The 288,358-nt window shown below is 36.5% G+C and overlaps 2 protein-coding genes across 4 annotated transcripts; one reads left to right on the top strand and one right to left on the bottom strand.

Moving 5' to 3' along the window:
- Nucleotides 1–49,076: 49,076 nt before the first annotated feature.
- LOC131070124 (uncharacterized) lies at nt 49,077–139,931 on the bottom strand. Of its 3 annotated transcripts, none has more exons than XM_058005648.2 (7): nt 139,749–139,931; nt 139,500–139,652; nt 125,252–125,451; nt 124,993–125,073; nt 124,161–124,388; nt 75,555–75,632; nt 49,077–49,283 (listed from the first exon to the last, which is right to left on the bottom strand). In XM_058005648.2, exons 1-7 carry the CDS (start codon nt 139,879–139,881, stop codon nt 49,200–49,202), a joined length of 957 nt encoding a protein of 318 aa, XP_057861631.2. In that variant the 5' UTR covers nt 139,882–139,931; the 3' UTR covers nt 49,077–49,199. The 3 variants fall into 3 exon arrangements, with proteins under 3 accessions (XP_057861631.2, XP_057861630.2, XP_057861629.2); XM_058005647.2 differs by lacking the exon at nt 49,077–49,283 and adding an exon at nt 74,167–75,003 and having other exon boundaries at nt 125,252–125,448; XM_058005646.2 differs by lacking the exon at nt 49,077–49,283 and adding an exon at nt 74,167–75,003.
- Nucleotides 139,932–265,546: 125,615 nt separating this feature from the next.
- On the top strand, nt 265,547–266,459 carry LOC131070105 (uncharacterized). Its single transcript, XM_058005629.2, has 3 exons — nt 265,547–265,843; nt 265,929–265,980; nt 266,077–266,459. Exons 1-3 carry the CDS (start codon nt 265,791–265,793, stop codon nt 266,416–266,418), a joined length of 447 nt encoding a protein of 148 aa, XP_057861612.2. The 5' UTR covers nt 265,547–265,790; the 3' UTR covers nt 266,419–266,459.
- The last annotated feature ends 21,899 nt before the right edge of the window (nt 266,460–288,358 follow it).

The following is a 288,358-nucleotide window of genomic DNA, read 5'->3' on the forward strand; positions in this document are numbered from 1 at the left end:
ACTTCCCTTCCCTCTATAGATTAGGCACATGTGCCTCCTTGGCTTCATTCCACGGTATAATATTCTTTCCAACCAAAATAATTTTATAATGCTTGAGCACTTTGAATTTTAATAATAAGTTTGAAATGCTTCTATCCTAAATACCAAATGTTCCCTTTTGAATCTCACAAAAAATGTTCCAGTTCTGCATTTCAAATACATATAAAGATGAGAATTTCCTTTAAATAGACAATTTATTAAAATTCTAAAATTTTATGATTGAAAAATTGATGGTCTTATTCTACAAATAACTTACCTTGTTGAATGGATTAAGAAAACTTGTGGAATTCAATAACTCTTTATGATATCGCTAGTAGACCCAAAGGATTATTTCTTTATTAAACAAAATACAATTCTAGAGGATTGATGTTATGTGCCTGCATGGACTTGATGGGAATTCCATTATAGGAACTCTTCCTTGTGACCAATGTTGGAGTGGTTGGAGGCTTTGTGGTATTGAAGATGGTGTAGAAGAAGAGGTAGCCCTTCTTAAAGTTGGAAATTTGATGTTCTCCAAGGTGTTATTTTATTCATCCATCATCAATTTGATTATTTTTAAATGGGATCCTTGAACTTCACATAAATTTTTTTATTTGATGGATTTAAGCCCTTCTTTTGTTGCTCATCAAATTTGATCTTTGCCCAATTTTCTATCCTTTTGATCACTTCCTTCTAAGTGTGGCAATTCTGGATCAAATCCTTTAGCTCATCATATTAATGGACATATGCTAAAATCATGTATGTTTCCCTTACATCATGAATGGAATTCTTAAGGTCACACTATCTTGTTCTATCCTCTTTCATCTTGTAGGGCCATAGGAGGTTATAAATAAATTCTAGGCCTTCTTTGCCCCATAGATGAAAGTTTAAAAAATACAATTGTAGATGGTAGCAAGGAAGATTTTTTTCATGTTCCTTAGATGTGTCTTGTCAACTTTATTGACCTACCACTTGATTTCCAAGAAAGCCATTTTATCTAGGATAGAGATTGGAAAAATACGGAGTGTCACTTGTGCACCATAAACTCTTATAACTATGATGTCCCCATACAGAAACTAGTCTCCCCAATTGTGACCAATTTTAATCTTTGCAAGGAACTACTTGGGCCTTAAGAATATCTTCACCTCATCTGACAATCTCCAATCTACCCTCTCTCCCAAGATGTTGAGAGCCTCCCTAGCAAATAATTCCTCAAAAATGGTGTAATTATCCTTATCATAGTGCATATATCATATGTATGTCCATTGCTTAATTGAAAATGACATGTTGTTCTCATGGGTGCTCACCTTTATCATGGGTCTCCATATTATGGCTCCACTGTGAAGAACAATGTGGTAGAGGAGAGAATACCATCTGAAGTACATAATACTAGAGGTTCCTTTTTATAGAATTCATGCAAGTTATTTCATTTTAAAATATTCAAGATTGAAATATTATTTTATGTATAGGAAAATAGGGTTGTGAACTAATAAGATGCTCCTACATAGAAAAATGTGGTATTGTTTTTAAAGGTTCAATTGGGTCTTATGTTTCATAGTATTCAAAAACCCATCAAATTGTATTTGGGGAGCTTATGAATACATACCAATTTGAGTATTCCTCTACAAGTGTTAAATTGATTCAACCAAAATTGTGTTCTCATTGTGGTTTTCATGGCCATTCATCAGCTTCTTGTTTTGTTCTACACCCTTGTTCTTCACGTGATCAACATACTCATGATTCTTCTCATTGTTTTGAACAGAAAGTGCAAAAACCTATATTATGTTTTACTAATCTTTTGTTTGAATCAATCCCAAAGGAGACAGCGGATGGTTCTCAAAATACTATAGATGTGACATCTTTGAGAGAGATTGAATCATAAGCACCATATAAGGTTATACTGAGTATTTTTTAAGCTCTTGATGATGATGACAAGGATGTTGTTACTATTTTTGGTGATGAAAATGATTTTACAACTATTGTTGGTGATGATAAAACTGATTTTGTTCATCTTCAGAGTGTTGTGGATTCCATATATGTTTAAGATGTCTTTGATTTGAATTTTTAATGATTTGTTTTCATGATGTCAATGTAGTTGTTATTGCAAAGGGGATTTTTATTGGTAGGTGTATAAGAGACTCAAGCGGAAATTTCACAAAGATGAATAGTGTATTCCTTCAATTTTTTCACAATTTTGTTGCTTCTATGGCATTATTAGTTTTTCCTAAGTTTTTGGTGATAACTTTGGATATTGTTTCATCTTAAATACTATATATGTGTGCATGGATTATGAGACAATTCCTAAGATTATTGATACTCAATTTGATTATTATTTTGAGATTGTGGGTTACAAAGTATTGAACACTACATATAGAGATGAGATATTCAATTTAATTGAGATTTTGAGACTATAGGCTACAAAGTTTTGAACAATGTATATAGAGAGAAGATGACCATGCATGGTCATGATTTGGAGTGAGCACCAAAAGAGTGACTCACGATGGTCAATTATAGTTTGATCATCTTTAATCAGAGTGAGAACAAGAAGAGTGGCTCACAATAGTCACCTATAAATTGATCATCCTTGATTGTAGAGTGCCTACATTGATACTAGAAAATGTAGATTCTCCATTTTTGGGAGATAGCTAGGGAGAAGCCCTAAGTCAAAAAAGTGTTGTAGCACATATTTTGGAGTTTTTGCTTCAAAATGTTCATTATGGAGAAGGATGGAATAATTACCATTTTTTTACCAATATTCATAATGGAAAAGAATGATGAACACTAATTTTATAATTAGTTATTAGTTTCAATTATATTCCTCTTTCTATATTTTTAGATATAATAGAAAATGAAAGTAATAAAATGATTTAAAATTTAATGTATCTTCATGTATTAAAGCTATGAGATTTCCACAATCCATTTTGCATTTCTAGTGTATTTTTTCTGGATTCGATTATGTGTATATTTTTCCATCAACATTTCTAGTCTTGGGAATTCTTTTCATCCTGATGATGAATCACAGAGTGTGATTCGAAACGTTGATGGAAAAATATACACACAATCGAATCCAGAAAAAATACACTAGAGATATCTTCATGTAGTTATTTCACTTTCTTAATTGTTTTTATATTCCTTTCACTTGAAATCCCGAACTTTGTATACTCGCCTTCCCTCTATAGATTAGGCACCCGTGCCTCCTTGGCTTCATTCCACTGTATAATATTCTTTCCAACCAAAATAATTTTATAACGCTCGAGTACTTTGAATTTTAATAATAAGTTTGAAATACTCTGTCCTAAATACCAAATGTTTCCTTTTGATTCTCGCAAAAATATAAAGAACAAAAATGTTCCAGTTTACGTTTGCTTTTTTAGATCTTATTCTTTGTTTGAGAACAAGAAAAAAAAATTTGCAGTCACAATCGAAAACGTGAAAGCCTCTTCTTTTGGCACTTGTAAACCATGAAAAGGCTGAAAGTTCTGTACGATAAACAGAATTCGATATTTACAACTTTTTTACAGAATATAAGATTTAAAATCTACATAAAGAAAACCTTCTACCTACCTAAACAGTCATGACTTGTGGTACATACAAGCCATTTTCTTACAAACCGTAGTCCAAATATACCTATTTACAGCAAAAACTAGCAAACAACTATAAACAGTAGCTACAGCTTAACATTTCAAAGCCTGAGACCTCCAACAGTTCTGCCCTGAGATTCGAACTCATCTTCACTATCCCCACTCATGGGTGTTACTATATGGGCGAAGATTTCTTCTCTCTCGGATCTAAACGATGAACAATCAGACATAGGAGAAGACGATCTGTGTGACAAGGATTTTTTGAGAGTAAACTTCAAATCTGAGGCCACTGAAGCGACTGAACGTACAAAATAAGCAGCAATGGTGGCCTTCACCTGGCCTCTACGGGGTAGTGGCCTTCCACTCTTTTTAAAATCTTCACAACTTCTCACACCCACACCCATTTTCACACACCCTTCTCAAAAACTACTAACCCCAAAGAGATTCAAACTATTTTGCTATGAACAGTAAAAACAAATGGGAATACTCTTCAGTGACGGACATATGTATTTAAAGGGAGAAAAAGGTGAAGGACTGAACAGTGATCACCATTGCCAATACGCTGACGCTGCTCGGCTTTAATAATAGCATTGCACGAGGAGGCGCATGTGGGATACTCAAGTTTATTGCCGATCCAAATCCTGGTGTATTTTTAGCAAATTTTAAGTGGATTTCATGTGCTGTGTTTGGGAAAACGTGACACTGTAGCTAAGGCCATGTGAACAAATTAAGTGATGTTTCCAAACTGAGAAAATCGAGATTCATTGTTTGCTTTATGTCCCACTATCGCTTAACATTGGGAATTTTGGGATTTGGTGCAAAGTCACCACTTGTCAAGCCCACAACGAAGTAGAGGATTTCTTGGACATATATTCATGAAACGCTGAGAGAGCTGCCCTAGTTTACATTGTTTAGGAAATTCTTTGGTATTTTTTTAATGTTTTACCTGTTATTAGTTCCTGTCATGGAACTATAGTGGAGGCATCAATGTTTAAAGAATAATTAATTAATTTCCTTTCAACCAATGAAACTGTTGGATTTCTTAGCATTTTTTTTTCAAATATGTATTTGTACAATTTGTATGTTTTTTTATCCGAAATATCAATTCAAAGTATTTTGCCAGTCTATCATTGGCGTTGCAAATGGTTGATAGAGTTGTTCACAGATACCAACACAAGAGAACGCACCAAAAACTAGGTCTCTATCAGTACGTTCCAAGGTTATTATTTCGAGCACAAGATGGCATTCATTCAACAATTCACATGCGTTGACTATGCTTCCACATTTTGGGTGTCATCTAGACATGGCAAATACTAAGGAAACAGGGAGTTATGTGCACTCTTGGAGCCTCTTGCTGATGTTTTTCTATCCTATGTTCTGTGTTCTCCAGCATAGAGGGAGAAATATCTCCATTACATGAACGCAGACAGAAAACCTTTGAAACTGTAAAGTTGTGGCATTGACCAACTTGATGGTAGAATTACATGTTCCCTCAAGATTTCTAGAGATTTCACACACTTTTTAGATGCAAATAATGCAAATCCTAACCTAGATCAAAAATAACAAACAACAACATTATTACAAAGATTTTGTTTCAGTGCAAGTAGGTCTTTGTTGCTACACCAATTGTTTGCAGAAGTTAGCATGAGGCACACAAGAAAATCATACTCTTTCTATAATTTCTTTATTGATTCTTATCTATTTTAATTTATTTAATTTCTCTTCCATTCTCTTGCTAATTCACACTCTTTTACTCTCATTTACTATTTCTTCTTTTCCTTTGTCGTTTAATAGCCTAAACAAGTTGTTTGATCAATGTATTTTCTTGCTCGTGAATGTGTCAGAAAACCCTAGGCTACTCCATTCTTACTGTCAACATAGATACACTAAGGCATTGATTGGTAGAGAAGCAAGCTTGATAGCTAACTAGGTAACAATCATGTCCTAGTATTGAGAAGAGGTTAACACTAAAATTATCTTATTTTGATGAAATCTATTGGTGTCTAATATGACATTGTTGTCTCGCACTTGACTAATTTAAATATTTTCTTTATTGTAGGTACCCAATATACATGATATCAACTGGCCCAACCTTTTAAGACCTAGCTACATCTTCAGCTCAATGCTTGTAATCCATGATTTTGAATGAAATGGGCTTCAGCTAGTAATATATTACAATCTAAGTTAAACCTAGATTTTTTTTATCTGTTAAGTTCCAATACAAATTTCCAAGGTTGCCATGAAATTTGAAGCTTCATGCCTCTAGTAAATTGGGGCCATTAGAAATAAAAAATTGGTTTGATAAATTGCCCCTTTGCCCAAAAATTTGTTTAGTCAAACCCACCCAAGTGTTTGTACTATCCAATTTACCCAGGATGATAACCAGACACGGGTACTTGTGATAGGGATTTCTATCATGCTAGTTTAGCAAATTCACATAGACTTGTACCCAACCTCTTCTTCATACAGGGAGTAGACTTAGCAAGGCTTCAATCCATGTTGTTGCCATGCCAATTGCTTTTCCTTGCCACTAGGATCATGGCTTGATAGATTAGCTACGTGTTGTTGTGATCCAAACAAGCATTTAGTAGCTTTTTGGTTTTAATAAAATAATGTCATTTATATTAACTGTATAAATTTGTAGAGTCGAAAATTGTATACCCCTTTGCAATTCCACTTACACTTTTGTAGCCACTTTAGTGTCCATTCTCCTATCATTTGAGTAGGCTCATTTTAGGCCTTGCATCAACCTTTTTTTCTCTCAAGATGCCCTAGACACCTTTTCAGCAGCTACCTTTCAAAATTAGGTTTGCATTAGTTGTGTGTGTCTCTTGTCACTCGTCATTTTCCAATGTGATTTGTCTAAACATTAGCATTACACACGGGCATCCATGCATTGCACAAACATCCTACAACATCTTAACGTCTGTATGTTAGTACTAAGCATTTTGACACATGGGTATGTGCAGGATCATGGTGGGCCAAACATGCCCTTAAGTGGCAATGAAAATCAGAAAAGAGAGTTAGGCAACTTGACATAAAAATTTGAATAAGCTACCAACATTATTTCAAAAATATGTAAGAATAGAATCTGTAGAAAATTGAATATAGTTTCTAAGCTACTGGTTTTTTTCTGAAAATAAATAAATATATTTCACTAAAATTTGAAATTTCAATGCAGTAGTACTAAAATTTTAGGAAAAAGATAAGAAGCGAGTGTCTATCTAACCACCCTAATCACAGTCAAATCATAATATTTTTTTATAAGATTTTAGATATAAGTAGGAGACTCGTGTCTGGATGTGACATATATTTTTTTGTTTTTTTTTTTAAATAAATAGTTAATTATGTTTTTTTACTACAACTTTTAAAAAATATAAAAATCTTGTATGTCTGACCATAACATGGTCAAAACTTTATGAAACTCAATTTTTCTTTCAAAAAATGTGATACTGTTTGAAAGTTATACATTTTTTCAATCAGCCTATCAATCAAAACTTTAGTCAAAATATCGTCACTTTTTGGCCCCTCATGATCCTACACATACCCACATGTCACCTACCCAGGTTGGTAGAAGCGGCTTGGAATCTTCCCAAATGGCTCAACAACCCTCTTTTTCCCTCATATTCTCTCATTTAAATCCATCTCTTTCATTCATGCAGGCTCTCTTGGTTCTCTCAAGAAATTTCTTATGTTCTTTTGGCTCTAAAAAGCTTTCTCTTTCTCTCTCTTGGTTGCTATAGTAGTCTCTAATTTGCTACAACACTTTCAAGCTCTCACAATAATCTTTCTAGCTCTCTTGGCTTTCTCAAGACTATCCAATTGATCATCTTGGGGATTTATCACATCCCTTATCTATTTGATCATTTTATATATTCATCTTTTAATCTATCTTTCTAGTTGTTGGGGAGGTGGAAACACCAAAACAAGGACTTGACTGAGGCAAGTCTTCAAACAGCCCCAAACATTTTCCCTCTTCTTTATGTGTGTAGGTCTCTTGAAGGCATTCACCCACACTGAGTTTTGTTGTATTTATTTGTTATACATTTCTTTCATTTAAATCTGTATTCTTCTTCTTTGTATCTCTATTGTATAGTGTTTGCTACTACATGTCTAACTCCTTGGTTTTGTAGGCTAATCAGAAAATAGAGTTAGGTTTTCTCCATTTTTTGATTTTTTTGTTCATGGTCCGTAGAAAAATACAACGTGTCGCACACACATATGTGCATCTCACAAACATTTGTGTGCCACACTGGCATCCTTGATCGAGATGCTTAGATTTAGTTTGAAAACTCTCTATCATATGCTCTTTTTGATTCTGTAATCAGAATCCTTAATTTATTTATCTATAATTAGATATCATCATCGGTTTAACTAGTTGGAGATATCTAAATGTATGTTATGAAACTGCCAATCAGAGGAACATAGCATCCCTTTTACAGGGTCATAATTACACCATTACAAAAGTTTCTAAAGATTTTTTGTGGGTGAAAAGTCACACCCCATGGTATATGCAGTCAAAGCCTTAAACAATATATCTATAAAGAAAAACATAAAAATGCTAAGCAGCAAGAGGTATTTATTATGTAACAAGAGGCGGTTCATGTTCATCTAGTTTCCACACATTGAGATTATTCTAAGCATCTAGGGAATCTAGGAGCCTATAACATTAGATTGTTCATCATCTAGAGGTTCATCACCACTCATAGGACAATTTTTTTGAATGTGCTTTAGTTTGGGCTCTGATTTTAATAGCTATATTTGTTGTTGCACAGGTATATTATAACACAAAACTTGTCTTCCATCATATCAATTTTAATTTTCTAGTTCATTTCCTTCCAGTGCATTAAAAGTGACATTGTTTCAGAATTGAGCATATGAGACATTTTGATATCTTAGTATCTCTATCTTTATTATTGTGTATTAAGAAATGATCTTTTAAATAGGTAAATGCTCTTTCAATGTGGTACCATTGTGGGGGTTCTTAAAATATATGCAGTGGCTTCTTATGAAATTTAGAAACAGTTTATTTAAATTGGTCTTATGAACTTTTCTTGGTGTTATTTAAGTTTCAATCTGGTACATGAGATTCGGAGGAAATTTAATTTAATACATAATCTACGTATTAATGCTCCTGAAAGATCAAAATTGGTTCAAGGGTCCAAGAGATTGACAATGAGATGTTTTTTATTGGTCAAGGGTCCAAAAGATTGACAATCAGATGTAAGACTTCATATTTGTACTTTGTTCAGTTTCAATGATCAAAGCCCAAAATTTAATATGTAATGAAATGTATGTTACAATTTCCTTTCCTTTTATCTCCAAGATTGACACATTTGCATCATATCTCTATCCTCCCTGTGCAAATTTGTTTTTCATTGGTTATTCAATTTTTTGTATTCCAGTCAATTCCTTTCATTATACTTTCAGCTTTAATTGCAATACTTTAGTCTATTACATGAAATCAATTTTTGCAGTTAGCCTTAAATTATTTGCAATCATTACATATTTGATGGCTCTATTTCATGATAGTTTCATCTTAAGTGGACCCATTCTCCTAAGATTTAGACATAATTTCTACAAACTGAATCCCTACATTCTTTGGCGAGAACTTCTTTTCTTTGCAGCTCTTGTTATAGACGGATTTGTCTTTGGTTGTAATTGACTCTTCTTTTTTCCATTTCACAACCTTTGGGTTTTATTCTTTTGAATGGAGGCAAATACACATAATCTCCATTAGAAGTGACATTATAGGGGATAATGCTTGATTACAAATTATGGAAGTGAAATAAAATGTTTTAAGAGATGGGCAATTAATTAAAATAATAATAAGTGGTATGAGTTTTCACAGTTCATATATTATAATACAAGTTTTTAGATTAAATTATGTGTATTTGTTCATTTCATATTTTGGACCACACTCAATGATCCAACATCAGAAAGTAGAATTTTAGATTTTATTATTTTAAGTTTTTATCAAAGTTTTTATTAAATATGTTTTTTCGTTGGAGATTTGGGATCACAGATAATGATCTAATATTAAAACGAAGAATTTTATAATTTTTTCATTTTTATCAAAGTTTCGAGGATTATTTATTGTAGTTGGTTGGTTACAAATCAAAAATTGTCTCTCTATTTTAATAGTTAATTTTTTTAAAAAGCAATAAAAGTATAAAAGATATATATAAATTGTAGTTCTTGTCTCATTAATTATTTTTTATTTTTAGTTGTTAGACAATGTCTAAAAATTATCCTTAAGTACTAAATAATATTTTAGTAGTGCAAAAAATTATTATCAAATATAACTATATAAACTATCCATACAAGAATAATTTTTTTGCTAATTATGAATTTAATAATAAGACTTTATAGCCATTTCTATAATTTCATTATGTCTAAACTATCAAGCAATATTATTAAATATTAAATGAGCATTGCAATATAAAATCTTAGTAAAATATTTGTTTGTGAGAAAAAATGCAACCTACAATTACTCAACCCACAAACTCATGTTATATGCAAGACATTAAATCCTAACAAGAAAAAACCAATTTTTCAACAATAAGATTATGTTTAAACTTAGAAATCAAATCTTATTGAAATTAAAATTAAAATTATTAAATAAAAAATAATAATATTAAAGAATTCTTAAAGTTCATAATGTAGTTTCTTGTACTCCATTTTCAAACTTCTAACCTACTACCTTTTATCCCCTTTTCTCTTTTCTTCTTAGCTTTCCCTATTGTTTTTTATTAGGGGAAAAACAGGTTTTGAAGGGATCCAAAACCCTTTACAACCAGAAAAAGATAGGATCTGGAAACCTCAACCAGAAATTTGTCCAAATAAAAGGAATAGGAAAGCACTAGACAACCATTGTTATTATGTCTTAACATTAATAATCAATCTAAGATGATTCAACTAAGGATTCATTCCTTTGTATCTATGAAGCCCCATTATTCTTTCGATATATTCATTATTATATATGCCAATATATAATATGAGAGTAATGGAATTTTTTACATGTGCTTTGTTCCTTCTTCAATCTATGTTGATGATTAATCTTCCTTACCACAATTGGGCTAAAAAAATTAATTAGTGAAATTTATATTCTAAATTTTCATGGATGGGGTGTTTAATCTAGGAAGGTCTATCAACAATGGGATTTCTTTAATTTGATACTCCATAATAATATTGAGTTATTTTTACGCTTATAGTGTGATAGAGCTTCCTCTATCTATTGATATGTGTTGGCATGGTAATTGGATTAATTTTGCAAAGGTTTCTAAATGTCTAAGATAAATATTAGTTTTAAACCATGTATTTCATTGTATCATCTCCAAGAATTTTATATCAATCATTTGATTTCCTTCTTCAAGTTCAGCAAGTCTTGCATTATGATGTCAACAATGTCATGTGTTGTATTCTAACATTTCAAAAAGGTTGTCAATTTAACACATAAATTTTAAAGTATATTGATAAACTTGTTCTAGCTTGACATGTATATAACATTATTTTAATATTTTATTAATAAATCTTTAAGAAATAACTTTGGTTCCAATTTCATTCTTAAACCATTTTTTATTGATTCAAATAGATTTCAAGAGTTTATGTGATGTTGCAGCATCAATGGTCTAGGAGCCATCTGAGTATTAAACCAAAAACATGTTTAATTTTAATCTTTCTAAGGTTTTTCCAAATAATGTTGTAGGATGAATAAATTTTTAATAAAAAGTCAATATTTTCTTAAATATTTGAAGGCAAGTTTGACTACGTGATTCAAATTTGAATTTAGCATATTTTATTTCAAATATGGAAATATTTCTTTTTGGGTGTGATCTTTTGGGAGTTACCATATGTGACCACCCATAATTCCCCTCCTAAATGATAAATATTCAAAATGGATGGTAAGAATGAGTTATTGGTTAGTTTCTGTTTTGGGGATCTTATTGAGTGGAGTGGGTGGTCTAGTTGACTATCATTCTTAGCATGTCATTCTTAGTCACCTAGTTGTCATCTAAGTTCCCAGCATCATTGGACACTATTTGTACATGAAGTATCTCATCACCCTTATAAATGTACGATGTTGAACTTTTAGAGTTCAAATCCCCTCTGAACTATTGGACGTTGATCCTTGCATGCATGTATCATAACCCCAATGAGGTATAGTTTCTTTAATCCACAAGCACCTCAAACTATTGAGCATCTATCTATCCTTTGTTGCATCCTTCCCTATCTTCAAAGTGTTGGCCTCTTCAAAATAACACAAGTGTGTCATCTTTAATGAAATCATCATCACTATCAATATTTGGTGGTGTTTCAACAAGCTAAATTCATTTATTCTTTAAGTTTCCCTTTAAGAGGGTCACTTAAATGAATTTTATGATTGATTGTTATATTCAACTATTTTTCTATAGTGGTAACACTTAATCTCACTATTACCTAATATTCTCCTTCCCATATGTCAAAAAAATTCTCCTTCCCATCTTTTTTGGAGTCTAATGTGAGGTCTTGTTAAGTATATCCTACTAAAACTATTTTAGTTGCTCTCTTTTCTTCAACAAAGAGCACTAAAGTCACATCTTCTAAATTTTGTGAAGGCATATGACTGAGAGTAAAAATAGAATTGCCATATACTAAAAGAAAACTATTTAATAAGATGGCGTTAGCATCCTCTATATCTACCACAACATCAAATTCTATGAGTTATTTAATGAAAGATCTCAAATTGTTTATGTGGTTAGACATACTAATTTCATCAGACATCTTGAATCTAAATAATGTCAATTTTAGAGAGAACTTGCATTTTTTTCTTTTTCTCCATACAGCTTATTTAATTCATCCCAAATTTCTTTAGTTGATTCTTCTAGATCAACATAATGCAATTTTAAAATTGAAAGAACAATGCTAATAATGGATTTAGCCTTTTCATCTCCACTTTCCCAATTAATCTTCTTCCATGACATTCACTTTATTCCATAAATTTGTGTTCATCAATTACATTTATATTTTCTACTTTCATGTGTGAAAGTTATGACCATTAAATATTTTTAAAGTTGTTTCCATTTTCAAAAACTTTTGTGACATATTAAAAAAAGAAGAAGAAGAAGAAGAAAAAGAAAAAGAAAAAAGGTATTTTGAAAAAATATCTTTGTGAACATGTTTCACAACAGAAGGATTTGTAGCAGCAATGGGGACCTTAGTGACCTTCTTAACCACCTTTTTGCACTATGTATGTACTTTTTTAGACTCTTCTTCTAATGGCTAGCAAGCATAGGCGACTCTTGTGCAGTCTTTTAGTTAATCAAGAAACAAAATGAGATGCTTCATTCTATCTATTCAATGTCCTCCACCACAAGTCAATCAACGTACTCAACCATACCTGTCCATGCAGCACCAAATTCACACACTACCAGCAGCTTTCTCCAATCAAGTATAGAGGCACAATTCATAGATTCTGATACCAAAATAGGGGTTAAATAATAGAGAGAATATAGAATAATAGAATAATCAAAAGACTTGTTAAATTATTCATCAAGATTACATATTTATAGATTTTAAAAAATCAATAGTAATCCTATAAAAGTAGCAACTTGATAGCGAACTACATTTCATCAACAACTAACTGAAGATTGTTTACAACTATAGCTGAATGAAATCAAGCTAAGACTCGTGAAAAATACACATAATATTCACTAACAATACTTTTTTATTTTGGAGCCTATATTCCAACGTAAGCCTCAGTTAATTAATAAATATGACATTAATAAACTTGCAGGAATGATGTGATATTCCCAACAACCATGAGTATTTCCTATATTTTATAAGATTCTTAGTTTCATGTCTTGATAATTTTCTATATCTAAGAGAATATTTAGTATAAAATAGTATCCCATAATCAATTTTCATTCTAGGGGATTTAGGAAACAAGCGAAATATAAATGAAAATGTAATTATGAATTTGAATAAAAGTAGTTAGTTTAGTTTTTCAATTTTTTATGGTATTGAATGATTGGAAGAAATTCCAAGATCAAAAAGTGGCAACCAAAGGTATAATCAAAGGTATAATAAGTGAAGTAGATAGAGTGGAAGTAAAACAAAGAGAAGAAAAAAAAAATTCTAGATAGATTGATATATTTAAATATGAATTAAATTCAAATATTTAAAAGTAAATTGATGTCTATCAAGGATATATATTGATTAGGTGTGGAACTTAGAAGTTGCATCTTTACTTATTAGTTCTCAAAACGCGCAAGTTGCACCTTCTAGATGACTTAAATGAGAATCCACATTTTTCTCCTCTAACTCTGCATCTTGATGTTGGATCATGAAGTGTAATCTAAAACATGATGCCAAAAAAATTCATGCAATCAAATTTAAAAACACTTATAAACAATATTATAAACTCTAATATCTTTAATTAAGATGATAAAAAAAAAAATATATATATATATATGTATGTATGTATGTATGTATGTATGTATGTATATGTATGTATGTATGTATATATATGTATGTATATATATATATATATATATATATATATATAGAGAGAGAGAGAGAGAGAGTTCAAAATACATCTTTGAAAGTTCTATCCTCGTGTGTAAATAAGAAATATGTGATTTCCTATACAAAATCCTCTTACAATACCAACAACCAAGGTGCTTGTAGTATTTCCTTCCTTTATCTTCTTGTATTGGGTCCAATTCCTAACTCCCATTTAATTTTGTTTCAGAGCACTTTAATAAGTTTGAGGGTGTCGAGCCCAACTAATGTCAAAGAAATGAAGTGGGGTGTGCTCTATTTGAGGATTGCCTATATTTAAAGACTAATAAGTTTCCTATTTCATAATTTTGTACCACATTTGTGTTCCCATTATACTCACTACAAATAACCCATGACATGGACTATCTTTTCTAATATTATAGATCCATTGTTAACACATTAAAATTTGGCTATCATGGTTTGTTAAATGTGAGTGACAGAAAGGAATCTAAAAAAAAAATTATTTGCAATCAATTTTTTTATACACATTTCAACCACTAGAATAATGGCATTGATGACAAACACATTGAAAATCTCAACACCATCAATTCTTCAATATCTAAGACTACAAATTATCAAATAGTGAAAACTTTGAGAAATTGAAAATGGAAAGTGGGCAGAGCATTCAATTAAGGAAAGGTCATGGTCGATCTATTAGGGCAAGTTCTCATGGGATGGTTGCTTAGATTATTTTGCTAGTAGTCGTTGTTCAACTTTTTAAACAACAATTTGTGGAGCTTGTGGCCCCTTGAATATTTAATTTTGCTACTTATTTTAAGAAATCATCTTAAATTGTATTTTTAAATGAGATTATTAATAATAATTTTTGCAAGTAAAATTGGAGGCAAATAAAAAGGAGAGAAAAATTGTAGAGCCATGTGTCATTTTCCCCAAGATGTAATTGTTGCTTATTTACATCCCCCTTTTTTTTTTAATTATTTCCAATTCTTAAGCACTACTTGCGCCACTAAAATAGAGAAAATTTCTAATTTATCCTTTTCCATAATTAAAAATTTGTATAGGAACACTCCAATTGCTTAAATTTAAGCCAAAATTACACTTAAGCAATTGCATAAAGACATGGTGTCACAATGCTCAAACACATAATGAAATATTTGCATTGTAATTGAATTCAAATTTCCACTTTTAAATAGTATGTTGAACAATATATTTGAAATCAAAAAATCTTCCCAAAGGCGTGAGTGCTAAAGGATCATCGGCCAAAATATCATATCGAGCATCTTAGAAAGAGTTTCACCGAAAGAATAGTTTCATCGAAATAAAGCATAAAGTATAAAACAATAAAGATGTCTTCAGCAGAATATCTCTTTCGGTAAATAAAAGAAGCCACTCATCGATATTCCAGTTTCATCGAAAAGTGAAAAGCAAAAAGCAAAAGGTGAAGTCGAGGAAACACAACTGTTGAAGAGACTTAAAAAACTTTCATCGAAAAGCAAATCTCATCGATAACATTATATCGAATAAAAATAGAGGGGTTTCATCAATAAAAAGGACATCGAAGAAAAAAGGCTTTCGGAGGGCTTGCATGAACTTTCACCGAAGAACAGAACTCATTGAAATATGATTTCGATGAAACTCATGAATGACTCATCGAAAGAAAGTTCATCGAAGAAAAGATGATTTCGAGGAGACTAGAAAATGGTTTTTCGACATGGGCCATTCACCGATAAGGTGATATCGAGGAAAGTGAACTTGTGATGAAAGATCAAAGTATTCAGCCGAAGATAAGGGTTTCATCGAAAACTCGATTCACGATCATTTCAGTTGAACAGTACTTTCCGCGAAGGAGTTAAAAGCTCAAGTGGAGGATGTCACATCTGCAATTAAGTTTAAACATTTGAATAGCCGTTATAAATGCAGAGACATTAACTGTGCACAAGTTGCCCATACAATTACAGCTGAATTGATCGAATTTTCATAAGAACCAGATTGATGCCAAAAGACGAAAAATTTCAAGAAGTTTGCTGAAGTTCGTAAACGACAATCAGAAGAGCTCGACAATTCTCCAAGTAAGTGTGATTTCTCGTATTAATTGAAATTATGGAACCTTCTTCTTCTTCTAAAAAGAATAGAAAAGGAAAGGAATTGAACCCTGAAGAGAAGCCCAAACGACAAAAAAAGGAGGGTAGAGCTTTAACTCAGGATTTGCTAGACCAGTGCCCGACATCCAATGTGAGGTCCAAAAAAATCAAGAGTGAAGAAGAAGGGTTGGAAGATAGATTTGAACATCTAGGAGACATATAGACTGAAATCAGAGGACATGAGTTGTTCTTATTTGGTTACAAGAGAAGGGATGCTCCTGAGCCCGTAAGTAACCTGTGGAAGAAGAATTTAGGGAAATTGGTAGTTCTGAATGTATTTGTGGATGTCGAATTAATGAAAGCTCTAGTAGATTGTTATGATCCAAAGACTAGAACCATATGTGACTACCGAGGGAATCCCATGGTGGTGATTAACAAGAAGACTATTGATATGGTGTTTGATCTAGACTGGGAAGTAGAAGAGAAAATTGATATACAGAAATTGTCGCGAGAATTCTTTAACTTGGAGGACATCTATAGGACATGGAGACTACCCATTCATTGGCCAAAAGTAGGAAAGTCCTTTGTTCCATTCAGTAAAGTTGACAAGGTGCCATTTGATGTCAACCAATTCCATCTGTATTTTAAGTATACATACTATGCTGCAGCCCAAGTATTAGGCTTAGAGGCTCATCCTCTCATGGATATTGGGGCTATGGTTCTATGTGCTGATCTACAATCAAAAGACCCTAGGTCGTTTGACTATGCCACTTATGTTGCAGAAGCCCTAAATCATGGGTTGGAAAATTTGAAAGGAGACCTTGTAAATGTTCATTTCTCATTGTATTCCTTATTGATGCACATCATTCTTTATTGTGGACAAGAAATCAATTTCTGGTCAGACGATTTCAGCATCAGAGCTTATGATAAGAATGGTTTGAAGAAACCAGTTCAGTTGTGGGTCTCTACATGGGATCAAAGATTTATAAACAACCAATATTGGCACTTTCAGGAATATTTTGTGAAACCTCTTAGTGCAGCCTTTGGACAACATAGAGATTATACTTTGTCTCCTGAAGTTAAGAGATTCCTCTGGCCAAAAGACTTCTCTCCAGAGTCTCAGATTGATCACAACTGGGGTGACTGGTATTGCCACCTCAATCATACAGAAATCAGGGTATTTGGGTATGAAGGAAAGCCATACATGCTTCCAATTACAGTGCCAAATAGGGTGGCTAGCCTAGAGATTGTAAGACAATTATCTGCCGTCAATGCCAAACATCTTACAGATTTTGGTAAACAATCCATTGTGCCAGGGTTATTGGTGTTTTCTGATTTCATTGTTAAAAGTTCCAAAAGTTATCATTTACTTCAAAATAAATTAGATTATTATGGCATGACTCTGGGTGATCCTAGAGAGAACTTTGATCCTGAGGGATGTATAAGAGTTGCAAGGGCATCATAGAAACTAAAAGCCGGAATACATGTGGCTAAAATGCCAGACGATTTAATCAAGAACCTTGAAAGGGAAGAGGCCAAGGCTTTGAGAGAAAGAAGCGAAATGACTTGGGAAGCCTTCAAGTGGAAAAGAGCAAGGGGGATGGTGGATGGAGACCTACTTGGAAACCTCCAAGATCCTTTGGAGATAGCCAAAAAACTACTACAACATGAGGTAGAAATTATGCATAGAGTGCCCCCACAGTTCCTCCATTTTATCAACACTGAAAAGGATAGTCAACCATTGGCTCACATGTCACCGAAATCAGCTACTAGTAGCATCCCTGCTGACTCTCCTAGAGAAGATTATCCCCCTAGTTTTGAAGCAGAGGTAGATGTGGACACTGGTGAATTTAATATTAGAGATGTAGTTGATATAAGGATGACAGAACATGAAGACTTTGTTGCTGATGATGGATTTGCTTCTTCAAGAGAATTCCTTTCATTCTTGTACCAGTACAAAGGGGCTCATGTGAAACGAAGTATGGCTGGGAGACCAGAAGAAGAACAGATGAAAAGGGTACAAGATGAGATAGATACCCTCATGAAAGATATGACCCCTGAGAAAGGGAGGAAAATATTAAAGGAGGCTGGTGTTATCATCTTTTCTGGTTGGGATATAAATTCAGCACTTCTATTTGATGGATTCTTGAAGAAGCAGGACCTGAATCAATAGGTATTGCCTCAAGAGATAGATAAATTGTTCATGGGCTCAGGATATGATCCCGATCAAAAGGCTCTCTTACAATGGGCACTATATCCGAAAGGAAAAAGACCAATTATTGTGGATGTTGAAGAACTTTTGGACACCTTATGATCCATCAGGTTGGAAAAACTGACCCTAGGGTCACTACAAAATTGAACCTGGATGTAGCCAAATTAAATTTGGATCAGACAGAGTTTTTGGTCAGGGAAAACATTACCTATAAGGGCTTATATGAAAGATCTAAAGAGGAGAATCAAAAGCTACAAGCAAAGATATTACAACTTGAGACAGGAACTCCTTTAAGTGAATATGCTTCATATCCCACAGGACAGAGCTTGGATGATGTTTCTAATGTTTTGTATTGGAAGTATCAAGCGGATAAGGCTACCAAACAGGTAAATAGTATCCAGCAAAAGATGAATAAATTGGTTAATGATACCATTGAACACCGATTCAACACCATGCTTATACATGTTGAACATTATTGGAGGGTGTACACTGGAACCATAAAGGCATTAAGAGAGCATGAAAGGTTAAAAGCACGATTGCATGAAGTGATAAACAGTGTTGATGTGATGACGCTAAAGGAGAAGACAGAAGGGATTTCGTATATGGAAAACCATGTTAAATTCGAAGATGTGCTAAAAGGAGATCTTAAAGAATTGGATGATGGGAGCCCTATTGGAATGCCCTCGATTTATAAAGAAGGAGAAGTAATATCTATGGAAGATTTGCGGAATGAACTTATAAGTGTCAAGGATCGGGCTCTGTCAAGATTGGATCGAAGCAAAGACATGGCCCCTACCGTTAACTAGATGATATTCGAATACCTTTCACAGGGAGAAGAATTAAAGAAATAGAGTATTAAGATCAAGACTTTTAAAGAAGATGATTATATTCATCATTTAGGGATTCTTAATCTCTTTTTACTTAAGTTTGTTAGGAATGTTCAAATTGACAATTAGTATTTCGAAAAGACACGTCTTTTCATAAATAACTTTTGCTCTCATATATATATGAGAGAGGTTTCTTGTAATAAAAAAGAAAAAAAATATTGTAGGAACAAGACAGCAATGTATGACAGCCTGTAAGTTTTCTGTTATACAAATTTTGATGGAATACATAATATGATCAGTCATTTTTTCTTTGCATATGTGTTGTGGATTATTTCATTTTGTTATTGGCAGTCGCTTGTGATATTATCTAAAGGAGATAAGGTTATTCATATTCTTTGAGTGAGATTTATGTTGTATGTCATAACCTGTTGAAATAAAAGTTCTGCTTGCGAATTGTAATTGTTCTTTGCAGTGCTTACCTGGATGGTCCCTTAAAGGTAGGGTTAAATTCATTCAAGAAACTTATGATATAGGCATTCAATTGATCTCATAAGAAATAATAACTGACAGATCCATAAAGGGGTGGGTTTAAAAACTGTCTCACAAGTTCGCACAGTAAGTCCTAAGAAAATATAAAGACTCTGTAGCCCAAACAGCAAAGAAGGCACTGGCTATTTATAAATTACACTTATCACCACATTCATCATATGTTATTTTAAAGCAATAGGAGTAATTGAGTAGGAAACATAGAGTAGGTTGGCAGTAGTGTATACATAGATCGAATAGCTTCTACAACAACAATCTTGAACTCATCTGCTATATCTCCATCCTAGGAACTTATGCCATTCTGAGATAGGAGGAAACCAGATCAAGCTACTTAATCTACTATAAAAGGCATTGGTCATTGAAAACAACTAGTGAATAGGTATACTCGCCTAGGTCCTGCAAAGCCTAAAGTGAGAGAGTCAGTAACCAAATAGGTTCACTCTATAAGTTGGCCAAGTCAATTGGAGGGTTTGATTATAGGAGTTGGCATTTCCTTAGAACCTATCCAATCTGTTGATTTGAGACCCAACATAGTAAACCCAATAATATCATTATTTCATAGATTTAAAAAGAAAAAAAAGAAAGAAAAGCATAAAGGGGATATGGTGGTTTCTTCATTTTGTAATTTTTTTCATTTTCTAAATTTGGCATACAAAATGATGAAACCACCATATCCCCTTTATGCTTTTCTTTCTTTTTTTCCTTTTTAAATCTATGAAACAATGATATTATTGGGTTTACTATTTGAAAGTGCAAATGTGAATTCAATTACAATGCAAATATTCCATTACAAAATTTAGGGATATGAAACCATCACAAAATTTATTTGTCTCTCCTTAAACACCATGTCCCTTAATCCCTAAGTTTTGGACATTGAAAATAATTACCAATCCCATTAAAATAATGTCCAAAAGTTAGGGATTAAGGGACATGGTGTTTAAGGAGAGGCAAATAATTATATTATTAAATAATGGATAGACTAGAGGAAGCATAGTAGACTTTGAAGAGGACCCTTGTGTAGTTACGAGTTCGGAGATTCTAATCTTCATAGATTGATAGAGGAACGAATAAGGTGTTAAGCACACAAATTTATTGCAATGGGGGGTGATTCAGTATATGCCAATTCCAAATTGATTAAACATTAATTATTATTAGTAACATCTCAAACCCAACTCATAATTAGTATCACTCACTAGTATTTCCTTAATTATAAACCAACTAATCAAAGAACACACATCCTTACAAATGAACACCAAATTTATATGGAAACCCATAAGGGAAAAACCACAGTGAGAATAGTTGCTTGGATCTACTACCCAAATCCAACCTCACAAAGATAATAAATAAATTACAATATGAAGTAGGCATCAACTTACTAGGGACACCAACCCCCAATTACATTTGCAGGCACCAACCTACAAGAGACACCAATCCCCTAATCCAAGAACTGAGCACCAACTAAGCATGTGAGACACCAATCTCAAATACATCAAGATATACAAAAGATATGTTATGCGGACCTTCACAACTAAAAATTCAACCTTTGTCATCAAAACACTCGCTCATTGTGTATAGGCTATGAAACTTGATTTCCATACTTCAATTCATCTCTGCAATAGAAAACTCGCTCAACTTAATTATGCCACATTTACTTAACACTCTTACTAAGAAAGAACCTCGATCAACAATATATATGCATACATTAATAATTACATTCACAAGTGGACCTAGAACATAATTACACCATCTGTAAGTCGGCCCTAAATAGATTCCTTAATCAAACATATAATAGATCAGGTCCTGAAGCCTTCACATTACTCTAAAAGAGACAAGACGCTATGTGTTACCCAACATAAATTCTACTTGTCCCAAATAACCTTCACATGCTTGCTCCAGCTAGCACAACGGTATCATTTATTGGCACATGAATTTGGAACATCAACGCAGTCAACCAACTAGCACAGTGAACACTTTGTCACTTCTCACTTTTTGTCTATTGAAATTCAACCTCTAAAACTTTGGAATATGATACTTCATATGTAGCTTTAGGGTAAAAGCACAAAGTTGTGTCACACTTTTATAAAGGAAATGGCCAATGCCAAATCAACTTTTTAAATTGAATCAATAGAAAGAGAAATATATGTTTTGAATTTTGAAATGATGTAAACTAATAAAATGTGTTTTTATTTGTGCATTTTATGTTTGTAATTTTTTAAAAAAAAATTAAAAATTATCTGAATATACTTTCTTATAAAGTAAACACTATAATTTAGTTGCTGATAAAATACTGAAATTGAAGTTACATGAGGCGTCACACTTTATATAGTAAATTTTACCCTTTTTTCTTAAATTTTTTTGTGTATATTGATAACTTGAAACTTTAGTGCAAAAATATATTTTTTATTTTTTATCTATATATTTTTTCAATAAATTTGAAAAGTTGTGTGTACTGAAATATAACTCTTTCCATTAGGCATCATCTTTTTTCTTAATTATTTATCCAAATTAGAAAATACTTATATCATCTTGAAATAGACTTTTTTCTCTAGTGCATTTTTTTTTTTTTTAAATTAAATAAATTTTAGTATTTTTTCTTTACAAGATAATCAACCTTATATTTTAGTGTTGATGACCTACTTTCAATAAAAATAAAATATTAAATATTAAAAGATATATTTTATAAAATTCATGTATAGATCTATAAAAGGGTATTTTTACATTTCAAAAAAAATATTATTTATAAGAGTAGGACTTGTTGAAACATCAACTTTTTCAAAAAGAAAAAGAAAATTGGTAACTAGATGCGAAGTGGTATAAAATATACATTTAGTAGACAATTCCAATTGGAAAAGCTGTGGCCCATATATAAGATAGCTATAATGAATCTCTATAAACCATATGTTTGACTAAAAAGTATTTTTTAGTTATAATTACTTAAATTCACTTGTGCTGATAAATTGGCCTGAAACATGACACGGTTTTGTGCTTTTACCCAAGTGCTTGCTCCTTATGTCTCTCCATCTTTGAAGAAGAAGAAGAAGAAGAAGAAGAAGAAGAATAACATATTGACGTTGATGAAGACAAATTGATTTGATTCTTCTTAAGAAGATACTTCAACTTCATCAATCTATTTCGAATAACATAGATGTTCATCATACTTAATTTTCTTGCAATTGCACACTTAAGATTCTTAGATGATTCCCCTTTCGAGGGAGAGGATTTAGATTCTTTTTGTAGCTTGTTCTTTTTCTCTTTTTTCTTCTTATTAGGATTCCTTATTTCTTTTTGTACCTTTGGCTCACTTACCACCAATGATTGTGGTTTAAAAGACTCAATTAAACCCATGTGAATTAACTTAGCTTCCTCTTGAATTAGGAGATTTGCAAAGTCATCAAAAGGATCAACATATAACGCTCCCATAGAAATTAGATGGATTTGAAAGCCTGAAACAAACACTGAATACTCAAGACTAAGCTTTTGTAACATATTAAGAATCAATTATAAATCCTCCTTTTTAATATTGCAATCTTTTAGCCACGTTCTTAATTGCTTGATTTTGGAGACAGTCTTGGATGCAATCAAAACCTTTTGGATAGAGACTCATCAAATTATTGTCAATTTGGTATCCTCTAATCTTATCAGTTTTACCATATAATTCTTTAAAATCCTCCCTAGCCTCCTTAGATGTTTTATATAATTCAATATGAAATTATAAATTAAAAGAGACTAATAAGCATATGTATCCAAGTGTTTTCTCATGATTGATCTGCCACCTTGTCAATTCATTAGGATAAATAAGTTGAGAAATTGTTTCCTTTAGATAGTCAAAATAACCCTTTCCTGCAAGATATTTCATATTAATTTTCTCCATGATGCATAATTATACAGAGTTAAGAGTTCAATTTGATATTTTCACATTGCTTGAACATACAACAAGCAAAAATATTGCAATCAATTACCACAAGATTACCCCCTCAAATTCCTCAATCAAGAAACCCTTGAATAAAATATGATTTGACACTTTATGCCTAGTGCAATTATTATATGCTAGATGCCAATAACAACAAAGTAGACTTGATCTTATGCTTCTAGGCATTGAATTTGGCCACAAGGTCAAAGTACAATTTTTACATTGAATGAGATTGTTAAGTATAGGAAAAATCATGTACTTCAAAAACATGGCACCAAAAAATATTATTGTAGGAGCAAGAGCTAAGCTTTGGAGGTTCTCAAATTGAGAATTCCTTAACAACATTTGTGAGAATTTGTAATTAGTGGAAAAAATAGGTCTACCAAAATAAAAAATTGATTGCACCACTACAAAGAGCACAAAATTTTACCCTGAATAATTAAATTGCTGACATTTAAAAGTAGGCCAGATGAATGAGTTATGAGCCTTCAAAGTCAAACTGTAAAATCAAAAACTACAATAGAGAGGGTGGTTGGTTTTGGGGTTGACTTGCTAACATCAACAAACAACATGATGACGTTAGCTAATGAGTTGATGATGTTAGCACCTTATCGGGGCCTAACCTCACTTATTGAAAAGATGACGCCACCAAAACCAGATAACATATTATTATTTTGATTGGCCAAAATATTCTCTTCTAGGTGGATGAAATATAGGAGATTTTAATGGAATATTCTTATGATTGGTTGACATAGGGAGCAATGTGGTGGCATACAAGGACAAATGCAATGTTGACAACAATTGCATATAGCTACTAGAAACTACCATGTGGCGCCTTCAAGTCCACTAGCGGAAACCCTTCTCTATGCAAGTACCATATGTACTTGCTTGCATAGGGTTTTGAATGTCTCTTTTATTTTTTTAGTGATTTTACCTACGTTGATGCATGCTTGTGTAGGCAAAATATTCTACCTATGTAGAGAATATTTCCTATGATCCATACAAATCATAGGGAAATTTTTTCCTGATGGCTCTAGGTGACTTGCTTATATTTTGCCAAATTGATAATGATCTTAGGGTTCTTGGGTTTTTGTTTGTTTTGACAAAAAATATTCTAAAATGGCAGTTACTTTCTGGATCTGGCAACCACCTTCTAGCTTCAAACTCTCATTGATCTAGCCTTAGATGTTTGATTTGGATGAAATGAAAGGAAAAAATAACTTTCTCAAACCATTTGAACTCAATGATGAGCTTAAATTTGCATAAGAAAGCTCTGATATTGACTTGCGATACAAAACCACAAAGATGAAACCCCAAAATATGGTATTTCTATCATGTTTTTTTAATTTTCTAGATCATCATTTGGTGCAAGAGAAGAACATACTCAAATTTTCAAGATCTACCTAGACTTGGAACCTAGACCTCTCAATTAGACTAATAAGAAACAATCCCACAAGTTTTGATACCATGTAAGTTGGTAGATCAAATATTAAATGGTCTAGGAAACAAGAAGTAAATGTGATAAGGTAAGATCGCATGACACCTAAGACTTCTAAAAATATTATTAGGACCTATGTGTACCTATGTAAACTTAAGTAACATGTGTGAAGAGGACCTAAGTGATGAACTTTCTAGGCAAAACACCTTTTTTTAAATAAACATCTACCTCATCTTGAATTAACCACCATTAATGTAGAGGCTCATGCACTTCAAACATTCTCTCCAACAATAATAAAGTAGTTGACATATCTGTTGTTATGAAACTTTTTGTCCAAAGTTAAAAGAAAGTTATGAAAGCATTAAAGGGAGATGTAATGTCCCCATTTTCGAAGGAAAAATAATTAATTAATTTAATTAGTTAAGTTGTCCAAATTATTGATATTTTTTAAGGGATAGCTTAATTAATTATTTTAATTAATAGTATTAAGTTAATTATTTATAAAGTTATCAAATAAATTAAAATTAAAAGATGACTTTATATTTAATTAATTTAATAAAGTGACATAATTAAATATTATAACATAAAGTCACTTAAGTGAAATAATATTATTTTAATACTATTTCTAGAAGCTTCTAGAGATGGACTGAAAAGGTATAAAGGGAGATCTATTTGAGCTTCAAGGCAGCTTGGGAATTCATTTTTGTATTGATTGAGTTTTGTGGAGCCAAGGGGTTTTAGAAGATCTTTGTCTTTGGGAACGAAAACTCTCATTGATAGCATAACTAAGGGAGTGAAGATCTCTTGAAGAGTTGCATTTGAGGACGTGATACTGTTGGTGTAAATAAATATTCATTATGGATATTATTACACTTTACTTAATTTAACTTAGAATAATGCATTTCTTCATAGTTTGGATTTGAGACACTTAGGGAAGTGTGCACATAGGGATAGAGCTTGTAGGAGAAATTCCACCTTTTGTGGTCTTGTTTTGTTGTTACACTCCACATTCGGTGGGTCATCCACCTCTTGTGGAATATTATATTATTTCTCCTACCTACCCCTAGTATTTCTTACCTACCCTTGTTTCTCATTGAGCCACATGTCATGATTGTGTGCTCATACATCCATATGGCCTTGCCTATATAAGAAGGCCTATATTCATTGTATTGGAGAATCCAGTTGATCATTTTCATATTGATGAGAATACCATGTGTTCTTGTCATTCTTTTGTCTCTATTTTTATATTTTTCATTGTGCCCTTGATCTTGGCAAAATCTCACATGGTATCAGAGCCATTGGGGCTTCATTGATTGGTTTTTGGAGACATCGTGGAAGGCTTCTATTTTCGGATCTGAGGGACTGCATTTTTTGGAGGCATATTAGAGTGTTTTCAACCTCACCATTGCATCTGAGAGGCTATTTCCATAAAAATCAAGTATAAATTCGACTTATTTTGGCGAAAATCGATTTTTGGGTGTGGAGGAAATTTTATGCCCAATTTGAGCAGTACGGTACGGAATTTTTGGATTTTTTTTCAAAAAAAAAAAATCTGAAAATTATTTTCTAGTTTGAACAAAAATTTCAAAATTATTTTTGGGATCTGTACCTTCTGCCCAGTCAGCAGCGCACAGTCAGTGCCCAGTCAGCAGCACCCAGTCAACGGCCAGTTAGCATTTTCTTTGGAATTTTTTAGACCCACCTCCATTGAGCAGTTTAGATTTTTGGGTCAACTTTGGAGGCCCATAACTTGCTCAATTTTGCTCCTTTTTTGGATGCAATTTTTTTTTATTTGGGCTAATTTTTCGTGCTCTTCGCAGTGGTGTGGTTATTTTCTAGTTTTGGTGCACAGGTTTTTCGGAATTTTCAGATTCTCTCAGCTATACCTATCCAATCCTCAATTCTGCAACTTCAAAGGCCTCATTTGAACTCATACGACCTCCTTTTCAGGTGCCGTTTTTTTTTAAAGTGCATGTTTTTTCATCTACTTTCATAATCTATGATCATATTTCAGAGATTTTAAGTAGAAATTGTACTTTCAGATATTGGTCTTATTTGGCCTATTTGGTACTTGTAAATTGCTTGGATCTTAGTTTAGATCTCTTGCATTATTAGTTTGAGTCTCTTTTGGCCTTATTGAGGCAGTTGTAAATTTGAAATCAAAATTCCACTTTGTCATTTTTTGCAAGTGGCCCATTGTACATGCACTAAGTATAAAGTGCCAAATCATCACTTTTGGGGGGGTTCTTTGATTGAGTGAATTTGGAGGGGTGTCTTTTGTGATTGTGTCTCTCTTTCCTTGTGCTCTTTCATTTTTGTTGCAATGAGTCCTCATAAATTTCCACCTTTAACTCCACATAATTATGCATCATGGAAAATTAAAATATGGAGAAAATTAATGGAAAAAGGTCTCACGCATTACATAGATGGAACAATAGCAGCACCACCTGATCCTAAGGTTGATCCTAATGCTCAATTAGAATGGCTCACTAAGAATTGCATGGCTCTTGGAACTTTGCGCAAGCATGTATCAGATGACCTCATCTTTCATATTGAAAAGTGTACTACAATCAAAGATGCTTGGGATATGTTTCAGAAATGGTATGGTCAAGTTGATGAAATCAGAGGTTATAAGATTGACAATGAGCTCACCAACTTGGATCCCAAGAGTTTTGATACAATCCAAGATTATATCACCAAAGCAAATGAGCTGAGAGCAAAGCTTAAGGATTGTGGAATTGACAAAAAGGATGCTCAATTGATATTCAACTTGTTGGACAAGCTTGCACCAGAATATGCAGCATTTGTGTCTAGCTTCCAAACTCATCGTTTGATAGTAGGGAGTTTCTATGTTATGCCTTCATTTGATGCTTTCATAGAAATGTTGATATTGGAACAATCTAAGTTGTTGAACATGGGGTTTCTCAAGTCTTCAAAGTCCAAGGCTTTGGTGGCTAATCAAGGGAATCAAGGAAGTCAAGGCAAAGATTCCAACAAGAAGAAGAAGCAATCTGTTGTCCTCAAAATCTGATTCCCCTTTAATATCCTTAGAATAATATGATTTAAGCTTGGTGCAGAAAAGACATCAAAGATAAGGAAAATTCTCAAGACAACATATGACAAGGTTTGATTAGACCTTCTACACTTCAGGCTTCCTTGGAGCCCAGGTGGGTATACCTTTGTGAATTAAATTCACACTTTCAAACATAAACCCACAGCAAACCAGTCCAAAAAACTAGTGGATCTATTCACCTTGAAATCAACTGAAAACAAAGGATGGAAATTGTATTTAAATTCAGCATTTCGATCAACAAAGCATGCAATAAACAACTTCAATTAATACCAGTGCCTTATCCAAAGTCACAGAGTCATCCAAACTCAAGTAAAACTCCTCAAACAATACATCTTTATGCTTCCCGTCGAATTGGTTTCTATTAATCCTTACATATGCCTGACACATACAAGAATTTAAGCATTCCAAACTAAGCTATGGTCCTCGAAATTCAAAATTCCTTCCAAAGAATTTATTCGTATGAGTGGTCCCACGTATTTAATTTCCCTCCTAAAGAGAAAAGCTAACGAACACTTATACTAAAATTGCTTTGCAATTCCATTCAAACATAACAACCCTAGATTATTCAAAATGAAAACAGTAAATAAATTTGTGAACAAACTTGAAGACAACACAAAGCTTTACTCAAAACCGATGGCTTGTATATTGATATTCAGTTCAAGAAATATTACAATAATTTATGATTCTCCATTAGACTTAGAAAAGCTCAGATAAATTTCTGCAGCATTTTCTTACAAAATTTTGCAACCCCTCTTCCTCTAGTCCTGGTATCCATTTATAACATCATGGATGCACAAAGCTTCAGACTTCTCGAGTTGAGTTTTTTACAATCATTTTTTCAAAATAAAGAGGTTACAAGCTTTTCGCAAAAGCAGTTACAAGCTCTTTTCAGCCTCTACAGTTACTTCAACATGTTGTTCGGTTGCAACCTCTTCTGTCTTTTCAGGGGCGCTCTCCAACTATTCCAGATCATGGGTGGCATATTTGCTTGCCCACTCACTATATATTTCTTTTGTCGGCCATGAAAAATTAATCACATCATCTTTAATTTTAGTCAACCTTTTCCAAGAATTTCTCAGTTTGTTGACTTCTGAATTAAGAAAACCATAATGTGATTTACTTTTCTCTATCTCTTGTATTGTCACAACAAAGAAGGAAGTATCATCAAGATCAATGATTCATTTAACTCTTGCTAACAATCTAGCTTCTATCTCCTTAAGCCATATTTGCTTGTCTTTTAACTGATCCAGATTAACAAAAATTCTTGGGAGCAACTCAAAAACTTGATCAGTGTATTCCTTCTTGCACAAATTAACCTTTCTATCCACATTATCCACCTCTACTACCAATTGCATTAAGACTTTAGCGACGTCAGAAGTGGATTTAATAATGGAATTGGCTCTTGCTTCATCATAGGATACACACATGAACTCTAGATCTTGCTCCCTAGGCCTCCATCTGTCAAAAATGGGTGTTAAAATGGCCTTATCTCTCCTTAGCTCATTCCATATTTCCATAATTTTTCCCACATTATTGTAGAGCAATGAGGCATTTTTTGTATCTACAAAACTGGAGATTGTGGCCCTTACTTTCTCCTCATATTTCCCTGCATATAAGGCCTGAGCCTGTTTCAGGTTTTCTAGTTCTTGGGGAGTGATCTCAATCATTTGAGAGCTGGAGGGTGTTGGAGATGGTGGAAGTTCAATGATAGGGCTAGTAGGTGGAGGTCTTGCAGGAGAAGAGGAAATCATTAGTGTTGAAGACTCACCTTGTTGGTATTGTCCCATCAACTGGCTCTGCAATTTAGCAACGATGCTATCTTTACCTCTTACCTCCTCCTTGGCACTGTTATAGGCCTTTAAAACTGTTTCCAACTTAATTTGGAGGGCCTCTTTTTCTTTGGCTTCCTTCTCTGCCACTGCAACACTGAATTTTGCAGTTTCTAACACAGTGCTAGCAGCCTCTACTACCCCTGTACTTTGCACTCTCTTTACCATCATTCCGCCAAGGTAACTTGACCCTGGGGTGTCTTTGCCTTTCTTGCTCTCATCTCTCTTGAGAGACCACATGACTAATGCAGCATTATCCTTATTAAAAGTAACCCCTTCCATGGGTTTAGTCTCTTTTCTTACTACATCTAATTCCAGGGCATCTACAATATCCCACTCTGGTAAGATAAGCATTCCAACTTGTGCTACCATATCTCTTAACTGCTCAGGGGTGATGGTTTTAAACTCTTCCATCATCTCTTGCTTTATTTCCTCTTCCACTGAGGCTGGATCTTTATTGGGCTGCTCATCCTTTCTTGTCTCACATCTAGCATTATATCTATCTATATGTTGTTTCCAAATGAATTGCATAAATGCTTCCGATGTGAAAAAATTGTCATCAGCTAGAAAGGCACCACTTGCCTTTTTTATCTCAAGATCCCACTCCTGGCCTTTAAGTTCAGTGGAGGTGATATCCATTTCAGCATCAATGGGTTCTTTTGGCATCCCTTCTTCCACTTCATCATAGGTGTATGCAATTTCCCCTAAACTACCGAACTACAAGAGGTGTTCAGCTGCTACTTGTTCATCTCCTATATGGATAGGGGATTGGGATGGGGAATACAAAGGTGTATCTGATTGCACTTCCTTCCCCATCCTTTGCTTCTTTGGGCTGTCTTGGATGTCAATGACATCTTGTATCTTCCTCTTTCCTTTGGATGTAGAGGGCTCCCTTGTTGTAGGCACCAGCACACTGTAACCTTATTTCTTATGCAGTGTGTAATCACCAGGAGGAATTGCTTTACTGGAAGCTGACCTGCTTAGGATCAATCTGGCTTTTTCAGGGTTGCTCTTAATCACAGCTTCCCTCTTCTCCTTCAGTGTTTGCATCACATCCTCAAAGAAAACAATCAAAAACTTTATTTTCTCTTCTAGTGGAAAGAAGCTAGACAATGGGTCATAGCTAGCATCAAACTGATGCACAAAATCCAAGGCTTTCTTATAAGCCACCCACTTTTCTTTCCTTAGCTCTTGCTCATCTAGATCAAACTCATTTCTGATGAGGTCTTCAGGAAACTGGAATTGATGAGGCCTACCTCTACATGCTACCTTCTTCCTAAACACACCGTTGAAGAAGTCCTCTGGATCAACACACCTGGACACTGCAGTGGACAAATGATAAGGTTTGAGGAAATCCTCAAAGCAGTTCCAGCCTCCCTTTGTTATTACAAATTGGTGGGCTATGGTAGCTGCAAGGAAAATAGTCCCTTTACCTCTGCCTGTCAACTCTGCTTCTTGTAGGCCACCAATTTGCCTAAGGATCTCCACTATTCCCACTTTGAGAGGGACTTGGTAAGGTAACAAAAATGGAGTGCCCCTAAAACCAAAAACTCTAAAAACTGTGGAGACTGGATATAAATAAATGTCACCCCAGTTATGAACAATTTTTATACTCTCTGCGAATTCTTTTGGCCTTATGAATTCCAGAAGAACCTTGGGGACTCTTGGGTTATCAGAGCAGAGGACAGTCCTTATTTTGGATGCAAAATATTTATCAAACTTCAAAAAACTAGCATCCTCTCTGTCCCATGACAACACAGTACTCCATAATTGTACTTGCATTTTTTCTCCTTCCTTCTCCTTAACCAGATCTAGTCCACTGGCAAAATAATCACCACCTTTGAAGAGAAAAAGGTGCATTAGGAGTGAATACCATCCGAAAGGTCTGTCCACCTTTCCATTCTTTATTCCTATCAACCCTCCATGGATAGCATCGGCAATGAAAGAGGCATAATCAAATGTGATAGCAAGAGAAGGATTCAAAATCTGGGCAATCATTAGCAAGTAATGATTCGGCATATTCGCTTTAGCATCTTCTCCTAGAACTTGACAAAGTGCCCAATACATTCCTTTAGCCCTCAGGGTAAACATACTTAATGAGAAGGGCTCTTGTGTGTTGGGTCCTACAACTGTTAACCCTCCTATTTTCACAAAAGTTCCTTGAGAGGCCCATTCCTGAGATGACTCCTCTGTGCACCATAAATTTGGGCTAATGATGTGAAATTTATAGGTTCTAGGAATTTTGTGAACTCATTAAGCCCAAATGTTGTCCTAAACCCTTCAACATTAATTTCAACAAGATTTTTCCCATTTACATCCCAGATGCATCTTCTGACTGGATCATAATTTAACGCCATTTGGGTTAGCAAATCTGTGTCCATGAATACTCCTGGGACAACTAATTTCCCAACATCTAATTCCTAGATACTGTTCTACGGGGCAGGAGAATTTCTCATTCCGAATCCCATTTTAAACAACCCCAACCCAGACAGTCCAACTTGTGGGTCTCTCAACCAATTGCCCTTGTCATATAATCCTTCTCCTATCTTTAGGTGGGGAGCCCTGGGCACTAACTCTTTAGCCTTTGATGCCTGATTGGTTGACAACGTCAACTGTTCTAAAAAATCATCACATACACTTCTTTCTAAATAGTTAACCTTGTCGGAGAATTCCCAAGCCATTTTGTAAATGTAAGAAAATAAATATCACTCTTAGACAATCCTGCAACAAATGAATTATCTTATTTAGAACACTACACAAGAATTGCTACAAAAATATGAGGGAACCTATTCTTTGTTTGAAGGACTTTGCTCTGCAACTGAACTGACTTGCTCTGCATCTGAAGAAAATAACTCTGCATCTACTCTTCTGCAAAATCCTTTAAAAGATGTCTTTACCCGGTTGTTAGGAAATCAAATATCTGTACTCGGGGCCTTAATTATAACATTGATTCCGCATGCTTCGGCCGTCCCTTCGAAATTGAATTCATACGAGAATTCGTATTTTTCGGTCCAATGAGTCACAACATTCCTGCAAGTGTTCCGTTTTGCTCTTTCGCAACTTCGCGAAGCATAACTATCGGGCAGCTTAGTCCTACGAAATAACGCCAACCATTCGATCAAAAGAAACTTGATCAAGCGTTACACTAACTGACGACTTTGGCTTTTCTCTGGGTCCCACTTTTCTATTGGCTACATAATACCATGTGGCGTCTAATCATTTGCCTTGAAATCCCCTTCGCATTCCACTTGATACTGGTCGCATGTCTTTCTTTTATACCGATGGTTCCACCTTGGCGGGCCCACACTTTCTTCTTAGACCATGTCATCATCATGACACGTGGACGGCTCTCGTTCACTCTCGCTATTTCGTGGGCATAAAGAGTGAGCCCCTTACCCTTGCGAAATAGCGCGGACCGTTGGATCATCTCTCAAGCTGATCGGCGTTTAATCCTCTGAAAAGGCTCTCAGGAGGGGTGGGCCCGCTGACTCATCATGAACACCTGGCGCCCTGTCACTTCTGGCGCTGATTTGTCGCTCTGTCATTTGCCAAAAGAAAACCATGGGGCCCCACTTTCGTCTCAATAGCTGTATCCTCCAAGTCATCATCATGACACGTGGACGGCTCTCGTTCACTCTCGCTATTTCGCGGGCATAAAGAGTGAGCACCTTACCCTTGCGAAATAGCATGGACCGTTGGATCATCTCTCAAGCTGATCGGCATTTAATCCTCTAAAAAGGCTCTCAGGAGGGGTGGCCCCGCTGACTCATCATGAACACTTGGCGCTCTGTCACTTCCGGCGCTGATTTGTCACTCTGTCATTTGCCAAAAGAAAACCACGGGGCTTCAATCAATTGTTAACAGCTATACCCGCCAGGTCATATCCACCTACGACTTGAGTCACCTCTGGGGCCCGCCTTTTAGCCTTTAACCTTGACCTGCTGACTGTTGTGACTTGTGCCACGTGCCACCATTTTACTCACTGTCAACAACCAGTTGGATCATCTATGTGGCATGCCATGTGGTTTTCACTATTTTGCGGGGTATAAACTATGCGCAACTTTGCCTAGCAAAATAACGCGAGCCGTGGATCCATCCATGAGATGCGCACTAGTTACTGGGCCCGACAACATTAGAAAAAAAAACATACAAGGCATAAATTTTTCAATTAACTGACATAACCGCCTAGGCCAACGACAAGGGGGGGGGACACTTCCTATGACCCCACAACCCATTATTTAAGTGAATAAAGTAACGAAGGATTAGAAGCTAGAGGGTTTAGAACGAATACAAGAATATCTAAAATCACAAAACCTTAAACCCTTGAGGTCTAGAACAAAGTTGAAGCATTTGGAACGACACCTTACTCAAAATTTCAACAAGACATAGCCAACCATGGGAAAAGAAAAGCCCATTTTTAAATCAGTGATAACACAATCTAAGTCATAGCCACAATAGGAAAAAGGAAAATCATCCTCTCCATCACAAGGCGATTTTTCATCCTCTTCCAAGAAGGGGACACCACCTAAGAAGGATAAGCCAACTTGTGCATATTGCAAGAAGTATGGTCATGATGAGCATCGATGCCACACAAAGCAAGTTGATGAGTTAACTAATATTCTTCAGAAAAACAACATCAACTTGCCATCCGCCTACACAAAGGAGGATTCATCTCCTTCCTCTTCCTCACAGTATAAGGGAAAAGGGCAAGCATTTGTGGCTACAACAAGTTCTTCACAGCAGTGGGTACTTGACTCAGGTGCCTCATATCACATGGGTTCTACAAAGGAGCAGTTTTCTTCATTGGACCCATCTAAGGTACCTCACATTTACATAGGTGATGATACACAAGTAGAGGTTAAAGGGAAAGGTTCAGTTGACATGGATGATGGAACATTTGAGAATGTTCTCTATGTTCCTAACTTGTCTACTAACCTTCTCTCTATCTACCAAATCACTCACTCTGGGAATGGGAAAAATGTTGAGTTTACACCAGATTCAGTTATGGTAAAGGAACTTGATGATGATGCCTTGGTAGTAGTGGGAAAAGTCAATGACAACTCAAGGCTTTATTCATTCTCCCACTTTGTGCCAAGTTCACCTTCTAGGGCCTTGCTTACTCATTCAAATTCAGAAAGTAAGCTATGGCATGAGCGGTTTGGTCACCTCAACTACCGCTATCTTCAGCAGCTCAGCACTAAAGACATGGTCACAGGTCTACCTTGAATCCTTTTTTCAAAGGGTGTATGTTTAGGTTGTTCCATGGGAAAGCATCCCAAGGAAAAGTTTGATAAAGGGAAAACTTGGAGAGCTTTGGAAGTTCTTAAACTTGTTCATAGCAATGTAGCAGGTCCATTTCTAGCACCTTCATTTAGTAAGGCCCGCTATGTCCTCACCTTCATTGATGACTACTCCCGCTTCACTTGGGTCTACCTTCTTATTCATAAGAGTGAAGTATTTGATAGATTTCAAGACTTCAAGACTCGTGTGGAGAAGCAATCTAGGAAAGTGGTGAAGATTCTTCGCACAGATAATGGAAGGGAATATGTGAACAAAAGACTTGAGGATTTTTGTACATTTGAGGGGATTGATCTTCAGCATTCTATTGCATACACTCCACAATAGAATGGAGTTGCAGAATGCAAGAATATAACTCTCAAAGAAATGGCCAGTTGTATGATACATGCACGTTCTCTTGATCCCACCTTTTGGGCAGAGGCTATCAGTTGTGCCACACAAATCCAGAATCAAGTTCCTCACAAAGCTTTGCAAGGTATTACTCCTTTTGAGGCTTGGGCTGGTAGGAAACCAATTGTGAGACATTTCAGAGTCTTTGGGTGTCCATCATGGGTTCGCATACCTCCACAGAAATGCAAGGCATTGGAACCTCAGAGTCGGCCTTGCATATTTGTTGGATATCCTGAAGGTGTTAAGGCATATAGATTGATGGATCTTGAGACACATGAGGTGTTCATTGAGAGGAGTGTTCACTTTGAGGAAAGCTCTCCTAGCTTAGCCTCTCTACCTCCTCCACCTTCCTCCATTGTGGATAGTGATTCTAGTGATTCAGATGATGAGACTCCTTCAACTCCAACTCGCAGGGTTACACCTCTGCAAGGTCCACTTGCAGTTGAGGAGCCTCGTTCTCCACCTCCACCTAGACCTTGTTGGGCTTGACAGACACTTGATTCCGCAAGTTCTCTTGTTGGGGATCCTTTAGATACACGGAGAACTCGATCACAAAATTAGGATCTTCCACATGCATTCATTACTACTGCTTCTGATCCACAAACATTTCAGGAAGCATCAGGGGTTCCTGAGTGGGACCAAGCTATGGAGGAAGAGTATAGTTCCTTGATGAGGAACAACACATGGGATTTAGTCCATCTCCCTAATGGGAGAAAAATGGTTCGATGTAAGTGGATCTATCGGACCAAGTATGTTGCGGATGGTAGTGTGGATAAGTATAAGGCTTGGCTTGTTGTGAAAGGTTTCTCTCAGGTTGCAGGTGTTGACTATACTAAGACCTTTGTGCCCGTAGCCAAGATAAACTCCATTCGCTTGACACTTGCTATTGTTGTAGTTCATGGTTGGGTTGTACATCAGATGGATGTGAAGAGTGCTTTTCTTCATGGTGACCTTGATGAGGAGATTTATATGGAGCAGCCGCAGGGTTTCATCCAAGATACTTCCTTGGGCAGACTAAGGAAATCTCTCTATGGCCTTAAGCAAGCCCCCAGGGCTTGGTATGCCAAGATGGATTCCTTTCTTCTCTCAGCAGGGTTCACCAGGTGTCATTATGATCCGAATGTCTATATTTTGTGACAAGATGACTGTCACTTGATTTAATCATTACAGGGAGTACCGCATCCATCATTAGCAGGGTCAAATCTGCTTTGCATGACAGATTTTCTATGACTGACTTGGGTATTTTGCACTACTTTCTCGGGATAGAGATTTCACAGTCACCTTCCGAGATTACACTATTGTAGCCCAAGTATGCTCTTGATCTACTTGCACGCTTTCGTATGGCTGATTGTAAGCCTGCACCGATTCCCTTTCTTTCCAGAGTCAAGCTTGAGGCTCAGTGTTCTTCTCCACCAGTTGATGCCACTTTGTATCGTCAACTTGTGGGTAGTCTCATCTACTTGACCCATGCATGCCCTAATATTTCATTTGCAGTTGGCATGGTTTCCTGCTTCATGCAGGAACCACATGAGCTTCATTGGAAAGCCGCCAAACGCATCCTTCATTACATCCAGGGTACACATCACTATGGGATTCACTATGCAGCAGGCACAGGACTTCGCTTGGTTGGTTACACAGACTTTGATTGGGTTGGCAATCTTGATGATCGTAAGTCTACTTCCGATTACAGTTTTCACCTTGGTTCAGGCCCCATTTGTTGTCAGAGCAAGAAGCAGCATGCTATTGCTCTTTCTTCGACTGAGGCTGAGTATCGAGGCACTATTAATGCAGCGACTGAGACCATTTGGCTTCAGCAAATTCTCACAGAGTTTGGGTTCAGCACTCCACGACCGATAGTTCTACATTGCGACAATCAGAGTGCTATTGCTATCTCGAAGAACCCGGTCTAGCATCAACGGACCAAACACATCAAGATCCATATGCACTATATCCGAGAGTTGATTCAAGAGCAGGTCATTGATTTGCAATATTGTCCTACAGTGGAGCAGGTTGCAGACATATTCACCAAACCTTTCATCGAGAGCAAGTTCCAGCAGTTGCGAGCTCTCTTAGGGGTGCAGGATGTGTCATTAGGGGGGGTCAGCTGACTTCTCCTTCCTCTCTTATGGGGGGGACTTTTTCCTCTTTGAGGTTTTGTCCTTCTTCTTTGAGAGTCTTTTGTACTTTCATCTCTCTTTTGGGGGGGAGTTTTTTCCCATTGGGTTTTCTCCTTTTCTCCATTTGTGAGAGATTGCATTGCATGGTTTTGCTTGCATTTGCATATTGTACATGGGTACCTATCATGGCCTAGTAGCCGGGACCCATCTTGCATTGTTGACTTGAGTCTTCATTCCCCTAAGTTGCACTTAAGGGGGGGTATTGGTGTAAATAAATATTCATTATGGATATTATTACACTTTACTTAAGTTAACTTAAGATAATGCATTTATTCATAGTTTGGATTTGCGACACTTAGGGAAGTGTGCACATAGGGATAGAGCTTGTAGGAGAAATTTCACCTTTTGTGGTCTTGTTTTGTTGTTACACTCCACATTCTGTGGGTCATCCACCTCTTGTGGAATATTATATTATTTCTCCTACCTACCCCTAGTATTTCTTACCTACCCTTGTTTCTCATTGAGCCACATGTCATGATTGTGTGCTCGTACATCCATATGGCCTTGCCTATATAAGAAGGCCTATATTCATTGTATTGGAGAATCGAGTTTATCATTTTCATATTAATGAGAATACAGTTTGTTCTTGTCATTCTTTTGTCTCTATTTTTATACTTTTCATTGTGCCCTTGATCTTGGCAAAATCTCACAGATACTTCAGTCATCTCATTTGTGTTTGAATTGTGGCCAAGGGCCAACCTTGCTTAAGTTCAATTTTGAGAAGGGGTTGATGACATTGTAAATGCTTAAGGATTCTAGTTCTTCCAAGGAGCTGATAGCAGCCTACTCATTTCTGAGTTTATTCTCAGATAACTTCATATTACCTTCAGCCTGTGGGATACCACGATTTTGTATCACAAGGGCTCATTGTGATCCCCACTTGCATCTACATATCAAGAGAAGACAAGGTGAATCGTCTAGGAGCATTTTGAAGGTGAAACAAGGTGGTTATAGGTGATATTTCAGATTTGAAGCAAGTTCGACTCAAACCTCCATTTCCTACGATTTGGCTTATATCTCCTTACGTTGGCATCGAAATCAATATATTATTGAAGCACCCACCTATGAGGAGTTCAACAACGATATTTATAGCTTGAAAGGAGTCCAAGGAGCTGAAAATAATTAATCATTGTCATCTCCATCTGCAGCAGGGCAATTTGGGCAAATAATTCGATTTGGCTAAGGAGGGGGACAAAAAGACAAGATATTGCTTGCTTCTTCAATCTCAGACCTAGGCGATATTATCTAGGTTCATTTTGCATTAAGATTCCATTGTATTTTAATACTGTATGCATGAATTCATGGTGGTTGTTTGTCTTCAGACATTCTGAAAATTATTATTGAATATCCAAGAATCGTGGCCCTTGTTTAGTCATTGTAATCAATCTATTGCTTCTAATAAAGTGGAGGCATAAGGTTGTATTTAATTTCTCATGTTGTTATATGTTTCATGACAATTGTTTGTCAAAATACTAGACAACTGTAGGTGTATAATTATTGCATATTAATGTAATTGCATCAAAAAACACAAAAACAATTGCACTTTCATTCTAGAGGATTGTCCTATTGTTTAGTAGTTGTTTGCAAGTCGCCTTTTGATTGAAAATCGAAGTTAATGGTGTCAAAAACAAGTCTGAAAACTTATATCGGTCAAAAATGCATAACACGCAAGATTATTCAACTGTCCAGAAAACTGCATAACACACAGGTTATACAATCTGAAACTTGAACAACATGAAATCAGTCTATTTTCGACAATATCCCTTGGACATCTCAGTCTTATAACAGGAGAGATATTACAGGAGAGAAAAATAAAGAATAATATGATTCTTTGGTTAAAATGAAGATTAATCAAGAATGTTTATGACTTTTTTCAAAAGGGATGACTTATTATGTTTCTTAAATAATAATTAAATGCAACCTTTGTGAAAGGGTGTGATGGTTTGGAAATTACCCCTTGAAAGTTATATAAGGTAATTATGTTAGACTTGGAAAGGGATATGTAGATCACTCAAGGTAGGAAAAAAGTGGTTTGGTGGGCAATGAGTATTAGAGGAAGAGGCATAGAGTGTGTCCAACTCAAGATGTATAGTACATTCCAAATTACCTTGGCCACGACTTTTGTGAATATGAAGTCATTCTTTAGCATGAGTAGGCACATATTTTTGTGCAAGTAGGTATGTACTATGTTTTTCCATAGGTTCTTCAAAGTCTGCCATAATTATGAGGGCCAATAACATTGAAATCTTCGTAAGGTGTGAGTGAACTTGCCATGTGTTGTGATTTAGATAAGTAGTAAACTTATTGTTATTGAAAGGTCTAGATGTAATGCTCACCAAGAATACCCTAGAGAAAACTAACCAATAACTAGAAAAGTAGAGATAATTTTTTTTTAAATAGAACTATTGTACAACACATATATCTCAAGATAAACATGATCTCATAGAACATAAATGAACCAGCAGAATTAACACATATGAATTAGATCATTCAATTTAAATTCCTTAGGGTACTCAATGCCATTACTTAACGTAACTTTATAATATGAACAACATCAAATAGCACTAATACATGATTTTCCTTTATTAACCTATAAAATAGAGTTGATTTAATAAAAACCTTTAAAGATACATTGCTTATTCCTTTTTTATCATATGCATATCATTGAATGACAATTTATATTATAATGATGGTGTTCTTAATGTGTTTAAGTCTTCAACTAGTTAATATTGATAAATAAACATTTTGTTCATTAGTATCTAAATTATGGATATATTTTACACTCTTTAAAACTCAAATAATAATGATAAATCCATTGCTATGTAAAATTAACTTTTATATATAAAATCCATCCAATTTATTTCTAAGAGAAAAAGTGTTAACAAAATAGATTGTACTAATCATTTAGCCATGTTCATAAGATACAAAATAGTCAAGTTGATAATATTACTACTCTATATATTAATTTCAAAAATAACATGGTTGATGAGCAATTGCAATTTTTATTTGTCATTTAACCTTTCGTAGTTGTCCATTATTAGATTTAAGGGACTCCACTTTTTCACCTTTCCACATTATCTCAATGCCTGTAGAAGAAAAAAGTCTACCATTATTGTTTGTAGGTCATTTAGATTGACCAAATATTTTATGAGGTGTTGTTTTGGTCAATGCATATGACAGAGCCACCTAGAAATAACATAACTAAGCATCGATGATTTGTTAAATTTTGGATCAGATTTTTAAATTTGCAAAAGTTTAGAATATTAATTTTGATGTATCAATTCTGATACAATATTTATTTTATTGATTAATCTGAAGATATAAATCTATCCTTCAATCGCTAGTTTACAAAAATATGATTGAGTTTAATGTTCACACTGTTGATTGAATATGCACAGTGTAGAATTCACAAAGATATTCCATTGGGCATATAAACCACAAAGATCTTAACACAACATATAACCACAGAGATCTTCACACCATGTATAATCACTGAGATCTTTCACGCACGATTGTCTAGTATTCCATGCACTGATATGTATCGCTATTTCTCTATGCACAGCTATAAGTTATATTTTTCGTTGTATATTATCCATCGTTCAGTATGTATTATTCTTACGTAGCATATATATATATATATATATCTGTGTGTGTGTGTGTATGTCGCAACCTTTACCCAAACACACATGGCAGACCAATCACTCAGATCGTAGCATATACCTTTTTATTCTTCTTATCGTGTTTCCTAATATATATATATATATATATATATATATATATATATATATATATATATATATATATATATATATATATATATATATATATATATCTGTGTGTGTGTGTATGTCGCAACCTTTACCCAAACACACATGGCAGACCAATCACTCAGATCGTAGCATATACCTTTTTATTCTTCTTATCGTGTTTCCTAATACCCATGACTTGGAGATAAAATACCCGATAAGGGAACATGGACTGACATGTCCCCAATTGGGGAGTCACTAAGAAAGGATGTGATTAGTTATGAGTGTTGGCATATGCACACTCCAATGAAACATTGTATGTGATTGATATAATAGCATTATTATTTCATTGTTGATCTCTCTTTTGCTTTCATGAAGCATCTAAATCTTGGGTGGCTATAATCTTCAGCCAATCTTGCATGGTATAGAGCATTCTATACCAACTCTTATAGTAAATTCCTAGAGGCAAACATAGTTGAAAGAAAAAATGGAACAAAAAATTCTCAATAATGATTGGTGGTCTCAATAATGTTTGTGTTGTCATGGAGGCTCCTATTGCTCTTGCTCCACAACTTCTCTCTTCTCCTGGCGATTCTTCTCTTGTTGTTGTTCATCAACAACAGTTTGTTGTTGTGTTGCAGCAGCAGTCTGGCAATGTTTCTGTGGGGCCCTCTCCACCTGATTTTTCTTTGAATGTTCCTAATGACAGTGTTTCCTGGACAGTTGTTTGTTGCAGGCAGAAGGGAAGATCTGCCTCCCTTTCCCAAACCCCCCCTTTGTCAATTTTTGGGTGTTTCCCCCCACTCTTGAGTTTGGGTTGGGTTGTTGTAGGTTTGATGAGTTTTTTGGCCTGTCTAAATCTGTTTGTTTGGGGTTTGTGTTGGTAAAAATGGTGTCTCAACCTTGCATTTATGTGAGGTTACTATTTATAGTAAGTTTTCATTTGAGCACGAAATGGTGCGAAACTCTCCCTGAAGCTTCTGGTTGGCTAGATAAGCATTCCAGTAAAGTTGCGTCGCAAGGTCACAGCTAGTTTTGAAGATATTAAAGTTTTCATCTTGGAAGGGTGCAATAAAATGTTTAAACTTAATTTTGGGGACTTTAGAGGCTCCAAAATGCCCTATAAAGTGGTCATAACCGGCGAAGCGGGTTACGGGGTGATAGAGCACTTTGCGAGCTTTTCGGCACTTCAAACGGTTCGTCAATCGGACACCCGGTTCTCAAGTTATGGCCTCCGGAAGTTTGTACTCCTGAAATAGGAAAAATAATTTGTATCGGATACATAAATGAGCTGTAAAAAGGGAGCGACACGTGTTGATGTGTGCTTTAACATGTCATAGGAAATCTAGAAGGGAGATAAGGTCGGCTACACCTTATTGGGTGGTTTTAGCCCATGGTTTTGTAATACCGTTTGACGGTTTCTTGTATTGTATCTCCTATTTATGAGGTGTGAGAGATAGAGGTTGTGTGTAAGAGTCCTATGGCTATTGAGTTGCATCTGAATCTCTGATTAGTGGTACTCCTACGAAGAGCTTGCTCTACAAGTATGTTGTAATCTATTTTTGATTGCTGAATAAAATATTGAGCTGCTTTTGGAGGGTGGGGTTTTTCTCCCGAAAGGGTTTTCCCCACGTAAATCATTGTGTTGTGGTATGAATGTTATTATATCTATTTCTATTTTCTGTAACTGTTGTAATGTTCTGAAAAAGTTTTGCATTACCCTCCTCTCAAGGTTAGTGTAGGAAGTTGTTTCTGCTACTTAACTTCCTTACAAGTGGTATCAGAGCCTGATCACCTTTGGTTTCAATTGTGGGCAGTTGGGTTTTTTGAACTAATCCAGATTTGAGTGGGAGCTTGTGCAGAAGACACTTTTTGATCTTGTTGCAGGAATATTCAGATGGCGAGTTCGTCAAGAAGAATAGAGGTGGAGAAATTTAATGGAAGTAATTTTGAGATGTGGAAGCTGAAGATGGAAGATCTGCTAATAGATCGAGATCTTTGGGATGCTGTTGATGCGAATGTCCAAAGGCCCTCAGATCCTACTGCGGCAGCTCAGTATGATGTTATGGACCGAAAAGCCAAGGGTCTAATCAGACTGTGCCTGGCAGACTCTGTTCTAATCAATGTCCATGAAGAAAACTCTGCAAAGAAGCTATGGAATAAGCTTGGTGAGATGTATCAAGTGAAATCTTTATTAAATCAAATTTTCTTAAGAAAGAAATTATATTCCTTGAAGATGGAAGAGGGCAGACGAATTGCAGACCACCTGGAAGCATTCAATATGTTGGTGGCTCAATTAGTATCCGTCGGTGTTAAGATGGACGAGGAGGAGAAATGTCAGATCTTGCTTTGCTCTTTGCCTGATTCGTGAGATTCTCTTGTTATGGCTATCGGTAGTACTTCTGTTGTTTTGAAATCTGAAGACGTGGTGGGTGCCCTACTCGGTGAAGAGATGCGAAGGAAGGTATCCATCAGTTCAAAGGAAGCCCTAACCGTTCGTGGAAGACCTAAGGAGAAAGGCAAGAAGAATGAGAAGCGCGACAAGTCCAAATCCAAAGGGAGATCGAAATCTCCTGGAAAGTCCAAAGTCATTTGCTGGAATTGCGGTAAACCGGGTCACATCCGTAAGGACTGCAAAGAAGAAAAGAAGAAGAAGAAAAAGAAAAAGTTCGATTCTGATTCTGAGTCCGACAAGGAAGATGGCGATGCATTTATTGCGGCTTTGGCGACTCATATAGGTAATGATGCCTGGCTAATTGACTCAGGTGCATCTTTTCATATGACTTCCAATAGAGATTGGTTTTCTGAATATGAAGGATTTAATGGAGGTAAGGTGTACTTGGGTGATGATTCACCTCTAGACATTGTTGGTCGAGGTAAAGTTAGAATCAGGTTTTCTGATGGTAGAATAAAAAGGATTAATGGTGTGCTGCATATCCCTAGTTTAAAACGAAACCTGTTATCTGTGAGCAAACTGATAGATGCGGGTGTGCAGGTAGTCTTTTCTGAAACAGGATGTAAGATGATTAAGGGTGCTATGGTAGTTGCTAGAGGTGTCAGGTTTGGCACTTTGTATAAGCTTGAAGCATACACTGTTGAGTGTAATAGCACTTCTATAAAAAGTAAATCTGCGGGTACTTTATTGGAAGATTTGAAGGTTTCACCTTCAGCAGATGGAAATGGTTTTTGGGTACCTAAGGGTGCTCTTTCGTCTGAAGCAAAGTTACCTGCAGAGAAGACTATGTTATGGCACCAGAGACTTGGCCACATTGGAGAAAAGGGTCTAAGGACCTTGAAAAATAAAAATCTTGTTGAAGGTTTGAATGATTGTAATCTTGACTTTGATTTCTGTGAGCATTGCATTTATGGAAAACAAAACCGCGTTCAGTTTTACTCGAGTTCTCATAAAACTTGTGGTGTTTTGGATCTTATCCATTCTGATGTGTTTGGTCCAGTAGATGTCTCTTCGATTGGAAAATCCACATATTATGTTTCATTTATTGATGATTTTAGTAGAAGGACATGGGTATATTTTCTAAAGAGTAAATCTGAAGTTTTTAGTCGTTTTAAAGAATTTAAAGCAATGGTTGAGCTGCAAACTGGAAAGAAAATAAAATGTTTGAGAACTGATAATGGCGGTGAGTTTTGCTCTAATGATTTTGATAGATTCTGTAAAGACTGTGGAATTAACAGGCAGAAGACAACTCCGTATTCTCCACAGCAGAATGGAGTTGCAGAAAGAATGAACAGGACACTGATGGAGAAGGCTAGGAGTATGTTGAGTGGTGCTGGTCTCGAACAAAAGTTTTGGGCTGAAGCTGTTGCCACTGCTTGCTACCTGATTAACAGGTCTCCTACATCAGCTCTTGTTGATAAAACGTCTATGGAAGCATGGTCAGGTCACAAGCCTTCATTGAGACATCTTAGAGTTTTTGGTTGTGAGGCATATGCACATGTGCCAAAGGAGAAGTGAACAAAGTTGGAGAACAAGGCTGTGAAATGTATCTTCATCGGGTATAGTTATGGTGTGAAAGGATACAAGCTTTGGGACCCTGTTGCACAAAAGGTAATTCACAGTAGAAGTGTTATTTTTAGAGAAATTAAGTCTCCTTCTGTTACATTGCAGCCAGAACAGACTAAAAAAGAAGATGTGATTCAACTTCCTTCTACACCTGAAAGAGTTGAATCGAGACCCCTAGATAGGCAAGAATTTGAGGAGAGCTCGTCTAGCTCTGAATCTTCAGAAGAGGAGGAAGAACCTCCAACTCAGCTTGTTCGAAGGTCTACAAGACATAGACAACCACCTGAAAGGTATTCACCTAATGATTGGAGATGTATTTTTGCTCTAAATACTAGTGTGGATGAACCGAAATCTGTAGAAGAGGCATTAGGTATGAATGATGCAGAATCCTGGAAGATTGCTATGGAGGAAGAAATGGCAGCTTTGAAAAAGAATGATACATGGGATCTTATACCATTGCCTGAAGGACGAAAACCTGTTGGTTGTAAATGGGTGTTCAAGAAAAAGATTGGTTCAGATGGAAGAATTGAGAAGTATAAAGCAAGGTTGGTTGCAAAAGGCTACTCTCAGGTTGAGGGTGTTGATTACGATGAAATATTTTCTCCTGTTGCAAAAATGACGTCCATTAGATTTTTGCTTTCTATTGCTACTGCTTATGATTTAGAGGTTGAGCAAATGGATGTGAAAACTGCTTTCCTTCATGGTGATTTGGAGGAAGATATTTATATGACACAGCCAGAGCACTATGTGGTGAAAGGCAAAAGTAATTTGGTCTGTAAATTAAAGAAATCTTTGTATGGCCTCAAACAAAGTCCTAGGATGTGGTACCAGAAATTTGATACATATGTGTTGAGTTTGGGATTTGAGCGTTCTAAATCAGATCACTGTGTTTATTATAAATCTGATGGTGATCATTTCTTATTCATTGCATTGTATGTTGATGATATGTTATTCATTGGTAAAGGGAAAGGTATGATTTCAGAACTTCAGTCTCAGCTCGCTGCTAAATTTGAAATGAAAGATCTTGGTGCAGCAAAGCACATTCTTGGGATGGAAATTAGAAGAGATAGGGTGAACAGAAAGCTATGGCTAGGCCAGAGTAAGTATGTGAATTCAGTGTTACAGAGGTTCAACATGCAGAATTGTAGACCATTGAGTGTTCCTTTTATAGTTGGAACGAAACTATCTGTTTCAGATTGTCCTACATCCCCATTGGAGATGGAAGACATGAACAGAGTGCCTTACCAGAGTGCAGTTGGAAGCTTGATGTATGCTATGGTCTATACTAGACCAGACATTGCCCAAGCAGTGGGAGTACTTTCTAGATATATGTCTAATCCTGGTAGAGTTCATTGGGATTCAGTCAAAAGAGTCTTCAGATATTTGAAGGGTACTTCAGAGTATTCTTTGTGTTATCATGGTAATTTAGTTGGAGACATGACTTCCCTTGATATCCATAGTTATGTGGATTCAGATTGGGCAGGTGATATTGATAGCAGAAGATCCACCAGTGCTTGTGTTTACTTTGTTTGGTGGTGCAATTAGTTGGATGAGTAAGCGACAAGCTGTGGTTGTTTTATCCACTACTGAAGCAGAGTATATGGCAGCTACTCATGCTTGTAAAGAGGCCATTTGGCTTAAGAGACTGTGTTCGGATATTGGAATAAAACAAGGTACAGTGACAGTTTACTGTGACAGTCAGAGTGCAATTAGCCTAGCTAAGAACCCGACATTTCATGCCTGGACCAAACATATTGATGTTCAGTATCATTTTGTTAGAGATATGGTCGAAGATGGTAGGGTGAAGCTGGTTAAGGTGGAAACTTTGATGAATGTTGCAGATGCTTTAACTAAGGCTGTGAGCACAGAAAAGTTCAGATGGTGTTTAGAGTCTATGGGCCTTATGGCCCCTAGCAATTGATTCATTGTGTTGACATTCCCTTCCGCTCCTGCAAGGTGTTCGACAAGTGGGAGATTTGTTGGGAAAAATGGTGTCTCAACCTTGCATTTATGTGAGGTTACTATTTATAGTAAGTTTTCATTTGAGCACGAAATGGTGCGAAACTCTCCCTGAAGCTTCTGGTTGGCTAGATAAGCATTTCGGTAAAGTTGCGTCGCAAGGTCATAGCTAGTTTTGAAGATATTAAAGTTTTCGTCTTGGAGGGGTGCAATAAAATGTTTAAACTTAATTTTGGGGAATTTAGAGGCTCCGAAATGCCCTGAAAAGTGGTTGTAACCGGCGAAGCGGGTTACAAGGTGATAGAGCACTTCGCGAGTTTTCCGGCGCTTCAAACGATTCGTCAATCGGACACCCGGTTCTCAAGTTATGGCCTCCGGAAGTTTGTACTCCTGAAATAGGAAAAATAATTTGTATCGGATACATAAATGAGCTGTAAAAAGGGAGCGACATGTGTTGATGTGTGCTTTAACATGTCATAGGGCATCTAGAAGGGAGATAAGGTTGGCTACACCTTATTGGGTGGTTTAAGCCCATGGTTTTGTAATACCGTTTGACGGTTTCTTGTATTGTATCTCCTATTTATGAGGTGTGAGAGATAGAGGTTGTGTGTAAGAGTCCTATGGCTATTGAGTTGCATCTGAATCTCTGATTAGTGGTACTCCTGCGAAGAGTTTGCTCTGCAAGTATGTTGTAATCTGTTTTTGATTGCTGAATAAAATATTGAGCTGCTTTTGGAGGGTGGGGTTTTTCTCCCGAAAGGGTTTTCCCCACGTAAATCATTGTGTTGTGGTATGAATGTTATTATATCTATTTCTATTTTATGTAACTGTTGTAATGATCTGAAAAAGTTTTGCATTACCCTCCTCTCAAGGTTAGTGTAGGAAGTTGTTTCCGCTACTTAACTTCCTTACAATTTGTTCCCCTGTTTGGTCAGTTTTCCACCTTTGTGTTGTTATTTTTTTCTCATAGCCTCTTGGCTTTGTAAAGGGTCAGCGCCCTAGTTAACGTTGTTTAATTTTTTGATAGCCTTTTGGCCATGTAAAGGGTCAACGCCCTTGTTAACGCTGCTTTTTTTATCAAAAACAAAAAATAATTAATTTTTAATTAGTTGGTTTTATTATTAATTTTTTTAGTTATTGTTTTTTTAAATTTCTAATTTGAAAATTTATTTTTGTTCTTTGTAACGATTGCTCTTTTACAAATTATTAAATATATTTATTCAAATTCTCTTAGTCTTGGAGGGATTTAAAAAGCATTTGATGTGGCATGCCTAAACAAGTGGAGAAAATCATTCATAGCAAGGACACTGAATTGAAATTTTACAAATATATTAAATCCATTGTAAGACAATAGAACACTATAAACATTGATTCATGTGATGGCCTACACAATAAATCCCAAATGGCATGCAACAAAATTTGAAAGTGCATGTTCATTTTATAGTGAAAGGATGAGGCTCACAAAGGCCCTTTCAAATATGTATATTCGTAAGGAGTCTACCTTACTAGCGCTTGCACCTAGGTGAGGTGCAATGGATAACGTTGATAGTAATTTATATATTTTTTAATGTGAGATAAAACTATACAAATTCAAAACATGTCAACATGTTTCCTCTCGCGTCTTGTGTTGGTCCGCTGAGCATAAGTTGGGGATCTGATCTTTGTGAGCCTTGCCTGCAAAATAAAAATCCATTAGGAATTATGACTGAGGTAATTTTTGTATTGGTGTAAGTGATCAAGGTTGAAAATATGTATATTTTTTTCTTTTTTGTATTTTATACTTAAAATTATTAAACAATCAATTTTAAAAACATATTTGTATTCTATCAATCTTTTTAATTTTTTATATATAATTTCTATAAATTAAATTGAAAATTTAACAAATAATTTTTACTATAAATTAAATTTTAATCTTAAATATGTTTAATATTATAATTATTAAACAGTCCAAAGGGTTGAGCTTAACTGGCTAAAACATTGGGTTCTCACTATGGAGACCCAAGTTCAATTCCCAATAGGGACATCTGAAGTGGAATTCTAAGTTGTGACTCTTGGCCTTCCATATGATGGGGAAGGTCTTGGGGTCAATCTAATGGAGCTCTAAGTTGTGACTCTTGGTCTTCCATAGGATGGGAAGGTCTTGGGGTCAATCTAATCAAACATAATAATAATAATAATTCAAAGATATGTAATGGGGATGGGGCCCCCTACTGTGTCCCCACTGGTTCATAGCTCCAGTCAAAAGCTATTCAGGCTTCGGCCAATTACCAATCAAATATATATTGTAAAGCGAAAAATCGCGAGCGAACCCTAAGTGTTCCCCCCACCACTCCGAGGAGAGGGGAAGGAGGTCACTAGGGTTGACGGTTTTCACTTAGGAGAGAATTTACATTCAAAAGAGGGGTTAAAACCCACAAGATCCAATCCCACACAATGCAAGATTGGATTCTAAATGAGTTTCAAGGGTTAAGACAGCAAGGCTACCCTCTTTTGTAAAGAATGTAGATAGAAAGATTGAACTAGGAATGCATGTAAAGTAAGAAATATTCGCTTATAAACAGAGATAGGAATATAGGATGAAGCTGCGGACCTGGAATTAGCAGTAAAATGTCGAGACGACGCTGTCCTACAAATTTGAGCGAAAGTTGACGGGACGATGGCGCCCAGCGTGCACACGGTCCTCCGAAAAATCCGCGAAACGAAAGGGGATATGTTCGTCTCTGCACAAGGATTCCAGATCTTCAATTACAGCCGCGTACCTGCAACTTACACACAGAAAAGCGAAGACAATTGGGGGGTTAGGGATTAGGGGTTTGCCCTTAGGTCAAACCCCGGTTTTGGAATTAACCAAGAAATGAGAAATGCTGTAAATGTAAATGATTGTAATGTAAAACAAGTACTAGTACCTTGTTGTAAGAATGTTTGTATTCTTACATGCGAAGGTGTAGATGTTGTTGTATGTTGTATGTTGTATGTGGTATGTGATCTCCTCTTCAATGGTTGAATCCTTGTCTTGAATGCAACACTTAGCCTTGAATGGAGACTTAGAATGATCAATTGCTTGAAGGAATGCTTGAATGCTTGAATGTTTGAGTATCGCTTCCGCGTCTTGTACACATATGTCCTTCCTCCTCAAAATGGGAGAGGAAATGTAGTTTATATACTTGTCAATTAGGGTTAAAAGACTAATTTTTCCGACCTTAGGCCGACCAGGAGAGCTTATTTTCCAAATTGCAAACATAAAGACCCGAGGCCCCGAAAGAGACCGGGCCCAAAATAAGGCTAGGGACCAGGGCACTGGGCGCCATGGTCCTGGGGGACCAGGGCACTGGGCACCCTGGTCCTGAAGGACCAGGGTGCTGGGTGCTCTGGTCCCACCTCCCGGGACAGCAGGGTGCAAGGAGGATCAGGCCAGGGTGCTGAAAAATGCAATTTTTGGTGTCGTGAATAAGTTTCGGGGTCTCCATTCAGGTTCAATGTTGCGTCGCCATCGTGAAGACCCAAATGTGGTCGAAATTGCAAGTGTCGCAATTTTAGGACGCTACATTTAGCCCCCACTTTAGCGGGAGTATAAGCGTACGCTCATACTTCCGGTAAAGTACAAGGAAACAACATTGAAAGACTTTCACCACATCAAGGAGGCAAGACACACCAAGCCCCCAGTGGACTAAGGATCTTACGACTTCGATTGACAAAGTAAAAGGGAAGATCACGAGGGAGAACCATGACTGCCAATAGTAAGGTTCCCTCACTATGAGTCATGCAAGAGAAATACCGAAAATTTTCAAGGCAAAGCTAAGTTCGTCAAGAAATTTTCAAGTATCCTGAAGGGATAGACGGGGTGTATGCCCCCCTGCGTTAAAGCGATCACACACGCCTCAACAGGGGTGATTTCTTTAACGTAGTGATACACATAAGAAACGAGAAGGGAAAGGAGCACGTTATCACAAAGATTTAGCCCCCAAATGTGAGATAAACCCAAGGATAATAGACACAAAACACAAAGCACGAGGTGACTTCGCTTTCCTCGGGGTCAGTATGCTGTATGATAATTCATGTATATCATATGTATGTATGCGTAATTGTTTTTCATTCCCCAATCAAGGAAGGTCACCTAGAAGAAGGGAACACGTGTGTCTTTTGAGTCAACATGAGAGAGACCAAAAGAGATCTCAATGCTTTGCATTGTCCTCAAGTAGACAACACTAAGGACAACAAATAGAAGAATGAGAATAACACATAGAAGAAGTAACAAAAGAGAGGAGGAGAGAATCTGCTATGCTAATGAAACTAGTCTAGCACGTCATCTACCCCTCGATCTTGCTGATCAATGTTTCGGGAAGGCAGGGAACACGCTAGAGGAGGAACATCCAACACAGCAGATGGAGCTATCACAAGATCCAAACAAGGGTTGTGTTCATGTTCCAAGCCACGTTGTTCTTGTCTAGGAGCTAGGATAAGTGCTTTAGAAAATTCATTAGATAAATGGTTATCAATATCAACAAGTTCATATTCACTATCAGAAGCAAGAGAAGTAACATTTTCATCATGAATAACATTTTCATCTATATCGTCATCAAGATTTATAAAAATAGGATCTTTAACTCGCACAGGATCAAGACCATCATGCATCTTATGTTTAGGAGATTTTGGAGAAAATGGAATAATGCTTGTTGAAGGTGTTTTTGGAGATTGCAAAGTTTGAGAAGCAGCTGCCTGAGCTCTAAGATGACACTTTCATCGACGTTCACGTGCAGAACGATTTCGTCTAGTCTTAGTAGGAAGTGGAGAAGATTGAGGAGGAGGAATGTTCTCATCCTTATCACTTGGGTGTTTAGGTTGTGGTCTCTTAGGCTGGATAATAGGAGAAGAGGAAGGTCTCTTCTCTCCATAAGAGGAAGAAGGAGGAACTGCTCCATATAAAGGAGGAATATTTGGTTTAGGAAGGAGACCAAGTCCATCATGACGAGGAGGTATAGGTCTACTTTTAGAAAGTTTATTAGATATAGACATAGTCACATCCATAGGAATGGGTTGGGAATCTTCTTGAGGAAAGACATTAGTTTTATCTTTCAAAGGAAGAACTTCCTTCTCAAGAACGATAGGAATATCAAGTTTGGGTGTTCTAGGTTCACTTAGAGATAGGATCATATATGTTTTCCACTTTTGATAAGATTTGAAAAGATGATCACTTCGCGGAGGAAGAGATTGGAATTGTTTAGGCCAAAAATAATCAATAGGAACGCTAGAAGTTATTTCAGCTGGTTTAAAGAGACTATGATTGACAGTAACAACTTCACCATTATGGGGAAATTTCAAACACTTATGAATAGGAGAAGCAATAGCTTTCATGGAAGATAGCCAAGGATAGCCAAGCTTCACACGAAATTGTTCGGATGAAGGAATAATAGCAAAGTTCACATCAAGGGGTTTGTTATGGACTTCAATAGGTAATGTAATAGAACCAATTGCAGGAGAAGAAAATGCATCAAATAATTTCACAATCACATCTGCTTTGTCATAGATCACTTGATTCAATTTCAAAGTAAAAAGAAATTCCTCAGTAATAACATTAACCATGCACGAAGGATCAATGAGCACTCCACGGCAAGGTGTATTCTTGACTTTTGCAACTATGTATAAAGGACCATCAAGTGCCCTGATAGTTTCACTAGAATCAAATGTGATGGAAGGTTCTTTAGGGTTTTCTTGCTGCTCTACAAAGTTAATCACATTCGGAGTCAAAGACACGAGACCATCAGATGAGAAAGAGGAATCATTAGTCTCAATCGCATTAGAGGTATGAGAAGGTAATGGATCAGTAAAAATCTGAAGATTTTGGTTAGGAGGAGCTACAGATGTATTGCCTTTATCATTCACTCCAGAAATAGAGATAGTATTATTATCAATCAAATCTTGAATTTTACCCTTTAAAGCAAAACATTTTTCAGTATCATGCCCAGGTTGACGATGAAATTGACAAAAAGATTTGTTATCAAAATAAGGTGAATTAATCTTTGCAGGATCTATTTGCCTTATAGGAGGAAGAGTAAGCACATTTTGTTCCAATAACTTATTCATAATACTATGCAATGATTCATTCAAAGGAGTAAACTTTCTTTCTTTCTTGAAAAACTTAGAAATAGGAGGCACACCTAATGCTGCATTCACATTGTTGTTGATGATGTTTTCATTGAATTTAATGGACTCTCTGTTCGGTTTAAACTTCCCAAATGGTTGTTGACTACTATCACCCTTATCACTCGGAGCCATAGGATGTGATTGTTCCATTTGACTCACAGTCAGTTGATAATTTTGAAGAGTTGCACACAACTATTGGAAAGAAGTAAACTCAGAAAACAGAAGTTTATCTCGAATATCTTTTTGTAAATTAGAAATAAAGATTCTTTGAATATCATTGTCAGGCACTGGAAAAGAAATTTGAGCATACAAATGCTTATATCTACCAATGAAATCAGTCACTTTTTCTTTAACACCTTGTTTACAATGCATTAAATCAATCAAAGTAACTTTAGGACTTATATTGTTTTGAAATTGTTGAATAAAAGCATTTGCAAGTTGTTCGAAAGAAGTAATAGAATAAGAAGGCAACGAGCAATACCATTGTAGGGCCTTATCTCTTAATGTCCTAGTAAACAGTTTTGCAAGCAACCTTTGGTCATAAGCAAAATCAGTACATATTGTTTGAAAAGTCTTAACATGTGTTAGAGGATCACCTTTACCATTATAAAGCTCCAAATGCGGGATTTCAACATGCTTAGGAGGGATAGCTCGAACAATGTCAAGAGAAAGTGGGTTCGCAACATCAAATGTGGGCACACTAAACTTAGATTGATTCGTAGAAGCAATTTGTTGCTGTAAAGAAGAGACAGTTTGTGCAAGATTGTTAATGGTCGCTTCAGTAGAAGAATTCATATTAGATGTGTTAGATTGAGATGGAGGTGTTATGTTATTGAAAGAAGGTAAAGAGTAAGGTGGCGGGACACTATGATAGTTAGTCATAGGAGAGGATTGGAAAAGAGGAACACTACAAGGAGGAATGGAATGGTTGAATGAATTGCCCCCTTGCGTCATGTTCATTTGTGGAGATGTAATAGGAACACTCATTGAAGGAATGAATGAAGAAGTTGGATTAAATGAAGGAAGAGGGTTAATTGAAGAAGAAGGATTGCCCCCATGACTGGTGATCATAGGCGGGATGTCTTGTATAGAAGTAGCCATTATGTTTGATGTAAAGGTAGGTATGCTAGCAATAGAAGTTGTCAAAGGAACAGAATGATTGACTTGAGTGGGAGGTTGTGTATAACCTAAAGTTTCGGCACAACTCTTCATAGGCATCACATTCGAATCCACAATGTGTGCAATACCACGCAAAATATCAATTCCATTCTTATCACTTTGAAGCATATGTTTTAGACCCTCAATTAAAGGAAGAGCTTGACTATCGGGGTATTCTTGAGACATCCATTGTCGAAAATCGTCAAATTGGTTATCCAATTTCGAAAGTTGTTCTTCAGAAACCTCATGGAGAGCTTCTCCATCATTAAGAGGATTAGAGGAATTACCCGTGTCCTCGTTAAAAAGGCCATTCAAATTAGGTTCCATCTCCTCAGTAATTAAACCTTGGAAAGACTTAATTCTAAGGCTTCGTCTAACAGGAATAGTGTAAGTAGGGCTTATTGTTGTAAAACTCATGCACTAGGGAGAGAGAGAAGATTTTGAATTTTGAGGTAGCAAATTTCAGTAAAATCAGCCAATCTCCTAGATTTAAGCTATTAAATGCAATCACGACAATCTCCCGAAATCTCGAAAAAAATGTCAGGGACCGTGGCGCTCGGAGTGCACACGGTCCTCGCAACTTTTTTCGAAATTTGCAGGGATGAAAGTTATGATGATTTTAAAGCTAATCTGAAAAAATTGAGTGATTTTACGATCTGTAGATAGGCCAAATTAAAGTTGCAATCTCAAAATTGAACCCTACCAAGATTGTTGAAAAATGCAAAATTTGAATTTTGAAAAAGAGAGGGAAACTGAAATTTTGAATTTTATGATTTTAGAGGGAATACCAAAAGCAATGCAAGTTTTGAATTTTAAAAGTTGACTCAATTTCACACAAAATTCAATTTTGAAAGTGGAAATCAAAGTTGGTGTAATTAAACACTTAATTTCAAAAGTCACAAATTGCAAAAATTTGAATAAAGCACTAAAATTTTGAATGAATACCAACACACTTTTCAGATTTAGGACAGTAAGAACACAATTTTGACACAAAATTTCAATTTCACCAATTTTTGAATGATTAGAAGCCTTAATCCAAGCAATCCCTAGACCAACTTTGACTTTAATTTTGAAAGTGTTGTAATTGATAAAATCAGCCAAAATTCTGGATTTTAACAGAAAAATATAGTAAGATCTAGCTCCCGAAATTTCGGAAAAAATGTCAGGGACGATGGCGCTCGGGTGCACACGGTCCTCGCAACTTTTTTCCAAATTTTCAGGGATGAAAGATATTATGATTTTGTTGCGGAATCCAAAGTTACAGCTGATTTGGATATGTTTTGATCAGTGAAATTGTCGGTCAAAGGTTGAATCAAGAGGGTTTTAAAAATTAGGGTTTTGACACTTAACCACTTAATTTTCAGAATTAGAGCACAAATATGAATTGACAATTTGTAATAGAAGGGTAGATCTGAAACAAGCATTAATAATTAAACATTTCGCAAGCTCAATTACTAAAAAGAAAATTTAGGGTTTTTATGCAATCACCTCTAAAATTTGCAAAAGATCAAACATGGAAATGTAATCAAGGCATCCAATTTTCAGATCTAACCATGAATAATCAAAAAGGATGTTCACGTCGGGTTCACCAAAATGTAAAGCGGAAAATCGCGAGCGAACCCTAAGTGTTCCCCCCACCACTCCGAGGAGAGGGGAAGGAGGTCACTAGGGTTGACGGTTTTCACTTAGGAGAGACTTTACTTTCAAAAGAGGGGTTAAAACCCACAAGGTCCAATCCCACACAATGCAAGATTGGATTCTAAATGAGTTTCAAGGGTTAAGACAGCAAGGCTACCCTCTTTTGTAAAGAATGTGGATAGAAAGATTGAACTAGGAATGCATGTAAAGTAAGAAAGATTCGCTTATAAATAGAGATAGGAATATAGGATGAAGCTGCGGACCTGGAATTAGCAGTAAAATGTCGAGACGACGCTGTCCTGCAAATTTGAGCGAAAGTTGACGGGACGATGGCGCCCGGCATGCACACGGTCCTCCGAAAAATCCACGAAACGAAGGGGGATCTGTTCGTCTCTGCACAAGGATTCCAGATCTTCAATTACAGCCGCGTACCTACAACCTACACACAGAAAAGCGAAGACGATTGGGGGGTTAGGGATTAAGGGTTTGCCCTTAGGTCAAACCCCGGTTTTGGAATTAACCAAGAAATGAGAAATGTTGTAAATGTAAATGATTGTAATGTAAAACAAGTACTAGTACCTTGTTGTAAGAATGTTTGTATTCTTACATGCGAAGGTGTAGATGTTGTTGTATGTTGTATGTTGTATGTGGTATGTGATCTCCTCTTCAATGGTTGAATCCTTGTCTTGAATGCAACACTTAGCCTTGAATGGAGACTTAGAATGATCAATTGCTTGAAGGAATGCTTGAATGCTTGAATGTTTGAGTATCGCTTCCGCGTCTTGTACACATATGTCCTTCCTCCTCAAAATGGGAGAGGAAATGTAGTTTATATACTTGTCAATTAGGGTTAAAAGACTAATTTTTCCGACCTTAGGCCGACCAGGAGAGCTTATTTTCCAAATTGCAAACATAAAGACCCGAGGCCCCAAAAGAGACCGGGCCCAAAATAAGGCCAGGGACCAGGGCGCTGGGCGCTCTGGTCCCACCTCTCGGGACAACAGGGTGCAAGGAGGATCAAGCCAGGGTGCTGAAAAATGCAATTTTTGGTGTCGTGAACAAGTTTCGGGGTTTCCATTCAGGGTCAGTGTTGCGTCGCCATCGTGAAGACCCAAATGTGGTCGAAATTGCAAGTGTCGCAATTTTAGGACACTATATATATATATATATATATATATATATATATATATATATATATATATATATATATATATATATATATATATATATATATATATATATATATATATATATATTAAACAATCAATTTTAAAAACATATTTGTATTCTATCAATCTTTTTAATTTTGTATATATACTTTTTCAATAAATTAAATTGAAAATTTAACAAATAATTTTTTACTATAAATAAAATTTTAATCTTAAATATGTTTAATATATATAATTAATTTTAACTTTGATTTAAACTAAATTTTATGAAAAACATAAAACTTAATTAAAAATAAGTCTCAAACTTCTTCCTTTTGCCCTATATGCTTCCCTATGCTTTTTTACATATCTGGTAATTTGGCATTGTAATTTAGATCTTTAATATATTGGATGCCTTATATTCTAGCTATTTTTAGAAATTTAAATTCAGTAATAGTCTTATAAATAATGGTGTTCTTAGCAAGTTTTGTATGCTAAAGTTTGGGCATTTATACATATGTATACATAGTCGAGTGTTAATAACCGGTAAAATTTGCAAAAGCCTATCGATTTGTGTCAATGATGTAGAGAAACTTACAACACTCAAAGTTGGTCATAAAAGGTATAATGATTTTACATAATAGATATTATGTATGGAAGTGTGAAAAAGGAGAAAATGATAAAACATCAAATGAAAACTAGAGCCTAGATGCTAAAGGAAACTCGTAATCAACTGAGAATTATTGCCACAATATCTATCTCTCTCGCACATGTACACACACTTTAAACTTTTTTCCCTTTTTTTTCTTTTCCTGAATCATTTTTATTTGATTTTTTTTTATGGGCAGATCCCAATCAGGTTAAGGGTGCTTCCAATATAGTGATAATGTAATCTAATAATTATTTTAATTAAAAAATTTCACTCATCTCATTTTACAGGTTTCTTAAATTTTTATTTCTAAGTGGAGTAATGGCATGAGAGTAATGCCAATTTATCATTTTTTTAAAATATATTATAAATAATAATTTATAAGAAAATGTATTCAAATATAGATTGATTTTTATTTTATTTTTTGAGCAAAAGGCCATGGCCTATAATATATTAATTATAATTGAAGATTTGCATATACTATTTAATAGGAAATGACACTACCTCCTAACCCCTACTAGATGCATTTCTAATTGATCAGCCCCCATTTATGGAAGATCATGGGATCTTTGAAATGAAGGTAAACAAAAAGAGCCCTGAACAGTGGTTGTATGACACCAATCCTTAGCTGATTTGGAAAGCAAAAACTAGCCCCTTACAAACAAAGGAGCAGATTATCAAAAAACTTCAATGTTTGAAGTTGGCATGCTCGATTCTACCCTACTTCTTGTTAGGAACCGAGAATGACAACTGAGAGGGGGGGTTGAATCAGTTGTCAATAAATTATAACCCAAAACCAGTTATTTCAACTTAAAACTCAATATCGATAAAACAGATTAACAGTTATAGCAATACTAGTACAACTTAATGCATGAAACAGAAAGCAAAACACACCCACAACACATGACACAGAGATTTTGACATGGAAACCCTGTAAGAGGAAAAACCACGGTGGGAAACCTTACCCACAATCAGATGATACTATTGCAGATAGTAAGTGAATACAATAATGGGGTCTGCACATGCAGAAAGGCCAACCGCCTAGAGCTCACTGCTCAATCACAAAATAGGAGTCACACTAACTACAATTGGATGGTTAAATCCAATAACAATGTACTGCTTCAGTATAGCATCTACAATGTTGGATTCAGTACCGGTTTAAGCTCTAACCATGAGTGTCAAACACCTTCATAAACTTTCTTTCAACCTTTAGATAATATTTGTGTGATTCGCACAAGGATCTGCTTATTGTCGCTCTTCACAATGATCTTCAATATGTACGCTTACTTCTTGCAAATAAGATCTTACAATTATTTATACAAAACCTAAGGCCTCATGATTAGGTCGGCTCTCTAAAGATATTACATTCACAAAATAAGTCTTGATGCAATACAATATGTCAGCCTCAATACATTTACACATTATCCAATCAATAAACCATTTCCAAAACGCATCGTGTTGATCTGGAACATGATATCTTGTACCGGTCCATAACCTAGACCTATCTGTCGGTTAAGGCAAATATGTTAACCTGATCAGACCAATAAGCAAAACACCAAATGTAAACATCCAATCCATGTCTTCGACATAACCAAATGATCTCCAGATGATAACAAGTCATCATCAACTTCCTGAGTTGTCAGTGAAACATATACCGGTGACTGTGCATAAGCCAATATCCATATCGAGACCACAATGTGTCGGTTCAACAACAAACCAATATAACCAGAGTGCCAAATCAATAATGTAGACCTTCAGAAAGATAAGTGTTGACATCAATGACAAAATCAATGCAACACATGACGAAGTCATCCATACTACCAACAATCTCCCCCTTTGGCATTGATGGCAACACTAGATGGAAAAACATCTAAGTGCCAAAAACAGAATGCCAAATACCAACAATCTCCCAAAATAGATCAATACAAAGTTTTGTACCAAAAACATAAACAAAAACCAAAATACATCTTTCTAAGAATACGTCTCTCCCCAATCTTCAAAGTACAATGTTTTTCCATAGACATCTCTCCCCCTTTGACATCGAATGCCAAAGTAGTCAAGAATCAAAATCAAAACATAACATACAGCTAACTGCTCCCCCTGAGCAGTAGCTCTCCTTCATCAAAACCGGAAAAAAAAGATTTTTTTGTTAGTCCCTTGCGGTTTGATGCCAATCTTCATCATTCAAGTCTCTGTCGGTGGGGTGATTACCCCAAGCTTCTCTCTGAGATATTCAAATGTTTCCTTAGGCAAAGGCTTTGTAAAAATATCTGCAATGACAACTGAAAGGGGGGGGTGAATCAGTTGTCAATAAATTATAACCTAAAACCAATTATTTCAACTTAAAACTCAGTGTCGGTAAAACAGATTAACAGTTATAGCAATATTGGTACAACTCAATGCATGAAACAGAAAGCAAAACACATCCACAACACATGACACGGAGATTTTGACGTTGAAATCCTGTAAGGGGAAAAACCACGATGGGAAACCTTACCCACAATCAGGTGATACTACTGCAAATAGTAAGTGAATACAATAATGGGGTCTGCACATGCAGAAAGGCCAACTGCCTAGAGCTCACTGCTCAATCACAAAATAGGAGTCACACTAACTACAATTGGATGGTTAAATCCAATAACAATGTACTGCTTCAGTATAGCATCTACAATGTTGGATTCAGTACCAGTTTAAGCTCTGACCATGAGTGCCAAACACCTTCATAACCTTTCCTTCAACCTTCAAATAATATATGTGATTCACACAAGGATTTGCTTATTTTCGCTCTTCACAATGATCTTCAATATGTACGCTTACTTCTTGCAAATAAGATCTTACAATTATTTATACAAAACCTAAGACCTCATGATTTGGTCAGCTCTCTAAAGATATTACATTTATAAAATAAGTCTTGATGCAATACAATATGTGAGCCTCAATACATTTACACATTATCCAATCAATAAACCATTTCCAAAAAATGTCGCGTTGATCTGGAACATGATATCTTGTATCGGTCCATAACCTAGACCTATCTGTCGGTTAAGGCAAATATGTGAACCCGATCAAACCAATAAGCAAAACACCAAATGTAAACATCCAATCCATGTCTTTGACATAACAAAATAATCTCCAGATGATAACAAGTCATCATCAACTTCCTGAGCTGCTGGTGAAACATATATCGGTGACTGTGCATAAGCCAATATCCATATCGAGACCATAATGTGTCGGTTCAACAACAAACCAATATAACCAGAGTGCCAAATCAACAATGTAGACCTCCAGAAAGATAAGTGTTGACATCAATGACAAAATCAATGTAACACATGACGAAGTCATCCATAATACCAACACTTCGTATCTTCATACGAACTCGCCACCCCAACCAAAGAAACCTTCATTTTACATTTCCTAATTCTTGAGATGAGGCGGCATCCATTGGAATTGGAAATGACGATTGATAGCCGTGAGGATCAACCTGAGCATGTTTACAAATTTTCCAAAGCCTTGAATTTTGCCATTACGCTTGAAGCCAGTGGCTCTCCTATTTGATGTGCATACTATTGAACCCAATGGAAAAAGGTGTGAGGAGAAGCATATCCCAACCCATAGATGAAGGAAAGGAATATTGATCTTGGCACTGAGTCAAACACGAAGAGATCTCTATTTAAAAAACCTCCCCACCACACCTCCCCTGAAAACAAATCATATTTCTCCAACTGCAAGTTCAATTCTTCCCAAGTAAATAGCACTAGATGTACAAAAGCCCCCACTATCATCTTTGTGTAGTCCTGAGATTGGGTGAGATCCATCAACATAGACGCCAACCTGGAAGCAACCAAGTTTGGAGAAGCCATCGGATTAGCTGCTATCCATTCTTCCCCTACGACGGTCCTCACCGCCCACTCACTATTTGAACACGGGATTGCCAAAGAGTCGGATAATCTCAGAGGATGAATGATAGCATTCTACCTCAAACCATGACGACCTCCAACCAAGTAGCTTTGAAGGGCCATACCCGCCAAATGAGCAATGCCAACAAGGAAAGCTTATGCTTTGCCAACTGAGGTCTAGACCTGTAATTCTAATGAAACATGCAACAAATGGCCAGAATATAAGGAGTCGATGAGGGAGTGATGCGATGTATTTTTGTAACTCGTGTAAACCATCACAGTTGTACTCATTCCTTATCCTTAGACTTCCACGAAAGTCCTATACAATGGCCTTAAATGATCGCATTTATTTCATGAAATGATGTGCAAGCTTTCAAATGTGTGGGAACCCTCATATTTTCTAAATTTGAGATCCTACATAGGTATGAAGAGATTGGGAATGCAACAAAGAGAATCCATGTGTCCTGTTTTTCAGTTCCACATGCTTGTAGTACCTCAAGATTTCCCAAGACGGGGGGATAATCGGCCTTTCCCCATGTGTGAGGATATTTGTATGGTACCTAGAGCGTGCGAATTTCCAATTTCGATATGTTGATTTCATCCCGTACTTTCGTGCTAACATTATTAGATGCTAAAATGACGAACCCCTCCTACTCCACAGAAAGGACCCTACAGGTTGGATGTGTCCTCGCAACACAATCACCAGTGACTTGGCTAACCTTGGCACGAAGATCTTCCCACCGCCCATACCACAAGGCGAATCTAAAGATAACATAAAAATATAGATTGATTTTGATATTAATAAGATTGTTATTATTATTTTTATTTACAAGGTTTGATTTTAATTTATATTAATATTGTAAATAACATTAAAAAATTATATGTTTTAAATAATATATTAAAGTGTTCAAATATCAAAGAAAATGTTCATGTATTGAATTATTAAAAAATTAGGGGCCCTCCCACCCTAACTCCTAACATTGTTTTAAATATTGATTAAATGTAGTATGTCAAATTTGTGGACACTATAAAACCATTTCTAATTTTTAAGGTCTTAGTGTTTGTTATGGTGCAAGTATTAGATTTTTGTATGGAACTTTTTTTTTTTGAATAAAGGGGTAAAAACTTTATTAAAAATCAGGAACAAGCATTACATAAGAAAACCAGAGCCCCAAAGCTCCAGAAGAACAACAAACCAAACAAGAAATCAACTAGCTTCGTAACTATCCATGTCCTTAGCAAAGATCTTATGCAAATCCTGACAGCAATCAGAGGAAAGATGCTCTCAACCCTCAACTTTCCAATCATCACCATGTTTCGAAGGCCACTTAGCCAAACAATCAGCTGCTCTATTCCATTCATGAGGAATGTGGCTATAAGACACCTTCTCCATCATAGCACTAATTTGCAAAATCTGGTGAACAATCCCTGCCAACTGCCAATTAATCCCACTCACCTTCTGCTCAATCAACAGATTAACAATAATTTGTGAATATAATTCGCAAATAACCTTACGCCACCCCAACTCATATGCACATTCCAGGGCAAAGAGAATTGTTAATCCCGCCATAAAATTATTAGCCTGTTGCCCTTTATGCACTGAAAAAAAAAAGAAAACCACACCCCCCATACAGTTCCTACTCACCTCCAATCCCAGCAGGACCCAAATTACCATGAGAGGAGCCATTGGTGTTAATCTTAATGGAGTCATCCTGAGGGGGCAACCATTTTCCCACCCTTTGAACCTTCTTCATAGCACGTCTACCTCTCCTGACACAAGCGGAGATAGGAGACATCTCTTGCAAACCCAACCTACTCACAATTTCAGCCTCTCCTCTATGCAAAGGAAAATTCACCTCACATTTATCTTCCACCGTCTCCTGGATCATCCCAATTATTCTATTCCACAATCTAAAGAAAGAGGAAAAAATAGGAGGCCTGCCCAAACTGCTCCAAAACTCCACTAGAGAATCCATGTGAACACAACGATGTTTCCACACCCCCCACCAGTATTGTCAGATCTACATCGAGAAAGGGCATTTGAAGAAGAGGTGTGAAAAATCCTCCTCCCCATTACCACACAAAATACGGATGTAAGGACCATGGAACCCACGCTTGCGAATATTGTCCCAGGTTAGACATCCATTCAAAGCCAAAGTCCAAGCAAAACAGTTACACTTCGGCCAAGAGAATTTGTTCCAAGCATATTTCCACCAATGCACTTCCCTCCCCTCCAATCTATTGGACAACATCTCCTGGTATCCACTAGCAACAGTAAAAACACCCTTAGGATTCGGGGACCAATCAAGTCTATCCCTATCCTTAAGGGAACTACAGTGTCTACTAGCCAAAATGCCATGAAGCTCAACGCAATCTTCCTCCATACCAACAACCAACCATTCATTAGGCACCTTCCACCGCACCATCTCTAAATGCCCACACCTATAAACAGTCTTAAAGTCGCTCACTCTAGACCACCCTGCCTCGAGGAACCTCTACCAGAGATTCACTAAATTAGAAAAGTGATCAATAATGGTAGGGTAACCATCCCAAGAATCGAACCAAAAACGCACCTCTTTCCCCCTCTTACAGATCCAAAAAATATCCTTGTTTTATCAGTGCAGCCCCTTTCTAGAGAGTACTCCAAATCGTAGAGCCTTTTCCCACAATCAGATATCTTGGGATTTGCTCCCTCGGGATCCTCTACAAATATTTGTAAGACAAAATCCTAGCCCAACCTCGATCTTGTTCAACACACCACCTCCAGTACAATTTTGTCGCCAAAGCCTCCCCAAATAAAGTAGACTGCCTTAAGTCAAGCCCACCCAACTGTTTCAGGCTGCATACCAAGTCCCATTTGACAAGACTCCATTTAGAGGACAAGTTGCTTGCCCATAAGAATTGCCTTGCCAAAGAATCCAATTCGTTCACAAACCACTTTGGGGCCACTTGGAGCATACACCTATAAATCGGAAGAGCATGAACCACCGACTAGATCAGTTGAACCCGCCCAGCAAAGGATAACCATATGTGCGTCCAATGTTCAACCTTCATGCGAAATTTGTCCAGAATACCCTACCAAGAGTCCCTAGGTTGGAGATAGGAATACCCAAGTAAGTTAAAGGGAGAGAACCTACCTGGAAACTCAAGATATGAGCAATCCTCAACTAAATAGCTCCAGGTGTGTTGAAGAAGAAAATGGAAGATTTATCCTCATTGATTAGCTAACCAGAAGCAGCAAGATAGACATCCAAGACTTTATGTAGATTTATAGCTTCTTTGATCCTAGCAAGTCCCATTAGAGTCGTATCATCCACAAACTGTAAATGAGACTAAGAAGGTATGTCATTATACCCCAACTCCAACCATGAATAATACCCATTCCCAAATTATACTTAATCAATCTCCCCAGACCCTCAGCAAGAAGAATAAGTATGGGGAGAGAGGGTCCCCTTGATGAAGACCCCCTGGATGCACCAAACAACTCAATATGATCTCCATTAATTAGCACAAAGAATGAAGTAGACGAAACACAACTCATTACCCATTGGATCCATTCATCAACAAAACCAAAGGCCCTAAGAATTTTCTAGAGAAATGACCAATGGACTCTATCATAAGCCTTTGCCATATCCAGCTTGATAAACATAGCTTTTTCTTTGGAAGTTGCCATAGAGTGAATGGTCTCAGTAACAATGACCACTCCATCCAAGATTTGACGACCCTCCACAATACCACTATGCTCCTCAAAAATGATACCCCCAAGCAGTTTCTTCAACCTTTCCGCAATTAGTTTAGAAATAATCTTAAAAATCACATTACAAAAAGATATAGGGCGGAACTGGCCTAACCGATCAACCCCATCACACTTGGGGATGAGAGCAATGAAAATCGCATTCAAAGCCTAAAGCATCTTCTTATTCCTTTGGGACTCTTGGACCACCTCCAATAAGTCCAATTTGATAATATCCTAGAATTCTTGATAGAACTTGATCGGAAACCCATCCAATCCAGGAGGTTTCCCCTTCTTCATATGGAAAACAATCCTCTCAAGTTCATCCAACAAAATAGGACCCATAAGCTGCTCATTCATCTCCCTAGTAACTAGAGAATCCTCACTGAAAAGGGATTGGAAATACTACATAGACTCCCTAGAAATCTCCTGCAAGGATAAACATTGCTCACCTCTATCATTAAACAGAATAGGGATGGAGTTGCCATGTCTTCTTGCTTTCACTGAATTGAAGAAGAACGCAGTATTCTTATCCCCCGCTTGAAGCCAATCAATACGAACTCTCTATTTCCAATAGATTTCCTCCCTAAGCTCCCATTCCTCTAAAACCTTGACTACCCTTACTTCCTCCCTAAGCAAGGCTTCTAACATTCCATGCTCTCTTATCTCTCTGGTAATGCCATTCAATTCTAATTGAGCAGCAGTCTTGGCATGAAAAATATTACCAAAATACTGACGATTCCATCGTTTAAGCTGAAACTTAACAAATTGCAATTGTTTGGCAAAAGTGTACATAGCAGTGTCAAAGGTTGGCCTCCCTTTCTTCCACCACTCTGCAACATGATTCTACAAAGAAGAGTCGCGTGGCCACATAAGCTAGAATTTGAATGAAGGAGCGCGAGCAACCCAAGCAAAAGAAGACACTAATTTGGTGGGCCAGTGGTCCGAACCTCTCCAATCTAAAATCTCAGAGCATGTGGACCACCCCCCACCAACCCAAAAACTAGAAACCAGAAAGCAATCCAACCTCTTTGCAATCCAATACTCCCCTATCCTCCTATTGTTGCAAGTAAAAAGACCATTACTGGGCTTGATGTCAACAAAATTCAAGGTTGATATACTATCTCGAAGAAGGAAGGAAGAAGGCTCCAACCGCATAACACCACCCTTCTTCTCACTCAACTCTAAGATGGCATTGAAATCTCTCGCTATAATCCATGGATGGAAAGGAAAAAACTCGCGCATAAAAGTAATATGAGACCACAAATTCTACTTACTATGAAGATATGTGGGTACATAAATGTTAGTAAGCAAGATATATTCCCCAGACTCAAGACTAGAAGCAACCCCAGATAAAGAAGATCTGAAAGAAGCCCACCATATGGGGTGAATCCTCAAGGGGTTCCAAAGACAAGCCACACCTTCAAAGGAGCCATAAGCCCCAATACATTGACATGCGCCTCTCCCCCATAGCTTAGGCACCAGACCCAACATACTTTCCACAAATAATTTAGTTTCCTGCAAGAAAATGACATTAGGTGAATGACTCCTTATCAATTCCCAAACAACTTTTTGTCTAGGGCCACTGTTCAAGCCCCTAACATTCCATGATAGCACAATCATTTCAGGGGATTAGAAAAATGAGAATCCAAAGTCTTTACTAATCCTAACTCAACCAAATTATCCTCCATCAATTTGATCTTATCCAAGTCCTTTCTACTAACCTTCAAAATCTTCTTTGTTGCTCCTTTTTTAATATCTTTATAAAGAAAACCCAGATGTGAAGAGATCTTAATGCTTTTAACCCCAGCAAAGTCCAATTTTTGTGTTGCAAGAGAAACATCCCCACAAGCCATCTTCACTTCAGTACAAGAAATGGGTCCCTCTTGAGCCACTACTTGTTGATCCATATCCATTTGTTGACTCCCAACCACCTGCTGAACCTAGGTAGTATCCAAGTTCACACTATCAGGAACCAACCCTACTGCACTTTGATCCAAAGGAATCAACCCCAAATTCACCTCTTGTTGGCTAAGATCATCCAAGGCTTCAAATATGTTAAAGGTATCATCCTCTTGTCTCTCCTGCAAAGACCTCTTTTGACCCCAGTTCCTATTCTTTGTCTTAACTGGGACAAAACCATCAGCACCCACAACCTCTTTAGACATGGAAACTTTTCCTTTATCAGCCCCATCAAGGTTACGAGAAGGTTGTTGAGGTTGATGCACAACCGGTTTAGACCTAGGGCACTTGCACTGCAAATGACCATACTCATGACATAGATGGTGCTGAAATGGTAAAGTCTCATAATCCAGTTGTTGGACCCAAGAATAAGAGTCCGCACACATATCTATAGCATCTGGCAAAGGCTTACTAAGATCAATTTCAACACAAATACAAGTGAAAGTCATTACCTTTCTCCTCAAGGTTTGCGTTGAAGATCCAACAGGCTTCCCAAGCAATGAAGTGAGCATCTGCAACACATCCTCCCAATTTCATTCCACCAGAAAAGGAGGTAATCGAACCCACACTGGGACCCTATTCAAAAGCTCCTCCAAAGGGTTAAATCTTGCATGCCAAGGTTTGATGAACAACCCCACCTGGTTATAAAAATGCAGGCCTCCTTCAAGGACCCTATTGCGATCCTCCATGCAATTGAATGTAACCACGAAGAAATTGTTTGCCAAGAACATAATCTCCATTTCCCCTTCCGGCACCCAAATCCTCTAAGCCCAATTCTCCAAAAACTGCAAAGAAACCCTCATCCCCAAAAATTTGCAATAAAGTGAATGCTTTGAAAAAAATTCAACATCCTCGACAATCATCTCAAGCAGAATTACCAATTTCAACCTCTCTTTGCATCTCTCAAGACAGTTGTTAAACTTCAAAATTCGAGATCCATTGGACACACTAGCGCCAGCAACCCCGAATCGGGAGTGAAGAGATTATTATCAAAAGTCTTAACGCCATGATTCAAGGATTTCGAACCCAAAGCTACTCAAAAATCCAAGCTAGGGGAAGCCTCTGAAGCCACTCCTCGCAAACCAGCCATCATGCTCAATCGAAAACCCACACCCTAAGTGGATAAGGGAAAGAAAATGCTCTCCCCGAAAACACCCGCCCCACTCACCTCCCAAACGCAAGCCCTTCTTGCCTCACCGACACCACAAAAGGTAGCAATAGAAAAGCGAAACCAGGGAACAATTACCCCCGACACCCCCGAGCCACCTCCTATAGAAAACTAAAACGTTGAGTCCACACCCTTCCCTGCAGCGCCGAACACCCCCCCCCCCCCCCCCCGCACACAAGCTGAAAGGCTCGAACACGAGGTAGGGCATGGATGCCCTAGCTCAACCCCTGCACACCCTGCACTCACACGCCATCCGATTTTAGGTATTTGTTCACAACCCTTCTTTACTAACTCCATTTTTTATATGGAACTTGAAAATATTGACATTTCTATTTTGATCCCTACTAGTAATTTTGTTTGAGCCAATCTTACGCTATTGAAGTTTGAAATCCAAAATCTGCTATTTTAAACCTATGTACTTTTTGCATAGGTCAATGAGCATGTTTTCAATTGTTTCTTTTTAATTGCAATGCATATACGAAATCTACAAAATAAAATTTAATTTATTAGATATTATTTATTTTTTTAATATTTTAATTTGAATATATAATAATACATTTATTTATTTAGAAGTCTAATTAAAGCTTATGTTTGTATTTATTTCTATGCTATGAGTGATGCAAAATAATAAATCGGGAATTTCTGTATAGGAAGGGCCACAATTGCAGCATTCTTTCTGCCGCTAAGCGCCTTAGTGCTGCTTCATTTTGGAATTGTGCGATTTACTTTTACATTGCTCTAAATTTATAGGTTTGATATTACGAACAATCACTTTCTGCTTGCTTGTAAAATATATTTTGCAGCCTGAAAAATCATCTTATTTTATTTCTTTTTTCAAAAACTATATAATTTGATTAGATTTCGTTCTCTGATAGGTTAGTTTATTAGAGAAACCTGAACAGTGAGGATTGCGTCCCAAAAGAAACATCGTAATTTGCTGCTAGTAAAGGTGCGGAATCTTACCGTCTAGCCAATATGCCCATCGTTTGGTAAGTGTGATCATTCCAGATATTTCCGATAAAATAGTAGGCCTTGTTTGAGCTCTAAACAACCTCCCAGTTTTTTGAGAAGAGTTTGCCCCGGTCAAGGAAGCTGCCTGGAACAAGGACAGGAAAAACTGATTGATCTAGATACGTAACTGGGTTTGAATTCGCTGCTATGGATATTTTGGAAAGTATTGCAAATAATATGGGGGCATTGGAAAAGAACATGGGGTCTTCTATAATTGATAAAATCATTCATAGGGAAGAAGAAAACAAGCTCATCTGTGTAAATGCAGACATCTAGATGTGCTTCAGATTACACCTGGTAGTGTTTTGAAGCTTTCTGAGAATTATTTTCTGTTAAATGCATAGGTGAACTGTGATATTCTACCATTTTATACGCTTTTATTAATATGTATATTGGATTTCATTGAAGATAGCTGCCTTATTTTTCGTCTCCTGGAGAATGAAGGGTATAATGCACCGGGCCATGGGAATTGTTATGAGCTAGGGCAATATAATAACGGTTTGTAAAAGTAAGCCATTGGATCTGAACATATATGCAGATGCGTTGTTTTTTTATGAGTTTAATAAACTGGACCTTCCGATGGAGATCTTAACATGAAGCAGTTGTATTGCCCCATAATTTGCCTCCTGGGATAATTTGTTCTGCGGGGATTATATTTGGCCAATTCAGGAAAGAGAGGACTATCTCAGCCATATAATTTATATAGATACTAGAAGAAGAGCTGAATATATGCGCAGAAGTTTCCCAGATTAACTTAAATGGAGTGGGTGCAATGTCGCGGAACCAACAGAGGGAATCGACTTGTCTGAACTTAAGACAGAAACTGACGGAAAAAACGGTAGGAAATAAGGTAAAACGGCGTGAGGAAAAACCTCAACCGGGAAACAACCGCAGTTTCACGGCATGAGACAATTTCCCGGTGGCGGGGTGCCCCCGCAGGGGATAGCCTATCGGCTAAAAACACAACGGCTAGGCTATGTCAATCTCCATTGTCCAAAATTCAAAAAACCAAGGGTATCTAATATTCAACAAACCAAAGGTATCTAATATTCAACAAACCAAAGGTAAAAGGAAATAAAGGAGTTAACTTAAACAAACCCTATTGGATTTGCAACCGCTAAGATGGAGAGCGGGAGCAGGAGTTGTGTAGGGGTTAGGGTTTATGGAGGCAGAGACTATGCAGAAGAAGGGGATGATGAATCGGAAGGGGATGAGCATGTTGATGCAACCCTATTCCTGGCCTTTATTGTGGATAAGCTGCTAGGATTGTTGTTGGTGTGGGTGCTAGAAGCTACGTTTGGTGAGGTTGGGACTGTTGGTGTCGCAGTTGCGTGGGCTTCTTTGCCTGTTTTGGAGTGGAGCCTGATGACATGTATGGCGTTGAAGATGGTGTTTCATCTTTGGCTATTGTTTGGCATGCATTGGTGTGCCTTCTTTTGGTTCTTTATGCTTTGGTGCCGCTTTGGAAGGTCGCCACTGACGAGGTGCTACTCGAAAATGTGGGAAAGACATGCTTCGTTGTGGTTGAAATCTCCACTATTATTGAGCGCAAGGGGGCTTTGTTGGTTGCTGGTGTTTTGGTTGCCCTTTTCTTCCCTCTGTGGGCTCTCTCTTGGTTGCCTGTGGGGTTCTTTCTTCGAGTGCTCAATTTGGTGGTTTTCTGGTGGTGTGGTCTTCCTCTGTTCCTTCTAGATGGGGTTGGCATCACTGCTAAGCTGTTTGGATGCCCTCTTCTGGGTGTCTTTGTTTTTATTTGCCCTTTCTTTTTGAACTCCTATCGAGGTGGAGTCCATTTGGACTTTTCTGTTGTCTTCTTCTGTACTGGAGGATTTCTCTTAGACCTTTGTTTGCCTTTTTGTTGGTTGTGGTGCTCTCTTTGGAGTCTTTCGTTTGGTGCTTTTAGACCCCTGGTTTAAAAAGGAAAATATGTTGATTGGGGAGGCTATGTGGTGGTCCTCTTGGAGGTTGATTTGGCACTGTTGGATTCAAAACTGGTGTTGTCTTGTTAATACCCGAATCATCTTCTTTGTTGGGTTTGCTTTGCTTCAATTTGGGGCTATGTTCGTTTTGATGCTTAGGGGTTTACAGGTGTTAGTGAGGCTTCTCTAGAGGGTAACATAGATGAGGTTACCCATGTGGATCTTGTTGTGAATACTGCGGAGGAGGTTGTTCCTATGGCTTGGCCTTCCTTCAACCTTTACTCTTCCCCTTGTTTTCAAATGTATGCCCAATTTATTTTTTGTTCTTCCCTTTCCTTTGCTAGGAAGGATATGTTGCAAATTGTGAAAGATGTTCTTATTGTTAATGGGAATGTTGATGATTGTGAAGGCTATTTGCATTCAAACATAGACGAGGTTAGTGTGGTTCTTGTGGTGGTTGACATAAAGGAGGTTGCCACTATTGGTTGGTCCTACTTTTGCTTGTATTCCTCGCCTTGTTATGCTCACATGACTCGATTCTATTTTGCTTGAGTTTGCGATGGCAAGGTTTATGGGAAGTTTCCCTCTATTCGTATTGATAGCCTTGGTAAGTGCAGCAATTTGTGTGCTTCTATTTTTGATGATAGAGGTATTTTAGCCTCTTTTGGGGCTGGCTTGGGCATTCTATGCTATGGATGATATTATTGAAGACCATCTTCGAAAGTAGTGTTCCAGATATTCTTGTGTTTTTTGTTTGTGGTGGATTACAAAGATTTTGTGTTAAGCCTCAAGTGTAAGGCATTATATTTGGATGAAGGTTATGGGAGCCTTTTCAAAACCCATTGTTCCAACTTTCAAATTGTTTAGTTTCTTTCAATTGCTGGTTGTTTGACCCCTGTTTTGGTATAGGTTTGTTTGCCCTTGGTTGTTGTTATTAGCCTAATGGTAGGTGGTTTGTTTTGCTGTTGATTTTTCATGCTGAATCTTTTTAGCAGCTATCTCTTTGATCTGGACCTATTGTGGTCTTTAGTAAAGGGCTTCAAGGCCCCTTTAATACTTGTTTTACCTCTAATAAGAAACAAGCCCTATTGGATGGTGGACATAGCATAGCAAAGATACATCACAATTGAAGATACTTGCCACTCATGTCATTTCACAAATTATCAATTCTACTATTGCAAAGAGAAATTACTTTGCGTATGATTTAACCCAATCGATCAAAAAGAATTGGCTTACCTCTCAATGATCAAAAAAACCATTGGTCATGCATAGTCCCCTGTGGCTTCAAAATTAACAAACTAAGTATCATCAAACTCCAACTACACATTGTGATGTTGATCCCAAATATGTCAAAAAAGTTGATGAGGCATGAGAGGGATTGATTAATGTTTAATTGAATAGAACAATCCCCCAATGACAATGACTCGAGCTTAGACTCCAATTTTGATGCAATATTACTATATGCTGATAGGAACAACTACATATTTCCTATTTTTTTGTCATTTTGTAGCTGAAACTTCCTTTGGGCATTTTGTTCTACTTAAATAATATATATGCACATTGACAATAAACACAATTAGATTTTCTTAATTTGTTTGTCCACTCATGTGAAATATCAATTTAACTCTTAATGCACATGTTAAGACTTCTATATGATTAATGCATTGTCAATGTTATTATATGAATATTCAAAATTTTCTAGAATTTTTTAATTTTCCCTACTTTTTAATAGCCATCCCCTAAAAAATGGCCTCCAAAAAAATCTGTCCCAGAAACATGTGCCTCCAACCCCTACCCTCCCCATCCTGAACACTCGGTGAAACACAGCCAATATCTACTCTGTACAATCCTCAAAACATTTTATTATTTTGAAATATCACACACCTACAAACATTTCTTTCCTGCAGATCTTATACACTGCTACAAGCATTTAATTCTTGAAGATCTTTTACAGACTCGATAAAATTTGAATGACGAGTTTCTCTTGAGTGATCTACTAGCAATGAAATGAAAAACATTTAAGTTTCTATTATTTAAAGCCAAACATGTGTACAATAACAGAAAAAACTAGCATGGTAAGCCACCAATCAAATCAGAAATTTCAGGAAAGGATCACTGTTTTGGACTAGAGAACTTAAAATTGCTATCAAACGCACATCAAGAAAGGTGTCCATTAAGTTATTTCATCTGTTACAGAGTTAGAATTGCCCAGGGCATGTCATTGTTTATCAGAAACAATGCTATCATAGCCCACTTTACACCAAGCTATTCTGTAGCCCAATTTAACCTTGTATCTTGGCACAGAACCATCCCAGAATAGCCACAATCCCAAGCTATTTTATTGTCAGTTTTCATAAAGCCAAAATTAATGCCATATATCTTGGGAAGGCCCCTTAGGCTTTCTTTCTATGTGTAACATACTTAAATCGCCTTTAGAAATGTAAGCTTCAATTGAACCAGGTTCTTCAATGTGCAATTCAGAAACATTTATAGTCAATTCCAATAAACGCTAAAATATAACATCCATATGCAATATCGGAGATGCATATTTGTATTTTGAAGCTGATTCTCTATCAAATTCATAACGGCATAGGACATTACAAAATTATATTCAAAGCTCCTGATATAATACAGCTTTTACAAAAGTAGGACAGACCAGGGCATGTCATTCTTGACCAAAAAGAACAGTAAAGAACAATAGCCATGAAATTCTTTGCCGCAGTTGACTTTGAGACAGAATCTTGAACAGAATAGCCATAAATACTTTGCTTTCATGAAACATAGCTAGTTTTCATTGTTAAATGGGTTGAATCTAATGCCCTACAACTTTAGAAGCTCTCCTTGGCTTTTTATCAACATGTGATTCCATTCTAGTTCTTTGAGAAGCATTAGCCCCAAATGAATCAGGTTCTTCAATGTTCAATTGAGAACAATCCCAGTCAGTGCCACAACTTGGACAGACTCTGGCTACCTACATTTGTAAGGTTTAATTATCAGTAAATCGCTGCACTCACCCAAACTATTATTTATTTGCCCTAGAAATATCTCAAATAATCATAAACAAAAAGAATAAGCATAAAGTTCTGTGAGAATTTCCATCTTCCACAAACACACACAGGTAAAGTCAATAACTAAGCTATCAGATACATATGGCGCCTTGGCTGATACATTTCTAACACATCCAATATAGATATGGCAAGGTTACATATCATATGCATCCAATTCAGATATGAAAAGGATAGATATCAAAGACATCCAATACAGATAAGTTATATATTATATGCATATCATATGCATCCAACTCATGCTTTATTCCGATATGGCTATGATACAGCTAATTAGGTATGTGATCCAACAGAATCATTAGGTGAAGAAAGATAGAATTGTTACACTGTAAAACAAAGCCATCTTCAAGCATTTTAACAAATCAATTAGGTATTTAAATTACAAAATTATTTGACTTACATCAACCACAAATCAATTAAGGAATTATTGTCCATCAGTATATGAATATAAGTATACCTGTTGATGTTGAAACTTTCTTTTAAGACAGTAGTTGTGCATCTGAGCCGAGCATTCTTCATTTCGGCAAAGTTCAGCCTGTTTAAAAATCCACAGAAATGTGATCACAAGGTAAGAAGAAAAGGTGAGCATAAGAAAGAAATCTAATTCATATTGATGGCTATAAAAATTACTAATCCCAGACAGATATCACATGTGGATACTTTGAGATACATTTGGAGAAAAATGTAAGGATGTTAGATCAATCTCAGAAGAGCTCCCCCCACCTAAAGGGTGCTTGTGTAATTGTATTTAGGATCTCAGAGAATGGCAAAGAAAGGGCTGGCTCAGAATATTAACTTGAAATTAACAATTAATGTGCTTTCTATTCAGTATATTCTAAAGTAAAGGTGTGTGTCACTTAGCCAGAGAACTCTAAATAGCTTCTTTTGGTTAAAACACAAGAAAAGCATAGAGAAAAATATAAACATGTATTTCGGAAGCAACACAACAAAGTTCACAACTCAGGGAAAGCTAGAAACAAAAGCATCTTTATTTCCCAACCTTTTGGATGATATCAGTTAGGAAGATAAATTACTTTAATATCATATTGAAAAGGTATCTGAAACCTGGCAGTTTCTAGACTATTCTTGAAAAAGTGTTTATAATAAAGGAAATTCTCCTTCCTGACCAGTCTTGAAAACTGACTGTTAAGTAATCAATACACAATTTATTGACTGCCTTGAAGGAATTTTGAATCTCTAGCACATAATGCAAAACTATTAGCAACATTTGAATTTCAGATTCAGTAGCCATGAGTTGTTAGATTTTGGAAAAGACAAACCATATTAATGTCCCCAAATGACTGAAGCAGTTCAATAGGGCTTGAAAGTACGTCCACCATTAAAATAAAAGGTACAAGAACCCTAGGTGCTGAAACGTGTGTATGAACAGTAAAAGAGCTTTACTTGGTGAAAAATGTGTATGCATATAAATACATTATCAAACTAAAACTTACACCCTCTTATCAATTTTTTAACTGATAGGCGTGCATACTCCATTTCTTTCTAAATTATAAGTATATAGTTCATCATTAAGCAAAAGCACTGAAACATACAAAACACAGGCTCCCTTCGGTCATGAAATCCTGACCGGAAATGAACTTTGGTATCCAAATGAACAGTTTACCAATATCTTATGTATTGTTCTAAAGAACTATGCTACTGAAGCAACAATCTGTGACTGCAAAATAATGATTAATACAGCTCTAGGGCTGCCACTATATCATATACCCGTTATGCAATTCTGTACATGCTCCCATATATGCCTATATATCAGATCTAATACACCACCTTTCCCACTACCAACATGCGACTTTTATTTATTCCACAAGAATAATGCTGCACGAAAGAGGATGTTGCTTCTATAATTTATGTGAGATTGAATTATTTCTATCTGCTGTTACAAACAAATAATAGACTTGTAGCTAGCTGAACATATCGATTAGGTGTTTTTTTAAGTGCTCGAGTTTAGTGAAGTAGTTGCATGGAATGAAAGCAAATAGACAAGTAAATAAAACCACACTAAAAAAAAATACAAAAAGATGAATCCTAGAGCAACCCAATGTGCAAAACAGAACTATGCTTCCACGTCTCCTCTATTGTTTTGCAAGATAATACAGAATTGAATTCAACTTCTATCTGTTGACATGTGTTTTAGTTGAACATGTCAATTAGATGTTTCTTAAGTGCTTGAGTTAGTGAAGTAGTTGTATAGATGAGAGTATGCAAGCAAATGAATGAAACAACACATGAAAGAAACTGAAAGAAAAAAGAGGATTTATCCTAGAAAAACCAATCTTAGAAATATCTTGTAAGTTAAAGCTATGCTTTGGGCTTCCTCATCTCCATTATTATCCTGCATGTGTTTAACAAGCCAATTGCTGAATTTGAGCCATCAAATGCATTGCAACTTTTTCTAGCACCTGAACAATGCTCTTCCAGCTTGCATTGTGGTGGATCAGTTAGAGATTTAGTCAACATGGTTGACTATTACTCTTAGGTGTTGCAATCATCTGTTGGCTATGCCCCCACAACCCTAAACACATTTACTTAACCACTACAGTGAATATTTATGCTAAGGGATGAGCATTTAAACGAGTCATTCAAAGTATTCTAAATTACCTCTATATGAAAAAACAATAGAACCTATTCCAGTTCCCTTCGGATGCTCAAGTCAACTATTTTGTCCTGTATGTAAAGATTTCCTACCAAGCCAAACCTGTCTTCATGAATCATAACCCTAGTCCATAATGTACAGTTTCCTACCAAGATTACTTTATTCCTACAGTTTCCTACTAAGCCAAAACGGTCACTACAATAAAAATTTTAATGGTGTGGAGCCCAATATGTCTAAATCATCCTTGAGCCCTAGTGCACCAGTTCCTCTACTCTTGCATTTGACTCTAGATCTCTGCCTTCTCCAATTGTATATTAATAAACTAATAAACTTACATGTAACATGCAGCCCAGAATTTTTTTTTGAAAGATGTTTGCAAGTTTTGCAACCAATGTGAAATGGTTTGCTGATTGTTTGCTTCAGATTTCATTCACAAGGACATACATAGAACACAATGCATTGCAAAATATGATAGAAACAATGTGCATTACATCAACAAACTGAAATCAGATTTATTACAAATGCAGAGATAGAAATGTATTCTTGTAGTTTGCTGTCAGCTTGCATTGAATGATTCCATTTACATTAAGCATAATCTCCGAGATCACATTCAACTTTGACCATGATTTTTTCATGCTATAAAAAAAACAGAACTTCTGAGCGATTTAGCTTATACAAGGTGTCCAATGTCTACCATAGAGGATTCCAATCATGAAATAACACTCAGAAATAATCTGCAGCAAACTGGGCACCAAATTAGAACAGGGGCGATTTCCTATACAAATCCCTAAGTCTCCAAACATCACCAAGTCCACTCCAAACCAATCAAAACCCAATCTGAAAAGCTAGGCGCTCATATTGAAGGATTTTAGACCTCTAAATCTGCAGATTTAAACCCCTTCAAGACCCACGTGCCAAAGGAAGATATGTACAGCCCTCCAAGAAGGATTATTTGCATAAAAAATTCAACTCTCCACCAAATCTTGCAAATGACCTACCAAAAGAGGTCGCCCGGCTGAGATGAATGCTTTGCCAAAACACCCAAAACCAAACAAATCTCCTTCCAAAAGATATATGCAAAAATATGATTCTTTGTAACTCTGAAAAATGAAGACCAGCACTGAGAAAATTGCATCAAACACACCAAACTTGAAGAGCACTTCCAAAATCATCAAACCACACCAAAAACTGAAAACCACATCAAAATACTTCAAAAACCTTTATCATCTTCAAACCCAAATCACCAAACTGAAATCTCAATCTACAAGCTCCAACCAGCTAAGGTGGATATTTCACCACCAAAACCAGCTCCACTCAAGAGGGTTTTCGTCCTCAACCAGCACAAAGAGAACCCTCCAAGTTCATTCTAGCAACATTTCCTTATGTTGGCAGTTTCAGAATGCAAGAATGAAAGCCACAACTCATATTTATAGAGTTGGAGGGAAAAGTTAGGGCAACACAAATTTGGATTATAATATTCCCCTAAAAAACTCTCAACACGTCTTCTAAAATTCATTTAAAATCTTCCCCTCTCATCTTGGCATCCACTTTTGGGGCCATTCTGAAAGCATTTTATTAACTTAGTTTCCCCTGCTTCCTAGGCATCATTTTAGGGCCACTTAATAAACACTTTTATCACTTAAGTTATAAAGTCAACTTTTTAATTACTTAAGTGAAAATCATAAAATATTATTCCGTTCATCTTAGGAAACTCACCAAGGCATTGAAATCAAGAACACTTCAGTCTGAAGCTATAAAGGAACTGAAACTGAGACCAAATACCCAAAATAGCACTTGCTAAAATAGCATATGCTAAAAAAAGAAACACTGCTGAAATATACTAAAATCACCAGCTCGAGCTCTCCATGGAACACTAAGTCCCCTAATCAACTCCATGTAGCCTACGGGAACCCCGAGAATAGGCTAACGAAAAGCCAAACTAAGTGCGAGAAGGGGACATTACATTTCAAGCATGTCTTAAACCTTTCTTTAGTCTCATAAACTAAGAAGTACAACTGAGCATCTCTATCAACTAAGATGATTGCATGATCTGTTTCTGATCAATCATCAAAGCCTATTAATACTTTTGTACAAATACACTTTCCTTTAGTTAAAAGAGAACACAGATTTCACAAAACCAAACAATTTGCCAAATAAATTTGTGAGATTATGCTTGAAGCAACCAAGATCAAAGAGACCATAAGATAGCACAATGACGAGAGAGAAAATGTGACAAGAATAAACTGTATTCCTATCAAGATGCAAAACAGATCAACTGGATCATCAATCATTACATACAATGTAGATGAGCCTGCTTATAAAGGCAAGGCTAAGAGACAAGAGAGCACACAATGATGACATGTGGCTCAATGAGATGCAAGTGTAGGTAGGGGTAGGTAGGAGAAATAGTAAAATATTCCACATGAGGTGGATCACCCACCGAAGGTGGAATTATCACTCCACAATAAGTGGATATGATAAAGTAATAACAAGATCACACCATAAATGGTGGAAATTCTCCTACATACACACTCCCAATGTAAGCACATCTCCCTAAGTGTCTCATATGCAAACTACTATGATATGCATGTACCTAAGTAAACTTAAGTGTAGTGTAATTATATCCAACATGAATAAATAATTACACCAACAAAATTTAAATGACCTCCTACATAAACAGCATCTGACAGGAATTAAACAAATTAATAAACCAAAAGTTTCCATAACACAAGTTTATACAGACATACAGAACAGTCACCATGGCTGCTAGCTTCATCATAACACATGCACACGCATGTTTTCTGTCAGTCTTTGGAAAGAGAAATTGTGTCAAGTAATTCATATCAAGCAACTTGTTCCATGGCAATTTCTTGAATTGCTTATATTTACTTGTAAAACCAATACTTAAAGTTCAATCTCTACCTTAAACCTAAGCTAGCATTTATGGGTTGGGTTCTGATTCAGGTTTGCAGATTCGGCTCACAGATTCAGCCCAAAAAAATTTTGGAGTCAGGTTTGCTCAAACAAAAACATATTAAAAACCATACTTTATACATATTTGCAACCTAAAAGCAGGAACTAAGTTGAGAATTTCAATTTATATTTATTATTTAAAATTTAAAAATATTAAACTAAAAATATTGAGAATTTCAATTAGTATTTTAAATTTTAAAATTTAAATATATTTTTTGTGATATCCTTTAAATATATCAAGTTAAAAAATTTCTCAGGAACAATAAATGGAACCGTTAAGAATGTTTGAGGTCGATGTCACCCAGAAGTTGGAGAGGAAATGCCAACTGTGGGTTTCATAAGTTGAAAAATATAAGATGTTAGTAACTCCCTCTGGGTTCAATATATTTAAGTATATAATATGTTATCAAAAACATACTTTAATATGTTTTCAATATCTATTATAGTAGGCAAAATAAAATATTTTTCAACCCACTCTTATTATGTTGGTTTGTTACGACTTTATATTGCCAGATTACCACTCTATGTCCATCTAAGGGTTTGGGTATCCCACATGTTTAAATAATGTCTATAATCAGTTGTGCATATTCTATCACGTCTATAATCTTTAATAAATACATAAAGAATCTAATCTATTAATCTGGGTGTTCGGACAAAATTATACCAGATCATAAACAGAACGATAAAAAATAAAAAAATCTTGAGTTTTTACGCACAGATTCATCACGAGTTTAGTTGGGTTGCTTCTTATTCTTCCCAGATTTTTCCAGGTTTGTCCAGGACAAACCCACAACGCTCCTGCCACCCCATGTTTCCAACTGTTGATGGTGTTTTGATGCACTATCGAACACAGAATAAAATACCAAAGGTACTCTATCCTCTCTTGATAAAAAGACTCTCAAATGCTGAAGATCTGCGAAGGATCACTTGAGATGACTCCAAGGTTCTTTTATGTTAGGTCTTAACATGTCGGATAGCTTCAATGGTATTGATGTGATTTGTTGTACCTATGCGGGGACTTACGTTGAACACCTAAATGCTCAAATGATCGAATGATGCTGGAACATGGGATTTCACTTGACTTGATTAAAACAAAGGAAAAAGATAAGGGGTTGAGAGAGATCTAGTCTAACTCTAAGAATGTAGGAGCAATGGATGATCTTTGATGAAACTCTAACTCATGTGTTGCTTCGACATATAGCGAACATCTCCACAAGGCTAGTGCGATCTTCTAAGGATAGCTTTATGATTTTCATATCATCACCGCAAGCATAGACACCATCATGTTGATGCATATCAAAGAAGTAATGATAATTGAAGTTAAGTATGGGCTAATATGGATCCAATTGACCACGCAAGGCACTTTACCATAGGCAAAGTGTTAGTAGTATGGATATGCGAATTTCACCATTGATCACACAAAGTCTTTCATTCATTTAAATAACTTGAAATCAAATTGAGAAGTATAGAGACCATGCAAATTGTTGAATTAACATATAGAATTCGACATATCTTCAATGAAGTTTACATGTCTTTTGCAACAATATCTTAGCAACAATCTTTGCCTTCTCTTTCTATTCTACTCTAAAATGCTATCTATCTAATGTCTATTGACTACTAACTATTAACTATTGACTATTGACTACTTCCTAACTATTAACCTTACAAATGAAAAAGTGAGGCCATTTATAGTGCTCTCATTACAATTCAATGGCTTAGATCGATTTGAGATTAATGGCCAATATCACAAGATAGAAACCCTATTGCAAAGCATTTAATGCTTGACCAATGATACAATTACATTTGATTGGACACATGTCCCTTTTAGAAAATTAGACCAATAAGTGACAAGGGTAGGTAACATCAATATTCGTGCCCATGTGGTAATTATCTTCTTTTGATCAATGAGCTTAAGTGCATTGAATCTCGACACCTTCATGTGAAATAATATGATTGGATGTAATGATGACTAGGCGCTACCTTAGCTTGCTTATCTCTGTAACTCATCACAAGTGTGCAATTGAATGCGGCATATCTCTTGATACTCAACATGTGCGAGCACTTGATGTGACGACGAGTCCGCTCATGTCGACCTTCTAACTTTGATTAACTCTTCTGAAACGATCGCATGTCTTGATCACCTGCATTCACAATCACCTACATTCGCGATCACCTACTTCCACAAGCTTTTATCTGGCTATACTGGCAATGATTCTTGGATTTCCGAAGGAAAAACAAGATTGCGAAAATTCTTCTGGAGTGTGTGGCGCTGATGCTTATAATTTACTTTGGTGTTGATAGTTGTTCGTCACGCTGACTGCTTACATTAGAACCTGTCGTCACCTATACATGATCCTCATCATGCCTTGAAGTGCATCGATCCTACTTCTCTTTGTGTGATCTCGCAACTTGACGATCACTTTCTTCCACAATTTGTCTCTCTTAGCCAAATAAGTATAGTTAATCTTTCTTCTTCAACCTGTATCTCTTTCATCTGTTTCTCTTCTCGTGGAGGAGATGTCACATCTTGCTCATCGTCGTTTTCAATGTTTATGTATGTGTCACTGCTTGCTGTGTCATTGACAGGCTTGGGTGATGCTCCTCTCTCTTGTGCAATGACTCGATTTGTCTCCATCTGGTGCGATATCGGGATCGTAATGTCTCGCTCATTCAACGGTGATCTCATTGCACTGTGCTATTAAAGGGATGTTGACTGCCTTGATGATGCCACTTTCCATTTGCGGGTCCTATTGGCCTGGTGATGTAGAGCATGCCTTGAAATTTCTTCATGTTGATGCATTTGAGGTTCGTGTCACCTACGTTGCCCTAGCATGACGTGATCTTTGACTCCACGATGATGCTCCTTGAGTTGTCCTTGATAAGCACCTGTCGCGATCCCGCCATCCTACTCCTGCGAGATTTGACTAAGTGCCACGCAATGGTAATTCGCTTGTAAATTGATTAACTAGATATGAAAACTTATTAAAAATCTTGTAATTCTAAGTCACGCCACATAATCATCCTTAGTCAACCATAACTTCTTTAAAATGTCATAAAGAGGATGTCACAATTAAAATCATGTAAGAATCCTAAAATAAATTGGCGCAAGACATAATCAGATAATCAAACAAAAAAGAAACAACGATCTTATGTGATAGAAATGAAAATTCGATCACCCACTCCAAATATTTTGGTCAAACGCAGTGATCAAAATAAGCACAGTTCGCTGTCAAAATCATCGTCTCAAATAGAAATCGCTGTCAAACTGCTGGTATATCTTCAAAATGGCTGTCTACACATGGCTCGAACTATAAACAAAATCGCCAGCATTGAAGTTACATTGCTGTCCAAGGTGATTAGTTTTGATGCCTCTAGTGATTCTGCCTATGTAAACAAAATGAAAATCGCTGCCCTGACTGATCGCATTAACTCACAATTCCAATTGCAACTATATATGAAAGAGTTGCTGTATTTCTGGAAGCTAAAATCGCAGGTTTGTGAGAGTGAAATCACAAATCGAATTCAAGTGTTGATCAAATGCAATGATCAACACTTGACTTATAGTCGTCCACTCAAGTTTGATACTCCATCTTAAGTATTCAACGTGTTTGATTTAATTTGAGTGCAAGGGAATGGACTCGTGGATCGCATATCTCTTAATACCATCGTTCTAATTATAGTTAAATCAAGGCATCCTTTAGAAAATAATAGCGCCTCATTAGCTTCGAATTACGCCGCTCTTGATTGCATTGGTGAGTGATCACCATTAAACGTAACCAATAATACCTTCACATGGGCATTGAATTTTGCTATGGAATCACTTGCATTTAATGAATTGCAACTATCGAACCATTCCATCATCGCATCTCCCAATTTGCATAAGGCGGCCTAAGTCATCGAACTTGACAGTCATCGATACTAGATGGTTGCATTGGGCAACCACCTTTAACAAGCGTCTTCCATTTATCACTCTGGCTTATTTCATTGAAGTCTAGAATCCTCATTGGTCATGGCGTACATGTTGCCTCAGGCAAAAATTAAGGTGACATCATTAAATGTTTAAACTCGACTTTATCAAAGTCGTTACCATCTCTTTGTTCATTGCGTCGATTGGGCAACTTGCATTATGTGGAGTTTGAAACTCGGCAACCTTTATTCAATGCCTTTGATCGCCATTTGGGTCGTTGGTTATATTCATATTGATCATGCGACACAACTTAGTTTGGGTACATATTGCATCATGGAAAGCCCTCTTGGTGAAGTTCGATACGCCAAATACAATATTTGCCACCTTCATTAAATAGAGAATAGCGAGTTGGCCGCTTCAATGTTTTTGAATCGTCGCGATGAACGCGACATGAAAGATGCGTCATGTAATGCAAGGGTGGCGGCGATGTTTGTAAAGCACTTGTGATGCGTTGATATGCTAGCCTTATCGCGTGATGCACCTTCATTGTTCCTCATTCACCGCAAGACCTCTTCATTTGTTAATTTTCCACTGCGTGACGCGCAACAAGCGCAACACTATCGCGTAAGCGCAAAGGCTTTGCACGACATATGTAAAAATCAATGATAAGCACGAGAGCAACGCGCGACGAGTGCATGACAGCGATGCACAAAGGTAGAGTGCGACGACAATGTGCGACAACAATGTGCGACGTATGTGAAAGCACAGCGCGATGTATGTGTTTCCATGCCTTGGTCAAAATTTTCAATTTTTCAAAAAAATTTAAATTTTTAATTTTTTAATTTTTTGGATTTTTCAATTTTTTAATTTTTTTGTATTTTTAGAATTTTTTTGTATTTTTGGTATTTTTTTAATTTTTTTGGTTTTTTTATTTTAAAAGACACTAACTCTAAACTATACGAAACTAGGACACCTATATTTACAACTTATGCTTAAAAAAAGTAGGGTGTCCCCATTTGCAATGGGGCAATGTGTGATTTGGTGACAACATCCACCTAGGCAAATAGACCCCAATCCTAAACCAAGGTTCAAACTGGATCCAAACCCAAAGCTCCAAGCCAATGAACCAGTAATTTATGTTGAGACATGGACCAGCTAGGACTCGAACTTAGGACCTTCCATACGCTGCTGGAGTGCTCTACCACTGAGCTACTAGCCCCTCTTGGACTAGTCCATCGTCGGTCCAGGTGTGGCTTATTTCCAACACCAACACCCCCCCTTAAGCCACACCTCTCGTGTGCTTGGGGCTCCTAGCCTGGACCTAGCTCTGATACCAAGTACATAAATGATCCAATTATCTGTCGATCAAGAGTAGGATTGACTAATTCTAACTCAAAGGCTGCATCTTTTAGTTTATGTAGATTCGTTTCCATGGGTGTAGACATAGGTTTGTTGTCCATCATTCCAAATCTATTTAGAATATCAATAGTGTATTTACCTTGATTCAAAATGATATAATTGTCTTCTTGCCATACTTCTAGTCCCAGAAAGTAATGCAGGAGACCCAAGTCTTTCATATCAAATTCAGAAGCAAATCTTGTTTGCATTTTATGATGAGATGATCTTCACCTATGATTAATAAATCATCAACATAAAGAACGAGAATTAACATGTTACCATTTGTTACTTTGAAGTAGAGGTTAGGATCTGCTTCATTCTTGGAGAATCTGAACTTGATGAGGTAACTGTAGTCACATAAATCTGTCCACTTAATTAAATGAATACTTAGTATTTATTTGATTATTTAACCATCAATTAATAATTAATTAAATTAATATTTAATTAATTCATCTTAACCCTCTTCTCCTATTAATTAAATAAATTATTCAATTTATTTGATTTAATTCACTTAACCAAATTCAGACCATTAATTAAATAAATAAATCATATTTATTTAATTAAATATTCTCTCACATTTAAATAAATTAATATTTATTTAAATCCCCCAAAAATCCCACCTCTCACATTTAAATAAATTAACATTTATTTAAATCACCTTTATCCTCCACCCACTTGCATTTTCCTACAAATGCAAGTTGCACAATTATTTTAAATAAATAATTTATTTAAATCACCTTTATCCTCCACCCACTTGTATTTTCCTACAAAAGCAAGTTGCACAACTATTTTAAATAAATTATTTATTTAAAATCCTATTTATCCTCACCCACTTGAAACCTTTAATGGTTTCCCTTAAAGTAGTCAAACTTGATGGCTTTAAAGTCTTCAAACTTGATGGCTTCCTTCTATAGTCTTCTTAAGACTTTAATGGTTTTCCTTAAAGTCTTCAAGCCTTTAATGGTTTCCCTCAAAGTCTTCAAGCATTTTAATGCTTTATCTTCATTTTTCTCATTTAAATAAATTAATATTTATTTGAATATTTATCCAAATGCAAATTACACCATTTAATTGAAATAAATGATTTTATTTTAATTGAAAATACCAAAATTTCTCCCACTTGCATTTTCCTACAAAATCCACTTGTATGCCTAAACCCCTTCTAGATTCTTCTAAACCCTTCCTAATTAGCCTAATCCATCCCCTAAATATTGTCACATTCCTAAGCAAATTGGAGTCACTTCTCAAAGACTCCAAAGTCTTTGAAAAGCAATTAATGCTTTGTGTGTTCAACAAATTAACCCTCAAAGTCTTGGATAACCTTTGAAAGCTTCCAACCTTCAACCACTAAATGGCTCAAAGTCTTTGATAACCATTGAAGGCTTTCAACCTTCAACCACTTAATCCCCAAAGTCTCCAATAACCATTAATGGTTACCTCAAACCCTCCCACATAGTTAAAACATTTGTTTTGACTCAACCTCTACCCAACCCAAGGGTCTCATCAAGCCTTTAATGCTTTGACCATGATTATCTCTTAATCATTTGCACAAAGGTTTATCCTTGCATTAACTCCTAATCCAGTGGGTAATCCTAATTTAGACTTGACCCTTGCCTTCTAGATAACCATGAGGTCTTCTCAGGCCTTTAATGCCTCCAACCTCTTCTCTCAACCCAATCCTATGTTGAAACTTGTCACCATTTTATTGGTGCCAATTGTGCACATGGATCCCCAACTTTCAAACTTGGCCCTTGATTAAACCACTCAATCTTAACCCTTCATTTCCCTATTTCTTCTATAAATAGAACCCTTCTCCTCAAGCAAAGGAGAAGCATTTTAGAGTATTGTTGTTATACTGGCATTAGCATAGAGCTTTTTCATAGCATCACTATCTACTCTTGCATAGTATTTGCTTATCATATTCAACCATCTTGAATCTCCATATGGCATCCATGGCTAGTGCTAAAAGCTGAGAGCTACACTCATTTGGGACTTGGAGAGGAGAGGAACAAGGGAGGAGCAACTATGAGCATCTTGATTAGCTATTTCATTCTATGTTTATATGCTTTCTATTTCATGCTTAATATCTCTCTTGATATGCCTGTTTAGGATAATCTTTTGTTGCTAACACTAACGTTTGTTTCTTGTGCTCTTGTGTGTGTTGCCATCAAACAGATTTTCTAATCCTTTTTGCAGAGCATCATTTGGTGAACCCGACGTGAATCGAACACGCAAAAAGATCATTTTTTTTTAACCAATAACATGTTTGAATGTTGAAAATGTCACACAGGTTGCGATTTTGACACTGTTTTGGTGCGTTTGGCATTATTTTGGCGCTATTCCCCCTGTTTCAGTGCTTTTCCCTTCTCTGTCTTTCCCTTTCTTTTAATACGTTTGTGTTAAATAGTGCCTCTGTTCAAACGCAGACTAGCGCTATTGTAACAAAACGTTGTACAAATCACCTTGTAACCAAAAAAAAAATAAAAAAATTTAGGCTTGTAGAAGCCCACCAAATAGGCAGATTTTACTAACTATTTTTCTCTTTTGTGCAGATTTAAATTAGATTAAAGAGTAGATTTATATTTTTTACTAACTTGTTTTTGAAGTTGGTTTTAAAAATGAATTCACTTTTTATTTTGGTTTAAAATTAACTTCACATTTCAAATTTGGGCTTTTGAAAAAGAATCACACATTTGTTTGGGGCTCTTAAAAAGAATTTCATTGTTCAAAGGTAAAAAGAACCACAAACTTATACAAAAACAACTTTATTTTTGCAAGTTAGGAAACAAACTTCGTTTTGGTGCTTAAAATCAACAAGGCAAATTTTATTTCTTGCATCAAGATAAAACTCACAATCCACACTTCCATTTTTGGTGCAAATAAAATTCACAATCAACTTGTCTCATTTTTAAAGCAATCTTACTTCATGCAAACGTGTTTTTCATTAAGTTGACCAGGATTTTCAAATTCTAGTTTACTCAAACAATTGCCTTTGAAAATTAAAAAGAACACCATGATTGTTGGAGCAACATCTCCAAATAGTTAGATCACATTGCAATGATAGATTAAAAAGAACAGGTGTTTTTCGTGCTTGGCACACTTGTGCAAAGAGTTGGTCGAGTGGTCCTACTTCTAACACACACTATCCTCTCCCTTGGCTTTCGTGGTCCTAGGTGCAAGAGAAAAGTGTTAGTAACACTCACATTTTATCTTTTTAAGAGAGGCCTGCCAAGGGATCGATACTCTTGGGAACGACCTCGAGCGGTAAATCCTTCGAGCCGCTATAGAAATCAGGTGAGAGCGAAAGCTGTAGCCTTGGGTATAGCTGTTCCTACAGTGTAACTGGCCGAAAGGACAAATGGGCCCCACCACCAGTTACAAGGCTCTTAAGTGAGTCACTGCAGAATGAACTTATGTCCAAAAACATCGAACATGACTAAACACCTTTAAGTAGTAGCCCACCCGTTCTATTGATTGAGGATATTTGAGATATAATTTAGTGCAAGAGCATAGATGGTTTTGCTCCCAAGATACTCACCATACATATTTCCTTGAGTAGAAACATAGCTTTTTGAAAGGTCACTTGTGGCTTGATAAAAGTGGTGACTCCCCCATCATAGGGATCATCTATTTGTTATGCTCGTGCAAGACTTAGTATATCACATCCTTACCTGCCACGGCGGGATTCATAAGGTATGTAGTACCAAAGTCGAAGAAATATCAAGATGTGGGCTAAATTTATCACAACTGGCCATTTGACCTTAGGGATAAAAAGTGTTTGAAGTGTGTTCGTTTTACAGACCTAGTGCGAATTGAGCCGACTTCAGGCTTTGGAAATACACCTTAAAATACATCTAAAGGAAGGGTCAAAAACAAGTCCAAGAATTGGGTTGATCTAGACCCATACTCATTTGTGCCTTTGAGGCTACAATCTTGTGTTTGTGTGCTTGCTTTGTTTTCTTGTCAAAGAAAAATCAGAAAATCAATCCCAAAAACAAAGTATTCATCCAACATCTGTCAACACAACCAAAAATACCAAAAACAAAGTGCAAACAAACAAAGAGTCAAAAATTTATGACCATTCTTCACATCTTGCGAAAGAAGAAGTGTCATCAGAGTATCACCTTGAAAAGGAGACCACTAAGCTCAAAGGCTTTGATCAAAAGGAGGAAATTCTTCTATATCAATCGACAAATCTTTGTCTCCCATAGAGTCTTTCTACATCGCATGCGTCTATACCTTCAAGGTAAAACAAATGAATTTGATTCAGAATCATTGAACCACAGAGCTTTTATGCAATATAGAGCTCTGAGTTATCACAAAAATCAAGGAGGAAAGATTAATCCCAATTTCTTCCCAAACATCTGTATCACCTACAACACAGCTCGAGAAGTGCCACCAACGCCTGAAAGGGAAGAGGTAGAGTTTGTCCCATTTGTGACACAAAGTTTTTATTGAAAGTTGAAAACATTTTCATCCATCATCCCACTCATACATCATCACTTCATCATCAATCCATCCCAACTCTCAAAACATTAAGAGGTTCTTGTCCCAAGTTCTCTTTTAGATATTGCTTGAAATCAAACACATCACATCACTTTTAGATTGTTTCTACATCTAGGATAAGCTCATCCTAAGAGACACATCTACGCAGGTTAAAACTAGTTCATGAGTGAATCCTCTCATTGCTAGGTAGTCAAAATCTGTAACACATCTCAGATTTCTCTACACCTTATCACATCCAAACTCATCAAAACAAACAAGCAATTCAAAGAAAGAATTCTGGTTACATTTACCTTTAGAGTGCTAGAGATCTACAATCCACTAATCATCCATCTTTCATCAATAACTCATCATCATCTTCAATCAACTTCAACACAAACTTACAAACAAAATGGCTCAAACCCGATCGCGATCAAGGCAACGAGAAATAGAAATTGAGGAAGAAGAAGACAACCTCAATGAATTTCAAGAAGCACTTGGAGGAACTGTAACTGATGAAAACCCAAGTACTCCCACTCCTTCAACAATTGAAAGGGCTCAGCATAACTCTCACTTCAACAAATTATTTGATGAAATATTAAGGAGCAATGCGGATGCTCACTTCTTAAAACTCGCTCAAGAAGGAGCCAAACTCCCCTCGGACTTTGATCTTGCCCAATTAAGACAAGCATCAGAAAGACAAAGTCACCATGAGGAGGAAAGGGGTAGAAATCACATTAGATATAACATTCCTCGAGGTAACCCACCACCTCCTCCTCCAAATGAAATAGAGATGTTGCGGCAACAAGTCGAGAATCTCGCCCAACAACTTCATAGTGGTGTTAAGACCAATCAATTCTCACTTAACGACATTTGTCCCTATCCTTTTGATAGGAATCTTTATATGCCACCCTTTCCACGCGGGTTCGAAACACCCAAATTTGAAAAATATAGAGGAAAGGGGGATCCCCGTGATCATGTCCGAGAATTTCATTCCGCTTGTCTTGAAGTGGCTTATGAGGACACATACCTAATGCGCCTTTTTCCCCAAAGCTTGGGAGGAACCACCACATCATGGTTTTCCCGATTACCAGGTGGCATTAGAACATTTGAGGAACTCATCCAGAAGTTCCTATCTCATTACTCTCATAATATTGAACGCGACATCACCATGGCTGATCTATGCAACACCAAACAAAAACCAGGTGAATTATTCTCAGTATTCCTGCAACGATGGCGCCAAATGTCTAGCAGACGTTCTCTTCAGTTACCTGAACGAGAACTAGTGGAAATTTTCATTTCCAACTTAAACGAAGAAATGGAATTTCACCTGGATGTCAAAGACACAGACTCCTTTAACGATATGATCACCAAAGGTATAAAATGTGAAAGGGCACTCATCAAGAAAGGACTCATCAAAATCTTTAATGAACCAAAAGATGGTCCTCGCCCGCGATTCAATAGTGATAAACCAAACTTCTGGAACAAGAATAAGAATATCGTCAACGATGGGGTTGTGGATGCTCGAACTATCCAAAATGCACAACCTGTGGTTCGGTTTGCAGGACAAAATCCTCCACCTCAAAATAACACAAATGTTCCTCCTAATCAAGGTCGCATCACATCTCAGGATGAACCAAGACCTCGTCCACAAAAACAAAAACGTACATACACTCCCTTAGGGGAACCCATTGAAACAGTGTTGCGACAACTCCTTTCTCAGAATTTGATCACTCTACCTAAGCTATCCAACTATGAGCCTCAGGTCAAACCAGCATGGTGGAGAGATACTGAACATTGTGAGTTCCATCAAGGAAGAGGACACAAGACAAGTAATTGTCACCGATTGAAAGATCTCATTCAGGATCTTATTGACCGAGGAGAAATTGAAATTGAAGGACATGATCCAAACACGACCAATAATGATCATCTCATGTTCAAGGATCCACTTCCATCACAAGATCAAAGGGGTCCTTCCACTTCCAGACGAGGTCCTGATACCACTGATTATACGCAGGCTGCGTATAATTACACTGTAAATCACCTGTATGATGCCAGTGAACAAATTGCAACCATAACCTTCAAAAATCCCACCTCAAATTGCAATGTTGTTACGCGTCGTGGCAAAGTTACCATCAAGGCAGCTCCACAAGGCACCACCTCCATCCCAAAGCAGTACAATCTTGTGGAACAATTAGACAAAACCCCTGCGCTTATATCCATCTTGGAGCTTTTGCGTCTGTCACCCTCTCATAAAACAATCTTGGATCAAGCACTCCAAGAGGCGTCAGTCCCTGCAAACCTGAACACGGACCAATTTCAAGCCATGGTTGGAAGTCTAAAGTCATCACCTTGTCTCACTTTTTCCGAAAGTGATAACTCTTCCTTCCAGCAACCTCATAACGCCTCACTCCACATTGAAGGCTTTGTCAACCAACACAGGATCAAGCGAGTCTTGATCGATAATGGAGCAGGCCTAAACATTTGCACACTACAGTTGGTCACAGCATTGGGATATGCAATAGAATCAGTGGATCCTCGTAAGAAGATCACCATCAAAGCCTATGATGATGCAGAGCGTTCATCCAAAGGAGCTGTGGTACTACCAATCCGAGTGGGCCCTGTGGTAAAGCATATCATTTGTCAGGTTCTGGACCTTCCTCTGCCATATAATCTATTATTAGGGAGACCTTGGATACATGCCATGCAAGCTGTTCCATCTACCTACCATCAATGTATCAAGTTCCCACATAATGGTGCAGAGATCACAATCCTGGGCGATGCAAATCCCTTTGCATTTTGCCATAATATCAGCCATCAACCAGAGATTACCGTTCCTAATAATAGAGAAGCCATTTCCTCCACATCATATATAAATCCCGCCTCTCTTGCCAGTTCAAACACCCCTATGCCCAAGCAAGAAAAGCTAAAGATGAAAGTAGCAGAGGAAGGTCCTGGAGAATACAACTTGAGTCAGCTCTTTTGTGTGGGACAAATGCCCACTTCTCCTAGAACACATGGTAAACCACAGCAGTTACTCCAAAAACCCATAGTCACGCCCGCATGTGCTTTGACGCCTTTCGTCCTTGGAAAGAGTCAAGAGGAAGAGACACAAGATGAGGACCTGGCGGAATGGATCTATAAGGATCCCATCACCACTGACATACCACGAGTTACACTTCCTACGGAACAATATGGTAAAGGCCTCCTCATTATGCAAAGAATGGGATATGATGGTCAGAGTGCTTTGGGATACTGCAAACAAGGACGACACGAACCTCTACTACCAGAATTCAAGCCCAAAGGTAATACAGGCCTTGGCTTTGAAAAAGAGATCCTTCCTAAACTCAGATTCAAAGGAAAACCCAGCAAACCATTTTGCCCACCTACTGCAAAGAGGATACCTTTCATAATCAAAGCACCATCAAGAACTATCCCCACTGCCCCCTCAAGGCTCAAAACTCCACCATCACCAATGTCACTCATCCCATCAAACGAACCAGTAATCCTATCAGCAACACCATTTGTAGCAGCAACTATATTGGAACCCGCAGCAGCATCTATGGCACCAGTAGTTCCAGTAGAAGCCACTGAGTCACCATTACCAATACTTCCAGTGACAAATCCATTAAACCCCATCACAATTCCTGCAGCACCGATCACTACAAGGATACATAAACCAATCACGCCTGTCGTGTTTAACTCCAAAGACATCCCAGTATGGTATAGTAATCGGATGCTGGAGAGTGATTCAGAGACTGACTCACATGAGTGGGAATTCGATTCAGTGCAACTTAACACTTCAGATGAGGAAGACACATCACCACCTCCACCACGCAAAGACATCCCTGTTTACGGAGAAGCACAGATAAAGACCACTTGGGTACCTGAGCTGGAAACATCTTCCACAGACCCTACGTCTCATCCTACGCCGGATTCTGATAGGGAGAGTACCATCAACGACCTTCACCACACTGTCTTAACCCTCACTGATACATCTCCCGCACTTAACTTAATCGATGAAGTAATGCCCATTATCCACCCTGAACTCATCGAATGGAACCAACCAAATCCCCCATGTCTTGACCTCTTCCAAAATGATGAGGCTATCATTGACTTTTTGGAATTAAGGGATAATCTACCAAGCGGGGATCACAAAGCTGGATTCGCCATTGAACTTAATAGCGCAGCATACTTCGGGGCGGATGCTTAACCCTTCAGCTGCAAAAATATAACAATAAAACATGGATCTTCCAGTGAAAACCACACTGTGGCACTGTTTGATCCAACAAAAGTAAAAAGAAAGAGCGTATCCAACGGTGAAAACCTCTCTGAGGCACTTGAGGATGAAGGGTTTGACATTCTCCCTGCTAGTACACAACAGGAACGATCGACGATCCTCATTGAGGAGACTAAAGAATACAATGTGGGGACTCCTGAAAACCCTCATATCATACATCTGGCATCTCTTCTCACTCCAGAGGAACAGCCTCAATTTATAGAGTTCTTCCAACAACGTCAGATCAACTTTGCATGGTCATATGCAGACATGCCTGGGCTTGATCCTGATTTAGTTATGCATCATCTCACAGTAGCAAAAGGAGCCAAACCTGTCAAGCAGAAGCTTCGTAAGATGCATCCTCAGATTGCCGTGCTAGTCAAAACAGAACTCAAGAAACTCCTGGATGTTGGTTTCATTAGACCAATTGATTATGCAGAATGGATCTCCAATATTGTGCCAGTTGGAAAACCAAAAGGGGGCATCCGCATTTGTACAGACTTCAGAGATCTAAATAAAGCATGTCCTAAGGATGACTTCCCTCTACCAAATATTGACATCATAGTAGATTTGACAGCAGGACATGCCATGCTTTCACTCATGGATGGCTTTTCAGGATACAATCAAATAAAGATCGCACTAGAGGACCAACATAAGACAGCCTTCACATGTCCATGGGGCACATACTGCTGGAATGTAATGCCTTTTGGTCTAAAGAATGCAGGAGCGACCTATCAAAGAGCAATGACCACCATCTTCCATGACATGATGCATACTATAATGGAAGATTATGTGGATGATTTACTAGCAAAATCACTTACTAGAGAAGGACATCTTCACATCTTAGATAAAATATTTGATAGACTGGAACAATACCATGTTCGACTCAACCCAAAGAAATGTGTCTTCGGAGTGACCTCCGGGAAGCTTCTAGGATACATTGTCTCAAGCAAAGGCATTGAGGTCGATCCAGCAAAGGTTAAAGCAATCATGGACATGCCACCTCCAAGGAATATCAGTCAGCTAAGGACACTACAAGGACGGCTTCAATCCATCCGCAGATTCATTGCACAATTGGCTGATAAGTGTCACCCATTCACACACCTGCTACACAAGAACATCCGCTTTCAGTGGGATGACAGATGCCAGCAAGCATTTCAGGCGCTTAAAGACTATCTCATGAATCCACCATTGCTGATGCCACCAGATCCAAGTAGACCATTATTGCTCTATATCTCAGCAACAAGTACAGCATTGGGTGTACTACTGGCACAACATAATGCAGAAGGAAAAGAGTGTGCTATTTACTACATCTCTCGCACACTGGTGGGCTATGAACTCAATTACACACCTATTGAGCGAGCTTGCCTAGCAGTAATCCTGGCAGCCACTAAATTGCGGCACTATCTATTAACACACAAGGTACAACTCATTGCAAAGATTGATCCACTCAAGTATTTACTTAGCAAAGCAGCATTGACAGGTCGCTTAGCCAAATGGGTGATGATTCTAAGTGAATTTGATATTGAGTATGTGGACCGTAAAGCTATCAAAGGTCAGGTTATTGCAGATCAGTTGGCCGATGCACCTCTCATAGGTGATCATCCTCTCATTTCCAATTTTCCAGATGAAGAGATATTCATGATCACAGAAGTACAACCATGGAAATTATATTTTGATGGTTCATACACTAGGCATGGCTCGGGGGCAGGCATTCTGTTTATCACACCTCAAGGTGATAGCATCCCGAAGTCTTACAGGCTCACATTTCCATGCACAAACAACATAGCAGAGTATGAGGCTTTGATCACAGGACTCAGATTAGCCGTACAATGGAAATTACAAGAACTACAAGTATATGGCGACTCGCAACTGGTCATTCGACAAGCAACAGATGAATATCAGACCAAAGATGATAAACTCATGCCATATAAGCAAATGGTGGACACTCTAAAGACATCATTTACTACTATCACTTTTGAGCAGATACCAAGAGAGCAGAATCGAGCTGCTGACGCCATGGCTACCATCGCATCTTTACTAGATCTTCCACAGAATTCAACACGCTACGAGTTCTTGGTAGAACAGCTTTGGATTCCCGCTTATGATATCCCAGAATCTGAAATGATATGTCACCTTGTCGGTTCTGAATCCCCATGGTATGGTGAGTTCTACACCTATCTCCGCGATCACACCCTTCCTCCCGACCAATCAAATAACCAACGAAAAACATTCATTCGCCAAACTGCTCGATATACCATTATTGCTGAAACCCTATACCGACGTAGTCTTGATGGTACTCTCCTTCGATGTCTGGAACAAGATGAGATAACAAAGGCTTTGGAAGAGGTACATGAAGGAATTTGCGGGACTCACTCAAGTGGTCCATCACTAGCCAAGAAGATCATGCGAGCTGGATACTATTGGCCCTCTATGGAAAAGGATTCCTACTACTTTGTCAGGAAGTGCAAGAAATGTCAAGTTCACGGTGACCTGATACATGCACCAGCACAAGAACTGCAACCAATCACAACACCATGGCCTTTTTGTCAATGGGGCCTTGACCTTGTGGGTAAAATCCATCCATCTTCATCCAATGGCCATAAATTCATTATTACCGCCACCGAATATTTCACCAAGTGGATCGAAGCTGTTCCACTTACCCAAGTCACCGGCAAGCAGATCGCCTCATTCATCCTCAATTACATCATCTGCCGGTATGGTGTGCCCATGTCCATTGTCACAGATAACGGTCTTCCTTTCAAAAATCAGGATGTTCGTGAGCTTTGTGAGAAATTTCATATCCAACACCGCTTTTCCACTCCCTATTACCCACAAGGCAATGGTCAGGCCGAAGCATCCAATAAAAACATATTGAGGATCCTAAAGAAGACAGTCAATGATGCCGGCCGTGATTGGCATGTTCAATTAAATCCAGCGCTATGGGCATATCGAACTAGCATTCGAACCCCTACAGGTGCAACTCCTTATTCATTGGTCTATGGTGCAGAAGCTATCTTGCCTATTGAGGTCGAGATACCATCATTAAGGGTTTCCTTGCACAATCTCATTGATGATGACGCATACAGAGTCTCACGCCTTCAGGACTTGGAGCTACTTGATGAGAAGCGACAAGCTGCATACAACCATCTCAAAGCCTATCAGCAGCGCATGAGTAGAAGCTACAATCACCGAGTTAGACCTCGTACATTTGAGGTAGGTGATCTTGTTCTTCGAGAGAATCCTCGCAACCAACCAAATAGAGAACATCAAGGCAAGTTTGAATCAAATTGGCTCGGCCCATATGTTGTCACTGCTGTATTCGGGTCCGGGGCATATCAGTTGGCTACATCAGAAGGAGAACCGCTTGCAGATCCAATCAACAGCATGCACCTCAAAAGGTTTTATACCTAAGGTGTACAAAGCATCAGGCTCCACTGCACATCAGAAAATACCAAAAACATTCAGAAAATGTCCTGAAGAAAATACAAAAACATTCACAAAAGTAAAGAAAAAAATCATGCATCCAAACGGTGAACAACCACTCCGGTGGCACCTTGGTAAGTGCGATGGTGAAAACCTGGCAAACAGGCGCCACTCGTAAAGGCTATGGCTCCATTATCTTTCAGACTTGTGGCGATCACATCTACTTCATACATACATCCATCCATCCATCAACCATGGCTTGTTATTCCTCTGCAATTATGATAGTACTCCATACATCTTGCATCCCGCTTTTTCATAGTCATGTCTAAAACTGGGGCCAATGCCTTTAACCTATTAATGGAAGTGGATTCTACATTGTCTTATGATTCATTAAGTTCTTCATTCAAACAATCATCAAAAATCCAAAAACATTCAAAAATATCTCGCAAAAATACCAAAAACATTCAAAACAATTCAAAATCCAAAAACATCGACAAAACCATTGAAAAATCACACAAAAACATGGCAACACCTTGTACATACTCATCCATGCAGATACCAAAACAAACATTGCGACAAACTACTCACACAATGACCATTTACCAAAACAACCACACAATCCACATCAACAATCCAAAACTGTCTTTAAAACAAGGATGCATCCTTCCTTACCAAAACAAAGACAAGATGATGTTTTCTTTGACAAGAAAATTCTGTTAGGCTGTCAAATACTTGGTTGATTTGTGAGTAATTCATTTGTTTATCTGTATCGGGATCTTTTCAACATTGTTTTGTATCGTTTGTGCATTATTTCCGATGAAGTTCTGGGGCATGTACTAATGGTGTCTACATGGGAAGTTCACCAAGCTACGTGATCTTATGCCAAATGTAGTCATAGATCATTACGGCTTGCTGACTACAGCGTATACCTCGACCATATGAGCATGAACCATTACCAAGGATCCTTATTCTTTATTCTTTATGTATATACTACTTGTTTGCAGGTACAATGCTCTTTCTTTGGTTCCTCCTACCTCATCCAAACTGGATAAAGGTTTTATCTCTTATTACGGTATGCACTTGTCTCAGGATATGATCAGCCTAAGATCAAGGAGGACGTTCCAAGTCATGCATGAAAGGAGATAATCCTTATCTGTTCCGCAAGCAATACTCTGGTCGACTTGATCCATTATATCAAGTTGCTTGTATTAACTTGCTATATCAAAATCCATGTAAGAAAGACTCTGGTCATCTTGAATCTTTATGTCAAGTTGCTTGTATTTTCTTACAACATTTTAAAGCTCAATGATGAAAAATAATGCACCATGGATCGTCATTCCATCTCATTTGTATATATTGCATTCCGTTGCATTCCATCCATCCATACATTCATAAATAGCTGCATATCATTCATACATAGTAATGACAATGGATACTCTATTTTCCTCTTCTTCCATAGGAATGTAATAGGTCCTCCATTTCTTCTATCTAACATTGCACCCCCCCCCACCCTCCCCATCTCGATAATTAGCATCACATACCCTACATCATGTCCCAATCAACCTAATCAAGCCACGTTCATCACCATCCATCTCTAACTAGGAGGGATTGTGTTTCCTATCCTAAGTCATCCAATAAGTCAAGAAAGTTACTCTATCTGCACAGATACATCGTCTCACACACACCTAGACTATCAACAGATACTCTGATCAAGTATCTTCGGGTCTCAACAGGTAATCGATTATGGTAATCCTAGACTACATCAGGCATTTATCATAATGACCTAGTCTCAACGGGGCTGCCATGATTCCCCACAACCATCCATCACACGCACATCCTATCAATTGATCAAACCAATCAAACACAATCCAACGGACAATTACATCAATTGTCTACGTCTCAACGAGTATTTTGCTTCATATACCTTGACTTCATCGGACAATTACATCAATTGTCTAAGTCACCATCAGGTCACTTTGATTCACTTACTCAGACTTTATCATGTTCAAGCGACCAACTGACATCAACTGTCACGCTTTGACTTGACCGGGGCAATTCAACCGATTGCACCAGATTGTCCAACCAATTTTGATCAATTGTATAGCATCAATCAAAACCCCACACTACATCTGCTATGTATCTCTTGCATGACCTCAGGGTACTCGTTGGCTTGTTGTTTCTTCATATTCACTCCATTTTCTCCCATTCTTTCATCATTAGTTCTAATTTCTTCTATTCTACCTCCCCTCCACTTTTCATTCTTTTTCGAGAGATCGCCCGATTTTTCAAAAAAATTCGGCCCATCCCTCGAGGGGGCATACCACCCATTAAATTTACATTTTATGGGGCATTTCTTCACACCTATTTTTCTTTCTTTGAAACGACGCGATAAACCGCACCGTCTCAAAGAGGGGCAAATGTAGTCACATAAATCTGTCCACTTAATTAAATGAATACTTAGTATTTATTTGATTATTTAACCATCAATTAATAATTAATTAAATTAATATTTAATTAATTCATCTTAACCCTCTTCTCCTATTAATTAAATAAATTATTCAATTTATTTGATTTAATTCACTTAACCAAATTCAGACCATTAATTAAATAAATAAATCATATTTATTTAATTAAATATTCTCTCACATTTAAATAAATTAATATTTATTTAAATCCCCCAAAAATCCCACCTCTCACATTTAAATAAATTAACATTTATTTAAATCACCTTTATCCTCCACCCACTTGCATTTTCCTACAAATGCAAGTTGCACAATTATTTTAAATAAATAATTTATTTAAATCACCTTTATCCTCCACCCACTTGTATTTTCCTACAAAAGCAAGTTGCACAACTATTTTAAATAAATTATTTATTTAAAATCCTATTTATCCTCACCCACTTGAAACCTTTAATGGTTTCCCTTAAAGTAGTCAAATTTGATGGCTTTAAAGTCTTCAAACTTGATGGCTTCCTTCTATAGTCTTCTTAAGACTTTAATGGTTTTCCTTAAAGTCTTCAAGCCTTTAATGGTTTCCCTCAAAGTCTTCAAGCATTTTAATGCTTTATCTTCATTTTTCTCATTTAAATAAATTAATATTTATTTGAATATTTATCCAAATGCAAATTACACCATTTAATTGAAATAAATGATTTTATTTTAATTGAAAATACCAAAATTTCTCCCACTTGCATTTTCCTACAAAATCCACTTGTATGCCTAAACCCCTTCTAGATTCTTCTAAACCCTTCCTAATTAGCCTAATCCATCCCCTAAATATTGTCACATTCCTAAGCAAATTGGAGTCACTTCTCAAAGACTCCAAAGTCTTTGAAAAGCAATTAATGCTTTGTGTGTTCAACAAATTAACCCTCAAAGTCTTGGATAACCTTTGAAAGCTTCCAACCTTCAACCACTAAATAGCTCAAAGTCTTTGATAACCATTGAAGGCTTTCAACCTTCAACCACTTAATCCCCAAAGTCTCCAATAACCATTAATGGTTACCTCAAACCCTCCCACATAGTTAAAACATTTGTTTTGACTCAACCTCTACCCAACCCAAGGGTCTCATCAAGCCTTTAATGCTTTGACCATGATTATCTCTTAATCATTTGCACAAAGGTTTATCCTTGCATTAACTCCTAATCCAGTGGGTAATCCTAATTTAGACTTGACCCTTGCCTTCTAGATAACCATGAGGTCTTCTCAGGCCTTTAATGCCTCCAACCTCTTCTCTCAACCCAATCCTATGTTGAAACTTGTCACCATTTTATTGGTGCCAATTGTGCACATGGATCCCCAACTTTCAAACTTGGCCCTTGATTAAACCACTCAATCTTAACCCTTCATTTCCCTATTTCTTCTATAAATAGAACCCTTCTCCTCAAGCAAAGGAGAAGCATTTTAGAGTATTGTTGTTATACTGGCATTAGCATAGAGCTTTTTCATAGCATCACTATCTACTCTTGCATAGTATTTGCTTATCATATTCAACCATCTTGAATCTCCATATGGCATCCATGGCTAGTGCTAAAAGCTGAGAGCTACACTCATTTGGGACTTGGAGAGGAGAGGAACAAGGGAGGAGCAACTATGAGCATCTTGATTAGCTATTTCATTCTATGTTTATATGCTTTCTATTTCATGCTTAATATCTCTCTTGATATGCCTGTTTAGGATAATCTTTTGTTGCTAACACTAACGTTTGTTTCTTGTGCTCTTGTGTGTGTTGCCATCAAACAGATTTTCTAATCCTTTTTGCAGAGCATCAGTAACTATCTATTCTCTCATACCAGGCTCTAGGGGCTTGTTTGAGCCCATATAGAGCCTTCTTCAATTTGCAAACATGAGAAGTACTATTATGAATAGTGAAACCTTCAGGTTGCTCTAGCTATACTTCTTCTTCTATGATACCATTCAGAAATGCAATCTTTACATCCATCTGGTGTATTTTCCATCCTTTTGAGGCTGCAATAGCAATTATGGTCCTTACTGAAGTGTACCGAGCGACTAGGGCAAATGTTTCTTCATAATCAATTCCGACCTTTTGAGAGAACCCTCTAGCAACAAATCTAGCTTTGTATTTTTCAATACTTCCATCTGTTGCATGTTTGATTTTAACTAGCCATCTGGATGTAACAACTGATTTTCCTTTAGGTCTAGGCACAATATCCCAGACATCATTCTTCAGAATGGATTGGTACTCTTCGATCATGGCATCCTTCCAAACTTGATTTTTAAGGCTTCTTCAACATTTGAAGGTTCAGATTTAATGAGTTCACTCATAAGAGCAACATAGTTTAAATAACCTCTTGGTTTCTTGCTTTCTCTAAATGTCCCCTTGGGTGCAACATAGATCTCTACTTCTTCAATTGTTTTCCTTGCCCAGAGTGGTCTTTTTCTATTAGTAGCAGGTTCAAGAGGTTCAGGAGTAGAATTCATAGGTTCATTATCTTCTACAAGTATCTCTCTTTGAATCTCAATGCCAGGATCCTTGATCATGTCTTGAGAAGACTCATCATATGCTTCACTAGTGTTTTTAGAAATTTTGAATGCAATGTCTTCTTCAAAAGTTACATCTCTGCTAAGCTCAATTATATTCTGACCAGGAACATATATCCTGTAGGCTTTGGATGTTTCACTATAACCAACAAATATCCCTTTCTTTCCTGTTGGCTCTAGTTTGGACCTTTTCTCCTTGGGAATGTAGATGTAGACTGGACAACCAAATATTCTTAAGTGACTTAAGTTAGGCTTATTTCCTGTGAATGCTTCTTCAGGAGTTATATTGTCAAGGATAGAATGAGGACATCTGTTTTGTATGTAAACAGCGGTGTTAGAGGCTTCAGCCCAAAATGAGGTGTGAAGGTTTTGATCATGCATCATAGCCTTGGCTGCTTCTACTATGGTCTTGTTTTTCCTTTCAGCTACCCCATTTTGTTGAGGGTTGTAAGGAACAGTGTACTCCCTCTTAATCCCAACTATACTACAAAATTCTTTAAAGTTTTCAGAGATATATTCTCCCCCATTATCTAACCTTAGAGTTCTAATTCTTTTCCCAATCAGTTTTAATTCTTTTCCCAATCATGTTTTCAACTAAGGCCTAAAATTCCTTAAATTTTGATAGTACTTGATTAGATTCTTTAAGTTTTAGGAAGTAAATCCAGGTTTTCCTGGAGTAGTCATCAACAAAAATAACATAGTACAAAAATCCCCCTAAGGAGGGTACTATCATTGGACCACATAAGTCAATGTGAATAAGTTCAAGTATATTTTTGGATTTGTTCTCACTACAATAAAAGGTCCCCTTAGAGTTCTTACCTAAAGCACAACCCTTGCATATCCATTTGTGTTCTTGATTTAATTTAGGTAGTCCTATAACAAGATTTTCTATGGAAGGTAGGGCACGGAAGTGAAGATGTCCTAACCTTCCATGCCATATTTCATTAGTAGTGGAAACATCATGAGTTAAGGCTTGGGTTTGAACATTGCAAAGTTTGTATAAACATCCATCTCAAATCCCTTTTGTGTATGTCTTCTTTATGTTTGAGCTCTTAGGCCAGGTTAGAACTTTTCCATCCAAGAAGGTGATTTGATACCCTTTGTCTTCAAGGGCTGAGATAGAAACCAGATTTCTTTTGATGCCTGGTACAAATAGTACTCTTGTTAGTTGAAGAGAAACTCCAGATTTTAGATGAACTGTACAGGCCCCAATTCCTTTCACAGGGTAGGTGGAGTTATCTCCTATGGTAACTTCCTCATTTGAGTTTTCTTCAAAACTATCCAGTTGTTCTATGAATCCCGTTATATGACGAGATGCTCCATTGTCAATGACCCAAGTATTCTTGTTAGTCGTTAATTCACTTGATAGGGCTGAAAAGAATATCATTTTCTCTATATCTTTGTCTTTACTGATTTCAGCTAATGAGGCTTGATTCTTGAGTCTTTCTGGGCACTTCACGACAAGGTGTCCATATTGGTCACATCTATAGCATTGTACCTTAGACATGTCCTTCCTTCTTTTGAATGAATGTTTATTGTTGTCTCTTCCCCTTTTTCGTTTGAAGTTTCCTTTCTTCCCTTTCTTGTGAGAATTTGTGTTCACTACTTGAATCTCTCCATTAGTATTGTTTAGCCCAATACCTTTGGTTGTTAGTCTGGACTCCTCCTGAATACAGTCGGTTTTTAGTCGATTGAACTTTGGAAGTTTGGATCGTGCGCTTATCCCTTGAATAAATGCTTCCCAAGATGTAGGAAGTCTATTGAGTGCCAGCATTGTTAATTCTTTGTCATCAATTGTATGTCCAATTGTAGATAATTGATCCCTTAACTCAGTTATTCTTATGAAATAAGATGTAATAGATTCACCCTTATTCATTTTTACATGATGCAATTGTTGTTTTAGTGAGAGAGCTCGGCTAGTGTTGTTAATCTCATACATGTCTCCTAGGAAGGTAAACATGGCATGTGCAGTGTCCAACTTTGATATAGCAGGAACTATATGATCTTTTACTGCATCTACTATGATCTTCATGGCTTTGTTGTTGCTCTTTTTCCATTGGTTTTTCTCATCTTCAGCATCTGGTATAGATACGGTATTTTCCACAAATGTGTCTAATTCTTGTTCTCTAAGTGTCATCATTAATCTAAGTTTCCATGAGACGAAATTTGTGGCATCCTCGAGTCTGTCTTCAAATCTAAGTCTATTCACCATGATTGCTACTTTCTTCTTGATGGTGTTAAGGATTTTATGTAATTATATTTGCTCTTGGTATTATTTTCAACGTGGCTCTGATACCATTTTAAGTTAATACCAGGCCAGACATTTGTTATGCAACAAACGCTCTCAGTCAATTCATGTGTGAACCCAAGAAAATACACCTTGTAGCAGCAAAACACATCATGAGGTATCTACATGGAACTATTGGACTGGGACTAAAATATGATAAAATAGAGATATGTCTACACGAATATTGGGCTGGTAGTGTTATTGATCATAAAAGTACTTCAGGATGTTGTTTTAGCTTGGGATCTGCCATGATATCCTGGTTCAGCAGAAAGCAATCTTTAGTTGCACAGAGCTCCACGGAAGCTGAGTACATTGCAGCATCAATGGGAGCTCGAGAAGCAGTATGGTTGAGGAAACTACTGGTAGGATTGTTTGGACAATCCATGAACCCCACTATTATACACTGTGATAATCAAAGTTGTATTAAGCTATCTGTGAATCCAGTATTTCATAACAGATCAAAACATATTGAGATCCCCTACCATTACATCAGGGATATGGTGGAAAGAAATGTCATACAATTGAAATATATCAACACGGATGAACAAACTGCAGACATCTTAACCAAGCCCCTCTCCAAATTAAAAGTGAATCACTTCAGAGGTATGGTAAGAATGTAATTATATAATGTTTTAATGTTAAAAGATATCTATGTTATTTTATCATGTAAGTTACTACATGATTCCGTAGAGACATCATGGAAGGTGACAATCTTTCACTGATGTTTGATTATGGTTACTATTGTAGGGTGACAATCTTATAAATAGTTTAACCTGCTGTCATGATAGATATTATATGAATAATGTCTATGGAGATCATGATAGTGTACATATCTTATGTAACTGAGTTACTAAGATATAGCATGATGGATACTATGAGATTTAGTATCAATGGAGACATCATGTGCAGATATCCTCCTTGATAGGCATCATGAGACTTAATGCCAGTGCACATATCAAAGAAGATATAAGTATGGTGAATATCCTTTGGTTGATATTCTTTAATGTACCATACCTTGATGATACCATAAGGTAACATTTAAATCATAGTTTTGGCGAGTCCATCTGAAAGACTCGCGAGTCTTTTGCAAGGACTCGCACGAGTCTTTTGCATGGACTCGCGAGTCTTTTGCAAGGACTCGCACGAGTCTTTTGCATGGACTCGCGAGTCTTTCAGATGGACTCGCGCGACCCAGAAAAAAAAGCCATGCAAGCTTTAAAATTGAGTTTAACATGTGAAAAAATTTGGTCTCTCCATCAGGATTCATGTATGGAATATAATATTTAAGTATAAGTTTCTTATACTTTAAGTTATATTCCATATATACTGTCAAAATGTTTGAGAGTGGTTTCGGACCTCCATGAGTTATAATGCAAAATCTAGTTTTTGGAGGATTCTTCAATTTTCCAGACTTAGTCAAATTTCAGGATCCTTCAACGATGCCCCTTGACCCCAACTTGGGGGAGTTGCCCCCAAACCCCCATCGAAAAATATAGGGGGAAATTGCACCGATGGAAGTAGGGAAAATTTAACCTCTGAGTCTGATTAGGCTCCATATAAAAGCATAATTAGCATTGAAGAAATCTTGGTATTATACATTTTAGAGTTGAAAGTTTGAAACTATGAGTATGTGACGTGTAATGTTTCAATTATGGCTCTTATGTTCTCTAAATGCATTAATTTCTTTATGTTTTTTTGTAAAACTACGGTTTGTTTTTTTGCCGAGTCCTTGCCGAGTCTTTCACGAGTCTTTCACGAGTCCGAGTCCGAGTCCAAATTTTTGGTTTGCCGAGTCCGTGGCGAGTCCGAGTTTTTCAACTATGATTTAAATGATGGATAGATATTGCTATCCTTCATTATTTTTACGTTATCATGTTAAGATGATTATTTCCTCTCTCATAACTTGAGAATACAGTATATTGATCATACCACAATCCTCCCTAGCTAAGAGGGAGTGTTAATGTTGTAGCTTTGGTCAGATTAAATTGATCAAGATGTCTAATCAGTATATGAAGATCATTATGTTATAAGCGATTTATGCTAATTGAATAAAATAAATTAACTATGCTCTGAAACCTTCATTAACCCGATAATCATTATCAATTAGAGAAATCGATATTAACCACAGCGGTAGATCAAACATTGATCATGCATTGTTATCGTTGTTATATTATCATCGAACGGACATGTCTCATGTAGAGGCATGCCTCTACGTGGACTTAGTCCACGTAGAGACATGTCCCTACATGGACATGCCTCTCCGTCCGCATATTTATATCCTTTTCGGCCTGCATTTGGAAAACACATAACGTACATAAAACCAGTGCCACTACAAGTGCAGCCATCTCGCTATTACAAGTGCTACAATCCTTCATTGTTTTGAATCGCATTCTTACAAGCATACAAATTGAACTTACCTGTTCACAACAGCAGTAAATCTGAATCAGTATTGAATCAGGGACTGCATACATCAAAGAAGAAAGGTATTATAATCTGATACCATGTTGAGACATGGACCAGCTAGGACTCGAACCTAGGACCTTCCATACGCTGCTGGAGTGCTCTATCACTGAGCTACTGGCCCCTCTTGGACCAGTCCATCGTCGGTCCGGGTGTGGCTTATTTCCAACACCAACAATTTAGCCTTAAAGCATCAACTAGAGCCAAAAAATGCTGTCAAGACTCCATAATGCAATTCCAAGGCAAGACGTTTACCCTCCAAGTTCTGCCCTGAGATCAGTAAAAGTTGAATAAAACTGACCATCCAGATGCTGACCTGATCCAAGCGAGTCCTTGTAAAGTTCTGCAATTGTCTTGTTCAAGTAGTAACAAGGGGCTCTAGGAAATTCATGATTGACTAGATTGTCAAAACAGGGGCCAGCAAAGTAGCAACAATAACTTCTCCAACAACATGGGAATGACCTGAAATATTACAAAGAGAAACTTAACAATAAATGTTGTCACCAGATTTCAAATCAGAATTTCATTGTTTGACCCTCCAAACATGAAAGGGAATAGTTGTCACCAACAAGCAGTAATTTATACATTGAATTTTCATACAATGTCAAAATTGAGTTATTCAAACGATAAAAATAGGCTTAAATCAGCATATAATTGGCAAGTCCCAGCTTGTCTGTGTAAACCATCAAAATGGAAAGTGCAGTCTCATTTTTTTGCAATAACTTGGTCAAATGGGCTAAAAAACAAGATGAAATTAAATCAGGAGCATAGTGGCACATATTCTTGACATGCCCACCAAAAATAAAGGTAAAACTCATCAATTTGATGCCTCAAAACAATAGACAGTTCAGATTCACTAACAAGCTTGTAAATTGAAGAAGCCATGGTAAATGAAGGGTTGGAAACCCAACACCCATCAAAAGAACAAAAAAAACATAACAGAAACGAATATGGAAGAAACAGTGGCAACGGGGCAGGCGTTCACACCCACAACACGAACAAATAACTTCAATGGTGGGAACGAACAGAGGCATCTTTTGAAACGTGAGGGCTTTGTATCATTTTCTATTGCTCTGTGCGTTCACTGTTTCCCACTACCTCTGCACCCTGCTCTTATCGCCTTTCTCATGTTCATTTTTGCCCTTTCAGTCATGTGACGGACAAAAAGAGCAAAAAAACCTCAAAATGGACAGACGTGGCTGAGTGAGCAAGTATTCGACAATGAGCAACGGTGGTGACCTTCAAACCTCTGCGAAATGCATCAAAACCTTGATGGAAATACCCTAAAAAAAGGCTAACGTTTATGCCGTATGAATTTTTGACGAACTTTTACAAATTTTATTATTTTTTTATAGGTTCGCCGAATTTCGAACCTGAAGCCGAAAATTCAGCGAACACGGTGACTAAGGTCTGCACAGTGCACTCAAAGTATGACTTAACCAAATTGCATGCTTCCTTGATACTTGGTTGAGGCTTCTTCATGTATGGAGCACATAATGCAGGGGCCTCTACACAAACCGATTGGAGCTCTGATTACTCTTACCTTTACTTCTTCCCTTGGACGCAAAATAAACATGGATGTACACTACATGGGCGCCCAGTGCATCTGTACATGCATTATGCGCTCATACATATACTTTGCCAAATTTTCAAAACATGTCATCAAATTCCATGGTTTCTAGATTGAACTAGCTGCCTTCAACATCATAGTTTTGGATCAATTTTGTCCTTGGAATGTATGTAGGTTGACCCTTGAATTGCTTTGAGTGAACTTGCAAGCTCATGATCTTGGGCGCAAAATGCACCTAGTAATGCACAACCTAGGGTGCATTGTGCAAGTGCAACTGCACTATGCACTCAACCTCACACTTAGTCAATTTTTCCATTTCGCTCACAAACTTGATGATGCCTTGGTCAAATTGTGATGCTTTGAGCTTGGATATTGGCAGGTTTACGATCACTTGATTGTGCTTAGGATTAAAGGGGGTTGGCCTCATACACGCAAAGGAGCTTGCACAAAGGTGGCAAGCTTATCAAGATCAAAATTCACCTCCCTTATATTTGACCTCACAACATGAATATGACATTTATGAACTTAAAGTGATATGCTTGCAATCTTACCACTCCCAACTCACTTGTCCACAAACCCCAATCTTTGACAATTTTGACAACTTTAGCAACCCCTGACAACCTAGCAACATTCAATAACATTTCTGCTCATGACCTTTGTGCAAGCTTATCAAGATCAACTACAATACTTAAGCAAAATTCATCTCCCTTATTTGACCTCACAACATGAATATGACATTTATGAACTTAAAGTGATATGCTTGCAATCTTACCACTCCCAACTCAGTTGTCCACAAACCCCAATCTTTGACAATTTTGACAACTTTAGCAACACCTGACAACCTAGCAACATTCAATAACATTTCTGCTCATGACAACATTTGACAACACTAGCCAATTGACAACTTTGATCTTGATACGACCTATCCCTAACAAACTGGACTAATCTCCTCTCACTAAAAGGCTAAAGAGTAAGAAACTGATGCCAAGCTAAGACAACTAACTAAAAAAAACCCTAAGCCTAAAGCAAAAAGTGGGGGTCCCCATTTGCAATGGGGCAATGTGTGAATACGTCACAACATCTAGTGCCACCTCGAATAAATGTTCTTGAACATTTCAAAGATAAAGACTCAATCCAAACCTGGAACCTTCAAAAAATTCAACCCAACCTATCAAATAGCTAGGAAACATACTCAAAAGGGAAGAAGGATCCCAAATTGGATCAAGGCACTTAGTCTTTGATTACCTACATGTGTGCAAATGTATTTCATTCCAACTCACAAGGCCATTGTAACCCTTGGAATCCATCGTGACTAGCTATGTGAGCAATCCTAACTTCAAAAGCATCCTAGATAGAGCCTCGCTACCAGCGAGCATCCATAGCCCCAACGAGGTTATCATTGTAATCTCATGGAGATTGCTCCACTTCCAATAAATCTTCTTTTAGTATTGTTGTGACATGTTCACACATCGCCCCATTGCAAATGGGGACCCCCTAGTTTTATGGCCCTCTCGGTCTTTTGGTTTTGGTTTGTTGGGTCTTTTTGTGGCAGACTCTTCAGTAACTTTCTATTTTTAGAAATTTAATATTTTTTAGGGATTTCACTGCCTCCCGGATTGGTCTAATTTTGCCAAAAAATCAAACTTCCTATTTTTAGCAGTTTCTATTTTTAGTATGTGCTTTCCTGACCTATTTTGCCCTAATCTTAACATTTCGAAACACTTACTATTTTGGGAAAGTCTATTTTGGCAAGTTCTTCACAGGCAAACACTGAAGACTAAACAATCCTAAAGAATTGTCTAATCCAAAAAGTCAAAAAAGCAAGCTAGGTGATCAAAAAATTGGCTAAGTATGAACGCCCATTCTAAAAGTGGAAAGCATGGATAATCTTCTTAGTCTGGCTTCTTGAATCTGGAAAATGGTCTGAAATTGACCTAAGTATGGATGAAAACCAAGCGGAAATCCTTGCCAAGGCAAAGTGGCATTCCAAAGTGGCGGCGCCAAATCAAAGGTCTTGGAGGAATTTTCCTCCAAGACATATTTTCCAAGGCATAGTGGTTTTGGCACCCAAGAGAGGGCACGAGCACTAGAGAGGAGTGGTGAAGGAATTTTCCTCCACCCCCATTTTTCCTTCACATTGCCAAAATAGCGCCCAAGGTCGTAGTGGCGCGCTAAAACTTGGTGGAGGAATTTTCCTCCACACCACAAATTCCATGCCCTAGGTGTTTTGGCACCCAATCAAAGAGTAGAGCACTAGACAAAGGGGGTCAAGGATTTTTCCTCCCCAAACATTTTTCCGCCATCATGATGTTTTGGCGCCCAAGTCAGGCATGGAGCGCTGGATAAGGGAAGTCAAGGAAAATCAAAGAAAAAGCAAAATTTCCTCCACATGATGAATTCCATGCTCAAGGTCAATTGAAGATGAAAAAATTCAAGGCATGAAATTTCACCCAAGTCAAGTGATAGGCACTAAAATGAAGAGGTCGTGGAAAAAACAACAAAATTGATGAAAAATTCCTCAAAGACATCAAATTCATCCCCAGGTCAAGGAAAGAAAGTTGAATTCCAAGGCGCCATGGAAAAGTGTAAAAATGAAAAAAACTCTACCTTACATGGAATCAGCGCCCAAGACAGTTGTAGAGCACTAAATGAAGGTATCAAGGAAAAACATGAAAAGGTGAAATTTCCTTCAAAATATGGATTCCACGCCCAAGACAAAGATTGAAAAAAAATTCCAAGGCAAAGAAAACTGAGGAGCAAGGAAGAAATTGAGAGAAGGAAAATCCCCTCAAGGAAGAATTCAAAATTCCCCTCCCAGGCATGGAAATTCGCCAAAGAATAAAGAAATTTCAAGACGAGAAGAAACAAGTGAGAAGTTTTCTCTAACCTGAATCCTGGAGCTAAAAATGGAAAAATTCCTAAAAAATAGTAAGGCAAAAATTTGACTAAGTGATGAAAATTCCTTCCTTCACGACAAAATTCTTGGAAAAGGTGAAAATTTGGCTAAATGTTGGAAATTCCTTCCTTCAAGACAGAATTCCAAGAAATGTGAAAAATTAACTAAGTGTTGGAAATTCCTTCCTTCAAGACGGAATTCCAAGCAAGGAAGAAATCACACCCGAGGATGAATTGAAGATAAAATTTCTAAGGCGAGGAAGAAATCAAGGATGAACTGAACAAGAAATTTCCCCCCAGGTAAAATTTTGAAAAATCTATTTTCGAGCATCAAAAATCATTTGAATTTCAAAATGTTGATGGATTTGGATTTGTTTGTGAGAGGATTTTCTCTCTCCTGGACCCTGGAACTCTATTTTTGGAAAGTTCCTAAAAAATAGGAAATGTGCATAATTGATGGAAAATCTTCCCCAAGGCAAGGAAAGTTCAAAAGCTTCAAGAAAATTCTTCATGAATCAAATTTTCTCTCTCCAACAATTCCAAATGTGCCAAAGTGGATATATGACGACGAGGTCCACTTGCATGGCGAGGATCTATTGAATGCATGGCAATATGGTGGCGCATTCATTGCTGGAATATTTGACCAAATGGTGACCCAGTCAATACATGTTGAATTATGAAGCATCTTTTGCATGCCGTCGCCACAATTATGATTTTGTGGCAGATTCCTTTTGCATGTTGCCATCGCATGGGAGAAATGATGAGCATTTATGTTTGCATGAATGCTTTTATTGTGCATGGGGAATATTCATTGTATGTTGGGTGAATTTGATGTAAGTGGTACATTTAATGCACCAACGAATGCCATTTTGGGCATGTTTGAATTAATTGCATATGGGCTTAATGGGTATTTATTGTAGATTCCCACCTTGTTGCATCATGTGTGGGGAATTTATTAGAGGAGAACCCTAATTAGGATTTTGCATGTAGCCAAGGCATGGAGCCTATATAAAGGGGTGACCCTCCTCATTTGTAAAGGCAGGGAGATTTGTATGAAATTGTTGCGATAAGTTTTTTGAGATAATAACAGTGAAACATTGTTCTCTGATGGTGTCCACTTAAGTTATTTTTTCAAGACTTGCATAGTTTCACCTTCCTCACTTAGAATAGGAGTAGTATAGTGCTTTGATTTCAATGGAGAATGTAATGGTGTTTGATGAATTTCCATGGTTCATACTTTTTGCATCTTGTTGATTATAAGTTGAAGAGTAAAGTTAGCCTGAGCCACCAAATTCATTCCAAGTTCGATTATGAATAGTCGTTTGGATTGTGTCGTGTTAGGTATCCAAATGCACTTTCCCAATGTGAAAATCCTTCAACATCCTCAAAAGATTGCACCGGTTCTTGCAAAGTTGTAGTTAAACTTGGTGAAGCAGAGCTTGGTTTATTTGGAATTTGTCCACCAAAGCACTATGCATTGATATCACCACCCTTAGGAGTAGATTTAGATCCTTCTAACCCTTTCCCCTTTATTTTCAGTTCATTTCAGTTTCAGTTGATTTCGAAGCAGAAGCATCGCAAAAATTGCTATATTCAATGATGGAGTTCTAGTCACAGCAAAGAAGTGAAAGAACAATCCAAACATAAGTCCCCTTGGATTACCAGCATATCACATCAAGCCAACTAAGTCTGTCCATTGCGGATAGGAACCTTGGAGTCGATTGTTTGAACTTATTGCAATCTTAGCATACAATCGCACTTTGATCAAGAGAGAGTAAAGTGACCGTTGGTAACTTTATTATGTGTTCGACGCTGTCATAAAAAACACGTCAACAAGTACCTATAGAGATGTCCACACTCCCAAAGCCAAGTATTTTGATATTTCTTTACATTTCATTTTTTCTTTTCTCTTGAATTTTTCTTTTCTTTCTTTTGATATACCTTTCCTTTTTCACATATTTTCCACACTTTGGCTCATAAGCAATGAAGCTCACATGGGTTTGAGAATTACAATGGCTCAGATTGACTCACAAATCAATGGCCAACAAGCATACCTAACCCCAAAAAAATTGTTGTACCAAGGTATCGTACCCATGTACCCATACGATTCAGCAACTTGGCCTTAGAGAATTTGATTAAATAACTGGGTAAGATTCTCAACCCAAGTGATGTTAATTCTTCTGCCCAAATGTAGGGATATCTGTATGCCTGCAAAAGTTGGAAAGTACTCTTAGCAAATTCAATAGAAAGTAACAGGTGTTGAAGTAGATGGCATGGAATGTAAATCATGGGTGAGATGGAGAATAAGCTTGTTAAGGCATTGTTGTGACGTTTTCACACATCGCCCCATTGCAAATGGGGACCCATGTTTTTTGCTTTTTAGGGTTTGTTCTTTAGGTTTTTTAGGGTTTTGTTAGCTAGCCTTTGCATTTTGAACGTTGCCCAGGGGATCACATGGATAAGCAAGTCCGACTTGAGTGAGGTCCTGATCCTGAAATTTGGCTAAGTCTGGAATGTCCTGATCCTGAATTTGACTAAGTCTGGAAACTGAAAAAAACCTCCAAAAACTAGATTTTGCAATATAACTCCTGGAGGTCTGAAACCACTCTCAAACATCCTGAAAGTATATATGGAATATAACTTAAAGTCTCTTATACTTAAATGTTATATTCCATTAAAATTGTCCTGATAGAGAGTTCGAAAAGTCAAATTTCGCTCCTCTCCCTCTCCAAGGGACCAGAGCGAAAATACTTATTTGAGCTATTCCTGGCCGTGTTTGGACAAATTGAGACATCAAAGGCATGGTGAAGGACGAAATGAGCATGATAGAGCATCCAGACTTGATCAAAAACAATGAAATGATGAAGTTTTTGCCTAGAGGGTCAAATTCGCTCCTATCCCTCACTGAAGGACCAGAGCGAAATTCTTCATAAGGTACGATCTGGGCAAAGATCAAGCAAGTTTTATGTTTGAAGGCAAGAAAGGAGATGAATTGAACCCATTGAAGACAAATTGAAGATTATCAAACGTCAACAAGGGACCCAAATGCCCAAGTTCGCTCCTGTCCCTCTCCAAGGGATCAGAGCGATTTTTGTCTAAGACAAATTTCTTGCCAAGTTACAATGAATTCCAAGGCATGGATGAATGAAAGGGGACATTACGAGACCGTTGAAGATAAATTTGGAAGCTGGCGAAGTGTGATGGAGACTACAAGTACAAATTCGCTCCTGTCCCTCTCCAAGGGACCAGGGCGATATCTTAGTTATGTTGCCTTTTCCTCAAATTCAAACCACTCCAAGTCAAGGAGAGAGGTGGCAAGGACATTTCGAAGCGTCTCAATCAAGCACAAAGTTACAAGGATTTGCACTTAAAAACCTAGGTTCGCTCCTGTCCCTCTCCAAGGGACCAGAGCGAAATCCTCATGAAGCTCTAAATTTTGAAAGTTTATCAAACATCAAGTATCCAAGGGGATCAAAGGGACTTCATTCTACGCGATGAAAGTGATGGCAAGTTGATGGAAGCAAGGACAAGCCCAAAAACTTGAAGTTCGCTCCTGTCCCTCTCCAAGGGACCAGAGCGATATTAATCATATTGGCTAAATCTCTCAAAAATCACGTTAAGTCAAGGTTTTTGCGGATCACACAAGGTCTAAGGCATCATAACAAGGTGATATGCAAAGGGGTTGAACGTTAAACAATCATCAAATCGAACAAAGAGGCTATATCGCTCCTGTCCCTCTCCAAGGGACCAGAGCGATTTGCATGGGGTCCTTCATTTTCCTTCAAATGCATGTCAAGGCAAGTTCACACAAGATCAAGGATGTCTTTTGAAAGGTAATGGACGAAGAATTGGTACCAAGAACGAAGAATGTCAAGTAAAAACGTAGGGATCGCTCCTGTTCCTCTCCAAGGGACCAGGGCGATATCACACCTAAAGGACATTTGTTTGCAGGACAAGTCGCTCAAGTTTAAAAATCCTAGCGAACATGCCAAATCCAACGTGGAGATAGAGATTTTGGATGTAAAAAATGCAAGAATCAAGACCAACATGATGGATCGCTCCTGTCCCTCAGTCAGGGACTAGGGCGATGAGGTACGTATCTTTCATCTTCAAAATTTGGCGTTCAAACAAGTTTTTTTGAATTTATTTTAAATGCTAAAATTTGATATGTTTTGAAAATTCAATTTAATGGCATTTAAATATTGCGCTTGATATTATTAATTATTTTTTGCCTTGTGAAAATCGAATTTGATTAAATTAATTTAGAACGATGGCATTTAATAATTAATAATTAATTAATAAAAAAAAAAATCAAAGGGAGCGCTTGGTTTATAAAAGTCGGCCTTGTTATTTATCAAAAAATCATTTAAATTGCTTTATTTCACAAAAGTCGGCCTTAGGGTGAATGGTGAAAAGCGCCTATAAAGGGGAGGTGAAAATCATTATTTTCACATTATCATTTTCATCTCATATGCGATCAAAGTAAGAAGTGTGAATTGATATCCAAGGTGGAGCGAATTTCATTCCAAGCAAGGTGGTGCGAACTTAAAGTTTTCATTTGAGCGAATTTGCCAAGGCTTGAAGATCACGTCAAAAAACTTGAAAGGTGGCGAAATTGCTATTTTGAAGGGAGATCACGTTGAAGACCATCTTATTTCAAATTTTGCCTAGGCAAATTCCTTGTTTTGCATTCTAGAGTTAGCTCTCAACTGAGGTATGGCGATATGGATTTATTGTTTTGATTTTGAACGTTGATCGTCATAGCTTAAATTTTGAAATTTTGAAATTTTGAATTCATAGCTCAATAATCTTTTTTAGGAAATGATTAATAAAAGACTTATCATTAAGTTTCCTAAAATTTGCTCTCTAATTTATGTTATGTATTGCAAAATCATGTTACTAATTTTGAAATGTTGTGTAGGCATCAAATGGAGATCTCTTCAAGGAAAATCAAGCCGGATCCAAGACGGTCTTCCCCAGGACGGTCTTCGCCAAGACGATCAAGTAAGGACATGGGCAACCTCTTTCAATCCAACGTTCCAAGGCGAGGTACATCATCATCCTGCACATCAAGGACACATGGAGTTAGAACAAAGGGCTCGTTGAAGAAGTAAATAGTTCCAAATGAATTAATTAAAGCAAGCTTCTCAACAACATCAAGTTGAATATCTACCAAGTTACAAGTGTCAAATGAGGTGGCATCCTAGTCATCACGTCTCCAATCAGTGAGGTCCACCTCAGCATGTCCAGATTCAATGTACTTAACTCATGGAAGTTGGCACAAACTCCGATGTACCTACCCCCGGCTATCCATTGGTCGATTTTTCTATAGAGGACATGTGTCCAAGCAATACAATTATTTCATTGGTCAAGCATTAAATGTTATGTAATGGTTGTAACAAACCCTAATTAGGGTTTTCATTGTTGAATCTTGGCCATTGATCTTGAATTGATCTAAGCCATCAAATTGTATTGTGGGCACTATATAAGCCTAGGCATTTCATTTGTAAAGGCTAATTAGCATTAAGCTAGAGATAGTATGTAAATAGTTGGAAGAGTTAGAATATAGTTGATAGAATAGCAATTAGAGTAGAATAGGAGGACAAGGCAAGAAATTGTTGCCATTGATTGTAAACAAACTCCATTTTCATTGAAGTAATGGTGAAGTGTGTTGTTTCTTGCAATTTGCATGGTTTCTTGTTGAGTCTTCAATCCTAGATGGTAGATGATTAGATGAATGGAGGAAATGTGATTAATTGATGGTGGAATTCGTATATCCATACTACTAGCAGTTTGTTGATTGCAAACTCGCCTTGTGTAGTCAACTGGAATCGTTCAGCTTAAGCTCAATTTCAATTTGTCGCCTCTTCATTGATATGCATCAACTTGGATGGTATCTATGCCTGCGGTGATGATTTGAACATCATAAAGCTTCCCTTAGAAGATCGCACTAGCCTTGTGTAGATGTTCCATTGATGTCAAAACAAGATCTAGTTAGAGTTTCATCAAAAATCAAGTCATTGCTCCTACATTCTTAGTATTAGGATTAGATCCTCTCTTCGCCCTTATCTTTTTTTTCATTTTTCAAATCCAAGTTAGTAAGAGCCTGTGTCCAGCAAAGCAGATCGGAAGTTCAATCATCACATGTAAGTCCCCTTGTGATCCCAGCAAATCACATCATACCACTGAAGCTTGTCCACACGTAGAGACCCTACTAAAAGAACCTTGGAGTCTACCTAACTGATCCTTTACGCGAATCTTCAGCAGTTAGAGACTATTTTCTCAAGAGAGGATAAGATGCCTATTGGTATTTTATTCTGTGTATGATGGTGTACAAAATACACGTCAACAGGCATGCAGGACATTAGAACCAAGACAGCTGCAATTATGGAAGCCTGTTTGAAGGGCATATTTGGTGGCACTTTGTTACAACTTATGAAAAAGGATTGAAATTTACAATAAATAACAACCAAGTAAAAACTGAAACACTCATTCAGGAAGCTTGTGGAGCCCTCAACAACAAAGGGACACATCATCAACAACCTACTTTCTCTACCAAGGTAACTGGTGTAGTGGTGGATTCATGAATAACAAACCTGGTCATCAACAACCTACTTTCTCTACCAAGGTAACTAGTGTAGTGGTGGATTCATGAATAACAAACCTAGTCAATAGCCTAGTACCAAATTTCTAGTCAGTTCTGTATATAATTTTATTGGCTTAAAAGTAATGTATATGATGAAATCTGGATAGTAGGACCTATTGTGACGTTTTCACACATCGCCCCATTACAAATGGGTACCCCCTCTTGTTTGCTTTTTAGGTTAGGGTTTTGGCGTCTTAGCTTTTTTGTCTCCAGTCTCTAAGCCTCAGAAATGAGTCGGGGTTTCAAAATTTGAGTCACCAAAGTCGATAAAGTGAAGGAATGGTTGAAAGCGTGTTTTGATGCTACAAATGTGTCCGAATAGGTCGAAGGAGTAGAATCACAATTTCTCAGGGTCAATTCTGACTTCCTATTTTTAGGAAATTCTACTTTTTTGTTTTTTTCTAAATTTAGAAAGTTTTGTTTTTGGCATTTCGGGGGCAATATGGGAACCTGCTTTTTTTGGGATCACAGGTTGTCTTTAGGTCAAGAAAAGAGTCAAGTCAAGAAAGATCATTCAAAAGTTAAAACAAATCAAGTGTGAAATAGCTTTCAAATCTAGAGGAAAATTTCTAAAAAGCTAATTGAAGATCACCAAAATTTGACTAAGTTTGGAACTCAAACTAAGAAATTCCTTGTTCAAATCATGAAGGTCACCTGGAAAGAGGAAAATTTTCAATTAAAGATCAAAGCATAGTGAAAATTTCTCAAGACATCATGAAGTCCGCCATGTCATGATGAAATTTTCCTTGGCATCAAGCATGTTGGAAAACTTCCTCAACATGGTGCAAAGTCCACCTTGGGTAGCATGAATCTTCCTTGTGAGCATGCAAAGTCCGCCCAAAGGAGTGGATAAGAAGATGATTATGTGTCGGCATTTTGAAAGGACGGGGTCAGAAATTTTGGTTAAATATGGCTACATGATGAAGGTTTGCTATCAAGGGGCCAAGTCCACCTAGGAACACGACAAAGTCCCTTGGGCCATGATGAAGTTCACCTAGGGAGGTTGGAAAAGTTCCTTGTTAACATGTCAAAGTCCGCCTAGACACATGAGAAAATCTGCCTTGTGCTCACACGAAGTCTGCCCAAGCATACATCAAAAGATCCCTATGAGCATGTCAAGTCCACCTAGGCATGAGAAAATCTTCCTTGTGCTACCATGAAGTTCGTCTAGGGAAGGGTGGAGTTCAACATCAAAGCCGCCCAAGGTGAAGAAGAGAAGTTTTGGCTAAATGACTTGGCATGGTGAAAAGATTTCCAAACCACATGACAATTCTGCCCTAGGAAAGGGTAATAAAAGTGTGTAAGTGTTGGCACTTGGAAGAGGGAAAAGTCAAAAATATCAGTCAAGTATGGCAACATCATAAAAATCCCCTATCAAGAGGCAAAGTCCACCCTAGGGAGAGGCATCACTTCCTTGAAGAAACATCAAATCCACCCTAGCAAGCATCAAAATTCCTAATCCAAGTTAAGGTCCGCCCAAGGAGGTTGGCAATATTCCTTGTTAACGTGGCAAGTTCGCCTAGGGAGGTTGGCAATATTCCTTGTCAACATTGCAAAGTTCGCCCCTCCCCTTGGTAATCTTCCTTGCCACATCCCCTAGTCCGCCCTACCTCATGGGAAAAGTTCCCTAAGCTATCATGAAGTCCGGCCTTGGTGGACACGAATGAAGTCTCAATAAAGCAAAAAGGATTGGCTTAAGGTAAAGGAAAGTTTGAAAACTTGGGCAAAGTGGTGAATTAAAACAAGAAAAGTCAAAGATGAAATCAAAAATTCACCAAGTGTTGGAAATTAAAACAAGGAAAAAGAAATAAAGCACAAGGAGAAATTCGCCCAAGTTAAGGAGAAGAATTTGAAAAGTTTTGAGCAAAATTGGAAGTGAAAAGGTTAAAACAAAAAAAAGATGAAACACAAAAAAGAATTCGCCCAAGTCAAGTGTGGAAATGTGGCGAAGAGATTGAAGGAAAAAAACAATTAAAGCAAGAAAAGCAAAGGTTGAAATCCAACGTGAAAAATCGCCTAAGTCATAGAGTTTGAAATTTTGGCAAAATGAAGAAGGGAATTAAAGCAAGAATTCAAAGTCTGGAAATAAAACAATTAAAACAATGTGAAGTTCAAGAAAGGCTTCTAGAAGGAAGCAAAATTGCCAATAAGTTTTAAACCAGAAAAACAAAAACAAAAAAAACAAGAGGGAAAGTTCAATTTAAGGGGTAAAACATGACCGGATTCATTCTCATTAAAACTCATTAAAACACAAAAAAAACAAGGCAAGAGGAGTTTGAATTCCCTATAAACATAGGCAATGGCAAACTCATTATTCACAACTTGCTTTTCATGCTTAGGAATTCGAACTCTTCCAAGCATCTCTTTGAAAGCTTCTAGGTGAATTTGAAGTGAAATAGCAGGTTCAAAATAATTTTAAGAAATTAGGCATTTGAAGGCAAGTTGGAAGCAATTCTTTCGAAGAATTTCTTCAAGATTTTCAGGTTCATAAACTTTTCTAAGGCAGATTTTCAGGATTTCAGCCCTTCAAAGTTCATTCTCTCAGTCTGAATTTCTATTTCTCAGACTTGCACACGGACTTTCTTCACAAATTTTTCAAATTTCATCAAAGAACCATATTGCTTTTTTTGTGCTTTTTCAATGTTGAAGTCAGAAATTTCGTAAATCAGACTCAATCTCACAATTTCAAGAATTTTCAAAGTCTGATTTTGGTTGTTAGAATGTTTCAAAGTCTGATTTTAATTCCTAAGATTCATAATCAGACTTAATTCCATAATTCACAAAGTTTTTCTAACTCTGACTTTTCATTTTCAGATTTAACTTAGTTTGATTTTGGGTTTGATTTTACGAATTTATGAGAAAATCAAAGTTATCTTTCAAAATTTGTCAAGTAAACATCAAGCCTATTTTTCTAACTTACTAAGTTTTCATGATTTTCAGCCAATAGATCATAGAAGTCAACGCAAGGAGAAATTTCTCGAAAAGTGCAGATGAAGTTCAACAACAAAGGAACCAGTTGGAAAGATGATTCCACACCACGTGGAAGGACAACATTCACACTTCAAGTTGGAATCCAAGGATGAAAGGAACAAAGGAGGACGTGCACTCCGTCAAGAAGATTAAGTCATACAAGGATGAAAGGCTCTACATCAACCTTGGATTTCTTTTGGAAATCCAAAATCAAAAGAAAGAACTTGCCAATATGGAGGATCGTTCAAGAAGCACAAGATCAAAGTGAAGATGAGGATTAGTTCGAACATAAAGAAAACTTCTTCATGATGGGGAATCAAATTTGCAAGGCAAGTTGAGGTGGCATCCTAGTCATCAATCAACCAATCCAAGGGTTCCAAGTCAGACATGTCCAGGTGCAATGAACCAGACTCAACAAGTGGAAGATATTAAATGGCTCCTATTTTCTCATTGGTTATTGAAAATATTGCAAATTTCTCATTGGCCAAAAGGAGTTTTTTTGCAATTAACCCTAATTAAGGTTTTATCTATTAATCTTGGTCGTTGATCTTGGATCAATCTAGGCCATTGCTTTGTAATGGGGTGCCTACGTAAACCACCCTCCTCTCATTTGTAAAGGGAGAGATTTATGAGAAATTGTTGTACTGATACTTCTTAAGTGCTAAGACATAATTTGTTGTTCAAAATGTTGGTGAATCTTGTCTACTTTTGCAAGTTAACATGGTTTATTGGCTCTCAATAAAATTGCTCAATGTGGAATAATGTGTTCATACTTTTGATAATTGGATGATTTTCAATTATTGTGCAAAGTTAGCCTGAACCAGTAAATGAAGTTTAACTTCTATTGCTTTATTCATTGTTCAAAATGTTGGTGAATATGAGGGATATGAAAATCTTTTGAATTCCTTTGAAGATAGCACCTTTCTTGTGTAGTTGTTAAATTTGGTGAAACGGTTTTAATTCCACTTTTGCAATTTCCGTCTCCAGAGTTCATAGGATTAGACTAAGATTAGAAGTAGGTTCCTAAACCCTCATCCTTTTACCTTTTTTTTCAAGTCTTAGTAAAAGTGGGACTGAAAAGGAACTCATTGCAAAATCATTCAAAAAAAAAAAAAAAGTTACAAGAATCAGCAATTAACATAATCATTTGATTGATTCACTCCTCAAACAATTGTGTAAGTCCCCCTTGAGATTACCAGCATATCACAACGAACCAACTAAGACTATCCGCATGAATCTAGAACCTTGGAGTCGTCTTTATGATTACACAGTCCATCTGTTTAGCACATAGAAGATTTTGATCAAGAGATAATAGGATATCTTTGGGTATTTTATTCTAAGTAGCGCATGCATAAAAAACACACCAACAAGACCCTACCACAACAAAGTAGGTTGCTACTAACATCTCTTGCAATTACTGATTCTCCAGTTTTAACAAACATGTGGCCTTGCATCTTTTTGGCTTTGCCCTTTTGACCAGTTAGTATTCTGACTTCTATGGGTTAATTCACATGTTTCTATTAAGCCATCTAATCATAGTTTTTTGAAGAAGAATCACAAAACCCTTATGTACAGGAGAATATATTATCCTTAGTTAAAAGCATGCTTTTTGGTGGTATAATGATGGGACCTCTCACAGAAGAAATGCTATAAAATGATGGAACTAGATACACTCCTTGATGGAAAAAAAAATCTTGCTTAACAAATAAAAACCTTCATCACAATAAAATGACTAATTCTGCCACAAAATACAGAGTAAAAAACCCTCAGCAGGCAATCAAATTATTTGTTAAGGACTTCTGAACATGAGCATCATATTACATCATTAATCTCTTTACTTTTCACTTGCTTTACTTATTTATATTGCAACAGACCACTCCTTGCACTCCCAAAGTATGATTCTCTTGAATATTTATGTTGCATGACAGATATAAAATTACATATGAATATCTACTCAGAACTGTGTTTATTAAAGGGACCAATTATTCATTTTTTACTCGTAAGATTTAAATTATCATGTACCCATATACAATCATTATTTGTTTCCACATGTATATGTATTAAAACCCTTCCATAAAGTGGTATAAGGATATTAAAAAAAGTCCTAAATTTACCAACAACAAAAATAAAGATCCCACTGACAGAAAAGTACCTTGATCCCTGCTTCATTGCATACATCACAGAATGGAACTTCAAAATCCTTGAATAAGCTGCGTAATTCAAGGAATGCACGAACTCCCAGTCCAATTTTACCCTCTTCAGTAGTACAGAGCCATCGGTTTCTCAAGAGGTCTTCTAGGGTTTTCTCCTTCTGAGCCATGGAAAATTGCTTAAATACCGATGGTATCTGACTGACTTCAACCTGTGATTCTGACCTAGCCTGCATTGGAACCGAGAAACACCAAAAACTCTAGGACTTCGTCACAATAATAAAATCCAGGTATGTTGTATCCTTGTTTGCATAATGCACAAAAGTAGAGTAAGCATCAATCAAATTCAAATGAAGATAACAACCATCTAATGGAACATCTTCTGATCCCAGAGACTCCTAATTGAAGTCAAGGTTATTTTTTATCTTAAATTGCTCAGTGAACTACATGTATAGTTTATCTAAATAAACAATTTCCATAGTCCCTCTTATTTCTCTATTTTTAGCCAATTAGTTAAGTCTTTCAAAAACTTCAAAAGTACATTTGCTAAAAAAAAATTCCAGCTAAATACTAGCCAAATTTTTATATAATTAGATTTATCATAGCTAACACGTTACAAAAGTTCTATTATTAACAGTAAATTCCATATGATTCCTTAAATATCAACCTATAATATTGATAACTTGTGGAAAACCTACTATCCCTTTAATTTTTTCCTGTTAGTACAAAAGTTTGGCTATACATTCATCTGATGGGAAAAATATCAGCTACATTTCTTGCCCAGTTAAAAAAATTTGATCGAAACATTGATGTCATATCAGATTTTAAACTTACCTGAGTTTCAAGGCGAATATTCAATGCTTCAATATTTGAAATCTGCCCTTTGCCTGACTGATCTTGAAGAATTGCTTCCATCTGCTCAGCATAGCCAAAGAACTCACGCAATGAATATAACAGAGAGACTTGACAGGAGCATATTTAACAGTTATTCCACAATTCTTAAAGTCAAAGTTCAAACTGATAAACCATGCATCCTCTTTCACCCAATACCCAGCACATTTTTCAAATAAAAAGCAATAAATCATTCTCTTACCACAGCCTTGAAGAAAGCAATTTGAGGAAGGGAATACTGGGTCCCCAATTTGGCCTGCTCATCAGCTACCTTGTTGATCACCCCATAATACACGTGACTATCATACTGGTTTGTGCTGGCCCGGACCTCAAATTGCAGAAAGGCAAGCTCCTTGTTAATGTTTCCAATGTATTCATGAAAGTCCCTTTCTCTAGAAACTGCTGAATATACAATCCCAATAAAAGTTTCAATTCTTCATTTATACAACCTTGTATCAAAACCATCAAAGAGGATGTAACGTCCCCAATTTTTAAGTGACAATTAATTAAATTGATTTTTATTAAAACGTCAAAATAATAAAAGATACATTCAAAGAATGACTTAATATTAATTGATTTAATTAAATAATAATAAGTTAATAAAATATTATTAATGAAATAAAGATCTCCAAATGTGGTCGGCCTAATATTCTAGAAGCTTCTTGGAGTTCATTATAAGTTGACTGGAGGGAATAAGTAAGGCATGCTGCAATTTGATAAAAGGTGTTATGATTTCTGGAGATGAAAACCTTCAGGAGTTAGATAAAAAGGGCTGGACGAAACCCTAGTTCTTCCAAAAGGGTGGATTTGTGACGGAGTCTACATTTGTGACAAATTTGTGAAGTCTTCTTTCAAAGACAAATTTGCAGATAAGTTTGATTAAAAAGATATTTACAGATGTTGAGGATTTATTGAATTTCTATTGCATTTGGTGAAACACATTTCTGTCATCCTCCTTAGCTCGATTAATATATAACAGCTGCTTTCAACATTAGCGATTTGATATCCTTGAGCCATAGGTTTATTTATTTCGCATAAAAAGGAAATTAGGGATATGGCTCAATATTACTAAACCCAGTATTCATCTTTATCAGGCTTATTCAATGATTGGTGTATGTAATCTTTATTAACAATATTGCCATGGAAATATTTTTCTCCACCAAAGGTTTATTTACTAAGTGAGTCAGCGTGAAGAAAGATATGCAAGCCAATTCAATAAAGGGAAAATATTAATCATGGGCTATTGTATAGGCGGAAGGCCTTTGAGGCCGTGAATATATTTCTGGAGACAAGCTTATGACTGTGGCAAATATTAATGAAGTTTATATTGTGGGTGTTAGTAAAAGGAAGCCATTTCATTAAGAGGGAAGAATATTAAGGTTCCAAGAATCAAAGATTTATTATTGCTGCACATGATATTTTTCTAAGGATGCCAAAGGAATGTTATTCAAATATTAGCAAGGGTGATATGATTATATCGGCTGAATATAGTTTCCATGCATGAGCAATACTAGCTTAAGTGTAAGTCTGAATTAAAGAGCTTAGCCAATCTGGGTTCATGAATCGTAGCCGTGTATCATTTCCAGGCATGCTATTTTAAGCAGAATAATGGCTATCTCAATGTGGGGATAGGAAGGTGAAAAGGCATTACGGGAGCTGTTCATTTCTCAGAGTGGGACGGATTTGGGAAGGCAATCTAGGGTGCATATCTTAACATAGGAACTAAAGTTAGATTTCAGTGTGAATAAATATCGATATTGCTGAAGCGCTTCACAATGCTGAGCATAGATTTGTCCTCCAGTTGCCAAAGGCATAGTCTCTTTTCGGTACACGGGGCTGAGAAATTCTGAAGCTAAGACTGATTCTGAGTTGTTAGATCAAAGGTTAGATCTTTCATTAAATTCTAGTTGTCATTTCCATTAATAATTTCTGCAGCTACATATTATATTCTTGGACTCTTTATGTCTGCTTCTGGTTTCACTGTTTTCTCATTGATGTGATAAGCCATTATCATACATGTAAACTGTTTATGAAAGATCTTTGGAAATATATTACAAAGTTGGCTAAAAATCAGTAAGAGGTATCTTTCAGTGATATGAAAGCCAAAATCCTGCCAGCCTGTGGGATGTTGAAGTTGTTTACAGAAATGGAGGAAAAGGAGATGCTAAAGATGATTACAAAATGGAAGAAATGGATAACGAAATTGCAGCTTCTACAATTGCCAGATGGTATAAGAGATATCAAAGGATAAAGGATCTATTAACATTTCAAGAATATCATAGTCTGTCAAGACTTACTATACTTGTGAATGAGGAGGTTATCAAAAAAAATTATGAATACTTAAGTGAACCTAAGGAGGTCAAAGCTACCAAATCTTTTGATCTATACTACGTAAGAAAAAGGAAGGAGGAATGGGATCCTGAATCAGGAATTCAATCAGAGTCAAAAGAAGATCAAATTGTGCCTCATCAAGAGGGAGTTGATGCTTGTGGAGAAACTAAAATGAATGAGAAAAGTAAAGAGCTGAAGCCCAAAAAAAACTCAGAAGTTACCATTGAAGAAAGGATAGAAAAGAAAGAAGAATCAATTGCTTCTGATCTGCAGCTTACAAATGATCATGGGAAAGACAACAACCAGTCATATGAGGATATGATCAAGCAAGAATCAATTATTGCACCCACAAGTGCAGAGCACTCGAGTCTTTATGGCAACCACAAAGCTGAAGAAAATGCTTTCACGGAGTTGGCTAAACCAGCATTGATTAATCAGTTATGTGGAGGTATGAATCCTACTAATGTTCCATTGCATGAGTCCACTTTACATCTTATTGGTATGGAACCATTTGTGTTTCGGATAGTTTGGTTATTGATGATGATGTTCATACATATGAAAGCAATACAAAAATTTGGTCATGTAGTGAGATTGATTTCCCTCGTTTCATTCACCTGATTGCATTGGAAAAATAGTTGTATTGTCTTAAAGAGCTGATTGTAGAGACTAAAAGATTGCCTAACAAGAAGATCCTACAATTTGATAATGTGTGGTTTGTTATGGATACCTCACCATGAAGTTCGATGGAGGCAAAAAAACATAACAGCTAAGGAAGTGCAGGTATGGATCAGCTTTATGACAGCTAAGGCAGCTAGGAGAACATGTGACTTTCAGCTAGACATACCCCATAGACCAGCACTTATGAAGAAGCAACATATTGTGAAAGAAGATGCAATAAAGGACAACAGAGACACTTTGAAGAAGCATGAACGTGTTCCTCATTTTCTGAGTTTGACAAGCAGCCCATTATTATCAAATGAGCCTTACATGGGGGACACTCAAGAGGAGATAGATAAGTATGATGTAAAAAAGAGACATTCAGATTGCTCACTATCTGATTTTGCATCAGCAGTTAAAGAAGAGCATGAGGTAATTGTTTCTACTCATGGTTGTGTTGGTAATCCTTTAATTGAGCATGATATTGACCTACTCTCAAAACGTGAGTTATGTGGAAGAGATGTTGTGAAGGAAGCTGTGTTAGAATGGCACGATTATGAACATTTGTTTGAAAATGTTAGAGCTCAAGAGTCGCATCATTTGGAAGGTCCATTAAGGTTAAATGAAGACATGATCATTGCATCTCTAACTCACATTGATGATACTCATAAGATAATGGCAGATTATTTGCAAAAGGCTCAAGGGAGACACAAAGACTTTTAAGGAGGACTATCTCTTGCAAACTTACGGGTACTTAGAGAAGCATAAGAATCCTAAGCTTAAAACATATTAATCTAGATTGCAAAGAGGAATATCGCACCAAATGGCTGATAGTGTCAATCCTTGTTTTATTGCAAGCCTAATTATTTAAAAGATCAAAATGATTTGCTAACCAGTATTCTAGTCAAGAATTCGCCATATGCAAATATCTGGTATAAGCAAGAGACCAATAATATTATCTGGATTATTGAACTCCATAATATATCTGTACTGATAAAGATGCTTTAATTTCTTGACAGCTGGTTGTCCATCAAGTGAGTACCATTCTCCCATTATTCTGGTATCTGAATGTTCAATATTTCAATATACCATTCTAGCTGACTACTAGTGAAATGTACACATAGATTGAGAATGTGTAATAAAGTGTTTTTCTCAATAACAGCCTTGAAAACTGTTAACTGAGATAGTAATATCTTGCAAAAAGGACTGAAAATATTTAAAAGGTTTGGCAGACTATGTAGACCATAGGGAAAATTCCTTGTAATGTCTCTACATCGGAGGATGATATGGGCTTCTTTATATTGTCTTACCAGATGTTTTAACACAACCAGTTGTCCTTTTGTCAAGAATGGAGATAGAACATGAATATGCTTCCTCTCTGGGATTGTCTAGATATCTCCCCATCCATCATTTTGAAATATAGGAGACAGATTATGAAAGAAATACTCTTCCAAGATGTTTCTCTGGCATTCTTCTGGAAGCTCTTTGATTCTTTGTATGGCTGAAGCTTGTGGATCCTTAGACTCTGTATTAAAATCTGAATCCAACCTTTTGATCATATGAACACAATTTATGCTATGAGGAAGATGGATAAATTTTATCTCCTTATCGCTGAGGATTACCCCACTGTGATAAAAAGAAAAAGACTAAAATTGACTCAAAAAGTCCAAACCTAAGAAGATATCAATGTTTATATCATCATTTTGCCAAAACAAGCAAAGACAACTAAGATCCCCTAGGTTTACAGGAATGTCACAGGCTTTTTCTTTCACAGTTTTCATGAATCCCAGTCCCTTAATTAACATCTCCTGAGATTTCCAATAAATAGAAGGCAGGACATGACTCTTAGCAATGCTAATTTTTGACCCTGTATCTGTAAGAGCAGAAATCATTTGACTCAAGCATTCTAATTTAACATTAATTATTGGCTTCTTTGGAATATCATGACATGTTGCATGATTTGGATTGAACTGGATATGGGGTTGATCACATAATGCAAGACTTGGAATAGACTATTGTCATGATGCAAAACACAGAGTGGACTGATTAGAGGATCCAGTTATATTTTCAACTTGTGGTATTGTTGACGTGTATTTTGTACACTGCCTAACACAGAATAAAATACCCAAGGGTACCTTATCCTCTCTTGAATAAAGTTTCCGAATGCTGAAGATATCGTGAAAAGGATCAATCGGAGAAACTTCAAGGTTCTTGTATGTAGGATCTCTACGTGTGGATAAGCTCTCTATGGTATGATGTGATTTGCTGGAATCACAAGGGGACTTACATTTGATGATTGAACTTCTTATCTGCTTTGAATATTGCTGGAGCACAGGATCTTACTGCCTTAGATTTGAAAAAATGGAAAAAAGATGAGGGCGAAGAGAGGATCTAATCCTAATACTAAGAATGTAGGAGCAATGATTGATCTTTGATGAAACTCTAACTAGGTCTTGTTTTGACATCGCAGGACCATCTCCACAAGGCTAGTGCGATCTTCGAAGGGAAGCTTTATGATGTTCAAATCATCACTGCAGGCATAGACACCATCAAGTTGATGCATATCAATGAAGAAGCGACAAATTGAAATTGAGCTTAAGCTGAACGATTCCAGTTGACTACACAAGGCAAGTCTGCAATCAACAAACTGCTAGTAGTATGGATATACGAATTCCATCATCAATCAATCACATTTCTTCCATTCATCTAATCATCTACCATCTAGGATTGAAGACTCAACAAGAAACCATGCATATTGCAAGAAACGACACACTTCACCATTACTTCAATGAAAATGGAGTTTGTTTACAATCAATGGCAACAATTTCTTGCCTTGTCCTCCTATTCTACTCTAATTGCTATTCTATCAACTTCTAACTACTCTCTATCTACTAACTGCTTTCAACTATTTCTATATTATCTCTCTAACTGCCTTTACAAAATGAAATGCCAGGGCTTATATAGTGCCCTCAATACAATTCGATGGCTTAGATCAATTCGAGATTAATGGCCAAGATTCAACAATGAAAACCCTAATTAGGGTTTGTTACAACCATTACATAACATTTAATGCTTGACCAATGATAAAATTGTATTGCTTGGACACATGTCCTCTCTAGAAAAATCGACCAATGGATAGCCGGGTAGGTACATCGGAGTTTGTGCCACCTTCCATGAGTTAGGTACATCGAATCTGGACATGCTGAGGTGGACCACACTGACTGGAGAAGTGATGACTAGGATGCCACCTCATTTGACACTTGGAACTTGGTAGATATTCAACTTGATGTTGTTGAGAAGCTAGCTTTAATTAATTTTTTTTTTGGAACTATTTGCTTCTTCAATGAACCCTTTGCTTTGACTTCTTGTGTCCTTGATTTGCAGGATGATGATGTACCTCGCCTTGGAACGCTGGATTGGAAGAGGTCGCCCTTGTTGATGTTTGATCGAAGAAAGCCATCCTTGATGATGCTAGGCTGGAGGAGGTCGCCCTTGTCCTTGCTTGATCGTCCTTGATGAGAACCTTCCGACTTGTAAATCCTTCGAGCTTGGGAGTCACCATCTTGATACCTACACAACATTTCAAAATTAGTAATATATTTTGCAACGTGAAATATAGACTAGAAAGAGGATTTAAGTTTTAAATTAGGAAACCTCATGATAAATCTTTGAATTGTCATTTCCTAAATTTACTAAGCCACTTGAGATTGAAAATTCAAAATTCAAAATTGAGACTAGGAGAATCTCGCCATACCTCCACTTGGGAATTAACTCTAAGAAAAGATGCAAAATTAAGCAAGTTTGCTAGGCAAAATGTGGATCGAAGTCTTCAAAATGTGCTTCTTCTATCAACTTCACCACTTCTAGCCTTCAACTCGCACTCCTTCTTGGACCAGATTTCGCACTCCTTTATTGCTCCTTCAAAATCGCACTTGGACAAATGATTGAAAGATGGATTAACATGCTCAACACACCCCTCCTATATAGGCGCTTATCTTGATAATTGCCCCTAGGCCGACTTGGAAAATAGGCCCCAAAAACAAATAAAATTTAATAAAAGAGGGGGCCGACCTTGCAAAATAATACCCCAAGCGCTCCCTTTTTAAAATTTAATTTAATAATAATTAATTAAATGCCTTTGTAATTAAAAACTTCGATTTTTTAAAGGCTTTAAATTAATTATAATGTCCATGCGCTATTTTTAAAAACCAACTTAATTAAATCTTTCACATTTTTATCGAATTTGGCATTTTAATGTAATTCGAAAATATTGGCGCCTAAGCATGGGAGGAATAAGGGATACTAACCACATCGCTCTGGTCCCTGGGAAAGGGACAGGAGCGCTCCTTCATTTTGGCCTTGTTTTTCTTGTTTTTCATGTTCAGAGTCTTGTCTTAGACGTCCAAAATAGCATTTTAATTGAGAATCTTGAACTTAATTCGTCCCTTTTGTGGAAGGAGTGAGCTTTAAAGTACTTTCGCCCTGGTCCCTTGGTGAGGGACAAGAGCGAACTTGCCTTTTTCCTTGGGTCTTTGTCTCTTTAATCACCAATTTATATCGCAAGGCAAGTAACAATGTTATCCATTCATTCCATGCATACTTTACTCATCCTTTACAATGCAAGTTTGATATTTGAGTGAATATCGCCCTGGTCCCTTGGTGAGGGACAGGAGCGAACCTTTGTTCCTTGTGCTCATCCTTGTTTATATCAACTTGCAACTGTCTTCATGGTGTAAAATGATGTTCCTTACTCCCTTTTGAACACTTGAAATGTGAGTGGCAACTTAAATTTGGACACACTTGAACATTTCGCTCTGGTCCCTGGGAGAGGGACAGGAGCGAACTTGGGCATTTCCATCACCTTTGCGGTCTTTGATACTTTACTTTCTCTCCGAGGCGTTCCAAACATCATTGCCCCTTTGTGTCTTAGCTTGGAATGATTTAAGCTTGGAGGGAATATTAAATAACCTTGAGTTCGCCCTGGTCCTTGGCTGAGGGACAGGAGCGAACTTTCACTTGTAGGCTCAATCATGCTTTGCTAACTTTTAAAACCATCTTCAATGGATCCACTATGCTCCCCTTCACTCATCCTTGACATGTAATTTGCTTCATCTTGGCGAGAGATTTGTCTAAGGAAGAAACCGCTCTGGTCCCTGGGCGAGGGACAGGAGCGCCTAGGACAATATGGGCTTCACTTGGTGTTTTTACAATCTTCAAATTATCTTCAACGGACTCGTTACGCCTCCTTTGCTTGCCTCAAACTTAACACTTACTTGATCTTCGCCCAAAACCTGTCTTATAAGGAAAATCGCTCTGGTCCCTGAGAGAGGGACGGGAGCTATCACTTAAATTCGCCCTGGTCCCTGGCAGAGGGACAGGAGCGATTTTGCTTCTAGGGTCAATTTTCCTCATGATTGCGCCTTCAAGTTATATTCAACTGATAAAATGTATCTCCTTTGATCTTCTCAATTCGCGAAATCGTTCAAATCTTTCAAGGACAAGGCAATTTTGGATTTCAAGCTCCGGTCCTTCAGTGAGGGACAGGAGCAATTTTTGTCCTCCAGGCCCAAATGCTTCACTTTTCACCATGAAATGTCTTTGCTAGGGAAGATATCATCCTGCTTCATGCTATGAATAAAAGTTAATGTCTAAAAAAAAGGTCTAAAATTGTGCATATAAAGAAAATCGCTCTGGTCCTTCAGTGAGGGACAGGAGCGAATTTGACCTTCTAGGCAAAAACTTCATCATTTCATTGTTTTTGATCAAGTCTGGATGCCCTATCATGCTCATTTTGTCCTTCACCATGCCTTTGATGTCTCAATTCGTCCAAACAAGGTCAGGAATGGCTCAAATAAGTATTATCGCCCTGGTCCCTTGGTGAGGGACAGGAGCACTTCGCCTTGGTCCTCCTGGGAGGGACAGAAGCGAAATTCGCTCTGGATCCTCAGTGAAGGACAGGAGCGAAATTTGACTTTTCGAACTCTCTATCAAGATAACTTTTATGGAATATAACATTTAAGTATAAGTGCTTATACTTTAAGTTATATTCCATATATACTTTCAGGATGTTTGAGAGTGGTTTCAGACCTCCAAGAGTTATATTGCAAAATCTAGTTTTTTGAGGTTTTTCAGTTTCCAGACTTAGTCAAATTTCAGGATCAGGACCTCACTCAAGCCGGACTTGCTTATCCATGTGATCCCCTGGGCGACACTCAAAATGCAAAGGCTAACTGACAAAACCCTAAAAAACCTAAAAAGACAAACCCTAAAAATCAAAAAAAGCAAGGGTCCCCATTTGCAATGGGGCGATGTGTGAAAACGTCACAACAGGTATGCTAGAACTTCTATTAAGATTGGCAGCTTTTATTTTCCACTTCTGCAATATTCTGGAGTTTATCATTTCATCAATCTTCTCATCCTTCTTTCCTAGCAATTTTTGTGTTTTATTAGGATAATCAGATAACAAAGAAGACAAATTGATCTTGAACTGGCTTCTGCATAACTGAGGAGGAAAACCTTTCAGAACAAGATTTTTATACTTATCAATAGCATTTTGAGGAGATAACTCTATTTCTGCACAAAAATTGCTACTATTAAAGAGTCTATTCCTTTTCATAGTTATTAAAAATATGGTCCTACATAATTTGTTAGAGAAACTGTAATTGTGATGAAATTAAACTACCTACATCTACTTTCAGATAGAGAACATCTAATCCAGCTTAATAAGATATATTCTGATGCATTGAGAAGAAAAGAAATGAAATAGATAAGCTTACCTATGAGCTGACAGCTACTATGGACTCCTTGAAGAGTAACCAAATGGCCCATCAAGAATCAGAAAACCAGGTTGGTGAGCTTTGTTTGGAATTGGGCCTGACCCGTCTTCATCATCCAAGTCATCTATAGCAGCCACGTCCAAAGAGCAACAACTTGATATGAAGTTTGTAAGGAGTAGACACATAGGTGAATTTTTTAGAAGGGAAGACAAAGATACAGCTTGCAACCATGGGGCAGAAGTTATGACAGGAGATACATCTGGTTTGCAGTTGGAGATGGCTCTTGAACCTGCACTTGTTGATGACCATCCACTCACGAAAGGAGAGGTGACGGAGATCTATGAAGACATCACACAAAGGCATGAGGAAAGGACTGATTTCCTGATTTGGAGATTATGAGTTGACAGCCCTTATACGTGAAGATGATAATGTTATGGAGTCTCCTAATGTTGGCATTCAAGATTTGAGACTCAAACATGAGGCAATTATTATGGATCCAAGCCACACGAGGACTGAGTTTGTATGTTTCGGAATGGAAGATGTAAAGAAGACACAAAGTATGTGTGATGGATGGCTACAAAGAGCTTGGGAGGCAAAGTTGTTAGCTGCCCAAACAAGACAGCACTTACAAGAAGTTAAGAAATGCTGCAATTATATCGAACAATCAAGACAATGAAGAGAAGCCTATCTTCAATCACTATTTCTTCCAATGGAAGAAGATATGGAGATGGAGCATACAGTGCATGAATCTTTTGAGTTGAGCAAGCAAGAAGAACATTCAGATTGGAGTGAACAAGAAAAGAGGTCTGATTCAGAAAATTCAGTTGGGATATCTAGTTTGCATCATGAGGTTAATGAGTTTCCTCTTTTAGAGAGCCCATTGGAAGTTCGAATCATAGTTGAAGTTGGGATATTTGAGCATACACTTTGTGGACCAGCCACTAATGACATGTCTTTATGTGTAAATGAAGACATCCATAATGCAGATTTGATTGTGACACCTACTTCTTTTGGGTATGCAACTGTCCTAATATTAGGACTTGAGTCAAATAACATGGCTACTTTAATGGTGGGTGGCTGTCCTACTTGGCTAGTTATAGCATCTTCAGAATTGTCATGGCTTGCATCAGCTGATTGGTTGTGTTGGAGTGTGTTGGATCATGATTACATTGTTGATAATTGGCATGAGATGGAGACCAAATCATTGCATGGTATTGGAGACATCATTGACATCATCTTAGGCCTGATTTTCAGTTGTATGATGTTGGCATGATTTATAACAGTAGCGTTAGATGGACTGGTATGCTTCTCTATGCACATGTGAAGAGTACTTTTCTCATCATCTTGATAATCTACCAGTTTAGATGGAGGATTGTTGGTGTATTCATAGCAGGAGACATCTATCTCTTTACATTCAGCTTGGATGTTGGATGGATTTGGGTTCTAGACATTGGTGTGTTGGATGCACTGTTACAGATGGATCTTGATGATTTGCTTCATGATTTATAGCCTAGTTGTGTGTATATCAGTGTAGCGCAGCAGAGTTTGGGTAAGGCCAAGGATTGTATTGGTAAGTTTGCTAATATCATTCTGAAAATCTTTCAACTTGTGTCCAAGAGAATTAGGGAGGTAGTACTTGCAATCATGGTGCAGCATATAGCTTCCAGCAGGTATTCATATCAGCTCCTTCGATTGGTTTGGGATCCTGGTATTTGCCATTGGTGTACAAGTACAAACGACAGTCAGGCTTTGATTGTGGATTGCTTGAGGGCAAACAATCTTTGGGCCGAGAGGACTGTAATGTCCCCGATTATTAGGTGACAATTAATAAAATTGATTTTTATTAAGCTGTCAAAAAAATAAAAAATATATTCAAATGATGACTTAATATTAATTAATTTAATTAAATATTATTAATTAAATAAAGTTCTCCAAATGTGGTCGGCCTAATATTCTAGAAGCTTCTTGGAGTTCTTTATAAGGTGACTGGGGGAAGAAAGTAAAGCATGCTGGAATTTGATAAACACTGTTATGATTCCTGGAGACGGAAACCTTCAAGTGTTAGATAGAAGGGCTGGACAAAACTTCTTCCAAAAGGGTGGATTCATAACAGAGTCTACATTTGTGCCAAATTTGTGAAGTCTTCTTTCGAAGACAAATTTGCAAATAAGTTTGATTAATAAAGATATTTACAGATGTTGAGAGTTTATTGATTTTCTATCGCATTTGGTGAAACACATTTCTGTTATCCTCATTGAGCTTGATTAGTATAACAGCTGCTTTCAACATTAGCGTCCTTGAGCCATAGGTTTAATTATTTGGCATAAAAAGGAAATTAGGGATATGGCTCAATATTACTAAACCCGGTATTCATCTTTATTGGGCTTATTCAATGATTGGTGCATGTAATGTTTATTAATAATATTGCCATAGAAGTATTTTTGTCTACCGAAGGTTTATTTGCTGAGTGAGCCGACGTGAAGGAAGATATGCAAGCCAATTCGATAAAGGGAGAATATTAATTGTGTGCTATTGTATTGGCAGAAGGCCTTTAAGGCCGTGAATATTTTTTGGAACCGACCTTATGACTATGGCAAATATTAATGAAGTTTATATTTTAGGTGTTAGTAAAAGGAAGACTTTTCATTAAGAGGGAAGAATATTAAGGTCTAATCAAAGATTTATTATTGCTTTGCATGATATTTTTCTAAGGATGCCAAAGGAAAGTTATTTGATTATTAGCAAGGGTGATATGATCATATTGACTGAATATAGTTTCCATGCAAGAGCAATACTGGCTTAAGCGTAAGTCTGAATTGAAGTGCTTAGCCTGTCTGGGTTCATGAATCACGGTCATGTATCATTTCCAGGCATAATATTTTGAGCAGAACCATGGCTATCTCGGTGTGGGGATAGGAAGGTGAAAAGGCATTATGGGAGCTGTTCATTTCTCAGTGTGGGACAGATTTGGGAAGGCAATCTGGCGACAGGATGCATACCTTGGCATAGGAACTAAAGTTAGATTTCTGTGTGAATAACTATCAATATTGCTGAAGCGCTTTACAACACTGAAGCATAGATTTGTCCTCCAATGGCTGAAGGCATAGCCTCTTATCGGTACACAAGGCTGAGAAATTCTGAAGCTAAGACTGATTCTGAGTTGTTAAAGTAAAGGTTAGATCTTTCATTGAATTCTAGTTGTCATTTCCATTTATAATTTCTGCAACTACATATTCTATTCACGGACTCTTTATGTCTGCCAATTGATGTAAGAAGCCATTATCATATATGCAAACCGTTTGTGAAAGATCTTTGGAAATATATTACAAAGTTGGGTAAAAATCAGTATGGGGTATCTTTCAGAGGATGAGTTTTGTTGGTGACCGAGAATCCCAAATCCCTTAGGCTGGAAATTCTCCCAAGCGCCAAGGGTGTCAAACTTAAGAAGAAAGCCACAAAAGCTATGCTCAAGTTGGGCAACTATGGACCAACTACTAAGGTGAGTAAAACCTCCTTCACTTCTGGCTCCACTAAGCCAAGGGGGACTTCCCTAAGCTGCTGCAATAGATATCACTACAGGAAACAAACATTTATCTTGATGCAAACCATACTCAATGCATATTGTTCTTTTATTTTGATTATCACTTCATACCTATATGCTGGTTTGCAACATTCAGAGTCAGGCACCTTATTAAAAAAGATTATCTGTCATATGAAATGTCTGAAAGATGACTTTTGATAGCCACTATTGTTGTTGTACATATTTAGACATGGCAGTGAGTAAAACTTACTTCGACACAAAATTAAATGATGTTTAAGAGTAATTGTTTTACGGTGTGTTGGGGTGATGGAGGGGTTTAAGCTCATGCAGACAGGTGCCTATTCCAGCTAGGCAACAGAGTTTGGGATTCATAAAATACATGAAAAACCTAAAACCACAATAGGATACCTTAATGAAAATACACCCAGAGACTATATCTACCCAGATGCATACAAAACACTACGTTCTACACATTCAAATGAAAAGATAACAGAAATTGCATGACTTAATATTATAATAAGATCTTTTCTTCTTAGTAATCCAAAAATAAACCTGTACATTTCTTTATTTGTCTTGAGAAGATACATTTCAAAATACAAAACATCTTCCCCTTGTGCTCAAAACAGAAACGCTAGGTTTTTGCCTGCAATATTTTCCCATTTTCTAGCTGCTTTCATTTTTTTTCTTTCCTCTAACCATCATCTTCCATATCCTCCCTTCAAAGCTTTGTACCCCCTTTGCAAGTTGCGACTGAAAATGGGATGTGCAAACTTGCACGAAATCTTTAAAATCCACAAACTCGGGAGATTGCCGGAGCTGTCCATACTTCCATGTCATGTTTTTTTCTCATTTTGGTGCAAGAAATCCATCCTCAACCATTTCAACTTACAAAGCATGGGTTACGCAGTTGACGAGGGCGGGATACAAATCTCAGGTGATTCCTGTGACTTCTGACAGAAAGAAACGCCTATGTAATGGCATCAGGACCTAGGGTTATATTGCCAGTGTAATTCAAAAAGAAAATGCTTTTCCATTACAAGGAATATTTCGTTTGCTGAAAATTATACCCTAATAAAACAAGCCCTGAACAAAAATAAGTTTAAAGCCTAAAAGGATAAAGAAAAAACAGCAGAAGAAAATCTAACCTGAGCTATTTTGGCAGAGAGTGTTGTACATGGATTTGACATCTTTTTCGAGCAAGGGGCCCCGTGCTAGCAAAGCTTGTATGAGTGTGTGATGTCTAGCATCCAGGTTGGCCATTGAATGGTTCCTGCCAGTCTCGGATTTTCGCACGGATTCTGAATTTTATAGAAAATTCGTAAGGACTTGCATAATTTTGCTACTCAAGTGGATAAAAAGTATACAATTCCTTTTTCTAAAATGCAAGAGGAAACCTAAAGCAGGTAGGTATATTGCTGTCTCGTGCTTCTGTAAGAGTTTTCTGTCCGCAGAAAGTTTTCCCGCAGGACTCGGAGCCAAACCAAACTCAAATACTTTCGAATTATAGGAGCTATAGGACAAGGGCATCCGTTACCGCTCTGTTTCAATTATCGTCGTCGTCCAGCTCTCAAAATTAATTTTAAAGAGATTAAAAAAATATAATTAAGAGTCTTATAAATTTCATATGTATTAATAGTCAAATTTTTGGATTTTAATTGAAGGATTTGTGTATGAATAGTGCATCATGCTTGGCATTTGTGTAAAGTATTGGTCATTTTTAAGCTGATACGCTTTTAGTGGGGCCTTTTGCCCTCCAAAGTGTAAGATAATCCGGCGAGTGATGCTTTCCGGTGATCGGCTATTTTTCTCGACGAGCGGCAGGTATTCCATCGGAAAAATTGCTTTCCGACGGGTTTTTCAGTGAACGTTTTTTTTTCGAGAAACTTCACATTTCCCTGAACATTGAAGGCTGCATGCTTTATCATTTATTAACATTTATTGCATCTTTTAGTGTGTCGTCCATCTCTAAAACTAGGGTTTTGTTCGAGGCGAACTGTTATAACTTTGGTTTTAGGGCAAGTGGTGTCTTTGTTGATAACAGCCACTGGATTCTCCTCCTTTGAATTTGCATGGCGAGGTCTGACTAAAAATTTGCCTTTCAGTGGATTGTGTTTGGAAGCATAGTCATCCAGTGCGGTAAAGGGCGTCGGGTAATGCACATCTCCATTCTTCAATCTATTCTTAATTTTCTTGAATTCTTATAGTTTACCCTTTTCTTGTCAATAAGGATGAACAAAAAATTTAATGTATAGGGCTGAAACTAGGCATCAGTTGCAATTCTTTTGAGAATTTCCTTCTTCTTCTTTGTTGATATAATCAGATTAACAAGGAAGTCATATTTGTACCTAGATTAGATCTATTTCAGGGCCCCTTGAAGTAATGATTTATTAGGTCAATATCAATTAACAAAATATTCATAGATAGGGTTTTGCATTGTAATTATGTGATGGAATCCAGTAATTATGGGTCAAAATGGTAGTAACTCTTAAAAATGATTTGTATTGTCCCTATGATTTTTTTCTTTTTATTGTGACAGTTTAATTTGGGTATTCATTTAATATCCTTGTGGCAAACCAGCAATACAATTCAAACCCTTTCACTCTTTGCAGATCGGTGATGATGAGTTTGGGCACAAGTTGGTTGGAATTTTAAGGGAGAATGGTGTGGATGACAGGGGACTATTGTTTGACAGTCATGCTAGAACAACGCTTGCATTTGTGATAGTGCACAGTGATGGAGAACGAAAGTTCATGTTTTTTCGCAAACACAAACTCGTTCAGAAGCTATTAATGTTGTGAATTTGACACACAAATATAAATTGTCTGGATGTGGTCACTGCTATGAAGATGAAGAAAATTGGGTCTGGATGTGGTCATTGTTATGAAGATGAAGAAGACTAGAATATGAGCCAAATCAGACCCTGAGGCTTGGCGTCTGCAATATGTAGAAAAGAATTGATAAAAACAGATTGAGGAGGTAGTTTTCTTTTTAGAAATATGATTTGTCCTATTTGATTTTCCATCAAGCATATTTAACAACCAAGATACAATTTCAGTTTGCCATTTTCTATCTATGGAGGCAAGGGTTTGATTCCTTTTAACCCTCCTCAATATCACTCAAAGAATTGAGGCAACCCATGCTTTAGCCATGCATTCCAAATTTATAAACCGAGATACAATTTCAGTTTGCTATTCTCTATCTATGGAGCTAAGGGGTTAATTCCTTTTACCCCTCGTCAATATCACTCAAATATTTAGGTCATCCTTATTGTAGCCATTTTTGCATGTGTCTCTTTGGGTTGCCACAATTACTCATACACAAATACATTTCCAGTTATCTTGTTTCTCGCACGTTAGGGCTGCAGCAGAAAATCTTGCAATTATTTGAATGTTGAAGTGCTACTGGTTTATCGAAATGTGCATGTGGGAAGTCATAATATTACATCTGACAAAAGTTTGCTTTCAACTATTTTTAATGGATTGCCAAACCCTATTTCAAAACTCCCATTTTGACATACTCTAAGATTAAGCTACCAAGTTGTGTTGAATTTTTCTGGACACCTGCTAGTTGCATTTGCTTAATAAATCTCCAATTGCTTCAGCAAAGCTCATTTTATGCATTTCCAGCAATGATTGCAGGTACTTCCAATCAATCAATTTATGTGCCTACTCTATACCTACATAATATGCCTAAATGTCAAACAAGGTATTTGATTGAAATTGTACTACTACCATTAGGGGTGAAGCTCATGTTTGTTGCTAAAGAAAGTTTCTCCTCAACCCTTGGAGCTGTTGGAACCTGCAACCTGCTATCAACCATATAGACCATCAGTGAGTGATCATTTCCATAATGAGTTGTTGCTAACTGCACCATCTTCGTGGAGTTATTATAGATCTCCCATTTGCTTTGTGATGTTTTCCATATATTGCTTGCAGCCTTGTAGGTATTGGGCCCCTAAAGAATTAATCAAGTTGAAGCCATAAACGCTTTCTTCTCAACCACTTTTAACATTCTATGCAGCCACAAGCATGATCATATGGCATAATCCATCTCAGGAGCAATGACAAAACATCCAAACATAGAACCAATTCCAAGCTGAAGAAGAGCTTGCACGATTACACAATACTCAAACAGGATGGAAGAAATGAACACCTACAGCTGCTTATAAATGCAATGTTTTCCACTCATTATTGAAGATCCTCCTCTTATTGGCAAGGCCATTCACACATTTATCTTTTGAAACTATTGCATTCTTTGTTTTCCAATGCAACCTAGATAGAAAATGAAGGAAATTTTTCAGTTTCTTTCAATCAGGATAAAAGAGTAAAGCTCTTCCTTTTTAATTGAGATGGTTGATTTGTTTGTTTTTCCTTGGATGTTTCTTCTGTTTCTCATGATAAATGTCGCAAAATTTGCATTCACAAGCATTTTTTGCATATAGTCATGTTTGGGTATCTTCCAAAAAGGGAATAGTCCAGCAGGCCCTTGATGATGGTTACCAATGACGGACAAACTACAATTTTTCCACAATCTGTTCTATATTCTAGTAAATATTTATGGAAACAACTGTGTAGGATCAAAAAACATTTGTTTCCTAAAATCTTTATCAAAAAGGTGCCACTATGTACGGTTTTTAAAATCTCTCATTACTATATTAATATCAATATAGAAAGAAAATGTTGTCCTAATGATTATTCTGGATAGAAAAGTTGTTAAAACATTTTTCTGACCATCCCTTTCTTTTCACTTAGGACTGGTATAACGGTGACTTAATCAAGGTGCTTTTTCGTTATCTATGGAATTTAATAAGAAATAGATTGAAAAATGATTGGTACAAATACTTACATACTATGTTTCATAGCAAAAGTTTCAACATTTGTTTTCATCTTTATCTGCCTTACATAACTTTTAATTTGTCTAACACTCATGGAAATTGAATATATACATCATTTTCTATTCCTTGCATTCCTGGCATATTTTCCTTTATTTGCTTTCTTTCTCTATGCCTTTACAATCACACCTATCGGCCTCCTGTTGTAGGCACTCCCCCTGCAACTGCTAGTTTAGGTGGTTGTAGTGAACCGTGATTGGAGTACCTTTAAGTAGCTATCGGCCAACACTTTGAAATGATCTTTTTTTACGTTTGTGCACATAACAGATCCCAAGCATGCATCATTACTACCCAAAAGATAGAACAATAATTATAAACACTTAAGTCAAATACAGAGACAACAAAAAAAATCATCAAAATCTGATGTAATTAAAAATAGCAAGACACTAGTTTTTGCTTACATGATTTTTTATTTTTTTTCTATTTTTGATTTTTTTTAATATGAGTCTGACATTTTGCTTTAAATACATCACCCAGTAGGAACTATTTTGACTTCTTATTATTTATTTGTTGACAAATATTATTGTAATGAAATTTTTTAACTATTTATTAATATTTATATTTATTACCTAGTTGATTGAATGTCAAAAAACTAATTTAAAATAAATATGTTTTAACTTTATATTTTAAATTTTATTAATATTGATGTGGTTAGTTATAAAGATTCATTTAGTAATTGTCTTTATTTTAGTCAAAGATAATTATTTTTATATATAAAATATAATTTTCAACAATACAAATGTAATTACTAACTAGCATACCTATATAAAGGAAAATCTATGTAGAAAATGTCAAGAGATGTCATTTGACATAAAAAAAAACAAGGTCATGTTGCTACAAATTTTGTGCCAAATGTTGGCAGGATTATTTTGTTTTGCTTATGTTGTGTAAATTACTTTGCTTTCAACCTAGATACTTAAATTGTTGTATCCCTGATTGTAGGGAAAATTGAATGGATTTAGGTATATAATGGGTATTTTGCATTAGATGAATGGATAAGTGTAAGAAATGTGTGGATAATGTGAACTTATAAAAGTATGTGATTATATGGATATGGTAAGGGTTAATTATGTATTAATGTTTGTATATAGAGATAGGTATAAGATACAACAATGAGAATATTTAATAAACTATTGTTCCATTGATCATTATGTACATGTATTAATATTTTTTCTAAAATGGGCATAAAAATTTAATGGCAAATGACATCTTAAAATGATTGTGTATCTCAAATTATGTAACTCACAACAATACATGTAAAGAAAACATTAAAAATATGAAGGGAGTGAAGGTTCATCTCTCTACATGCCTCTCCCTCCCTCCCTCATTCAATACCTCTCCATCCCTATATCCCTCCCATAGAGAGAGAGAGATAGGAGATAAAGAGCTCTCTCTCTCTCTCTCTCTCTCTCTCTCTCTCTCTCTCTCTCTCTCTCTCTCTCTCTCTCTCTCTCTCTCTCTCTCTCTCTCTCTCTCTCTCTCTCTCTCTCTCTCTCTCTCTCTCTCTCTCTCTCTCTCTCTCTCTCTCTCTCTCTCTCTCTCTCTCTCTCTCTCTACCTACATATGCCTCCCTCACTCCCACACCCACTCTCTCTCTCTCCCTCCTCAATTTATTTACATACTTCATCCCTTAATCACTCCCTCCCTCATTTCATCTTTATTTATCTATGTCCCTCTCTCTACTTGAATATATACTTACCTTTATCTCCCTACAAGCCTATACCCTAAACCACATGCATTCTAACCTATATCCTATGTAACCTCAACCTTAAACCTTATACCCTCCACTCTATACCCTATACCCTCAATCTTAAACCCTAGAGAGTGAGAGGAAAAGTAGTATGGAGAGAAGGTGGTAGAGAGTGAAGGGAGACAAAAATTCGAGAGGGAGAGAGGGAGAGGTAGGTAGTGAGAGAGGAGGAGGGGAGATAGAGAGAGAAGGGGTAGAGAGGGAATGATGGAGGGATGCAAACAAAGAGGGGGGTGGGAGAGAGAGATATGTAGAGAAAAATAGGTGGGTAGGGAGGGAGAGAAAGGTATGAGGGAGATAGAAAGGGACAACTATGTAGATAAATAGAGGTAGGGAGGGAGTGAAGGGGGTGTAAAGAGAGAGAGGAGATAGATAGTAGAGAGTGAAGGGTGAGAGAGAGAAATGTAGAGAGATAGTTCTATATCTTGGGGGAGAGAGGAGAGAGTGAGATACAAAGAGGTAGAGAGAGGGGATAGAGGAAAAGTGATGGGGAGAGAGATAAGTCTAGAGTTTGGCAAAGATAAAGAGAGTGAGATAGAGAGAGCGAGAGAATGTTGATAGAAGCATGTTGGTTACTTAAATTTGACTGTCTAAAAATTTATAAGATCTTTAAAAAACTAGAATTTGTATTATAACTCCTAGGAATTTGAAACCACTTTCAACCATCCTACCAATATATACATGAAATATAGTTTAAAGTATACTTTAGCATGACTTATACTTAAATGTTGTATTTCATGTATATATTCAAATGAAGAGAATTAAACCAACTTGAAGACAAAGATGTGGAGTTAGAAAAATTATTCTACCCAAAACATAAGCGCATTCTAATGCACTCACACTATGGCCTTATAGTGACCAAGCCTTTGGCTAAATTACTCCAAGCCTTAACGTGAGCATGTTATAATGTGCTCGCACTATGCTTCAATGGGGGCCAAAAATTTAAGTGGTAACTTTTTGGTCCCCCATCTTGGTGCACTTACACTTACCACATTTTTCATCTAATAGTGTATTACGATACTAATTGACAAAAGACATGGATTGCATTGAGTTCAAAGGTATGTTTATCAAAAAAAATCAAAAAATCATTTTATGTTTTCAATTATTCATATTTTCTACATCATTACACCATTGCTAATAAATTGTTTGGGAGTAGTTTTAGATGTGGGCATTCTTTGTTGTTTAACTTTTCTCATCATTGTTTATGAAAGACTCCCTTCTCTAAACCACACATTTGATTTAAACTAAAAATTTGAAACATTAATCGGTGGTTTCTTACAACAGTCTCTTTCGATAAACAATACACTTTCTTTGCTCATTATTTGTGTGTGGGGAGAGAGGATACGAGTATCCACTATCCAAGTATCATAGGCATTGGACTATATATTGAGTTATCACATGTGTTGGCTAGGAAAATGTGTATGGTGTTACTACCTTTTGAGATATAAGTCTTATTGATTAGTTTAATATGCCTCTCTTTTAAAATCCAAATGTTACTATTTGTTCTTTCCATGTGGTTGTGAGGCACCACATATGTCATTTGGGACATTTCTAGACCCATATATCCATTATATACCCCTTAAATATCCCTAAAACTCTTCTAATTTGCCTAAACAAGCTATAAAATAGTAAAATATTATACAATAAAAGACAAATTCATAGGAATAAGATACTTAAGAGTCATAATGAAAGGATGCGGTGGAAAGGCATTACAAAGATGCATAAAGAGGGAAAATGGGAGATAAGAGTGTGGAATACTATGAAGTATATATATAAGGATTGATCCCATTATGTAATGGTTAAGTTGTGGCATTGTTAATGGTGCTACCAAGGTTCAAATCCTTGGGCTTTGTGCCCCTGCTAGGAACTTGCAGGTCTTGGCTATTGTGGTTGTGTTAATGTTGAGGATGAGGTCCCTCATTTATGGCCTTATTGGTCCATAGCTATAGTCAAAAGCATTCACTGATCACACACACACACACACACACACACACACACACACACACACACACACACACACACACACACACACACACACACACACACACACACACACACACACACACACACACACACACACACACACACATATCATGATAAATATATTATAATACATGTGTAAGACATTAAAGTACATTAAGATATGATGTTATTGGTTTAAATTTGAATGTGTGTGATTTATTATAATTTGGCTTATAATTAATGCATATATAAGTGCTCTTTTTTTGTTGCATCACACCAAGGTTGACTACATATAATAGAATATTAAACCTTACACTTTGGTCAAGGGTTTTCCCTCAACATTGGTTCCATTGTGGGAACTTGGTTGTTGCATAAGGAGGGAAATTATATAAGAAATAAATTATTGTTAAAAATTTGAGAAGTAAAAAAATGGAATTTTTTTTCTCAAGTAAATGTAAACCAATGGGAAAGATTAAGATAGAAAACGAGGATTCAAGGCATGCAAGAGATATTGTTTAAGAATAATTGATGAAAGTTAAACGATGTTGTTTAGAATTTATAGCAAGGATAGGGAAGTTAGAAAAAGATAAACATGAATTATTATGTCAAAATAAAATTATTGAACAAGAATTGAAGGAAGATAAATTAGACAATGAAGATCTACAAAAAAGTCAAATTTTCTTCTTGAGTTAGCTAAAGAGATGATAGAAGATGAGAAAAGGGAAAAATATTTAGGGAAGGGTGTTTAATTAGAAATGAAAGAAGAAAATAATCAATTAGATCAATTTCTTACAACATGTAAAAAGGAAAATTAATGCTTAAGGTATGAGTCTACACTATGTAATGCCTCATGGATACAAATGATTTGTGTTATCCATTTCATGAATCATGTAACAAATTTTATATAGCTAAAGCCTCTTTTGATAAAAAAATAAATTTAAGGTTGAAGATACTGATGATTTTGAATCTACGAGTTTTGATAGTTGTGATGATAATGATAAAGAATGTTATCCAAAGAATGTTCGTTTTAAGATGATGGGGAGAATAGTATATGCGAGAGAAGCTTATAAGCCTATTGTACCAAGTGTGAGAAAAAATATTGAAGTACATGTAAATAGAAAAGAAGGTGATCTCACATGTAAAACAAGTTCTAATAAATCTATTCAAGAAATGCAATGTTCGAGCATTGTCATAGGCAATGACATTTTAAAGAAATGTGTTGGGATCTTCATCCTCATAGTCTTTATTGACTAAAGACACATTCTAAAAATATGTGTTTGAATAGAGAGTTGAAGAAAGAATCTATGAAAGATTATATGGAAATGGATTGTGGATGGATTGATGGATCCAACTAGAAAAAGATAACATATATGCTTAAGAGTTTGTACAATCATAATATTCATATGTAAAAAATGATAGAATTCAAGATAAAGTTAAATATTTGAGAAGAGATAGAGCGCGCTAAGGTAGGTGTTGCTAAACATGCCAATAGGGTGCTACTAAAAAAAGAAAGAAGAACAAGAGAAAGACTACAATACAAACATGTCATAAAAAAAGAGGGTTTCCACTAAGGAAGAACCATGGAAATAAAGGCATTCATGAAAGATACAAGTGTTTTCACCAAGTTTTCTTTGAACAAGACAATGGTTTAGGCTTGGGGAGAATGTTGGTCGGAAATAGGGTTGTGAGGCACCACATATGTCATTTAGGTCATTTCTAGACCCATATATCCATCATATACCCCTTAAATGGCCTTAAAACACCTCTAATATGCCTAAATAAGCTATAAATTAGTAAAATATTATATAATAAAAGGAAAATTCATGGGAATAAGAAAATTAAGAATTATTATGAAAGAATATGATGGAAAGGCATTATGAAGAGGTATAAAGAGGATATATATTGAGGGAAAAGTGGGATATAAGAGTGTGCAATAGTGTGGAAACATGTGTGGAATAATATGAAGTAAATATGTGGGGGAATAAGGATGTGATTGTGTATTGGTAACTACTACCGATATGGGGGTAGCTCCCTTTTATTAAAATTGATAAAATATTACATTACAGGAAAAGGTGTTGAAAAAATCTAATCTAACACTGTAGTCTAAGTACCTATTAATATGTATGAGAGAATATATCAAGGTTCTTCTTAGTGAAGTGATTCAACTCTGAAAGGTCATTCATTTCCACTCTAGACCTGAAAAATGGACCAAACTAATTGCATTTCATTCTCCTTCCCTTACTTTTCTAGGTCAAAGGTTTCAGACAATAATATGATAACCATGCCCTCTTCAATTTCATCCAATCCTACAGAAATAGTGGGCCAATTGTATACCACCACCAATTTACTCCCAATTCAATGACCCCATTTCCTGGAGCCCAACATTTGGATGATTGGGGGACAAAAATGTTTTTAGATTAGCCCATCATGGACATGACCCTACCCACCAAAACCACCTCCCACCCCCAAGAAAATCACTTGCATGACTTAGTTTCTCTCACACAGAAGAATTTGCCTGCATTGCTCCTCTTTAGTCTCCTCTACGCAAGAATAATCAACCCCAAAGATGAATACCATATTCTCTTCCCTCCTCTATACTTGATCTCTTTGATCCAGCTCTTGGCTCATTGCATAAACATTACAATCATGCTGCCCCTATTTATGTTTTCCCATCTACTTATTTTCCCTATCTTTCTCCATCGATCGAATCCCAATGAAGAGATTTGTTTCTAACACCATCCTTCTCTCCTGCTAAAATGGGCTTGTTGTGTCCTTCAAGAGTTTGTATCCACACTATCATTATTTCTTATAAACTATGAAGCTTGTGGTCTATGTTACGTCCATCACTCATCTCTACATATAACCTACACAGCTTCATCAAATCTCTGATGCCATATCTTACAATCAGTCTCCCTTGATTAGGCATTGACGGTCTCTTGCTTATCTCAAGTGAGATCTCTCTTATATTTGTGATTAGTTTGTGATGTTTCTAGATAAAATCATGATCCCTTCCTCACGCAAATATTGATGTAGAGATCTTCTAGTATGAAAGCCAAAAAATCTTTCAAGTCTACATTACATACCTAAACATCAAGATTAGTCCCTAGGAATCTCTGCCCATAATCTTCATAATATCTTCCAATCCAGTACTATATATCATCCCATAATGAACATTTCCAACCTTCCATATTGATGGTGATCATCTTTCAAGATTTTATTCAATATCCTTCACTGTTTCCTTCTCCTTTTACCACATTTGTGTACATAAAACTAGCGTTTCTATCTTTTTATTCCCTCTACAAAAATTATCCTCTTTATTATGATTTTTTATATGCCCATCCAATCCATATGTTCCTTGTTTTGGTGAACCATTAGACATTTATCCATCAACCACCTTCCTGCTTCTTGAGCTTGTTTTGTTTGCTTCCATGATAGCAAATCGAACCTCTTTGTACATTCGAATCTTCATTGGTGATCATGTTGTAAGCCTAGGGTCGAATGTCTTCAATTGTACAATCTCTTACATATCCTTAGGTCCATAATATACTTATTAGCATTTCCCTCTATGTGATTGGATGCCCTTTTCCCACGGGCCTTTCAATGTGCCAATTTCTTATAAGGATTCTATTAAGATATATGATTGCAAGCTCCTTTGCTCAATCAGTCAAAACTTAAAAATTATCCTATATAACTATTCTCCAGATGTTTATACGAAGTTATATTTTTGTCAAATGAATTGAACTAGAGTCTTAATATGTACACCTTGTCTCATCCTGTAGCTTACTTATTAGATCCAACCATCCATCCTTCAAATTGTAAACTATCTCTTGTCTTTCTTGTTCCACACCTTTATTGGCTAGCATATTTGTTGTGCCATTTGATTTCCTAAAAACATGAGTGATTAAAATATTTCCTAACTTTCGCATAAATTTTCTAATCTTTTCTATCCAAATCTTTAATTTCGAATTATGTATTTGATTCATACACATCACATTGATGAAAATTTGTGAATCACCTTCTATGTCAACATCTCAAATGCCCTTGAAAGGGCCATATCATTTCCCCTCTTTCATTTCTAATCATACACCCAACCCCAGCTAGACCAAGGTTCCCTTTCACTATCCTGTCAAAGTTTGATTTGTATCTTCCTTCTTTGAGAGCCTCCCATTTAAGAGTTCTTCTATCCTTTGTTTTATTGGTAATATTTTTTCATAACTCCTTCATGTTCTTCCATTTCTCTCTTATCTCTCTATCTCAACTTATGAATTTTGATATTTTCCTAGTATCTTTGGTATTGACTACCTCACAAATTGCCTCCTCTATTTTACTTATTAATTCATTCACCTTAATTTTTTGTCACAAAAGATCCTACAATTCCTCTATTTCTATAAGTGCTAAACAACCATCGATGGGGTCGTAATCCATATCTCTTTTCATCAATGATGTTGCACAACCAACCAAATTTCTAAGAATTTGAACAAATCCTAATTCCTCGAGGTCATCCATCCCAATGAGTATTGTAACCAATCCTAACATGTTAAGGCATAAGGACATCCTAGCATAATATGATCTATTGTTTCTTTATTTTTGTAGAATAGCTCACATCTATGTGGCCCTACCATTCTCGATCACATCATTCTTTCTTATGAAGAGCAGTCCACAAAACACCCCCACCTTGGATAATATATTTTTTCTCCACCACATCTTTGTTGGCCATTCGACACACTCCTCAGCTACATTTTAAATTTAATACCCCAAATTAACATTGTATTCATCTGACTTCACCCCACACCATATTATTTCATCCTCTTTCTTTATTAGCATCATTTTCCTTTCCTATAGTATATGTCTTATTCAATCTGCAACCTCCTTTAAAAATGGAATTGGAGGGAAATTCATTCACCCATAATCCTTTTTTATTCCCCAACCACATAAGTTTTTGTATGATCTACAACTTTACTCCCAAATATTTTTATTTCTCATTCGATTTCACTATTGTAGTTTACTAAAGACAACAAGAGAATCATGCTATTCGAAGAGTCGTGCCAAAAAAATTCCTTCTTCCCATTGTTGATTGATTTTCCATTTTAAATGATCTGTGATGACTCTTCTATTTTCTAGCATAAATTTCCATACTGTAGACCCTCCATTAGTGTTGGTTATTGTGAGGATTCTATTGGGGTTGTCATTATCTAGATACTTTTTTCTAAACAGTCTGACACCACATATTTTCAAGATTCATGTAATCTTCCAACTGATTTTGGACCCTAGTGTTAAATTTTGTTGATTCATTGTCCTCAAACCTACACCTCCTCCAACTTTTGAATGACATATATTTTCCCAACCTATCAAAGGAATTCTTCTTTCTTCATTTTCTCCATTTGATAAGAATTTCTTCAAAAAAAATGTTGATCCCATTACTCACTTTCCTAGTCAATCTGAAGCAAGACATTACATATATCAGTATTATAGATAGCACAACCTTGATCATTAAGATTCTACTTGAAAGGGACAACCAATTATTTCTATTTCTACATTTACTCAACGTGTCTTCCTAGTGGGAAGATTTGCACACCCTTGAGAATAAAGGAGCCTCCAAGTATTTTGTTGGAATTTCTGATATTTGAATCCTAATGTTTGAGTTATCCTCCTCTACAAAACCTTTTTAATGTTAAAAAAGTATATCTCTAATTTGTCCTTATTAATGCTTTTCCCTGACACCTTGGTGTACTTATTCAATGTGGCTCAACTGCATTAGGTGTTGACTCCCCAAAAAGATGGTGTCATCAACATACTACACACGTGTGATGGGATCTATTCCTTCTGCAACATTGATTCCTTTCTATACATTTCCCTCCTTGAGTTTCCTAAAGTGTATTTCCATTGCCTTTTCCATGATAACAAACAAAAGGGGAGACAAAAGATCTCCTTGCCTCAATCCATTTGTGGCACCAAAAAAATCCACATAGTGATCCATTAAGAAGCACTAAAAACCTAAGAGTAGAGATGTAGTTCAAGATGATTCTTATCCACTTATTATTGAATTATCCATCATTGCTAACGGAAAGTTCTATTATACCCTATCATAGGATTTTCTCATATCAAGCTTGATTATCATTCCCTTCTTTCTTTCTTCCTTAATGCTATGCAGTACCTCTGATGCCACTATTATGTTGTCCATGATTTCTCTTCCCCGTGCAAAGCCAGTATTTTATTCTGATATAATTTTTCTCATTATACCTTTTAACCTATTCGCCAAGGCTTTAGCAATTATTTTGTAAGAAATGGGTCTATAATCTATAAGGGTTTTACATTCTAATTTATTTGGTATTGGAACGATGGTTGTATTAAGTATATATGTAGCATCTTAAATTGTACTCCCTTACAAATTTGTCCCCATCTGGGCCCTCACCTTGGCGTTCATCCCCCAAGGCCTGATTAGAGCCCTGATTCTACTCACACATGCAACAAACTCAATATTTTCATCATATGCACTTTCTCCTCCAAAATCCTGAGTCCCTAATTGGCTAGGACCAGAGCACCCATACCTTGGTCCCCCCAATGAGGGCCCATTTTGGGGCCTCACAATGGTAACATGAAATGGGTAGGAACTTAGATCCCATGTTGGCTCATGTCATAAAATCAAGCATTCAAATTCAAGTGAGCAAGTAATCAGTCTTCTTCCAAGCATCAAAGCAAAAGTAAAGCCAAGCTTCAAGCATTGGAGATGACATTGATGTTCCACGTTTAATGAAGACTACATGAAACCCTAATTACTTATGAAGATAAACAAAACTTCAAAAAAAGGCATATCATTAGTTTTTCAGACATTTTCAACATTTCCCTCAAAAGGAAATCATTTCCATTACAATACTTTATTTACATTTCAATTCTATTTCATGGTTAATTCCAAAACTGAGGTTTGACCAAAGGCAAACTTCTATTCTCAACCATTTTCCCTTCTCTACTGTGTGCAGGAACAGGTATAGAGTTACAATTTTCAAGATCGATATTATTCACAGAGATGAACATGTTTCCCCTTGGACGATGAAAAGTTCAAAGGACCAGAACAACGAGCATTCCTGTCCGGACAATTTAGGATGACCTTTGGGAACAAATTCGAACATTCACATATTATTCAATTCCAAGTTCATGGCTTTGTTTGGCGACTATAGCTCACTATTTATGAATAATTGCTTCAATTTACATACATTTACCCTAATTTTAGCTTTAATTAATTCAAATCAATTCAATCTAAAGGGAAAGAAGAGGCACATCTAAAACCCTAGGAATTAGATCAAAATCTAGATCTTTTAGACTTAGATATATCAAATTCCATCCTTTACTAATGTAAATAGTCTCTAGGCAAAAATTAGTGATTTTCCTACATTAATGGGTTAAAACCTAATTTTTCACCACTTTAAATTTTGGTGAACCTGACATCTTACACCTTAATTTCTGATTTATGCTCTCAAATCTAATTATTCATGCATTTCAAATTCAAATTTACATTTGCAAGTTTAATTTTGAATTGAATATTCATAAATTTAGAGGTTAAATTCATAAAAACCCTAATTTTTAATTCTAAAATTGAACTAGTGGGCTGCCTAATTTGGATTAATTATTTTAGATCCGATTATTTATGCAATTTAAAATTCAAATTTGCACTCATAGACCTAATTTCCAATTGAATTACATAAATTTAGTAGTTGAATTCACAAAAACCCTTTATAATTCTAATTTTTTTTTGTGGGTTGCATAATTTTTTAATTTTATTTTTAGATCTGATCTTTATGATATGCTATACTATGATTTAGAGGCATTTATCTTTCAAATTCACAAATCAAATTTCTCAATTAGTTGGTTAATCAATCACTTTCATAAAATTTTGCATTGTTTAATCACAATTTTTTATTCAAATTCAAATTTCCCTCCTTTGTGCATGATTTTTACTACCATTAGTCCTACCTACAATATTCCTATGAGAATAAACTGTAGAATCAAGGCTTCCCAAGTTTTAATCGGTAAGGATATGGAGCCTAATTTGGATAACTTATTTCATAATTCTCATGATGTGGATGAATCACTAACTAGGGTTTCTATTGACCAATTGGAGAATATTGAAAATGGATTTAAAAATCTTCAACAATGGAAGAGTCAACAATACTTGGAAAGTAAGGCAATCCCATTGATTGAAGGATTAAAAAGAATGGTTCAAAGTAATAAAATTGGTGTTGATTTGTTGTGTGGCCTTGCTCATATTGTTGATACTGATATCATGCCTATCAAAAATTGTGTTGAAGTTCTTGGTTACACTCAAGCTTCCAGTCAAGTCAATCATTCCATTCCTATGCCTACATCCTCGCCTAGTGTGCCTACATCCATATATTCTATCATTACTACTTCCACATAAAATGTTAATCCTACACATGTTAGTCAAGGGGGAAACTTTTTTAATCAAAACTCTTTTATACCTCCTTCCACGAGTCTTCCATTTGTGACCCACTCATCTCCCATACCTACATATCATAGTGTTCCACCTCTGTACTCTCAACCTCAACCTACATACAACAATGCTCCTCCATCCCAATCCAACATGTTCAATTTTTTAAGGACCTACTAGTCCTAACCATATTCAAACTATCATAATCAAATCCCTTTAAAGTATAACATGCATTAATGCAGATGAATTTAAATTATCATTAACATAAATGCAATATTTAACAATCTTACATAAGAAATGAAGTTGAAGTAAGGTAAGAATTTGAAATATTATATCCAAGTTGATAAATAATGCAACCTATAGTTAGTGTGCATGTGAATATAGATAAATCTATCAACCTTAATTTTAACTTCATCATAACCATCCATCCTAAGCATTAAGAATTCATAAAGGAAATAAAATAAAAACATCAAAACAAACACATAAACAATGAGTCATGCACATGATGAACACACGTTAGTAGATCAGTGGGTTAGTAGTTTTTCTTACTTTTTGTTAGTTATACTTTATATGGTGACCTCCTATCGCATCTTTGATACTAAACCTCATAGGTCCTTAACATAGCTCACATATCTTATTCATGAGACCATACTAGTCAATTACAATAATGATACAATACAATATACATAGGACTTTACAATGTCATAAAAATGAATCTTTGTCTCTAGATGTAGTGTCTTTCTTGCCATCAGGCTCACCTCCATTTGCAATCTGGAAGATGGACATATGACCTAGGTGTTTTATCTGCCCAACCAAATGAAGCTTACGCTTCTCAGTGCTCATCTCATCCCTCACAATGAAGTTTCCTAGCAAACCGACATCAACTTCTGGGAATGGAACCTGTGTGTGCATGTAGTATCTAACAACCAAACCATTGAACTTAGCTACATGTGTTATGGCAGGGAGAAAATTTATGGAATAACTTGGCCAAGTTTACTCTTTTGGGCTAGGTGAAAACGCCCTTCCCTATTTAACCCATAATCAAGCACATCTTTCCAATGAATTTATCATAGACAATAAGATAAAATTACCCCTCCCGAATAAATTTAATTATTATTATTTGTTTCTTGATCATATCTTAATTTTATAAACACATCCCATATATATATATTCACTGCTGATAATTTCGAATCAGATTGATTATTGTTAGAAATCTAATCTTAATGACCATAGAAACTAAAAAAGATAATCAAATCAAAAAAATGAAGGTGGGAGGATTAGTAGAAGGAATCAACCAAACCTAATACCTATGCAACCCAAAATATATTGGATCTATCAATGACAGAAAGTCAAATAAACCCATCCCAACGATCAATTATATTGCGATTCTAACCACATGGATGTCAATCTAGCCTGCCAAACATATCTCTACTAGCATTTACAATCGTATTTATGTCCATTGCAAATGCAAAGCAATAAGAACTATGCCCTTAGGAGTCGATTTGGCTCTGCCAAATCGGGCTATCAAACAAAGTCATTATTGACCCATGAAGTGAGTTTTCAAAAATCGAACTACAAAGAATATGCAGATGAAAAAATAATCATGAATATATGACAAAGGTTCACAAAGTAAAGGGTAGAGGGAATAAGATTGGAGGGTGTGTTTTTCCCTCCCAAGGATTGACTATGCCTAGTTAGCAATTTTTCCAGCAATGAAATTTTAAACTCAATACATGTAAGTAATGCAGATCGACCCATTAATAAAATGTCAAGGAAGAGAAGATTATGGGGTTCAAATTAAGCCACAAAGTAAACAATATAAGCGAGACTGCAGGGGTCGATATGCCACATAGTTTTTGACTGGCAAAAAAAATAACATGTAAAGACCCTCAACATTCAAAATCGATTCCAACATATGTGGTATAATTTTAAATAAATTTGTAGATAATCAAATGCAAAAAGAGACAATAAAAAGAATAATTTATTGGGAACAAGATTCAACAAGGTCATGGTGAGGAGTCAAGGGAGGAAGGTGTGGTCTTTTCTGGTTGTATGAACCTTTCTAATCACCCTCCAAACTCTTCCAAGGCAACTCGATGGCAAGTAAAAGACTCAACATGCAAGATAAGTTCAAAATCGACACAAACACATATGCCAACCTTTCCAAGAAGTTTGGACTTCTTGCAAAAAGAAATTGATTTCTTCCCCCCCCCCTCAAATCGCCTTGCCAGCTGAAGTGAATATAGTGAGAGAGAGAGATGCACTATGAATAGAGTCTAGGCAATCATATCACCCCATTCAGAGAATAGAGAAGAGAGAAGAAAAAAGAGTCGGGGGGGGTATCCTATGGCACAAGGGGGATCAACTATTATAGAAAACAAGAACAACTAGCACAAAACATAGAGGTAAAGGGTGGGATTCAAACTTTGTGCCAACACAAACCAAGTCGCCAAGCATCATGGTCAACACAATACTCCAAATATGAGATGAGTAATATCCTAAGAATGGAACAATATTAGCAAATAGGAAAAATACAGATTGGCCTATGTCACAACAATAACAAAAGGTAAAAAGATCGACCTACTCTGCATTAGATGGTTAGTCTCAACAACCAATCATACCAAATGATTACATGGAATCCAAAATTCATTAAAATTTGGTAGGAGATAAAGATGCAAATAAGCACAGTTAGCTGGATGACAAGTAACATCACCTAAAAGAAAACGCAGTGAGAGATGAGGTGACTTCTAAGGCCAATTGATCTCTGCAGACAAAAAGAAATCAATTTGCAATATGTTGCCTTCTGTTCTCAAAATGGTATCCCCATTTGTTTATATCTTCTCATGCTAAGAAATTTGATCCTAATTGCATGGGTTTTTGATTGATAGAAGACTCAGGTTAATGGGTAGTTGAAGTGAAGAAAAACTGAATTAGATTAGCCAGTTAAGAAGCAAAACTCAAGCAAATAAAGAGTTTAAACTAGAGTCACAGGGAGTTTAACTCTCCATCAAAAATGTCAACTCAAGAGTCAATTTTAAACATGCTTAATTTAATATTTTTAAAATTTTAATTTTCGAAAATCATTAAATTTTAATTTTAATTTATTATTATAATTTGTTTAATTATTTATAATCTCTTCATTAATTTATAAACCTTTAAATTGGTTCATAATATTAATTAATTAATTATTATTATTAATGCATGTATGCACAGGTTTACATTCCTTGGGTTACTATCGACGAGCTAGGAGACCCCTCCTTGGTCATATGTCCGTCTTCGACGGTCGATCCTGCATCCACCTCATACTCGACAAAAATGTTAGATCATCACATAAAACTTCATTAACATTAAATTAAAAATGCCATTAATGATATCAAGTAGCATGATAACTAACATCATATTGAAATAATGTCGCCAAACACATCAAATAGAATCATAATATCAAATTTCACCATGTATCAATGTCTAGCATAAGGTAAAAATTACCAGTCTAAATTTGGTTTGTGACAAATTTCAATCCATCCACAGAAGCAACCATTAATAAGTTATCCCGAACCAATAGATCCTTGCAACAACAATTGGCTTCCATTACCCAATCCAAGTTTCATGTAGCGAGCCTATTATTTGATGACATTATTCATGATGTCCCTCCTAAACATATGGATGTCCCTCGATTGGAGCTTTACAATGGAAAAAGTGATCCCTTGACTCATGTGAAAACATTCCAAACTTTGTGTAGTGACTTTGCTCATGATCAAAGACATGGCTAAAAATTTTACTCAAACCTTTAGGGATAAAGCATTGCAATGGTATTTTTCTTTGCCTTCTTATTCTATTACATCGTTTCAACAATTAGATAATTCTTTTGTTAAAAAAATTCATGATAATATGGGTCCTAAAATTACTTTGAATTATTTGATTCATTGTAAGTATTGATTATTTTTCTTGCTACCTTCAATCCTAAGGGAAAATCATAATTCCTAGATCATGGGATTAAAAATCTAAACTATACACTCAACCTTATCCTCAAATGGAAAACAAGAAAATGCAACATAACAAGGCTATATAAGCCTTCTTCACTTCAAGCTCCACCAAACTCAAGAGGGTATTCCCAACTTACAGGTCTGCACAATATCATAAACTCATTCTAAAAAGAAACTATAGACCTTTAACAATGGATAGTTCTCATATTTGTAGATAATGGGTGTTTGTATTTCACCAATTTTATGCATAATCCCACTTCCATCAAACATCACAGAGAACACAACAACATGAAGTTAAAATTGATTTTACTTTGATGGTATCTTAAACAAACTTGAGCAGCTTTAGCAAATCAATGCCTAATCCATAGAGCACAGAGTCGATCTTCACATCTCAAAAATACTCATGTAATAGAATTGATCCTATTAGATGAACAATAACATTTATGTGTTACATAAATGAATTCAAATATGAAATCAAAAAGTCCTACTTATAGATCCATAATGCCCCTATAATTCACAGCAACTTGCTTACAATATTTAATTCATTCCTTGAAGGAAGCCCATACACAAACTACTCAACTACAAGAACATTGCAGTGACAAATCAACGCACCCCTAGTTATATTTATTCATATGTAATTCCAGAACAAAGATTATGGAAATATCTTATAATTTCTTCATTACTTTACTCAAAACCAAATAGAACTATTATATAAGCATATGCCTTCTCTGAAGCTATTTTCTATATCTATGTCATTCACTTTCTCTACATCTACGTTACACTAGAATGAAAATTAGAACCCCTAACCCTCAGCCATGATATTCCTTTTATAATAAAAAGGAATGCAATAAGCTACTGACTGTTTACAAGTGGCATTTTTCAATTTTCCATTCATCCACTCTCAAAAAGAAAAACCAAAGCCTATACTTTGTCCTGGGGCAAAATCGTTAGACCATGATGAAAAGAGACATGAAATTATTGTTGTAGTAAGCAAAATGTCATTGGAGAAGAAAACCAACCTTTGAGTTGTGCCAATATCACACATTTGTGGCATTGAGTGCGAAGAGCTTCCAAGATGTAATATTCTCATTGCATCCTCTAGTAGGAGAGAACTTTGAGAGTTATTGTCAGGCAGACATGCTTGGCTCAAAATTCACATTCTCTGTGTTCCCTCCCAACTCTCTCTTCACATCCCAGCCTTCATGAGAGGGGGATGATGGTTGGTGTCCAGAGAGAGACCATTTGCAACAATAGCTGAATCTTGTAGTTGCACTTAAGCCTTTTGATATCCCTTTGGCTACCCTTTGTAGATTTGATACCCCTTTGGCTACAAAATAAGTTGTTTGTCTACTTCATATCAGATCTTCTACAATTCCTCTGCAACATGATTTCTCTAATATCATCAAATCATCTTTCCTTATACGAAAACCTTGCTTCATCATTCTCTGCAGATGGATACAAGAAAACTATTCACTCTAATTGATCTGTCTTAGAGGACACATTCATTGCTCAAGACTTGATGAGTTAGCTTATGTATAATATAGCCATCTTGTTGGTGAACACTAATTAGATGTAATTGATTTGCCATCTCATTTAATTGTCTTCCTTTTCAAATTTCAAAGCGATACCAATCAACCATCGAATCTGCACATCATCATGACTATGGTTCACTCAAATAGTACATTAATTTGTGTGAGTTGCATGTCTCTTCTATTTCAAGATATAGAATGCTACAAAAGGCAAGCTTTCATGCTTGTATGAGTAAGCACAAGTCTGACATATGTACATCGCTCACACTAGTCTTCAAACTTCTTGTGTCGACATTCTTGGGCTACAAAAAATTTATTGAGATACTCTTAGACTTTAGCCATAAGACTAATGATCCTAGCTTTTTGTCAATCGTCAAAACCCTATGCAAGTTGATAACTCCTTGTCAATCTTTAGCTTCAGGATGCAATGAAATGATTTTATCAACTCTCAACATTAAAACTCAATCCTTCTTTAAAGCTCAAGTCTTTTCTACATTTAATTGGCATGAATCGGGTCTTATTTGGCACCTAGCCATTTTTCATTTCTCCTTTTAAACCTAGGCCATTGATATCACTCTCTATTCAAATCAACACTTCATATTTTCCATAGAATCCAAGTTGGAGTTCTTTCTTAGTCCACATATGTGCTAAATCATCATGTGGGGACCTCCTTGTGTCAACCTTATTTATCCTTGCATGCTCGCGATTCTTGCCAATTATCATGCGGGGATGCAGGTAATACATTCCTATAACTCTTCGCTCCCTGTACACCCGCATTTCATAATGGGTCCCACTATTTATCTTGTGGGGATGTGGGAGAAGCAATCTCCACTTTACATTTGTTTCCTACACACCCATGAGCATCTCACAAACTTGATTTAACTTTTGTGGGGGTGCAAGTAAAGGTAATACTCATTGCTGAAGAACCCCTCATAATCGCAAAACATTTGAGCCCACCAAAAATACTGTGGGGATGCAAGAGACAATACTTCACTCGCCGCATGCCCACTCTAGACTTCAACAAAAATATGACTTTTCATGCGGGGCCACAAGTAACAACTATAAGAATAAAAATAAGCATGTGCACTATCTAATGAGTTTAAGATCATTAAGGGGGGGGCATCCCTAGAGAGTGATTCTAAAAGGAGTCTTAAGGAAATACATATGCATACCCAGGTTATAAGGATCAACCGTTAAACATAAGACTCAAGTCATAGGGTCGGTGAACCTGACGACATAGGACCCTTGATTATGCATAAATTAAATGGTCCATCGACTGAGAAAGTCATTGAACAAAAAGAATAAGGGCACTCAAAACAAACTTAAAAATTCTAACAAGGCAAAATTTCAAAAAATCAACCCAACAAGGAAAAGATGCTATAGTCTTGTAGTGTCCTAAAATTGTACCCTTGTACAATTTTGACCGCATTGGGTCCCTAACTATTGTCCTTGTTTTTAGTTTGCAAGAAAATAGGATAACCTGTACATTTTTTTCTCAAATTCATCCTCTTTTCTCTTAAGTTGAGTAATGAGGCATTTTTGTCATCTCATTTGTCTTCGATTACTTGGTATTCAAAGTTGGAATTCCCTCCGATTTTTTTTAAATTTCAAAATTTTAACTTTAAAGTTAAGTCCCCTATTTTGGTGTCAAGTTGGGTTTTAAACCCGATCTTGCACCATTTTTTATTACTTGGTGCCAAGTCGTGTTTTAAACTTGACTCTACACTATGTTGATCAACTTAGGTGTCAATCGGACCTATAGGTCTAATTTACACCATTTTAGTCATTATAGTGTAAATCAAACCTATAGGTCCAATTAACATTATAATGAGGCACAATTTTGCATTTATTATTTTGGAGTTTGATTTGCATCTAGTTTCTTTTACCCATTTTATTCATTATTTATGGATTTATGCCCTATTTTCTTCATTTTTGTTTTCATGAAGATTTAGAAGGAGCCCAATTTCTTTCAAAGCCGGATTTGCAGAATTTGTGGTATGTACTTTTTTTGCCCTTTATCTCTTGCTTGTTTTGGGCCTTTTCTTAGTCGATCTTTACCATTAATCATATCTATTGAAGTTATTCTTCAATGAATATGGTTAGTGATAAAGTTTTGATGTTGTTTTAATCGATTTTCAAAACCCTAGAATTGGGTGTGAGGTGGGACTGTAAACCTGGCTCACACCATAGTTTTATCTAGGGTGTGAGTCGGATTATAAACTCGACTCACCCCCTTCTTATTTCCTTTGTTTATTTAATTATTTGTGGTGTGTGGCGTGGCTGTGACCTCGTCATACACTGGAGCTAATGCTTTGTGATGTGTGGCAAGGACATAGTCCTGCCACACATTTTTTATCACCATCATCACTTCAAAAGTGATGGTGGTTATCGGGCCTGTAAACCTGATCATCACCACCACTTTTGAAGTGATAATGGTGATTAGGGTTGCAACCCCAAACACAACCATTTCTTAGTATGTATTTTGTTTGAAGTCCTTCCTAAGAGGTATTGGTTGGGGATATAACCTTGCTCGACACCACCATCATATCTTCACAATGCTTTTCTAAAGTGTTAGTTAGGAGTATAACCCCACCCTACACCTATTCTAGGCTCTTCCATTAGCAAGTGTAAATTGGAGTTATAACTTGGAAATACACAACCTATATTTTGATTATGCATCAAAATAGGTGTAAATCAAAGGTACATATTTGAGTTACATTGTTGTATGTGTTGTTCTCTTGGTGTATTTTGGGGATATAAACCCGATATACCCCTGTTTTGGTTTTTTTGGCGAGAGACACTACAAGTATGTTGTGATATTGTCATTGATAGAAACTCATATCATTTTTGGCATCCACACTTCATGTTTTCATCATTTCAGAAGATCGAGTGAAGATTTCCTAAGTCCGACAAGGTTCGGTAAGATGAACAGGGTATCCGGGAGAGTCTACAGTATTTTGGTTGGTGAATTATTTTGGTTGATTTTTTTGCTTTATCGATCTAGGAGATGTATTATGGATATGCAATTTACCTTATTCTAGGTTTGTGGCCTCTGGTGATAATTTTCGTGCAAGTTAGAAGGTCTGGTAATCATGTCTTTGGTTAGAACAATGGTTATTTATGGTAACGTGTGATGATTCATTTTGTGGATCTTGCAGATTGATTTTTGTGGTTGACTATGTGCTCAAGGTTGGTAAGTCGACCTATGGGATGCATGTGGACATTTTGTTTTGGTCCACTTAATTGTTTGTTTGAGCTGACTTGGGTAACATGTTTCATGTTGTGTTATGGGGTTTTTGGGCCAACATGGTGGTGACTTAAATCAGTGATGTGGATATATAAGGTAGGCTTATTTGATGATTTTGGTGTTTTATGATTGCGTGGGATGTGTGTGTGATTGATTATGCACAGTTTCACATGCGCTATGTGAAGATTAGTGCTCTGGTATGTTGTAGAATATCATAACAGAGTAGTTTTGTAGAAAAGAGAAAGAATATATTTTGTGCCCAACCATAATTATATCCAGGAATTTGTAGATTCTACTTCATAGTTTAAACCTCATTGTAATCTTTTACAAATATTTTGTAAGGCAGTGAGCCTTCTGGGTTGTAGCCCTTATTGTAACATCAAGCAATGAGCTCTAGGCAATGTGCCTAAATGCACATGCATTCCCCTATGTAATATTTTTATACTTCTAATAGAGTATACTAATATTGTGGGTTTGAATCCCATCGTGTTTTTTTCCTTAACTGGGTTTCCACGTAAATATCATGGTGTTATGGTGTTGCTGGTCTTTGCTTTGTGTTTCAACACTTTAACTTCCTTCATATACATTAAGTAGTTTAATGAACATATTGTCAAAGTTATAAAATGCAGAATATTGATTCACCCCCCCCTCTTAGTGTTTTTTGATTCCAATAACTGGTATCAGAGCCTAGTTCCTTGGAGGAAGCCTATCAGCTTGAGGTTAATTCGGGAAGGTGAATCAATGGATTTTGATAGTCTTAGAAAGCAGTTGGTTGTTTCTCTTGAAGATCTTGATCATGCACAAGATGAGAACCACCAAGTAAAGGCAAATCTCAAAGATGTTGAAGAATACATTGAAACATTGAAGGTCCAATTGAACAAATCAAGGGAAAAGAGAAAGGAACTTGTTTATTAGCTTAAGTAGAGGGAAAGTCAGAGCATTGATGAAGAAGCCTTGAGGGAAAAGATAGAAGAACGTGATAGACTATCTAGAGAAAATACATTATAGAAGAATGAAATGGAAGCTATTGTGATGAGATTGATAAAAGAGATTGAAGAAAGGAAGAAGAATGAAGAAAAGCTTTCTCAGTCCCTGAAAGACAAATCTAAAGAATGTTGCAGACTTGAGAGCGAGAATGGACAACTGAAGCTTGACCTACGAGATGCTAAACAACATGAGGAAGATCTTGAAAGACAAATCATTTTTATTAGATATGATCTTGATGTTGCAAATGAATACAAGGAGAAGTTCTAGATCAATTTAGCTAAACTTGATAAAATTCTTTCAAGTCAAAAGAATCCTAATGACACTCAAGGTCTTGGATATGCGAAAGGAGAAAGCTTTGGGTTTGGTCAAAGAAATCCTAAGATTCAACAAGAGAAGAACAACTTAAGAAGGCCTCTAGTAAGATAACCTAATGCTCATAAATTCAATGGCAATTATTTTGTTTGCAATAAATTCGGTCATATGGCAAGTCAATACAGAAATAGGATGATGAATAATACTCCATTTTTTACCAGTCAATGTTTCAAATATAATAAGTATGGTCATAAGGTAAATGTATGTAGAACTATGATGAATAAAATTCAAGATAAGAGAAATATCAGATGTTATGCATGTGTTATGTTTGGACATGTTGATAATCAATGCAGATCAAGAAGAAATTAGATGGATTTCAAACCTATGAAAGTAAATGTTGTTTGTTATGCTTGCAACAAATCCGGTCACATTGCTAAGTATTGCAGAAGTAGAAATGTGAATAAGAGAGGTCCGGAAGACATGAACAAAAATGAGAAGCCAAATAAGAAGGGAAAAGCAAAAGTTGAGGAGACCATAGATCAGATGAAGAAGACATGGGTTAAGAAGACAAATTTAGAGGCAGGAAGTGGGTCCGCACCCAACTTTGGTGCTGGAACTACATTCGGTAACTGAACCTAGGCATCCGGCCTTGGGGGAGATAATGAAAATCTTTCAAACCCATTGTTTGAAGATCTGTGCATGTTTCCAACAAGTTGGAGAAGTATTGCAGATGTTTGAGGTAGATTTCCAGAAGAATTGAACCTATTTGCAGATTTGATGAAAAGATTATGACAAATATAGAGAATCCGAAAGAATTAGGGCAGTGTACATTTACTACAGTAAAATTCTAGGTTTGTAAAGAATAAAAGATAACTTTTCCTCTTCATTTATCACTTTGCAATTAAAGAAAAGAAGTATAGAGAGTTCTGCGAAGAAGGTAATCAAGTGAAATTTGGTGCTATCGATTTCTAAAGAGATTTGACAAATAAACCTAATCCAACGTCAAAGGTATTTATTAATGAAAACCCTCTTTCAGTTGAGGTTTGAAATTTGGATCTATCAGAATGGCTGCATCTGGTATCGCAACCCCTCTGGTTGTTAATATCACTGAGTGTGCTCGTCCCAACTTTAAGAATCATCCATTAATTTTGATGGAGGACGATGCAAAGAGTGCCTTTTCGTTCGTACCCCACATAGTGCTACACATTGAAGATATAAGGGTTTACACTCATGGTCCAATTGAAGAATTAGGAAGCTCCCAAATGTTAAATCTTTTCAACAACTGGTTATTTGATCAAAGTTCCATGTTGAAACCTGAATTTCAAAAACTGGAAAGCAAGGGTTTTGTTCAATTTGTGAATTTTCCAATGGCATATGAGCAAGAAAGGATCTATTATATTCTAAGTCATGTTCATGATGAATTCATGTGGCTGGATAAACCACACAAGATCACTAAAGGTGTGATTTAGGCAGTTACAGGGTTGTGTGCATTCGGTCCATTGCCATCTCTGAAAATGGTGAAGAATGACATTGTAACTAATGCATCTGGGTCAAAGTTTGATAAATGTGCAATTACTATTGATGACATTTTGGAGGATGACATCTGGTTTGCATTTATGGTGATAGGCTACAAGATTTATTACTCTAGCGGAATGAACTATGTATCTGATACTGTAGTGTACGCTACATATGACAGTGTAGTATCATAAAATTGTGTCCATTGTAATTTTTGACCACATTAGGGTCCTCACGCATGCGAATAAAATCCCTAAGCCTGACCGGAGACCCAAGACTTGCTCGACACCTGAAACTGCATCTTTCTTGCACAAAACATGTGATGGTTTTTGTAGTGTCGTAAATTGTACGCACTTGCTAGGGTGGTACAATTTCACACCTAGTTTAGCACCCGCCTTGGCGCATTTTGCATTTTGCATTTTGCATTGCATTTCCCCTTTAGCACTTAATTAATCAAATTAATTAGGTCTAAGGTTCTATTTCATCATCTTCCACATCATAAAGTTGGGCCCTTTCATTAAAGTGTGCCTTTTTCATTTTATTCCTCCAATACATCATTTAATCAAAAACCCTAATTAGGTCCTATTTCGAACTTGGGGGCTTGATTTCGGGGGTCAAAACATCTTGAAATCACCTGTAACTTCGAGATTCTCTCTAAAATCATCATATCCAACGACCCTGAAAATTTGGTGAAAAGTTGTCGAGACCATGGCACCCGGAGAGGACCATGGCACCCGGAGTGCACATGGTCCCGTACATTTTTCCTGAAATTTTAGGAGCGCACCCGAATCATAAAATAAAGCTTAACCCCAAGAAATTGGTGGGAGATTCAATCTCTAGGTCGGCCAAAAGTTGAAATTAAGACCTAGGGTTTCATATATAAGAGCTCTCTTTCTTCATTTGAAAGGATCCGAATTTTTGGTTTTCAAGGACCTTCTATGCAGTGAAAGAGTAGATCTTTGAAGACTTCAACAACATTCAACATCCATCCACCAAGCATCCATCAATTTCATTCATCTATTTAGGGCTTTGAAGGCATTGAAGAGCAATAAGGGATCACCGACTGAAGATTGGCTTGTACCCCTCCCTTGGGGTTGGGTATGATTTCATGTTGTTTTCATGTCTTTGCATAAGCTTCAACATATCATTGGTATTCATGCTTTAGATCACTTTGCATCTTGATTTGGAGCATTTACATTATCATTTACAGGCAATTAGGGTTTACTTTCTAGGTTGCTCTAGTTTGCTTACTTGCATTTTAGGATCTTGCACACACACAAGGTCTGCACACACACTACTTTTACAATACAACTTGGCTATTCATGGAGGTGGAAATCACCGAAACGGGGGTTTGACTAAGGTAAAACCCTATATAGCCACCCACCACACATTTTCAGATATAAGTGCAGGTTTCGAGATTCAGACGACACCACAAGTTGCAGATCCAACGGAAGCAGACCGAGACAGACCCTCACACCAAGTTTTAGAGCAAAAGACCAGGACAGGGGCGTGGGGCACCCTGGTCTTGCCAGGACAGGGGCGCTGGGAGCCCTCATCCCTGGGACAGGGGTGTTGGGCGCCTTGGTCCTTCTGACAGACAGCATTTCTGACAGTTTTCCAGAGTGCAAAACAGCAGTTTCAGGAGCAGTTTTCGGAACAGTATCAAGACAGTGGCGCCCACGCCCCCGTCCTGAACATTTTCATTCCGATTTGGACTCCGAGTATGTATCTGCATTCTTGTCTTATCCTTGTGTTTACAGCTTTTCATTGTTTAAACTCAATTCTGCAATATTGCTATTAGTTCATACTTGCACTTTGGGGTTAGGGATTGAACTTGCATCATTTTATCTTTCAATTACAACAAAGGAATAGAAATCCTAATAGGTAGCCCGTGGCTCTCTCTTCCACAAAAAGAAGTAGCCAATTGTGTGATACCTCTAGGCTCTTTCGTATTCCACAATGTGTGTCAAAAGGTAGGATTAGGGCATGTTAGCCTAGTCTCGCTTTTTCCCCCACACAGTTTTACTCCTATTCGTGTTCGTGCTCCTCTTTCTATAAATATTGATGAAGAAATGAGTGAAAATGTTATTCATGATGGAAATACAACTCCTAATGCTTCTGATAGTGATTATGAATATGTTGATGTGGACAAGCATTTATCAATTGAATTTTCACAAACTCTAATCCTAGCTCCTAGAATCAAACAAAGTGACTTACCACATGAGCATAGTCCTTGTTTAGATCTTGTGATAGCTCCATTTCTATGCCTAATGTTGCTCCTCTGGCATGTTGTTCACCTTCCCGAAATAGTGATCAACAAGATTGGGAGGTGGATGTTGTCCTAGATTAGTAACATTAGCACCGTAGATCTTTTCTCCCTCTTCTTTCTTGCTCTTTTGTGACAATTCTTCTAGGTGTGTCCATGTTCTTCTATTGTCCCCTTAATGTCTATTTCGGGGATGATGCAAAACATTGAGATATTTTCTTGGTCTCTTTCATGTTGACTCAAAAGAATTTTGTCTTCCATCCTCTTCCAAGGAAGTTTCCTTTCTTTGGGGAATAATGATTATTATATGCACATATACATATATGATATACATGAGTTATCATACAACATACTGACCCCGAGGAAAGAGAATTTGCCTCGTGTTTTGTCTTCATTATCCTTGGGTTTGTTCCTCACTTGGGGGCTAAGTCCTTGCGATAACGCACTCCCTCTCTTCTCTCTCTCTTGGGTGTATCCTACCTTAAAGCAATCACTCCTGATAAGGCACGCACAATCACTTTAACGTGGGGGCATACACTTAGCTCATATTTTTGTTTTTGATACTTAAGATTATTTAGTGAAATTGGCTTTGCTTCATAGTTTTGGTATCTTTTTCATGACTCATAGTGAGAGGAACCTTGCTACTTTCAGTCATGGTTTTTCCTTCTTGATCTTCCCTTTTTCTTTGTTAATTGATGTCTTAAGATCCTTTGTCCACTGGGGGCTTTGTGCATCTTTCCTCCTTGATGTGGTAGAAATCTTTCAATCTTGTTTCCTTATACTTTACCGCCAGTATTGGCGTACACACATACTCCCGCTAAAGTGGGGGCTAAATGTAGTGTCATAAAATTGTGAACCTTGCAATTTTTTACCACATTAGGGTCCTCATGCATTTGAATCGAATCCCTAAGCTTGATTGGAGACTGAAGACTTGCTCGACACCTGAAACTGCATCTTTCTTGCCCTCTACACTGTCTAAACTATATCCTGTCCTGGAAAAAAGGGCAAGACAGGGGCGTGGTGCCCCCTTTCCAATTTTGCATTGGTGGTTGTGCATTGAGTGGGAAAACTCCCCCAATGTCGACCTGTGATGGAAAATCAGTCAATAAGCCCTAATTGACAAGTATATAAGTCACATTTCCCCTTCCATTTTGATATAACACAGACATATGAAATCACACATTCAAGCATTCAAGAGCATTCAAGATTCTTTTCCAGCACTGAGAATTCTCAAGTCTCCTTTCAAGGCTAGGTGTTGCATTCATGTCAATGATTCAACCATTGAAGAGGAGATTCATTCCAACATTCAACTTCATACAAGCAATTCTATCAACATTTCTATCACAACCTCCCTTGAGGTGATTTACATTTCAGTCTTTCATTTACATTTACTTGCAAGTACTTTCTTTCATCATTTGGTTAATTCCAAAATAGAGGTTTGACCTGAAGGCAAACCCCTAATCCCAACCCCTTTTCCTCTCTTTTTTGTGTGTAGGTTGTAGGTGCACAGTTGTACTTTCAAATTTGGACTCTATTTGCAGAGGCAAAAAAACCCTTTTCGTTTCACGTATTTTTTGGAGGACCGTGTACACTCCCGCCACAGTCCGGGCAACTTTTTCTCAAATTTGCAGGGCGGCTTCGTCTTGACATATTATTGCTAGATCCAAGTGCAAAAATTCATCCTATGCTTCTATCTCAAGTTATAATCAGATCTTTGTCATTTTTTCACTTGGTTATAAGTACACAATTCAATCAATTCAAATCTCATTCCATAAGAGGGGATTAACTTACCATTCTTACCATCACTCAAAATTCAATCTCTTTCTCTGGAGGTTGAATCTAGTGCATTTTCCCTCCTCTTCTAATGTAATGCATGAAAAGTGTTTGAAGTGAAATCCGAAGTGAAACTTTCATCTCTCCTCGAAGGAAAGAAAAGATTTCCTCTAGATATCTGTCATTCACCTTTTTCAACATTACATTTTGGTGAACCCGACGTCTTACATGCTATGTTCTGAAAATCATTGCATATTTTCCATTTACAAGTTTAGTTTTTATGCAAACTTAGTGGTTAATTCATTCAAAACCCTAGTTTTTAAAATTAAAATTGATCTTGTGTTTTGTAAAAATTGCTTATTATTTTCTTAGATTTGAAAATTGCTTTGTTTGTCAAATTCAATTTCTTCATTGCTTTATTCAATTTTTAAATCAAAATCACAAAATTAAGAGGTCAAATTTTTCAAACCCTAATTTTAAAAAATTATCTTGAACTTGTGCAAAAATTGAATTCCCATTCAATTTTCAGATTTGTGACTGTTTTCAGATTTGTCTTCATTCCTACAATTCAAATTTTTAATTTCCCTCTTCTTTTCAAAATTCAAATTTCAAAAATTAAGTGGTTAGGTAAAAAAACCCTAATTTTCAAAATTAATTGGATTTTGTACAAATTTGAATCAATTTCATTCAAATTCAGGTTTCTAAAACATTTTCAAAGGTGTCCCTCCCTTTTAGGTTTGACCCTTTTCAAATTTGTAGTCCAAATCTCTTTTTTCTTCAAAACCCTAATAGGGTCCTATTTTCACATTTGAACCTTAATTTCGCTTATCTAGAAATCGTAAAATCCGCCAATTTTTTGGGATTAGCTTTAAAATCATTGTAATATTCATTCCTGAAAATTTTGAAAAAAGTTGGTTGAACCGTGTGCATTTTTGTCATGTTCCTCGACTTTTTCCCCAAAATTTCAGGATAATGTTATGACTGTATTTAATAGCCTAAATATAGAAGATTGGTTGCTTTTGTCTATTTTTGATAACTCTAAAATAAAAAATATCTCCAAAATTCAACATCTCAAATTTTAATAAATTTTTTAAAATTAAGAGGTTAATTATAATCTATCATGATTTTAAAAATTCTGTCAATTTTAAAATTAAGTGGTATCTCCTTGTCCCTAATTTTAAAATTCTAATTTCCTTTGATTTATTATTTTGGAAATTGTGTCATTGTCTTCCTCCAACAAAGTTCAAATTGTTTAATAATTATTTTCTTAAATTTTGCATTACTCAATTTCGTAAGCTTTGTTCAAAATTCAAAATTTCAATTTTCCCTCTAATACATGAGTTTTACCACTATTAGTCCTACCTACAGTATCCCCGTTAGACAAAGCATTAGAATTAAGGCTTCCCAAGGTTTAATTATCGAGGAGATGGAGCCTAATTTGGGTGACTTCTTTAATGAGGATAATGTTAATTCTTCCCATCCTAATCATGTCCCTATTTATCCAATTGATGAATCCCATGCCGAAGAATAAGCTCTGACTAGAGTCTCCATAGATCAACGTTCAAAATTGGACAATCAGTTTGATAACTTTCAACAATGGATGCCCCAAGAATACCCTAATAGTGAAGCTCTTCCATTAATTGAAGGCCTTAAATGCATGATTGAAAGTGATAAGAATGGAATTGATATATTGTGTGGCATTGCTCATATCATTGATTCTAATGTCATGCCTATCAAGAGTTGTGCTAAGAACTTATGTTATTCACAACCCTCAAATCAAATCAATTCTTCTATTCGTTTGACCACTTCAATGGATAGTATTCCTATTGGCATATGGATACTCCAATGAGACATTGTATGTGATTGAAGGTTTTGTCATTGATGGCAACCTTGCAATCCTATGGTACCGGCAAGACATTATACAAGCAAAGCATTACACATGCAACCTTGCAATCCTATGGTACTGACAAGACATTATACCGACAAAACATTATTCAAGTAAGACAGTGCACCGACATCAGTAAGATCAATCTACACTGGCACCGACACAGAAGAGAACATGTATATCGGCACAGAGGCTGACAAGATTTTTGATATGTAATATTTTGTTTATTATTGTAAGCCGACTTGGCAAATTGTAAAATGACTCTTGTATATAAAAGAGATCATTGTAGTCATTTGTAGGATATGGATAGGAAGCATAAAAAAAATTATAAGGTAGACCTAATATGCGAATTGTAGGTCAAGGGTATATGTAAAGAATAGAGCATGAACTGGTACTAAATCTAGCATTGAAGATGCTATTGTAAAGCAGTACAGATCATTGGATTTTCATAATCCTCATTGTAAGTCAATGTGACTTCTTATTGAGTAGTGTGCTCTAGGCAGTTGGCCTTCCTGCATGTGCAGACCCCTATTGTAAGTAATATTCTCTTATTGGCTAGTAAGTGAATATTGTGGGTCACAAATCCCACCGAGGTTTTTCCCACACTAGGTTTCCTCGTTAAACATCTTGTGTTATGGTGTTCTTTTCATGTGGATGTTTTTGATTTTGTTATTTACATTAATTCTTGCATACCGGTATATTGTTACTTTATGTTCTGCATGTTCTATTTCAAGAAAATCTCATTACCGGTCAGATACTGATTCACCCCCCCTCTCAGTATCTGTGGGAACCCTAACAATTGGTATCAGAGGCTGGTCCTCTATTTTTAGAAGCCTAATAGCTTGAGGAAGATCTTGACACTGGTAAAGATGGAAAATCTGATGAAGCAACTTGAAGGAGCTCTTACTGACTATGATGCAGAGAAGTTGAAAAATATCAAATTAGAAGCTGATATAAAAGCAGCTCAGGACATTATTCAGGCACTTCAAGAAAATCTTACTGTTACAAGAAATAAGAGAAGAGAACTTTGTGAAAAACTGCAAAATGAGAATGATGAAAAGGAATCACTTAATGATATGATAAGCAAATTGAAACAAGAGATCATGACAACAAAAAATGAAATACATGATATGACTATGAGATTTTGCAAAGAGATTGAGGACAGGAAGAAGAATGAAGAAGAATTGACCAGGAGACTAAGTGATGTAGCAAATGAGAACACAAGACTTAGCTATGAAAATGACGTGTTGAAAATAGATCTGATGCATACTCAGAATGACTCGAATGAACTAATGAGACAAAAAGAAATCTTGGAAAGGGAATTGGAAACTGCAAATCAACACAAAGAAAAATTCAAGAAAAGCTCAGAAGAACTTGGTACCTTATTGAAGAATCAAAAACCCAAAGGTGACACTTCTGGAATTGGATTTGAAGTTGGAGAAAGCTCCGGTACTGCAAATACCCAGGATCACAACAAACCAGTAAGACCTTCTAATACTTACAAATTCAATGGAAAATGCTTTAACTGCAATAAATATGGTCATAGGGAAAATGAATGTAGATCTAGGAATTATCAGAACATCAATCCTCCCACTGGTCAATATTCCAAATGCAACAAAATTGGTCATAACTCTGAAAAATTGCAGAATGAATGTAAGATGTTATGTTTGTGGAAGATTTGGTCATTTATCAAATAAATGCAGAACACAAACTGGCATAGGTTATGGGAAAGCTATTCAGAAAAATAATGTAACTTGTTATGCATGTAACAAGATTGGTCATATTGCTAAATTTTGTAGAAGTAAAGGTACACTGGTAGACAACAAAAGTACTAGTTTGAAAGGTAAAGAAAAGGTTGAAGAGGTTAAGCAAAAATTTTCAAAGCAATGGATTAGAAAAGGTGATCTAAATATTAGGGATACTCCTCCACCGGTAGAACCAACAAATGCTCCATCGACAGGACAATATGATGCTCCACTGGCAGGACAGAGCAATGCTCCACCGACAGGATGTTCTTCATCAAATTGAAGAGAATTATCTTGAGGCTTTGGCAATCTAATGACACATGTGCTATTATTCCCTCGGTTAGAGAAAAGAAGTTGAAAATCATTCATTACCGGCAAATAAAGTTGAGCTAATACATTATCGGCAAGCAATTAATGTGGTAGGTAGCAGAAAAGACTTTATAAAATAAGGTTTTGGCTCCATTTCACTTCATCGAACATTCAAACTTTTAGAGAGCGCGAAGATTTCTGAGCTAAGGCATTTTCGAGCAAAGAGACAAAGCACTTCAGCAATCAATCCATTCAAAGGAAGATAAAGGTATTTATCATCATGGCATCCTCCTCTGCACCTGAATTCATAGCAAACCCTACAGTAGTCAAGGTTATAAAATGCCCTAGGCCCGTGTTTGAGCTAGTTCCCGAGGTAGCTAAGAAAGATGACAATATAGGTGCTTTTTCCCAAATTCCAAAAGGTGTTGTTTATGCAGAAGACCCTAGAATGTATATTCATTGCAACATAGAGGAATTAGGTGATGAAGAAATCAAAAACATGTATAAGACTGTTATATGTGACAATTCCACAAATGTGAAACTTGAACATAAAGTTGTTGAAACCCTAGGATTCACTGAAATCCTCTGCATTCCTGAATTTCCCAAGGAAGTGGTTAGGATAGTTTTAAGCAGGGTACATGGTTCATTCTTTTGGCTTGATTCAGTGCACAAAATTACAAAGGAAGTTGTGAAAGCAATAATAGGGTTACCTTCCACTGGTAACAGACCTGACAAGACTAAGAAGGTCTCCAATAACCTAGTAACGAAGTTAACTGGTGCAACATCCGACAAGAGATCATTGAGGGTTAATGATAACTGATACAAATGTGAGATTCATTAGCATGATTTTAGGGTACAAAACAACTCATGCTAATAGGCTTAACTCAGTTTCCAATTTATGCATAAAGAGTGCTGATGACATGGTTAAGGACAATGTGAAAATTGATGTTTGCAAATGGTTAAAAGATGAATTGATTGATAACCTAGGCAAAATCAAGAAAGATAAGAAAGGAACCTTTAGATTTGGAAATTTACTTGTATGCTTAATGCTACATATAACCAAACAGGCTCCTGGTATAGGCAACAAGGATTTTGGATTCGACATACAGATAGGAAAACAATTATCAGACTTATTCAACAACATGGGTGAAAACAAGGAAAATAATATCAATGAGTATTTTCAAGCACTAAAGGACAGAATGAACAAAAGAATCAGACTATCACAGGAAATTGTCAACAAATACAAGGATGTGTAGACGTATAAAAATGACCATATTCCTAAATGAATATTTTATGTTTATTTCCTTATTTAATTAAATCCAATTTAATTAAATTATCCACATTCTTCTATTTTATTAAATAAATTATTCAATTTATTTAAATAAAATTCACTATACCATTTAATGAATAAATCATTTTATTCAATTAAATCCCCTAGCCACTTTTAATTAAATTCAAATTTAATTAAATAGTTATCCTAAATTGAATAAATCAAATTTATTTAATTCCTCCAAATTACAACCAAATTGAATGAAAATCAAATAATTCAATTAAATCCTATTATCCTCCCCATCCACTTGCAAAAACCCAAACCCCTCCCTAATCCCTTCTAGAATCTTCTAAACGCTTCTAATTAACATAACCCCCCCTCTAAACTTTGTCACATCCCTAAGCAAAGGGAGGTCACTTCTCAAATGACCCAAAGTCTTAGATAACCATTGAACCACCAAAACCCCCAAAGTCTTTGAAAACCATTGAAGGCTTCCAACCTTCAACCACTTAATCCCCAAAGTCTCCAATAACCATTAATGGTTATTTCAAACCCTCCCACATGGTTAAAACATTTGTTTTGACTCAACCTCTACCCAACCCAAGGGTCTCATCAGGTCATTAATGCTTTGACCATGATTATCTCTTAATCATTTGCACAAAGGTTTATCTTTGAATTAGATCCTAATTCATTGGGTAAACCTAACTTAGACTTGACCCTTAGCCTTTAGATAACCATGAGGTCTCCTCAGGCCTTTAATGCCTCCAACCTCTTCTTTCAACCCAATCTTATGTGGACATTTGTCACCATGTCATTGGTGCAAATTGTGCACATGGATCCCCAACTTTCAAACTTGGCCCTTGATTAAACCATTCAATCCTGACCATCCATTGCCCTGTTTGTGCTATAAATAGAGCTCTCATTCCTCCATTCTTAACAATCATCTTTCAAATTTGAAGCATCACACTTATGCTCAAATTGTTTCAAGCTTTCATATCATTTTATGCTCATCATTTAGCCTCTCTTTAGATCAGAATTAATCATGAATATGCATGCTAGAGTAATTTATTTATCATTTTAGTTCAATCATAGACTAAATATAGTATGTTAGGATAGTATTCATACTAACCCTGTCATCTTATCATTTAGTTTATTGCATTTCTAGCATCATACCTAGCTTATAACACATCTCATACTAAAATCAATTAAAAATCTCTCTCGTTCTCATATTTGCCATCCCTAAACCATTTTGCTCAGTAATCTGAGAGCAAAACATTGGTTTGAGGGACATTGTGAGATAGAGAACCATGGGACCCTCCTTGGGAAGCTGAGTAACACTACGTTACTCCATAGCTTGCATCAAGAAGTCCTCTGTGTGTGTGTGGATTGGTATTTCTCATAATTTTCACATTTTAAGTTTTATTCACCCACTTTTCCCACATACATTTCTGGCGCCCACCGTGGGGCTCGACCCCAAATAACAAATCGGTTTTTCAAATTGATCATTTTTGCAGGTCCACGGGAAACAAGAATCAACGCGTCGAAAGCATGTATTAGCGCATCCGCTTAACAGTTTAGCGCTTCTAGCCTACTGTTTAGCGCGTGAGCTCTCTGCTTTAGCGCGTGAAGACCTTTTCTTAGCGCATGATCTGTATTAACAAATTTTCTTGTAGGTATCGACGTGGGCAAAACATTGTTTAGCGCATCCAATAAACAGAGTAGCGCATCCAATCCACTTTTCAGCGCGTAGAGACCATCTTCTAGCGCGTGCAGTTCAAACATTAGCGCGTGACCTTTGTTAAGATTTTTCTTGTAGGTATCAACGTGGGAGAAAAATAGAGTAGCGCATCTGATTAACAGTCTAGCGCATCCCGCTCACTGTTTAGCGCGTGGGGTCTATACTCTAGCGCGTGGAGTCCTTTCTTTAGCGCGTGACTTTCACTAATATTTTTTTGTAGGTCTCAACGTGGGAGAAAAATAGAATAGCGCATCGGGAAAACAACTTAGTGCATTGGGGGCACATAATAGCGCATGGGTGCTTTTTCTTAGCGCATCCGTGCAATAGTTTAGCGCATAGAGTTGGTAGAGCCAAAAATTTATGACAGAGTCAAAAATTAGACTTGTGGGAGACATAATATATATGGAATATAACATTTAAGTATAAGAAAGAGAAAAGATAAGAGTTTAAGTTAAATTCCATATATACTTTCAGGATGTTTGAGAGGGGTTTCAAACCTCTAGGAGTTGTAATGCAAAATCTAGTTTTTGGAAGATCTTCCAAATTTCAGACTTAGTCAAATTTCAGGGCATTTTAGGATCAGGATTGTAAAATTTGTAACCAAGATCAAAATTTAGGCTTGTGTAAGCCCACACTAACACTTGGTCATTGACTGTGTGCAGGTTCTAATATTTTTTGTGCAGGGGAAGGAGCAAGTTTAGAGGCTTCAAGTTTCTTTTTTTACTTTCTTTCAACAAAAATTGGTTAAAAAGAACTCACTCTCATTTTTTGCACAAGTTAAAATAAACCTCATCATTTCATTTGGATGCATAAAATGAACTTCATGCCTTCTTTTTTGGTGTTTTAAAATAAAACTTCATCTTTTCTTTATTGCAAGGTAAAAAGAACAACAAACTTCATATTTGTTTTCTTGCAAGATTAGAGGAAACACACTTCATTTTGGAAGCTGTAAAAAGAACCAACAATATTTACTTTGGCAAAAGTTTTAAAAAGAACCTCACCATCCTTTGGTATTTAAAAGGATTCACTTCATTTTGCAAAGTAAAAGAACCTCATCTTCATTTTGTGCAAAGCAAAGAGGGAAAGTTTTCCCCTATCGACTTTAATTTTGTTGACCAAAAATCATGATTTACTTTTGTTTCAACCAGGCTTATTTTACAAAAGTTTTGGAAATACACACTTTGCTATGAAAGGTTAAAAAGGAATACCATGCTTTTTGGAACAACATCTCCAAATAGAAGTTAGCAAATCATTGTCTTGGAGGCTAAAAAGAACAAATTGATTGCCTTGTCTCGAAAGTGGAAGGTATATGCTCTCCCCATAACTGGGTGACCAAAAAGCCAAGCCACTCTTAAGCTTTCTGTACTTCAAGCATTTAAATCCTTTAGCAGGCCTGCCTTCCCGAGGGGTTGAAAAACTCTTAAAGCCATTCTTTGGTCGGTGTGAAGGGAACGACCTAAGTGGGGAACGATTTTGACGTCAATAATTCCAACCCACTATAATCAAAAGTGGAGGGTGACGAAAGTCCCTTTCAACGGTTACGCGCAGCGATTAGCCTTCCCCCAGTATCTTTACGATATGTAAAGCCTTTGTTCTAAAGGTTGGGAAGCTTCCTGAGGGAGTTTATCACTGATGGTCGAACAGGAAGCCTAATTATGAACCTTAGAAATAGAAACCTTGAACCGAGTCAATCACCAAACATTGGCAATATCATAGTGCAAGGGTGGGGAAGAATCCGCCCCCAAGATTACTCACCATATATCTCCCAAGATAACTACTCAATTGTGAAGCAATTCACTTTGAGTTAAATTCTGGCAAAAGGCAAAAAAAATGGGCGCCCTCTAGGGGTGACAAGGCTGTTTGAGCTGACGGAGTATCGAGACTAGTGGGCTATGATATTGTCAATGACCTTTGAATAAAGAGTCTATCTGATGTGTCTTTTGTTGTAGATCAAACTAGTGATAACATTGAGGATTTGAACACATCCTCAAATGAATATACACTCAATGTTTAGCATTAGGATGATCATTGTCTTCATGTGTGCTATGTATTCTTGTCACAAATGCTAAAATATCTTGCAAAGTATCTAACAATCAAACTCAAAAGTTAGTTCAAACAAGGAAAAATCATAAAGTGGAGAAGATTTCCATATCCAACAAAACATCTTTTGAGATGGCTATCAACATTTCAACTATCTTTAGGAAAGACTTTCATCCAACAAGATTAGGGGAATACCAAACCAAGTAATCCTTTTTAGAAAAAGTTTTCAAACTTCTTGAGTATCCTTTCAGGTCCAATATCAAACGTGATCACAAGAAATCAAATCAAAACACCAGAGAAATCATTTCCAAATTAAAAAAGTCAGTCTTAGAACAAAAGTTGTCAAAATCCAAAACTAGCTAAAGATAAGACTTTATCCTATCAAAATCAGGTATTATCATCACCTTGATCAAAAGGTCCATCATCTAAAGGATTCTATCAAACAACATACCAAGTTTAAACCTTAAGTTGTCAAATCAAGTTTCTATATCGGGAGACTTTATCCATATCATTTGACACACTTTGTCGTGAGGGGGCATCTAAACCTTCATTTGATAAAAGTAGACTTAAGTTTTCAAAAAAAGTATCTCAATCCAAACATCGAAGGAAACCAATGATCATTCATGTATGACCACTCCTCATATTTTGAGACGAACAAGTCTTCATCACAAAACTAAGTTAAAGAAGAGACAACCTAGTCCTAGAACCCTTATCAATAGGAGTCAATTTCTCTACATCAAACTATCAAAAACATCAACTTTTGATCATTCATATGACCATTCATCATCAAACTGAGAAAAAGGAAACTCAGTAAAAGGAAATGAGTCCTAACATAAATCAAGATCAAGATATCATGGCTCTCCAATCTAATCCCATTTTTGATCAAGATCCCACCTATCAAGAATCTTATGATGATCCCCTAAAATTTTGGTATTCCATCCACAATGACCCTCTTTCATCTCAAGAGCAAAGTCCCATTCAACATTCACCTCCTAAGCAAGAGCATGATATCCCTTCCTTCTCCTCCACTCATCTAATTCAAAATCAAGAGGAAAGCACAAACTCAAATGATCCTACTCCAAGTCAAGATCAAGGAATCTCTTCATCCTCCAAATCTATCTTAGGTCCTTTCATTCCACAATCGAATTCTCCATCCCTTCCATCCATCTTGGGTCCTTACTTCCCTCCATCCACAAATCCATCACCTCAAATGATCCATAAGAAAGATCAATGAGGAGCACATCTTTGAAATTCTTTCAATCCTCTATCTAAACATCTTTCCAAAACTTCTTCTATCATTTCCTCTATCTATTTTGGGTCCTTCTGTCCCAAAATTCAATTTTCCTCCATCTCTTCATCACTTCTCAAGTACCAACACTCATCTTGAATACATTTCCCTCTATCCTTGCACAAATCTTCAAACATTCTATCTATTATCCAACACCTCTTTTCTATCCTTCCATCCCTTTCATTCAATCCTTTGCATAAATCCTTCATCTGTGATATAGGTGTTTGTGTCATTTTGTCACATACTTGCCCATGCTGGAATCTCATGTTCAGTCCTTTTCCCATATATCTATTCATGAAATGCTTCAAAATCCGAGGTTTTTCCTCTTTAAACATTTTCTTTTGGTTGGGATACACACTCAATCCAGAAAAGAACCACTTATCGTATCTTGGTACTGACCTCTTTTGATTACTATATCTCATACACTTAATTGATTGCTCTAAATCATTGTGATCTCTTAAATTGAAGACATGGCTAGTGAAAAATCTAAAATCTTGCTTCAGTGCCACTGTAATTATCACACCCATGTAAGTTTCATCACTTACAAGCCAATGCAAGAAAAAAGAAAAAAGAAAAAAAAGAAATATCAAAAGCATGAGCAAGAAAATGAATATCAAGAAAAGCAAAATGCAATGAAATGCAATATCAAAATGATTGGCTATGGGAACATGCAAGTAACTCCATCGGGGCTATGGACGCCTGGCTGGCAATGGAGCAATATTTGTGAGATTACAGCGATAACCTCGTCGGGGCTATGGACGCTCGCTGGCAGCAAGGCTCTATCCAGGATGCTTTTGAAGTTAAGGTAACTCATGTAGCTAGCCATGTTGGATTCTGAAGATTACAATGATCATATGAGCCAGAATGAACCCACTTGCACACACATGGGTAATCAAAGACTAAGTACCTTGATCTAGTTTGGGATTCTTCTTCCCTTTTGAGTCTGCTTCCTAGTTGCTAGAAATGTTCTAATGAAATTTTCCAGAGGTTCTAAGTGTGGGTTGGGTCTCTATCTTTGAAAAGTTCAGAAACACTTATTCAGATGGTGCTAAATACTATGACAATCTTACATATCACCTTTTTTGCAAATGGAAACCTCTATGCTTGGGGGCAAAGTTCATCCACTCTATTCTTCTTACCATATCTCCCATGTCCTCTAATCCACATCCCTTATCCTATCTATTCGTTTCTTCTATCATCCAATTCTTTCTACAATCTTGCTTCACTCTAATCCACATCCCTTATCCTATCTATTCATTTCTTCTATCATCCGATTCTTTCTACAATCTTGCTTCACATCATCCTCTAATCCATATCCCTTATCCTATCTATTCATTTCTTCTATCATCCAATTATTTCTACAATCTTGCTTCACTCTAATCCATATCCCTTATCTTATCTATTCATTTCTTCTATCCTCCAATTATTTCTACAATCTTGCTTCACTCTAATCCATATCTATCTATCCTATCTATTCATTGCTTCCATCATCCAGTGCTATCTATATCCTATCTCTATCCATATCCCCTTTTTCATCCTTGATCTTGATCAAAACTATGGACAATAAATCTATTTTGGTTCAGTCATCCATTCATCCATTCCTTGTCTTGATATACATTGGGGCAACCAAATACATATTTCTTCTAATCCAAAAAACTCAAAAAAAATCAAAATATCCAAAAACTCAAAAAAAATCAAAATATCCAAAAAACTCAAAAAAAAATCAAAATATCCAAAAAACTCAAAAAAAATCAAAATATCCAAAAACTCAAAAAAATCAAAATATCCAAAAACTAAAAATCGACAAAAATCAACAAAATCAAAAAATAAAAATAAAAATCAAAGCATGAACACATGGACCATCCATCAAATCAGATCAACAACAGGAAAACTCTCAAAGTCTGCAATCAAACTTATCACATGTCTTGTTAATCAATTCATTACTTGAAATCAACATCAACATCAAACATGTCTTATACAGGGATAGGTACACTCGAAACGAGACAGATCGGTCTTATACGGGATACTCACTCTTTGAAACTAGACATTTCTATCAATCATCAAGTCTTGATAATCAATCCATCCATCAAACATCATTTTTTATCAAAGCAGAGTAACAAACAAACCATTAAAACTACTTCTCAAGCTAAATTTGTGTCAAAACAAAAGTTGTCAGAATCCTAAACAAATCACGCGATAGAGGACGTCTATCCTATCATAATCCAAAAAATTTCATCATCAGTATCAATCAAATCCTTTACCATCTTACGGATTTTATCTTAAAAACACTTGTTTAGAATTTTCAAATTGTCAAATCCAGTTTCCAGATCGGGAAACTTTTTTTATCCATATCATTTGACACGCTTTATCGTGAAGGGATATCTAAACCTTCACTCTGATAAAGTAATATTTGAAATTTCCAAAACAAGAATCAACTAAATCCAAACAAATCAAAGGAAATCATTGATCACTCATGCATGACTAATCCCCTCATTCTGAGAAGAAAGAACCTCTATCATAACATCACGTTGAAGAAACAACAACCTAGCTTTTCCAAATTCATCAAGAGAAATAAATTTTTATACATCAATCGTCAACTCTTCAAATCCCATTGGGTATTTCTTCATCACGTCAAACGTTATATCCAAAACAAATCCAGCGAATTTGACAAAGAACCCCTAAAAACAAGAGCATACTGTCAAAAGTCTGCTTTTAATCAAAAGATAAATCGTGAAGGAAAGATCAATCCAACATTCCTACTCGACGAGTGCATCACATATAACACATCTCGACCAGAACCACCAACGCCAGAGCAAAACATCAACGAGGACTTTGTTCCTTTCATCACTGAAAGTTTCTATTGAAATGCCTATCACCCGCTCTCAACGAAACAAACAAAGCGAGACACCCGCAGAATCAAGTATGAATCGCAGATTATCAAATCCTTTTGAAGTTCCATCCTCAGAAGATCCTGAAATTACTGACGCAATTCTTTAGGAATGTCAAGAAAATCCTTCATTCCAAAAACTCATCGAAAAACTCATGGAAAATGACAAAGAAAAATATCTACTCATGCTTACAAGCAAAGGTGTCAAACTTCCTGAAGATTTTGACGCAAACGTCTTTCAAACAGAATCTCAACAATATACATATCAAGAACAACAAAGGGAAGAAGAGACTCGCATACCTGAACAACATATTCCAGAGCAACATATACCAGAAATGCGAGTACCTGCATTCGAAACCCCAGAACAACACATACCCTTTACTACACCTTTTCAGTTGAGAACAAATACAAGGGAAGAACTCTTTCCTCGGCAAGCTAATGCGCCCTTGGTTGCTCTTACTCAACAAATGCAAATGTTGCAAAGACAAATGCACGATATACAACAAGGGACAACAATGCGGTACTCTATAAACGAAATCTGTCCTTATCCATTTGACAGAAGCTTAAACATGATACCTTTTCCTCCAAACTTAGACATTCCCAAATTTGATAAATATGATGGGAAAGGTGATCCTCGAGATCATGTTTGAGAATTTTGTACTATGAGTCTTGAATTTGCTCATAATGACACTTATCTGATGAGGTTATTCCCAAGAAGCCTGGGAGGACAAACAATGGAATGGTTATCCAAGATTACACCACTTGTTAGATCATTTGACGAATTGGTTAACAAATTCATCACCCATTATTCTTACAACATCCAACATGCCATAACCATGCTAGATATTTGCAACACCAAACAAAAGAACAATGAAACATTCATGTTATTCCTTCAACGTTGGCGACGCATGGTATCAAGATATCCTCGAGATATTCCTGAAAAAGAGAAAATGAAAATCTTCATTGATAACTTGAATGGTGAAATGAGTTACAGACTCAAACTCCAATGCATCCCATCCTTTGACAAATTGATCGAAAATGGCATCCAAGTAGAGGAAGCTTGTGTCAAAAAGGGAACACTCAAGTTCTATAAAGAAGGCACAAACTCATCAAACTATAACAACCAAAACAACACCAATCTAGACAAAACTCGATTTTGGACTCGAAACAAAAACGAAGGCAACAATGAATCATATGATCCCAAATCTAAACAGCCAGTGCTTGCCTTATCAGGAAATACTCAAAATACGAAAAATCCTAAAAATGCTACTCCCAGTGCTAACACATATGCACCAAACAATGCTCAAGGACAACTCAATACCAACAACACCAACGATAATCAAAACAAAAACCTGAATCCAGGGCCTAACAACAATTCACGCAACAACACCAACAATTTCCATAAGCGTATCTTCACACCATTGGGCCAATCATTAGAGTCCGCATTCAGAGAACTGTTGGCAAACAAGATTCTTTCTTTGCCTCCAATCAACAATTATGAACCCCCAATCAAACCACCTTGGTGGAATGATTCACACTATTGTGATTTTCATCGCAACAAAGGTCATAGAACAAACGAGTGCATGAGATTGAAACATATAATCCAAGACATGATTGATCGAGGTGACTTAACGGTGGATGGTCTCAAAACAAATAACGATCACGAAGCCTTCAAAGATCCTCTTCCAAATTATAACAAAGATGGAGCATCAACTTCAAATGATACATGCGGAGCTCGTATTAATCACATCTACAACAACACAATCAATCACATATCAGCCGAAGACCATCAAATCAATGTTATAACCATTCGAGATAAACGTGATCATGAATCTGTCAATGTGACAACTCGGACTCAGAAATATGTCTTGAAGGGACATACTGCACCTCCAACTGCCACACCAAAGATCCAATACGACTTAGTTAACCAACTACGCAAGACTCCGGCTCAGATATCTATCCTGGAATTGTTGAAACTATCTCCAAAACACAAAGACATATTGGAGCAAGCACTATTAGAAACAAATGTACCTCAAAATCTGGATACAGACAAATTCCAAGCCATGGTTGCCCATATGACAGAATCTCATAACCTCACCTTCTCAGAGCATGATAATACTTCCTTGAGTCATCCGCATAATACTCCTCTACATATTGAAGTCATTGTTTGCAAACACCGTGTCAAAAGAGTCTTAATAGATGGAGGAGCCAGACTTAATATATGTACTTTAAAACTTATCCGTGCACTAGGCTTCTCAGAAGAATCTATTGATCCTTGTAAAAAGATTACCATAAAAGCATATGATGATGAGGAAAGGTCCTCTAAAGGAACAGTGATATTGCCTATTCAAGTAGGACCAGTGCAAAAAGATACTATATGTCAAGTCTTAGATATTGATCTCACCTACAATATCTTATTAGGCCGACCCTGGATACATGAAATGCAAGCAGTACCTTTTACATATCACCAGTGTGTCAAGTTTCCTTATGATGGACAGGAAATCTCCATATCAGCTGATCACAATCCATTTCAACATTGCAATGCAATGGGGGTAGCCCAAGACAGTTTGGTTCCTTATAACAGAGAAAAGCAGCGGTCTTCAACATCTGATCCACCAACAGCAAAATCCAACTCCTTATGGGGAGACTTCAAACAGAAAATGCAAATCAAAGACCAAGGCATGGGCGAATACTCTATGGAGCCTTTATGTTTGACCAGATTGCCAACATCACCTAGATCGCATGGTTTACCTACTATATCAACACATCTGGCAACTCAGCCCATAACTAAATTTGATGGTACCTTCATCCAATTGGGGACTCTAGCACATGAATCAGAAGATAAGGATGTTCTTAGCTGGCTATACAAAGATGAAGAAGAAGATAATAGAGCGGCCGCTCTAGACATTGTTCTACCGACGCACCTGTATGGAAAAGGCTACTTGATTATGAAACAAATGGGATATGGCGGTAAAGGACCTATTGGGAAACGCCAAGAAGGAGTCACTGAACCTATAGATCTTCCTTCACAACCTAGTAGAAATAAAGCAAGATTAGGTTCTAAATTCACTTTCCTATTGAAAAGGCCGCCACACACAAATGCAAAACCTCAATGGAAGGAAAAGAAGAAATACAAGGAAGAATCCTGGCAGGAAGCTCTCTTTGAATCAGCAGAAACCATCCGTAAGACAAGAGAACGTCAAGATCAGAAGATATATCAGGGAAAGCTTTTGAATCATAAGAAGGCCATATCTGCAGCAGTGACTCATATTCATACACCAATGGCTCAAGAACAAATCATGTCATCACAAGAAACCATCATTCCTCCCCGAGGAAGCACAATCTATGAACAAATCTAGATTGTAGAAGATGGATCGGATACAGAATCAACACAGAATATCAAAATAGTATCTATCATCAAGGATTTGTTTTCGCCATACAACATACCTGTTTACAGCATAGATAGAATTTGGGATGATGCCTATGAGACAGATTCAAATGAATATGAATGGGGTACCTGCTCTGATACTACTACAAATATCCCAGATGATACTGATTTCATATCCATTTCTCAAGAAGAACATAACGCAGAAGATAGACCTCTCGAATTTAGACCCCAACATATCTATGACGTTCAGGAAAGCGAACATAAATATTACGAACAAGTCTATGTAGAAGATGATACCATCGAAGACCTCGATGAAACCCTAGACTTCTTTAACAACAAGACCCATCACGATGATAACTCTATCCTAACACTTATAGTAGCTGAACTTGACCCGCCTAATGATTCCTTACCACTTGTCTTCCCTGATCTCATCGACTGGACTGAACCTGAGACTCATGATATCCCAATTTTTCCAGATGATGAATCTATTATCCACTACTTATGTACCGTAAATCCCAAAACAGGCTCTACCAGTGAACCGAATAACGATGTCTGTTCTTCAGGGAGTGCCAAGTCTCTCAGTCGCAAAAATGAATCAAATAATGAATCTAATGCTGAAAACCAGTCAATGGCAGCAATGGATCCCAAAAAAGTAAAAATAAAGGATGTATCTGAGGGTGAAAACCTTTTTAAGGCACCTAACGATGGGAGACTTGACACTCTTCCTGAACATTTTCATGAACGATCACCCATATTGATTGAGCCCACTCAATCGATCAACATTGGTACCACCGAAGCAGCCAGAAACATTCACCTTGCAGAATCTTTGACAGAGGAGGAAAGATCGGCATTCATCATCTTCTTTAAAGGACAACAAATTAACTTTGCATGGTCATATGCTGATATGCCTGGAGTAGATCCACACCTAATCATGCATCACTTGTCCATCTGTGCGGGAGTCAAGCCAGTCAAGCAAAAGCTGCGAAAGATGAATCCACAGATAGCACTCATGGTCAAAACAGAATTAAAGAAATTATTAGATGTCGGATTCATCCGACCTATTGACTATGCAGAATGGATTTCCAACATTGTTCCAGTCTCAAAACCAGATGGTAGTATCAGGATATGCACTGACTTCAGAGATGTCAATAAGGCTTGCCCAAAGGATGACTTTCCTCTGCCAAGTATTGATATAATTGTAGATCTTACAGCAGGCCATGCAATGCTCTCCTTAATGGACGGTTTTTCAGGCTATAATCAAATCAAAATAGCTCCTGAAGATCAAGACAAAATAGCATTCACCTGTCCTTGGGGAACATACTGTTGGAATGTTATGCCTTTTGGCTTAAAGAATGCCAGAGCCACTTATCAAAGAGCAATGACAACCATATTCCATGATATGATGCACACATTTATGGAAGACTATGTGGATGATTTACTAGCAAAATCTTTCACCAGAGCTGAACATCTTGGCATTCTAACAAAGATCTTTGATCGGTTGCAGAAATTCAAAGTCCGACTCAACCCTAAGAAGTGTGTCTTCGGGGTTACATCAGGCAAGTTACTAGGTTACATCGTCTCAGCTAAAGGTATTGAAGTTGATCCAGCAAAGGTACAAGCCATCATGGATATGCCACCACCAAAGAATATCAGTCAACTTCGATCTCTCCAAGGACGACTTCAATCAATCAGGCGATTCATCGCTCAACTAGCAGATAAAAGTCTGCCATTTAACCACTTGCTACACAAAAATGTGCCATTCAAATGGGAGACTAAATGTGCAGAATCTTTTTACCAAATTAAACAGTACCTGATGAATCCACCAGTTCTAGTACCACCAATTGCAGGAAAACCTCTTATATTGTATATCTCAACAACAAATGTTTCACTGGGGGCACTATTGGCACAAGAAGATCAACAAGGAAAGGAACGCGCCATATATTACATCAGTAGAACATTGAATGGTTATGAACTCAATTATACATTCATTGAAAAGGCTTGCCTAATAGTTGTTTTTGCGTCTCAAAAGTTCCGACATTATATGCTAGCACACATTATCAAGCTAGTAGCCAAAATTGATCCTCTCAAGTATCTACTCAGCAAGGCAGCTCTCACAAGCCGATTGGCTAAATGGGTCATGATTCTTAGTGAATTCGACATCCACTACACAGAAAGACGAGCCATCAAAGGACAAGCAATTGCAGATCAACTGGCTAAAGCACCGCTACCAAGAAAACAAACCATGGATATTGAATTTCCAGACAGGGACGTTTTTGCTCTTTCCTCCAAACAATGGACCCTATACTTTGATGGATCCTATACACAACATGGTTCAGGGGCCGACATTCTATTCATCACCCTTGAAGGACACACTATGCCGAGATCATACAGGCTTATGTTTCCATGTACAAATAATGTGGCTGAATATGAAGCATTGGTCATAGGCATCAAAATGGCTGTCGAATGGAAAATCACAGAATTAAAGGTCTATGGAGACTCACAACTGGTCATCAATCAAATCAACAACAACTATCAGATAAAGGATGACAAGCTCCTACCCTACAAACGGATGGTGGATGACTTCAAACAGTATTTTGTGCACATCACCTTTGGACAAATACCAAGGCTGAACAACAAAGCAGCCAATGCAATGGCTACGATTGCTTCATTACTACAAATTCCAGAACAACAGAGTCGTTATGAGTTCCTGGTAGAGCAACTGTTCTCCCCCGCTTATGACCACTCTGAATCTCAGGTTATATATGCCTTAACCGGTTCAGATTCTCCATTATATGGACCAATATACGACTACCTCAAGCATAATATCTTACCCATTGACCAATCCCGTAACCAAAAACGTAACTTTATCTGACAAGTTGCCCATTACACCCTTATCGCTGATACCTTATATCGTCAAGGTCTAGATGGTACTCTTCTTTGTTGTCTTGATCGTAATGATTTCGATTCAGCTTTACACGAGCTTCATGAAGGTATTTGTGGCACACATTCAAGTGGCACTACTCTTGCTAAAAAGCTTCTACGAATGGGATACTACTGGCCTACAATGGAGAAAGACTCATATCATTTCGCCAAGAAATGTCCTAAATGCCAGATCCATGGCAATCTGATACATGCACCAGCCCAGGAACTGCAGCCATTTACAACATCCTGGCCCTTTTGTCAGTGGGGATTGGACCTGGTAGGAAAAATACATCCTTCATCTTCAAATGGACACAAGTTCATTATAACTGCAACAGAATACTTTACCAAATGGATCAAAGCAGTTCCCATGACCACAGTGACTGGGAAACAAATTGCCTCTTTTATCCTGAATTATCTAATCTGCAGATATGGTATTCCAAGTTCAATCGTCACAGATAATGGGAGACCTTTCAAAAACCAAGATGTGTAGGAACTATGTGAAAAATTCAAAATCCAACATCGGTTTTCTACACCATACTATCCACAGGGAAATGGTCAGGCAGAAGCATCTAACAAAATGATCCTAAAAATCCTCAAGAAAATAGTGAATGATGCAGGCAAAGATTGGCACGTACAACTCAATCCAGCACTTTGGGCCTATAGGACCAGCATTCGCACACCTACAGGGGCAACACCATATTCATTGGTATATGGATCAGAGGCTATTTTACCCTTGGAGGTAGAAATTCCATCTCTTAGAGTCTCTTTGAAAGGTTTGATCCCAGATGAAGAGTATCGAGTTAATCGACTGCAAGAACTGGAACTATTAGATGAAAGATGCCAACATGCTTATACTCATCTCAAAGCATATCAGCAACGCATATGCAGGAGCTACAATCATAAGGTCATTCCTCGTAACTTCAAGGTTGGTGATCTAGTCCTAAAAGAAAATCCAAGAAACCAGCAAGATAGAGAAAAGAAAGGGAAATTTGAACCTAACTGGTTAGGTCCCTATGTCATCATTTCAGTCTATGGATCAGGTTCCTATCAGCTAACAAATTCTGAAGGAGATGTGCTCGATGATCCAACTAACAACATTCATCTGAAGAAGTACTATACTTAAGGTAGCCTAGTGCACGGAAAAAGCCAAAAACAAACAAAAAAAAAAAATCAAAAAATCCCGAAAAAGCAAAAAATACAAAGTACAATAAAAACAAATGGTGAAAACCTGGTAAATAGGCGCCCTTATGAACAACCAGCTCTTTTATCTATATCCATGCCATTTTATCCATCAAAATACTATCAGCCATCGCCCGACACTTCGCATATATCTATCCAGGACATACTTAGCGTAGTCACTATCCTGAGTTATTCATCTACCACATTCCACCATGGCTTGGAAATCACTGTACATAATCATATCCAGAAGAACACTCATCTAGGGGCATTAAACTGTTCAAACACTTGCAAACATTCAAGACATTCCAACTCTTGCAAAACTCAGACACAGGACATCCAACAAACATAACTACGCTTCATCACAAACAACAAAAACACAAACAATACACAAGAAATTTAAGGATGGATGATTTTCTGAAGTACTAAATGTTGCATTATCGCATTAAAGTCTTGATTATTTTGCATTTTGAACTTTTTAAATAAATTGGAATCTTCTCCTTATCTCATCAAAAGCTTCAAAGCCAGAGATCATGAGGAACTTCCAAAATTTTCTTAGTCTTCTATCTGGGAGGCGATCACTTGTACTGTGTGAATATTTGCCTCGAGACGTGATCCATATCACTGAAGGCCTGATTCCATTTCACGCATATAAATGATCTAATCTTGTATGTTTACGCAATACGCACTCAGGTCGTCCTGGTTTAATTATACCTTGACGCTTGTGCTATCTTGCAATATTAAAAATCATGTAAATTTTACTCAGGTCATTATGGTTTAATTATACCATTATGCTTGTATAAATTTTCAACATATCCAAAAATCAATAAATGCTCCATGATGATATTTACAAAGAAAGCAAATAAATGGTTATATCGGATGGCAAATACAAAATGAGAGATGCTACAAAAACAATTAGTTGCATATCATTTTACAATTAGTTGCATATCATTTTACAATTAGTTGCATATCATGTTACACTTAGTTGCATATCATTTTACAATTATTTTGCATCATCATTACATCATATTACATCATTTCATCTTACATGTAACAACATATTAAATCATACATCTCATTTTCAAGATACATCTCACAGCATATAAAAACATACATCCTGCATCACACATTACATCATATATAAACATTACATCATCATATAAAAAGGAAGTGGTACACATAAACATGCATCCATAAACACATCACATCGATCAAAAATGGTGCTCTGTATATATATCTCTCAAAAAATGATCAAAATCTACAACATGTGTCAAAACTGTGTCCAGTACAAAGAATACAATGCTCAAAATACAATAGAGAGCATGTCTCTCAAGTATGACTATCCCTTGATGGAGATGGTCTAGCTCCAGATGCACCTGCCCCTAGATCTCCAGGAGGATCCTGTCTAGCTCCCGATACACTCGCCCCCGGATCTCCAGGAGGGTCTTGTCTCGCTGGCCCCGTCACTCCTCGACTCTCGGATCGTGTCCCAGCAGTTCGAGATTGACTCGCTCTCGACTGTGCAAAGCTCTCGACACGTCGCTCTCTAGGTACTGCAGCCTCATAGTGCCGCCTATAATACTCAGCCTCATGGACACTCCGTGTCAGCTCTCTAAGGGAGTCTCTCAAGGGACCACCCGCCGCTGCTCTCTGCACGGTCGCTAAGGCCTGCTCTGCTCGACCCCACCGCTCTATCTCCGTGTCTCTCTCAGTAATCAACTGAGAAATCTGCCGCTGATAAGTCAAAATCTGTGCCTGCAGCTGCTGCACAGTGATCTGTAGAGTCCAGATCTGAGCATCCTCTACGTGACCCGGCACTCGAACCCGCAGTGGTACCTTTACTGGCGCCACTCCTCCCACTCAGCCTGTCCTGGGTGCGGGAGGTGGGAGTATATCTACCCTCCTCCTTTGTGCTGGTCTCCCCACCTCCTCCTCTCCTCCCACTGCAGCTAGCACCTCTGTCACTCTCCCCTCTCTCCCAGCTCCAATGGCCAATCCTCCTCTCCCCCTCTCAATCCTGCCCTACCGTACCGCTCTTTGCACACCTCTACCTCCCCTCCTCCCTCTACCTCCTCCATCATCCCCATCATCCCCATCATCTCCCCCGTCTCCCTCCTCTCCATCTGAATCAAATGCCGGTCTCATCTCCTCTGGATCTGAGATCCTCGCCACGGCCTGAGCAGCAAACAAACGCGCAAACTCGTCGGTCATGCCAGCATCCTGTATCTCTGGGGCATAGTCCCAAATCTGTCCGGCCAGCCCTGTGAACTCCTCAATGGCCAAAGCACTATCAATGGTCGGCCCCCAATCAGCCACATCCTGCTGCCGCCGTGCATACAAGCACGCCCCTTGTGGAATCCCCTGCTGCCTCCCGAACTGTCGCAAAACTCGAGTAACCACAAATCGCTCAATAACAAACGGAGTCCTCCCGATCAGATACCTCGTCATGAAAATGAATGACATCTCCATCCCATCCTCGGCCCATACCTCGCAGCCTGTATATGGTCTCCAGGTGACCGTATCTATATCATCGAACACCCTCCTCTAGTGCTCTAGTTTGCCCAGCTTACGTTGGACAACTAGGCCTCTATATCCATAAGCATAAGCAGCACCTACAGGCCTATCCCTATCTGCCAGTGGCCTGGCTGCTGGAATGTGCTCTCAACACCATACCTGTAGTAGGGTAACACCTGCTGATAAACTCCCATAACTGAGGTATACTACCTCATGCAGGCTCCTGTAAAGGTGGGCCAACATCACTGACCCCCATGCAAATCTCCGGCCCTGTGTGACCATCTGCTCCAGAACCAGCCCCCATCCCACTGAAAATCCCTTTGACCTGCGATCAGGACAAAGGAATCCCCTAATAAATCCTGCCAGTACAGATGGTAGTGGTGCATAATCTAAATCCAAAAACTCCTGCCAAAGGATCTCATAGCCACAGACACTCTCATCATGAAATATGCGGCGCAGTGCCTCTATACCGCCCTCCTCTGTCTGCTCATACGGTAATATGGCTCCTACCACAGGAATGCGCAGAATACGATAGCAGTCCTTTGGTGTCACGGTCATCTCTCCAGTGGCAAAGTGGAAGGTGTTCGTGTCGCTATGCCACCTCTCTGCCAAGGCTGTCAACAGTCCCCGGTTCACAGTGAACCACGACATATCCAGAAGCGAGGTCAATCCACATCTCTCAATAATATCCAAGTCTGCCTGTGACAGACGTGGTATCAGCGTCCATGGTCTCGGGAATCTCTCCCTTGACTGCACGATACCCAATCGCTCCTGTCAACGAACAAAACATATCCAATATCAGTTTCCACATCAACACAAAGATATCAAAATAAAACTTACATCAAAAACATGAAACAATTTGCTCATCTACAATCAAAGTTCAAAATCCTATCATTTCATATCAACTTGTAAAACAACTCAAGTTCTCAAAAACCATATCAAAACTTGTAAAACAACTCAAGTACCACAATCACATAAACTTGTAAAACACCTCAAGTTTCCCACCCATATCAGCTTGTAAAACAACTCAAGTTTCCAACCCATATCGGCTTGTAAACCAACTCAGGCTGTCACACACATTGAACTTAAAACAGATAACGCAAATAATCATATTCTGATCAACACAAACAACTTGATATCTATACATAACTTAGAAAATTGCACATCAAAACAAGTTATACAAATACTCATCTTGGATAAATGCATCAAAAACATGACAGGCACGCGAAAACACAACTTTTCAAAATCGGCCAAAACTACAAATTTTTCATGGATGCGCTAAAACAGACCTCCAATGCGCTAAAACAATCCCACGCGCTAGACTGCTTGTCCTACGCGCTAGCTTATCTGCCCTATGCGCTAGATTATGTCTAAGCGCTATTCTTTTCTTCCTCTGCGCTATCTAATTTGCCCTATGCGCTAGATTATGTCTACGCGCTACTCTTTTCCTCTATTGCGCTATCCAATCTAATCTATGCGCTAGCCTCTGTCTACGCGCTAATCTACCCTCCCTAAGCGCTCCCCTTTTCATCCTATGCGCTAGGTTAGTCCTACGCGCTAATCTACTCTTCCTAAGCGCTACCCTTTCAGCCCTATGCGCTAGGTTATACCTACGCGCTAAACCCCTTGCTCCATGCAAACTTCTGCGACTCCTATGCGCTAGGTTAGTCCTACGCGCTACCCTGTTAGTCCTACGCGCTACTAAACGCAACACCTGCGCTATTCCACGTACACGTGCTAACCTAAATGACTTATGCGCTAGCAAAATAATTTTGGACGCAACCCCTAAAATTGACCTCTATGCGCTACTCTATACTTCGTATGCGCTACATTAGACCTTAGACGCGCTAAAATGATTTGTCCGAACTTTAAAATTTAAAAAACAGCTAAAAATGACAAAACAAAAAATCCAAAAGGGGTCAAAGATGTTGACTTACTGGTGGACCACGCGCTACTGGTCTCTGGTACCTCCGAACGCACTCAAAACGGTGTCTGTGATAGGGAATAGGCATTTTCTCTCTAGAGAAAATTCTCTTTTCTTTCAAAGTCAACAAGCACAAATGACTTTAAATCAAACCCTTTTCCTCTTTTATAGGAGGAAAATGAGATTAGGGTTAGCCAACTGGAACTGTAATATGGTCGCGGTCTCCCCTATACTAAAACAGTTCTAATTTATCGGGAGATGAATCAATTTACACACTTTCTACAAACACAGAATCCTACACATCATACGAACTTCATCAATTTAAATCAAAATTTTTCCAAAAAAAATATTGATTCATCTCCCAAGGGGGCATTACATCAAATATCGAATCTGGGGCATCACACATCAAATATCGAATCTGGGGCATGACTTGCAAATCAAAAGAGCGACACAAAAAATTGCATTTGATCATAAATCACAAAAACACATCATTTTTTTTGAAATAACATGTGCACACACGTCACTTCAAAGAGGGGCAAAATGTAGACGTATAAAAATGACCATATTCCTAAATGAATATTTTATGTTCATTTCCCTATTTAATTAAATCCAATTTAATTAAATTATCCACATTCTTCTATTTTATTAAATAAATTATTCAATTTATTTAAATAAAATTCACTATACCATTTAATGAATAAATCATTTTATTCAATTAAATCCCCTAGCCACTTTTAATTAAATTCAAATTTAATTAAATAGTTATCCTAAATTGAATAAATCAAATTTATTTAATTCCTTCAAATTACAACCAAATTGAATGAAAATCAAATAATTCAATTAAATCCTATTATCCTTCCCATCCACTTGCAAAAACCCAAACCCCTCCCTAATCCCTTCTAGAATCTTCTAAACGCTTCTAATTAACATAACCCCCCCTCTAAACTTTGTCACATCCCTAAGCAAAGGGAGGTCACTTCTCAAATGACCCAAAGTCTTAGATAACCATTGAACCACCAAAACCCCCAAAGTCTTTGAAAACCATTGAAAGCTTCCAACCTTCAACCACTTAATCCCCAAAGTCTCCAATAACCATTAATGGTTATTTCAAACCCTCCCACATGGTTAAAACATTTGTTTTGACTCAACCTCTACCCAACCCAAGGGTCTCATCAGGTCATTAATGCTTTGACCATGATTATCTCTTAATCATTTGCACAAAGGTTTATCTTTGAATTAGATCTTAATTCATTGGGTAAACCTAACTTAGACTTGACCCTTAGCCTTTAGATAACCATGAAGTCTCCTTAGGCCTTTAATGCCTCCAACCTCTTCTTTCAACCCAATCTTATGTGGACATTTGTCACCATGTCATTGGTGCAAATTGTGCACATGGATCCCCAACTTTCAAACTTGGCCCTTGATTAAACCATTCAATCCTGACCATCCATTGCCCTGTTTGTGCTATAAATAGAGCTCTCATTCCTCCATTCTTAACAATCATCTTTCAAATTTGAAGCATCACACTTATGCTCAAATTGTTTCAAGCTTTCATATCATTTTATGCTCATCATTTAGCCTCTCTTTAGATCAGAATTAATCATGAATATGCATGCTAGAGTAATTTATTTATCATTTTAGTTCAATCATAGACTAAATATAGTATGTTAGGATAGTATTCATACTAACCCTGTCATCTTATCATTTAGTTTATTGCATTTCTAGCATCATACCTAGCTTATAACACATCTCATACTAAAATCAATTAAAAATCTCTCTCGTTCTCATATTTGCCATCCCTAAACCATTTTGCTCAGTAATTTGAGAGCAAAACATTGGTTTGAGGGACATTGTGAGATAGAGAACCATGAGACCCTCTTTGGGAAGCCGAGTAACACTACGTTACTCCATAGCTTGCATCAAGAAGTCCCGTGTGTGTGTGTGGACTGGTATTTCTCGTAATTTTCACATTTTAAGTTTTATAAGCCCACTTTTCCCACATACAGGATGATATATGTTTTGTAATAAAAAATGATGAGATTTGGATGGAAGCTGTCATCCCAAGGACAATCTGGGTAACAGAGATGGGGTATGAAATAGATGACCACATAGTGGAAACTTATGCCAAAGCACTTTTGGAAGTCCCCAATGAACCAAAGGAAGAAGTATTTGGTAGTGCTGAGACCATAGAAAGTCAAATTCAATCTAAGAAGAGAGTGAAGAAGGTTGAGGCTTTTGTAAGGAAAGGATCCAGACAAGTAAAAGCCATACAGGAAGATGTATTAAAGAAAACTGACATAACTGAAGATGAGTTGGCAGCCCAACAACTTGAAACTCATCTATCACTGGTAGATACTTCCTCAGAAGGAGATATGCCAGCAACTTTTAAAAGAGTTGTTAGGAAAAGAGACCCCTCACCGGTAACCACTCCTTCACCTAGAAGGACAAGACAGAAGCAACAAGCTGTGAGATCTCCAGTTAGAAAGGTCACACCTAAGAAGAAGCTGACCCCCAAAAGGAAGAAAAAGACAAACACTGACTTGGCCCCTCTTGATATATTACTGAATGAGATCACAGAGGAAGGTAAATTGAAAAACATAGGGAAAATCTATGACACCCTATCAGATGATGAGAAAGGACAAGTTGAGGAGAGTGTTATATTACACATGGACATGTATAAAAAGTTTTTGTTGCAAGTCTTAAATGAAATTCTTGATGAACTATATAAAAAACTTGAGGCCAGAAGGAAAGGAATAATTGAATTGGATAAGAAAATTAAAATAGAAAAAACTACTTGCAGTATACCCGGTTAACTCACCTAAGGAAATTGATGATCTGATAGCTCAGGCCAACCGGCCAGTTTTTTTCATTGCACACCGACAAATTTCACTAATGGCAGGTAGAGTTACAGAGGTTTCAGAGGAAATAGAAAATGGTTGGGATATATTCTTGGTTGAAAAAGAAAAACAAGAAGAATATAGGAATCCTAAGCCCATTCTGGTATATCAGAAGGACAAAGGGAAAGGTAAAGTTGGTGGACCACCAAGTATTAAGATTAGAGACAACTTACCCCCACCTCCTCTAAATACTCCACCGGTAAAAACAACAACCACTGAAGATCAATCGGCCACTGAGAGTATGGATACAGAGGATAATAATCCTAATCCTGAAGTCCTATATATTGTGAATGTTGATACTCAGAAGATCAACATAGTGTTAGATAAGGATACAATAGATAAATCAGGTATATCCAAAGAGCCTCCGGTAACAGGAAACACAGAGCAACCAGCAACTGATACAGAGAAAAAGATGGAATATGAAACACAAACAGAGCAACCAATAGAGCTAAAGGCTCCAGAACAGATGCCACTAGTAAGAAATGATGTAGGAAAACCAGTGCTTAAAGAGATGGAGACACAAACAGACCTACCAGAGGTCAATACTAGCATGGTCACTTCCACTGGCACTCAGTTTGTTGGGTCACCATCAAATGTGACTAAGGTATTACTTGAATCTATCAAGAAAATAACTGATTATAGCTCACAAGCTTATAAAGAAATAGATGATTCAATTCCATTTTTGAAATCAATAGCTCCTAATTGTAATATAAACAATAAAGATTCTTTAGGTCAGTTGGATACACTTTGTAAATATATTTTTGGAAATTTTGAGCAAACAAAGGTAGAAACTGTAAAGGAAATTGTAGAAAAAGAGAAACATAAATTCTTTGAGGAAGGAATAAAGAAGTGTAATAGGGAATTTGACACACTTCTATCGGAACTGTGCAATTTATTGAAAGAGTACAAAACTCTGTACAAAGACACCTGTAAGACAAACTTTTTGACCATAGATGTAGACAAAAAGATGAGCAAGGTATAGGAAGAGATCAATAAACTTGCAGATAATTTTGTTAACTCACCTGATACATTATTAGTTTTTGAGGAAAAGGTAACAAATTTTGAGGAAGAAGTACTCAAATTGGAAAGAGAGAAAGAGAAAATAATAAACAAGGCAAAACTCTTGAGATCTAAACTAAGTCCAAGATTGGACTATTTAGTATCTCTGCGGAAGGAAATCTCAGAGGCACTAACACAGGGAAGCAAAACACCGGTAGAGCACTTGCAGTATCTCACCGGTACAGTAAACAAAACTAAGACAACAATAAAAGACAGTAAGAAGTTTATGGATGGCATAAACTTAATTTTGGGAGATCTTCTTCAGATAATAATTACCCAACTACAAGGTTGAGGTTATGGATTGGTACAACTACAAATTCTACTAACCTTTGTCATTGATGCCAAAGGGGGAGTAGTAGGATGAGAAAATTAAAAAACACAGGGATCATATGCTCAGGGGGAGTTCTCACATTTTTGGTAACATTTTTGGTCTACACATTTTTGGATATCATTTTGAAATTTCTCATGAGTGTTGCCATCAATGCCAAAGGGGGAGATTGTTGGCATATGGACACTCCAATGAGACATTGTATGTGATTGAAGGTTTTGTCATTGATGGCAACCTTGAAATCCTATGGTACCGGCAAGACATTATACCGACAAAGCATTACATAGGCAACCTTGCAATCCTATGGTACCAGCAAGACATTATAGTGGCAAAACATTATTCAAGCAAGACAGTGCACCGACATCAGCAAGATCAATCTACACCAGCATCGACATAGAAGATGTACACCGGCACAAAAGAGAACATGTATATCGGCATAGAGGCCGACAAGATTTTTGATATGCAATTTTTTTTTTATTATTGTAAGCCGACTTGGCAAATTGTAAAATGACTCTTATATATAAAAGAGATCATTGTAGTCATTTGTAGGATATGGATAGGAAGCATAAAGAAAATTATAAGGCAGACCTAATATGCAAATTGTAGGTCAAGGGTATATGTAAAGAACAGAGCATGAACCGGTACTGAATCTGACATTGAAGATGCTATTGTAAAGCAGTACAGATCATTAGATTTGCATAATCCTCATTGTAAGTTAGTGTGACTTCTTATTGAGCAGTGTGCTCTAGGCAGTTGGCCTTCCTGCATGTGTAGGCCCCTATTGTAATTAATATTCTCTTATTGGCCAGTAAGTGAATATTGTGGGTCACAAATCCCACCGAGGTTTTTCCCACATCGGGTTTCCTCGTTAAACATCTTGTGTTATGGTGTTCTTTTCATGTGGATGTTTTTGATTCTGTTATTTACATTAATTCTTGCATACTGGTATACTGTTACTTTATGTTCTGCGTGTTCTATTTCAAGAAAATCTCATTACCGGTCAGATACTGATTCACCCCCCCCTCTCAGTATCTGTGGGAACCCTAACAATTCCTACTTTCACTTCAAACATCATGGCTACATCAACTCAAAATGTCATTCCTACAACCATTGGTCATGGGGGCAATCCCTCATCTTCATTTAGTCCTCCATCTTTACCTATGTCTTCCATAAGTATTCCTATTATCACTCAACCAATCAATGTGACACAAGGGGGAAATTAATTCAACAATTTTATTCCTCCTTTAAGTGTCTTGTTTCCTACGCAATCATCACCTATGCCTACTTATCATAATGTCCCACCACCTTATTCTCAATCCATGCCGTCCTTCAATAACATCATACCACCTTCTCAATCAACTATGTCTAACATCAATTCTTCTATCGAAGCAACAATCAACAATCTTTCTCAAACCGTGTCTTCCTTACAACAACAAATTGCTTCTATGAGTCAATCCAAATTTAGTGTGCCCACCTTTGATGTTGCGAGACCACTTTCTCTTGATATTGTTAAAGTCTTGCCACCTAAGCATGTTGAGGTCCCTCAATTGGAACTCTATAATGGAAAGGGTGATCCTCTCACACATGTCAAAACTTTTCAAACCTTGTGTACTGATTTTGCTTAATGTCAAAGATTGCTTGCAAAATTGTTTACAAGAACATTAAGAGATAAGGCTTTACAATGGTATTTCTCTTTACGTTCTTATTCCATCGCTTCTTTTCAACAACTAGAAAATGCTTTCATCCAACAATTTGAAAATAATATTGGTCCTAAAATCACTTTGACTGATTTAATGCATTGTAAACAAGGTGTTAAAGAAAAAGTGGTTGATTTCATTGGTAGATACAAGCATTTGTGTGCTCAAATTTCTTTTCATGTACCTGATAATGATATTCAAAGAATTTTTATTTCTAATTTGCAAAAAGATATTAGAGAAAATCTTCTTTTGTCCGAGTTTACTTCATTTTCATAGTTGTGCACAACACTCCACAATTATCAACTTGTTGTGAGTCAAATTGAGCAATCTACTCCTATGGCTCTGAGTGATAAGGGGGAGAGTGTTCAACAATCGTTTGCAAAGTTCAAACCAACAAAAATATTCATCAAGTTCAATGATACAAACAATAATAACAATGTGAATGCTACAACAGGTGTGCCTTCAGTTTCTAAATTTTTCAAAAGAAAAAGACAATTTACTCCTTTGAATGAATCTTTACATAGTATTATGTCTCAGTTGTTGCATAGAAATGTTATCAAACTTCCTCCTATAAAACAAGTTGATCCTTCTAAACTTGCATCCCCTTATTTTGATAACAATTCCTTTTGTCGATTTCATCGTTAGTTAGGTCATGATACTGAGAAATGTTTCACATTGAAAAGTAAGATTCAAGATTTGATTGATAAAAATACTATATTTGTGGTAGGTGTGAATGATAAGGGAAATAAATCAGTAGCTCCTCCTAATCAAAATCTTTAAATTTTTACTGATCCTTTTCCTTCTCATACCTCTATCGTGATTGAGACTGACTTCTTTCTTCTCTGAGGAATTCACTTTTATGGCTTTGAACTTGGTAAATATGGTAGAAAAACAAGATACGCCTAAGGATTCTTGTATTAAATTTGACCCTAGTGAGACCATTAGAGCACCCAATGGCCCTTTATACATAGTTGTGAAGGTTAAGGATATACCTTGTCGTGGTGCTCTTGTTGATCCCTTTTGCGTGGTTAACATCATCACTAAGGATTATCTTTTCACTTTACGATTGCATAAACCAATATATGATGGCTCTAGTGTAGTTGTGAAGTTATTTGATGGATTCTCTTACCTACCATTGGCTCTATCACCCTTCTTGTTGAAGTTCATACTAAATCTATGGATGTCAACTTTGTTATCATTCCTTCATCCGAGCAATTCCATGTGAAGTTGGGATATCCTTGGCTATCTTACATGAAGGCTATTTCTTCTCCAATCCTTAAGTGTTTGAAATTCCCCCACAATGGAGAAATCATAACCGTGAACCATAGCTTATTTCACCCATCCGAAAGAAGCCCTGGTGTTCCCATTGATCTCTTTTGGCTTAGGCAATTTCAATCTCTTCCACAAAGGAGTGATTCTCTTTTCCAATATTATCAAAAATGGAAGAAAGATATGATCTTATCCTTGAGTCAACTTAGATCCCCAACAATTGACATTCACATCCTTCTTGAAGATGAAATCCTTCCCCTAATGAACAAGACTAATCTTCCTCCTAAGGAAGATCTTCAATCTATTCTTGTGGATGTGACTATGCCTTATCTTAAGAAGAACAATAATATTCCTCCTAAGGTTAGACCTATACCTCCTCCTCATGATGGACCTAGTCTTCTTCCTACACCTAACATTTCTCCTTCATATGGCACAGTTCCACGTCCTTCCTCTTATAGAGAGAAGAGGCTCGCTCCTCCTCTTGTCCAACCTAAAAGACCTCAACCTAAACCTTCAACTATCAAAGAGAAAAAAATTCCTACTTTTGCAAATGTTCCCCCTCCTTCTCAACCTTCCACTAAGACTTGACTAAATCTTTGTGCGAGAAAACACCGACGACGATGTCGTGCTCGAGCTTGTGAAGTTGTTCCTCAAAATATTCAATCTCCTAGAACTCCACCAGTTGACATGATTCCATTTTCTCCTAAGCAAGATGTTCAACCTACAATCTCCAAATCATAAGTTGCACAAAACATGTGATGGTTTTACTCCTATTCATGTTCATGCTCCTCTTTCTATAAATCTTGACGAAGAAATGAGTGAAAATGTTATTCATGATGGCAATACAACTCCTAATGCTTCTGATAGTGATTATGAATATGTTGATGTGGACAAGCATTTATCAATTGAATTTTCACAAACCCTAATCCTAACTCCTAGAATCGAACAAAGTGACTTACCACATGAGCATAGTCCTTGCTTGGATCTTGTGATAGCTCCATCTTCTATGCTCAATGTTGCTCCTCTAGCATGTTGCTCACCTTCCTGAAATAGTGATCAAGAAGATCAGGAGGTGGATGTCATGCTAGATTAGTAACATTAGCACGGTAGATCTTTTCTCCCTCTTCTTTCTTGCTCTTTTGTGATAATTCTTCTATGTGTATCCTTGTTTTTCTATTGTCCCCTTAATGTCTATTTGGGGATTATGCAAAGCATTGAGATCTTTTCTTGGTCTCTTTCATGTTGACTCAAAAGACTCTTGTCTTCCATCCTCTTCCAAGGAAGTTTCCTTTCTTTGGGGAATGACGATTATTATATGCACACACATATATATATATATATATATATATATATATATATATATATATATATATATTATATACACGAGTTATCATACAACATACTGACCCCGAGGAAAGAGAATTTGCCTCGTGTTTTGTGTGCATTATCCTTGGGTTTATTCCTCGTCTGGGGGCTAAGTCCTTGTGATAACGTGCTCCCTCTCTTCTCTCTCTCTTGGGTGTATCCTACCTTAAATCAATCACTCCCGATAAGGCATGTGCAATCGCTTTAACGTGGGGGCATACACTCAGCTCATATTTTCCTTTTTGATACTTAAGATTATTTAGTGAAATTGGCTTTGCTTCATAGTTTTGGTATCTTTTTCATGACTCATAGTGAGGGGAACCTTGCTACTTGCATTCATGGTTTTTCCTTCTTGATCTTCCCTTTTACTTTGTCAATCGATGTCATAAGATCCTTAGTCCACTGGGAGCTTGGTGCATCTTTCCTCCTTGTCGTGGTAGAAGTCTTTCAATATTGTTTCCTTGTACTTTATCGACAGTATAGACGTACGCTCATACTCCCGCTAAAGTGGGGGCTAAATGTAGTGTCATAAAATTGTGACCCTTGCAATTTTTGACCATATTAGGGTCCTCATGCATGTGAATCAAATCCCTAAGCCTGATTGGAGACCAGAGACTTGCTCGACACCTGAAACTACATCTTTCTTTCCCTCTGCACTGCCTGAACTGTATCCTATCCTAGAAAAAAGGGCAGGATAGGGGTGTGGCGCCCCCTTTCCAATTTTGCATTGGTGGTTATGCATTGAGCAGGAAAAATCCCCCAGTGTCCTCCTGTGATGAAAAATTAGTTAATAAGCCCTAATTGACAAGTATATAAGTCGCATTTCCCCTTCCATTTTGATATAACACAGATATATGAGATCACACATTCAAGCATTCAAGAGAATTCAAGATTCTTTTCCAGCATTGAGTATTCTCAAGTCTCCTTTCAAGGCTAGGTGTTGCATTCATGTCAAGGATTCAATGATTGAAGAGGAGATTCATTCCAACATTCAACTTCATACAAGAAATTCTATCAAAATTTCTATCACAACCTCCCTTGAGGTGATTTACATTTCAGTCTTTCATTTACATTTACTTGCAAGTACTTTCTTTTATCATTTGGTTAATTCCAAAATTGGGGTTTGACCTGAAGGCAAACCCCCAATCCCAACCCCTTTTCCTCTCTTTTCTATGTGTAGGTTACAAGTGTGCAACTGTACTTTCGAATTTGGACTCCATTTGCAGAGGCGAAAAAACCCTTTTTGTTTTGCGGATTTTTCGAAGGACCGTGTACACTCCCACCACTGTCCAGACAACTTTTTCTCAAATTCACAAAGCAACTTCGTTTGGATAGATTATTGCCAGATCCAGGTGCACAGCTTCATCCTACGCTTCTATCTCAAGTTATAATTAGATCTTTGTCATTTTTTCACTTGGTTATAAGTACACAATTCAATCAATTCAAATCTCATTCCAGAAGAGGGGATTAACTTACCATTCTTACCATCACCCAGAATTCAATCTCTTTCTCTGGAGGTTGAATCTAGTGCATTTCCCCCCTTCTTCTAACGTAATGCATGAAAAGTGTTTGAAGGGAAATATGAAGTGAAAATTTCATGTCTCCTCGGAGGGAAGAAAAGTTTTCTTCTAGATCTCCATCATTCACCTTTTTCAACATTACAAAGATGTTAAGAGAGAACAAGAAATACGATCTTTGCGAGTTGCTTTGAAGTGAGCTTATCAAGAATATGAAGAAGATCAAAGAAAACAAGAAGCACCCCTTTAAATATGGTACCCTACTTTTGTGCATATTCTTTTATTTCAAGAAAGAGATTCCGAGAGTTGGTCCGGTACAATGGGCATTTGATAGGCCTGTGGGAATGCAGAGTAGATAGTATCTCTACAGCTCTGGTGACTCCAAAGCCTAAAATAAGAATCTATGGGGATATTTTAAGAACCTTTAGGAGAAAATGCATGAGAGGGAGAGAATTCCCAAATCTATTGTGGAGAAATATGCTGACACCATCTATTTCATGGTTGACATCGTTCAGTGCTTAATGGAAGCAGTGGAGCCCAGAACTTCATGGATTTTCCCAATAAGATATGAAGTTGATGAACAAATCTTGGAAGTATATGCGCAACATTTGTAGAGCCATCCAATGGAATCTAATGAAGAAAGGTTCATAACTTACAAGGAGAAGAGTCTAAAACTTCATTAGCAATTGAAGAGACCAATCATTCAGAAGAAGGTCCAGAAAGAAGTTGAAGCTTTTGTAGAAAGCATGGGAATATCAAAAGTGGTTGTTTGGAAAGCTAGAAAGGAAAACATTACCTCTGAAGGGCAATCAGTAAGAGTAAAGAAGGAACTAACAACAGTCTCTAAGCCAAAATCCGTAACCCAAAGTACTTCTCCTATCTCTCAACCTCCCAAGCCAAAATCATTAGTTAAGCGATCCAGGAGAGTGCAAAAGAAGAAATCAGTCATATTTGTGGTTTTTGATGAAGAAGAAATCGAATCAGATGAGGCAGTAAGAGATGTAAAGGGAAAAGATCCTAAGGCCACTAGGGTTTCTAAGGAGAAGCCATTCAACAAAACAAGATCCATCAAGAAGCCAAAATATGAGCTTGATGAGGTATTGAAGTCAGGAAAACTTCAAGGTACATACACTATTGTGCCTCCTACATTAGAACAAATTGTTAATTTAGTTGTCAAAGATGGTAATTTCAAGCCACTATCTGAGTGTTATGAAATTTTTGATGAAAGTGGGAAAAGGTCATTAGAAGAAGCTGTAGTTGAATACATGAATGTATATCGTAAAACCTTTATAGAGCTATCATATGTAATTCTGAAGAGTTTGTATGACATTTTAGATACTCAGAGATTAACAAAAAATAAAGAAGTTGAGAAATTGAAGGAATATATATTAGTCAATTTGTGTGCAGTTATTACTAAGGAGGAGATAGATAGATTACTCTAGTTATCCAAGAATAAGTTTCAAAGTAAGCACAGAGTGAATAAGATCATGTTCAGTAAGATTGATGAAGTGGCTAAGGAAACAGAGAAAATTTGGAGAAAAGTTTTGGAAGAAATCAATATGAAGTCAATTCGACAAAGGATCAAGATGACACCCATCCAGAAACTAAGCAGACCAAGGTGGATACATCTTCAATTCTAAAAGAGCCTCCAATTGGGTAGGCAATAGGTGATATACTTTTATTCTAGAATTTTAATCACCAGATCATTTAGAAGCCAATATTCTAGAAGGAAGTAGAGTGGAGAATGATGCAGGTGTGAGTGAAGTAGATAAAGTGGAGATCCCTCTGGCACCTGGAAGGGAAGTAGTTACAGAAGAGAATGTGGAGAAGATAGTGTTGGCATTATGGATGAATTAATCATGTGTTGCATTGATGTTTTGTCATTGATGTCAACACTAGCTGTTATGGATGGTTACTGACATACAGGTTTTGGTTACTGGTAGAAGATCTAGTGTTACCGACAGAAGAGACTATTTGTTGGACACTTCCGACATGTTTGGATCTGTGAAGGACGTTTGATTTCATGTGTTATATGCTCCATGAGCATGTTTTGGTCAGTTGGTATTGGCTTGGTAATCAGATGCTATCATACACTCTAGTAAACCCTTACCAACACTGGTTTAAGGCTTTATCGATAGAGCTTTCATTGAGGAATTGTGACAGGATGCATAATTGGTGTTGGTGCATTTTCTTCATGGATTTGAGGATGTTGAAGATGATCTTCGATCGTGCTTCAACTTCTTGAAGAAATTGCTTTGGCATGGTGGACCCATAATAGGTCTGGTACCTATTTAGGATATGGACTAGTATCATGATAACGTGTACTATACACATTACCGGGATGTTTCGAGATGGTTTATGGATTTGTTATTTTTGTTTTGGTCTTAAGCTGACATGGCATATCATTGTAATATGGAATTATGTAATGATCTTATTGTAATATATTTAGGTGGCCGACCTAATTGGTTTAGGCCTTAGGGTTTGTATAAATAAGAGGTAGAAACTCTTTTTAGTGTATCATGGTTATTAGAAAAGGTCATGGTCAAGGAATGTAATGTGTGAATATTGTAATATCATCCAGGTAGAGGAGTTGGTTGATCATTAGTGATCAAATTGGATTCAGAAGAGGATTTAGTCCTCTGACATTAAGCTTAACCAGGACTATAATCAGGCATGATAGATGCTATTTCTTGAAGTTCACTCTATTGGATTGTTGTCCATTTATCTTGAGATGGTTGTAGCCTCTTTGTAGTCAGTGAGACTCTTTTGTAATGAGTAGTACGGTCTAGGCAGTGTGCCTTCCTACAAGTGTATGCCCCTCATTGTAACACATACTTTCTGCAGAAGTATCATCTGACTATGGGTAGGCTTCCCACCATGGTTTTTCCCTTTCTGGGTTTTCCACATACAAATCATGGTGTTATATGGTATGGTTGCTTTGCATTGATTATTTGGTTAATTGTTAAGTTATATTGTTTATCGATATCTGTTCCTAGTGGCATCTGTATGTGCTTTACCGGTACTTGATTTGTTTAAGGTTGTATTGTGGATTAAAAGTTATAATCTGTCAACAACTGATTCACCCCCTTCCCCCCGCCCCCCCCCCTCTTAGTTGTTCACTAGTTATCCTAACAATTGGTATCAGAGATTTGGTCCTCTTTTGCTGAAGCTTAACCGCTTCAGGTAGATCCTATGGCAACTAACACTTCTAATCCATTGACAACTATTTTTAGAAGAGAAATCCCTAAGCTTGATGGAAAAAATTATGGGATATGGAAAATTCGAATGGAGACTCATCTTAGATGTCTTGGAAAGGATATTTGGGAGATCACCGAGAAAGGTTACACACCTTATGATCTGGCATCTGGCAATCCTTCTCCTGCAGACCTGGATAAGAATATTGAAAATGATTGCAGAGCTAGAGAAGCCCTCTTGTGTGCACTTACTGATCAACAGATCATGGGATTGACTAACAAATCATTGGCTAAGGTTATATGGGACAAATTGCAAACTCTGAATGAAGGTGACCCTACTGTCAAAATTGCTAAACTTGATGGTTACTGGGTAAGATATGAAAATGTGAAAATGGAAGATAATGAAATAATTGTTGTGTTTATGAAAAGAGTAAATGAGATTTTTATGGGAATTCAATGTTGTGGAGGATTTCTAAGTGAAGATGAAATAGTTTCCAAAGTCTTGAGAGCCCTTCCACTAGCTTACAAGATGAAGGCAACTGCAATTAATGAGTTAAGAACAATGACAAACACTTCAGTTATCAGAGACATTCTGATTGGAAAATTATCTACTTTTGAGCTTGAAGAATTTGGATCTTCTGGAGCTGTAAAGTCTGAACCTTCTTTTCATGCATCATCATCACCATCTACCCACAAAAGTGATTGGAAAGCCCTATATGCAAAAGAATTGGAAGACATGAGGAAAGAAGATGAAGAACCTGAGCAACTTGAAGCCTTATTTGCTAAAGGAGTACCTAAAGGACCTATTGAAAGTAAGTATGAAGGGAAAAAACCTTTTAAATGTTTTGGATGTAATAAGATTGGTCTTTTCATCTACATGTCCTGAAAGGAATGCAAGGTTTGAGGAAAGAGTTAAGAAAACTTTCAAGCCTAACCAGAACATATATAGATTCAAGAGAAGAAAACAATGCTACATAGCAGATGAGGAAGGAGTAACTGATGACTCTGGAGATGAACCAATAGGAGAATTTGATAGTAGATCTGGCAATGGAAAGGAATGGGTGTTCTATGCTTTAAAGGAAGATGAACCGAAACCGGCTATCAAGAATGAAGAGAAGGCCATGGCAGTAAAAGTTGAAGACAAGGATGAATGGGTAATTGATAGTGGATGCTCACATCATATGGCTAGAGATAAAAGGAAATTTCTGTCACTGCAAGAATACAATGGCGCTCAAGTAAGATTTGGAGATGACAAGGCATGTATGTTCAAAGGTAGAGGTATTATTTCTTTGGATGACAAGCATAACACTGATAATGTCTATTATGTAGAAGGTTTGAAGCATAATCTTTTGAGTGTTGGTCAATTGGTTGATAAGGGTTTTCAACTTCAGTTTAAAGATAGAAAATGCAAAATCATTAACAAGACTGGTTTGGAGATTGCAACTGGTATTGAGACAGGAAGTAATATCTTTGACTTGAATACTGGTAATAAGAAATGCTTGATTGCTCATATTTATGAGAGTTAGCTATGGCATTAGAGGTTGTGTCATGTTAATTTTGATTGTATTGTTAAGATTAGTTCAACTAAGGTAGTTAGAGATATACCTAAGATTATGAAGCCTCATAATCTGGTATGTAAGGAATGTCAATTGGGTAAGCAAGTTAGGAGTTCTTTTAAGAGCATAAATGATAAATATAATGATGTACTTGATTTAATTCACACCGACTTATGTGGTCTAGCAAGGACAAGAAGCTTTCAAGGTGATAGGTATCTCATGCTGATTATTGATGACTATTCTAGAATGATGTGGGTGACTTTTCTAAGGGAGAAGTCTGAAGGTTTTGATAAATTCAAGATCTTTAAAGCAAAGGTTGAAACTAAAACTGGATTGAAAATCAAATTTCTAAGATCAGATCATGGCGGTGAGTTCACTTCTCATGAATTTAATAGTTATTGTGAGACAAATGGAATCAGGAGATAGTTATCTGCACCTAGGACTTTGTTAGCATTTTTGATGATTATGTTGTGATTGTCATTGATGGACATACACTTGCATTGAGATCACTTTTGTATGTATAAGTTAAAGCTCAACCGGTATTTGTTCCAACCGGTATGATGCATTATAGTCTTTAGACTATCGGTGTTTTGCAGAAAATGATTAGCGATCTGAAGCGGTATGTTGATCCCAAGCAGTTCGAGGATCTCAAGCGGTACGAAGGATCAAAGTGACAGAACACATATTTCCCAGTCTTCATTTTGTCAAACTGGCAATCGGTATTTTGCTTAAACTAGTATTTTGTATGAACTGGTAATACTCTGTGATGAGTTACCAACTGACATTTTGTGATGAGTTACCATCCACTGATTGTTTGACGGTGCTGACACTTCAACGGTGCTTTTTGTGTCATGTTACAAAATATGTCTAGATGCATTGAACCTAGGAAATTGTATTGTAATCCTATTGGACTGACATGAAATCAGATTCCTTTATAAAGACATCATGTCTAGGGTTTTAGGTTGTTGCTAGGGTTCAAGGTGGTTGATGAGTTAGAGAGAGTGTGAATGTGTAGAAGACTGAAGTAATGCTAGAATGCATTAGGAACGAGCTATCAAGGATCTAACCAAGCAATCTGTGCTATTAGCTAGATCACTCACTTGTTGATTACTCACATCTTCGACAAGTCTGAAGCCCTTAACCGGGTAGGCCCAAAAGCCTTTTGTAAATCCTCTAACAAGGTGGTTCACATCTATGGATCTAAAATCCTCTAGCAAGGTAGTCTTTAATCAGACTTATCTCCTAACAGAGATTGAGATACCTAACAGGATCTGTTCTGGTAAAGAACATTGTATGACCTTAACCGGTCTGGTTCCTATTCTGCAGATAGTTACTTGTGAGTTCCATTTCACCGTGGTTTTTCCCATTTGGGTTTCCATGTCAAAATCTCATGTTATGGTGTTTGTGCTTCTGTGGGTGAATGCATTATTTGCTATTTGGTTTGCATGTGTGCTAACCGGTTTGTCTGCTAAATTGTTTTACCGGTTTACTGTTAGTCTAGCAAAGTGTTTAAGTACATTGATTTTTGGCATACTAATTCACCCCCCCCTCTTAGTATTCATCAATTGGTATCAGAGCTAGGTTTCTATAAGTTTAACCACTTGGAAAGAGATATGGAGGAATACACATTGAGGGAACTTACTCATCGAATCACTCAGTCTGAGCAAGTCTATGATGATCTTATGGTCAAATATAAGGCATCTCAAGCAAAAAGGAGAGAACATGTTGAAAAGCTGATGGAGCTATCTAAAAATAGTTATTCTGATGAAGCGGACATGGAAGCCCTAATCCAAGAAGTAGAAAAGCTAAATGAATCCAATTCCAACCTGAGAAAGGAGTTGGAAGGATTGACTATCCGAATGTGCCAAGGGCTTGAGAACTGGACGAAAGATGAAGATCTGGTAAAAGATAAAGATCATGAAATCTCCAAGTTGAAGCAAGAGATCAATGCCCTAACTACTCAACTCCATGCAAGCAAAGTGGAAAAGGAAGACATGCAATGAGAACTGAACATGACCATCTCTGAGAATGCAAACCTGATGGAAACAAATGCTGCTATTTCCAAAGAAATCTTTGAGTCAAAGGAAATACTTGCTAAGTTCAACAAGAGTACTGTTAAGCTAGAGCAAAAGCTTGAATCTGCCAAAATTGTCAAGAATACTGATGGACTTGGTTATTCTGGTCATGAGGAAGGTGAAACCTCTGGTACAAATGCTGGAGCATCGAAGAAAAAACCAGTACCAAAGGATAAAGGTAAGCAAAAGTTTAAACCTGTTTGCGTTAACTGTCTTAAAGAAGGACATACTGCCAATGTGCGTAGGAGTAAGGCTTACAATAATTTTCCTTATTTTCTAAATGATAAGCCTAGATCCTATAGATTCAATGGTAACTGTTATGCATGCAACAAGTTTGGGCATAGAGCATCTAAATGCAGGTATGTTATGAACAATGCTAGAAGATATCCTCAGAGGACTCAAGGAGTTGGTCTGAAACCTTTTGTGAACCGGAATCAAAACCAGTTTAATACCTTTAATCATCAGTCAAGAAGTGGTGGCTATCAAGCGGCAACCGAATGGAGAGCAAACTGTTTGATCTGTCATGGTCATGGTCACATAGCTGCAACATGTAGAAGGAAGAATGGTAACATGAATAATGGACCTTGGAGAGCACCTGGAATAGTCTACTATCATTTCAACAAACCGGGTCACATTGTGAGATTCTGTAGAAGTAGAAAGAGTATATCAGATGTTATACCGGTCACTCCGGAAGGAAAGATTGATATTGAAACTGTTCAAGTGGATATGAACAAAACCTGGAAGAAGAAACTAGCAGTATTGCAAGAAGAACCAGTTTCTGCACGTAGTGTGGAAATAACGGAATTGACAAACTAAGCATCAAAAAAGCTTAGGGGGGGAAAATGGTGAAACACTACAAACCCCCAGTTTACACCAGTAAAAGACCTTAACCAGTATGTGATACCAGTCATTTGGCGGAAGACCGAAAATGGTAACAGGAAAATTAGGGTTTATGCCCTAATGGTGGAGCATTTATTACGGTAGGTGAGGAATATGTTTAAAAGGAATTTTCAAATCATTTCTCACTATCATTTTTCAAGCAAAGAAAAAGTGATTTGTGTTGCGATTCAAAGAAATCTTGAAACCCTGAAGAAGATTCAAAAGCAAATATCAAACGATCAAGAGAAGAACTCAAAGAGGTGATTTAGCAACCGACGAAGTGGAAGGCGAAGTGGAATTTGCAAGCCCTAAATTCTCAATTTTTGAAAGGTATTTCTCAACTAATCTGTTTTATCATGGCTTCCACATCTCATGATAGTTCTAGTGCAACTGTCGATTCTATGGATTTCATACAATGAAAGTCAAAATATAATGCCTTGTCTCAAGTATTGGCTGGTGTGATAATGGAAGAAGGCATTTCTGATTATATAGACTGCAAAATCAAAGACCTAGGGTCTCTTGTGATCCATTCTCAGCTAGGTCTATTATGTGGGAAGGATAAAAAGATCAAACTAGAGCATAGCATTTTGGAGAAGAAGAAACTTCACAATGCAGTTTACTTCCTAGAGGATTTCATAGGTGACCAAATTAGAATCATTCTAAGCAGAGTTCATGGTGACAAGATGTACCTAGAACGGATGCATGATATCACACCGGAAGCGATTCATAATGTCACTGGTTTCTGCAATATAGGGGAAGTGCCAGCCCTAAGGAAGGTCAGCAAGATGGAAATGTCCAAGCTCATCGATTTAGTGAGCAACTCACGTGGCATGACCGTCAACTTAATCAAGGATGATTTGGTCAAGTATGCCTGCATGGTGATAGGCTACTGGACATTCTCTGCTAGCAGAATTAACTCTATATCTACTGCAACGGTAAATGTCACTTACCCGATGTTAAAAGAAGATGCATCATTTAATCTGTGCACCTGTATGCAAAGACAACTTATGTTGAATCTTAAGTCAATCAAACAGGATAATGCACTAAGATTCAAGTTTGGACAACTACTGGTAGGGTTATTCTTCTACTTCCAAGGTTATTTCCCAGGAGTTGGAGATATTCAGTGGTTTGCTGACCAACTGGTTACCAAGTAGATCAAAGAGAGCCTGCAAGTAGTTGGAACCGATTACCCCAAAGTGCTGAACAAGTACTTTGATAAGTTTAGGCACAAGATGAGCCAAAGGATAAGGATATCTGGTGACATTGTCAAGAAATATGAAGAGGATATCTGCTTTATCATCAATGTGGATGAATGCATACTGGAGGCCGTTGAGCCCAGACAGGAAGAAGTAGAGCCTATGGGCTATGAGGTGATGTATGATATGCTAGAAGGGTATGCTTCTATCCTAATCGCCTCACCCCTTGATCCAAGGCAAAGAGAACTGACACCTATTTGGAAAGGGTTGCACCGGTTGTAGAACCTCCTAAAAAGAAAGGAAAGGCAGTGCCTTCGGCATCGGCACCGGTGACTACAACCAGTCCCAAAGTGACCAAGCAGTCACTTGCAAAGAAGAAACCAGAAGTGGCACCTGCCAAAGTCTTCAAGAGGATGAGGAAGACAAGGAATAACTCATTGGACTCAGAAGAAACCGTGTTTGAGGAAAAACCCAAGAAGACAAGACAAGCAAAGAAAAAGACAAAGAATGAACCGACATCATCAGCACTGATAAATATTGACATTTCTTCCTACAAATGTTTGACACATTGTCAAAGAACTATAAAAAATATTAGGAGAAAAGCGCTGAATGATTTGATTGATTGTTTTGATGATTTCAATGATGATGAAAAGGAAGCAGTTGAACAAGAAATCATTAAGTATTTATGTGTTAATGACCGGTCGCCTTTAGAAATTAGATCTGAGACACCAGATTCTTTGTATAATTCTTTAGACAATAAATGGTGCATTGCCATAGAAAAGGAACAAGAAATGAGAGAAAAATTTTACTCAACATTTTCCTGATGTATCAAATTTAGAACTTTTCGAAGTTATATACAAAGGCCTCTTCTTCATGATAAGAAGAAGACTCCTGTTACTGGAAGGAAAGGGTCAAGAAGTGATCAAGAATACACACACTCTTGCTCTAGAAGCTCTTAAGATGCATCGAGTGGCTGAAGCCAACCAACAAGCTAAACAAGAATTGGCAATAACAAAACTGGATGAAGTGTTTGATAATGAAGGAAACCCGGTTACTGAACCTATAGACACTATTGATGTCGATGCTCTAGATGTAGAGGATGTTGCTCAGGATACACCATCATAAGTAATAGGATAGGAGAAGCAGGAAGAATAGGTAGAAAAGCAAAAGGAAGCAAAAGACAAAAAGGAGGAAGCAAAGAAGTAAGCAGAGAAGAAGATTGAAGAGGAGGATAAAGAAGAGGAGAAGAGAAAGGAAGCAGAGCAGGAGAAAAAGAAGGATGAAGAGGACAAGAAGAAAAAGGAAGAGGAGAAGAAGAAGAAGGATGAAGAGGAGAAGAGGAAAAAGGAAGAGGAGAAGAAGAAGAAGGATGAAGAGGAGAAGAGGAAAAAGGAAGAGGAGAAGAAGAAGGATGAAGAGGAGAAAAGAAAGAAGGAAGAGGAAAAGAAGAAGGATGAAGAGGAGAACAGAAAGAAGGAAGAGGAAAAGAAGGATGAAGAGGAGAAGAGGAAGAAGGAAGAGGAGAAGAAGAAGAATGAAGAAGAAAAGAAGTAGAAAGATGAAGAAAAGAAAAAGGAAGAGGAGAAGAAGCAGCAGGAAGAGGAGCAAAGGAAAAAGGATGAAGAAGAAGCAAAGCAGAGGAAAGAAGAGAAAAGGAAAACAAAAGAAGAGGAAAAGGAAAAGATAGAAGAGGAAAAGTTAAGAGCTACAGAGAAAGAAGAAGCGGCAAAAAGCACTCAGATGGAGACTCCAAAGGCAACCAGTAGTCAAGCCAAACTGTCTGACCTCACCAGTCCTATTGACCTCCAGTCTGCCAATGAAATGGAGCTGCTACAAAGCATCAAGGTTGCTCAAGAATGCCTTGAAGTTTTAAGGAGGAAGAAGGAGCAAGATGTGATCCAAGTTGCAATGGACATTCTTACCAGTTTGTTACCCGACACAAACCTCCCCAATACTGATTCATCACTGGCACAATTGAAGCTCCTATGCACCGTAGTGGATGATCAGGTGTAGAGCCTAGAAGAGGTAGTAGAGGCAAAGAGCATCAAAAGGCTCTCAACATTGCCCTGGTAAAGAAGCTAAATGAGCTCCAGTCCGATCTGCAAAAAGCACAAAAAGACATAAGGAATGCTCTGGATGAGGGGAATCTACTATTGAGTAAGATTTGCCAACCCCATCTCCTTTGTGATGATGTGCTTCTACAGAAGAAAAAGCTACAAACTGACTTGCAGTTATATATGAGCACCTTCAAGCTGTCGTATGACTCTTTTATAGCTTATGGGCAAACTGTTCACTGGTTTCATATCCAGTTTGCCAAAATAGAGTAGGAAATCAGCAACCAGACTCGAGATTTGTAGGAACTCCAACTGGTTCTACTCCCACACCTGCAGATACTTTTGAAATGTTATCTCAATCTGGATGCCTTAACGGTGACTCAAGAGATGAGCATAATAGACGCCATGAAAGAACATGTCTCCCAGATGTAGACAGAGAAAGAAGTGGCAACCTCCCTACTTGAGTCCTGGTCCTTATCTATGAAACAATTTTTGTAGGACTTCAAATTAGTTTTTGACAAGTTTTAAGCTTTATTGTCATAAACTCTTATTCTTTTAATACTAATGAAATAAGGGTTAGTCTGTAATATTTTGTTGTCATTGTTGGCAAAGGGGGAGAAGTATAAATTTTGAATGTTTTGATGTATACTTTCATGTTATTTCTGTTAAGAAGTAGTATACATTGTATTTTCTACAGAAGAGATAGTGTATATGCTTGGGGGAGTAATTTTGATTATGGCATATTTTTGTTGTAAAACACTTAGATGTCAAAATTTTCTAAGTGTTTCCATCAATGCCAAAGGGGGAGATTGTTGGCATTTTTGATGATTATTTTGTGATTGTCATTGATGGACACACACTTGCATTGAGATCACTTTTGTATGTATAAGTTAAAGCTCAATTGGTATGATGCATTATAGTCTTTAGACTATCAGTGTTTTGCATAAAATGATTACCGATCTGAAGCGGTATGTTGATCCCAAACAGTTCGAGGATCTCAAGCGGTACGAAGAATCAAAGCAGCAGAACACATATTTCCCAGTCTTCATTTTGTCAAACTAGCAACCAGTATTTTGCTTAAATCGATATTTTGTATGAACCGGTAATACTCTGTGATGAGTTACCATCAACCGATTGTTTGACGGTGCCAACACTTCAACGGTGCTTTTTGTGTCATGTTACAGAATATGTCTAGATGCATTGAACCTAGGAAATTGTATTGTAATCCTATTAGACCGACATGAAATCAGATTCCTTTATAAGGACATCATGTCTAGGGTTTTAGGTTATTGCTAGGGTTCAAGGTGGTTGATGAGTTAGAGAGAGTGTGAATGTGTAGAAGACTAAAGTAATGCTAGAATGCATTAGGAACGAGCTATCAAGGATCTAACCAAGTAATCTGTGCTATTAACTAGATCACTCACTTGTTGATTACTCACATCTTCGACAAGTCTGAAGCCCTTAATCGAGTAGGCCCAAAAGCCTTTTGTAAATCCTCTAACAAGGTGGTTCACATCCGTGGATCTAAAATCCTCTAGCAAGGTAGTCTTTAATCGGACTTATCTCGTAACAGAGATTGAGATTCCTAACAGGATCTATTCTGGTAAAGAACATTGTATGACCTTAATCGGCCTGACCTTAACCGATCTGGTTCCTATTCTGCAGATAGTTACTTGTGAGTTCCATTTCATTTCCCATTTGGGTTTCCACATCAAAATCTCTTGTGTTATGGTGTTTGTGCTTCTATGGGTGAATGCATTATTTGCTATTTGGTTTGCATGTGTGCTAATCGGTTTGTCTGCTAAACAGTTTTACCAGTTTACTGTTAGTCTAGCAAAGTGTTTAAGTACATTGATTTTTGGCATACTAATTCACCCCCCCTCTTAGTATTCATTAGACTCCTTAGCAGAATGGAGTAGTGGAAAGAAAGAACATAACCATTTTGGATGCAACTAGATCTACGATGATGGAAGCCAAATTGCCTCATATCTACTGGAGAGAAGCAATAAGTATAATAGTCTACACATTCAACAGAGTTCACATCAAAGGTGAAATCGGTAAGACCCCTTATGAACTATGGTTTGGACATACACCTATTGTTAAGTATTTCATAGTTTTTCGAAGTAAATGCTATATCAAAAGAGATGATTCAATTGGAAAGTTTGATCCTAGATGTGATGAAGGGATATTTCTTGGTTATTCAATTCAAAGCAAAGCATATAGATGTTATAACAAAAGATTGCAGAAAATTGTGGAGAGTGCTAATGTGAAAGTGGATGATATAGAAATCATTCTATATCATATGACAGGGAAACAACAGTAGAAATGATCATAACTGAATCAAAAATTCCTCAACTGGTATAGGAAGCTGAGATAGTTACATCGACATAATCAAAAAATTCAACTGTGACTGATGATTAGAGCAGTGAACCTGAAGTTCAAAAGACACCAAGGTATATAAGATTAAATGATTCTGAAGATCAAATTATTGGAGATAGAAACAAGGGAGTTATGAAAAGAAGAAAACTGGTAAATGAAGAGGTATGTCTTTTTTTTCATATTGAATCGACAACTGTTATTGAAGCTTGTAAGGATAAATATTGGTTAAAGTCTATGGAAGATGAATTAGATCAGATAGAGAAGAATGAAACTTGGTCTTTAGTTCCCCGACCTAAAAATAAAAATGTTATTGGAACTAAATGAGGTTTTAGGAATAAACTGAATGAGGATGGTCAAGTTGTAAGAAATAAGGCTATATTGGTTTGTAAAGGATATTCTCAAATGGAAGGAATTAATTATGGTGAGACATTTGCACCTGTAGCTAGAATTGAAGTTGTTAGACTATTTCTTGCCTATGCAACTTATAAGAACTATAAGGTTTATCAAATGGATGTTAAATGTGCATTTTTGAATGGTGAGCTTGAGGAAGAAGTTTACATTGAGAAACCTGATGGATTTTCATTGACAGATGATAAAGATGTGGTTTGCAGATTGAAGAAAGCTTTATATGGTTTGAATCAGGCTCCGAGAGTTTGGTATGCAAGGTTGGATAAATATCTTTTGAAGCTTGGTTTTACTAAAGGCAGCTCTAATAGTAATCTATATTATAAGATCACTGATAATGATGTTCTGATTATTGAAGTTTTTGTTGATGATATCATTTTTGGAGGAGAAGATAAACTGTGCATGGAATTTGATAACAAAATGAAAAATGAATTTGAAAAATCCATGATTGGTAAGATGAAAATTTTCTTAGGTTTGTAGATTACTCAAACCGACAAAGAGATTTTTATCTGTCAAACTAAGTATCTGAGGGAATTGTTGAAGAAGTTTGGTATGGAGAATTCCAAACTGGTAAATACTCCTATGACTACAAGTGAGAAATTATCTTTCAAGGATACTTATACACCGGTAAATCCAACAATGTATAAGTCTATGATTGGTGGTCTGTTATATCTAACTTAGACTAGACCTGATATTATGAATGCAGTAAGTATTGTTTGAAGATATCAAAGTAATCCTAAAGAAAATCATGAATGTGTAGTAAAGAGAATATTTTGGTATTTTCAAGGAACAACATAATATGGTTTATGGTATTTGAGAAATGATGATTTCACTTTATGTGCATATACTGACTCAGATTGGGCAGGTGATACTGATGACAGGAAGAGAAGTTCTAGTGGAGCTTTCTTTCTTGGAAAGAAATTGGTTTCATGGATCAGCAAAAAATAGTCATGCATTTCTTTTTCTACTGCAAAAGCTGAGTATGTTGCAGCAGCAACTAATTGCACTCAAATCTTGTGGATGAAGCAAATGTTGAAGGATATCAAGGTAAATTGTAGTGAACCGATAGTTATCTACTGTGATAACTCTGCAGCTATTGACATGTCTAAGAATCTGCTATTTCACTCTAAGACTAAGCATATTTCAATAAAGTATAACTTTCTGAAGGACAAGGTAGAAGCAAAGCAAGTCAAATTGGTTTATGTGAACACTAAAGAACAGATTGAAGACATATTCACTAAACCGCTGTCTAAGGAATCATTTGAGTATTTGAGAGATAGATTAGGGGTTTCTGCCCCTCCGACAAAGACTTGATTGATGAAGTTTTTCATCAGTTTGACATGCATTATCAAAGACATTATTCATCCCGGCACTGATGAGTGGTGCTACTACTTAGGGGGAGTAGTTAGCTTTGAGATTAAGAGGTTTATATCATTGCTTTGATATTTTTGTCAGATTTCTGGCATTGATGTCAAAGGGGGAGTGATAGTAATGTGAAAAATCATTTAGAAATTTACAGGGATATCATTCACAGGGGGAGAACTATTGATTGTTGGTTGTTTTCCACAGGGGGAGACTTGTTTGGCACTTCTTGGTACTTAGATGTTTTTCACATCTAGTGTTGCCATAAATGCCAACGGGGGAGATTGTTGGCATTATGGATGAATTTATTATGTGTTGCATTGATGTTTTGTCATTGATGTCAACACTAGCTGTTATGGATGGTTACTGATAGATAGGTTTTGGCTACCGATAGAAGATCTAGTGTTACTGGCAGAAGAGACTATCTGTTGGAGACTTCCAACATGTTTGGATCAGTGAAGTATGTTTGATTTCATGTGTTATATGCTCCATGAGTATGTTTTGGTTAGTTGGTATTGGCTTGGTAATCAGATGCCATCATACACTCTGGCAAACCCTTACCGACACTGGTTTAAGGCTTTACCGACAGAGGTTTCATTGAGGAATCGTGACAGGATGCATAATTGGTGTTGGTGCAGCTTCTTCATGGATTTCAAGATGGTAAAGATGATCTTCGATCATGCTTCAACTGCTTGAAGACATTGCTTTGGCGTGGTGGACCCATAATAGGTCCAGTACCTATCTAGGTTATGGACTAGTATCATGATAACATGTACTCTACACGTAACCGAGATGTTTCGAGATGATTTATGTATTTGCTATTATTGTTTTGGTCTTAAGATGACATGGCATACCATTGTAATATGGAATTATGTAATGATCTTATTGTAATATATTTAGGTGGCCGACCTAATTGGTTTAGGCCTTAGGGTTTGTATAAATAAGAGGTAGAAACTCTTTTTAGTGTATCATGGTTATTAGAAAGGTCATGGTCAAGGAATATAATGTGCAAATATTGTAAAATCATTAAAGTAGAGGAGTTGGTCGATCATTGGTGATCGAATTGGACTTAGAAGAGGATTTAGTCCTCTGACATTGAGCTTAACCGAGACTGTAATCAGGCATGATAGATGCTATTTCTTGCAGTTCACTCTATTGGATTGTTGTCCATTTATCTCAAGATGGTTGTAGCCTCTCTGTAGTCAGTGAGACTCTTTTATAATGAGTAGTATGCTCTAGGCAGTGTGCCTTCCTACAAGTGGAGGCCCCTCATTGTAACACATACTTTCTGCAGAAGTATCATCTGACTGTGGGTAGGCTTCCCACCATAGTTTTTCCCTTTCTGGGTTTTCCATGTACATATCATGGTGTTATGTGGCATGGTTGCTTTACATTGATTATCTGGTTAATTGTTAAGTTATATTGTTTATCGGTATCTGTTCCTACTGGCATTTGTATGTGCTTTACTGGTACTTGATTTGTTTGAGGTTGTATTATGGATTAAAAGTTATAATTTGTCAACAAGTGATTCACCCCCCACTCTCAGTTGTTCACCAGTTATCCAAACAGATAGAAGTCAAGGTTCAAGCTGAAACTGATACAAGAGACACTGCATTGATAGTAAAAGGTAAGCAAGTCATTGATGACCCAAAGTTTATACAAGGACCAATAAATCTTGCTTCCCTATCTCCCATCTAAAAACTTCAATTGGCATTTTTTTCTCAAGCCAAATCCAGTGAATACATTTTAAAATCTCACACTGAAGTCAACTTGTTGATGAACATGGCAATTAGTACCTTGGAGAAGTTAATGTCCTCATAACAAAAACATACATCTGATACTTCATCCGGGCAATCGAGAAGTCTAATTGACTATTAATTCCTATTTTCAATCTTTGAGAAATCTGCAAAGGTAAAGGTCAGGAGTGAATTTGATGCTAAAAGGCTCCGCACTTTGAAGAAAATGATCTCAAATGACCGACCTATATTAAGTAATTGTGTGAAAAGCATACAAGATGCAATAACTGTAGGAGGAAACTTGTATAAATCATGCTTATCCTTGAACAAGTTCACTGTAGATATTGAGAAGAAGTCTCAGGAGTACAAGGATTAGTTGGAAAGCATATCTAAGTTAGTTGATCCATTATCAAATTCTTTAAGCTAGCATAAAAATCAGGTAATTTTATTGCTTGAAAATATTTGTAGTATGAGCTATGATCGAGAAAGGATAATTGGCAAAGTTGGAGAACTTAAGAGTCATATTGTCCCTAAGTTGAATGTAATGATAAATGCTCTTCAAGATGCTCAGAGTGCTCTTAAGTCGGGTGATCCAGATGATCTCAAGACCGCAAAAGTGCAATCTCATCTTCTCAGTGGGTTCATAGCAGTTTTTGAGAATTTGTAAAAGGGTTGGGATAGTCACTTGGATTCTTTGAAGAATATGTATGAAGATATTTTCAAGTTTTTGTGAAGATTGTACAACATTTTTAGCCTCAATACTTGATTTTTGGTATCTTACCTTTGTCATTGATGTTGAAGGGGAAGTGTATAGGAGTGAAAAATGTTGATCTAAGGGGGATTTTCTTAATTATTTAATTCTTTGATTCTTTGAAATCAACAATCTCATTTTTGGTTTCAGTGTATATATTTTGGTTTTGATCCGACACTTAGTCATTTTTTACTAAGTGTTGCCATCAATGCCAAAGGGGGAGATTGTTGGCGAGAGACACTGCAGGTATGTTGTGATGTTGTCATTGATGGCAACTCATATTAATTTTTCCATCCTCTCATGTTTTCATTATTCCGGAAGATTGAGTGAAGATTGCCTAAGTCTGGTAAGGTCCAGTAAGATGAACAGGGTATCCGACAAAGTGCACAGTATTTTGGTTGGCAGATTATTTTGGTCAAGTATTTTTCTTTACAGATTTGAGAGATGTATTATGGATACACAATTTACCTTATTCTAGGTTTGTGGCCTCCAGTGATAAGTTTCGTGCAAGTTAGAAGGTCTGGTAATCATGTCTTTGCTTAGAATAGTGGTTATCTATGGTAACATGTGATGATTCATTTTGCAAATCTTGCAAATTGATTTTTGTGGTTGATTGTGTGTTAAAGGTTGGTAAGACAACTTGTGGGATGTGTGTGGACATTTTTTTTAGTTTGCTTAATTGTTTGTTTGAGCTGAATTGGGTAACACATTTCATGTTGTGTGTTATGTGATTTTTGGACCGACATGGTGGTGACTTAAATCGGTGATGCGAATATATAAGGCAGGTTTATTTGATCATTTTGGTTTTTGATGATTGCGTGGGATGTGTGTGTGATCGATTGTATGCAATTTCATGTGCGCTAGATGAAGATTAGTGCTATGGTATGTTGCAAAATATCATAATAGAGCAGTTTTGCATAATAGAGTAAGAATATGTTTTGTGCCTAACCATAACTATATCTAGGCATTTTCAAATGCTACTTCATAGTTCATACCTCATTATAACATCTTACAAACCTTTTTTAAAGTAGTGAGCCTTCTGGGTTGTAGCCCTTATTGTAACACTGAGTAGTGAGCTCTAGGCAGTGTGCCTGAATGCATGTGCATTCCCCTATGTAATATTTTTATACTTCTAATAAAGTATACTAATTTTGTGGGGTTGAATCCCACTATGGTTTTTCCCTTAACTGGTTTTCCACGTAAAAATATCGATGTTATGGCATTGTTGATCTTTTCTTTGTGTTTCTGCACTTTAATTTCCTTCATATGCATTAAGTAGTTTAATGAACAAATTATCAAAGTTAAAAATTACAGAACTCTAATTCACCCTGTTGTCTTAGTGTTCCTTGATTCCAACAAGTTTTATGACTTATATGAAGTAAAAATCAGACTTCTAAGTCTGATATGCACCGGTTGATGATTTTACACTTATATTAAGTGTAAATCAGACTTATAAGTCCAATTTGCACCTAATACACACACTTATAAATTGTTGATTTTTGATCAATTTGTAATTGATCGATGAATTTTATCATATCAAATGAAGATCTCTATGGAGGCTAATAATCTCAAATGATGATATTTTCATATTGCAGTGTATTTATTGCAAATAATAGAATCTTCACTGAGTAAGAAATTAATTAAGTTCAAGAAGTAGGAGATTCATCCAGTTTTTCCTCCTTCGTCCGTATCATCCAATATTGACAATATCAGGGATACAAAGATCATGTTGGATATTGTTGGTCATTGCTAATGCTAGGATATGTTGTTGCCATTGATGTCAACGTATTCCTATGATTTTATCTGATGATTGCAGATTGGGAAGATCTTATGATTTGGTTTGTAGTGTTGGTTTGTTGATCACTGTTTTGCAGAGTCCGGTATTTCGGTGTGATCAGATCGTGTGCTGAGATTTTGGGATATTGTTTGGGATAATATTGTGTATCTTTATTTCATATGGTTCATGATTTGGTGCTCCACAAGTTATCTTTCTTTGTGATAGTTTTTGATTGGTTGTGTTCTTGAGCTTTCAGACGTTGACCGATGAAGATCTGAAAAGTGGTGTTGGTGGAATGGTTTCAGATGATTCTAAAGTTCTTGTTGATGTTTCTTAGTCATGTCCTATTGTTTTGGCGATCCTTATTGATCGATGTGCAAGTTTTTGGTGGTTTTTATCAATCGGTGATGATTTTCATGTTATGTGGTTTTCCTGGTGGTGTTGCGTGTTGCGTTTGATCTTGGCGTGATTTCTGGTGGTGTTGTGCATTTGGGAATTTGATTTAGGATCATTTTATGCTATCTAAACCATTATATTGGTCTGGTGGTCGATCTTTATATCATGTGATGTAATTTTGTTATTGAGGGTTGAGGGTTTAGCCAACCTTGTTGTCAAGCTTGACGAGTTGTATATAGGTGATATAGTCATGTAATTTAGGTGTCGATGTTATGTTTTCATTATCAAAGATAGATTTGTGTGCGAACAAGTGATTTATCCTTCAGTATTGAGTTTTAGGTGAGGTTGGTGTTGCAAGATAGACATCTGTGCTTAACCAGAACTGTAATCAAGCATTTGAAGATGCTATTCTTTTAGTTCATTTCTTCCGGATTGTAGTCTGAATCTTATTGTAAGTCAGTGAGACTTCCTTGAGGGTTGTAGTCTTTTGGGCCATTATATTTGAGTAGTGATCTCTAGGCAGTGTGCCTAAATGCATGTGCATTCCCCATTGTAACATTTTGACCTACTACTGCAGAGTATCATCTTACTATGGGTAGGTTCCCACCATGGGTTTTCCCTTAACCAGGTTTTCCATGTCAAAATCTTGGTGTTGTGTGTTGTTCTGTTAATTTGTGTATTTTTCTTATTATTGCAGTTTATCAGATCTATGTTTTGTGATTAAGTTTGTGATTTCGTTGAAGATTGATTCACCCCCCCTCAGTCTTCCTTCTTGATTGCTGCTAACAGATCCACCATATGGATCTTGATGAATTCCTGAATAGAGTAACAAAGCCACTAGTATCTTATAAAATGGAGCCCACCATCAATAGTGAAATACATTTGGTGGCAACCTTTCCCATGTCTACACAAAATCCAGAATTTGTGTTGGCCCTAGCCAATAGGTATGATCCTACCACTAGATCAGTGAAGGATGCAGATGGAAAGAAGATACCCATCAAGCTTGATGAGGATTTCTTTGATACCATCTTCAAGTGTTCACTAATAGATCAATATGCTAATATTGACATGCAATCAACGGTAGCATATTTTGATTAAAAAATAGATAAATGTAGGAAGAATATGAATGACAATTGGTTAAAGAACCTACATTTGCAAGGTGGCCAGAGACTCTTCATCATAGTGATTTTATTTAGGAGGTTAATGATCTCATTACTCTTCTCAGCAAAGTAAAAGGCCTCCCGACTTCCAATACTTACCACAAGTGGATGTATCAATACATTCACATCATTAGGTAGAATAAGAAGAAGATCTATTGAGGCAAGCATATCATAGACAATTTATGTGAATAGTTGACCAAGGTGCCCACCACCTTGAAATTCTATATGACTTCTTATCTTATCTATCTAGCAACCTCAATGAGACATTTTCCAGGTTTATCTACCATAGGTAGGAGTCAAGTTATTGTATACAAGTACTTCACTCAGTTGACTCTCAAGGAGAGTTTACACCATTTTAGGAGGGTCAATGATGCCTTCTTTTCTCATTGCATGTGCTTATTTGATAAGGATATTTAGAGCAAGAGAGTGTTAGATGAAGCATAGAAGGTGGTGAGTGAATATGGTTGCATTTTTCTACAGTTCCCCATATTTACATATTTAAAGATTGGATGCTTTGATAGAGAACCCTTCATGCTCCCAAGGTATCTATCAGACAAAATCATCCTTATGGAGATGACTCACCAAATGATATCAATCCATGAGCGTTAATATGGAGCTCATAAGATAGGTATCAAGTTCTCCATTTCCATACGGAGATATTCCATCAATTTCATCTATAAGACTCGTGCCATGGAGGAGAAGATGAGGAGAGTGACTATGAGATTCTTCAAATCTAGGAAGTATTTTGATTATAGGGGCATGAAGAACAAAATCAAGAAGAGATATTCATTTCTATCAAATTGAGGATGTATGGATTTATTGTAAAATAGAAGAGAAGATCCAAGGAATTGACTATTATCGTCTAATAGTAGAAAAAATTGAGAATTTTGTTCTTGCTGATGTTCCCGAGGATCTTAAAGAGGATGGAGATATCCTAGATCCTATTTATGAGAAAAACAAGATTCCTAGATCACTTTGCCTCTTATCCAATGGTCCCAAAAGGAGAATACTTCGATAAGGGCCAGGTTCTAGAGAATTCTTGATAATACCAATGCTTGGTTAAATCTACATGGTGTTTAGCTCAAGCCTTTCCAAACTGAATCATTTGAAGAAGATGGTGCAGGGCCTAAGGGAAGGATTTGCGAATTAAGGACCAAGAATAGATAGGATCCTATGACTCCTAAAGGCCCAAAATTCAAGTTCATAGTTGGAACAACTAAAAGCCAAGGTGAGTCTTCAACTCAAGAGACTCAAGTACATGATGAAGTTGAAGGAGAAGAAGAAGGAAATGAAGGTGAACAAATATAAGAAGAAGATGAACAAAAGAATGAGCAAGAACAAGAGGAAGGATAATTTGATGAGGAGGGATTACCTGAAATCCTAAGTACTTCCCAGTCTCAAGAGATGCACAAAGGTATTCCTCCTACATCATATGATATCACATGTACTACTTCATTCTCTATTACTGATTCCATTCCTTTGGGTTCCACTATGTCATTTTCATCCTAAGCTCCTTAAATACATATTATATCTTCCACTTCCACAAGTGAGTCTACCCTTGATACACCTCATGAAAACCTTGATACTATTTTCCTTCCCAATTTGTTTGAGGTTACTTCTTCAATGTTGGAAGATTTTGATAAATTCATGTGAGAAACCCAAGTTCCTCCTTAGGTTACTACCACTCCAAATCTACCTGCCATTGTTATCTCAACTCAACCCATTGTTACAACAAATATTTAGTCTCAGGAGTTGGCAACACAAGTTTTGACTAATGGAGTAGATGATGACGCTTCTTCGCTGCCTTGGCTAGTGTCGAACACTCTTAAGAGAAAGAAGTAAGCCATCTCTTAGAATGACTTCAATTTTACTCAATTGGTACCTATTAAGCCCAAGGTCACAAAGAAGGCCAAGACTTTGTCTAGATTGAGAATAAACGAATCAAAGAACAAATATGTAGAAATGGAAATTCCTCCTCCCGACATAGACTTGGATAAAGTGTAGTCTAATGATTATGTCATCAAAATAATTGATTTGGGCAAACAAAAACACGAGGGTGTAGTTGAAGATGCTCAAACTTCTTTCCAACATCTTGTGGCAATGTTCAATGAAGAGAATGTTAATAAAGGTAACTTGAAGAAACAATTTGATCAACTCACATAGGTCTTGATCAAGATTACCAAATCTTCAGAGGTAGTCGAGCCATCACTTCTTCGGTGGATGAGAAATATTACGAAAGTTGAACAGGTAAATTCCCATGGGAGAACAATTGGTGAATGGATGGATAGACTACTGAGCCATGAAGCTCATCTCCTATGTTCAACAATTACTCTTGTAATCAACTTGGAGGAGGTAAAAAATGAAATTGATAAAACTTTGAATTTGTTTTCTAATAAATTGGAAGCACATGAGAAGGACTTCAACTCTTGGTTGAAGTTAGAATATTTCCAATTGGATGTTCTAGTTGATAATGGAGTTATTCCTTCAAGGGATATGTACATTGATCAAAGAGAGATTCTAGAATACCAAATTAATACAATGGAAATGCTTATCAAGGATTTGACGAAAACACAAAAATAATGTAACAATAAAGGTCAAGACATCATCGAGAAGATATCAACTCTTCCTTGCAATTTCCTTGATGAGAACTAGAAACCTCTTCATGAAGATGTCATCATCAAAGAGTTTAGTTTGCTAATTAGCGAAGAGATTGATAAACAATCTCTCATTATCCTCTATTGATAAGTTGGTGAATATCCAAGTAAATATGGATCATATAGCCTCAGAAGAAGCACAAGAAATACTATATGAGCCTCAAAGATTCTATCACCTAGGTCAAGGTCATCATAAGTCACACTAAAGGACTTGATTAGGAAAAAATGAAAGCAATTCTATAAAAGTTTGAGGAATTTATGAAGAAGGATCAGAATGGAGTGTGTGGTGACACTTAGTAATTTTCATAGTAGATGTATTTTTGAATAAGACATTGACACCTCAAGTGTCATTTTGTATTCAATTTTTGCACTTAGGAAATGCATGAGTCCAAAGTCAATTAGGACTCTTCTTTGAATTAGTCATAGTTTTTCCTAATTTCACGTTATATATGAGGTTTCTCATTGTAATATCTATCTATAATCTATAATCTATATGCCGAAACTTTGCCAAAGTGAAGTGCAAAAGTGAAACATTGTGTTCTTATTGTGGTTTTTTATAAACTTGATGAAATAAGAAGAAAGCTTTGGCATCCAAACTTTGTGTTGGATTCATTTGTGAATTATGGTGAGAGCATTCTTACGTCATTTTTGTTATAAATTCTTATTTTACTCAAGTAAAGGTGTGTTGAGAGAATATTGTTATAAATTCTTATTTTACTTGAATATCTGTGCAGTTTTGGTACCAACTATAATTTATGGATGGATAGATTCATTGTGTTTGCAAGAATTGATAGAATATAGCAAATTTTGGTATTGGTGTTTAAAATGAATGTAATATCTTAGAAGTGTTTAATATGTTATATCTCATGAATGGTTATATTTCTATAGTTTAAATGAGTACTTTCTTATGCTATGTTTAATGATGAATCAATGAATTAAGTGGAAGATAATTCATATATCCAAATTATTGACACATTATTAGTAATGTCGTTAGGGAACCTTATATGATGTAGGTTAAATATTATGAGTTTATTTTTGCTTGTGCAAAATTATTGTGTAATCATGTTAATTTAAATGTATGCATTTCCTTTAACTTTAATGTGATGTTGTATCTTTTTATTTTTTTTAATCTTTAAGATGTTTAGTTAGGTTGTTGGTCAACTTTGTTCTCTAGGGTTTCTTGGTGGGCATTACAAAGTGCACATAATCTCCCCAAATGAGGTATAAAATCATAATCAAGAAAATAGTTAAATAAGAACACACGTGCATGATTAACTTAAATAAAAAATCATCATAAACATGCTATATTAATATTATTAGTGTCTCGTAAAGTGCATCCAATACTGATGCCAATACAAAAAGAACGACGATACAAATATTCTTGCATTAATATACAGGTGAAGCTATATGGATCATGTCTCAAAATATACATGTCAAAATGCAAACTCAAGAGGCATTACACTAGATATTTTACTATTTTTGCTTCCATGTGTTTTTGTAGATATTGAATCAAATGATGTGTTTTGACTAATATCCATGATTTAAAGTCACCCACACAAATATTTTTAATAGTAATTTCAATATGAATTTAAGCAATGAATTATGTATAAATTATATATTAGACAAGCATAATCCAATTAAAAAATGACATAAATTTGTAATGACACACTGTTTTAAAACAATTTAATCTACATGTTAACCTTTTGGAGGATGCATAGTATGACTAGCCAGTTTTGTCAATATAAATTACAAGAGTGTCATGACTAGTCTAGTATGATTTTGATCTTTGAATCATAGTTGTATGTTTATCATTATTTGTCCAAACATGATCAATAATAGGCTTTGGAAAATATTTTGTTTTCTTCAGTAACAAGTGCAAGTTGTGTGTTTGCATATGTTATTTAAGCATTTATGTTTTTTTTGGAGGATTTGGACATGTTAGAATGATTTTTTTTGCTTATATTTCTTGAATTTTTATTATTTTTTAGTCTGTATGTACTTAACTTGTTGGATCCTTGATTATATTTCACAAAATCTTGATTTTGTAGAAATCCTTATTGCTAGTAAGCGATGAAATGAGTCACTATGGGTGTAGATAACTCAAAGTCAAATTGGGCCATGATATCAACAAAGAATGAAGTATCTCTAGTTGATTCAACATATCAAATAGATAAACCATGAAATCATCACATAACACCATGAAATCAATAAAGAATGAAGTATCTCTAGTTGATTCAGCATATCAAACAGATAAACCAACTAGATCAACTCACTGCAATCACTAGATCACCAAGCAACTCTTTGAAATACCAGAATATAGGAATATGCTGACATCAATGACAACAACATATTCTAGCAGCAATAATATCCAACATCCTCCCCATGCTCTAGCCGGTACTCTAGAATCACACCCCTGATCGGTACCTTCAAGATCTGCCACACATTAAGCAGAGTGATGGAGGCCTCACCTGTTGGACGTAGGTGGAAATCAAATGTCTCGCTGTTCCACCTCTCTACGAACACGATCATCATGGCCACGTGACAACTAATCTGTGGCCACTGTGGGACAAACCCAAATCCACACTATGCTAAAAATGTTCACTCTGCCCTATCTAGCTATCTATACAATACCATTGTGGGAGGCTAATTCTCCCATGACGATAAAATATCTGGACTCTCCTGAACTCAGGTAAACCACTTCATTAGCCCTCCTTTCTAGTCTATTCTAACCTAATCCTACCCCCAAGGCATCTTTTCGACACCTCGTAACCCTCCTTTTATCCCTCATTTTTTCCCATTTCCCACTGCATGGCGATGCCATTTCTCCTTAGGCGGAGATTCCAAAATCACTACTCTTGCATCGATTTGTAGTATGGAGATGTCATTTCGCAGTCTACCCTTTGTTCCCCCTCTACCCACAATGGAGACACTGATCTACTGATCAATGTTTACGTAGATGTAGTTTGCCTATATGGATGAGGATCACTTGCGGAGGCATTGATCCCCTGCGTAGACACCAAAATGATGATTGGTGTCTGCTGTAATACCCTAAAAATGCTCATCTAAACCATGGGCCCCTAATCTCGACAACGTCACCAAGGTCCTAACCAAAGGCAATTAAATAAATCTCGAGCACACAATTAATTCTTTAATCATCAAATGTCACATGGCAAATTAATCACTCAATATTAATTAAATATTTATTTAATTAATTGATCATTCCAAGTAAATCATTTGAAACAATTATCTTATTTATTCTATTAAATATCCTAGCATATTTAATTAAATAAATCAATTTGCCATTAAATCATCAAAAATGAATTAATTGACAAAAAAAGAATTAAAAATCGAGAAAAGAAATCAATTGGAGATAATCTTGAAAAACAAATTAAAAATTGATGAATAATCTCAAAGAAAGCAATTAAAACAATTAAATATTAAAATTGAATGAAATAGAGAATAAATCAATTTTTTCTGATTTTAGCTTAATTTTAGTTCAATTTCCTTTAAAACTGAGAAAAGCATCCAATCACATCAATTCACCTAGATTGTGCTTCCTCTTGGAAAATCTTGACTGCTCATCATCATTTGATCTCACCTGTTGGTTTCTTTCTGAATTTTCTATAAATTTAGGCTCTCATCTCTCATTCAAAAATCCTAGATAATATATTGTTATTATGTTGTTTTTGCTCTAGGTTCATTGAGAATTTGCATTGAGATATTGCATATTAGTTATTTCATATTGCTTAAAACATTTAGCTTAAACATTCATATATTGCTTAAATCATGTTAGATTATTCTTGCATATCTATCTTAAATCTTGCATCCATCTAGCTTAAATCCATGCTCATATAGATTAAAAATCCTTCGCTTAGGTGTTGTCTAGTCACTGGATAGCTTAGCAATCTGAGAGCAATCTAAAATCACATCTACTAGAAGGCAATGGGTCGCTTTGTAATGGTTTATTATTAATTGATTATTGATTTACTAACCATGCATCTAATGACTTAATTGAAGTGTTGTGTATTCCAGATACAGATACAGGTCCACTTTTCACACACACATTTTTGGTGCCCATCGTGGGGCAGGAAATTAATTTTCAGCCTCAATTTTTTTTTTTTTTCCTGCAGGTTTCGTCCGTACAATCTCTGCGAAATATCATACGAGTAGTATCACTACATCGTACGATATTATATTGAAGCTTGTTATTTGTCATACAAATCATAAAATTATGTCATACGACATACTGTTTTGATTATCTAATTTTATATTTTGTCGTCCTATGCTCAATTTTGACTTGTATGATAAAAGCCTTTTGTCATTTCATTCTATGATAATTGTCATAAGATACTGTATTCTGTTGGGTTAAAACAAGTTTCACTTTTAAGGTCTTCTATCAAATTTTGATTACGCTAATGCTAATCCTGGATCATCTTCTGTCTATCTGATATTTTCACAGCTTAACCAGTTTCTTGCAGGATGCTTGTCAAAGAATTTATCAATCAAACATACACTTGTCAAAGAATGAAAAGAACATGGTTACTGATACTTTGTTTTTGCAGGTTGCTTAAAGAGAATCAACCAAACATCGTGTATTCTTTAAATTCTTTTTTTTAGGCACCTAACTTGCTATTTGGTTAAAGAACAAATCTGTATTTCATGTTTTAAGTAAATTTTGAGAGGTAGGAGAGTATGCTCTTGTCTTTTTAGACAATTAGAAATCTAGACCCTTGAGGCTTTTTCTTTGTTTGAGATTTGTACATCTTTAGCAGGCCTGCCCTCCCGAGGAGCTTAAAAACTCTTAAAGCCGTTACGACCGGTGTGAGGGGAACGACCTAAGTGGGAACGGCTAAATGCCAAGTACTCCAACCCACTATAAAATAAACGTGATTTGATGAAAATCAAGTCAACGGCGGTGCTCAGGAATAACTCTCCTCAGTACCTTTGGGTATATTGAACCTTGGTTTTCAAGGCTAGGAGACCTCTTAATTGAGTTTATACCTCGACGCGCCGAACAAACCCCTTACTAGATCCAATTAAAATTAGAAGCTACCCGATTCACCTCTGAAAGGTTGATAATCTTTGTGCAAGAGAGATAGTAACTCTCTCAAGACACTTGCCATATCGTGCCCCCATTAGCATTTGGAGTCGGTTAATACAGTGCTGAGAATCCATTGCGTGAGACTCAGCGGCGGTATTCTAATTAGCTATTGGGTGTGTACCTAAGTCAACAAGTAAAGGTTTTCTTCTCTAAGCCAACTTCTATAGGGTTTGCATGCTGTGATTGGAGTTACTATTCATACTGCGTGTTTTCTGTGTTTTCATCCCTCAAACTAAAACTAGAATACTAAAACTAGAGAAAACAAATCAACAACTCAGTGATAAACTCTATCCATGTCAGACTAGTCTACCCTAAGTCAAAAATCTATCCAAAACTAGTCTATCCTGGTAAAAAATCAGTCCATCTCAGAATTGGTCATACTCAGTTGTCATAATCAACTATTAAAAAACTTAGAATTTTTGTCTCTGTCTTGTTAACAGTCATATGAATCTGGTCATTTATTGTCCTGTACCATATCCCGTGTCGTATGAGTCTAATTATTTGTTGTTTGAGCTCAATCCTTTGTCGTACGAAACCCAACAGTCCATCGTCTGAAGCTAAATCCTGTGTCGTATGATACGTAATTGCATTGAATCTTTTGTCATCCTAGACATACCCATATATCATACGATATTAGGCAGGAACTCAAACGAAACAAAACTGTTGTCATCCAGCTCAGTAAATCTTGTCGTACAAATATCTGATTTTGTCAGTACAGAACAGTCAAAACTGCCCAGATCAGTCTATAATGAGCATAAAACTAGTCATCATCCCCCTGAGCATAAACAACCTTGATAGTGTACCCCTGTCGTTGCGTTACATGATTTTGTCGATCATCTTTAAGCTAGTTCAAACAACATCTTATCAAACCTAAGTTAACTTAGATAACATCTTACATAGGATAGATCATTCCTGAAACCAGACCAGATCTTAGTAACTTCTCTCAATCACTACCTTAAGCGAATAAATAGCTACGATTTGATCTTGACTTCTGCAACACATCTAGCTCTCGGTCCCGTCAATTGCAAATGCCTGTTCAAACCAGAAACTCTCGCAGCAAAACAGACAAAGAAAAAGAAACACCCTTTTCGTCAAACGACAATCCATTCTTTGTAGAAAACCTCTGTCCAAATAAACCGTCCTCGTCACAAATACCAATTTATGATCTACCAATCTTTGGTCAGCCCCTATCTCCCACCATGTCTGGAGAAAGGCAAGAAAGACAAGCTAGTAAACGAGACACTTATGACAACTTCAGTAATCATGCCACTGATAATGAGTCCTCATCAACTGAATCTGAGATCCTCGAACCTCCCGAGGTCGAAATACATAGATATCAAAATGATAAAGAGTTTCAAAAAATGATGAAGGTCATCATGGCTAGAGAAAAAGGAGATTATTTCCTAGAATTAGCAAAGAAAGGTGCCAAACTTCCTACTGGTTATAATGTGGAGGCCCTTGTCACTAAAGAGGAAGAGACACTATTGGGAATGCTAAACAAATAAATGCAAGCGTTATGAACTGAGGTCACAAAACTGAAAAACAAAGATAAAACACCAAACAATATTCTTCGAACATAATATGCCCATTCCCATTTGACAAAAACCTTTACATGCCTCCATTTCCCTCAACAGTAAAAATGCCTAAGTTTGACAAATATGACGGGAATACAGACCCCCAAGATCATATCAAAGAATTTTGTGCTTTATGTATGGAGTTCATGCACGACCAAATGTATCTCATGCGCCTTTTCCCAAGGAGTTTAGGGGGGCAAGCTATGGAATGGTTCTCAAGTCTACCTATGGGAATACAAACTTTCAAAGAATTAATCCAACTATTCCTAAAACAATACTCCTACAACATTCGTCACATAATCACTATGATAGAGCTTTGCAATACCAAACAAAAGACAGGAGAACCCTTTCTCACTTTTCTCCAACGATGGAGAAAGATGTTCTAGATATTCATAGACTATCCCAGATCTTGAGAAGATGGATATCTTTGTCAACAACTTAATCCCTGAATTAAAGTACAATGTCTAGATGCAAGTACATCCTTCATTCAACAAAATGGTAGATAATGCACTCAGAATGGAAGATGTGCTTATAAAAAAGGGAGATATATCACTTTGGAAAGAAACATTGCAAGGTTCTAGTTCTAAAGAAAAGAGCAAATACTGGAAATACGATAAAGATAACAATAGAAACGTTGTTAGTGATGGAGTGGTAGATACTACCCAAGCAAAAACAAAATCTACAATATTTAACTTGGCTAGTGGCATGCAAGCACTCAAGGCAGCTGAAACTGTAGTAGAAAATCCTCCAAAGAAAGCAAGAGAATGGTTTAAAGAAAAGCCTTGGCTTTGAAAACCTAAGCATGATTTTACTCCTCTAGATGAATCATATGAATCAACTTTTAAGACTTTATTGGCAAATAATTTGATAACATTGCCAGACAATTCTAGACCATATGACCTAGAAATTAAACCCAAATGGTGGAGAGAAAATGAATACTATGACTACCATCAGAACAAAGGACATAACATAAATAGCTGCATGAAACTCTGACATGAAATCCAAGATCTCATTGATGCTGGCAAGATCAATGTTGGAAATCACACGACTAATGCTGGTCATAAGGCCTTTAAAGATCTCCCTTACCGACTTATGAACAAGGAGATTCCTCAAAAGCCAAGGGAAGGGCTAGAGTCAATTATACATACACTAACAACGATAATGTGATCAACATGATTGAACCTTCCCAACTTGAATATTGCAATATGATCATAATCCAGGATAAACAAAATCAAGCACAAACTGCTAATGCTATGACTTGTGCTCAAAAGAAGGTTACTCTCTGAGGAGCTAGGTCCTCAACTTTTGATCAAACAACATCAAATCTACCAAATAGACAAATAGACACAATCATAGCCAAGTCAAAACAACTGGCTTTATCATCTTCTCCTGGTTATAGTATTGTTGAACAATTGAAGAAAACCAATGCTCAGATCTCCATTTTGGAACTGCTTAAGATCTCTTCTGCTCATAGAGAGGTCCTCGACAAGGCTTTACTTACCACCAGTGTCCCTAAAGATTTAGATGTAGATTAGTTTCAATCTATGGTGGGTCACCTGACTTCACCTCATTACCTCACTTTCTCTAAAGAAGATGATAACTCACTGAGTCACCCACATAACCAACCATTACACATTGAAGCCATGATCCATAAACACCAAGTTAAATGTGTTTTGATAGATGGAGGCACTGGATTGAATATATGTACCTACAATCTACTGACACAACTGGGATTTTCTAAAAACGTTATTGATCCAACAAAGAAAATAACAATTAAGGCTTATGATGAAGAAGAAAGAACCTCTAAGGGTTTGGTACGATTACCAATCAGGGTAGGACCTGTAGAAAGAGATGTCATTTTTTAGTTCCTGGATCTTCATCTTTCATACAACATCTTACTGGGTAGGCCATGGATTCATGAAATGAAAGTAGTACCATCTACGTATCATCAATGCTTGAAATTCCCTTATAATGGAGTTGAAGTCAGTATTCCTATTGATACAAGCTATACCTGCAATGCATTAACGTAGAGTGCTGATGCTTTTGTTCCTCATAATAGAGCAGCCTCTATAGCTGAAAGTTTGGAATTTTGGCTAAAAGATTTAGAAAAGAAATTGAAAATCACAAACACTGGCATAGATGGCTACAAGATAGAGCCTATACTCTCACTAATGTCTCTTCCTTCATCACCAAGATAGTCGGGAAAACCATAAGAGGTTATGAAGCCACAAACTTCAACTCCAAAAGTCATTTATGATGGTCTCTTTATATAGTCCTCTATTTCCCTTGCACATGAAATAGAAGAGGATGATATTCTCAAAACTCTTTTCAAAGAAGATAGTGCAAACAAAGAAATACGACATTATGAGATTTCCCCAACACAATATGGTCCAGGCTATAAGATGCTTCAACGCATGGGATATTCAGGTACCGGTCCTCTAGGCAAGCGTCAAGAAGGTATTGTTGAACCTATTTAGTTACAAACTAAGTCTACCAATGATAAAGCTGGACTGGGATATGATCCAAGAAAGTCATAAGTTCAGAAGCACACGTCCCACCATCAACTTAAGTGGAAGAAAAAGGTACTACCTTTAACAACACAAGAAATTAATACTCAACAAACTTAGGAAGAGTCTGATGATGAACAAAAAGAATTGTCCACCCAGAGAGAGAGGAAACAAATGGTAATCGAGTTCTAATTATATCAGCTATAATACCACATGAAGTAGAAGTCCTCGAGTATATGCAAGAAAAAGTATACAAAAACAGATAATTGTTTGCACCACTAAAAGTTCCAGTCACATATACTGGCAAACAACAAGTAGATGATTTAAAAACTGATTCAAATGAGTATGAATGGGGTCCTGACCACCTCTCAGATACATCTACTACAGAAACCCCTAAAGAATCTAGTGATATCAAAGATGACACACGAGATGATACGCCTAAGAATGCAAAGGCAAATGGAAGAAATCAGACTAAAAAGACAAGAAGACTATGAACAACAACTGGAGGAAGAACAAACACACAAGCAATTTCTTCACCTACTAATTCTCCCTCTAATGAGATAGGACAAATCAGGTACGAAACTACAAAAGAAGAAATAGAAGCTACAGAAATAGAACCAATCATCAGTCTAGAGGAAGCTGAATGGAACAGATGACAAGGATTAATAGAACCATCAAGGTTATGTCCACAAGTGTGTCAAATACAAGCAATCAATGAACCAAATCATGAAGGAACTTGCAACATCAAAGATGTGGGTATTGATACTATATATACTTTTATTAAGCCACTTGAAGATGATTTAGAAACTTCATCCTATGACTCTGATAACTCAGACAGGAGCTCTATTTATAACAACAACTATTCAACAATGCATTATGACTACTTTGTCATGAATGTTGAGATATTGTTTGCTAACCCTGTTACTGTCACACCACTGTATGTAGTCCAGTCTAAAGTAGGTGATGATGCTAGAAGTAGGTCGGTTGGATTAGGTCCAATACATACTAACATGAATTTTGATAATCATGTCGTAACTCTTCTTGGTCTCGAGACACATACGTAAGGTAGTCTTTTGGAACTCGACTGGTCGGTATGAAGCCATGATGATAGTACCGTGAACTCCCTTGAGCCTGTTCCAACCTTATCCATAATACATCTTGAACTGATTGATTGTACTCTTTATAACCAACCCTTGAATGTACCTACTTTTGCTAATGACTATACGTTAGCCTATTATCTCAATGCAGTTGAACCCATGAACTCTTCCACCAGTGAACAGAGTGAAAACATGACTGAAACAGATATCAAGTATCTTAGTTGCAAAATTAAGAAAAATAAAAATAAAAGACCTGATGGCGAAAACCACATTGTGGGGATGTCAAAATCTAAAAAAGAGAAAATAAAGGACATACCTAAAGGTGAAAACCTCTCTGAGGCGCCTAAAGGTGAGATACTTGATATACTGCCAAGTCATTTCCAGGAAAGGTCTTCCATATTGATCGAGCCAACTCAACCAGTGAACATTGGGAGTCAAGAGACACCACACATCATTCATTTAGCTCAATCACTATCAGCAGAAGAGTTAAAAGATTTCAACAACCTTTTTTTAGAAAATAAGATCAACTTTGCATGGACATACTCAAATATGCCAGGACTAGATCCTAATCTCATCATGCATCATCTCTCTATTACATCAGGAGTTAAACTAGTCAAGCAAAAAATCGGTAAGATGCATCCTCATGTGGCACTGCTAGTCAAAGATGAACTAGAGAAATTGCTAAAAGCTAGATTTATCAGAGCTATAGACTATGCAGAATGGATATCAAACATAGTACCTGTATCAAAGGCAGAAAAATCTATTAGAGTTTGCACAGACTTCAGGGATCTCAACAAAGCATGTCCGAAAGATGATTTTCCATTGCCCAACATTGACATGATAGTAGATATGGCTGTTGGATATGAGATGTATTCATTAATGGATGGATTCTCTGGTTACAATCAGATGAAGATAGCGCCTAAAGATGAAGAAAAGATAGCTTCCACATGTGCATGGGGAACCTTCTACTGGAATGTTATGCCGTTTGGGCTAAAGAACGCAGGAGCAACTTACCAAAGAGTGGTAACCACTATCTTCCATGATATGATGCATAAAAATATGGAAGATTATGTTGATGACACCCTAGTAAAAACTATGAAGAGATCTATGCATATTCAAGAACTAGGCCTCATACTAGATAGAATGGAAATATTCAAGCTCCGGTTAAATCCTAAAAAGTGTGCATTTGGAGTGACATCAGAAAAATTGCTTGGTTACATAATTTCAAAAAAAGGAATTAAGGTTGACCTTGAAAAGGTCCAAGCTATAATGGAAATGCCTCCGCCCAAGAATATCAGTCAAATGAGAAGTTTACAGGGCCGTCTTCAATCAATAAGGCATTTTATATCTCAGCTAGTAGACAAAGCTCAACCCTTCGCAAAGGTATTAAGGAAAGGAGTTCAATACAACTGGGATGAAGATTGTGAACAACATTTAAAACAAATCAAAGAATATCTTTCTAATCCACCCATATTAATGCCACCGATTCAAGGTAAGCCATTGATTCTATACATATCAACTACAGACACTTCACTGGGGGCACTTCTGGCACAACAAGATGAAAATAAAAAAGAGAGAGATATATATTATATTAGTAGAACATTGGTGTCTTATGAAATGAATTACACTATAATAGAGAAAGCATGTTTGGCATTGGTCTTTGCATCACAAAAATTAAGGCACTATATGTTAGTACACTCTATTAAGCTAGTAGTGAAGATTGATCCATTCAAATATCTTCTTAGTACAACAGTGCTTACAGGAAGACTGGCCAAATGGGTCATGGTTCTTACAGAATTTGATATTAAATATGTGTAAGGTAAAGCCATCAAAGGACAGGTTATTGCAGGCCAACTTGCTGATGCTTCACTTTAAGACAGTCAACCTTTGCATATAGAATTCTCAGATGAATCAATCATGCACCTTACTCAACAATCATGGAAGATTTTCTTTGATGGGTCTTTCACTCAACATGGTTTTGGTGTCAGAATAATTTTTATTACTCCCTAAAAATATTCAATCCCAAAAGCTTACAAGATTCTCTTTCCTTGCACAAACAACATTGTAGAATATGAAGCTTTGGTAAACGGGATCAAGCTGGTCATCGAGTGGAAGATTGTTGAATTACACATCTATGGCATTTATAAACTCATTATCAACCAAATCAATGACCTATATCAGACAAGAGATGAGAAATTGATGCCTTATAAGAGAATGGTGGATGATCTCAAGAAATACTTTACCTTTGTATCATTTCAGCAGATCCCCAGAACAACAAATAGAGCAGTGGATGCAATGGCCACTTTGGTATCCATACCACAGCTATAGGAATCTAATTTTCGCTTTGAATTCCTGGTGGAAGAGTTACATTATCCTACCTATGATTCTCCTGAGTCTCGGATGGTCTGTTCTATTATTGGACATGACTCATCTCATTATAGCCACATTTACTCTTACCTGTGTGACCAAGTTGTCCCTGCTAATCTTTCTCGAAATGAAAAAAGGAACCTAATCTGAAATGCGTCATGGTACGCCATCATTGCTAATGACCTATTCAGGTGAGGCTTAGATAATACTTTGCTTAGATGTCTAGAAACTGGGGAGTCCCAATACGCATTATCTGAGGTTCATGAAGGTATTTGTCGATCCCATTCGAACGGTCTAACTTTAGCACAAAACTACTAAGGGCTGGTTACTACTGGCCAGACATGGAGAAAGAAGCTATAAAATTTGCTAAAACCTGTGAAAAGTGCCAACTGCATGGGCACCTTATCCATGCTCCAGCAAGGGATCTCATACCCTTTGTGACACACTGGCCCTTTCAACAGTGGGCGTTTGATCTAATTGGCCAAATATATCTTGCATCATCTAACAAAGACAAATTTATTATCACTACCACTGAGTACTTCACTAAGTGGGTAGAAGTGGTTCCGCTCATCAAAGCAACCGACAAACAAGTAGCTCTATTTATTCTTAATTATATCATCTGTAGGTATGGTATACCTTCATCCATTATAACTGACAATGGAGGACAATTCAAGAATAAAGATCTAAGCGAACTCTATGCAAAATTCAAAATAAAACAACACTAGTCATCTGCATACTACCCTCAAGGTAATGGACAAGCCGAAGCATCTAACAAGAATCTGTTGACTATCTTACACAAGATGGTCAATAAATATAGAAAAGACTGGCATCTGCAACTCAATCCTACCCTGTGGGCTTATAGAACAAGTATCAGAACACCTACTGGGGCTACACCTTTTTCTTTGGTGTATGGGTCCGAAGCAGTATTACCTATTGAGGTGGAAATACTGTCTCTAAGAGTTTCTTTGCAAGGCCTTGTTACTGATGAAGACTATATAATATTTAGATTGCAAGAGCTCAAATTGCTGGATGAGCATTGATAAGTGGCGTTTGATCATCTCAGACTGTATCAAAAGAGAATGTCCAGAGGATATAACAAGAAGGTTCAACAAAGAGAATTTTAGGTTGGTGACCTAGTTCTAAGAGAAAATCCTAAAAATCAATAGTTTCGAGACAACAAAGGGAAGTTTGAACCCAACTGGCTGGGTCCCTATATTGTTACTATAGCTTTTGGCTCTGGTTCCTATCAACTCTCAACATCTGAGTTGTTCATAGAGCTGTGCGAACCGATCAAAAGTCTTGAAGAAATCATAAAAATCAGAAAAAGTCCTGAAGAAATCCTAAAAATCAGAAAAAGTCTCGAAGAAATCATAATAATCAGAAAACGGCCTGAAGAAATCCTAAAAAATCATAAAAAGTCCTAAGAAATCCTAAAAATCATAAAAAGTCATGAACAAAATCCTAAAAATCATAAAAAGTCCGGAAGAAATCCCCCCCCCCCCACAAAAAAAAGGGGGGGAAAAGAGAGAAAATGCCTTGGTGAAAACTTGGTAAACAAGCACCTTGGTAAAAAAAAAAAAGAATCTTTGCCAAGTAGGTGAAAACCTGGCAAACAGGCGCCTCTTGTACTCAAGCATCCATCTATCAATGCAACGTTGGCATTCCTGATTTCATGCATTTTTGGTTTCACTTGTACATATTTCAGACACTTTTCGTAACATCCTGGTTCGTTGGAACCCTCATGGCTTGAAACTGATCAATGTCCTAGTCTTAGGTTAATCGACTGAGCACTTTACATGTCCTAAGTAGTACCAACCAAGTCATCTTTACGTCAGTAATACCCGGTCATCCACTCTGAGTCAGTCACTATCTCTCGACTAGTGAAGAGTTTTATGACTGAGTACACAAGCAAAACAAAACTGAAAACAATTACTGAACAGTTTGAGCTATGCATGCAAATTTTCTTTGTGTGCTATCTTTTATTAAATTTTGATTATTATCCCTCTGAGTAACTCGAGGAAGTCTATCTTGACTAAGAGGAGAAAGGATTGGGGGCATAATATTTTCGTTGTTTTCTACTTGTAGGAATGATTCCGACGATTTGAAAACATCTAATTAGCTGGGTGTCTGTGATAAGTGTCTTCACATTAAGGTGAAATCGCCACACATTCCTCGACTCCGCTTATTTGAATGCTACAAGGAGGTTCCCATAATTTCTTTGTTTGTTTTGAGGGAATTTCTTTATTGTACAATCCTGGTCCATGCGTAATCTATCCAAGGATATGAATGAAAAAAGGTCATTGTGGACAAGATAATTAATATTGCACATGAAAAGCAAGGAACTCTAAATCTTCCTGTTGTGGTTGTAAAACACTCAATGGTGAAAATTAAGATTTTCAAAATCCAATGACTAGGTTTAGATTGCATTTTGCATATCATTTTGCATTTCATTCTGCATTTTGTGAATTTAGAGTGATTTCGGTATGGTAACAATGATCTCTTTATCTTTTGCATGAGAGTTGGAAGCATCATCATTTCTTAGCTAAGTGGTCTCTTTTCATCATTTCTCTGATCGAGTACTTGTGTTTTGAGATGTTAGCTGCATACATAATTAATATTGCACATGAAAAGCAAGGAACTCTAAATCTTCCTGTTGTGGTTGTAAAACACTCAATGATGAAAATTAAGATTTTCAAAATCCAGTGACTAGGTTTAGGTTGCATTTTGCATATCATTTTGCATTTCATTCTGCATTTTGTGAATTCAGAGTGATTTCGGTATGGTAACAATGATCTCTTTATCTTTTGCATGAGAGTTGGAAGCATCATCATTTCTCTGATCGAGTACTTGTGTTTTGAGATGTTAGCTGCATACATAAGCATCTTATATAGATTCATACATTTCATACATTCATTTGCATTCATATTATTGCATGAAGAAAAATAAACATTTGCATTACTCATTACTCATTCACATTCATTTATTTGCATATGAAAAGAAAGAAAAATAAACATCCATAATCATTTGCATTACATACATCCATACTGGAAAGAAATGCATACATGTAGAATAAAGCATATAGAAATCATCTCATAATCAAATCAGCACAAGTACAATGAAGTCAAATTGATCTCGTATATATATATATATATATATATATATATATATATATATATATATATATATATATATATATATATATATATATATATATATATATATATATGTATGTATGTATGTATATATATATGTATGTATGTATATATATATGTATGTATGTATAAAGTCTCAGAGTACAAAATGATGTCAACTGACATATACAAACTCCCATCAGAGCAAGAATCGTATATGATACAAAAAATGAGTATGTCTACAAAAAAAATATCACAGCTACAAAAAGAATATCTAGCTCTCAGCCTCTCCCTCATTGCCTGGTGGAGGAGGTGGAGCCTGTTGACCGGGATCTTGACGAGGTTCCTAAGCTCCCTCTGACCGTGCCATGTACTGCGAGTAGGGGACAACCTGCTGCGCAACTGGAATTGCCACGTTGTACGCTGCAACATAGTATGCCACCCTACTCGTCTAGTGAAGGACCTCCTGCCGCAAAGCGCAAGTCTTTTCTCTCTTCTCTGCTCTCATCTCTACAATCCGATGATCTCGCTCAACCCTAAGCTCTGCTAGCTGTCGGTCTCGCTCCATCAGCTGAGTCTGAGCCACTGTCAACTGTGACTGCAGCTCCGCAAGACGTGCTCTCATCGACTGTCCCGTGTCACTCCCCTTCTCTCTTGCAGGCTCTCCACCCCCACCTCCACCTCCAACTCCACCCTGCTCCTCCCTCCACTGTTGGACCTATCTCAGTGTTTCTCTCTCCTCCTCAGCTCCTCCCAGCCTCACACCTACCTCCCAAGGGATCCACCCTCACCTCTCTGCTATCCAACCCCAGTTGGAACCCTTCTGCTACTAGCTCCAGGATCACCACCTGCCCGCCTCGAAACCCTGTCCCTATCTTTGAACCTATCCTTGTCCCTGCGTTGGGACATCATCCTCAATCTCCTCAATATAAGGAGCTTGCATAGCTGGATCTGTCAACCTAGGGAATGAATGCTACTGGAACCAATCCCTATACTGGGGCAATACCCCCACATCCGCAACATCATCCATGTAATCCTATCTCAAGCACTGTAAACCAGTGAGCTCCTGCATACTCAAGGCATATGATAACCTCAGTGACCATCCCCGCATCTCCTCATCAGCATAACGCGCATATGCTGTGAACTCCTGCAAGATCCCTTGAGGCCTGCCATACTACCTCATCACTCGAGAAACTACAAATCACTCTACTATAGTCTGCAATCTGCCAATAAGTGGGCGCGTAACAAAAAGATCTATGCATACTAGCCACCAGTCATCCCATGGCTCTAGGCCCCTATAAGGTCTCCATATCACGGCTATAAGGTCATCTAGTTACCGTCGCCAAAAATTAGTCTTCCCCAGATGGGGCTGCGTAACATAACCTACATACCTATATACAATCAGTTGCCCCGACTTTCTGCTATCATCTACAATTGGCCAACAAACTGGGAGGTGCTCCCAAGCCCAAACCTATAAAATCAAAACACATGCAGCCATGCTCTTGCCCTCCCTATACACAATCTCATGCATCTCGCGATACATGTGGGCTAATATGCAAGAACCCTAGCCAAGCCTCTGAGGGGTCTCCATCAATCTCTCTAGCATCCTGCCCCATCCACACTGGAATCTCTGTTGTCCCCTATCTGACATCAGAAAATAACCCATAAACCCTGCTAGAACACAAGCCAGAGGAAACTCCTCACTGTACCTGCTCATAATGATGTCCCAACTAATGGAACGTGTCAATGTATCAAGATCCCTGAAGACATGCCTAACTGCCTGTAATCCAGGTAGTAACGCTGCATCATAATCTACCTTATCCCCAACAAAAGGGATATAGAGGATCCTATATACGTCCTCGGGAGTGATAGTCATCTCCCCAACTAGAAAATGGAAGGTATTATGCTTTGAATGGAATCGCTCAACCAATGCTGTAAGCATTCCATGATTCACACAGATGTTTGGTAAACCAAGAAGGTGTGTCAAGCCGCACAAATCAATATGAGCCTGATCAACCTTTGATAACTGCCGCACTAATGTCATGGTAGGAGGATAAACACATCTGAAGAGCACATGAGGCAATCGAACCTGCAAAAATCAAAACAACGAAGCATCAAAAAACATTCCAAATAAGCCTACAAGAGAAGTAAAACATCACACAAATTCAACTATGTCAATTGCAAAATCAAAATTTCAAGTGTAGACCTTCAAAAAATGCTCACTGTTTCCCAAACGACAAAACATAGAAGGACAACAACTCGTACAAGTCAGGATTGGGCTCCGTATGACAAAAGAACCCCATACGAGACTCCAGAGGACAAAATGATCTTTTATGCATGTTGTCGTATGATAGAAGGGTGGGGTTAGAATGACAAATATAATGGCCTAAAATGAAAAAAACAAACTTCAACAGTTTGTCATACAAGATAGGATCTTATCTCGCATGACAAAACGAGAAGGGCTGACTTCAAATGTGCCAAAACTTGAAAAATAAACAAAAAAAATTCAAAATTGAGAACATAAAGAGGCTTAAGATTTACCACTTACCACTGGCTCATAGTGTCGAGGTTGATTATGTCATCTCTGGCACTCGAATTGATGCTCACGAGTAGGGACCACTATTTTCTTCACAAAAGGCTTTTTGACTTTTCAAACTTGGAGGGTTAAAATGAATTGAAAATGACACTTTTACCCCTTATATAACCAAAACCCTAATTTTTCAACTTGCTTTGATGGACATGAAAATTATACCCTTAGCTAATTCGCCCATTCCGATTCCATTTTCGGGATTGAAATCAAAATTCGAGATCATTTTCCTAGTCAATTTCACAATTTGGACCACTTAGTGCCTTTTTTTATCAAAATATCATTCTTTCTTCAACTTTGCGCTCAATTTCATATCAATCAACGCTGAATCTCAATTTAATTTCTACAAATCAACTTTGCGCTCAATTTCTTTTCAATCAATGGAAAATTTTCAAAAATTCCTCAAAATTATTCTTTGTGCTCAAATCATTATCATCGCTCAATATTGCCTATAATGTACCCTCGCTATCTTTCAATTTTGCTCCCGAGGGGGCATACTTGTGACCTTATGACCCCACATCTTCAAAGTCGAGAAAATTTTCAAATCTTCATCAAAAGTCGAGCAAAATCTTTTCAACTAAAGAAAATCAATCAAATCCTTATTGCTAAAGGGGCATCTCATCTTTATCGCTTCACATCAAGTTGAGATCTCTCGATTATCTGAATCGAATCAATCGCTAGGGGCATATGAGTTTCATCGCTTCATATCAAGTTGATATTTGTCTTCATCTGAATCAATCTCTTAACGTTAATTAGTTTGATCACTTTTCATCAAGCTGACTATTCATTTAAACTCAATCAAGGGTTTAAAGAGTATCTTCGATCACATGCTCAATCTAAGCAGGTGTTCAGTTTCATCCCATCGAATCAAGCTGGACAGTTTATTTTTCACTCATTGTATCTTGATCAATCAAGTTCAAGATCGATTTTTATCTTCACTCATTGTGTCTAGTTCAATCAAGTTCTAGATCAGTAAGATCTACTTCTTGATCAATCAAGTTCAAGTTTGATATCTTCGCTCTCTATTGTTCCTAGTTCAATCAAGTTTGGGATCGATATCGCTTTAATCAACTCTATTCAACTTCATCGCTTCAAATCAAGCTAAACACCTTGCTCTTCATCTAGTTCATGATCAATCAAGTTCAGAACTGGTATCTCCTAGACATCACATATTCTTTGAACCAACGCGCTACTCGCACATTAATTCAAAGAGGGGCAAATGTGATACCCTAAAAATGGTCATCTAAACCATGGGCCCCTAATCTCGACAACGTCACGAAGGTCCTAACCAAAGGCAATTAAATAAATCTTGAGCACATAATTAATTCTTCAATCATCAAATGTCACATGGCAAATTAATCACTCAATATTAATTAAATATTTATTTAATTAATTGATCATTCCAAGTAAATCATTTGAAACAATTATCTTATTTATTTTATTAAATATCCTAGCATATTTAATTAAATAAATCAATTTGCCATTAAATCATCAAAAATGAATTAATTGACAAAAAAAGAATTAAAAATTGAGAAAAGAAATCAATTGGAGATAATCTTGAAAAACAAATTAAAAATTGATGAATAATCTCAAAGAAAGTAATTAAAACAATTAAATATTAAAATTGAATGAAATAGAGAATAAATCCGTTTTTTTTTTTTTTATCTTAATTTTAGTTCAATTTCCTTTAAAACTGAGAAAAGCATCCAATCACATCAATTCACCTGGATTGTGCTTCCTCTTGGAAAATCTTGACCGCTCATCATCATTTGATATCGACTGTTGGTTTCTTTCTGAATTTTCTATAAATTCAGGCTCTCATCTCTCATTCAAAAATCCTGGAGAATATATTGTTATTATGTTGTTTTTGCTCTAGGTTCATTGAGAATTTGCATTGAGATTGCATATTAGTTATTTCATATTGCTTAAATCATTTAGCTTAAATATTCATATATTGCTTAAATCATGTTAGATTAATCTTGCATATCTAGCTTAAATCTTGCATCCATCTAGCTTAAATCCATGCTCATATAGATTAAAAATCCTTCATTTAGGTGTTGTCTAGTCACCTGATAACTTAGCAATCTGAGAGCAATCTAAATTCGCATCTACTAGAAGGCAATGGGTCGCTTTGTAATGGTTTATTATTAATTGATTATTGATTTACTAACCATGAATCTAATGACTAAATTGAAGTGTTGTGTATTCCAGATACAGATACAAGTCCACTTTTCACACACACATCTGCGCCCTGCTAGGTTTCCCCCCCATTTATTACCCTAATAAATTCTAACCTACTAAATCACAAAGTCAAAGATAGGGTACCTACCGGTGGGCCATACTCAACAGGTCACTGGTACCTCTAGACTCTCTCGACGTGATGCTTGTGGTGTGGAATGCGTGCCATAGCTCCTAGTTGCTCTGCTCTCTTTTCACTCTGTTAACTCTATGTGTGACAATGACCACTCCATGGGCCCCATGTGGCTTATATAGGGCCTCCCTTCACCATTTTTCTCACTTCTTCTCCATCCCTTCTTTTTTTTTTTTCCAAATTTTTTCCCGTTTCCACATTACTTCCTCTCATTTCTCTCCTCCTTCACATTGTTTTCTTCTTTTTTTGAGATTTTTCCTGAATTTTAAAAAAAATTTCTGGTTAAATTCTTGAGGGGGCATGCATTACCCACGTCTTCATGTTGGGGCATATTTTTTGTCTTTTACCCACTGCCAATTTTTCTGCTATGTAAAAGAGGGGCAAAATGTAGACGCCTCAAATTAATTAAATTAAATATTTAATTGATTTAGCCTTTCTACATAATTAATTAATTTAATTATGTTTATCTTTTATGCCTCTCAGAATTAATTAAAGAGATTTAATTAATTTTGTCACTATAACCTAATAATTAATTTATCAATAAATTAATTATTTTTTCAATTCTTCTAAAGTCCCTTCAAATCATTAATTCTTCTAAACCCATTTAATTATTTATTTTTAATTAATTAACCTAACTAAAGTGATTCCACAAATCACTTTCCCTAATCCTCACTTAGCCTAATTAATTCTTCTAGAACCTTGCTTATCATTATCTCCCAATTTTATATTCCTTCATTCATTCTCTCTCCTCATGTCACATCCTCCTAACTTCCCCACTTGCACTTTGATCTCTCATTAGCCTTCCTAATTGCCATCAATCATTTGCATATTCCTAATCCTCATGATTATGAACAAGTCAACCATTTACCATAAATAGTTTGTCCCCCCTCATTCTCCAAACCTTAAATGTACCTACTTTGGTCATGTCAAAGGATTTCAAATCCTTTGCACATTCCCATGCCCTCTCTTCCCAAGATATTTTTAATTCCTTTCCTCCTTTATTAATTCTATGCAATCTTCTATTTGAGAATTTTTAATCCCCTTGTCCCTTCCCAAAGAATTTTTAATTCCTTTTATCTCTCCAATGTGCCTAGGGATCTCTTCCCTATGCACCTTGAGGAGTGTGGAGACAAGAAATGCCTTTATGGAAAATCTCTTGGTCTCCACACCATGTACTCTCAATCCTCCCCATCACTTTCCTTCAATCTCCACCATTTCAAATTGATCTTGGACATCCATTTTGGCCTCCTCCAATCTATAAATTAGAGTCTCCTCCCCTCATATCCATATCTCATATTTGTGTAATATTATGCTACTGATTTGTGCTTAGAAATCCTCCCTTAGCATCCATATTATAGTCAAATCCCTCCATACTTGGCCATTACTATCCATCTTATCACCCATCATTTCATCAATCCTTTAATCCATCTTGTTGTTGTGTAGTAGAGAGAAATCCACACCCTAAATCAAGAGCCAATCAAATCAAGTGGAGTTGGGGCGCAATTCTACTTCACTAAAGGCTCAATCCGAGTATCAAGAGAAGGTTATGTGAAGGTAAAATGGTTTATTTCATGTTTATTTGAATGTTTTCATGCTTATTTGGATTGAAACTAACCATAGATCCTCATAGCAATTTTCCCTTGGTTCAGTCCCTATAAACATTTTAACCAACTGGAACATTCAAGGTTGAAGAAAAATGCACAATATCTTCATGCTCGATACCCATGCTAATACAGGTAACTAAACTAATACATTCTCATTTATTAAAATTATAATTGCTTCTTCAAGGGAGGTCCAAATAACATAATTACAAGTTAGATTGCATGGTACTCAATGTCCTAAAATTATAGTCTCATGAATTACACTGACTAGAATGAATAAAGAGTGGAGAGCAGCTAGTGTCAAATGTTGCTTCCGTTCAATAGACTTTGGTCCCGAATGGTTGTTACCAAACCATCCAACCAAGTAGAAGGATGGTTACCATGCCACTCAACCATGTGTAATCCATAGGTCCACCCCATCATGCTAGGAGATAGTCACATGGCCCAAATACACACACACACTCACATAAAATACAAGATTATGTTGTCATTGATGTCTAACTTGTTGATCTGGGTATGTATGGTTTGGTGCAGTAAAGTGGTATAGTGGACGTTAGAGGTATGAAGGGGGGTTCTGGTTGGTGGAGGTTTTGATGACTTGTTGGTTTGAAAGAGATATTTAATTGTTCTCCGAGTTTGGAAGTTGTTCAATTTATATATGTGCATTTGATACACATCTATACAAATGTCATGTGGTTTTATGGAAGCATATGCACTGATGTCTAAGATTGCAATAATGATGTTTTTGATTGAGAAAAAAACGGGTTTTACAGGGACTTGAAACCACAAAGTTTACAAGCAAAAAATATTAAAACATTAAGAGTTCACTAAACGAGAAAGCTTCCATGCAAAAAAAACAAAAAGACAACATCAACAAGCAGAAAGACAACAAAAAACCAACACAAAACACTGACCAGGCTAATCTAAATTTTTAACTGTTTCAACAACCTTAACCTCAAGGGTGCATATGTCTTGAGCAACCTTCCATAGATTCTGTATGTCTAGCAGCAAAGCTTTGGCTTTCCTCTTCAGATTCACTCTTGTCCTCTTTGAAGGTCTATAGTGTTCCTTTGCATTCTTATCTTTGTCTGCTTCCAGGTCAGCAAATAGAGTCCCTTGCTGGGTTTTTTCAAGTTTTTCCACCATTGTGCTCAGAGTAGAAGGAGTTTTTTTAACAACTCTATCGCTATATTCCATGATTTTGTTCATTCTACCCCTGATTTTTTCCATCTCCCCTTCAACATGCTTTATCTTTTTCTCATTTTCATTTTTCATTTTTTCCATAAGCTCTATTTTTTTTGGAGACATTCTGCCATCGAATTCGTTTCCTCCTCAGTCCATAAAATGCCTTCATTTTGGGCATTGCCTTTTGTTTTCATATCATCCAACTTACTGGAAACTTCCCTATTCTTTATACTTAATTCCTTGATCTCATGAAAAACCCATTTTATCAGATGAAAATAATCACAACCTTGTTTCTAACAATAGCCAAATTGTCATTTGGAAACTCTCTATCAGATTTAAAATAATGATCTTCAGGGTTAAGATTACCAAGAAATCTTGGACGATTCTCCGTATCTGTATCCGAGTGTGAAGTGTAGGAACCCTCCATAGCTTTAGGGGCTTTAATGTTATCATTCGGGGAGTCCTCTGAGTATGATACCATTTTTTTCACAAAGGTGTCCTTCTTCGTATTCTTTCATCTTGAGGGGTTCCTTTGGGGGTTTTAATTGCGACAAGGAATATCTTCCTCTTCCCAGTCAGAATTTGAATTTTCAAAATCCTTAGATAAAATAACATCTATGTCATACCCATCAGAGGCTGAGGTGGGATTAAAAGGAGTAGGCATTTTGCTAAAGTGCTCATGAATTAACCTAATGAGATCTACATGCATGATGAGGTTCTGCCTAGGGTTCTTCCTATGCCCCTTAATTCTATTAATGACTCTCATGTACGAAAGTGATGTTTCATAGAAATGTGACTGTTTGGTTTTTGTTTTGAAATTTGGCAGATGTGTATCAGATGTATATGTGACCAAAGTATGACAGTTGTGTGTGTTCATATTATTTAGATTTTAGGTATGCTGGTTTGTGTAACATAATAACAGTTAAGTTTGTGGAAAAGACTCTCTGATTCAGTTTGTGGCATATCCATGTTAGAAGACTATGCGATCATAATATAATACACTTTGTAGATATAATATCTTATTATTTCTTAGCTTTTGGTGCTTAGAGTAATCTATAGTTGAAGTTATGTATGTTTGGGTTCCAGTCAGTTTTATACAAAGTAGTACAATGGAATGCATTAAATTCCTTGCCGTGACTAATGATATGGTATTGGGAATGACATTTTCAAGTTTTCTAATGCTTTATGTTGCTCCCTTGAATATTCACAAGCTTTGTTGTTGATTTGGATTGGCAATTATGTCTGTTGCATCAGTTCAAAGATCTATTTTATCTTTTGTGGCTTGTTAGGATCATTTTGGTTAGGATTTCTTTTTTCTTTAGCCTTGGGTTGCCCCTTTTTGAATTCTCCTGGTGGATGTTCTTTTTAAACGATAACTTGTTTTCCTGGTTGGCTTCTTCTTAAGTCCGTCCCTCAAGGGTTTGTTATTGTTTGTAAACTGGCTCCATATCCTAGAGCTTCTATCTCAAATGTGCTAAAATAGAGTGCAAATACACCACTTTATGATGTATATGTACCATTTCATGATGTATACGAGCCACTTTATGATTCATATGAGCCACTTTAGGTGACAAAAATGCTAATTCATTATTTTTGCTCCCCGAATCAATTTTGGGAGTCTGTGTCAGCCCTGGTCAGTCTAGAGGCTTGGTTTTGGGTCTGCAACTCTCTATTGCATATCTCCAAAGGCTATATGATTTCTTATGATGGATTCATGTGTTTCCTTTTAGTTACATGTGTTAATTAATTGAATTTGTATTCTTGATGATTCTTTGAGAACAATTGGTTAAAGGAAGGATTTGTGGATCAGAAGTAATGTTATGGTTCAAACTAGGTTATGAAACCAATGATTTATGATTCTATGATGTTTCATGTTATTGTGTATGAATATTTGGATTTGGATTGGTGATCATAGGCCCTATCCCATTCTTGATGTCAATGAATTAGTGGCTATGCATATTTTGTCGGTTCAGGACCTGCTCCCTTTGTTGATTGGGATCTTATGGAAGTCCTAATTTTATTTAAGAGATCTTTACTTATGAGATGTGGCTGTGATGATTCATTATGTGTACCATGGATGTTATGATATTGTTATGATCCTTTTGTATGAACCCTAGGTTTTAGGAGCATATTAGGGGAAGTGGTTCTCAAGTGGGTGTCGGGGCCCTCAAGTGGTTACTAGGAGATCTCATTGAGAGTTGGTTTTAATCAAGTGGTAACATTAAATAAATAAATTAAGAGTTGGGTAAAACACACATTAATAAGATAATTGTTGATGCCCAAGTCATGTCTCACGTGCTCGTAGAGACAAAGGATGAGATCTCATGGTCTGGAGTGCTCGTTTAGGCTCAGGATGAGATTGGGAAGGCTTGTATGACATATCAAACTTCCTTGCCTCCATGGAAGGATTGTTTGGTTCCATATGTGCAGTCAAATGGGTGTCAGGGTCTAGAGTTTAGAGAGGGCCGAACTACCAAGATAACCCTTGTTGATGGCATGTGATGACACTCTTCCCTATATGTATCCTAGGACTTTAATCCTTGTGTTATGTAGAAGCCATTGGTAAGTTTGTGCCTTGTGGTCAACCCTGTGTCATGTGGTGTTTTAGTTCTTATATGTGTCTTCTTTGTGTAAATTTGTATTCCCTTGGATTTATAGGTATTGACCTAGGTCAAGTGATGCGTGTGGGGCCTTATGTCATTCTCTAGAACACCTTTTTGGTTCCACATGGTTAGGTGGTTGATGCCTTTTTCTTTTGGGATGTCTCATGGTTGTTCATGAGCATGTGGATGTTTATTCTTCTCTTCAGTTCTAGTGCTATGATTCAAAATGCATATGTATTCTCTTATGTATATTAAAGATTCATCTATGTTCTTTTTAATTTGAATATCATTTATGTGAATAATGTATAATGATTTTCTCGTTGAAAAGATTGGTGTATATTCGTAATGTAATTATGCATAAGATGTAAGATGTAATGTAATGATGTTATCATATGTTTAATCTATACGATGTTGGTATCGACTATAATTTAGGAATGGATAGATTCATTATGTTTGCAAGAATTGATAGAATAGGAAAATTTGGTATTGGTGTTTAAAAAGAATGTAATATCTTAGAAGTGTTTAATATCTTATATCTCATGAATAGTTATATTTCTATGGTTTAAATGAGTACTTTCTTATGCTATGTTTAATGATGAATCAATGGATTAAGTGGAAGATGATTAATATATCCAAATTATTGACGCATTATCAGTAATGTCATTAGGGAACCTTATATGACGTGGGTTAAATGTTATGAGTTTATTTTTGCTTGTGCAAAATCATTGTGTAATCATGTTAATTTAAATGTATTCATTTCCTTTAAGTTTAATGTGATGTTGCATCTTTTAAATTTTTTTATCTTTAATATGTTTAGTTAGGTTGTTGGTAAGCTTTGTTCTCTAGGGTTTCTTGGTGGGCATTATAGAGCGCACACAATCTCCCCAAATGAGGTGTAACATCATAATCAAGAAAATAGTTAAATAAGCATACACATGCATAATTAACTTAAATATAACATCATAAATATGCTATATTAATATTATTAGTGTCTTGGGGATGACCCCACAATGCAGCGGTTAGCTGTGAGCCTCCTACATGAGAGGTCTTGGGTTTGAGTCTACTCGGTTGGTTCTTAGCTCCATGGAAAAGCTAAAATTTACCACTCCGGTTGTGAATTATATAAAAAAAAATATTATTAGTGTCTCGTAAAGTGCATCCAATATTGATGCCAATACAAAAAGATCGACAATACAAATAATCTTGAATCAATATACAGGTAAAGCTATATGGATCATGTCTTAGAATATACATGTTAAAATGCAAACATGAGAGGCATTACACTAGATATTTTACTATTTTTGCTTCCATGTGTTTTAATAGATATTGAATCAAATAACGTGTTTTGACTAATATCCATGATTTAAAGTCACCTAAACAAAAATATATTTATTAGTAGTTTCAATATGAATTTAAGCAATGAATTATGTATAAATTATATATTAGACAAGCATAATCCAATTAAACAATGGCATACAGTTGTAATGAAAAATTGTTTTAAAATAATTTAATCTACATGTTCACCTTTTGGAGGATGCATAGTATGACTAGCTAGTGTTGTCAATATAAATTAGAAGAGTGTCATGACTACTCTAGTATGATTTTGATCTTTGAATCATAGTTGTATGTTTATCATTATTTGTCCAAACATGATCAATAATAGGCTTTGAATTTTTTTCTTTTCTTTAGTAACGAGTACAAGTTGTGTGTTTGCATATATTCTTTAAGCATTTATGTTTTTTTGGGAGGATTTGGACATGTTAGGATGATTTTTTTTGCTTATATTTCTTGAATTTTTATAATTATTTAGTCTGTGTACTTAACTTGTTGGATCCTTGATTGTACTTCACAAAATCTTTATTTTGTAGAAATCCTTATTGCTAGTAAGTGATGAAATGAGTCACTATGGGGAAAATCAAATGGATTAAATAGGTATATTACATTAGACGAATGGATGAGTGCAAGAAATGTGTGGATAATATGAACTTATTATAGTATGTAATTATATGGATATGGTAAGGGCTATTATGTATTACTGTTTGTATGTAGAGATGGGTATAAGATATAATATGAGAATATTTTATAAACTATTGCTCCATTGATCATTATGCATATGTATTAATATTTTTTTAAAAGTGGACATAAAATTTTAATTGTACATACCATCTTAAAATGATTGTGTATCTAACAATATAACACTCACAATCATGCATGTAAAGAAAACATTAAGAAATTGAAACATACAAAGGCACAATGATACACGTATAAAGTAATTGAGTTTTCAACATATTAGCACGTATCTTTGTTCTTTGGTATGTGTCTGCATGATTCCTACATGGCCACGTTGCTGGAAAGTTCTTACCAAATGTTGGCAAGATGATTTTGTTTTGGTTATGTTTCTTGAAATTAACTTTTTTTCTTAGCCCGAATACTTAAATTGTTGGATCCTTGATTGTACTTCACAAAATCCTAATTTTGTTGAAATCCTTGTTGCTGGTAAGCCATGCATTTATTCACTATGGAAATGATTCTATGGGGAAAATTGAATGGATTTAGGTATATATTGGGTATATAACATTAGATGAATGGATAAGTGTAAAAAAAAAAATGAAATTATTATAGTATGTGATTATATGGATATGGAGGCTAAATATGTATTAATGTTTGTAATCACATCTACAAGGTAACCTTCACCTCTCTTCTATTAGTGAGAACCTCCCTTATTCCTTATAATTCTTAGATTTATCTCAATTATTTTTAATTTATTTTCATACCTATTAGAAAATATATCAGTGATCATTATGTTCTTTTACCTAACATCACACACGCAAGAGTTGTATATCCTTATAGACCTATGATTTTAATGCTCATAGATTGGTTATTTTATCTATTTTTAAAGATCTTCAATGCATGTAGGACTAAAATCACACACAATTTACCTTCCTTGTCCTCATTTTAGTTCATTAATTGCTCATGGAATCCAAAAGGATAAATTAGGAGATTGATTATTCATGATAAGCTCTCAAGATATCCTAACTATTTTTCCTATCCTATGTATATTTAAGTACACTTGTAGACTCAATATCTCAAAATAGAGAATTTACAACTTTGATATTTATTCATAATTTCATTTAAATTATTATTTTTTGGTTATTATATTGTTATTTTGTGTATTTTTATGTATCATAGTATTATATTTCTATTTAGTTGTCTCCCTTGAATGTATACACTCCAAGTTTTGCATATAGACTTCTATTTTTTTTGTTTTGGTAAAAGATGACAATGTCACCAATTTATATTAGTATAAATAGAAGATTACATTCAAACCAAACCCTTCCTTGAAAATTGAAGGTGGTAAAACCCCCTCCCCCTCCCCCAAGCATTACATAAGTATTAAAACAATGAGAGTGATCAATAAAGATTAAAAACCCTAACCAAAGGAGAAGGGCTAAATTTGACTTTGAGTTATCTACACCCATATGACTTGCATAATTAACAGTATTACTATCAAGGTATTCACATCATGTCACCCAAGATGACGATGAAGGACCAATAACATTTAAAAAAAAAAATCCACTTTCAAGAGTCAACATATCCACCGGGGCCAAATCCTTTATTAGGGGCCATTGAGGAGATATGCTCTATAGAGAGAAAACCAAACAAACTCAACAATGAATGTATGCCTATGAATTTGTCAAAGGAACCATCAATACTTCAACAAAAATCTCATCCCAAGGATAGTCTAGAGTCATCATGGAGTCTTCAAACAATTTTCCAATTCATCCAACCCATGACATGGACAATAATTCAACATAAGCATTATGCAATCCCGAATCTTGGAAATCTATAAAGCCCCCAATAGGAGCCAAACCAACCCTGTGCTAATGTTAGAGCCAAAGAGCCTTCCAAATCATTTCCTATCTTGCCATCGCCTCACTTTTATTATCATATAGAAGGTTCTTAGACTATTGTTTATATTCCTTGTTATTTCAAGTTTTTCATTCTAGCTTCATTAATGTGATGTAAGTTTAAAGTAGATTAAAGAATTTATATTACATTAAGCACCAATATGACTATCACAACAATATTTCCAAGTAACAAGGACATTGATCATACCCATCAACACAATTTGGTTAATATCATTCCTAAGATCATTAATCCTATTCAAAATAAGGCCCTCTCTGCTATCCTGTCTGCTGGAGAAATTAAAAAAGCTATCTTTTCATTTCAAGGGGATAAAGCTCCGGGCCCTGATGGCTTCCCTATGTTTTTCTTCCAAGAATTCTGGCATATTGTGGGAGAAGACACGGTTAATGCGGTCAAAGATTTTTTTGGATCTAGAAGAATCCTCAAGGAACTCAACTCCACGTTTATTGCCCTAATCCCTAAAGTTGCTGGGGCAGATTCTGTGGGAAAATTTAGGCCAATAAGTCTATGTAACTCTTTCTATAAGATCATATCCAAAGTTTTGACCACTAGAATTTTGGCTGTTCTCCCCTTCATCATCTTTGAGGAGCAGATTCCTGGCAGGCAGATATTGGAGTCTATCATTCTTGTGCATGAGAACATTCATTCCCTCAATGCTGCTCAAAAAGAAGGTTTCCCGATAAAGTTGGATTTGGTGAAGGCTTATGATAGAGTGGATTGGCATGTTCTTTTTAGAATTATGGAGGCTTTTGGATTTGATGAGAAGATAACCAAAATTATTAGAGAGCTGATCACCACTCCTATGTTTTCTATTCTGATTAATGGATCTCCCACAAAATTCTTTAAATCATCAAGGGGGCTTAGACAAGGAGATCCCATATCTCCTATTCTCTTCACCATTTTGGCTGAGAGCATGAGCAGATTGATACACAATTTGAAATTGAGTAAAACCATCAAAGGTCTTCAACCTTCCTCTGCTAATATTTTTTGTTCTCATCAACAGTTTGTTGATGATACTATCCTCATGGGATATTCTTCTGTTAGGGAGGCTAAGACCTTCAAAACTGCTCTTAATTCCTATGCTTTGGCTACTGGTCAGCAAGTCAATTGGGACAAATTGGCTATATACTTCATGAATACTCCAGTCATAAGGCAACATAAAATTGCTAAAATTATTGGTTGCAAGGTGGACATGCTCCCTTCCACCTATCTGGGTCTTCCCTTGGGTTTAATTCCCCCAAATTCCTTTTGGAACATGCTTATTGATAAACTCAACAAAAAAATAGCTGGGCGGAAAGGTTCCATTTTATCTCAGGCTGGGAAATTGCAGCTCCTTCAAGCTACACTCCAAAACCTCCCTGTTTATGCCCTCAGCTTATTTGGTATCCAGGCTAAATTTGCTAAAGCATTGGAAATAATCCAGAAGAGATTTCTATGGTCAGGAGTTGAAGAAAAAAAGAGGATATCCTTGGTTGCTTGGGACAAATTTTGTAGACCAAAGAACAAAGGAGGGTTGGGGATTAAAGCTCTAAAAACTTTTAACAAAGTTCTTCTAGCAAAACAATTATGGAGAGCTTATGATACCAAGAAAGATTGGAATCAAATATGGTTTGATATATATATTCAAAATCAGCCAATCCAGGGGCTCCTTAATTCTGAAGAAATTCCTGTTGGATCCTTCATTTGGAATAGTATTATCAAATCCAAAAAAGTGGCCAAAGCTGGAGCTGGATGGGTCCTTGGAAAAGGTGACAAAATAAGGTTTTGGGAGGACCCTTGGATGAAGAATGAAGCTCTTTTTGATCATGGCAACGGTCAATTTATTGAGGAATGTAAAATGAGTTTTGGGCTTATGGTGTGTGACTACTAGAAGGAGGACAAATGGGTGAGGCTTGATGTTATACATTCTGGATTTTCCTTACTCCAGAAGGAGCTGCTGTCCTTTTCCATTAACAAAGACTATGATGATGTTTTTCTCTGGAAAAGTATTCCTAGAGGTGAATTTATGGTTGCTTCTGCCTACAAAAATGCTTTTTCTCAGACAAGTAATCCCATTTGGAGTAAAGTTTGGAACAACATTCTGATCCCTAAAGTCAATATTTTCTTTTGGCTTGCTTCTCATAATAGTACCCTTACTCTTGACAATTTGGTTCGAAGAGCTTTTAAATTCCCTAATAGATGCGAGCTATGCTAGAAAGAGGAAGAATCAGTTGATCATCTTTTTTTTCACTGCTCCTTTACCTGGGAAATTTGGGGTAAGATGTGGGAGAAATGAAAAGTTAATTAGGTTATGAACAAGAGTATCAAGGATATTATCTGGCAATGGAATTTCCCCACCAAATGCCAGCTTATCAAGAACCTTTGGTCATTGACCCTCCCCATGATTTGCTGGGGCATTTGGAAAGAAAGAAATAACATAATATTTAGGGAAGCTAAGTGTAACCCTCAGGTGGTTTTTGAAAAAATCTGCAGGGCTATAAAAGAGAACATCAATATTCCTCATAAGAATAATAAGCAATGGTTTGTTACTGATATGAATGATATGGAAAAAGATATCCTCACTCAATGGAACCTAATACATAAAGTCTACAAATCTGATAATAAGAAAAGAAGAGATAATATTGTTTGGCACTTTCTTGATCATGATTGGATAAAGGTGAATTTCGATGGGGCAGCTAAGGGCAACCCTGGGAAGTCTGGTGGTGGAGGAGTTATCAGAAATGCTCAAGGAGTTTACATTGCTGCTTTTTCTTCTCCTTTTGGGGTCCAAAATAATCACGTGGCTGAAGCTTTGGCCATGCTAAAAAGCCTCTAGCTGGCTTAGGGATTCAAATTTAAAAAAATCTAGCTCAAAGGGGACTCCTTAAACATCATCCAAGCCCTCAAAGGTACAAGATCTGTCTCTTGGAATATTAGTAACTTAGTTAAAAGTGCTAAAAATTTGTTAAATAACTATGTTAGTATTAGCATAATTCATACTCTAAGAGAAGGCAATAAGGTAGCGAATTTCTTAGCTAATGAAGGGGTCAATTTAGAAAATGATGTTAAATATATTGGAGAAACTCATTGTAAAAGGGATGTTAAAGAGCAATTATATTTTGATCGTATCAATGGGTCAAGTTAAAGTCATGATTATATTTTGGGGAATGGATTCCAAAGATAGATTTTGGGGGCAGATTAACTGTCAGTTAATGAGATCTTTTTGGCATCATTTCTATGATCATATGCATGAGGAAGATTATAATAATAAATGTTGGGTTTGTGCGGCTATAAACATAAGCTTCAAAATAATGAAAGAGTCTTTGTTCTGTAACTCCAAAATTTACAAGCATTTGGGGTTTCATCTGCAGACTGTGAATTATAGCTGTGGGTATTTCTACTTGGAGCTCAAAATGGGTGGTAATTTAAACAAGAATAAGCCCCCAGGATGCGAAAACTGGAAGAGTGAACGAAAATTTTGGAGAAGGCTTCATAGATATGGCTTTATTGACTATATGGAAAAGCTTCATGGAAGCAGAAACTTTGTGTCACATGGTTTTGCCAGAGGCTGGAATAACAATAGAGTCACCTTGTTCGGGGAGATATGGCAAATTGATGAGAACCTAGTTGCAGAGGTCACGGGTCTTCAGAAGGAGGGCACTAAATTCTATAGAGGCCGAAAGTATGTAGCTGAAGCGTTCAAAAACTTCCCAAAATCGGAGGATGAGAAGGGCAAACTTGTGAAGAAAGACAACATATCCTACTACATTCCCCAGCAGGTAGAGCCCTTTTGGCAAAAAGTTTTAAGGGTTTTAATGGAGTATCTCACTGTTGATGGTAGATTTACTAAAATCTATAACTATCACTTTGCAATTCTTAACCACTTCCATCATGGGGCTAAAATATCCCTATCTTTTTATTTAGCATCCTCTCTGAATGAGAGTCTAGCTGATCACGCTAAAAAACCTAACTCTTACCCTATAGCCCATCAGGGGCTCATATTGCTCATTTATGAACATCTGAAGGATAAGGCTAGGGCTACCAAAGATGATCCCCTGATCACCAATGCTCATATCTCTGAGAGTTGCAAATATTCTGATTCGGATGAGGATCAGCCTAATGCCCCTACCCACAAAAAAAGGAGAGCTGATATAGATAATGTGGAAATGAAGGTGCACTATGATGTGGAGGAGGAAAAGGGGAAGGATATTGAAATCGAAATGGAGAATGAGAAGGATGAGAACGTTGGTGAAGAGGATGAAGGGGGTAACTTTGAAAACCCTCACTCTAACCCTATGGGTTCGAACAGGAGGAATGTTGCTCTGAATTCTAAGGAGGATGACAATCCTAACTCTGTGGGCACTAAACAGGGTAGGGATTCTGCGAATACTATTTTGAATACCTCCTGTAATTGTACTCTGGAGTCCTTCAACTTCCAGAAATGGGTTGTCGACAACATTATTAGTATGCAAAGTAAACATAGGGATCTAGAAAACAAGATAAATAAGCTGATTAAGGATACAAATTCTGGGAAAAGGAATGATGAGACGGAAATCGGTGAAGCTGAGGAGGAAACTGAGATGGAGGATTGGCTGGAAAAAGACTTGATTAAAGGGGATTTGAAACACTTGGAGGATGTTATCAGAATTTTGAAAGAATAGGCTGAGGAGGATAAAGACAACATCAACACCCGGGTTGCCCGCACCGAGTAGGCTCTGAAAAGATTCATGAACCATAGTCTCTAGGTCCTAAAAGTTCATCAGAGAACATGAATGCTCTGGTGGATCATTTGGAAAGGAAAAATCAGGATAAGAACCTGGTAATCATTGAAGATGTACCAACTTCCAGCTCCACCCATCAGATTTCCAGGTGCAGAACAAGGCATAACACTACTGGGATGGAGACTAAAATGAAAGATAGCCAGTTCAGATAGGAGAGCAACGATTTGAGGGAAGCGGCCAAGGCGATGATGCTCTTGGTTCAGAATGCTGAGGAGTCTATTAAAGTTTTGAATTGATTTGTAATGCTGAGTTTGGGGCCAACTTCTTGTTGGCTTCTTGCTGTTTTTTTCTTAGCTGCTGGTTTTTGTGCTGGTCTTTTGCAGCTGTTTTGTTTCGTCTCTTGCATGCTCATCTTTTCTAATGTAATCGGGTTTCAGGTCCCTTAAAACCTGTTTTTACTTAATCAAAAACAATATTTCCAAACAGATATAATCTCTTCAATTAGTACCCCAAACTTGTATGAAAATAAAGGAGGAGATAACAATTACCTCAATATATTGTTTAAATTATACACATTAAGTAAAAGAAGATATATATAAGATAAATAATTGAGAAATCATAGAGAGAAAAACATTGTCAAGTATTTTGGCAAGATTATTTTTCCATATGATATTTGTCATGAATATAATCATTTCCTATTCTTATGAAATAATAGACCCTTCCACTACACAAATTTCTTTCTTCAATAATTACAAGTATAATTAAATAAAAAATACTAAATATTTTTTAAAATATCTCATTTTTTTTTTACATTTATATTATTTTTGTACTACCAAATATTTTTAATTTATATAAAAATAAAAAAAATCATTTCTGTACTACAAAACTTTTTGTACCACAAATTTTGTACTACTAAATTTTTAGAAATTAAGAACATTCATATAATAATAACCTAGACTAGTCCACCTGATAGGCAATGATTCATCCCATTTGTCATTGCAACATGGTGTCAACATAGTTGTACACTCAGGATTCTGCAATATCTTGGGGACAACGTTCTACCCAGAATTAAAATTTTAAAATAGTCTATGACATAGAATATCAAACCCTAAATTGTATTAAGATATGTGTTAATCTTTATCCTGAAAACTTTCTCCAGAAAACTAACGAAATTATGATATCATTGTAATGTGCAGCATTCTTCTTTCTGAGGCATCGCCCATTTCTCCTTTAGCATGCAGATGGATCGTCTGAAACAGACAAGTAATCCAAGCGTTTATCACAGAAAGTAAGACTGTCACTTTCTTTCTAAGTTGGAACAGATAACTGTATTGATTTATGGTATTATAACTAAAAACTACTATTGCTGGCAGGGTTCAAAGAATAATTTCTCACTGGAGGCAAAATATATCAGAACAAACAAAGGTAGTGTATTTCTCAATTTTTATGTTCAATTCTTTTTCTCAATTTGTATTGTAGTTGAAATTTGATGAACTGGGGATAATTTTTCTTCTTTGGTAGACGTGGATAATGTTAGAAGAAATAGTGAGGGCTCAAACAAAATGTTTGAGAGAAATAGCAGAAGAGCAGGATAAGCTGATTGGGCTTTTGGGTAGCCAATCAAAGTTATGTTGTGAGGATTTGTCAAATGAGGATGTTGGGTCCAATCCAACTGTAAATCCTTCATTCCCCAATACAACAGATGCAATCCAGCGAGTTGAAAATCTTAGCATTGAGTTGCTTGATCTGATAAAGGAAGGAATTATTGAATACAATGCATTTTCTTTAAATCCTCCAACTCCAACTCCAACTCAATATTTTGAGACCCATTTCACTCTACAAGACAGTTTGTGGCAGAGTTAATTCTGAGACTGCACCATTTAGTTTTGAAATAGTTCGACTGTGGCTTTGAACTATTTGGAATTTTTGTATTTTTCCATCAAATAATAATTTTTGCACTATGGAACAATTTTGGCAGTGTGGAAATGCTGACATTAAATATATAAACAAACAAACTTTTATTGTTGCATCCAAATGAATGCCAATTTATTCAAGATACAAGAAATTCTCTTCATAGCAACATGTCTACCAATAACACATGACTGCATATTATTGATGCTGGGGGTACGCAAAAGGATTGTAAAAACAGCCGTATTTAATTTTTTTATTTATTTTTTACTGGTTCTAGTTTACATTTTGTAGCTTGACTGTGTATGGTTTTACGTTATTCATGTACATCTTAATAAATGTAGGAATCAGTTAAAAAGTGCTCAAAAGGTGTTCTCAAATAGATTTATCTGTGAAGAAGTGCACATTTATTGGCAGCACATCTTTTATAGTGGATTTAAATAAAAACAAGTCTGTGGGAGAGATGATGTTTCATAGAATTTTTTTTATAAAGGAATATTAGATCTAAAAATATATATATTTAAATTTGTTTATGTTAGTTAAAAATAAAGAGCAATTTTTGATACATGATAAGGATGAGTTTGATATAATAATTTATATTAGTGGAACAAATGAAAAGAACACAAGTCAACAATGGTGCAAATGTATTGTATATTTACAATTTATGTTCTTGAATTTGTTTTTCAGAAATCATAATATTTTAAGTTTTCATGAGTGCATCAAATTGTATTTGAGTTTATGATTAATACATGATATCTTATCCAACACATAAAACTAATTCAAATCATTTCACGAGAGTATATCTCAAATAAAAACTTGTAGTGGCAAGATTGTTGGATTGTGGAATTAGAATTTATGTTCTTAAATTTGTTTTTCAGAAATCATAATATTTTAAGTTTTCATGAGTACATCAAATTGTATTTGAGTTTATGATTAATACATGATATCTTATCCAACACACAAAACTAATTCAAATCATCCTATGAGAGTATCTCCAAAACAAAACACTTGTGTAAGATTGTTGGATTGAGGAATTAATATACACGCACTAGTTTGTGCACATAGAAAAGTGAACTTCGTTTGGGTGAACATGGCACATATAATTTTCACTTTTTGTTGGTGATACATACCATCTCAAGGAACTTGATATCATTTGTTTTGCAAACATAAAATTAACAACATGATATCTTTAATAAAAAAATTAATAGTACACAATTTTTATAATCAAGGCCCCAAGGTCTATTTAGAATATAACCTACAAATTCAACATAGAGGAAGGATTCTCATTTCATGATTATCTAACTTTTATACTCTAAATGCTTTTAAAGTCATTTATGTATACTATAAATAATCCCAATAGAATATTTGCATAACAAAATATTCTAGTGCCAGTTTTTGGACCATAAGATTAGAATAAACACACTAATTCATGAGTGTAGAAAAGTAGATTTTGTTTGGGTGAACATGATGCATATAATTTTCACTTTTTTTCTTTTGTGGGAATTACATACTATCTCAAAGAAATTGACATAATTAGGCATGAATTTTTACACAATTTTTATAATCAAATCTCCAGGGTCTATTTATAACATAACCTACAAATTCAACATAGAGGAAGGATTCTCATTTCATGATTATCTAACCTTTATACTCTAGGTGCTTTTAATAGTCATTTATGTATATTATAAATAATCCCAATAGAATATTTGCATAACAAAAGATTCATAGTGACAAGTTTTTGGACCACAAGATTAGAATAAACACACTAATTCATGAGTGTAGAAAAGTAGATTTTGTTTGGGTGAACATGATGCATATAATACACTTTTTTTTGTGGGATATACATATTATCTCAAAGAAATTGACATAATTAAGTATGATTTTTTCAAAAATGATATCTTTATTCATTTTTTTACTAATATACAATATTAATAACCAAATGTGATGTAGTCAAGGTAGGGAGATCCAATGAAGGATGACCCATCCTTGCAGTCTAACACATAAACCATGCAAAACATACTAGAAACTGGTAACGAGATGCCATAAATAATAGAAAGAACAACCGGTAACAACACATAACACATAACCGGTAAACAATATGAATAATTTTTATTACAGTCTGAATAATTACACATGTCACATGCTAGATCGTAGTCCAGGATACAAACGATGCTTACAACATAGATATCAGATCCACATATCATCCACATATCAGATTGGCCTTCGGAAACAGTTTGCTGGTTCTACCCTAATCCGAACCTCATCCTTTCGACCTCAGTCCATCTGATCAGAGTCTCATTGGATCTACATCTTCACTCGATCTCTAAAATCTATCTTCAATCTTCTGTCTTCTATCCTCTCAAATGATTCACAAACTTCTCTTTATACCATCCTCAAATAATAATAACTCAATCAAGTCATCCCAAAGACCAACCGGTCCATAATGAAACATGCTAACGGTAACATGTCGGCTCAAATCACTACGAACATCACAAAAAGGCATAAAATGATGCACGAACCTCTGAAAATACCGACCAAGGCCCAAAACAACATCTCCAACGATCCGCAAGTCATGAAAATCAACTGCAACCTGAAATCATCCTTGATCCACACAGTAGAAGACTAATCGGTAAGAACATATCAACCAGGCCAATACCAAAATTGATAACTCACCGAAATTAAATCCAAATGCCATAACGCTAAACTCTCAAACATGAAGAAGTGCCATGATCTCAAGCAATTCCACTGCAAACTGCCTCAACCGGTAAGAACTACATCGATGCCCTTGCATCAGACTCTCAGGGTTAATTGAAAAGCGAGTCCCATCACTTGATCTGGTTCAACAATCTATCAGTAGGTACTTGCAACTACTTCAGAGGGTTTGACGATCTCACTACAACTTTCGGTTGCCTCTCCTTGGTGATCTATTGGTCCAACCTATAGCCTACCTCAATTGATGATATGTTCAAGTCTCCACCCACTAACTACCTCAAGCTCAAGCTCTAGGATTAGCGGTCTACCTGCAAACCTTGCTTTGCCTCACGTTCGGCAATCTGAACAAGTTCACAAGTTGCCTCAACTTCCCTTCCAACCAACTGATGTATAACTAGGTCTTCCTCCAACAACAGGTTCACAAACCAACTCTGATACCATTTGATGCAGTCAAGGTAGGGAGATCCAATGAAGGATGACCAATCCTTGTAGCCTAACACATAAACCATGCAAAACATACTAGAAACCATTAACAAGATGCCATGAATAATGGAAAGAACAACCGGTAACAACACAAAACACATAACTGGTAAACACTATAAATAATTCTTATTACTGCTGAATCACAGTGTAGACTAAAAACAATTCTTACAACATAGATACCAGATCCGTAAATCATCCACATATCAGATAAGCCTCTGGAAACAGTCTACCAGTTCTACCCCAATGTGGACCTCAGCCTTCTGGCCTCAGTCCACCAGATCAGAATCTCTCCAGATCTACATCTTTCTTTATCTATAAACTTTGTCTTCTGTCCTCTCAAATGATTCACAAAATTCTCTTTATACCATCCACAAATAATAATAACTCAATCAAGTGGGCCCAAAGACCAACCGATTTATAATGAAATGTGCTAATGGTAACATGTCGGCTCAAATCACTAAGAACATCATAAAAAGGCATAAAACGATGCACGAACCTTCAAAAATACCGACCAAGGCCCAAAACAACATCTCCAATGATCTGCAAGTCACGAAAATCAACCGCAACCTGAAATCATCCTCGATCCACACACTGCAAGACTAACCGGTAAGAATATATCAACCGAGCCAATATCGGAATCGATAACTCATCAGAATTAAATCCAAATGCCACAACACTAAAATCTCAAACATGAAGAAATGCCATGATCTCAAGCAATTCCACTGCAAACTGCCTCAATCGGTAAGAACTACACCTATGCTCCTACATGAAAATGGGATATATTAGAGCACCACCTTTGAATTCAATAGAGTGGAAGAAATCTTATTTAAAGAAATTGTCTAACTTGTATACTTTACATGCTTTTAATTGTATTATATTTTGTATTTCTTAGTTTCTCAATAAGCTAATAACCCAAGCGACAATATAAGACCAAAAATCTTATTTCCTTTAAAAGAAAAAAGGCGAATCTTAAAAAATAGTAAAGTCTAATTAGTTGGTTTGGGAATAATGACCAAGATTATAAAAATGATTAATTACAATCAAGCCTCCAATCTCTCTTCACTTCATCTATAAATTAATTAATGGCCTTTAGATAACCAATATCATGGAAAGAAAGGATTGCAAGTACATATTTTGGTACCATATAAAGACTAAACACAATTTAGAAATAGTCATAAAATTTAATCCATGTATATTTAGCCATGCTTAGGGAATATTAAATAATAACTTTGCAAAATCTATCAACCTTGATATAATATCACCATTAAAATTTCTTTTTTCTTCTAAAATTATAAAAATGTAATTATATTTGATGAATAAGAAACTCAAATAGCTTCTTTAAATCCTATATATGTTCAATATTTGTGCAATATAAATACAATAATACATCAGAGGTGTACATATAAATGAACCACAAGGAGCTTTATTATGCTCATAGGAGGTACTCTCAATAGAGAAAGAGGGAAATAATTCCAAAGATGCAAAGAGAATAAAGAAAAGAGTATTGACCAAAAGAATTAAAAAATATATAAAATCTTGTAAACAAGCTAGACAAGATGAAATTTATATTCTCCTCACTATTTTAATGTAAAAGAAAATTAATATAATAGTTGAAGGTTAGTTATAGCTAGGAAGATGTAACAAATTATGAACTTTATATAAGAAACGATTTGATCAAAAGAATGTTGATGCAGATGTTTTTACAACTCTACTAGCCTCCAAATTAGGTTTTGAATGTTTTACTTCACACTTCATTACGATGAAGATTTAAAAGAACTAATGATAATTTGTTAGATAATTGAATTGAATTTATGAATTGAGTTATTTTATGCATCATGACTTCGAGGAATCCAATGCTAAAACTATGTCTCCATGTTCTAGGTTGAAATTATTTTTATAATGAATAAAAGTTTCACTTAGTAATTATTTTTACAAACAATGTATATAATTTAAATATTGAAGTTGCATATAGGGTTAAACATTATAATCTATAAAAGTGTTGTAACAAAATAGCTATACATATATATTTATTAGAGATTTAAATATGAATCACTGCCCAATGCATCCTAGGATTGAATTGAACACACATTGATTTTTTTATAAGGGTAAAATAGATTTTGAAGGCACTTTGAAACCCTTTACAATAGAAACCAACTAACACAAAATTAAATTAACAACAAGACTCTAGCCAAGGTACCTACACACAATAGAAACTACATAAAAAAAAATCACTCAAGAGACAATAAAGGACAATGCTTGATGAAACAAATGAGTACCACTTTATACAACACATCATGAATATACCTACAAAAAATTAGAAAATTAGAAATGAAACCAAAACATTGAAACAAAATCAGTATGTTGACATCAATGACAACCATACTGATACATGAATCAACTTCACATTTGAAAAAATCTCCCCCTTTGTCATTGATAACAATAATCATCAATGACAAACAATTTCTCCAATAGCTTGCTCAACAAGACTTCCCAAAAACTCTCCAAACTTCTCAAACTCAAGCTATTAAACTTCTCTGTCTTTGACATCAAGGATAGAGGTGAGTAACAAAAACTCAACTTAGAAACCACATAGCTCCCCCTAAGAGGAAGCCCTAAACATTAGCATAGACTAAAATATGCATGAAATATCTTAGACAAATGCACAACCCAATGCACTTAGTTCAAGATAAGTTCAAGATAGGAAGGGGTATGACCCCTAACAACTACCATAGATATTCAAAAGTATCTTTTCACAATGCCTTCATAAAGATATATGCAATTTTCTCTTTTGTAGGTACATATTCAAGTTTTACTTCACTGTCCAGTACTTTTTCTATTAAGGAATGACATCGAATAGAAATATGCTTTGCTTTGGAATGCAAAACTAGGTTCTTAGAGATATTGATTTCACTTGTATTATCACATATGATTGAGATATGCTCATCAAACAATACATCAATATCCTTTAGTATCTATTTCATCCAAAGTACCTGAGTGTAGCATGAATCATCTTCAATGTATTTAGCTTCTACGGTTGATAAAGATATAGAATCCCACTTCTTACTTAGCCATGCAACTAACTGGGAGCCAAGAAAAAAAGCTCCACCACTTGTACTTTTCCTATCATCAACACTTCCTTCCCAATCTGCATCAATATAAGATTTCAAAGTAAATTCTGATCCTTTAGGATACCATAGTCTAAAATCTTCTATTCCTTTCAAGTATCTGAATATCCTTTTCACTGCAACAACATGTGAATCTTTTGGTTCTTGCTGCAATTTGGCTACAAGACAAAAAAAATACATGATATTTGGTCTTGTAGTAGTTAGGTATAACAATCCTCCAATCATTTATCTATAGTTGCTTGCATTAGTCTTAGGAGATTTATCATCATTAGCTATATCTTGCATTTGGTAGTCATAGGAGTAAATAACAGTTTGGAATTATCCAATCCAAACTTCTTCAACAATTCTCTAACATACTTTGACTAAGAAATGAAAATGCCTTTACTATTTTGATTCACTTGCAATCAAAGAAAGAAATTCAACTCACCAATCATAGGCATTTCAAATTCCTTCTGCATTTCATTAGCAAACTTCTTGCACATGTCATCATTTCCTCCAAAATTATGTCATCCACATATACAACAACAATTAAAATCTTACTTGATTCAATTTTGTAGTAAAAATTGTTGTTAGCAGTCCCTTTTTGAAAACCTTGATTTAGTAGATACCTATCTAACCTTCCATACCAAGCTCTAGGAAATTTCTTCAATCCATACAATGCCTTCTTTAATTTGCAAACAACATATAGATCATCTAATGACTTGAATCCTTCTAATTGTTCAATGCAAACTTTTTTTTTTAATTCTCCATTCAGAAATACTGACTTCACATCCATTTGATAGACTTTAAAGTTCTTATATGCAGTGAAAGCCAAAAACATCCTAATAATCTCCATTCTAGCAACAAGAGCATAAGTGTCTTCAAAATCAATACCTTCAACTTGAGTATAACCTTTGCATACCAATCTTTTTTTGTTTTTTACAACCAGACCATCTTCATCCATCTTATTTTGGAATACCCACTTTGTTCCAATAACACTCTTATCTGCTGATCTAGATACTAGTTTACACATCTGATTTTTCTCAATTTGGTCCAGCTCTTCCTTCATCACTTTCATCCAATTCTGATCTTTGTAGGCTTCTTCAATTTTCATGTTCAGACTCAATAAGTATAAACAAAAGAACTTGTTCTTCAATAACTTTGCTTCTTGTAATGACTCCTCTATTTTTGTCTCCTATAATTTGATTCTTAGAATAATTTTTCTACACATACCTTAGAGTTTTTGTTCTTCTCTTCTTCTTCATCATATTCATACCCTACTTGAATACTTGTTTCTTTTGAAATGTTCTCATCAACCTTCACATTTGTACTTTCAATGATTTTATTCAACTTGTAAGCTTTTCTCTTTGGAGAATAACCAAGAAATATACCCTCATCTGATCTGCTATCAAACTTTACAAGATTTACTTCATCTCTCCAGATAGAGCATGTACTTCCAAAAAAATTGAAATACTTCATAGATGGGATCCTTCCATACCATAACTCATATAATGTCTTCCCAAACTTCTTCCTAAATAAAACTTTGTTAAGGGTGTAAACAATAGTGTGTGTAGCTTCTCTCCAGTAAATCTTTGGTAGATTTTCTTCCTTGATCATAGTTTTTTCCACCTCTTGAATAGTCCTATTCATCCTTTCAACTACGCCATTTTGTTGAGGTGTCCTAGGAGCTAATAAATGTCTTCTAATTCCATATTTCTCACATAAAATATCAAATTCATCAAAAATAAATTCTCCTCCTCTATCAGATCTCAAACACTTGATTCTTCTATCAACTTCATTCTCAACTTTAGATTTAAATATCTTGAATTTTTCTAATGCTTCTAAAATTTCTCTTAGAAATGCAACCCAAGTCATTCTAGAATGATAATCAATTAAGAGCATGAAATACCTCTCACCTTGCAAACCCCTTGTTCTGGTAGGACCGCATAGGTCTGTGTATTAGATCCAGCAATCCGGTAGATGATTTTTCCTTTCCTCTAAATGTTCCTTTTGTCTACTTTCCCACTTGACACTCTTTGCAAATGTTGTTATCCAGTTTAGTCAATCTTTGTAAACATATCACAACTTTTATCATACTAATCTTCACAAAATTGTCAAAATTGATGCAGCACATCCTCCCATACCATAGCCAACTCTCATTGATCTATGATAATTAAAAATGTCCTGTAGTAGCTTCCAATTGATACATGTTTCCACCTGTTTTTTCCCTACAACAATAACAGTTCTTGATCTCTTCTAGATTTCACAACGACCATCCCGAAAGACAATATTATAACCATTTTCACACATCTGTTCAACATTTAAGGGATTATGATGTAATACTTTCAAAAAGTAAATATTGTTAATGTTATGCTTAACATCAAAGGTAATAGATCTTCTATTAATTAAATAAATCTTTATTTTTTTAATTAATTCATTTATCCTTTTCTAGCCTTATTTCTCATTTAAATAAATTCATTTATTTATTTACATTATCCTTTTCTTAAATTAAATAAATATCTTATTTATTTAATTGATCCCACTTCTACTATTAATTAAATGAATCTATTTATTTAATTAATTCATTAACCTTTTCTATCTATGACACATGTCATTCATCTCTTAATTCATACACTACCTACTCCTTTCAATATTTTATTATTTCTTTTACCTACCCTTTAATCATAGCCGACCATTTATCTTTTACACCTCTCAATCTTATCCCTCCATTTTTGATAATGCCTTTTATATAAGAGGACACTTCCTTCATTATCAACCCTAATCAATCATTCTAATCAATCTATGCATCCTAACTAACTCACTAGGCATTCAGCCCCGACTACGCTTTCGAACTTGCATATGCAATCAAGCCTACTTGCAACCACATTTCCATTCTTTGTTGAGCTCTTGTGCACATAAAATCTGAGAGCAAATATATCAAGCAAGATCAATGGAGATAGGAAGAATGGAGATTCAAACCCTATTGGACATGTGATGGTATAATCTTTGTGATTTCATTTGATTTGCATTGTCTTAGGTAATCTTCATATGTTATGGTGGATCTTTGTTGTTGTTAGGCTAGGGTTTTGTGGTTGAATTTATTTAGTCTTTCATCATTGTTGTTATCTATTTTCACTATATACATTTTGGCACACCCCGTGGGACATGGATTTTTGTTAGATCTATGTTTTTTGCAAATTTTTCTAACCCTATATTGCTGTTTTGTAAAACAATTCAGAGAATAACCTTGTGCAGCTAGGGTTTTGGACACAAAATCAAGATCTTGGAGAGATATGATCATATCTCACAAATGGCTTGGAAATTTTGCACCAAATTTATTTTGTAGGTTGAAGACAGTATCAAGAGCTCTCAAAAAAAAATTCAGATCTATTGGAGCATATTTTTATTTTCTATGAACTTTTTATGAATTTTCATAAAAAAATAATTTTGAGAGCAAATGAGAATTTTTTTTGGATTTTCTTACATTTTTGGAAATCTCTCATAATTATATAGAGAATCTATTATTTGTGATTTTAATTTTGATGCAAAATATTTCCTAAAAAATTGGATCTTTAAAAATTAGGGTTTCTCCTTACTTTGATCAAATCTCACAAACTACTTCGAATTTTGTCATCACATTTTTTGTGCAGGTTAGAAAAAATGTCAGAAGGATTCAGTTAAAATTTCAGATTTTTTGGATCAAAGTTTCATTTTATATGAATTTTTTATAAGTTTTCATAAAAAATTAATTTTGAGAGAAAATTAGCGAATTTTTTGGATTTTATTACATTTTTGGAAATCTCTCAGAATTATACATAAGATCTGTTCTTTGTAATTTTAAATTGGATGCAAAATCATTCCTCAAAACTTGGATTTTTGAAAATTAGGATTTTGCATTATTTTACTCATATCTCACAAACTGCTTGGATTTGTTGCATAAATTTTTTTATGTAGGTTTGGAAGACCATCAAGACTCTCTTGTAAAAATTTTAGATTTTTTGGATCGATTTTGCATTTTATATGAATTTTGTATGATTTTTCATAAAAAATTAATTTTTGGAGCAAATTAGCAATTTTTTTGGATTTTCTTACATTTATGGAAATCTCTTGAAATTTTATAGGTGGAATTTTTTATGATGAATCAGATCTTTTAATTGGTCAACAAAATGCATTGTTGAAGGCCTCTATTTCACAAAGTCTTTTGGATCTAAAATTTACCTAACTTGTGTGCTTGCAGGAAGGGGTGATCATTTGAAACAATCCAAACTACTAACAAATCTTTGTTGTAGGACCTTGGCAAGGGTTTTTGATCTTTATTGTGTGCCTTGTTCTCATAGACTAGCAAACACTTTAGTTGGTGCACTAAAATTGAACCATTGTCTTTTGTGTCTTGAGCAATAGGCTCTTTTTGTTTCATCTTTAGAGGGCCTGTCTCCCCATGTGGTCATTAGGACTACTAGTGAGGAGAGAATGACCCAATTGGTAGCAAAAAGAAAAGCCATCTTCTTCCAAATCACTATAAATAACTGTATTCATGGTGAAAACTATGGATAACATGTGCTGATTAGTTCATACCGACACTATGTCTCCCCATAAACTTGTTTGATCAAATTTATTTGATCATTTGTAGGGCGTAACCCCTACTGGCTGGGAGCCTTCTGTATTTACAGAGCTGAAAGTGCCGCATGTATGACCACACAAGCAGATGCCCTTACTAGCACCTTTTTGTTTTAGAAGCCAAAATCCTTCTAGTTGTTGGGGTAGGAGGTCGGACCTCTGGTAGCGGCCCACACATATACGGTTCTTAGTAGAGATACAAAGTTCGCCACAAGGAGTTTTCGTGGGGATTGATGCTTGGTTTCCCTGAGAAGTGAGTGCCGAGGGTAGAGCCAGTGGGGTCAAGCATGTAAGTATCTGCTCTGAATAGCGTAGCCTCAGGGGAAACTCCATGTGGGATCAACAACTATTGTCTTGGCCAACCATAAGAATTGTGCTTGTCTTATTTTGAACAATCAAACATTCAAGACCAAACAACAAAACATTGTGTCTTTTTTGTCTTCAAGTGTATGCAAAACACATTTTACATCAAACAACACCGTTTTCTTTGAGTCATTTTTGAGTCTAAACACTTGCAAACATTGAGTCCTCATCAACATTGTGTCCTCTTGTCACAAAAAATTGTCAAACATTCAGATTTGGTCACAACAAACAACTTCACAAATTGGAAAAATTTACAGTCCAACAAACAAGAGCAATCAGTTTCAGAATTCTTGAGCTTTCTAAGCTATCTCTTTGGGTTTTCATCTAGCATTCAACCTGTCTTTGGGTCTCACAAAGTCCATCATTGCTTTACACCTTACATTACATTCACATTTGTCTAAACTAGAGTCAAAAGGTCACTTGCTTGTCCTCATCATACTTTGTCAACACACTACATACAAAAACATTTTGCTAGGTGGTCCCTCATCAAGGTCTATCACCTTTGGGTCTCATTTGGTCTTACTTAGAGTCAAGGTCAACTTACCTCATCAAGAGAAACTATCCTCTCTTTGGAAGTCACACCCACTCTACTACATACATACTTGGTCTTACATTTTGGACATTGCATGTAAACCTCAGATTCATTTACATTCCATCCAACTCTTGCTCTTCCATACTCTTTTCCATTTTCATCTAGTCTCATACATCTTGGTCAATACCTAGTTCATGGTTGAAACCCGTTCCCAAAAATCTAGGAGAGAAACTAAAGAGGCTCAAGAGTCCGCAAACATGAGCTCCTATGAGTATGACAATGATATCTTTTTCAATTCTGATCATACTACATTACTTGACATGGATGCTTATAGAAACGTTCCAAATGTTGAGCACATGGACACTATAAACAACAATGATACACAAAATGACAATATGGACAAAATTTCAATACATTCAGCAGAAGTGGAAGACACCATTATGGATCCCCGTTTCAATCGATTGGTTGAGGAAATAATGAGGAGAGATAGACAATACTTCTTACAAATGATGGCACAAAGTGGAGCCAAGATACCTCATGATTTTGACATGTCTCAAATAATGGAACATAGACCTTTGCAACAAACTCACTCCAACATGGATCAAAGGAGGCCTAATAGTGGAGGCAATAGAGGACCACATATGGTGCCTGAATCACCATCGTCTTTGTTTCAAAAACCAGAGGTCCCTTATGGTCAGGCATATGATACTCACCTTCGTAGACCATTATGGAAGTCTTATGTAGAGAAATATGATCAGCCACATACCAATGCTAAGGATCAACCACCAAAGCAATTGGATATTCAAAGGCATGCTCAAAATTTGGACACAAGGAAACCCCATGTCAAATTTGGGGGCAACACACTAGAACAAACTCATGACATGCATGTAGAGTATGGTATACATGGACAAAGCAGATATTTCATTCCTCAACATGACTCTATACCAAGTGGTCCATATATGCAACATCATTATAGACCTCCTCCATATGAACATGTGTATGATCAATATCATCCATATATGCAACATGCTCCTTCTCCGATTGGTGCCTCAAGCATGGGGTATGGTCCAAGAAGTCGATCTCCACCTAAGAACAATTTGGAGCAACAAATTAGGGACTTACAAAAGAAAATGGAGGACATAAATACATCGAAGCCAACATACAGAATGAGAGACATATGTCCTTATCCATTTGACAAGAGCATTCCAATGCCTCCTTTTCTTACACACTTTGTGACACCTAATTTTGATAAGTATAGAGGAAAAGGGGATCCTAAGGCACACATAAGACAGTTTTTCACAACTTGCATTGAGGTAGCTTCAGAAGAGACATATTTGATCAGATTATTCCCACAAAGCCTAGGTGATCAAGCTATGGAATGGTTCTCCCAACTTCCACCTAGTATTAAGTCATGGGGTGACTTAGCAGAGGCATTTATCCAACATTTTTCATACAACATAGAGACAGATATATTAGTCACTACCTTGTGCAACACCAAACAAAAGGAGGGAGAGTCTTTTTCATCATTTTTACAAAGATGGAGGAATCTAGCCAATAGATGCTCTTGTGAAATTCCACAAAAATAAATGGTAGAAATGTTCACCCAGAATGTTAACAAGGACATTGGTTATGACTTGAGAAAAGCTTGTTTGTCCACCTTCAAGGACATCATTGAAAAATGCTTAGCAACAGAGAAGGTCCTAATTGAGCAAGGCATCGTCAAAATGTTCAAAGAAAACAAAGAGGACTATAAAGGAAAAGACAAGCCAAGATTTTGGAATAAAAACAAGAACACAGTCAATGATGGTGTTGTGGATGCCAATACAATACGACCCAAAATCATTTTTTTGGATCAAGCTCTACAAAAAATCAAGTGAATACTCAAAAAAATTCCAAATCATGAAGGAAGTACACCCCATTGGGAGAACCACTTGAGTCAGTTTTCAAAAAGCTAGTGGCAAACAAAGTAATCATAGTTCCAGATTTTCGTCCATATGAGCCAAAGGTTAAACCAAATTGGTGGAATAATGATGAATATTGTGAATTTCATAAGAGCAAGGGTCATAAAATAGGAAATTGTCATCGACTAAAGAACATCATACAAGATCTCATTGATAGAGGTGACATTAAGATTGAAGGACACCCATCCAATCAAGAACATGAGATGTTTAAGGAACCATTCCCAAAACATGACAAAGGAAAAGCTAAAGCCACAGATGACTAAACCAACTATACAAGAGCATCCTATAACTATGATTCAACTATTAATCACATTTCAATGGATAATTATGTCTCTACTATTATCATCAAGGACAAAACCCCTGAGAATTCTACCCAGAGACCCAAGATCATTCTGAAAGGAATTGGATCTTCTTTCGAACCTACCTCTGAATATCACGTTACAACCCGTCGAGGTAAATTCACTTTGCAAGGTGCTCCAGCTAAAAACACCGCTTCCTCATCAACCAAGCCTGAGTATGACCTTGTAGAATAGTTAGGGAAGACACCCGCGCTCATCTCCATCCTTAAGCTCCTATGCATATCCCCCACACATAAAGCTATTCTTGATAAAATCTTGAGAGAAACTGCTATTCCTACTGATCTAAATGTGGACCAGTTTCAAACCATGGTGGGATACCTTTCCATTCCACACTCCCTTACATTCACAGAAGCCAATGACGCCTTTGTAAGCCAGCCACATAATGCACCTTTACACATTGAAGTCTTCATACACAAACATCAAATAAAACAAGTCCTGATAGATGGAGGAGCAGGTATGAACATTTGTACTTTGAGCACTATTAAACAATTGGGATATTCTGATAAAGCTGTGAATTCTACAAACAAAATTACCATCAAGGCATATGATGATGAAGAGCGTTCATTCAAAGGCATAGTTACCTTGCCTCTCAGAGTTGGGCCAGTTACAAAGGATGTGGTTTGTCAAGTCCTAGACTTAGATCTCACATACAACATATTACTAGGATGTCCTTGGATTCATGAAATGAGGGCAGTCTCATCTACATACCACCAATGCATTAAGTTTCCTCACAATGGAGTTGAAATAACAGTTAATGGAGATCCTAATCCATTCATATATTGCAATAACTTGAGACCAAAAACTGAGACCATCATTCCCAGTAATCGTGAAGCTATTCCTTCTTCTGCATACATTGATCTCGAGTCATTAAAACCTTCGACATCAAAACAAGGTGAACTTAAGGGCAAATTCCAATACAAGGGCATGGGTGAATACACTTTTTATCAGACCATGTACTTACAACAAGTCATGAGTTCACCAAAAGAATATGGAAGACCACATCCTAATAAGAAGGTATCTATCATTATACTCAAATGGGACCCTACTATCTTTCAAAGATGGGGTGAACTGGAAGAGGAAGACTTATACAAAATGCTTTACAAAGACCTTGAAAATGATACACAAGATCACATCAGTATACCATGTGAGAAGTATGGCAAAGGGTTCAAGATTCTACAAAAATTTGGGTATGATGGCAAAAGCCCTCTTGCGTTAAGAAAGGAATGCATCATTGAACATTTACAACCTGAATTGACATTCAAAAAGGAACACTCGAAGGGACTTGGTTTCGTGACTTCCAAGGTCCACACTCAAAGGATAGAAGAAGCATTACAAATCAAAGCTGCCAAAATTCAACAAGAGAATCACTATTCCACAAACTCCAATGGATGGGAATGGGGTTCAGACAAATCCTCCAGTGACTACGAACTCACCGAGACATTCAGAAAGCCAGATGAACCCACAGAAGAAGAGGAATTTTTTGAAAATTTCAAAGTTGGTCAAGAAACAACCCCGAAGGATCCCATACAGTCCTTGCCTCTAGGTCCTAGGTTGAAATCACATAGAATGAGAACACCTATCCTAGAATGCGCTACTAGTGATGATAATTTGGATTCATTCACGATTGAGACTGATGAGGAGAGTGCCAATGATGACCTTGATAACTACTTGGACATACCTGAATATAACCACATCTTCACTCTTAGTCCCGCTAACTTCGAAGACATCAAAGGCCTTCCCCTTGTTCACCACCAACTCATTGACTGGGACCATGAAGGACCTGCACAGTTTGACACATTCCAAAATGATGAAGCTTTTATTGACTATCTTGGCACACAAGATGATCTTCCCCCTGGGGACCATAAAGCGGGATACACTATAGAACTCAATAGCGTGGCATATTTCGGTGAGGGTGTTGGGCCTCCTAGTCGCAAAAATATAAAAATAAAAATAAACCAAGGGTCTTATGGTGAAAACCACACTGTGGCACTGTCTGAACCCAAAAAAGTAAAAAGAAAAGATGTATCTGAGGGCGAAAACCTCTCTGAGGCACCCGAAGATGGAAGGCTTGACATTCTCCCAGCATCATATGAGGAAAAGTCATCTGTTGGTAGAGGAGACTATCAAAACAAACATTGGTACAAAAAAGTTCCACACAACATATTCCTGGCTCAATCTTTGACAGAGTCAAAAAGGTCAAAATTCATAAGTTTCTTCATGGAACGACAAATCAACTTTGCATGGTCATACACTAATATGCCTGGATTGGATCTGGATTTGCTAATGCACCATTTGATAGTTAAACCGGGGGCAAAACCAGTGAAACAGAAATTAAGAAAGATGCATCCACAAGTCACATTATTAGTCAAAGTAGAGCTTGAGAAATTATTGGATGTCAGATTCATATGCCCAATTGATTATCCCAAATGAATCTCTAACTTAGTGCCTGTTAGTAAACTAGATCGTAGTATCAGAATATGTACAGATTTCAGAGACATCAACAAAGCTTGTCCTAAGGATGATTTTCCATTACCAAATATTGACATGATTGTCGATCTCATAGCAGGTCATGCAATGTTATCCTTGATGGATGGATTCTCTGGTTACAATCAAATAAAAATTGCATCTGAAGACCAGCACAAAACAACATTCACTTGTCCTTGGGGAACTTTCTGTTGGAATGTCATGCCCTTTGGGCTAAAAAATGCAGGTGCTACATATCAAAGAGCCATGACTACTATCTTTCATGATCTCATGCACATAACTGTGGAAGATTATGTTGACGGCCTCTTGGGTAAATCAATAGATAGAGATACACATTTGGACATACTTTCAATCATCTTTGATCAATTGGAAAAGTATAAAGTAAGATTAAACCCCAAGAAATGTGTCTTTGGAGTAACCTTCGGGAAGCTCCTAGGATTCATTGTATCAAAAAGAGGAATTGAAGCCAATCCAACAAAAGTCAAGGCCATCCTAGAGATGCAACCACCATGAAACATCAGTTAGCTTCGATCTTTGCAAGGGAGACTCTAGTCCATACAGAGATTCATAGCACAACTTGCAGATAAGTGTAATCCTTTTCAACACTTGCTACATAAAAAAATCAAATTCAAATGGGATGATAACTGTCAACATGCTTTCCAGATACTCAAAGATTATCTTTTGAATCCGCCAGTTTTGATGCCACCAATTCCAGATCAGCTTTTATTACTATACATATCAGCTACTTCAATAGCACTAGGTGCACTCTTAGCACAACAAGTTGCTGAGGGTAAAGAAAAGGTAGTATACTACATTAGTCACACATTGGTGGGATATGAGCTAAATTACACACCAATTGAGCATGCATGTCTCGCTATGGTCTTTGCTTCATAAAAATTACGACATTACATGCTAACTCATAAAACTAAGTTGGTTGCAAGGATCGATCCATTGAAATACCTTCTCAATAAAGAAACACTTACTGGGCGACTAGCCAAATGGGTGATGCTTCTGAGTGAATTCAACATTGAGTATGTGGATAGAAAAGCAATAAAAGGACAAGCCATCGCAGATCAGTTAGCAAATGCCCCCATGATAGATGATATTCCTCTAATTTTAGAATTTCTAGGCGAATCCATTTTAACAGTGTCACATGCAAAGCCATGGCAACTATACTTTGACGGCTCATACACACAACATGGGGTAGGAGCTGGAATCCTCTTCATAACTCCTCAAGGGGATTCTATACCAAAATCATATTGATTATCATTTCCCTGCACTAATAACATAGCAAAATACGAGGCATTAACAACTGGATTATGAATAGCAGTTTAGTGGAAGATCCAGGAACTTCATGTTTTAGGGGATTCTCAACTTGTAATTCGTCAAGCAACTGATGACTACCAAACAAAGGATGAGATATTAATGCCTTACAAAAGAATGGTGGATGACCTAAAACAACATTTCACAAAGTTAGACTTTGAGCAGATACCAAGAGAGCAGAATCGAGCCATAGATGCCATGGCTACAATTGCTTCACTAATCAATCTACCTCCAAATGAGACCCGCTATGAGTTCTTGGTGGATAACCTTTTGGTTCCTTCATACGAAATCACTCCTATTGAGATAATATGTGTCATCAGTCCTGAGTCCCAGTTATATGGTTCCATTTTCACATACCTTCATGGTAATACCTTTCCTCTCGACCTATCCAATAACCAACGTTGCACTTTCATTCGCCAATCTTCTTGATATGTCATTTTAGCCGATATCCTATACCATCGAGGTCTAGATGACACTCTTCTTAGATGTTTAGAAAGAGACGAAGCTCAGATTGTGTTACATGAAGTACATGAAGGGATATGTGGTCCACATTCAAGTGGTCCTACCTTAGCCAAGAAACTCATCAGGACTGGATATTACTGGCCCAATATGGAAAAAGACTCATATCAGTTTGTCAAGAAATGTAAGCAGTGTCAACTTCATGGAGACCTCATTCATACGCCAGCACAAGAACTTCAACCAATTGCGACTCCTTGGCCCTTCTATCAGTGGGGACTTGATCTCATAGGCAAGATTCACCCTCCTTCTTCCAATGGTCATAAATTCATTATCATTGCCATAGAGTATTTCAAAAAATGGATCGAAGTTGTGCCTCTCATGCAAGTCACTGGAAAACAAATTGCTACATTCATTGTCAACTATATCATTTGTCGATATGGTATTCCTATTTCCATTATCACCGATAATGGGCGTCCCTTCAAAAATTAGGATGTTCGTGAACTCTGTGATCGCTTCCATATTTCCCATCGTTTCTCCACACCATATTATCCCCATGGTAATGGTCAAGCTGAGGCGTCTAATAAAACAATCCTTAAAATCTTAAAAAAGATAGTCGACAACGTTGGTCGTGATTGGCATATCCAACTTAATCCCGCACTTTGGGCCTACCGCACAAGCGTCCGCACAGCTACAAGAGCTACACCCTATTCACCTGTCTATGGCACTAAAGCTATCTTGCCTATTGATGTCAAGTTACCCTCTTTACGAGTCTCTTTACAAAACATTATTAGTGAGGAAGACTACAGGGTCTCTCACTTGCAAGAACTTGAACTATTGGATGAATGAAGACAAACTGCTTTTAATCATCTCAAGGCTTATCAACAATGAATGAGTCGCAGCTACAATCACAAAGTCAAGCCTCACACATTTGAGGTAGGTGATTTGGTTCTCAGAGAAAATCCTAAAAATCAGCAAGACAGATAGAAGAAGGGCAAGTTCGAACCAAATTGGCTTGGTCCTTACATCATCACAGCAGCATATGGATCCGGTGCATATCAACTCTCAACCACAGAGAGTGAACCTTTGGAGGATCCTATTAATAACATGCACCTTCATAGGTTTTACACATAGCTCTTCAGAGTATCCCAATTCGAAAATACAAAAAAAAATAAAAAATACAAGAAAATCACAAAAACATAAAAAATCGTTACTTGGTGAAAACCTAGAAAACAAGCGCCTTGTGACACAAAAAAATTGCAAAAACAGAAAAAAAATTTCGTCCAACGGTGAAAACCACTTCGGTGGCTCCCTGGGCAAGTACCATGGTGAAAACTGGGTCACCAACGCCATGCGTAGAGACATTGCTCCTCCCTCCTTCACGATTCCATTTCATCCTTCACTTTGCACACACTCACAACCTATTCATCCACAATAAACTTACCCATTCCCATCATGGCTTTTTATTGATCTACCTAAGATTGGTTAGCCATTCATAATAAACCTCCCTTTTCACCCCTTTCCATCCATAATAAATCAACACCTATCACTAGCTAAGGAAAATCCTACGTCTAGTAATGGGTGTGGAACTGAGAGCATCACATGTTTTGAGGAGTACAATTTCTTCTAGTTTTCTTCAGTCTATCCACACATAATCTACAATAAAACAACATTTGCATCGCCAATCCGCAATAAAGTTTTGTCTTCTCCACAATAAAATATCAGTTTCATGGATTCAGTTAGTTTCAAACAAGACACAACAACAACAATGGACGGACTTCAACAAATGAAATCTTTCAACAGACTCAAATAACATATGGTCCAGTGCTATCTATCCTTTTTGTGAAAGTAAACATTGTGACCACAATCAAATAAGACTTATACAAGTGACAAGAGACACTAAACTTGAGGACTATAGTGAATGTTGGTGGAGTCTTGGTTTTCTTTTGATTTTATCTTTTTGGTGACATGTCTTTTATCTTTTCCAGGATGTCTTTGACTAGAGATTTTATCTCCAGGATGTCTTTGACTAGAAAGGCGAGGATAGGGTATCATCACCTATTTTTCTTTTGCTATTTGTGGATTGTCTCTTAGTAATACTATGACTTGTCCAAGGATATGAGGACACTATGAGTCTAGTATGAATTGGGGCATTCTTTGTTTGCAACTGTCTGATCTCCATGCAAATAGGTACAATGACTTTTTGGGTCGAACATATGCCTTGATTGTCACTACCTACTTGCCATAATAAAGCTCAATGATGATAATGCACAAGAAGCTCTTTCACTTTCATATCTTCTATCTTTGATCCCCCTTTCTTGATTGACTTCCATCGTCCTTCTTGAGTCCGTGTATCCTGCTATCACATGACTGAGTATAATGACACACCAAAAACATTTGCATCTCATGTAGTTTCACTTGCATTACCACATATAAGCATTTCATACATACATATAGATATCACAATTGCATCACATCCTGCACACAACACATGTTAGCACATTTTACATTCTCATCATGTAAATAGTTATTTACATTATCATATTCATCTACATTTCATACATTCATATTTGCATTTGCATAACATATAAAAACATAAAAGAACAAAAATATTGCATTTCCTCATGTACATATTTGCATCCATATCATAAGCACTACATAGAAACATACATCATGAAACATCTCATCACATAGGTACACATGCATATAGCTTCCACAAAGATGAATCATCTCATATATATAATCATAGGTGTCATGATACAATGATGTCAAAATACATATGGCTACTATCACCTGAAGGTGTCTACATCATCATACAAAATGGTACAAATTGAAACATAGGGAGCCCTCTAAGGCTATGATGAACTCCCTCCCTTAGAACCAGTTGGCCTCGATGGAGTCTGAGCCCTAGAAGGACCCACCCCAGGATCATCTCTCCTGACCCCTCTATCTGGTGGTGGTGGAGGACCCATAACCCCACTGCTAGATGCCTATCTTTGTCTTGATCATAGGGAACTAACTCCCCATCGATCGGTATCCTCAGAATCCTGTATACATCCTCTAAGGTGACTGTCATCTCACCCATCAGCAAATGGAAACTACATGTCTCTGAGTGACACCTCTCAGCAAGCGCAGTCAGCAAACCCATGTTTGCTTGAAACTCAGGCACATACAAGATATATATCAGACCCATAGCCTCAATAGTAGCTCCATCCTCGAATGTCAGCTCTGGTCGTAATCTCTCTCGTGACTCTAGCATAGGCAGATACTCCTGCAGTCAAGCAAATCAATCATGTCAATCCAAGTGACACTCACTATTCATCACAAAGTGTTACTTCTATCCTAGTGGTACTCCCTGTTCATCACAAAGTGCTGCTCCTAGTGACACTCACTGTTCATCACAAAGTGTTGCTATTTATCCTAGTGACACTCACTGTTCATCACAAAGTGTTGCTATTTATCCTAGTGGTACTCCCTGCTCATCACAAAGTACTACGTATT

The sequence above is a fragment of the Cryptomeria japonica genome, chromosome 1, assembly GCF_030272615.1.
Source record: "Cryptomeria japonica chromosome 1, Sugi_1.0, whole genome shotgun sequence".
Lineage (NCBI taxonomy): Eukaryota > Viridiplantae > Streptophyta > Pinopsida > Cupressales > Cupressaceae > Cryptomeria > Cryptomeria japonica.

Excerpts from the sequence above, each read along its gene's own strand:
- LOC131070124 (XM_058005646.2), bottom strand. The coding sequence starts at position 139,881 with ATGCCCTTGTCCTATAGCTCCTATAATTCGAAAGTATTTGAGTTTGGT. Across the intron at positions 139,653-139,748 it reads AATATACCTACCTGCTTTAG|AATCCGTGCGAAAATCCGAG; the intron begins GTTTCCTCTTGC and ends TATAAAATTCAG. Across the intron at positions 125,452-139,499 it reads TCTCTGCCAAAATAGCTCAG|CAGTTTCTAGAGAAAGGGAC; the intron begins GTTAGATTTTCT and ends TTGTATATTCAG.
- LOC131070105 (XM_058005629.2), top strand. The coding sequence starts at position 265,791 with ATGCAGATGGATCGTCTGAAACAGACAAGTAATCCAAGCGTTTATCAC. Across the intron at positions 265,844-265,928 it reads CCAAGCGTTTATCACAGAAA|GGTTCAAAGAATAATTTCTC; the intron begins GTAAGACTGTCA and ends TATTGCTGGCAG. Across the intron at positions 265,981-266,076 it reads ATATATCAGAACAAACAAAG|ACGTGGATAATGTTAGAAGA; the intron begins GTAGTGTATTTC and ends CTTCTTTGGTAG.